The following is a 283,940-nucleotide window of genomic DNA, read 5'->3' on the forward strand; positions in this document are numbered from 1 at the left end:
TTATTGAGCTCCCATAAATCGTGTTGGTGGCAGGCAGGCCTGTAGGTGTGATGGATGCACACAGTACTCACCACCATGAAGAGTCCACTCGCGGCGTTACCAGTAGCAGCAGCAGCAGACACGCACAGTAAATCCTCGAGCTGGCACCGGGGTTTTGGCATGAAGACGACCGGGATGAGAGTCTGGCTCCCGGCGAACCACAGCTCCCAATCCGGGCTGCCCGCAGGCTCAGAATCCTGTTTAAACCCAGCATGGTTTTCAACCACCAAAAAATCCCTCCTTCCCCCCAAAAAAATCAGATTTCAGAAGAAAATGCCCAACTTTAACAGACAAGGTTTGATGTGAAGTAGGTTAAGCACCCATTCAGTGGGTAGGCCTCATTATCCAGTGTGTGGCTCCATAGCAATAGCGCGACTGTCAGGAGTGTGAGGAGCGCGTTTTCGGTGCCATGTGCGCAACAGACTCTCCACCGAGCACCACCTCTCACTGCCGACCAGGAGGTCTACCTGGCGAGACGTGCAACAAGTGTCGGCTATTTCACCCCTCCAGTCAGCTCCCCGAACACTTATCCTTGGGTTTTGCTTAGTTCAGAGGCAGAATTGTGATCTGAGTCACCGCTGGAGCCAAAGGTTGGCGGATGGGAGGCTCGCTGCAGTTCTGTCGGCTGTGTGACTCAGTGCTGGGTCGGATGCTCGCACCGGACCTCTCCTTTATCAGTGCGCTGAGAGAGTCAGAGCTGAGAGAGAGAGCGAGAGAGAGGGGGGTGAGAGAGAGAGAGAGAGAGAGAGAGAGAGATATGAGGGAGGGTTCGCTGCTGACAGCTCCTCTCGCCCATTGGGCAGATGCAGGGGTTACAGAGTTTGACTACGAAGGAGATATTAAAGAGGGATGGATGGAGAGAGGTGCGTTCCTGCGTGTGTGTGTGTGTTGGTGCTGGGGTGATGATGCTGTTGAGGTCCAGATGGTCCTAATGTGAGGAGTTCATCTGTAACCACAGGCAGAAATTATTGTAACCAATGATGGCGCCTTCATTTTACAACCCAGTAAAAACCAGAAAATTAAATCACAGGAAAAATGTGGTTTTTCACATTTAAAAGTAATGTTTTGACAAAAAAAGTGCACTTTCCATATGTAATGTAAAGTGCTGCAAAATTCAGTCATATATGTGTAGAAAAATAATGAGAGAGCTGATGGCCTACGTGCACCAATATGATTATTGTTAATTGCAGTCACAGATCTAGTACAGTGGGAATGGTATTCACACAGATATTATTTTATCTAATATGTTATTGCCATAATCATGTTGTATTAATAATTAGAATCAACACTATCATATCCACTAGATTTGCATGTGATTGTACTTCCTCTGTTCCTCAAATACACCTTTCACATTTCTGCATAACAAAGACCTTAGAGGTAATTCAACCTGCCTTTGGCTAAACCTGGCACGCTTACATTATGATGAATTTAGTTGATTTGTGCCGCCCCCGATAAAGTAAGTAAATCTGTGACATCGTTTAAGTTATTATTATCAAAAGATACTTGAATATTTGTCATGCCTGCAGATATGCACCACCCAAAGCACAGCAGAAATAAAAGACAGAGAAAAAAGCAGGGAATGTGGGAATGGGAGAACAGAGCCAAAATCGTCCAGTGGAACAGCACTATGGCTTAAATATGAACCACATGTGTAAGAGAGAGTGCTGAGACAGCGCTTGAATAAAGCACACACACACACACACACACACACACACACACAGTACGCTGTCCCCAGAGAGCGACCATCCTTACCTTCTTTTCCCACACATTTGTGTGTGTGTCTTCAGGTTGTCTTCAGGCTTGGCAGTCAGGTGTCATCCATCGTCAAATCTCAGATTTTTCTTTTTGTCCTTGAATGGCTCCTTTCAGATTGAAACCTACTTTAAGTATCCAAAGGCCTTTCTCAAACTCAAAAAACGACTGCTTGACCTGTTTACAGACACCAATTCACACAGTTTTTTTTATCAGCGTAGACTTGAACCTCTCTGGGGAGTTTGAGATATTGGATTAAGAATACCACAGTTGATTCAGCTGACCCAGTAGTACTAACAAACAAGTAAACAAATCAGGAAAATCCCTTTCGGAATTGAAACTATTAGAATTAGCTATAGCTGTCGCAAACTGCTATTTCATCAAAAGCTTGAGAAAACAGTTCTAGTGTTTATGCCAAAGCTGCTGTTAAAGCTAAGCTCCTTTAGAGACATTTGTATATCTGCTTAGGCTGCTGTCAGAATGGGACACACACACACTTTTGAATGTTTTCAGAGACAATCACATGCACAAACACACAGACTAGAGTGGATGCAGGTTTGTGAGAGGCCGTGAGGTGAGGTAAAGAAGCTAAGCTCTGGTGAGCATTTGCACACTGCAGCTTAGCTCACAATTTTCTGCTAAATCAAAAGGAATTAGGGAAGCACAAACACAGCAGAGTTATGCTCTCTCTCATGGGGCTGGAGCTGGAATGGACTTTCTCTGTCTCCCTTTCTGCCTCTCTCCCAGCCAGTGAACTTGACCCCAGCTTTCTCCTCATAAACAATAACAGAGTCAAGTGCCTTCTCGTCAGTTGGAGGAAAAGTTTGCCCTGATCTACGAGGTCCAATCTGGCAACCATCTCCTCAGAGGAAAAGTACTGACGGGGGTTACTATGTTTAAACGCTGCACTTGGGTGAAGGAGGGATAAAGGTGAGATTTACAGAGGCGGTTTTGGACTAATCCAATTGATTTCTGTGTTGATACATTATAATTACTTAGGATTATTTCTGAAAGGAAAGTTGAAGGGAGAAAAGGGAATGGGCTGAATGAACCAAGGGCAAGCCAGAGGCACGCGCTGAAGGTGGAAGAGTTGGACTAATGGCCCAGTAATGTGTCCCCTGTGGGCTGTCACCAGTCAGGGATGAGCTCAGTGTGTATTCCCATCCTCTGTCAGGGTGCAGTGGGGAGGACAACCTGTTGTCGGACCTGGCTGAGTTCCCATACTGATGGCAGTCAACACCGGGTCTGAGGGAATATGAACAAAGGTGGAAGAACAACGAAGACAAAAAGGAGATCAAATGAAGCAAAGATGTAGACTGTTACAGTATCCAGCATCATCTCTTACTAATAGATGGTGTCATATACTGTTCAGATTGTAAAGCCAGTCTTTAAATGCATTAATCAGCTACTCAAACTTGACCCCCTGGATCATGTTTCATGTCTCACCGGTACCTAAACAACATATCCTCAACAACACAGCGTGCTGCGCTGTTCTGCCTCGTTTAGGCAAGTCAAACTACTGCTAAGGTCAGGTGAAGATTAGGGTAATGGTTGAAGACTGGGTGAGAACAGTGGTCCTCAGTGTAAAAATTAAATGCATTGCACCCCTAGTCATCCACCTTAAACTTCTCCGTACAAGGTTTCGCAGCATTATGACAATGATATGCTACTTCCTTTGCTCCTCAGAGGCAACTGTTCATTACTTGCATGGCTGGAGTTCGCTGTAAGTGTTTTTCTGACAAGGGCAGTTTACATTATAAAAAATGTATTTAATTCCTGCAGGATAACTTATTGTGGATGGACTCGATGCTGTCATAATTTCTGCATGTTAAGTAGCCGTGGTGATAAAAGGACCAGGCTGGAGTGGCTGTTAGATAATAATCAGCTGAAAATCCAGTAGCGTTATCTATAAATCTAATGAAAGGTCACAATACAACACAGACCCTAAAAATACACTGTGCTCCAGGGACAGAAAAGCCACAATGTGTGTGCGCGTGTGTCCAGAGAACCAGATCTGCGATAATTTATTGTCCTGTAAATTTAGATCTGCTGACAGAGATGAACTGCCTTGAACAAACACAGCGGCGTTGGAACTCCAGAAGCTCCTGAAACGTTTGGCTAGCTCTCAGAGAAGGTGTCGGGGCCTGTTGTCGACCCCCCCACCCACTACAAAGGGTGCAGAAAAAGTCATGAACACTGAGGGAAAGTTTGTGCTTGTGCAGATGCAAAAATGCTCACACACACATGTACCCTTACCCTGAATATGTCAGAATTCTCCTCTCCCTCCTCTATATGTGTGATACCATTTTCAAAGTCCCTGCCATTATGTGATACAACAAGTGAGAGTTTATTTAGCACATCTTTGGCACCAGCATCCACCACTGGTTTAAAATTGACTTTGACTAAAATTGACCATCTATGATTTCTGTTTAATAACGTTGTGAAAGAGCCACTTAGAGCTATTCAGTCATCAGTGGTTTTAATGAGTCCAGTGAGCTACTCAAGAGCTTAAGTATTGGCAGGCTTTACCACGAGAACACCGATCACCAAGTTTTGTTTGTCTTTTTTAACAGTTAAAGTTGTATCACATACTCGACATACGGTTTTATGTGGCTTTGTCTCTTACTTGGATTAAGCCATTTTAATGCCAGGGCTTGCCTCCCCGTGCACAAGATGAGGCTATTATGCCATGTTGCCCAAGATGATTGTGATTGGTTTGAAGAAATACAAACAAGCCAGAGCGTTTTTCTCCTACACCAAAAGGATAATGGGTCCAACCAGACTTTTCTCCAGCACTGGAACAGCTTAAAACAAAGTGTAGAGATAGGTCTGGCCATGTGGGACTATATCATGGTTGTCCTTACAGGGCTAGGCTCTGCATACCTGTGACTCTGTCTTTCTTTATCCCCAGGACAGCCTGTCATTAATAGATTTTATAGCTCCTGTGAGCACACTTAGTGTCCGTAGATGTGATGGTGATAACTCTATAATAGAATGTTTACTAGGTCGCTGAGGATGCCGTCATGCTGGGCAAATTTGGAGCATGCACACACATGAACGCACACACTCAGACTGTGACTGTAGAGCAGGGGATTCAGATGACATCAAAGGGATATCCGAGGAAGCATGGCCTCTTTGACGTTTAACACATCTCAGACACTTCTTGCCTCAAAAACAGGCATGCTTCACTGGCAATACATAGACCGGGACAACAATACTTGCAGGCATACAGTCACACACACAGACAGAAATAATCAGACATACATCATCCATATTAGATGGGATAGCCTGGGATAAACTGATAATCAGACAGCTTTGGTTATCTCCTCCTTATACAGCATTTACATTTTAAAGAGTGAAATCTTTTTAAATAATCCAAATTGAAATTTACCTTTGTGGATGCTGGTAATTTTTACAGCAGTGTCTCCTTGCTCCCTCTTGGTGGAACTGAGTTTGTGCTGAGTAGTTTCCTGTTTTAGCAAGGAACTGTCTGTATGACGTACACAGCAGTTCATGGTCACATGGTGGCTAGCTGAGGTAGCATAGTGAACAGCGAATCAGTGAATTGAACTTTGAAATAGTCAATGCTTCTGTTTTGTCTGTTTTCTTGTTCCACAGGCAAGACAGTGAGTCACCCTGTAAACCAAGACTTAAATCATTGCTAGATCAGCTCTGTTTCTATAGGTGGGAGCTTGTGTTTTTTATTTCTTTATTCAGGAGTTGAGAAGTGTGTGCTTACTCAGATTAAAGCAAAATGAGTTATTTTTGTATTGGTCGCTGCCTGTAATTATTACAATCTGTCGGCAAAAAAGGAGTTTTAATGTTTCTACATATACACATATATATATTTACTCCTCTCAGTTGTCCCAGCTTAAAATAGTTGAATGGCAAAGCAAGGTGTGAAAATGTGATGTGACGTCTTAATTTTGGGGTTCTACTTTAAAGCTGCTTGTGTCAATATTTTTATGTTAAGAAAGGATCAGATTAATATGTATAATGTCAAAGGGGGAACTCAAAGTGATGGACACACAAAGAATTGTCATCCCAATTCATCTGGATTCATCTTTTACCTCATTGTTTTGTTATTGCGGCCAGCTACTTTACTGTTTTGGCTTTGTCTCACTGATATCATCAGCCTCTTTTCAACAACGGCAGGCAGCTGTTGTCAGCAAAAAAGCCATGATAAACCCACTGAACACCTGCCCAGCACCAACCACAGAAAGACAAAATTAGCAGGTAGCTGTTAAACACAGTGTAGTATTTATAGTAGCAGCTAAAGCGCAAGATATTTCCCTCAGGAGTTGGTGGAGACCAAAAACTGAGCTAAAAGGAGAGTGATGGTTGGCTTTACATTGATCAGTTTGTCAGAAACACAACTCCAAATGAATGTTAATGTTGTTCTGTGTCTGCTCGATGTATGAATAGGCAATTTTTTGTAAACATTTTTGCTATAGCAAAATGAGATAATAATGTCACTGTTATGTTTACAGCTTGTTGCACTTCACCCAAGTGAAAGAATCAGTCGATGTACAGTTGTGGTCAAAAGTTTACAAACACTTGTAAAGAACATAATGTCATGGCTCTCTTGAGTTTCCAGTTATTTCTACAACTCTGATTTTTCTCTGATAGACTGATTGGAACAGATACTTCTTTGACACAAAAAACATTCATGAAGTTAGGTTCTTTTATGACTTTATTATGGGTTAACAGAAAATGTGACCAAATCTGCTGGGTCAAAAATATACATACAGCAACATGAATTAGCAATTTTGGTGACTTTGTCAAAGTTGTGTCAATGAAATGAGCTTCATAGCATGGCCTCTTAACTTCTTGTGAGTGATTATGAGTGACTACAGCTGGTGACTTCTCTGAGGCCATTTAAATAGGGCTCATTGGATACAAACGCCCACAAACGCTACAATGGGAAAGTCAAAGGAGCTCAGCACAGATCTGAAAAAGCGAATCATTGACTTGAACAAGTCAGGAAAGTCACTTGGAGCCATTTCAAAGCAGCTGCAGGTCCCAAGAGCAACAGTGCAAACAATTGTTTGTAAGTATAAAGTGCATGGCACTGTTTTGTCACTGCCACGATCAGGAAGAAAATGCAAGCTATCACCTGCTGTTGAGAGAAAATTGGTCAGGAGGGTGAAGAGTCAACTGAGAACCACCAAAAAGCAGATCTGCCAAGAATTAGAAGCTGCTGGAACACAGGTGTCAGTGTCCACAGTCAAGCGTGTTTTGCATCGCCATGGACTGAGAGGCTGCCGTGCAAGAAGGAAGCCCTTGCTCCAAAAGCAGCACCTTAAGGCTCGACTGAAGTTTGCTGCTGATCACATGGACAAAGATAAGACCTTCTGGAGGAAAGTTCTGTGGTCAGACGAAACAAAAATCGAAAAATCGAGCTGTTTGGCCACAATGCCCAGCAATATGGAGGAGAAAAGGTGAGGCCTTTAACCCCAAGAACACCATGCCTACCGTCAAGCACGGTAGTGGTAGTATTATGCTGTGGGGCTGTTTTGCTGCTAATGGAACTGGTGCTTTACAGAGAGTAAATGGGATAATGAAGAAGGAGGATTACCTTCAAATTCTTCAAGATAACTTAAAATCATCAGCACGAAGGTTGGGTCTTGGGCGCAGTTGGGTGTTCCAACAGGACAATGACCCCAAACACACATCAAAAGTGGTAATGGAATAGCTAAATCAGGCTAGAATTAAGGTTTTAGAATGGCCTTCCCAAAGTCCTGACTTAAACCCCATTGAGAACATGTGGACAATGCTGAAGAAACAAGTCCATGTCAGAAAGCCAACAAATTTAACTAAACTGCACCAATTCTGTCAAGAGGAGTGGTCAAAGATTCAACCAGAAGCTTGCCAGAAGCTTGTGGATGGCTACCAAAAGCGCCTAATTGAAGTGAAAATGGCCAAGGGACATGTAACCAAATATTAGCATTGCTGTATGTATATTTTTGACCCAGTAGATTTGGTCACTTCTTCTGTTAACCCATAATAAAGTCATAAAAGAACCAAACTTCATGAATGTTTTTTGTGACAAAGAAGTATCTGTTCCAATCACTCTATCAGAGAAAAATCAGAGTTGTAGAAATAACTGGAAACTCAAGAGAGCCATGACATTATGTTCTTTACAAGTGTATGTAAACTTTTTTGACTTTGACTTTGACCACTCCTCTTGACAGAATTGACACAATTGTTGTTGACATAATATGGATTGGTCTGATGCAAGAAATTACTCCATTTAAATGTTTCATGTGCTAGTACATATATGAAAACATTTAAACTGTGAGTTTCAAAATATTCTCCTCATACACTTTTTAGAGTTCTACAAATTAATTAAGCATAACACAAGAACAGAATAGAAACACCTTCTAACAGTCAGTCTTCCTGTGACTTATTTGTATATATTTGATTAAAAGCCTCATATTGGACTGTATTGTGGTGGTTATACAAGCCTTGTGTGACCTGTGGTGGGGGTGGCATAGACCGTGTGGTTGAGGCTGCAGGACCCCTACTGTGAGTACTCACACCATGTGACTGACGTTCAGTTCTTTAGTGAAAGTCGTGTGGGCTACCTGGTGCTCTAGGTTGAATTCTTGAGTGTGGGCCATTGCGGCCATTTTGCAAAAGGCTTTGTAGGTCTCTAAGTTGTAGGAGAGGTCCTTCCACGCCCTGAGTGATGAGAGCAGGGTTTAACCGGCTGCAGGTGCGCTCGAGACAGGCGGGCAGGGCCTTTGAAGTGGAAGCCAACTGGGACCCCAGCCCATCTCTGACCAGCAGCCAGCACAGACACATTCGCTTTCAATTAACACTCTCCCTTCTTTCCTGAACGCTGCTCTCTGCTTTCTTCTCTCTTTTTCAATACTCATGTATGCGTATGTTACTAATGAATGACTGTCACTGATGAGCTGATAAATTCACTGCAGCCACAATGCCAGGATTTTTTGACCATATATGTGCTTGTTGTATGTCATATAAATATATATACACGAACACACACACACAGACATATATATATATATATATATATATATATATATATGTGTGTGTGTGTGTGTGTGTGTTTGTGCGTGCACGCTCTGTTCTTACTTCACCCCTCTCTCAGGCTTCACAATGTGTCTCAGGGCCAGGTTGAGTGTCCAAAAAACTGCGAGTCCTCAGAGGTCTGACACACTGATCTATTGTTTCTCATTTATCATTATGTGATGAAATCATGGATCTCCTCACTCTCATGCAGCTTTCATCTGAATAGGACACATCCTGTCTTTGGCACTGATGAACAAGCAAGCAAAGTTATACCAAATTTGTAACTGGATAGAGCAATATTGCAAATGCTGTTGCTGTGTATTGGCTACTTTTATTTGACCATACATACACACAACTATGTATGTAAGCATGCACGCACACATCTCATTAAAGAGAGCGAAAAAGAGAAATAAATGGCTGTTTCGATGGTAAGCTCCCTGGAGGCAGCTACATCTGGCTCCTGTTAGCCACAAGCGTATAAAAATCAAATGCGGTTTAGTCCCAGGCATTTTGTACTGACACACACACACACACACACACACACACACACACACACACTGGGAGGTAGATCTCCAACATGGTGGTCACCCCCACCAGTTCCAGTCTCTTCAGTACCAACCCTAGTGAACTCAGCAGACATCAAGGGGCTCAGACAGGGACTAGTACTCCTGGCACAAACAGTAACAACGACCCATATACAGCCACTATACAAAATATTAAACCCTTAAACCCTGTGATACCTGTCTGCCAGGCCTCTGCTAATATGTCTGAGTGAGAGTGGGGGGTGTCAGTAATAGAAAGAGAGAAAAGACTAACTCATAGTGTCTGTGGTAACATACTTTATTTGAACAAAACACAACAAAATAGAAAAATAACTACCACAAAATATGTTGCATGCAACATTAGTCTGTAGGACAACATTAGCATTATTTATATATATCTTTTTTATGATGTGTGTACCTGTACAGTGCGAGCATAGTAGATCTCGATGGTTTCTTTTGTCATGTTTGAGCCCATGACACACATTGAAATAATTTGATTGCATGCTACTGTACAAAATGAGGATGCTACGATGAGTTCATTGACAGGATTTAAGAGATAGTTTATGCGACATAAACAGACACTCATGGACAAGCAAATGACCAGACTACCTCGACATCCCAGATGTCCAAACAAATCAGTGTACACTCAGGGACACATGGCCACACATTGCTTCACTAAAATCATGACTCATTGATCAAACAGTCATCCTCATCGTCGCTGGTGACAGTGAGATCTCTGACACGCACTTGAAGCATGTGCTCTGGTGTTTGAGTGTGTAATCACTGTGTAATTGGTGTAGTGGTTAACAACGGCATGATTACAGTTTATGATGTTTAGGCAAGCAAGTGGAGAAATAAATGCATTTATAAGGTTGTCACATCTTCTCGCCCCAAAAGAGACTGAAGTTCAACGTCATTTCTGAAATGTTCTGATGTTCTCGTCTTGTCTAAATGTCACTGAGGTCAGAGCCAGCTCATCCTGTGTGTTCCTCCAAGCCCAGCAGGCATGTCTGAAAGACTCTGCAGCCCTGTGAGTCTGTCTCTGGCATTCAATTTCCTGCCATGTTGAATCCTGGACAAAACAGCTATCATAATTTCAGCTTGGGTGGGATGGACAGCACTTCAATAACTTTTGTATTACCGATATTACCATGTAATGTCAGAGTAATATCACCAGTATGCTCATGTAACAGTTCAAGCTTTGACGGGACAGAGCTAGCTCTCAGTCAGAAGTACACGTCACAGGCAAGTATACGTGCTTTTTTTCTCTTGAATGTTTGAACATCATCTAAAGTTTTGGTTGCACGCTCTACCCAGCGTGAAATTATGACACCAGTTTACCAGCTCCATATATAAGCCTTTGTGATGGCCAAGCTGATGTCAAAAAAGCTGCAAGAGACTGTCTGCATCAAAATGAAAACATTTTCTTGGTGAAGAACACTAGATTTCACGCCATATTTTAACAATAGCTGTGTTGTGGTGGGCTGAGGCAGTCCAGTGAAAGCTGGCATGTCCTTGGCAGCACGTTGGCACTTGTCCTGAACTGTCAGAGTGAAATGTTGCCCTTATGTCAGCTCTCAGTAAACTCTACTATCTCCGACTGTGATGGACGGGCCCTCTCGCGGTCTCTGGAGATCTGACTCACACCAAGATACACCAAGGCTTAGATCAGCCTCTGGACTGATTTCAGGGCCTGGAAGAACCTCCTGATTTGTTGCTGCCAGGTTTCAGTAGATGGTGAGGATCAGAGAGCTTTAGGACGGATTATTTTGCCTTGCTGCATTGTACTTTAGGCAGTGGTGGAAGAAGTGCTCAGATCTTTCACATAAGAAAAAGGTCACAATGCAATAACATAAAAATCCATTACAAGTAAACTCCAACCCCAACTACAGTAAAAGTTGTAAAAGAGTTATCATCAGCTAACTGTATTTAAAATGTCAAAGTAAAGTACAGTGGACCCTGTGATTGATATAATAACATTATTATTGTTTGTACTGAAGCATCATAGCATATTAAGCATAATTTTGCTGTTGGAGGTGTAGCTGTTTTAATAATTTTATGTTTCCCATCCTACTGCTTGGACCCCTCCAATGTGTCCCTGATGAATCTGAGGGGTCATAAGAAAGAGTAGAAAAGAAGAAAGTTCTGTTACACAGATTTGTGCAAATGTTTTGGAATATTCTCTACTCTCTAATCTTTGCTTTCTTTAGAAATGTTTAACCTCTTTGAGCCTCAGAACATAATTTAGCCTAAACGATCTAAGAAGTTTAAAGGTTCACTGCTTCACTGTCAGGGGTCACAAGCTCAAAAGTTTGGGATTGTTTTAATATGTAATATTGTATTACAGTATAGCTCAACCAACAGCAGACTTTTTGTGGCTGATACTAATTTTAATATTTAGATGCTCAAAAAACATCATCACAGTATATAGTCTTTTTTAAAAAAAAAACATTAACACGTAACATGAACACACAATCTTGGTATGAATCGAAATTATATTTTTTTCTCTTTCTTTTTTTATTGTGACCAACATACATACAAGCCCAGTTTGCCATTTCTGCACTGCAAGTTCTTCATGCCTGGACAATTTAGCTCTACAGTGCATTTGACTTTATATACTTATATGCTTTTTCTTTTAATATAAATTCTTAATCTGACAAGTTACTATTAATTTAAGCCCTCAAATAAATGCAGTTTTTAGAAGAGTATAATATTTCCCTAGGTGGAGTTGAAGTATAAAGTAGTATAAAGTGGAAATATAGAAATAAAGTACCTCAGAATTGTACTTGAGTAAATTTACTTACCACTTCCACCTACAAATTCTGGGGGTGTTGGGTTCTTTTGTCTGGTTCGGGTTAGAAATCACCCTCCCCAGGGAGTCAGCTGATGTACGTCTGACCAACCGTCATCCTCACACACAAATGTTGCAATGTCTGGATGTCTCACCATGTGCTTCTAATCCACCTCCAAGGTCCTCTGTGGTGGTCGTCTGTCTCTCCACTGTCCTACACTAAGCTCTCTCACTCTCTGTCTCTTGCAGCATCCTGCCCTCTTCACTTAAGCCCCCACCATCGTCTCAAACCTCAGCAGTTCATCCAGCTCTATCTCAACACCCTTACTGCACCCAACAATAATTCATCTCTTTCTTTAATACACTTCACCCAGATAATCATCCATTAGGGATCGCTAATGGATGATCCCTATCATTTTGCAACAGTTTGCATCAAAAACAGCTTTAATGACAGAATTATATTTATTCTGAAAAATACATCAGTTCTACATCTAGTCTGATTTTTATTACTTTTGTGATTTCTCTTTTTGATATGATTGGGGGAAATGCCAGTGAGGGAAGGAATTGCAGTTGTTTAAAGGAAAAATCTGCTTTTTTCTTTGTTTTCAAGAATTAGATAAAAAGATCAATTCCACTCTCATGTTTCTATGTTGAACATGAAGCTGGAGCCTGCAGCTCGCTAGCTTCTCTTAACATGACATGGCTTCATAGTTATAAAACAGATGTCAGAGTGATGTCAATCTTCTCCTCTAGTTCACATCAACAGAGGAAATAAGCGAATTTGACACAATGTCAAAGTATTTAATTAATTCTTGCTCATCATATTGGTATATCCAAAAGTGCGCTGACATGGATTTAAGAGGTAAATTTATGGTTTTCATTCTAAACATAAAATATGAGTATAAGTGATAATTTCAGAAATTACTGGTGAACTATTTCTAGCGAGTTTTCCTTTTCACATTTTGGCATCTTCTTCCAGTCCGATTTAGCATCAAGAGGAGCTTTTGCACTACAAGAGAAGCCAAATGACAGACTGCAACAGAATTTACATGGCGTTACATAAGCAACAAATTAAAGGTCTTGTAAATCCCGCAGACTGCCTTATCGGCCTGCTCTCTGTGGGATTCAAAACAGACGCTCTCTTGCTCGTTTAGTGTGTATGTGAGCATTTGCGCCCTGAAGCAGACTGTTAGCAGGGGAAACACATGTCCACATTAAGCGGTTTCACTGATCAAGCTGATATGACAGGAGATGAGAGAACAGAGCGGGAACTTGTCCCCCCCAGTGCTCCTGCGGTGAGCTGTCAGCAACAATAATCACTGAGTCTGCTCATGTTATCATTAAAACTGTACATCTATTTAATACAGCTGCTTACAAGGCAAAATAAAATACAAGGGAGAGATAATCAGAGTAGATATCACTGATTTGGATGTGGGTGATTGTGAAGTACATGATATTTATTCGGTTTCCAACATGAGGAACTTCACAAGGTTTTGTAAACGTCTCTAGAATGAAAACAATGAAGAGGAAAGAAAGGGAAGGAGGAGAGTAGAGGAGTGACTGATTGCAGGGCATCACACCAAATGGGAACCAGAGACTGTGAGATGTCAGAACTACTATAGATTTATACTTTACCTGCTCCCTTGAGATCTACCACACATACACCCGCTCCAAGCAGAACAAAAGAGGGGGGAGAGATATGAAAAAGTATGGGCACCAAGTCATAGGTCAAACGGTGCAAGAGGATTAGTAAAAGAGGCCTACAAAGATGAGTGAGAGATGGAGGACCAGAGGGCGAAAGGGCTGGTTTTGAGGAGAAAACAGCAACATCAGCTGGGTCTTATTTAGATCAACCTTTTGCACTCCATGCACACGCCTGTACATCTGCCCTCCGCATGTTGGACTGCAATGGGTGGGCTGCCCTTTTCTGCCTTAGCCCTCTTCTTATGCTGTTCTATATCCTTCTCCAGGGCATAGCAATGATCAGACTTCTGATTCAATAGGATAATATCCATCTGAATTTTATTTTGATACAATGCCATAAGTTACAAAAATTCCTAATAGAAAGTCATGCTAAAGAAATTGTTAAAGTTGCTTGGGGTAAGACAATCTATATCGCCCATTTAGAAGAAGAGCTATTGCATCCTTGATCTATTTGCTCAACAATGCAGATTCTTGGGACTGGCTCTGAACATCAGGAAGATGCAAGCTCTCCATTAGCCACCAGTACGGCACAGAACTTCCACTAGTAACACACATAGGCCTTTTTTCTTCTCATAGCAGGAAAAGCATAGGTATTACAACTAAAATTAATGATGGTAGCTCTGGCCCAGTAAGCTGTGACAATGAGCCACCACGCACAATTCCAGTACCTAGAAACTAAAGCAGCTAAATGGAATCCAGCTTTCACTGATTTGATTATTTACACCTGCGCTTTTTCCGACTGTGACAAGTCGAACTGTCCTCTGTGGAAAAAAAGCCTATTGGCAACACTAGTCTCAAAAACATGGATCCCTTCCTTGGCAACGTCCTTTCCTCCAGACATGACATCGACAGAGAAATTCATTATGTCATTATTGTATCACCATTGTATCAGCTGTGCCATTGGGGCCTTTGCAAAAATAACAGACAGGCAAAGAGAGAACCAAGCTGCTTGTTTACAAGGCAGTTGCTCCTTCAGCTCTACTGTATGAACAGACCTGGACTGCCGATAGGAGACATAAATCCTGAGCATCAGTTGGGAAGACAAACACTACAAACATCTGTATGCTAGCGAAAACAAACACTGGCTGCATTGATTGCCACCACCATCATTAAGCACCAACTCACATAGACTGGCCATGTTGTAAGAATCCTGGACTCCATAAACAGATCATCTACTCCCAACTTCAGGCAGGCCACATGTTCCACACTGACACCACTAACTGGGAGGACATAGCCCGAAACGGAACGTGGAGAAATAGAGTCCATGCAGGAGCTGCACTTCATGAAGAGGATCTTTGGCAGCAGAAGACAAGGATCAGCCTCATCTGTGCACATAAGACTCTGGACAACATTAGTAGCCAAAATCCACATTATATAATAAAAGCCAGTATCCTCCCTATTGTTCCAATGCTGGTATGCTCTTGGCTTGAGCCGTTGGCTAGTGGTCAACCTCCCACCACCCAAATCTAGCTCTTGTCTGATTGATGCGACTTGTCCCAACACAGACACCTTGTTGACAACACTGCGTGAAACCACCAAATGTAACTGACAGACACACATGACAGCTAACAGACCGCAGCAGTACTAACTGTTACTTTGACTGGAAGCTGGTCTGAATTAGAGCCCCTCACCCCCTCCGAGGACCTCAAATCCAAACCTTACTCCTGACTAAATCATAGCCCGCCAGGTGATTTCTGAATCCTGACATTTGCGTCTTTTCACTGGCCAATTTAGTCCATCTCTGTCAACCCACGATGAGTTCACTGGCTTTTTAAGAAGAGATGCAATTGGGGGCACCTCACCTGTGCAGAATTAACTCAGAGCAGCTGATACGTCACTAAGTTAAGCCTCCAGGCCTAACAGACATGGTGTCTCCTGAACACAGCTGTAAAATCTTTATGGATATGTCTAGCAAACCTTTACATCAAACCCCCTGCATTATCGGAGGTAGATACTGCTACTACTGTTTTCACAAGTATGAATAAGTATTCTCTTTACAGCTGATCTAATGTCAGCTGTAAAGAGAACACTTTCTCAAATCATCTTCTGCCATTTTCTGACAGGAGTGAGCACATAAATTTGTCATCTACAGGAAATTGTGGACATAATAGCGTGCAAGCAGTGTGACATGACATGAGCAGGTGTGTGTGAGTGTGTGTGAGTATGTCCACATATGGTGGTCACTCGCTGGTGGTGGTATATACCACCAAAGGTCTAACTAGCCTTATCTAAAAGTGCTTAGATGGTATTAAAAGGTCACATGGACTGCCAGACTGTATGTAGGTATGACTGTTCAAGGAGAAACATATCCAGATGTGTGTTAATATGAATGCGTGCGGGGACCTAATGGTCCACAGTGACTTTCTCTGATCACTGAACACACACAACACACAACACACTGCAAAAGAACACATGAAAGTGCTGTCAAAAGAAACTTCTCAGGCCCCCTCACAGGAAGACCCCATTACAGCATGTGCATCGATAAAAACGGTCCCCCAATCTGCCCTCTGGCTCCCAGATAGCCATCTCCTCCCCTCAGTGGGTTCCTACTCAGGCTGTGAAGGTCCGACTGTATAACTGGCCCCCAGAGGAACAACATAATGGAGTTAACTCTGTTTATGCTCCAGATAAAACAAATTTACCCTCGCTTTCTGCCAGATTCCCCATATTGCTGGCGAGCACACACATATTAGCATGCTGTGTTTAGTGATGGCAGAATAGTGGCACACTTAATGTGTGTGTGTTTGTGTGTCAATGGGAGGTAGCAGATTTAATAATTTCATATGTATAATGTAAGGTGTGAGACACCCTGATATGAATTTAAAACGGATTTGGTTTGTGTGACATACGAGCACACAGATAAACCCAGACCACAATTTTTATTCATAAATTCCTCTGTTGCACTGAATCTAGAGCACAAATGATGGAAAATCAATGTTTTTTCAATAATGATTTCGCACTTTGTAGAGATAAGATAAAAAAAAAAATTTTCCAACCAATTTTCAAAAGGATTATAGTCTGTGTACATAGTAAAATATATACAGTACTTTGTGGCACATACACAGTGCATGAGTAGAAATACATGCAATGTTAAGGGAAGTGCAAAATACATGGATACATAAAAATGACACGGCTGAAAGCACAGGGCACCGGTTACTGTTAAATATGAATAGCAATGAAAAAACTACAGAAATGTGCATTTATGAAATGTATGCTATATATAATAATTTTACTGTATACAAAATGGAAAATATGAAGTATGAATGGAAAAGAAAAACTGCCAAATAAAACAGTTAAAAGGTATTAAAAGTGCATCTCACTGCAAGTACCAGACATCATTAAAACAGCAGATCTAGCAGCCAACAACCGTGGATTGAGATTCAGGTACATGAACTGTGCATTATAATGATCCTTGTCAGTGTCCAGCAATGAGACAGAGGTTGTCCAGACTCATGGCCACAAGAACGAAGGATCTCCTGTGGGATTCAGTGGTGCACCTTGGTGGCATCGCTCTATTGCTGAGGGTGTACCTGTGTTCATCCAGAAAGCCATGAGGGTAGTTAGGGGTATTGTGCTTGTTAGTGACAGCTGTAGGAGGCGTTGAAACATCATTAATGTTCCATTTCTGTTCTAGGAAAAGGACGTCAGTCATATAGTTTTAATAGTGCATCTCACAGTTTTACGTGTGGCCTTAACAGTGTCACTAGAGCATGACTTAAATGTGCAAATGTGCATCTGCCACATAAGGATGCAATACTATGATGTTTTGTTACTCTGGGAGTTGAAGTGGGAGCCTGTGTTTTTCACTTGCACTTGAAGCAATCTCATCATGACATTATAATGTTGATGAATAGTCCTGACCTGGCAGGCTCTGCTCCATCACTGCTAATGGAAGAGAAAAGTCATACTTCACTGCTTGTGCAACTCTGCTGGCAATCAGTTTGAATTACAAGGCCTTGCACCAATTCAGGCTTTGGGTTTTTTTTTCTTCGTGTAATACTTGTGTGACAGTGATAGATACAGTGTGTCATGTGTGTTGGTGCCACAAGTGATACCTTCCTTCGCTCTGTCTCTCTTGACCCTGTTGTTTCAGTGGCTCTAATTAGCCTCAGGATCAGCCCACTTGACCTGGAAACCTCAATAAATGAAACTCCTGTGTGCTGGCAGCTCATTATGTAGTCAGACCACTCTAAGTATTCATGAATGCACACTGATGGATTTATATGTAAATTACAATCATTTTTTTTCAGAGCACTCATTAATTATTTTGAAATTATACCCTCAAATCTATGCTTACAGTGAAGTTCACACATGGGAAGAAGTTTGTCAATGCAGATTCAACAGTTTGTATGTAATTGTAACAAAATCCAAAAATGTTTCTGATGAAAATGGCAAATATTTATATTTGGGGATTTAGAACAAAGACATGTTTGTCCATCAGAAATACATTTAAGAACCTTATTCTTTATTTGTGGATTATTTATATACAATGATAACTATTTACATGTGCATTGAAAAATATTTATGCGGAGAGAATTATTCATGTAAAAGTCCTGAAATACATTTGTGAATTCCTCTATGTGCATTCATTGATACTGAGACTGATGTGACTCCATAGCTCATTGTTATACTACAGCATTCCCCCTCACAACACAATAGGAAATGGTGCAGTAAGTCAGATCTGTGATTACATTTTTATGTTTCTTGTCAAGACTGTTATGCTGTTGTTGGAAAGTTTGTTTTGACTTCTTCAGCTCAAATTTGACTTTTAATTTTTGAGCAAAGTCCAGTGGAGGAGTCTTAATGAGGTATGATGATCCTTTAGTTTATGTAGTTTGTCTAATCTACTAATGCTGAGTGTGGGAACCACTTAGAATAAAGCTTCTGCCTTCATGCTGAGTTTACATAGTGAAGTCTGAGCCTGTTGTCAGTGTCTCTCACTATAAACAACAAACAGCCCCAGGGGGAGTAAAACTAGATACAGTTAAAGTACTCAACACACTAACACATACATGCTCGGACAACATTATGTGCACCGGTCTGTCTCACTACGAGGGATAAACACCCTGTCGTGTGGCCCGATCTGTTTACGAGTTAGCCTCTGGCCGACCAGGGTCGCAGAGGTTGTATGTGTGTGTGTGTATGTGTGTGTGTGTGTGTGTGTGTGTGTGTGTGTGTGTGTGTGTGTGTGTGTGTGTGTATGTGTGCGCGCGTGTGTGTGTGTGTGTGTGTGTGTGTGTGTGTGTGTGTGTGTATACGTGTGTGTTACTGTCTGAGAGTGTTAGGGAATGTGTGATGGAGGGATTACAGGCGAGCTGGCCGCCACTTTCGTGACGAAAAAAGAAACACAAACAGGCAGAATGTAAGACAAGCTCAATGTTTAGAGCTTTTGATGGGGGGAGAAGTGAGTCTTCAGAGTAGGCTGCTGTCTATAAAGAAGATGGCCACCATATCATGGATTAAAAAGAAATTCTGTCAGTTTATCACCTTCTTTGTCCTTCTCTCTCACACAGCCAGTAAATTGTGTTGATAGAGTCCGTGGTGGGATTGACATTCTCGGTTAGTTCCGCTGTGTGATCCTGCTGGTGGTCAGTCCATCTTTATCCTCGTGGGAAAAGTCTCCACCCAAATCCACATCTATCTATCTATCTATCTATCTATCTATCTATCTATCTATCTATCTATCTATCTATCTATCTATCTATCTATCTATCTATCTATCTATCTATCTATCTATCTATCTATCTATCTATCTATCTATCTATCTATCTATCTATCTATCTATCTATCTATCTATCTATCTATCTATTCTCTCTTCTGTTCACCTGTCTCACTCCACCTTTTCCCAGAATGACGCATGTTGAACCCCTCAGAGAGGGCAGCAAAGGCCGTACCAACCCTCCAAGCAGCGTAAAGCTTTGGCTACTGAGGTTGCAGCTGTTCCCTGGACCCATCTACTGGCAGGTTGCAAGCCCTTCTGGCGAACATCAAGCGGTCCACGAGCCCTGGGATACATGCTTCTGAACTTACCCACTGGGATGTTTCACAAGAGGCCAGCTGGGAAGTCGGAGGGAGCCAAGAGGAAGGCGAGGGGGTTGAAGGAGATAGTCAATAGGAGACGCAGAGGAGAAAGAAACGATATTGGTAACACATGGATGGGGATTAAAGAAGTGAACGTTCTGGTTTGTGTGTGAGAAAGAGGGAAAGGCGGGGAGTTGTAGAAGGAAATATTGGGACAGCGAGGGTAATGTCCTTGAAGGGTGATTGTGAGATGCACACAGACACACTATTTGCTTCCCTTCGTTATCAGAAATGTATAATGGCAGACAAAAGTATTTGAAAACTCTAAATGTGAATGTTTTTTATTGTACTCTCAAGAAACATTATTGAAAGTCCATTTGAAATGCAGTACAATTAGAAAATGTGAGCACTTGAAAAGACTGAATTTAACATCACCTGCTGCATTTAAATCAACTCTTACATTTTTGATACCGTAGATTTTGACTATTTCTGTATTAAGCACCTGTGGATATTGATACCAGAGCGCCTGCATGTATTAAAGCACTAAGTAGGCGTGCCATTAGGATCTGAAATCTTGTCATTTACTAGCTCCCTAACACTACATTAAGAGATTCAGCACCCATTAACAGGAGGGGAAGGTCCTCAACTGAAAAAGGGTAATGTACTGGAGGAGGATCTTTTTGAGAACTGTGGGTTATATTACCAAAAGATGATCAGAAAACTAAAAAATATCTGGCCAGTCTTCTGTGTGTGAAAAAGTTGTAATACAAAATTTGAATTTCTCTAATGCAGGCCAGAAAGAAGATGTGGAGTAAATGCTATAATTGTCTACTTAAACTCTACTACTCTACTGAAACCTAAACTCTCCTGTGGGAGAAATGTGTTGATTGTAAACACATTAGTAGTCATTTGCCTGCATTAAAATGTTTATCCTCACTCTTGTTTAAATATACAAGAAATCAGGAAATTTTCATTTCATTTCACTAAAAATAATATGTATTGATATTTGATATTTATTTTATATTTGTTTGCATTAGGTTGACCGAGATCCATTTCCATCAACAAACAAAAGCAAAAAGTCAAAGTCGTATTTTTCAGTTTATTTACTTCATATCATTGACTCACGTTTCCAAATGTTAAAACATCAGGTCTTCAAAAATGTTTTCTCATCACTTTCTCCTCTGCAAGTTAATTTACTCCAAAGCACTAAAGCACAGTTGAGCACTAGTCTTATATTCTCACTTATTCACTCCAGATAAAACATATTTTCTCTTCTTTTGTCCATATTTGGCTCTAATTGAGTGCATGTGTGCACAGTCCGTTTGGGAGTGACTGTCTGCTGCCAGCGTTAAGATACAAATGCTGCAAAGCTCCAAGAGTTTCAAAAACTTCATATTGAAGATATATAACTGAAACTGGGTTACATCACTCAGTGCCAGTGAGGCTGACTGCGCTGCACACCGTACAGTCTGCACTGCACCTGTACAGGTCGTGTTAGGTGTGTGTATATTGTAGGGAAGAGAGAGACCCCTACTGAAAAGTCATGCTTGTAATGCACGTCTGTACGATCTATGGTACTGAAAAGTATAATTCAGCAGAGGTAGCAGCTTTTTTTCTGTTTATGTTTCAGCTGTAAATTACTTGAAATTGCTCTAAATTACATAACTTTAAAGCAGCCTTACCATCACACGATCACAGGTTCTGACTCCCATCGAGTGCCCATTGAATTTTAGTTTATGAGTCCCGTTTTTCACCATCTTTGTGCACCTGTTTATTCATGTGAGTGACTGCAGCTGTAGATCTGTGTCATATTGCTTCATTTTTTCCGGTTGTTCGTGGGTGCAGTTTCACTCTTCTTAACCTAGTTGTTCTTAGTGGTGTCTCTACAAAGAGCCTCTCTTTACTGTAAATGAGCTGGATGACAGTAATGGTGACTGAGGAGGCCTCAGTGTCCCCAAACCAGATTGAGATGTTTCAGTGCAGCACTTCTATTCAGTCATGTAATCTACTTTATGTTTTATTTTAGTATCACAGTATTATCTGCCCATTTTGAGCTATAATTTGACCCATATTGGGTTTTTGAACTGACTTGAATATTTGGAAATTATATTTTTTAAACAAATACATAACATTAATAATATGTATCCTGTAGATTATTTTTCATGATAAATATACATATTTTCCACTGTAAAAGTTGCTGAGTAAGTGGTGCTTCCACGAGTACATAGCCAGCACCTTCAGATATATGACTCAGGTATTTTTACAGCTTATTTTAATTAAGATTATTCTATTCTGAGGCATTATAATCACATTTTTTCTTGTTGGATTTGAGAGGCTGGACATCCTCACTAACCTGGAAAAAATTTAAAACAATATTGAGTGAATGCAGCATGTCGTCCCTTTTCAGCAACAGTTGCTTCAGCAACTTTAGTGCATGGCTAAATGCTGCCACCTGATGATATAACATAGCATATCAGGACATAAAATGGACCACCTTAAAATGTTGTAAGACAAACAGAAATGTATATTTATTGCCTCAAACTCTTATGTGAATATGTTTTTTGTGTATTGTAGAATTGTGGATTTTAGTTGGACCTTTGTCATGAATACTAAAACAAACATGGTCGTCTTTGTCCACTGATACAATCTCATTAGTTTATTACCTCGTCTCATACTCATCAAAGGTCAAACAGGCCCCATATAAGGGGACAGATTGCATCTCAGATTACCTCCTTCCTTTCTGTCTTTGTCTCTGTTTCTCTCTCTGTGTCTCACACACACACACATGCTTGTCGGTTGTGGTATTTCTCTGATAGACCTAATGGTTTCTAGTGTGTGGAAGATAGAGCCCTAACTCATACTGACAGGACATATTAACACACAGGCCTTAAACATGAGTGGTACAAGTCAAAGGTCAACACACAGATGGAGTTGAAAACACTGTGTGTTCTCTAGTAAGATGTGACAAGGCACAAAATCATTTTCTAAATCCTGTGTTCTAACGTAACAGATATATTTTGTGGTGCACTTCATTTGACAAGCCTGTGCTGCAGCTTCAGCCCATAATTCCCCCAGCATCAATGTGCTCAAAAATCATGATACACACATACACACAAACAGCTGAAGACATTTAGATTACATTCATATTGCATATAAAATTACGTTGTATATTTTTGCACGTGTGAGATATTTTTCTTATCTGAATAGATTTACTCTATATAAACAGTATGTAAATGTAATAGGATAAAATAACATTAGTCTTTATGGATCTCCAGAAGGGAAATTTGGGTATTTGAGCTGTAGTTATGGCAGAAAATTAAAAAAATACTATACAAGAGCAGTTTAACTCAAAATTACTAGGCAGCTAATAGTGCAGAACCATGTGGTGCATACAGGTGTAGTTAGTAGTAGTAAAGTAAGTAAATTATTGGATATGAATGAGTAGGCTAATACGATACCATTTACTGTAATAACAGCATTGGCCAGAAGACTATATGATACCAGATTATCCTGTGTCTTTGATATAGAAATATGACATATAATGCATTATTTGAAGAGGAAATCAACATCATAGCCTCACCAATAAGAGATAAGACCTAAGACACAGTCTGCGTTCATTTTGAGGCTCTTTTACAGTTTTATGGCAACTTTCTGTAGAACGTTGTAAGATAAGAGCAGTAACCATATCAGAGGACACGTGATATGAATGAGATGAAATATGAGGTCCCCATATAAGGGTGAAATAACAGTGGTAAGGCTAGTTTACTTAACACACTGACAAACAAATAGACCAAAATAACTATATTACGCGTGAAATAATGTCAATGTACGCTCCGGTACAGAGGGCGGCGGTAATGTGCCTTCGATCTGGCTTCGCAGCCCCCATTATAATGTCACACGAAGAAGAAGCAGAAGGCGCATCAAAAGAAGAAGAAGAAGAAGAAGAGGAGTAGTACTTGGCGTCTGTTTACACTCACACATTACGTTAGTCTGTGATTGACGGGACAGCTAATGCTTCATGTCAGACTTGTGCATGAGGTAAGATCATAGATATATACCTTTTAGTCAGGCGTAGCTCTTAGCAGCCACACAGACTGTGTGGAATAATGAGATTTAGTTTTTGGATCGCCGCCATAGCTATCTGATGCTAACTAAAGCTGCTTTGTTTACTGTTGACAGTAGTTTTATCAGGCTAACGTTGGGAACGTTAATGCATCTGCTAACATGATTTTATACACGATGTAACAACAGGAGACCACCAACCCACTGTTTACCGAGCTTAACTTTCTCAGTATAGTCTAAAAAGTCAAATAAAATGAAAACTATTATCTTGCTAATGTTAATGTAAATGGTAATGTTACATTAGCTACGTGGTTGAGACTGTTGGTGCTAACAGTCTTAGCTAGCGCTAACTCCTCATTTAAGTTTCAGTGTTGTGGTTGTGATAGCGAAGTAAACTTTAGGGTCTTCCTCTCTGACGAACGGGCTTTTCTTTGTGATTAGATATTGCTGTTGTTATTGCACATGTAAAAAACTTACATTTGTTCATAGATAGGATAGATGGGATAGTTATTGTGACACGGTTCACTTCATATTGTATAGACACTGATAAAAGGGAAAGAGGTGGAACAACTCTGTTTTCTGTTCTGTTCTGTGAAGCTCTTAGTCAGTAAATGCACAGTATTAGGATTGTTGATGTGTGGTTTATTTCCAGATATGAGAGGACATTTCATCAAACTCTTCAAGTTTCTTTTTCAAAGCTTTTCTAATTTTTCCTTCAGGTGTAAGGTTGGTTGTTGTTGTAAGCCACTGCTTCATTCACAGTCTGGGAATCATTTTTATTTATTCATGTATTTTTTTAACCTGCGATAATCTCAAATGAAATGATTTTAATTCAGCTCAACCCCAAATCCCAAACACTCCTTGGATTGGACAATATGCTTGGTTACAGCTCTAGTGTTTGTGGTTATTTTTACATTCCTCTACACACAAATTGGCATTTATCGTCTTATGTGAGTGAGCAGATGATATGATCACCTTTTATGTTTGTCTTGATATTTTTATGAATCCAGGTATGGACACAGAGATGGATCTCCCTTTAGAAGCACTGCATAGCAACAGTGATCACGATGGCGCTGACGTCACATCCTGGGTGTCTGTGTGTCCCAGAGGTCTCTGGAAAGTCCAGCAACGGCGAACAAGCAAGAGAAGTCAACAGATTGTCTCTAATTGTGGAGATGATGCATGTATGATGGTTTTCTGCGGCTTTCTTCCACAATATCAATGATACATTTTTCAGTCCACATTTTTAAAATAGAAACGTGTTTATAATCTAGCTCACATAAAGTGCCTTTTTGTCTTCTAGTATGTTCATCCAGTCACTGTCCAAGGATGGGTTCTCTGTGTCGAGTCCGAGTGCGGCTCAAAGCTAACACGGATAAAACGGAGAGTTTAGTATCTGAAAAGGGACACGAGAAGCTGTCAGTCCATCCTGACCAGTCAGTCACTGAGGTTACAGAGGCTGCGGCCACAAACTTCCCCAGGTGTCAGGAGTCTGTGCTGCAAGTCCCACTGGATGACTGGACAACGCTGAGGCTGGGGGAGGGTCAGTGCGATATCACAGAAGCATGTGTGGAGGGGATGAAGGCGGGAGAGAAGTGTGAGGTAAGAGGAATGGGGCGTAATTCAGTATTATTGTATGGACCAAATTAATCATTGTGTTTTTTTATGTTAAATATGTGAAGATGTATTCATTAAATGTTTTTTATCAGGCTATTTTGTTTTGATATTAAGGTTAGAAAATTATTTTGTCCACTGGCACTGGAGACTGAGAATAAAGCTTGTGAGAGAACAGAAAAAGGGTTTAAGAAAAAGGGCGAAAACCCAATATGAAAAACTTAATTAGCCAGTGCTAATAAAAGCTGTAATTGTTGGATATGGATTACAGGCTTATTAGCTATTATGTTTTCTTTTAGTCTTTTTTCTGAACCACATTAAAGTATACAGCCAGTGTAAATATTATGTTTTGCTTTTGCAGATAGTGATATCTCCACTGGGAAATGGACCAGATGACTCTGTTTGCCATCCTGCTGAGGAAAACCTGCCTTTGTGGGCCACAGTTGAACTCCAAACATTCACACCAGGCAAGGAATCATGGGAGATGTCTCCTGGCGACAAGTGGGAGTGGGTGAAGTCACACAAAGAGAGAGGTGGAGTGAGATTCAAGAGTGGAGATGTGTGGGGGGCAGCAGACAGCTACAGTCGGGCCCTCAAACTTCTCATCACTCTCCATGGCCAAGATGGGAGGAAACAAGGACACAAGCAAGAAGTGGAAGAGCAGAGAGACAATAACAGTGGTGATAAAACACTGCAGCTACCTTCAGCTAATGAGTTCAGAACCACCAAAGCAGAGCTCCACTCAAACCTGTCCTTGTGCCAGCTCAAACTGGACCAACCAGAGCGGGCGAAGGCCAGTGCAGCTAAAGCTACGCAGCTGGAACCAGGCGGCGCTAAGGCCTGGTACCGGCTGGGCCAAGCATGCCAGATGGTGAATGAGCTGGAGGAGGCCAAGCAGGCATTTAGGAAACTGCTGGAGCTACAGCCAGACTCACCTGCAGCTTTAAAGGCACTGAAAAACATAGCAAATAGAGAGAAAGAGACAAACGCTCAGCTGGGGCTTAGACTCAGCAAAATGTTCAGCTGAAGAAAATATTATCTATTATCAGGTGTTATCTGTAGAAAGTTATGTTTCTTCTCATGATTCATCATTAAACACAAGTGTATGTACAGCCATCTATCATGCATGTTTTTCCTCCCAGCCTATACCGCTTGAGTGTGTGAGATGTGTGAATGAAGCTTAAAAGTAATCAATAAATACGTGTTCAGGAGCAATTATTACGCTCATGCAGGAGTGAGGACTGCATCAAAACATGGTGTTCATTCACTGTCTGTAATATTTGAGTTAAGACCTTTAAAACTAAGATGCTGTACTTCCTGGACTCGACCACAAGGTGTCAGGCTTTTGTCAGTCTGCCTCAGTCAGTCAGCGGTCTGTGTACACTGGTGCACCGGTACGTTGTGCCACGTAGGCTCAAAATGCCGAAACCCGGGATCGAACCAGGGACCTTTAGATCTTCAGTCTAACGCTCTCCCAACTGAGCTATTTCGGCGATGTAACGTTGCAAGTTACCGATATATAATAAAGGTTTCCTGTATACTCGATGAAGACGATCATTGATTTGCTCATTCATTCATTCATTCATTCATTCATTCTTTCATTAATTCTTTCTCCATATCCATCCATCCATTATCTATAGTACCGGATTGTCCGTCACGGTCGTGTGAGGGCTGGAGCCGATCCCAGCTAATATTGGATGAGAAGGCGGCTTACAGTCTGGACAGGTCGTTCAAATATTCTATATTACAGTAATTTAAGTCAACATCGGTGCATAGACATCATTATTCTAACAAAGAAGGAAACTCGATTACACTGATGTCTGCTTCATAAACTTTGTAGTTTATGTCCTAAACATACTAATGTAACATTCTCACAGCTCATGGTTTCTGACACCTGAATAGTTAAATTCGTGTTTTATGTATATTTATGCTAGATTAGTTGTGCATTTGCGTTGTTATCATTTATTTATTAAGACCTGTTTTTAAAGAGCCATATTTGTTATGGAGATTACAGTGATGTTCTTGGTTGATTTCAGAGGTTATGTTACTGTGGTAGATTGATTATCCCAACTGTTGAGTTTCATTGCTGCCATAGTGAGATGGACATACAGGAGGCTGCCTCAAAGGAAGGGTAAATGCATTCAGACATGCAAAATAGTGTGCTGTAGTGGAAAATACTCAGCAACAGTGTGAAGTGCACTTTGTTGCAAAGTGTGTAAAAGCACATAACCAATGAAAATGAATCTTAAAGTAAAGTATGCCTGAAGTGGATTAAACATACTCAACTGATTGGATTATATAAAAGGAGCTACCCACTAAAGAGGATCTCAACAGTCTTGGTTTTATTAAGCAACAAAAACGAATACTTTGACCAAATACTTGAATATGGGCTCCGTGTGAAAGATGCACTTATAATATATAATAAACCAACAAACTGAAGATGATATTGGGAAAACAATTATTTATTTCCCTCCTCTCCCCGAGGCTCTACAAAGCCAGAACAAAATTCAGAGCTTTTGTTGTCACGTGCACAAGGAACAAGCAGCATTTCAAAATGAAATACTTAGTTTGCAGACAATTATTGGGTATTCAAGGCGCATAATACAGCAGGTACAACATGACATCTTAGTTGAAGCCTGTCCATCTCCAAACAATGAATAATTTTTGTGCATCAGCTTTCAGTGTAGTGTTCTTTCAGCAACATTAAGTGAAGGCTATGTCGCCCCCAGTTGTCAGTCTGTTCTTTGTGCTGTCACTTCCTCTTAGACTTGTGTGACTTTGTGCTGTCAGTGTGTGTCTGGGCTGCTGACAGCTGTCTCCACGCGTCCACAATGAGCGCCAGCGGTATGACGATCCACAGCATGTTCATGAACACAAAGTAGAACCAGAAGTAGATCGGGTGTCCCAACTCACTGTGAGCGTAACCGTCTCTGTGCTCAAGGAAGAAGTAAAGCACTGCTCCATACAGCTGACCTGGAATCAGATTGTGCAAAATACCCATCATGTAAATACGATCAACAACAACAAATTTGCTTATGAGTGACAGTTTTTGTAGTGACCACATCATCTTACCTAATGAAATGATGAGCTGCAGAACAAATCTGTAGGGCTTGTTAGTTAAGAAGGCGAACATGACCCAAAAACTGAAAGGTCCCCATAACCATGCAGTCACAGTCTCCATACAGACAGTGAAGTTATCCGCTCTACATAGGGCAAGAAATATTCATTATACAGTTAGTTACAGCTTGTTTTTATGTCAAAGCTCAACATGGTTCTGTGCAAAAATGAACTCACATTACATATCGACTGTCTCCTTTGGAGTATTCTTTCCCTGTGAGATAGAAGTTTAAAACATGTTGTTTAAAAGAGCCCTTCCTGACTGCACCATCGCACTTTTCTGAACATGTTTTCTCCTTGTTTGTACTCACACAGCTGTGACAGGAAACTCTGGTCTCCTGGAATAATATCATAATACAGCGAGAACCAGCCCTCAATGACGCTGTGGATGAAACCACAAACAGCAAACCAGCACACAGCCAGACGCCTCAATGTGCCCAGCCTGACGGTGGTCCCTGTGTGGCCGGTGATCAGCCAGGTCACGAGAAGAAACACCCCAGACACAGAAAACAGGAAGGCCAGAATCTCTGACATGGACCTGTCGTTGGCGACATAGGTGGGAATCAGCAGGTTTCGTGGCCAGTAGGGATGAAGAGTTGCTGATGTGGTATCCATCGCCTGTTACAAGAGAGGATGGTCAACACCATTCAAAAACATCCACAACAGGCTTAAAAATAATATGTATATCAGTTTGAATAAGCACTTCCTGCTCTGCACTGATAATGAGTCTAAAAAAAGTTAGTTGCTAGAGTTTTTTTTATAGCAGACAAAGTTAACAAGCTAAATGTGTATTTTGTCCTTACCGGTGATGCTATCAAACTGGGTGTCCAGCCACTAAAAGTTTAAGCTTTGTATTTAGAAAAAAAAGGAGTATTAGATAAATTCAACAATATCTTTGAGGTCCAACAGTTCAATGGTCTCTGACTACAAGCCACATCAGTGCAGAGGGACTCAAACACGGAAGTCACTAGAGTAGGGGGCGGATACTTGTGATTGCAAGGACCAATCAGAGGCCCGAATGCATAGAACTAGCGGCACATGCGATCTGCGGGCATTTTGATTGGCTCTTCATCTCGGAACACTGGACGTTACCGTGACAACCACCAATGAAAACGCGTCTCTTACCCCGAAAGACCGTCCCTGTTTTTATGACGATGATACTAGTGATATGTCTACAGACGGTGAAGGGTGAAGTTCGAGGTATCTTTCCCACATGTTCTTCTTTGACGTGGCTGTAGGAGGCAACCTTGTGAGAGCAACACTGACCTAAAACACTGCTAACCTCTAACTGTATGACCGCAGTGAAGTCCTTTTTAAGTTGGCTATTCATCAGATATTCCCTCCGGACATGGCTGCGTCCTCTTCCTCAGTTTAAAGCCTCTGTTGGCAGCAGGAGGACGGTCAGCTCAGCTCTCAGCACCGCGGGCTGAACCGCTGGAGACTGAGATGGGGACCATCAATGAATTACTGTTAACACAAAAACAATGTTATTTCAATACCTTCATAATGACTTGCCAGTATTAGTGAAAATTATGGCTAAAATATTATTGTTTTATTTATTTATTTATTATTGTTTCATGCAGTACCTTTATTTAGTTTGTCAGTATATAGTTGATTTATTTTACATGAACATGTTGATTCAAAATAATGGATTTTTCTGTGTTGACTTTGACTTAGTGACAAATCATTACCAGAAATCATTTTTTTCACTTTTTCAGTATACTTTGATCCAGTGACTCAAAATCACTGCCAAAGTGTATCACTACACAGCCTGCAAAGGACACACCAATTTATAATGGGTTTTAGTGCTTCCTTTAGTTTACACTAGTGGGTATTTTTATGCATTTTTAAAATCCTCTTTATATTGGATTTTCTTATTTTATTCAGCTCTAAAATGCAGTATAAAGTATAAAGAGGTGTGTCATTTTTACCATTTAAAGTGTAAACTATATAAGATGAGAAAACAGTGAGTAGATGAATCTGATTACATTATTAGAAAAAAAACATTAAAAACATATTTTATCCAAGAACTGTCACAGAAAATTATTATAGTCCATGTGAAATGAGAGGAAACGGGCTGATCTGAAGCATAAAAGCATACGGAAACATAAATAACCATTTAATATTAATAATACACTATAATTATGTCCAGAGATTATCCACCTTGAAAGCAATTTAAACGTGTTCACGTGAGATGTCTGAAAATCAGTATAATTTCAATGAACGACAGGTCCTAACTTTGCAATTACCAGAATAAAATATTTCGTAAACGATAAATTAGTCCGTAATCTTTGTGAAGAGAAAAAGTTGTCCTCCCAAGCCGTGTCAGGGATCTTATCCCTGCCGTGACCCGGATTCGAACCGGGGTTGCTGCGGCCACAACGCAGAGTACTAACCACTATACGATCACGGCGAGCTACTGGGAGTCATAGTGAATCACCGTACAGAAGACATTATGAAGCCATGCGGGGGGAAAGGTTATTTGTTGAGCTGTCTGTCGTCAGAGAGCAGGAGCTACTAATGTTTCAACAGATCCACAGAGTATCCCCGGGATACCTCAAATCTACAACAACAAATGGCAAACATTTACGCCTATTTTTTTTTTTTACATGAAGACAAAGCTGTCGTTTTCGTTTTCTTAAAGTTCAGTGTTGGTCGAAAGAATCGGCTAACGTCGACATAAGGCAGGCTTTCCACAATATGTACCCGCGATGTGCCTGCTACATGAAACCTAGTTAGCTTGTGGTATGCTAAGTTTCAGCATGTTTAGCGGTTTATAGCTGGGCTGCATAACTTAGTCTTATTTGTCACTGTGCCCTGCTTTGTCGTTTCACCAGCCGTACACGGAGACATTTGCCAAACACAGTCACAATGAGAACAGAAGTCATCGCGATAACCGCTTAAAAAAATAGATGAACTAAACAAGATGTAGGTCCCATATGGTCTAGCGGTTAGGATTCCTGGTTTTCACCCAGGCGGCCCGGGTTCGACTCCCGGTATGGGAACTGAGCTTTTCTTGTTTAAATTCATTTGATGAAGGGAAAAGTCACGAGCAGACAGAACCAGAAATTTCTTGGCCATATTTTTGTAGGATGGTTACAAATCAGAGTGCAACGACATTGAGCATGCAAGATAAAATGTTGTCATTTGGGTTATTTACGAACATAACAGCATATTTTGTGAGTATTGGTTGCTACGGTGATACGAGTAAATTACTTCAAATGCACTAATGTTTTGCCTTCAAAACTGAAGTCCTGACTGATTTCTGTGTTTTACTGCGACGGGTTGAGTCTAACCACACGTGATTTACGTCATACGTCACATGATGCTATACGGAAGTAGCGCAGGCTATTTTTTTTTTACGTTGAATGGCTGATTTCCAGTAGAAACGACCGCGGTAAAGACTGTAGAAGAAAGCATTTGAGTTAGTAGATACAGTCGACATGGGTTTGTCAGAATGTGAGGAGTCTTCTCTGTTACTGGACGAAAAGCTGCTCCGTTTCATGGACCAGCTGGAGTTACTGGAGGAGAAACGAGCCACTCTGAACTCTCTCATAGAGCAGGTAGCACAGAAAGTAGAGTAGAGTAATGTCTTGTAATGTCCTTTTAGCAAGCCTTCCACCCTCAGACATGTATCTCTGTTTATATATGTGTTTATGAATGAATGCAAGCTACACAAAAGATCCTTTTTTAAACTCAGTTAAAACAGCACTTCTGGTAAATAACTAAATGTTTGCCAAACCTCTCATTTGTGATGGTTTGCTGGGTTTTGTAGTATTGTGTGTTAGTAAACTGAATATCGTTTAGATTTGTTGTGTTGATCAGACTAAAAATGAAATGTGTCAGCCTGGGCTCTAGGAAATTGCGATGGGCAATGTTTTATAATCATCTAATGCTTTACAGACCAAACCATTAACCGATGAATCGAGAAAATAAGCATCAGATTGCAGGCCTCATATCCTATAACAACCAACATCAGTGCTGCTTCTCAAATTTGCCAAGTCCATGTGTGCAACTCTTACTGTTTGAAGTCCTGTGTTTAAGTTACCATCTCTCTCCACAGGGATGGTTTTCCATTTCCAAGGCTCGATATTCCATGGGAAATAAACAAGTCTCTGCACTCCAGTATGCGAGTGAGATAGAGCCACTGGTCCATGTTAATGCCAGGTGGGGAAATGAACGCTACCAGGTTAATTGTTGGCTACTGGAAATGAATTTGCTATTTTTATGACTTGCGTTTATGTGTTGCAGAACTCTGGACAGCGGTAAGGTGGATTTCTGCACACAAGGGGTTAAACAAAAGTGTAGTAATGAGACTGGAAAGGATGTGGGGTCAATAGAGGATATTGGACCTCAAGAAGAAGGTGAGTCTACTATTGTCCACGTGGTGTTAGGAAAGGAATGTTGTAAACTAAACTAATGCAGTTTTTATTCATGATGTTGTGGTATTTCATAGGTGTCAGGAGAAGAAACAAACCAAAAAAGGCTAACACAGAGAAAGAGGCAAGTAGTAAGAAAGCTCCTGAAGTTACTCAAGCAAGAAAAAGTGACCAAAATCCTCAGCAGGATCCATTGAAATGGTTCGGGATTCTGGTGCCACAATCCCTTAAACAAGCACAGTCGTCATTCAAGCAAGGTATGATGCTACAAGATCCAAAAGAGTCTGTGTTTTGTTCTGGTTTAGGTTTAAAGCAGTCAAACATTTGCTTTTCTAATATGTTATCACTTAATAATATAACCAAGACATAATTTTGATTTGATGTGTTTGCACTTGACACTACTAAGGACAGATTTTCGGTCTTTTCACAATATACCAAAACAGCCATGTGTCAACAGTTGTACATACGCAGCATAACTAAACATGCTGCTTGTACAGAAAAACACCACCAAATACAGAAACACTTTTAACCTGTCAATGATTTAAAAATGAGCTGAGTGATGCATGGTGACACTGCAGTTTGGCTGAGCATGCTTGTTGGACTTAAATGTCCTCTGGAAACATTTTATTGCAGATTTTCAGTATGTGTTATCAGGTCAGTGAAGACGGTTTCTTCATTTGCTTGTGTTTCATCTGTTTGAATGTGTTTTCTTTAGTTGAAGTGCATTCAGTTCTCAGGGCCACATTAGATTCTTTATATTCAGCATGTAGGAATCTTCTATAGAGTGTATAGACAGTGTATAGAAAGTGCATTTGCACACTCAAAACAAAGAGCCAAATGGAAATGCATATTAAAAAAATAGATAAATAAAGTTAGATAATGGGAAGAAAAAGTGAAGATCTGTTTTCTTGCTGGCAGATGAAGTTATTTAAGTCAAAATGGGGAATGTGACATATTACATTTAAAAAAAATAAATAAAATGAAAACCCTACTTACATGTGACATGACACCTCTAATCAGGCATTTAAAAAGAACATTGTATTTCTATTGGAGATGATGGTACTCTTATGTTTGTGTACAAAATGAAACTGTTGTTAGTGTACTACTGGTTGAATGCTTTTCCTCATCCCTCACCTTCTCTCCTTTTTTCTGCCATATTGCAGTAATAGAGCTGTCAGCTGAGATTGCGACCCTTCAGACTGCAGTTCTGATCGCCAGACAGGACCTGAAGCTCAGCCTGAGAGACAAACACAGCCTCCAGGAGAAATTCTCAACAGCCCAGTTGGACATGGTGGCAAAATAACTAATTCCATCAGATGATTCTGAGAAGATCCTGTGGCCACAGATGGACTGGAGTCAGTAGGTTATGTTTCCGGACCAGTTGAACTCAACAGTGATCCTCCTGGTGAAGTTTTTATGGATGTAGCAGTTCCTACTTGATTATTAATTGATAGTAGATTATGTTTGATTTTTGTTCTGTTTCTACTGTCTCACTGATAAATGTGTGAGATTAATGTGTTTGTGACTGCTGTCTTCGACGTTCAATAAAAGCTGTGTTGTAGTCTGTAAGATTATGAATATAAACAGAACCTTTGATTGAAAGGAGGCTCCGGCTGATTTCGAATCTCATATTCAGGTGGACCAGCTCTTTACGGTTGCGGGGATGATGGTGCGGTCATGGGAGTTTGGCCATCCATACATTTGCTATGTGGACTTATGACCGTGTGCCCTGGAGAATCCTATGGGGGGTACTGTGGGACTATGGGGTGTCGGGGGCTGTTGCTACGAGCTATCTAGTGCCTGCATAACCAAAGTGAGAGCTGTGTCCGTTTTCTTAGCACAAAGTCAAACACTTTCTCACACACCAGGGCTGCTCCTTGTCACTGATCCTGTTTGTGATGTTCATGGACAGGATCTCGAGGCGCGGCCGAGGTGAGGAGGGAGTCCGGTCTGGGAACTTCAGAGTTGCGTCTTTGCTTTATGCAGATGACGTAGTCCTGTTGCCTTATTCAGACCGTGACCTGCAACATGCACTGGTACAGTTTGTAGATGAGCGTGAAGCAGCCCAGCTGAGAGTCAGCACCTCCAACTCTGAGGCCGTGGTTCTCTGCTGGAAAGCGGTGGACTGCTCCCTCTGGGTTGAGAGTGAGTTGCTGCCCCAACAAAGGGGGTTTATGTCAGGCTTTTGTTCATGAATAAGGGTAAAAAGGAGCGGGAGATGGACTGATGCAGGTGCTGTACTGTTGTGGAGCTGAGCTGGAAGGCGAAGCTCTCGATTTCCCAGACGATCTACGTTCCAGCTGGGACATCCAGAGGGAACTCGGAGTAGAGCCACCGCTCCTTCACATCGAAAGGAGTCATTTGAGGTGGTTTGGGCATCTGGTCTGGATGCCTCCTGGGTGTCCCCCCTTGGAGGTCGTCAGGGCTCCTCCAACAGGGAGGAAGCCCTGAGGCAGACCCAGATGTGGCTGGAGGGATTATATATCTCATCTGGCCTGGGAACAAATCAGGATCCCCCAGGAGGAGCTCAGAAGCACAGCTCAGGAGAAGAACACCCAGATTAGCCCGATGCCCCACTCCGGATAAACAGAAGAAAATAGATAGATGGATATAAATACAACCTGTCTGAAATGTTTTGATAAATGGTCAGTACTACTTTCATACATCATTTACAACTTCTTTGTTCTTTATAAAGGAGTGGATTCAAATAGTCTTTAATGTAATTTTTCGGAATAGTTTTTTCTCTGATTTTTTTTTTTTTTTTTTGAGTAGCTGCTACTGAGAGATGAATATTTTTATTCTATAAACAGAAATCTTAATTCCAAATATTACATCAGAGGAAAGCGGCCTCCTCTTACTGTAGCGACACGAGCATAATTAAAGCATCTGACTGAGCGCCACCACCCTCAGATCCACGCAGCTCGACTGGGGACAGCCGAACATTACCGGGAACTGTCGAAACGGGAAACGAAAACTCCCGTTTATTGTGTGTACTTCCTGGTCCAATTATAATATTGTCTGCATGTCTCCATGAGCCACGGCGCTCTGCCTCCCCTTCACTTGCGTCCGAACGACGGATGGGAGCGCAGAAACAGCGGATGTAGCCTCACTATTATGTTATTGATATTTCCAGACATCCGCAGCAGCCCTTGTAGCCCGATCGTGGCCGATGTCGGCCGTGCAAGCGACGCAACTCCTGCTTGGAATTTAATTTTCTTTTGTCTGCGCAACTGGCAGCAACATTTTTGATGTGTGAGCAGGGATTGGGAGGTAAACACGCTGGCCTGCGCTCATGCTTAGAGGCGAGGTGAGATTGATACCCCAGACTCAGATTGTCCTTGATAGCAAGTTGATTTTTACTTCGGAGCGGAGGAACTGTGGGCTCCAATGGCGTCAGTTTCGAAGGTGTCTATTCTGGATTACTTTAATATTGTGTTTGAAGGTGAAAATGGCAAAATCGAGTCCAACTGCAAAGCTTGTGGCACCAGAATCCAGGCGAAGAGGAGTGTCACGTCCAACTTCGTAACGCATCTCAAGGTAATGATTTCTAAATAAGATGTGTGTCTTTGTTAACATGCAGGGATGAGGCATCTGCACTTACTCTCATCCTCATCATATTTCTGTCAGCTTCAGCGGAAACAGCTGGATCTTCAGTATCTTTTTATGCACACTACAGTGTCAGCTATATATAACCTGACTGTAGAGACTGTTGCTTCTCCACAAGGATGGATTCACTCATACTGTGTCTTCCTCCATATATGTTAAAACAAGGCTGTGTGATGTAGAGATGTATACACCTAAATAGTGTATTAACTGTTCTCCCTGACAACCAATAACATTGTTGTGCCCCACACTGTCTCTCTCCCGTTCAGCGGAAGCACCAAGCTATGTATGATGACTTTGTGAAAAGGAAAGATATGAAGAGAGAGGGTTACTCCTCTGCTTCCCTGCATAGTTTCACCACCAATGGAGGCAATAGCCGCTACACTCTCCCCATCAGTACTGGAGTGGGAGTAGGAGGAGGAGGTGGAGGAGGGAGTGTTGGAGGAATGGGATCTCTGGAGGGAGGAGTAGGAGGAGGCTCTGGTGGAGGGGTGACCAAGTTTGACAGACATGATCCACGTCAGGTGTGTGTTGTAGTCCATCATCGCTTGAGATGCAAATAACCAAGCTGCTATTTATGACTTATGAAGTATTCATTGTGGTGAATTTGTGATGATGAGGGCTTGTGTTGGTTTTTGTCACCACAGGTTCTGATCTCTGAGGCTATAGCTAAGATGATTGTGCGTGATCTGCAGCCAGTGTCCATAGTGGAAAATCAAGGCTTCAGAGAGCTGCTTCAGCTCCTGGAGCCACGTTACACTCCCGAGACGAAGCATTACATCCAGAGCCAGCTCCTCCCAGCCTACGCCTACCAGGCACAGCTGGCAACCCGTCAGGCCCTGGCCTCAGCACACGCCCTCAGTCTCAGCCTGGATCTCTGGAGGGGCTTAACTGGAGCCACTTCAGGGTAAGGAGGTAAAACCAAGCAAACACAACATGATTCCCATTTGGTTTTGTTCCCTCACTGAAGAGTCTGCCTCTCTCTCTCTCTCTCTCTCTCTCTCTCTGTATGTCTGTAGGTACCTCGGTGTCACCTGCCATTTTCTTACATCTGATTGGCAGATGCGTTCAGCTCTCCTGGCGTGTCTTCCCCTGACTGGGGGAAGCTCTGGGAATCGTGTGCTTTCAGATTTTGATGAAGTGTGTCACTCTCATGGCGTGTCAGGGAGAGCCTTTCGTGTAGTTGCGGGCCCTCTCCTGGCAAGAACAACAGTAAAGCCATGTTGTCTTCCTGGTTTCCTTGTTTCACCTACTCTCGCCAATGGGCAAAATGAAGATGATGAGGAGGTGGACAATGGTAACAACGTGGGGGAAGGGATCAGGAATGGCCACGGTGATGGTGGAGAGGAGGGAGAATGGGAAGACTCGTGGGAGCAGGGTCTGGGTGTTTGTCGGGTGGACTGTTTCTCTCGCTCTCTTGAACAGTGTGTCAGAGAAGGGTTACGCTCCTGTTCACAGCTCTCTTCCACACTGGCCAAGGCTGCCTGTTTCTACAACTACATTACCTCTGCTGTCCCGCCTGAGAAACTTAGCCAGGTGTTTGATGGCCTTGGGTTGACCGTAGGGGGACCAGGAAATACCCCTCTTGCAGCAAGAGACTGGGCTGCTCAGCTTAAGGTATGTCATATTATATATATACAGATGGCACTTTACTTTAAGCCCCACTATTTAGGAATTAGTACAAGTAGAACATAGGAAATTAATTATTTGTCTGTAATATAATACATTACAATGCAGTCGTACACTAACTTACATTCTAAAGAAGACATTCTATATGATTAAAGCTATGTTGTATTGTCTTGTCATGTGTTTTATATGCCTTTTATCAGTTGTTTGCATACTGCTGATAAATGCTAGATAGGGGGTTAAACTAAAGTGTTGCCAGTCTGCAGTATGTGGACATAATAATTAAATTCATAGCCTGATTATGTAGCTGTTTCAGCAGGATTTATAATATAAGACTGAAAAATGCAAGATCTCTGCAAGGACAAAATCAAGAGTGTGTTTCCAGTTTTCAAAATATTAACTTTTTGTGTTGTGTTTTTTGATGCAGGTGCTGCGGCGGCTGCTGGACTCAGTGGAGTTCCTGGAGGAGATGAGTGGTCCGGGGAAGTTTGCCCTGGGTAGTTCAGAGAGAGCCCTACTGAGGGAGCTCACAGACACTTTGGAGCCCTTCATTGAGGCCTGGGACATGGTGTATGGGGACAGACAGGCAGACATACAGACAGATAGACATGTGTCCATCAGCCTGGCTCTGCCGTGCGTTCTGGGCCTTCGGAAGCATCTCTCTGAGACGTCGACCCCCCACTGCCCCTCTCTCCTGGTGGGCCTCAGCCAGGCTGTAGAGAGTCAGCTGTCCCCTATCCTGGAGGACCCCCTCTACATCACTGCCACCACCCTGGACCCCCAGTTCAAGCTCACTTGGAGCAGCAGCCTTGACTGGCACAGACAAGTTCTCTTAGAAGAGTTATCCAAGCATTCCACTGCCTCCAGCCCCATAGACCCCAACACAGACCTACATCCTCTATCCCAGACCCCTCCTGCTCCAGCTCCATCACCCGTGTCTTCTCTTTCTCGGCCCTGTAAGCTGTTCTCTTTCATCAAGCAGAGACCCACAACACAGGCCAAGAGCCTCGAGCAGGAGTTGGCTGTTTACCTACGAGAGGAACCCACAGACGAGGAGGCTTTGCATTACTGGCGGCGCAAAGCAATTGACTTTCCTTTGCTTGCCCAGGTGGCCAAGAGGGCGTTTACCATACCTGCATGTGGCACTGTAGTGGAGAGCATTTTCACTACTGCTGGGAGCTGTCTGCGGCCAGAGAGAGGCCTTGTCTTGCCAAAGAACCTGGAGACACTCATCTACCTCAAAGCCAACTACAGATTATTATGGACTTAAAGCTAAGAGTCAGCATTTCTTTTACTTAAATAGTAACTGGAGGCTTTATATCTCCAGTAAAGTTGCTTCTTGGATACCAACATCTGTTTCTCTCTGAACTGAGCTAGCAGCATAACATAGTCCTCGTACTACAGACCATTTGGCATGAGATGGAATTAATCACCCAGAATTTCAGAGCGGAGGCTCAGTCTTCAGTCTTAAGAAGGGTTTTCCAGACTGCAGTACATGTAGGTGTGGATTGCTGCCTGTTTACCATGTAGCCTGCACACACGGACTATCATTTCACATGCTGTGGACCGAGGGGACTAGAAGCAGATCAATACTAAAGCATTTACTTTGACATTATTTTGCCAGATCAAGGTCTCCAGACAAACACAAGACCATGAAGCCCCCCTCTCTATCCTCCCACCCCTGAAGACAGCTTGTGTCTGTACTAGCTAACACTGACATACCAACAACAACAAAATAGTCAGTTTTTGCATACTGTAGCATATGATTTATGTCCACTGATACACAGTAACCAGGTTGTGGCTAATTCATTAGATTTTTTTGAAGGAAGATGTCCGCTGCTAAACAATTCGTTCAACATTCAACATGCTAAGCATTCTTTTTCCCCCTCTATGTATGCCACTGGGACATCATAATAAATGAGTTTGACTTCTGAATGCAGAGGTGTGTGCAGTTTCCAGATGTGTGTGCACTCATGCTTGCATGCATGTTACGCAGTGTTTTTAGTCATTGGAGAAACGCTAAAATCTTCTTCAGATATATCTTTTTTTTTTTAACCCTAATTCATTTTTATATTTTCCTCGGCCTGTCCTTTATGACTCCACATGTGCTCTTTCAGAGTGGAGGTCAATTCCATTTCATTTTCTTTATCAACACTTTTTTTTTTCAATTTCATGTCCAATTCTACTTCTGAACTTTCAGGAACTGAAATGGGTTTGACCCTGCTTCTGGCCCAGAAAACTAGCAGAGGATGTGCATGTGTGGCACAACAGAGGCTTTTGCTTTGTCGACCTCACTGAAATACTTTGAGGCCATTTTTCAAGGCATTGCTTTAAAAAAGAAAGTGTGAATGTTGGTGTGTGTGTTTGCCTTTGTTCAGGGACTCTGTTACTCTAGACTGGGCCAGTGGGGATGCAGGGTAATTGCATTTAATTCCATTACAGTTAAATTTGAGTCAGCAGGAAGGCAATAGTCACATCCTACACAGTACTTTTCTCCAAAGCCAATAAGGCTCACAAAACCTCATTACTAGAGTACTTGGAAATAAGTGGCAGAAGATTACATGTAGCTGCTGTACTTTTGTTCATTAATGGTACATGAGAAGGCACAAATTGCTCTGGTGAATTGATTGATGTTTTGTGAGTAATACGGAACAGTGAGACAACAGCATCAATCAATTTGAAGATGACTGGCTATGCAGGAATTGCAATAGGTCTGATTTAAGGACTGTCATAAGAATTTCTTTTCTTTTCATTTCTTTTTCAGCAACTACCAAAACGCTTCATCCAAGTGTCACTGTTTTTGTTGTTGAAAACCATTTCAGAGGAAGTGTCTTAGTCTGTGTGAGACAGACTTAGATAGATAGATCATAATTATAAAAAAAGATTGCTGTGATCTTAATGATTTTCGCCCCAGGTTGTCTCTGTGGATTTAGATGTGTTGCTTGATATATCCATGTGAATGTATCAGTGTGTTTTTGCTCATCCCCATGGGTGTGTTGTTGTTTGCGAGTGTGTGTGGAGCAGCCTGAGGCGTCTCTCCCTCCCTCCCCCCCGGCTGTGACAGCTCATCCATATGAGTTAGACGAGCAGGCTGGGCTGCGGTCCTATTGGTAATTGCCTCTGAAATGAATTACTTGGCAGAGAGTGAGACTGAGGGAGGGGAGGAAATTGTAATTGAACTGCCCCCTCCCTCCTGTCCTCTCCCTTATGCCTCAAGTTATTACATCTGCAGTGCAGAAAGCCATTTTCCATCTGCGCATAGACACACATAGACACAAAAATACCCACACCCTAACAAAACCAATCTTTCCCCTCCCCCATACAATGGCCTCAGCAGAGGGCCATACTGATGGGATTTCATAGATTGATTGTTCATGGGCACATGCACACTGGGCCACACTTCACTCCTGCACTCTTATTAATAGCACAGAGACAAACACTCTGTTACACATCATGTTTGTTTGTGTGTTTGTGCTGCACTGCTCCCAATCTTCCCCTTTTTGGGATGCCCTTAAGCTGGCCTTGGTGTACTGCTAAGGCCTAATGGAGTTGGCACAAACAAAAGTGGTGTTTAGTATCGAGAGAACCCTGGTAACCCATACACACAGACACACACACAGCCAAGCATCGTTATTAATAACCCGCCTGCTGCTGGCCTGTTGACAGTTAAAGCCTGGTGGATTAAAGAGCTACCTGTCACTGTGGTTGAAGTTGCACACTTGTACACAGAATATGGTAGTTTCCTTCTTAATTTGGCAACTGTATAAAGTGTGTGCAAGATAAAAGTCCAGTCTTACCCTACTTTAATCATGCAACACATGGGAACTCACTTCTGTGTTGTCCTTTGGCCTTTTAACAGCCAGCCCATGGAAAGAGTGGGGGCAGTGAAATGAGCCATACCTACAGTATCCCATGTTGTGACTCCAACCATGGCACACAATAGGATCTATTTCTGTAAATGCACTAGGGTTATCACTCCACTTGGGCTGAGTGCTATTTCACCCTCTCCCTCCCTCTCTTTATCTAACACTCACTCACTTGCACAAAATCATGGCGGACAGAAACAGCCGGGTCAGTGTCAAGAAGAAAGAGAAGAAGGTGGAAAACAAAACAAATGAAGAGAAGGACAAAGAGAAGGACAAAGAAAAGGAAAAGGGGAAGGAGAAGATTGTGAAAAAGCCTGAAAAACTTCTGAAAAAGCCAGAGAAGAACACTGAGCAGCCCGAGACAGATGAAGAGAAGAGGACTGTGGGGAGTGAAGGGGCAACAGGAGCAGAGGCGAAGAACAGTGAAGAAAATGGAGAGTTTCAGCCCATAGAACTGCCACCGTTTGAGATTGTCACAGGGTGGGTAAGATTTAATACATTCACCATAGGAGGTAGAGACAGTGTGTCATGCTTTTTCACTTGTTTTCTCTTCATCTGGTGTTTTTTGTGGTTGAAATTGTTTTTCATGTCTTTGTCTAAGTCATATTCCCAAATATATGTTGGTTATGTTAGTTGATTTCAGTGAGGAAGGATACTAATAACTTGCACCTGCTATCCGTACTAACCCAGCGGCAAGAATAGGGATGAGTCACAGAGCCGACACAGATGCCGGCCCCTGCTATATCACTACGCCAGGCATCTGCTCCCCAGTCTTTATCCTTTTGTGTATTAGCTGTTTGATATCAAAGCTATAGGAGATCTATTTGTGCAACCCATCTGGCAATTTATGTATAATGTAACGTGGGACTAATAAAGAAAGACAGGAGGGGTATGTGTTTTTTTACAGTGGCTGGATGGCCTGGCATGTCCACAGATCGTGGAATGATGTGGAAGCTAAAATTACTTACAAAAACATCAGTTTACTCCGTGGTGGCCTCATTGGTGTTCTATTCGCTGTGTCACCATAGTCTCTATGGAAGACTCACCATCATCACTGTTTTTATTGTGTCTTGGATGGTTGACAAATTCATCACAAAATGAATGACTCATGCTCTCAGTGTAACTGGAAATGGCAAACCAGGTGGAAAGGCATTCACTTCCTTGCATAACACTATCATACACCATGATTAAAGGCGACAGATTACTTTGAAAGCACTGGTGATAGATACATCATGCTGACAGCTTTCTCACTTTTTCTTGCTAATCTAACCTTTATCAGGTGACTGCTGTCAAACTAAGTGTTCTTTGAATTGCTTGCTTTGGTGTTCACTGGAAAGAAAACATACAACATGTTTTATTAAGATTTATGGAAACTCTTCCTTCGTATCTCCACCAGAGAACAGATGAGCCCATTCTACTTCAAGTTTCAGTTCAGGAATGTGGAGTACTCATCAGGGAGGAACAAGACCTTACTGTGTTTCAGAGTGGATACACCAGGAGGCAGCACAGAGCCTCTGAAAGGTTATATGGAGGATGAACATGCCACAGCTCATGCTGAAGAGGCCTTCTTTCAACAGGTAAAACAGTGCTCACACTCAACTTTTCTTACAATAATGTCACATTTCAAATATGTGAACTCCATGGGAAGTCTGATTTACATTTTGTTCGCAAAGCATTGTCACTTGTGATAATGTTATATATAACATAATAATGTTAATCTTTTTATGCCTCCACAATTCTCCATTCTTTCCTCACCAGGTGCTCCCTAATGCTTCCCAAGAGGCTGAAGTCACATGGTATGTATCATCCAGTCCCTGCGTGTCTTGTGCAGCCAAGTTGGCCAGCATACTCAAGCAGCGCAAAAAGGTCCGTATCTGCATATTCTGCTCCCGTCTATTTGAATGGGAGGAGCCGGAGATAGTAGAAGGACTCCGGGCTCTGGTGAGTGCCGGCTGCAAACTGCGGATGATGAAGCCGTCTGACTTCATACATGTTTGGGAAACGTATGTGGAGAAGGAGGACCAGAGCTTTGAACCCTGGGAGGATTGTCAGGAGAACTATGACTACTATGTGGAGAAACTGGCTGATATACTCAAATAGATGTGGGACAGTAAGTATTTTGTATGTTGTGGGCCTACATGCTTGTTCTGTGTCAATAAAAACATTCTGATATGATGGTTTGTCTGGATAATGACCGTCTTTCTCTTTTGTGCCTTTTGTCCCGTTTTGTCATAGGTGTACCTCCTCTCCCCGCTGACTGAACCGTAAAATCAGCAGACTTGTGAAATTCCCACTGGTTGTATGTGTGTTTCTTGCAGTCACATCTGATGGTGCAGATCAGTATTTTGTAGTAGTTTGAATGAACACTCATGGCAACATTTAGTTTTTTTGTTTTATTTTTTATTTTATTTTGATATTTTCTTTGGAGAAGACTAACTTTTATCTACACAGATTTTGTTCAAAGAATTCAAACTAAACTAAAGGATGATTTTTATAAATTCTCCTGCTAAGCGCATCACGTATGTACAGTGCATACAATAACAAAGTGTATGATTGATCACATAAATAATATTTCATGTTTTAACAGTGCCTTTTACAGCCAATTCATTAATACAATGTGAATTGAAATATGTATGATTCTCAACAGGATTGTGCTATTAAGTAATGCCCAGTGTAGAACAAATGCAAGTTTTGCTCTGCACTGGATTTGTCTCATGTTTTTTATACATCCAGAACGTTTATTTTAAAGCCATTAAAGCCTCATAGGGCTGCAGCTGCTATACAGACTTGTTAATAATTATCTGCTTAACTTAAGGAAATAGAGCTTCAGTCATTGTTTAAAGGACACCAGCCCACCGTTGCTTTCTGTTGAATCATGGCTCTCAGTTGTCACAGCTAGAAAGAGTGAAATGTGGAAACTCGGATTAGAAATACATTATGTGTCAGTTATAGATGAATTGGCACAGCATCTATCATCACAGAGTAAATGTTTAATTGCAAAAGTGCATTTGAAATATAACTTAATTACCTTGGTCCTCCTGCGGCGATATTGGTAACGGTGTTGTTTCACTGCAAATCATGCCAGTCTCGTCCCCTTCTGCAGGTCAGATTTAATAAAAAAGCAACCAAGAAAAGATGTCAGTGAAGGATACACCCAAGGAACTTTCAGTATCGTCTGCTGTACTCCTCTGTAGGTTCATTACCTTTAGATGAAGCATTCAGTGATGCATCGGTGATGTACTCAACCAGTGGACAGGGCGCATCTGCAGGATGGAGGAAGGAACTTAAACACAAGAGCACCAACGGCTAAAAGCAAACTATGAAAGTCAGACTCAAACCTGTCAATGTCAGTAGGTAGTTTCACAAACTGTAATTTCAAAAATAACTCATGAAATGAATCACTGGTGGGGCTGTATCTGCAGCATATGTGGAAACAGCGACCAAAACCACAAGCCATGAGAGGTGGTGTCAACGTACCAGGACAGTCCTTTAGCTGAGCCATCGTGAGAAACAGGTTCTCCTCCTCTGGCTTATCGTCATCCTCCACTATGTAATCAGAAAAGATAATAGGTCACCTCATTGCGGCATTTGTTTGTTATTTTGAGATGAAACATAGTTTTGAAGCAGTGAAAACAAGGTGTGAACACAATATCGACATATCTTCACCATTTAAGTTAATGAGGTGAACTCGGTCAGCAAACAGTTGCTTATTTACACATCAAGCAACATTGTCAAGGGTTTTGAGTTGTTTTTAGTCATCTGGTTAATATTGACTGTCTGTGTTAATCTGTCTGTGATCTGCACCAACTTTTGAGAGAAACATCTGCCTCTTTAGCTGATATACGCTCCAGTATGGTGCTGAGCAGTGTACAGTGGGTTTCACTACAGGTTCATCACTACAAGTGACCACGTTTTCGCATTGTTTTCACATTGTCATTAATACATTGTTACTATAACAATGTTGTAGCTGCCTTAATGATGAAGATTTTTAGAACAATTTCTCTCAAAATGTCCCCAAAAAGAAGCAAAACCTTTTTTGCGAAGGAGTCTGAGGACAATGCATCCAAGGAAGACTGCAATGATGCCAAAGAAGATACAGCCAGAGATGGAAAGAAGCACCCTCCTCTTCAAAACTACAGATGAAAAACACAAAGAGAATCAAAGTGAGGATGCATATTTGCAGGATAAAAACTCATAACCTCCAGGCTTAAGTTATACTCACGCAGGTTCTTGGTCTGGAAGGAATTACTGGTTTTTGAATAAGATGGTCGACCACTGCGGATGCCCTGGCAGGTGTACTCGCCCTGCTCAGCATCATTGTGGGGTGTGACTATATGTCTCTCAGAGGGCAGCAGATTGATTCCTTTCCCCTCTCTGAACCTGTTGAATTTTTGTACGTTTAAATTTTCAGAGAGGTGAGAATCCACACAGTGCGCACATGGATGCAGGAAGAAAACATTATCCCACAGTATGTATTACCAAGTGTAGTTCCACGTGTCCTGGCTTTGCTGCACTACACATCTGAGCACCAAGCTGTCAGTGGAGAAGACCTCTGACCAGCCAGTTAACAGGCCTATTTCAGCCTTCGGGCGCTCTTTAGAAACACAATCAAGTTTATTATCAAAGCTGTGATAAATGCATTCAACACATGCACATACAGAGAAACATTGGATGGAAGTCAATAAAGAAATTACCTTTGATGTCAAGCCTTACAGCCTGACTTGGGTCTGACTGGAAGACTGTATTGCTTCCTCTTTTCGCTTGGCATGTATATGATCCAGTGTTTGCCGTCTTAACAGGAGTGATGGTGTGATTCTTGCCGAATGTGTGGAGTAGACTGCCATCTTTGTACCACAGGTACTCCCATCCAGAAGAGACATTAATGTGACAGCTAAAGGAGACTGAATCTCCAGTGTGCATCACATTGTAAATGGGATTCTGCGTCAGTATGACTCTGGGTTTTGTTTCTGAGGAACAAATGGTAACAATAAACATAGCAACAATTTTACATATATCACACGCCACAGCTCAGAGAAATGAGAAGCTGGCCTTTAAGTAGATGTTTTAAATGGCTATTTTTTTCATCTTGCTTAAAGAAAGTCATTTTGGGAAATACATTCTTTTACTTTCTTGCAGACAAGTAGGTGAGAAGATTGAAACTACTCTCGCCTGTTAAATACAAAGCTACAACAGGAAATGGTTAGATTAGCATGACGATTTTAAACGAAAACCAAAGTGTGAAAACGTAATGGAAGGTTTCGTGCGGAAGTCCTGGAGACTTGTAGTCATCTGGTCACCAGAAAACCAGCGGCTACCCTTTTCCCCATGTTAGATATGAAAGCAGTCTCCTGGCTGTAGCTTCATACTGAACAGGACAGATATGACAGAGGTAATGCTCTGGCTATTCTTTTAGAATTACTGTTGTTTGTTTGTTTAATAGAGAAATCCCACCTGCCACGTCTTCCAGGGTGACAAGAGTCAAAATAAAACAATTGCTAAAAATGAATCTATAAAAACCATTCTCACAAAGGTCTGTTTAAGAAGTCAGAAAAGAAATCTCACCATAGACATCAAGTGTTTGTCCAGAGCTGAAGCTGCTGCTGACCGGTCTGCTCTTGAATTTTCCTGAGCAGCTGTATTCTCCACGGCGTGAGGCTGAAGCAGAACTGATGGTGAGAGTAGTTTTATCCAAGTCAAACGACACAACATCATCAGCCTGGACCTCGTGTCCATCTTTGTGCCACATATATGTCCAGTCAGAGCTGCCGTCCATCCCACAGCTCAACCTCACACTCTCAGTGGGGAACACATCCACCCACGGTGTCAGTAGCTTCAAAGATGGAACAGGGATTTCTAAAGAGAAACAGACACATTAGCCACTATTATTATTTGTATTTGATTTTAACATGTTATAGCATGAAATCATAAACACAGATAAAAGCAGTATTATTCCTCTAAGAAATACACATCACATCGTAAAGTAATTTTCTTAGGCTCACCAGATATGCGTAAGAACCACCCGTCACTGTACTTTGTCTTGTACATTGTCTTGTATCTTATGGCCATGCAGCTATAAGTCCCACTATCTAATAAATTGGCATTATGGATGTTAAAACTACTGCTGTTTGAGGACAGTAGTGCTCCATCTTTGTACCAGAGGTACTCCCAACCAGACGAGAGTTCAACTTTACATTCGAAGGACACTGACTCTCCAGTGTACACCTTGTCAACATCTGGCTGTTGAGTCATCGAGGGCTTAGGGCTGTTCTCTAAATACACAGAGAAGACATGTATGATATCAACAGTTGTTGGAGTTGAACGGTTCATTAAAAATCTCACCAGATAAAAGCATAGAGCAGGATCACAAGTGACCAGAGATGCCCTGCTGAGACACAACTGGAAAGCTCATTCAACGCCTGTATACTACAAATGAATGTTTAGAGGAAGTCAGCAGAAACTTACCTTCAACTTCAAGGCGTATAGCCTGGCTAGCGTCAGTGAGGAAGACTTGATTCGTGCCTCTTTTTACTTGGCATGTATACGACCCCCCATTTGTTGTAGCTTTAGAGCCGATTAGGTAGTTGCTTCCAGATTTGCCAAGTGGATTTTTATCTTTATACCACAGGTACTCCCATCCAGAGGAGACATTAATGTGACAGCTAAGGGACACTGACTCCCCAGGGAACATCACCTTGTACTCTGGATCCTGCATCAGTATGACTGTGGGTCTCTTATCTGAGGGTAAGTAAACATACCAGTAAGTAAACTGTCAGTGACTTAAATTACACTGCATCCAGTGTAGAAATAAACTAGTCCTTAAAAACATATATTCATCCCACTCTAGTCTCCTGAACTAAACCACAAAAATCTTTAATTCAACCAAACATTGGGAGAGAATTTCTTATCATTGATTTAGCAGTTTACAAATTGTATTTCTTTATTTGACATGAATTAAAAAAAGGAAACATACCATAAACCGTGAGCGTAAGTCCAGAGCTGAAGTTGCTGCTGACAGACCTGTCGTTCAGGTGTCCCTTACAGGTATATTTTCCTGCATGTGCAGCTGAAGCAGAACTGACGGTAAGAGTAGCTCCATTCGAGTCAAACGACAGAACATCATCAGCCTGGACCTTGTGTCCATCTTTGTGCCACATATATGTCCAGTCAGAGCTGCCGTCCATCCCACAGCTCAACCTCACACTCTCAGTGGGGAACACATCCGCCCACTGTGTCAGTAGCTTCAAAGATGGAACAGGAATTTCTAAAGAGAAACAGACACATTAGCCACTTTTTATTAATAGTAAACGTATTGCATTTGATTTTATCATACAGTATAAAGCATAAAATAGGTTCAAGCTAAAATTCAAAAAAGCAAAGTTATTGCACCTGCTTATGTACACAACAAAATGGATGTCAACACAAATAGGTTGCATAAAAGAGGACAAAGAATAATCGAATCGTGATTTTTTCAAAAAGTAGATTCTCATTGAATTTGTCTCATAATCCAACTGTTAAATACATATGTGTGCTTTTGCTTTGCTAATTTCTAACTCTTATGACTACAACAGCTGAATACCACCAGGTCCCTCCAAAGAAAAATTAACACAAATAGTTACAAGCAGGCCTGCAGTGGCCTTGTTGATTAAAAATATATCAAAATCCAAATTAATAGCTCTATGTCATGTGAAGACAGGCCACTCAACCTCAGGTACCAAAGATGTTGTTGATCTAAACAACAGTGCACCATGATTCACATGGTTTAGACAGGAAACGATTAAAAAGCACTGATTTAATCAAGTATGAATGTGAAGAAAGCAGGGGTCAGTTTCATAAACAATAAGTTTCACTTTGATTAAGCACTTTTTCACTTTGTTAAGCAACAAAAGCACACCACCCTACACTAAACACACTCTCTTACCCTAGGTGATATGCCACTGCAATTTACGCATACAGGACACACTTGTGTGCGATCCCTCCCTGCTTTATGCTACACCACATCCTGTTTCAACAGAAAAAGCATGAAATAGCGGAAGCAAGATGCTCTCAAAATGCTGCTGTTTCACTAAATTCAAGAGCAGCCTGGAAGTTTTGTCAGCCTTAAGTGACAACACAAAATGACACCTTTATTAACACATGATGAATGATTAGCACTTTACAAATTTACAGCAAACAATGATACATTTCTAACTGTAAACACAATGCTTAAATAAAACTGTGCTGTTTTTACCTACCAAGAATTTCTTGTGTTATTTCCTCACTGCTTTCTGTTGATGTTGTACTCCTGGTGGCCATGCACACGTATGGCCCTCTATTAGAAGGACTGAGTTGGACGCTGATGGTTTTGTCAGTGTCGCGGAGGTCATCCCCATCTCTGTACCAGTGATACTCCCAGCCAGAGGACACATCAACATTGCAAGTGAAGTTCACTGTTTCTCCAGCATACATCTGTTTGAACCCAGGATTCTTGCTCAACGTTGGTTTTGGCACATTTTCTAAAACATAAAGGCAGTTTACACCATATTACTGCAAGACTCAACCACAAAACTTGAGAAGCAGTCATATACTCTATATCACTATTTGACAAGCCAAATGAAGCCTTCTCTATATGGAGTTGAATATTAACATTAAGAAGTAGTAACATTTTGACATTTTATAAAATATATGCATATTGACCTAGAAGGTGAGAGTAATCTCATGGTGGAGACAAGAAATCACTACTCCAAGTCAAGAAATAGTCCAGGGCATAACCTCCACTTAAAACCACAATGAATTATTTCATACAGTTTGTTTTCTGTACAGGTCAAACAAGTGAGCTGGTCATTATTATTAAAAAATAACTGATGAATCATATTCAAACAAGTTATAACAAGATATAATGTGTTAACTACTGTGCAGGTTAGTAGACAGGTTTTATTACCTTTGAGGTAAATCAAGTCTAGTTTTCTAGTTTGTGCTAAGCTTAGCTAACTGGCTATTTCTTTAAGATAGCTGAATTGATATATCATATTATTATTACCATAAACTGTGATATCAACTGCGTTACTGAATCCAGAGCTGACTCTCCTGGATTCAAGGTGAGTTTTGCAGGTGTAGCCTCCTTGATAAATTTGAGAGGCAGAGGTGATGTTGAGCAATGATCCCTCTGACTCCAGGGTCAGGATATCGTCCTCCTCGAGCAGTTTTTGATTTTGGTACCAGCTGAATGTCCAGTCAGAGCCGTTGACTTCACAGCCCAACTCCACTGTCTCCTCTTCGAACACATCCAGCCAGGGGGTGAGCAGCTTCAGAGTTGGTGTAGGTGGGTCTAGAAATACATACCAGAAAGACATTTTGAAAATCTCCACAGCAATCTAAGATAAAACTAAACTAAATTAGGTTACTGCATCAGAAAAATAGAGGATGAAGGAATGAATGTTGAGTACATCATGTAAACTTCCAGTTTCACAGATGAAAGAAAACATATGCATAAAGGCTCATGTATGCAGATACGAATGAAGAGGTCACACGGTTTGAAGTGCAGTTAGCTGGTAGTAAAGTGATGACACAGCCCATAGGTAAGCTTACCAGACACCTGCAGAGTTGTTGTGTCACTCTCCTCTGTGTAGAATGGGCTTTTGCCTCTCCGGGCCTTGCAGTGGTACTGTCCACTGCTTGGATGCGTTATATCACCTATGATGTAAGTACTTTTATTAGATGCTGGAATTTCATTTCCATCGTGGTACCACAGATATTCCCATCCAGAGGACACATCGACTGTGCATGTGAAGGTGATTGACTCTCCAGGGAACATCTTGTCATAGTTTGAACTACGCTTCAACATGGGCCTGGGCTTGTTTTCTAATCAGAGAAGAGAAAGAAAAGGGTACCATTTAAGTTATTTTATACCATATGCTGTCCAGACATCCAGCAAAAATATGGATGATTGAATATGATGAAACTTACCGTAAACTGTGAGTACCACTGAATTACTTGCTGCAGTGGTAGCGCTCTTTGTTTTGTGATTGCCTTTACAGGAATAATTTCCAGAATACATTTGTGCTGCTGCAGTGATTGTGAGCACTGATCCCCCTGCAGACAATGACACATTTGGATCTGTATCCTGTACTTCGTGTCCATTTCTGTGCCAGATGAAGGTCCAGTCAGAGCTGCCGGAGACACTACAGCTGAGCTCCACTTTCTCAGAGGGGAACACATCCAACCATTCTGACTGTCGCTGCAGAGATGGTACAGGAGGCTCTGGAAGTTTATCAAAAATACTACTGGTTACATTCATACATTAAAAATAATAACAATAATCATCAATTTAAAATTACAGACTCCAGTTGAAATGATTTCACAACATATGCTTGCGATGTTTTTTTTGGATGGGAAATACTTTGAAATAAAAATAATTGTTGAATAATTGTATATTAAATAACTAAAATTATTTATTGTATATATTTCAACAACAGTTTGATTTTGCACATTTACACAGCGTCTTTGTTGGGTGTTGTCTTTTTGACAACACCCATGCTATTTTCACAGATGATGACATTTGCTTCCTGATGCATCTGTGGGTGTAGATTTTACTGTCCAAAAGCAATGCAGTAGGCTACAATGATGCACATGCTGATTATAGGTGAATTTTCTTGCAAAGGCCTTGCAAAATGCATCATCTTCGCTTTCTGAAATACTGACTTGATTGCATCTTTCCACATTAAACCTACAATAAATCTACAGGATTTAATGTGGCGGCACAACTGAGGTTAATATCTCACCATAGTCCGTGGGAGCCACTGCTGACTTTGGCAGAGGACTGGTTGGAGAAACTTCAAACATGGCCGTGACTGAGAGGAGAAGTGTTGAGAACAGAATTTGGATCAGAACAGCCAGCATTTGTGCTCTACCCACATCTCAGGTGGACACTTAAATAGCAACAACAGTAATCGCGAACTTAGAGATGACATGAATAATCGATTGATTGATCGACAAAAGAGGAGTGTTTTTAGTATAAAATAATTCAAATACATTTCCTTAAGTTGTGGGAATTGACATTTCACAGACAAAACAATAGATGAAATAAATGATGAAAATAATCTTTAGTTGCGGCCCTGAGTGGACTGCTGTGGTCCCGTATGAAACTACCCTACAGGTGAATTTAAATCCACTTAAATTAAGCATAATATGATTTGAATAGAGCTGACAGAGGAATTTAAATAGCCAACGCTGTTCTAGAGAGAGACACTGGCTGGACAAAATAACACCTGACAATAAAACGCAGTTCAAATCAACACAAGCAGAAACTATTGCCTAACACTGGAAAAGCAGAATACTGAAATATAAACTTGCACTAGCAGGTGTCTGACTATAGGAACTACCAGACTAAGGACAAAAAAGTACTTCATGTTCCTCATGTTAACTTTCCTCATGTTTTACTTCCCAAACATTATTCTAGTCTGAGTCTGACTCAGCGCAGGCTATTAAAACATTGAATGCATAAATGTGGATTAGGTCACTTAGTTTACAATTACAAAAATGATCCTGGAAACTATATATTTCATTATTTATTGTGTATTTTGGGTTAATGACAAAGTGTTACAGCCAAGTCAAACTTGGCTATGAAGCTAAATGCTTTTATTGGTTAAATAAAATGCAAAATTAACTTTAAACTGCCATTTTAAAGTCAGTGCAATGCCCATAAAATACATTGTAATGCATTGTCAGTGTGTCAAACATGTTTCTTACCATCTTCAGGATTATTAGCTGCACAAACAGCAGTGAAATCTGTCAAATGAGATTAAAATGAATGTTCAGAGGAAGTTGAATATGAATGTACATGAAAATATTGTTTGCACCTTAAATAAATCACAAAAAAATAATGTAATTGCTTAAAAACTTACATATGACACTGAAGACCTTGATAAGGCACATTTTCCATTGAGCTGCACATGTAGAGGCTGTCTTACTGAGTTGAGTCATATATCTGTTGAGTGGTGAAGTCCAGTAAAGGAAACAGGCGCAGACTAGATGAGGGCGTGTGTGACAAGTTTCTAAACGCACCTACGGACAGCAGCCTTCCTGTCGCTCTGACATCTGCTTTTTTTTTAAATGTTTTTTTTCTTGCTTTTTTTTTTTAAGCAACAGGAAACATGTTGGTCGACCGCAGATGTTTGTGCTCTCTGCATGAATTTGAATTGCTGATTTGTGCTGAAAAGTGGCACAGAGTTTAGGGAAATGAAACGACATGCAAGAATGCTCACATGTTCACAAGACTTGCAACTGTGTTGAATACAAAACAAATATTGTTTATTGTGTTATGTGTGTGTAAAAAAAGTGGTTGAATATATTTAAAAGAGGGCCGTGGAGAAACGTGAAGAATTATTCTGCTATAGATAAAGAGGACAATCCTTTTCAGTTAAATAAAAGGTGACAGAATTAAAAGTAAGTAAAATGAAACCTCCTTCTAAAACTATAAGTTTCTATGTTATCTTAGTTCAGTTTAACTTGCAGATGTGATTTTGGGAATGTGAACGGAAGTTGCAGCACAGTACAGTTTTAAATATGCCTTTGAAGCCAGCCTATTAACCACAAACGTCATAGTTACATCCTTTTGCCGTCAGCTGAAAGTTGCTCTCTAGACATGCAAATGGACTGAACGTAATTCCCTCTGAAATGCATGAATATACACGTTTGAAAATAATGCAAATGTTTATACATAATTTTCAATCTTCACCCACCATGTCTTCTTGCCATTAAGAGTGGTTAAATCAGGAGACAGAAAGAGCTGAAGACGACATACCCTCTGTGGTAAAGAGTATGACTTCCTCTATCGCCAAGATGTGTGTCAGGATGTGACGAGTCTGTTTTTCCATCAGTAGTTTTGTCTCACCATAAGATGTCAGTATAACACAAAGAATCATGCTGTCAGTCATGTCTCTGACCCTGGGAAAGCTGTATACTGTATTTCTGACTAAGCACATCAAATTTTCTGTTTTAAACAAATTGGTATTTTTGGAAAAGTTATTGTTACTTGTTGTGTTAACATACAAATCCATCTAGTGTTACTGAATGAACCAAATTCTTTTTGCGCACTAAAACTTAGCAAGTGTATATATATATATATATATATATATATATATATTATACTAAAGCTGTTTTTATTTTAAAATATATAGAAAGAAAAATTGCATCTTAAGTTGTCTAAATTCTCTTTAACTAAAAACATTGTATCCAGCCTAAAACTATGTGTAGCATTTTATTGTATGCATCATACAGTATCTCCAGATTTGTGCAGAAATCCACATAATATATAATAAAATACAATTTTTATTACACGTCCATACAGTCATTGCAATAGCATGTCCAAGGATTCACTGTTTTATTTAGTAGCACATATATATATTTTGTAGTACATACACAGCACATGGACGGACGAAAAAAAACATGGTAAACATAGTTTTACATACATGTCATTATCTAAAATAACACAACATTTGGCAAACTGGGACAGGTTGGGCGTGTCTTCCATGCATACTGGAAGGAGTGGGTGGGATGTGTGGGTGGGTGACTGGAGGTACAGGTGGAAATGGATATATGGAGATGTTGGTATGTTGTTTTTGTCCCTTTCTTCATTATGTACACACTGCTGCACAGCCAGCCATGACTTTTTCTTTCACCTCCTCAAGCTCTCTGGACGAGATAAGAGAGAGACATACAGAAAGGGTTAGAGGGATTTATTGCATGCGGGCACACACACACACACACACACACACACACACACACACACACACACACACACACACACACAAATAAACTCACCTTAAAACATAAGACCTGGGCTTCTGCTGGTCCTTAAAAGGCACTGGTGAGAAGATAATTAGAGCAGGAAGAGGGTTAAATGGGGTCATGAGGTGTTAATAATCACCTCAGCCAGGAATGTTCTGGGAGAAAGTGTGTGTGGATTTGTTGGAGAGTTTTGTGTGCGTGTGTGTGTATGTGCAGCCGTTTTTGTGTGTGTGTGTGTGTGTGTAAGCCAGAGAGAGAGAGAGAGAGAGAGAGAGAGAGAGAGAGAGAGAGAGAGAGAGAGAGAGATCCACTGTGTATTTTCCATCAAGGATTATCTTGCTCAGTTTCTGCCCTCTTGGCCCATTCTCCCTTCTTCTCACAGCACTCCAATCTGCCTGTTGACTCATGGTAATGTGAAGAGTTTGGCTGTGTGTCAGATCATCTGGAGTCATTTTTAGAAGCTGTGGAGGGCTGCACTGACATCAACCCTACCCCCCCCACCCCCCCACCCAAAGGCGCTCCCTGCCTAATCCCTTGCTTTCCCCTTGAGGGGCCCACCCATGTATGGCCTTACCTTATAGGACCGTATCCCAACCCACTGTGCAGACTCACAAGTATGATCACGTCATCTGTAGGGTGCAGTTTACACTTGGCATGAAAACGCGCCGTTGGTAATCTGATCACTAGTGGACAGCTGTAAATACAGGTGTGAATGCATCCAAACATATTGAGGATGTATTAGGATCTGATCACTCAAGCCACATTGAGGGGTCGTCAGGGAGGCATGTGACCCAATTTTGCAGTATAGTGAGAACATACGTGTCCCTGACCACAGTGAAGGTCAACTTTGTGGTGTGCATGTAGCATAACTGCATCCAGTTTATGAACTAATGTCAAACAACTAAGAAAAGGAACTGAGACTCTGTATTCAAGGTTAAGTAAATGACTTTGGAATTGTCCTCAAAGTACACCTGAGCGAGAGACGCAAGACATTTTCTGTTTTGCAGGGATCATAGGTTTCCCATGACAAAATCAAATGCGAGCTGGGAGAATTATTTGACCACTAGTGGTCACTTTGAGTTGCTTTTTCATTGCTGTTGCGAAACTATAACTGATGTCAACTGGATAAAAAGACGGTCTGAGGGTATGGTGTGAGTAGTAGAGTGTGGTTACGTGCATTTGTCTCACGGCAAAACTAAAACTAATAATTTACTAATTAAATAACAGGTATTTGTGTGTTCCATTGTGACACCTAAGGGTGACATGTTTCTTCATTCCAATCAACACACGCAATGTAGTTTATTGTGAGTCAGTTCCACATACACAGTCTTGCTGCTGTGAATATTTGTCACTCTATTAGTCCCACATAAATACACTATTTACTTATGAAAAATGTCTGCTAAAAACAACAGCTGTTGTAGGTAATTAACCTTCTTTAAAACTGATAGTATTTATTGCTGACCCTTGCTGAGAGGCACAGACAGGTTGGTTAAGTCAGAAAGCATTGAGAGACAAACACACAGCTGGTTTTGGCCTGTTCATGGGATTTGTTTCCAATAAGATGAAAATTGATTATTGCCATATTCTTTAAAAACCTGATTTTTCCTCACTTTTTGAAGCAGTGCAGTCTCTGAAATGTTCATGTAAACAGCTGCCTGATTTAAATATAATCCTGTTACACCAACAGATTCTTTTAGTTTCTTAAGTTTTTAAAGAATTTTCAACATGTATATGGAATGAAACAAAAGACCAATTATAAACTTAATGTAATATAATTGAACAAAAGTTTAAACTCACATGTAATAAAAACAGCTAAAGAGCCTGTACTGCCATCCTAGGTTCACAGGTACCACAAAAAAAGACTTAATTTTTCTCATAACTGGACAAGTTTCTTTTAGATTACGCATTTACCGAGAATAACTGCATATAAATGTGATGGGGCAAGGTAGAGGTGTAAATAATGAGCAAATTGCATGCACAGTGTAGTCGTGTATTAATCTTACTAAAAGCAGCACTTATAAATGTGCTATTTAACTTATTGCTTTCACTTAATTAATGTGCATTTTAATGTAGCCAAGAATTTATGTTAAATCTGGTCAGTAAGCAAAGAGGGCAGAGGAGAGGAGATCTATGAGGGCACCGCCATCTAAAGCAATGCATTAAAAAATGTTATTGGCTGTTTGCTCACATGTTGTGCAGCAGGCATGGAGAGCGATAGTGTTTCACAGTGCTGTAAAAAGAAGCAGCGTTATGTCCTTTACAGTAAGATAAAACCATTTTCCTTCACTCCTTAACTCTTACAACCTTCAGCCTTCTTGTGCTCCCCTTCACCAACATGTTCCGTCATCTGTCTCATCATTCTCCTCCACTCAAATGTCTTTTTTTGCTTAAATCTTTTTTTTGGATTTTGTCCTTTAAAAAAAAAAAACTCTGTCATCTTGCCACCCACTCTGACCACTTCATGCTTCTCTTGTCAGCAGTTGAAATGACACTGTGAGCAAAGCCTCCCGGCACTCCGTGAAAGGCTACACCACTCAAGTATTTAAAAGCTCAAAGGGAAGTGCCTATACCAAAACCAGAGCATGGCCACCTAACAGTAAGGGTATAAATAGAGATGCTAAAGCTGTAAAAACATCAAATTTGGTATTTCTATTTGACTGACAATCTTTGTCACATTACCACATCCAAAAGCAGGGCTTGCAACGTACAAGATGTACAGAAGAGGAGGGAGCACGGGTGGGGTGACACAGATGAGACGGAAAGAAGAGGGCAAGGACAAATTAGTTACTGGTTTTAATTTGATACTATGAGTTTAAGAACACTGCAATTCATGGCTGGTCATCAGGCATGGGAGAGTTATCAGTCTGCTAACTGTGTCACCATCTAATACACAGGGTTTATGTGTGAAAGCAGTAGTGAGAAGCGTTGGTAGTAACACCTAATTAAAAGGATATCATATTTATGAGGAATTATATGTATTCTTTAACACTCGATGAGTCTCTATTGGACAGAAATGGATGTTTCACTCTGTTTCTTACCTCTGGAGGTTTGGGTGTTGGTTTATTTGCCCTTCTCCTTATCAACCTCTGGAACAATAATCTCTGTTAGGAAAAGAACAAAAAATGTTTCTTGTTTGTTGTCTTGTAAGATTTTTTTGGCCTTTTTTAATGAATGCAATTCAAGACCAATACCGCAACAAAAAAAAAATCTGTATTCTAGTTGATATAACTGATACCTGAAGCTATTAGTCAATAAAGTATACGTTCTCAGTAAAGAATGTAAATTATTTAACTGTTAAGAAATTCATAACCTTCACTTTTCTAAAAGTAAAAGGGCATACATTTCTGGTAAATATGTCTCTATTCAATTAAAGTTCAGGCTCAAGGTCACCAAAATAAGGTTGAAGAAAGTAGAAATAACAGTGTGACAACATGTAACAAGTATTAATAGTATGTAAAATTACAGGGGGGCAGCTGATGCTGCTGTGGAGAGCAACAACATAGTAGTATGACCGCAGTTGCTGGGCCCCTCAGCTGTACCGGTGGAGTAGAGATGGTTAGATGATTTTACCTTAAGAGAAACAGCCAACCTGGCCCTTTGGACAGAGCACGGCTCTGACTGACTGTTTCCTTATGCTGAGCTAAGCTAACCACCTGATTTTAGTTACCTATTCATTGTTTGCAGATACGTACGTTTGACCTCCAGCTTGCAGGACACAGTGGCCTCTCCCTCGGCGTTCTTGGCTCTGCAGGTGTACACACCGCCATCGAAGCTGCAGGGTTTACGGATCTCGAGGGAACAAATGCCCTGGTTGGAGATTTGACGATACTTTGGGTCGTCACCAATGATCATCTGATTCTTCAACCACTCGATCTTAGGCTGAAAGGAGAAGGGGAGAAATTCATAACCTCACTTAACCATCTATAGTATAATCAATAGATGCCTTCTCTGTTTGGTTATAGTGGCCAGGGCCACAACTAAATCCAAAAATTTCCTCTCAGCTCGTGCTGAAAATATATTGTCAACTGATTGTTGAAAACATCAGCAGTGGCCGAGGGTGAGTTTTATGGTCACTTTCCAGTGTATCAGACAAAAGAAATAAAATATTACACGGCTAATTTAATCAGAACTTCGTCAATTATCATTCAAGTGTTTTAGCACTTAACAAAAGTCTGGTATTTAAAAAAAACAACTAATTTAACGACTTTGTTGTAGACAGTGTTTACTTCTTTTTATCTGCGCTGTTGATGCCACTAATATTGACTTGACTAATGTACCAATCTGTTCCACTTCACACGACCCTCTGTGATAACGTTCGACGAGAGCTACATACAGCTATTAAATCCTCCGTGGTTTTAATGAGTCCAGTGAACTCCTCCAGAGCAAAATTAGATTAAAATATGTTGTATCTTATGTCTTTTTGACAGGTGAATTGTATCACACAGGCCACACAGGCCACACAGTGTTTCACTGTTTGATGTGGTGTCGTCTTTTGTGGGGATTTAGCCATTTTAATGTCAAAGTTCGCTTCCCTATGTGCACATTTCTCAACAAAACACTATTTTGCAAGGGCACCACAATTGGATTTTGGTGCTGCCAAAGATGATTGTGATTGGTTTAAAGAAATACAAACAAGCCAGAGTGTTTGTTACGCCTGCACCAGAACGGTAATGGTTTCCGCCAGACATTTCTCTTGCACTGGCACATCGTTAAAATCAAGCGTGGATCTGGTTATGTGAGATTGATTGCTAGTTTAGCTCAGTTGAGCTCAAACAGTCTGTGCCGAGTTGACAGGCGGGTAGAACAGGAGTAACATAAGTGTTTTCTGACTTCTTCAGGTATGTGTGCTGCTTTGGGTTTCAGTGACACTCTGCCTGCATTGATTTCACCCACCAGCTTCATGCAAGGTGACTCTAGTTATTGGATTTCACCTCAGCTGATGCATTTCAGAGCGATTTGTTCAACCATTCCTCACTGATGAGTGAAACACATTTAGTTCTGCTTTGCTGCTTACGACAAGCTTTCAAAATAGACGTTTCACTATTTTGGCAACTGACGTGTGAGTTTAGAAGGTGAAGAAGGTCAAACATTTTGTGTATGTAGGTTACTCTATGATAAGGCAACTACAGTAAATTGATTTTAAGATTCACATATAAATATCAATTGAACTGAATTACACAAAATGATTATTATAAGTGAATTCACTAGGGCTCAATTAATTGGCTTTGATATTGTTTAATTTTTTTGTAGTTTGACATTTGTACGCATGAACCAGGATGTGGAGGGGCAGCCTACTGGTCGACCTGTAGGTTTTACATTTGTGGGACAGTTGGATGTATTACTCCAAAAAGCTTTTATTATAGTTTGGATCAGTGCATGGCATCAGGGGTAAGCCCACAAATGCATGATGATTTATAGTTTTTGATTGCAGCGCTTCTCTGTGGATAGCGATGCTGGTCTGTCGGCTAATCGGTCCACCATTTTGAATCTTCTTAAATTGATTGTGAGCGATTTTATTAGTCATCAAAATCAACTAGTTGAAAACTATTGAATAATAATGTAAAGACGAGCAAAACATAAAAAAAAAAAGAAAAGAAAAAAAAAAAGTGACCAAAAATATTATGGACCAAAATTGCACTGAGCTGTTGACCTGCTCAGAGCAGATGGGCTGCAGACCTCATGAGACGCACTCATTCTTGGCACAGAGAGCCCAATACACCGCTGGACACATCCTCTACCACGCCTGTCCTCCCACTGAGTCACCAGGATGTCACACCAGTGCAGTCCAGCAAACAGCCTCATTGTGTCCCAGTAAAATACCAGTTAGACCTTCATCTTATTTAATTGAAAGAGATAACTGACAGAGATACAGAGAAAGAGATACAATGTAAATCCATTCATCGTCCCTCGTGCTCTTATCATTTCATATTCCTCTCTCTCTCTGTCCTGTCCCATCATTTATCTTTGGGCATCCGTGTGTGTGGATGTCAGTCACACTGATAACGGCGCTGCAGTCTGGACAGGTGGCAAAAATAGTACCTTCTGTGATACAGCAGGATTTCCACTTAGCCATGACAGGACAACAGGCTATGCTTATCATTGTGTCTTCTAAGTGCATGCTTATCTATCCTCTCTCCCTTCGCCCTCTCAGCTCCCCATGTCGTCTCTGCCTCTGTATGTGACAGCTCTTTATCACAGACTGCAGGATAACTTATCACAATATGTGCCTTTCTGCTGAACATCCTCAGCAGTTCTTAATGGGCTCTGAACTGGGCAGAGGACAGGAAGTGTCTCAATAAGCACATGCTATAACACACTTAGAGCCCAAATGTGAAATAATTTGATTCATAAAAGTTATATAAAGAGAGAGGGGTAAAAAGCAAGATGGAGAGAGTGGGGGTTTAAATTTCATTTTGTGAGGAACTAGTCAACCGTGAATGGTGACAGTGAGGGATTAACCTGTGACAGCAGTTTCATATGTGTGGGGTCAAACATGGGTTAAGTACACATTCAGGGTATGTGAGTGTCCTGTATGAAAGAGCTATTCGATGCTTCTCCCTCCATGGTCCCCTACAGATCGGTGGATATGTTTTCACACAGCTGCTCCGACTGTCATTGCTGAACTCAAGCCTGCTGGTCCACAGGGACAGGAGCGCAAGACTCATTTAGACACAGTGGGTCCTAACTTCAGGCTCAGGGTGTGGATCAGCCACTGGATCCTTATTCTTAAACAGAGGTACCCACTCGAACGTCTTGTGTTCATGGACAATCAAGCATGCTGAAGAGCAGTCCCACATCAGTCCCCATTTGGTTTGTCTCAACCACGCCGGCATGTGCAGCCTGTCCAACCACTGCTGTCCTTGGTGAGAAGCCAAGGACAGCTAGGGCGTATAATCACCTGCATTTCCACCATGGCCTGCTACCTAAGCCGCCTGGGTCAGCCAGACAACTGTAAAGATATGTTTAACCAGAGCGACAGCCGCCAAGAACAGCGAGAGACATATTGAAACTTTGCACAGACATACCAGTGTTAAGCCCTGTCCCAGTTCTACAGTCGATCTTTATAGCTGTGACATTAATACCTCATTTGAAGCTATATTCCACACACTCAAATGATTTATCGAAGGAACATAAGAACAAAACAGTTATGAAATATAAATGCTGTATCAGGAAAATAGAATTCCTTTTCCTACAGTATGAAATCTATCCAAAATCACAACAAGGCATAACTCTCTTCCAGATGTTTCCCCAGCTCCTCCTTGCTATGTTATTTCAGCATGAAACAGTCACAGGTTTAAATACTAGCTGCTAGCTTTAGTGATGAGTGAGATACACAGATAAGATGGGATACTACATTAGTGTCTGTCTGACCTTGGGGCTTCCACGAACAGAACACAGCAGCTTGGTGGTATATCCCACGGTGGCAGCGCGGTCACTGAGGGGGGTGGTGAACTTCGGCGCCTCACTGAAGTTGTGCTCCTGGTACTCGGGAGGCTTGTAGACAATACCTGTAAACGCACGGGACAAGGTAAAGATCTCACTGGTGATGTATGTGAAATTACAATACCTTTAAAGTACATTTAAAGTGATATCAGTACCACTGATGGGGTCTCATCATCATTTGTGTAGTTAGGCTCAATAAATGTCATTATACTCTTCCAGTTTCTTCATCTAGCTTCAAGTATTATCCAAGCAAAAAGCTCAAAGTTCATCTTTCCACAGGCTGACAAGTCAGACACATCAACAGCTGGCAGGAGTAAGAGACGACCAGAACAATTCAAACCGACATGCTGTCTGACCGCAGCCCCCGATCAAGTGTTGGACAACAGGGTTTCCAAAGTTATTAAAATATCCAACAAGCACGTCTGACAGAATATACTGGCAGCTTGATGTGCAGCACATCCTAAATACAACTTACAACAAATGCAGCAATACTGTTGTGTTGCTACATGGTATAATTTTCCTATGATCAACATTTTGGAGGTCCAGAGCACAGACACCGAGCACTACTCGCTGGAGAAATATTGTAGCAGCCTTTAGATCATTACAGAGAGGAAAAAAAAATTAGCGTGCTGTCCCATATAACTAAATGATTTTCTTTGCAGGAATGCAGACACAGGTAAATATTTAACACACATAGGAACATGCCCCCCCCCCCACACACACACCAAGTGACACACAAGAGAAACATTTGCTCTGCCAGCTGTCTTAACGTTGTCAGAGCCTCTGAAATTTATTTCAGTAGTAGCTGAGCGCTGGCCAAGAGTGCTACCCACTTATGATTAAAGCAGTGCCAAGGCCATTTTCTCTCCTCAAGTCTTCTTTATTAATACACACACACACACACACACACACACTCAAGACTCCCATAGACTTACTGCAGCTCATCAAAGTGTAAGTACCTACTTGTACTGCAGCCCTGCCACTAAGCTCTTAATCATATAAACAAATTGACCACAGACGAATTAAAGAATGAATCAAGAAGGTCACCTGTCTTCTGGATGGTGGCCACCTCCTTGGTGACAGCGCTCTTCTCACTGACGCCCACTTGGTTCTGTGCGAACACTCTGAAGCCGTACGAGTTGCCCATAATGAGGTCTGAGATGGTGGCAGTCAGCCTGTGGTAGTTGTCCAGCACCGTGAACCACTCCTGCAGGTGGAGACACAACAGACAGCCAGTTTAGCACAGCACCGATAAAAAAAAAAAACTGTGCTGTGATGTGTCCTCGTTGGATTGATCATCACCAGTGAGCTATCAATCATCTCATCAATATCTTCAGGTTGGCAGTTAGATTTACAGATTTTACAGCCAGTGTGATCTACCGCTACCTAATCAATTCTCCTGATCCTCTCTGCCTCACTTCCTTCACTTTTAACTTTCTTTTTGCACAAGCATGTATAAAACACAGTCAGAGAGAGATGGAGTGTAATACAGTATGTATGTCCTCACCTGCAAATGTCCTGGGCCGTTAGAGGTTTTGTTAATTATTGTCAGTGCTCCCTGGCAGCGGTATCCTCTTACATTTCTGCCAGATCTCTTTCAGATTCATGAGTCACAACTATAAAATGACCTATTAGTAAGTGGCACTTTGATCAATTATATTCAAATATTCATTCTAAATAGTTTTAATCTGGTCTGGTCTCTATAAAGGGCGATCAGAAGTGCTGATCAGATGACGCAGAACAACTCTGGTTTGATGGATTTAATTTCCATTGCCTCGGGATCTATAATTTAAAGTTCTGTCTTAGTGTGTTGTGAGGGGAAAGTTGTTGAGCTCTCAGCTGTTCCCAATAACCCAGCACAGGCTGCTGTAGTTTACGTTGTCTCTAAGAGGGAGAGTGGAGTATGTTGCACATGCTGCCTGCGAATAAATGAACAGTTTGGTGAACATGATCAGTGTTCTGTATCAGATACTGCTTCAGGCGATCAGTGATCAGAGTCCTGATCAGAGCAACTTTACCTATTAGTGTTCTGACTGACTGTTAAGTAAACCCCAGAGGAAACAGATACAGCAATCAGACCTATTGATTAGAGACATTTTTAGCCATATTGAAAGTAGGAGAAAACAGGGAGGGAAGGAGCTGTCCTGTGCACACCTAAATAAATACATTATGTGGAAATACTATGTTCAGTTGAAGGCACATCCACATCCAAGTCTAGACTCACACACAGTTTGTATATGTAGGTAAATTACTTCCATGAAGTGACTCTAAGCGCCACTGATAAACAAATATGATATCAAAAATTGCCCTCCTTGGTTGCAGATTAAAAAAAAATTTTTTAATTTCACTTATACATTATACTTATACTGTGTAAATGTAAAGCATCTACATCTACATTTAGGGGTTGCCTCGCACCTACAGTGGCTATGCTCTTAAACTGCGAGGCTACGCCATAGATGGATGAAAGAAGATAATTCTTCCCACTTTTGTTACCAAGTGAAAACTGTAAACACAGTTACGAAGTGGAATATAACTAAAGCATGACAGGCCTAATCATGTGCGATACATCCATCTAGTGTTGCAGCGGTGCTATCAGCATCAATGGGACAAATCAGACACTGAACTATAAATCAAAACCTATGCCATAGCTATCTACAGCAGGACTCCCGTTAACTCCCATTAATCTGTCTTAAGTCTGCAACTTCAAACAGTCTGACAATGTGATTGGCCTGTTGTGTTTGTATGTGAACATCTGCCATACCCCGGTCTTCCTGTCAGCCTTCTGGATGATGTATCCAGTGATCTCTGTGTTGCCATTATCCTTGGGAAGGGTCCACTCCAGAGCAGCGTTGAAGCCCCAGGCGTCCACAAGCTTCACACTGGCAGGAGGGCCCGGCAGCTCTGAGGGAGCACATTAACTTAAGTATTTATAAAGGGATTACAATCAACCAGTGTGTTCCTCAAAGCATGAAAGGTGTCTGGACCCAAGCATGTTAGATCAAAAGTGAACCATATATTTGTATGCTAGTGCATCGTAATGTCAGGTCACACATTTTAACAGCAGCAGCTGACAGTGGGGTCAATCACTCCGGGGTCGAAGGACATCATTGTTAGAGGTGTGATGTAAGCTGGCTAGTGCTTTGAATTTCTGTCGCATGCAATCTCAGAACCAACAAGTCAGCTGCACAAACAGCTGAGAAGATTCAACAGGGAGGTCTGAAATAAATCAACATTCACATGTCGCAGGCACACGTGCATACATGCAGGTGCCACTCACCCACAATCTGAAGGGTGAGGGTGGTTTTGTCTTCAAAGCTGTCCACTTTAACAGTCATCTCGTAAACACCAGAGTCCTCCCTCTGACCAGTGCGGATAAACATGATGCTGTCCTTGTCGCTGTTCCTGATGTTGACCCTCTTTGTGTCCAAAGGCTGACCATCCTTAAGCCAGGACACCACAGGTTTGGGCTTCCCCTGAGGAGTGACATACAAGAGCAATATGAGATGGGAGGATGCAAGGCAAAGCGTAATGTCTGCAATGTTTTCTGTGCCAACTGTATGTGTTACACTTGGGCTGTACGGATGATGCGTGTATGAGCTGGCTCACAAGAAAGGGGATGACCAGGTTGATCTGCTCTCCGACCTGCTTGACATAGCGAGATCTGAGGGCGCGGGGCAGGCGAATCTTGGGGCGGTCTGAAAAATAAGACGTGAAGTCAGTCATGTTCATTTTCTATCTCACCCATCATCTGTTTTCTGTTCTGACTAAATGATCGGTTGCATATGCTGGTAAATTTGGATTACGTGACATCACTTGGAGTAAATCATCTACCTGACAACATTAGCTAACATTACCAGCTACCACTGTACATACTGTGTCAAGCACACTTCCTCTGTGTGTGTGAGTGTGTGTGTCTTCAAAGTGGGGTCATGTATGCTCAACAAGACATGCCAACAGGACCTAAATAGACCCACTGCTAGACAAAACTGACAAGAGAACATGTCTGACAGAGTTAAAATTAACCACCAAGTTGTTTTACAACAATCCAAACTTATCCCAAACAAATTTATAACAACAATTTTAATAGTTTTGATTGTAAACTTGCTGATATAAATATTCTCTTTTTAGTGCGGTCAAAAGCAACATGTCAATTCTGTAATTAATTTGAAAAGTTTGTGTGAAAAAAAAATTCAGATCCACACAGGTTTGTCTCCGTCTGTCTTTATACATTAGATGCTATATTCTATGGAGCTGCTGTGTTTTAGTGCATATTAACTATGATTGTCCTCTAAGCTGATGTCTAATTCTAATGGTCTTGATGGTTTTCAACCTCACTTTGAATGACTTTTAAATATAGTATCATCAAGATTAATTCTGTGATTTTACATTTAAAATCCATTATTACATGCTTCAGTCTTGTCACGATTATTCTCACTCAAATAAAGCCGATTGTGCAAGTAATTAAATCTTTTTTAATTGATTGACAACCCTAGTTCTTTGGTACTTTGGTATTTTAGAGAGGATGATTATGATGTGCGATTTAGAACTGCACTAGTCACGATTAGTCGACTGACAGAAAATTAATCTGCAACTACTGGGATAACTTTATCGATTATCGTTTGTCATTTTTCAAGCACACGTTTTAAAATGTGATCAACCACCAATTGCTGATAAAAAAGATAATTGTAAGATTAAGTATTGAAATTGACTTTTTTAAAATTGATTTTTCAATTTACTTAAACATAAACATGCGCATAAGGAACAGACAAATAGATACCACATGCAGAAAAACAAAACAAAGTAAACCTCTTCTTATTTATCCAATTAGATCTTTTGATAAATAAACTGATACCAGGGTTTCCAATGATACTTCAAAGAAACCATTTTTGACATTTAGTCACGAAACATAATAACATTCAGGAGTCCACCATGTGTGTGTGTGTGTGTGTGTGTGTGTGTGTGTGTGTGTGTGTGTTATTAAGATCAGAAAGAGAGTTTCTGTGAGTGAGAGTGTACAGTATCTGGGGAGAGACGGGCAAAAGAGGAAGACCCTGCATCAAGCAGCTCTTAAAATAGCTTCGGTGATGAGACACTTGGATGAACTCCAACACGTGTTCCCTCATGTCATGCACAAAGAAGCAGCAGGAAGATGTCAACACTTTCAACTGATTGGAGTGGTCAAACATCACATGTAGAAACACTGAAGTCCAACCAACTGAAAACTGTAGACACCCGAATCAGTTACTTGTGTGCTCTAGCTGTGAATAAGATAACACGGATGAAGTTTCACTGTGGTTGGGACTTTGTGAGATATTACTTAGCTGGATAGTTTTATTCAGGCCCGGGTGCTAAGTATCAGGAACAGCATCCCTCACATGTTTCTGCATAAGCAGCAAATGTCTGAAAAGCTCTCTGGACTTACAGGATACATGAAACAACCAAGCTGCTGTCCTCCATCATCTACCTCACCCTGCTGCAGCTTCTGTTTCTCCACACTCCACTCAAAATGTCCCCCTATCTCACTCCCCCATCCATCTTCTTATAGCTGTCACATTTTCTCAGCCTCATCCTCCTCGCCCTAACATTTGTCACCGTAACATTTCTGCACAGGCTGGGATCTGGGCTCCTGGAACCATCACTCCCCACGAGGATCAGGTCTGCCTCCAGAATTGGCTCAAACACTAATCCCTGCTAATCAGCACACTTCCCAGCAATGCCCAGAAGTGTTGCTGGCATTACAGCATCCAGCAGCCACCAAGTCCACAGCAAACAATCTATAATCTGTCTTTGTCTCTGGATCAAGTGTCATTGTGGGGGGCTTTCAGCATATGTAGGACAGTGTGTCTTTATCAGAGGCTTGTACATGTTGATTGGTGTCTGGTCAGGACAGCCTGTGATTGACAGCTGAATTTACTTTCAACAAGCCATCCAGAATCCGTCAATTAAGCTCATGTTTCGCTCTCCTCAGTTGACCAGTGGTTCTGGTTGCATAACGGCAGTTCTCCACTAAAGTTTACTATTTGTTAGCAGCAGTTTTAACCCCAACATGGACATATGATCTGAGGCAGTGAGCCGTCCTTCTGAAAAAGGATAACTGGGGCATGTCAGCTCATGTCTTCACTATGTTGGTGTGACTCAGTGTGAGGGCTGATGGAAATTCACATGTGAGGAACAAAACCAACTCCAGTTTATACCAAAAAGAGGAGGTTGAAAGAGCCACTTTAGGGACTTAAGTTCATGTGTTTTTTGGAATTACTTAGCGAGGTGACAGGAATTGAGTATCCATGTGTATTTTGCTGCCATTTGCTGCACTTGCTGATATTTAGTGAGAGAAAATGACCGCAATGACAAGCACAAGATTACTATTCCACTATTACAATTAACCCTGAGGGGGACATGGATGTGTGTACCAAACCTCATGGCAATTAATTTTATATTTGCAGAGATATTTCAGTCTGAACTAGAGTGGTGGACCAGCAGAACAACACTGCCATCCCATCGCTAACATGGAAAATAAAAATGTAAAAGCTAAGAACTTGTCATATCAAGTACCGTTTATTCATTGCGATGTGATTAAGTGACACCTGTGCCAGCAAACAGGACAGCTTGAGAGCCACTGCCACAAATTTACAGTGAGGTGACACTCAAAGGGTTGAAGTTTGTTAAAAATATGGCTGCCAGATGGCTCTTTAGCCGAACCTTTTTCGTGTTTCTTTTGAGTCATCTTGAAGACTGATGCAGCAGCAGCAGCAGCCATTTCAGAGCCAGACAGTGAACCACTGCAGTGCCAGTGTTTGGGACTAAATGGTGCGAGACAGATTATTTATACCGTTAGAGGAGGGACTTTTCATTCTGGGATGGGTCCAGTGTTTTTCGTGTTGTATGTCCCCATGTCCTAAATATGTTGTTTCAGTTCTTTGCCATCGGTTTAACTGCAATCAATTATGCTGCAGAGGTTTGCCAGCAAGAAACAAAGGTCCATCAACTGTTGCTTTTCATTTAACAAAAGAAAAAAAACAAGTAGAAGCTTTGTGAGAGGCCTTCTGATTGTCTTTTTTGTCAAACCCGCAGTGAAGGTTGAAGATGTGTGTACAAGTGAAAGCTTGATTTGCAGCTCATGAAAGGTCTTGTCAGCACTTGTGGGATTTATGAGCGTACATCTGTGCAGTCCATTTGAAGCCCTGCTAGTTAATGCTACATGGTTGCAACATGAGCACTTTAAGGGCATGAGTTACAACTAACAGTAAGCTCTGGATGAAGAGTTTGGTGACAGAATTTTTAAAAACTTGTCTTTACACTAGTGAAAAACTCAACTGTATCTTTTGTTGGGAAATTTTGTTTGACATTTGAAGTTTGGAATTTTGTGGAGAAATCTAACACCATTTTTGGACATTTTGCAGACTTTCTCATTTTAAAGAGATTCCTGTAGCTCCTTGGCTGTTTTTCAAAGTAGTAATAATGTTGTACTGTAGAACTACAATGATTTCTACAAGGACACGCTTACAGTTTACACACTTGCAGTTTGGGCTGTTTGGAATTTCACTTTAACTAGACACCTCTAAGTGGTCTATTTGAGAAATGACACTGGCAGCTACTCACCAACAATCTCACGGATCGGCACAGGCTCAGCAAGGGTACCAGGTTCACTGCGCCCACCGGGGTTTACAGCAACCACACGCACATGCAGCAGGTCTCCAGATGTCAGATTCTTGATGCATAAACGATTAACTGGGGTCAGTTCCTCCTGAGCTACAACCCAGTCTGTTGCTGCAGGGAAACCCGGGGTTTGTGTTAGTAATAGTGCAATTCTCACGCTGAAGTATACACGTCATGATAGCATGATGATCCTGTAACTTTTTATATACATGTTCCATCTGAACTTTTCATTTCCATTTCAAAAGTGTAAAACATCCTTTGATGAGACATGTTAAGTGGTTTATCGCTTGTTGACACACGTTTACAAACAACCTGCCCATAAGGAGTGCACTTTGGCCCTCATGGTGAAATCTCAGAAGGCATGCTGTCATCTGAGCAAACAAGCGCTTCTAAAAGTGGTGTCAGGAGATACAGTGACAGCCTGTGAACGCTGCCTGCCGTATACGGCCTGGACACTCCAGAGACAGGTGCAGCCTAACATACAAATGCACACACACACACAATACACCGACTAACTTCCGTCCTTGCAGTACTCGACGGTGTATCCGTCCAGGCCGGAGTCCCCAATGGTCTCTGGAGTCTTCCAGTTAATGGTGAGGCTGGAGTCGTTCACATCTTCCACAGATACTTCCAGAGGAGCGCTGGTGGGGACTGAGGGAGGTTAAAACAGTTCTGATTAGTTAAGGGGTGACAACAGTAAAGATGAGCTGAAATTACTCACAAAGTGGAACGATCAGCCATGTCCTACAATGTGATAACATATAGGGCTGCAACTGTTATTTTTTTTCAGTATCAAATAAATCTGCAGATCATCATCTCAATAAAATGATGAATTATTTAGAGAATACCGTTTTTAAATTTCCATCACAGAGCTCCAGGTGACATCACTTAATCAGCTAACTTATATGCAATTCTACACACGGATTTCCATAATGACTCATCACCTGAGGTCGACCTGCAACAATTACTCGATTAATCATTTAGCTGACTGCTAAAAAAATTCATCTGCAACACTTTAGATACTCAAATACTTTCCAGCCTCTAAAACGTGATGATTTGATGTGTCTCATTGTCAAACGTGATAGTAAGCTGAATATCTTTGGGTTTAGAAGAGAAATGTATCCCTTTCATAACATCGGTCATTGACCTTGACTGAGTGTTCAAACCAGGACCAAACTAACAGCAGAGCGAATGTTCTTGTTACCTGCGGGAGGTGGGGGTGTGGGGGCCTTTGGCGGCTCCTCAACTACGGCAGCTTCCGCTGGAGCAGCTAGCATCAAACAAGCAGGAGGTTAAAGTCATTTTCAGAAACAAGTTTGTTTGTATGGCACATTTCAACAGCAAAGCAATTCAAAGTGCTTCATGAGGACCAGATAAATATCCAGAGCATCTTTTCTATGTTGTGACATTTCAACCTTCATTCACTGGAAAAGATATCAAGAGGTTCAAAGTTTTGTTAGGAATCCCTAAGTCCTCAGAGCTGAGGGAAGAGCATGATGGGAAGCACTTGTCAGATGAAATTTTCCACAAAGCAGTCATTCGTCGTTTGCTGTGTATTCTGACGTTGAGCAGCAGTCGTGTGTCTGTGTAGTGCTTTATGTTTACCATCTGTGGGAGGATCAGCAGCAGGAGCAGCGGCGCCGTCTTCCGCAGCTGGAGCATCAGCTAGCATTAAAATGCCATTAGAAAAGCCAATTAGTGACTTACATTATGACATTACTCATGCGGGAATCAATCAGTTTCAAGCTTATTTGATTGAGATACACTCCACTGAAGCAAGCAGCAGGACGGTAATGATTTCATGACCCAAAAACGGACTTCTGAAGACAATTTGGAGACATTTTTGCACATAGCAGAAGATCATTACATGTTCACAAAGAGAGACCTCATGGGTTGGTTAAAAAGACACACAGTTCAAAGACGAAAAACGTACACATGATGAAGTTTACAGACAGAAATACCAGTAAACAGATGAGATCATGAGCAAGAAACACGCACGCCTTTTGTGGTGCACAGTGAGACACAAACACACACACGATGTATCATGTGGCTCGCCTGTGGTGTGTGTTTACCCTCAGCAGGAGTTGTTGAATCGGCTCCTTCAACTGCGTCTGTGGCATCAGCAGAAGTTAGAGGTTACATGCTGGGGTTAGCAGGCAAAACGATACCAGTCACTCCACCTCATCCACCATTGGCGTACTTAACCAGCCAAGGTCTGGTGAACAAGATCTTTGAGTGACAGAAAGGAGAAACGCTTTCTACTGCATGTAGACATGTAGTTGGTTCCTCTCTGGGTTCACCATTACTGGATAGGTGATGTAAATATCACTGCTGGCTCCAGTAATTTAACCATCGTGGAAGTCCCACACATTTTGTGCTGCTTCCTGTTCTGCTATTTCTCACAGGAACAGTTTCCTCATGATGCAGGGACTCCAACAATGGCTAGTTTAATATAAATGTAATGAAATGAACGGCCATAAAATGGTCATCAGTAATCACTATGTGATTGATGATTTGACACCTGCAAGTACAATGCAATGTTCAAGAGCACCACAAACTGCAGCCATGAGAGTAAAGTAGGATTCATTTCAGTTTTGTTGTGTTTAACAACACAGTGTACTTCTCTGCTCTGAACGCAGCAAGTCGGTTACTTCAAACCTGACAGCTATGAGGTTGTGCGTGTGTCTGCATTATGCAAGCAAACTGAGCAGATCGTGCAAGACTTTCCACACTGGAATAGATTTGAGAGTTAGAAGTTATTGACACTGCACTGATCGTTTGGTTTTGCAGAGGAAAACTTTTGGGTTTGGGAACAACATTTTTTAAAGTTGCATTAATATATATATATATATATACACACTTTTTTAAAATCACAAATCTATTTTACTTGCAATAAATATATAAATATATGTTTTGATTGCAGTATCAGTAGTTTTCAAATCTGTTTTTTAATTGGGTGGAAAGTTTTCCTCTCATAGTTTTTCTGTTTGATTGCTCTAGCCTAACCTGGAGAAGATTAGTACAGTTATCTTAGCATTTCGTCCCATTTGGAAGATGTTTCTGCAGCTATTAAGGTGCCCCTCAGTCCAAAGGTACCTGGAGCGCTTCCTTCAGCAGCGGGGGTGTCTTCTGCTGGGGCTGCTTCTCCCTCGGCTGCAGGAGCTGCATCAGCCGGTGCCTCAGCAGGAGCTGGAGCCTCCGCAGGTGGAGCGGGAGCGGGTTCGGGCTCGGGCTCCGGGGCGGGCTCAGGTGCCTTCGCGGCAGCCGTCTTTGCTGGGGACTTCTTGATGGGCGCAGGTTTGCCTGGCATGGTGCTTACAGACAGGGGGCCAGTCCTGTGGATGAGGGGGTCTGGAGGGTCTTAGGTAATTTATATATAGCGTGAGGGTTGGTGGGTTTGGAGGGAACTCCACCCATTCCCATTCTGATAACCCCCCCTGCCCCCTCCTCACCACTTCAGGGACATCCTCATCTCAGTTAGGAGTTGTAACTAAACAGGCAGGATAAATCAGGTAGGATGAGGGCAAATTGTTATAATAAACGCAGATTTTCCACGAGCACAAGGAAGTAAACCTACAATTTGAACAATGCCAACATTTAACACATTTCTCCGAGACAAAAAGCGCCACATAAGATAAAACGGTCAACCAGCTCAATAAATTACATTTAATCAGGATTGTTAGCACCCTCTAGTGGATGCTCTCGTGTAAGCACACCCGAGACAGGAAGTGATGTGAAGAATGGCATGACTTTATTTGTGTCCATTGCTCAATGTTAGACATATGGGTTTTTGATGTGGTTATAGAGACATGCCATACAACCAGTATTAGCCACGCTTGTAAGCCAAGTGCTCCTTCCTGCAGGAGGAAGACAATAAAACCACCGAGGGCTTCTGTTTTCTGCATACAGGGGCCATGCCTTCTCTTAGATCTCTACACGTCGTAGTGATTGTTGTCGCAGATGCACTGACTATTTACAGTGTTTACAATAGTGATGCCATGTACAAAAGAGAAAGAAAGCTTTACAAATATTTGCATAAGAAAAAGAAATGTCTGCTCTTAAAAACAACATGAAAAGGGGAAGATATCCAGTTATTAAAAAGCCCTCCCGTGATAAGGTTAAGTGTGGTAGGTCCAATGAAACAAAACTTTGGGAAACACACCAGGGATACATGCATCTCCAGGCTCATATCTGTTCTTACACTGCTTCCAACTCTCAGGAAACTCCTTAAAGATCTCGAGTCCTTTACACTTACATGGTGTAAAAATTGCACGCAAGCAGCCCAGTCGTGATACACATTCCTACCTATCGACACACACATCATCTTAACAGCTTATCACCATGACTACCATTGATAACCCACTCTCCACCCGAATCTGGGCATCAAGGTGACGACATTAAAGTGACATCAGAGTAGGTGAGAGGAAGTGATGATGTTTCCTCTAAACCGAGGCCTCCGTGTGGTAGATTAAAACAGCTCAAAAGCAGCTTTAGGCCAAATTGTGTTTCAGGCACAGATAGACTTAGGCATCGTGTCTCTACTTTACACCAGCACCCTGTTTGGAAAGTAGAGGAACATCTGAACAGAATATGGCAGTTTGAGGTACTTCAGGGTCAAGGGGGCACAGGGCTGAGAGGTTTAATATCTCTACTACTTACAGTTTTCCTTTTCTTAAATGTCTTTTTTCTGCTTTCTTCCCTCATCACAAGAACAGTAAGGATGTGAGCAATAAATACTCTGTAATCTAATACTCTAACATATATTATGTGCAAACAAATGAGGGAAAGGAATCAGAGGAAGCCACTTAAAAATATGTTTTACCCTTTTTAACTCCCAGCCCATACGCTTATAGTAACTCTTAAAACAATGCGTGAGAATGAAGCTGATTTCTGCAGTTTGAAAAATGGTATGTCATCAGAGATTTAAACAGCAAATGCAACGAGGAAGGAAATGGTTTTTGTACAGATTCTTATCACTTGATGGCAGTTTTTTTTTACTGATGTTCTCCACTTTCCTCTCTGGGACGATGAATGAGAAATGATCAGAAGAGTGACGACAGGAGTGTAAACACCTGTACGCTGTCTGCCACTGTCCATGATGGTATGTTAGGTGGTAGTTTCTGTATACAGACAATCGTTGACAATGACTCAGTATAAAATCCTACAAAATCAAGATTTTCAAAGCTGTATCCTCATCTATCACAAGGTCATTTTGTGTTTTAAAACCGATATCTAAATACAGAGTATACGCAAGCATAGCCATAAATGGTAGGCCTGTTTTGGCAGACTAGATAGACAAGCATTTGTTTTTGTTTTTTCTGTGTTTACAATAGCATTATGTGGAGTTGGGTCAATGTCAGTTTCTGTGGTTATGATATCAGTTTATTACTGGAGGAAACTGGTGCCTACTGAGTCCACTGATGATGATGATGATTTCTTTAGAGACCGACCATAAAGCCAATTCTTTATGCCTTTCATTATTCACCCATGCATGTTACTCTTGCAGCTTCACAGTTCTGATATCCGACCCATGAATGAAACACTGGCTGAACTGAAAAGAAAAAACAATCAAGGCCATTTTCATAGTTGTGTTGCAGAGTGTGTGTTATACTGAATACAGAGCACCTTTGATAAGTCAGAATGCTCACCAAGAGACCAGTGAGGCAGGAAAAAGTAGATCCTGCCATCTAGAGGAAACACTAATGAACTGCATGATTTAGCCAAACTGCTAAGTCCCCCTGTTTGACACATGGGCACTGACCCAGTCTCCAAAAATCCAATTACCACAAGTAGAAAATAAAGTGCATTTTTAGCTGTTGTCGAATGATGATCGTACTTCTGAGGAAATCGGAGTTATGTGTGAGGTCAATTTCATTGAGAAATGAAGCATGCACCTTCAAAGAAAAACCAGTACAGTAAGCACCAATAGTTGTGGTGAAAGTTGTGGGAGTCAAAAATAAAAATAAATGACAGAATGAAAAGAAGAGAAAACAAAAGAATGGGTCTTGATCAATAGGATTATAGGTAATATTTTGCATCATACTAACCCGGTTACCATGCACTTGCAGATTCAACAACTCATCTGGAACAAATTGAGAGCAGAGAACAGACAAGTCGGTGTCTTTCCCTGACATGATCATCACAGCTTCCTATGAAAGCATTTTAATTGTCTTTCCAAAGATAGCAGGGCAGCGCAGAGCCCTTCGTCCATTTTCTCTCTCCGTAGAGCCTTTATATTAACCTTTGCAGCTGCTCACTGAGCACACAGTAAAGTTAATTATTGAGTCTTTAAAGTCTCATTGGGACTGCACCCTCTGTTTCAGCCACAATAAAGAGTCTATAGCTCCACAGCTTGACTGACAGTCGCATGTTATCCTCAAAGAGTAGCCTGCAGAGTGGGATCCAGACAGCCTTCCCGCTCCGGCGACTCAATGTAATTGGCGGACTCTTGGAGCTTCAGCAGCATGGCCATCTGGGTAGGAGGACACAGAGAGGCAGAGTGAGTTCAACTGCAGCTTAACAGTAATGTTCCCATATTTTGTGCCTGTGAACAATAACGGCTTAAAATACATATTGCACAAACCCCAAAATGCTCACTTTCAACAATACTGAATTTCTTTAATCTGTACAAAACCTTAGTGCAGTCATTCAGTAAATAAAAATGCAATTTGACTGTTTAGCGCCTGTAAAAGGGCTGCAAATCCTTAGTCTTTGCTGTTTGTTTCTCAACAGAAACCTTCTCCCTCACCAGTGGGTCTGACTCCAATGTGCTGGGTGGAGGCGTTTCTTTGGGGGCCTTCTTCTCCTCACTGGCTGGACCTATGCTGGGGGGAGGTAGGTGAAAGAGCCTGGACTGGTCCTGCTGTGCATTGGGCCATGGCAGAGTCCCTCTCACCCACTCCACTGGATCCTCCCACACCGCCTTCTGCCCATGCACCTGAGAGAACAGGTAGGCATTTATTCAAAATCAACATGTGAAGTGGTAAAGGAATAAACTTCTTACTGTTACCACTAATGTTACACTTCGGATAATGTCTGTGTCTGTTCACCTTGATGCCGTCTTTGGCTCCCTCCTGCAGGTAAGGTATGATGGAGTGGTTCCACAGGTCAATGAACCACTGCCTGAACTCTGCCACTGAGACTGGGCACGACAGGAAGAAGCAAGGACCTGAGGGAGGCAAGAATTCATGTTAACCGATTTCCTGCTCCAGATCCAGTTCTCCCCCGTTTCCCGTTTTCTGCCTTAACCGAGTGAGTGTCCTCTCACCTATGAGGAAGTCTGAAGTGCTGTGTTTCTCCAGGAAAGTGTGAAGTTGGTACCAGAGCTGAGGGATCCAGTCCAGTACCTGAAGGAGAACCTGGTGATGTGCTACGTCCTGCTCCTTCTCCTGGTAGGCTTCCACAGCTTTACGGTGAAGGTACCTCAGCAGGAACCCATTAGCTGGTTCCACATTGTTGGAGAACATCACCATCCTGTGGTGATATGCGAGAAATGTTACTTTTATTCTATAAGGTTGCATCATTTTGTACCTAGTAGTGTATCAAAGTGAGAGGAGGCATTGTTAATGTTTTGTGGCTTTGTGCTCACCTGAAGCTAAGGTGCAGTCCATGGTTAGATGACATCTTCACAGGCTGATTGGTTGTTCCAATGATGTAAGGACTGAAACATTGACAGACAAACGTATGTGATTTCTCTGTCTTTTTATGTTCATTGCCAAATCTTATTTTAACTCTTTGGTGAAATAATGTATCTGTTTGATGTGACTCACCATTTGTGATATTTGCAGGTGAGTGCTCCGTTCACAAGCTCAGTGGTGCCTGCTGAGTCACTAATGTCATCTATAATAACAACCAGTGGCAGTTCTCCACCACTCTCTCTGTCAATCTGATTTGCTAGATCAGAGAGATACAACTGCAGCTCCTTTGAAAGCAAAAGAAGGTGAATTTAAGTTTAGAATAAATTCATATTTGTGTAGAAAATAAAGACTTCAAGATAACGGGCTGAGTCATGTGTTACCTTCTGCGACTGCCGATGCATGTTGAAGGTGATGACAGCGCTGCGACCCAGGAGACAGGGCTCATGGTCGGCCTCAGATGAGTCAGTTCGGCTGCGCTGCAGGAGGTAGTGGGCCAGACGCTGGGCCAGGTAAGTCTTTCCAGTCCCGCTGGGTCCAGACAGAACCAGACGTCTGTGTTTAACAAGCAGGCTGATGTAGTGCAGCATCATTGGCTTAGGAATCAGGGTCTCAAACACCAGTGAGTCAACACATTTTTCTCTAAGACCTAGAAAGAGACAGACACAGGGGAGAAAGAGAGAGGAGAGGCAATTAGATTTATATAGTAGTTATTATTAGAGTTTTATAGTGCACTACAATTAACTGAGGCCTTTTTCCAAATGGAAAAGGTGTCAATAATTGTTAATTCTACACAATTTTAAAAGCGAAAACCACCATTATCGCTTCCATTATGAGAACATAATGAACACTGACTAACCTTTCAAGGTGACAAATATTTGCGCTGAACCACTGCCGAGACAACGATAAGGTGAGGCTTGAGGTTTGTCCCCTCCTATCAACCTCCGCCCTCCCTGGCTCAGCTGGTACATGAGCAGCGAATCACAGGACAGACCCAGGCTGGCTGTCGGGTCCACCTGAGTTAAGTTCTCCTGGTGAAAACGAAAAAGAAAAATAAGTAATTGATCAATCAAATCACAGCTATACTTCTTGTTAGAACCACTATCGTGTAGAAAGAGGACAAGCATGGGCTTACCTTGAAGGCCTTAGCTATGAGAGAGTCGAGACAGGCCCAATCAGTCCTCGCACTGACCGGCACTGAACCCAGGTAGTAGTTCGACTGCTGCTTACTGTCCTATAGAGACAACGAGAGGGAAAGAGTGCACAGTCCCTCAGCTGTTTCATTTCAAGCTGCTGACATTATTGGATATTGCGGCAATTAAAGGTGCTCTGTGTTTACCTCCGCTTGATCTCCAATGCGGACTAATACTCGTGCACACACCTCATCCGGCTGGGAAGACACACTAACCATGTCAAATTGAGACACGTCTGAAAGAGTGGAGAAAAAATGGGTGGAAGGATCATAGAAATATAGCTTTTATGTGCCTGAGCTGAAAATAGGTGATATTCTAGGTTCGTCTCTTACCTGGATCTTTACAATCATTCAGACTGAGGCTGAAGGACTTGGTGAGGGACATACTCATCGGCTGCCTCAGTGAGGGCCCCAGGAGGGAGGCCAGGCCTGAAGGCTGGGAAGTGGAAGAGGTCGGAACGGAGCCGGGGAGATGGACCTGACTTCCGGTTTTTAAATGGTCATTCTCCGCTTTCAGGTTCTCCACCGTTGACTAGAATAGAGGCAGGCAAAAACTTTAAATTCAAGTTATATTAACACACAATTGCAATGCGATTTTATACAACTATATATACTTTACTCAACATAAACATACAGGCAAAACAAACCTGCATGTTGTTCATGGCATCTCTGAGCTGCTCCAGCTGATGTGCGGAGTTTAAGGCCTCCAGTCGGATATCTGTCAGCTCTCTCTCTTTCACCCAGAGTTCTGAGCGTAGCTCTGATACCGCCGTTTCCTCGTTGTCTCCCTCTTCTGTGGTCTCCATGATCCTGGAGGGGGTAAGACGCACTCATCAGTGCCAGGCACTTAGGAAGGCTAAACTGGCTTTGTCACTATTGAGCTAAGAGCTGGAGTGAGGCGTTTGCGTGCTTACACAGAGGAGGTGGCAGAGGCCGACGTTGTGAGGATTGAGGGGTGGTTTTCTCCTGCTTCTGCTCCCTCATGAAGCATTTTGGGGGAGTTGGGAGCTGAGGAGTCGGGGGTGGCAATTTCTTCAATGTCTGAGTAGGTTTTGGCACCTTTCTTAATGCTGAATGCCTTGTTGAAGGAGCTCCTCAGCTACACAGAGGAGCAGGGAGAAGGAGGGAGAGACAGGCAGACTATTGAACCAATATTCAATGGATTACTGCATTTATTACTGAGAAAGGTAAAAAAGAACAGGGTGTTAGGATAATTAATTAGACACATGCTAAATTATCAAAGGAGTGGTCTTGGGATCTTGGTCTTTCTTGCCATGAGTGAGATGAGGAGACTGATTCCACTCTCATATCTGTCCGTTAAATATGAAGCTGGAGCAGACAGGTAATTAGCTTAGCTTAGCATATTGACTGGAAACAGGACATGTTTTTACATCTTCAATTTTGTACATATTAAATAAATGAGATAAAACAAATTTTGGTACCTTAGTACAGAGCCCAGCTAGAGGTTTCTCCCTGTGTCTAGTCTTTATGCTAAGCTAATCTAACAAGCTGATGGTAGCTTCATATTTAACTGACAGATAAATCGCCATCGTTACTTTCTGCAAATAGGTCAAAACTATAGTGCATGTTTTTGCAGATTTAGTATCCAGGTGCTGGGTCAGTGAGGGTTACTGGTTAAAGCTGCACAACATTTTACTGAAAGACAAAATACACAATAAAACATGGTGTAAAGGAGGAGAAACGTAACTGAAAACAGCATTTAATAAACTTTGATGATTAAACTGAGAACTCCACTTTAATGGAACATCATGTCTGCTGATTGCCACTCTAACTGAATCTGTAATTCAGTCCATCCATTCAAGTTTATATTCACAGAACAGGCAGCCAAATCAGTAGTGTAGGACGTCAATGAGCAGAGATGGAGGGTACTGGAGGATCTGAGGTGCAGTTTTAAATGGTCCATCATGCTGTTTGAGCAAATATTATAATGGATTTATAGGGACACAATGACTACACTCACCTCAAAGACCTAAAAAGAGAAAAATAACACAACACAGAGGAGGGAGAGACTGGTCATACTTGCTGTTATGCGGTTCATGCTGCGAAGTTATCATCACTACAGAGAATGAACTGAGCAAAGACAAACACAAGGCATAATATAAGGGGAAAACATAGTCTCACACGTAGGGTGCGCTCTTACCCAGCTCTTTTTCTTCTTCTTTTTGGCATCTTGGTCCTTCAAGCTGCCAACACTCGACATACTGGTGAGGCTGTTGATACTTGAGATGCTCTCACATGAGTTCTGACGTCGAATTCGCAGGTCTGGTAGACAAGAAAACTCAACATCAAAGGAGGCAAATGTGTAGAGACAGAGGCTGATATGCAGAGTGACAGAAGAAAACAGAAAGATTAACTGGCTAATTTCCAAACCTTTCATATTATCTTGGTTGTTTAAGGCTCCATGTATGACAGCCTGGGCTTCTTCATTCCTGGACCTCAGAGCCTCGATGGTCTCCCTGAGCTCAACCAGCTCTGAGTCCTACACAAACATTTGATAAATGTCAGCGAGCGCTTTGTGACAGCTTTACTGTGATTTTTTCCTATGCATAAAAATTATACAGTTAATGAAGTCCTCTTGGATGGGAAAGCTAAAAAGAAAGTGGAAAGAAAATGCACATGATGCTTTGATTATTCCTCTGAATTACCCCTTCACTCATGTTCATGCTTATATCAGGTCAGTGCTACTATGCCTCTATATTCTTCCTCTATAAATATATTTTAATTGTAGTGATTTAACTCTTTTTTACACTTACATTTACCAAATCTTTTTTTGTACAAACTAGCGCTGCAATTTGTAAATCATTTCTATTGGCCACGGCAATGTAGCATTTCACTACACATTGTACTAGTATAATGAATGTGACAAATATGCACTTTTCAAATCAATGGCTTACTTGCTGGATTTTGTAAAATGCTATTTCGGTGTTGTTCTGTGCATTAAAATGACAAATTGATTGACTGAAAATCACATTTGAAAATAATGAATGGTTTGGCTAGAGGATTCTTGAAACAGCAAATAAAAAATGGGCTATTTTGTTATATTTACCCTAATTTTTATGATAATATCTGAAATAAACACCGATATATATCCATATCTTTGCGGGAGGAGTAATGTTGTCTGACATTTTCGTAAAGCACCTCAGCTCAAACCCTCCGTATGAGCTGATACACCTGGTGGGCTCCATCCTCCTCATGATGTTAGCAGGTCAAAAGGACAAAGAGTCCAGAAGAACAGAGCCTCTCTGTGCTGCTTATTGTGCGCTAAAGTCGATTCCACTCCACTCTAAATAGAGCCGCCCGGCCCATCTCCTCAAGGTTAAAGAGCCTGCGCTCGAGGCTGAGCTGCACAGGTCAGTGCGCTGGCACAAACAACAAAGACTCATTCTGGAGCGGTCTAGACGGGCCTTTCAGCAGGAGCAGCAGGGCATGAAGCACTGAGAGAGACTCCTCACATTTATACACACACACACTGAACACTGCCTCAGGCGGTGATCAATTCATTCACACCGAAACAGATACAAAGGCTGAAGAATGCAGGAATGTGATGTTCGGTGTGTGTGCACATGCAAGCTGCATGATTCAGCCTAAAGTGAAGTTTTTTTTTCATTGATCCTGTCCTTCTCACACTAAGTTGCCCTGCGGGACTGCAGCCTGGGCCTCTAACCTACATTAAGCTCCACACCGTAGGCTGTGATCAAAGTCTCCTCACTCCACGTTAGCACAGCGCTGCCTGCTCTTAGCTGCCTGCTCACAAGACGGGCACAATGGTGGAATGCAGCTGGAATTCAGGTTTGTGTGTGTTTGTGTTTGAAAGTGCGAAAGTGACGTTACCTTCTGTTCGTGGCTCACTGACAGACTCTGCAGCCGAGATGTCATCAGTGACAAACTTTGCTCAAAGGCGGCCACCAGATTTGCCTGTTTGGAAAAGGGCAACAATTATTTTTCTCACAATTTCAAATAATATAAGTTGTCTGTAACAAGAAGTCAGCAAGATATAAATACACTGATATGTATTTATATGACTGGTCTTTGACAGGGCATCATTTAAACACGGATAAAGTATAGGGAGACTAGTGAAACTACAAAGTGGCACCTATAAAGGGACAGATTCAATAGATTTCCTCTGCGCCTTTATCCTTCACATATGAGGTGCTAAAAAGCTGAATAACACAAAGGCTGAACAGGATGTCTCCTGTGGGAAATTCACCTCCTCCCTAATCTCCCTCTCACACACACTCACTTTAGCCCAAAGCAGGAAGGGAATATTGCTTTCCCTTGTCCTTTATAGAATGCATTAATGCAGTAAAATAATGGATACAGCCCAGTCATTAATCTACCTCATAATAATGGTGTGATCCCTGCATCTGTTTTGCCAATTTACTTTGCATAATAAGATCAAACAGTATGAAAAGACACACACACACACACACACACACACACACAGAAATACTTGATTTATGTCTGCTGCAAGAAGCCATGCATATAATGCCTGCACTGTGTTGCTGCACTTGGACCACTTGGACGCTGACAGGGTGGTCGCACAGAAACAACCTTGTAAAGTGGAATGAAAGGGCAAGGCACCTGTGTGTGCATGTGTGTGCATGTGCATATGTGTATGTGTACCAAAGCTAAGTGCCTTGGAGAGAGGTTCAGGAAGAGGTTAGCATTATTCAAGCCCCACTATGGATAAGAAATGTGCTGAGACTGCAAAGAAATGATCTATGACTGACATGCCGCAGTTTGGATTTTAAATCACCTTCCGTGTGTCTCTTTCCTATTTTGTAAAAAAGGTACATTTCATGCGAGAGGAGGGGATACAGAGATTTGTATTGAATGACGATACTCAATATTTTTGTTATTGTCAATCAATCCATTCAAAATACCAACACAACAATGCATTAGTACAGCCATCATTTAGACTTTGCTGCCCTATGTGTGGCACTCAGCCCACAGCCCCATTGGTTTCTGCTGATCATGAATATTTAGTGTAATTTTTTAAAGAAAGATTTCCTAAGTGTAGCTTTTAAAAAACAAATATCAAAGTAAAAGAAAGTAAATATCAAATGTCAAAACTATTTTCATCTGCAGATTTGCTGTAATAGTGATTATTTTTCCCAGCAGTATGTATGTATCTATGTATGCACTTATTCAAAATAAACTACAGTATACAGTGAACTACGTACACTGGGCTTTGGACACACAGACAATACATGTTAAGAGGATCAATTGATCGTTATTTTTTGATCTGTTAATGGGATCGTTCTGATCTGTTTATGTTGTTATTTTAATGCGAACAACATGATTGAAAACTGTGATATTGCTTTCTTTCTTTGCCTGTTTCTTGTTCAACACCTGTGGTGTCTTTATCAGTATCGGTTACCTCTGCCTCAGGGTAGACGCTGTTGAGGTGGACAGTTTATCAAGATGAGTGACAAGTATTAGGGTGTATAATTGGAGGGAGGGGCTACTGCAAATTCTTGAGTTGCCTTGAGGTGAAATTTTGCAACTTTATGGCATGAAACTGTTGTTAAAAGAGAGTCTGGCTGCACAGAGCAAAGTTTTTTTCCTCCTGATGATTTCTTTATCTTTTTCTTATCTAAGAATTGATTGATTTTTCTGCCATTTTTACTTTTATCATATGGTTGATGGTTGGTTTTCTTTATTGGTTATTTAAAAAAAATGAAATGTAACATTTTAGTATTTTCTCTTAGTTTTATTGACATGAAAATTCTTTTTCAGGAATCCCTCAGAGTAAAAATGCACTTGTGGATAAAATGTTATTAATTTAAGAATATTTCCTAGGGACATCAAGTTAAGTTTGTGCATTTTTCTCAGGTTACTACAAAAGGAAAATTGGTTCCTCAGGTCCTTTATGCAAGTGGGGACTGCAATGTTAAGCAACAGATAAATGGTACATACGTTTGCTGTCAGTTGTGTTGTCAGGTTAGACACCTTCTCCTGTGACGATTCCAGCTCCCTCCTCAGCTTACGGATTTGCTGTGAGGAAAAACAGGTTTGATATATTATTAAAAAAACTAAGTTATTAAAGATGAATATGGCAACAATGCACAAGTGACTTGAGTGGATGATGTTAGTGAAATGAATGATAGATTTGTTGTCCCCCATACAGCAGGCTGGACAGTCATGGATGAAAGGACAGAAATGAGACAGGGAAGAAGAAAGAGCAGGAAAGAACACACTTACCTCTCCCTGAATCCTTTCCTCAGCCTTTGGAAGCAGGGGGAATAAGAGTCAAGATGTTAGATAGGATGTGAGGAGAGGAGAGAAGAGGAGAGGAGAGGAGAGGAGAGGAGAGGAGAGGAGAGGAAAGGAGAGGAGAGGAGAGGAGAGGAGAGGAGAGGAGAGGAGAGGAGAGGAGAGGAGAGGAGACTAATAACGTACAGAGCATACCAAAGAAGAAAGCCTTGTCTCTTGTGTGCACTGTTTAAAGTGTGAAACCAGAGGAAAGCATCACTGTACGGACAAACATCCACACGGACTCACACATAAATACACACACCACAACACATACTGAGCTGCAGCAACCTGAGTCTGTATGCCACCCACACTTACCGAGGAGTAGTTGGACGAGGCGTTGGATGCCAGGGAAAGAACAGACCCATGAACTGAAAAGACAGAATTAAAAGCAACTAAATAAACCAATGAGAAGCTCAAATAGAAACAAAGGTTTATAACAGCAATGATATCAAAATAACTTGCTGGGCTCACCTTCGTCGGGCTCCTTGTCCCTGAAGGATCCGGAGCGAACCATTCCCATGCTGCGGGGGCGTTCAGCCAGAGACAGCGTGCTGCCCAGCGGGGATGCTCCATACAGCTCCAGAGAAGCATCGTGTGTTGGGATGCTGTTTGATCGAGTCATCCTCGGAGGTCCACCGACAGGGCTGGGTACTAGTAATAAACCAGAGGGGTCAAAGGAAAGAAAATCACCGATGTTATACAAAACATTAAACAAATCCGTAAGTAGTGTCGCACTGTTCTGGTCAGTATAGTGACACGTGTTCATACTCACCCATACTGGTCTTAGAGGTGCGGGGCAGAGAGGTGGGTGAGGACAACAGTGGAAGAGTGAGTGAGTCGGTCATACTGAGAATTGTGTGAGAGTGTCTCCTCTCTCCCTTCTCCTTCACCTCCTCTTCAACCTGGCAAGCACTGCTGAAACTACACAACGGACACAAAGCAGGTCATGTTATGGTAAAAGTTAGTGTCACAGCAAATAAAGAAACTGCAAGTCATTGTAGATCTGTTGTCACATATTAGAATTCATGTACAGTGTTGTGTAAAAGTCTGAGGACATCATGTTTAATCTACCTGACAAAGAACACACAAATAAAATAGGCAAGGTCAAAAGAGTAATGAAAAATCCTTCCAGCACATACTATTATTCAGGCATCACAGGACAAGTTTAAGTTGATGTCAAATATATTACTAAATGCTTAAAAAATACCTCATATTATAAACCTTTTATCAAAACTTTTTATGCTGCATTTTGGTGGTTAAAATAAGTGTTACCCAGTACTGAGTGGAAAGTGGAAAGACAAACAAAATGTTGCAGATAGGACACAATAGGATACAATTTTGAGTGGATTAGAGAAGGATTTTGGAATACAAGTGACAGGAATGATGAGGATTAACACAATCTGTCAGTCACTGAGGATCTTATCAGTGGGATCTATGAATGCATGTAATTGCAGGACTGTGGCCAACTTGCGTCAGATTATGAGTGCCTGACAGTCTGGTGTATAAAAGCGTGTATGTACGTGTGTAGCGTGCGTGTCCTCTTACCTTAAACCTTTCTTTGGCAGTGTGTTTCTGTCTCTCTGAGAACTGTGGAGATTAAACAATGTCATTATTTAACCGCTGGTGCAGGGACTTATTAAACTCTCAAGAACAGGCAGCAGGCACAAAGAAGCACAGTAAGAATGGCAGACAGCTGGTGTCAGCCAGTAATTATGACTTCAGTCATTGGGGCTGGTACAACACTGATAAAAGACCTGTAGTAATAATAGCCTAGAGACCCTGCAGTCTGTGTGTGCGAGCATGTGGGTGGGTGTGCATGCACGTGGTTGTCGTTACTTGTTCTTTGAGGTCATAATGTAAATATGACTTAGCCTGATCATCAAACTATATTCTATAAGTTGGGCAACATTTAGCATCTCATATAGAATTTACACTGCGCAAAACATTAAACATACAATATCTTTCAGTTTGCGGGTCAGTTTGTGACAGACATCAGGCATCATCACGCTCTTCACTGAGATTTTTGTTTTGTCTGTTTTGTTTTGGTTCTCTGAATAAATCACAAATTAAATTTTAGGTACATCCATCACAATCAAATCCAGAAAGGCTTAGTTTAGACTAATATTCTTAAGTATAAGGCATTTTGCCATGAAATGCCAACAGAATCACCTTTCTAACTGCCTACTCAATAAAGGGAGGGAAATATATGATTGTACAACAATGTGAATAAGATAAGATAAGATAAAGACCTCAAAGAACAATTCCCCTGAACAATGAATAATGTTGGTGTTGTTCCTCAGCTGACCAGTAGGTGGAGCTACATAGAAGTATTACGAAACATGAGTGGCAAAAAGTCTGCTTTGCATGTGTATTGGTGTGATGTGATTGGGTTTAAAATATATGCACATTTAAAGATGATCTTTCAGCAGAGTTTTATCTCACCCATCTATGAGAGACGATGAGACTTTACTTCCAGAGCTCCAGCTGGCAGGAGGGCCTCGCTCTTCCTGTCGTTCTTTTTTTCGGGACTCTATGGTGGTGTAGCCTCTCACCATATTCTCCCGTTCCCTCTCCTGTGGTTCTGGGGCCAGACTCATATGGAGCGGCAGTGACTCCATACTGCGATGCAGCCCAGACAGACGAGGGTAGAGCAGGGGTGAGGTGCTCCCCCCGCTCCCTTCAACCCCGAGGGAAGAGACCTGCCTGGGCCCCAACCCCGGCCCCGAGCTCGAGAAGCAGGCAGACGAGTTCACATTGAGTAAAGGGGCAGGGCTGGGGGTCAGGCAGGGACCAGTGGAGCAGGATACTGAGCTGGCCAAGTCCTGCAGCTTCGAGTACGGAGGAATCTTAGGTGGCAGGGAGTCCTGAACTCCCACCTCTAGGCTGTTGGAGTTCAGCTTGTCAAGCTGGACCATGGATGGAGGCTTTACAAGGCTGCGCACCCCAGATAACCTAAAGACAAAGACAGACAGTGCTGTAGCAAACGCATATTTATACTTTGTTTTATATGTGAAAGTGTGTGTGTGTGGAAACAATATTGGGAAATTTCATTATGTATGTTTTGTGGTAGTGTATGAACCCTGGTACCTCTGCGTGTTGGGTGAGGGCAGATCCATTCCCTTGCCACTACTGGGAGGTCTCAGCCCCTGAACCTTCCCTCCGTTCTCTGAGGGGGTCTGAGCAGGGCTGCCCTTCAGAGATCCACCTCCACACTCAGTGTCAGATACTACTGCTTTAGCTTTGGCTCTCTCTTTCTCTTTCTCTCTGTCTGTCAGATTGACAGGACTGGGACTCGGGATCCCACGACCCCCTGCCTTACTCAACCCTGTTCCAGAACCAAGACCTGAGCCAGGCTCTTTGAGCCTCGAGCCCTGGGGCGCTGTGGTGGAGGGCTTGATCAGCCCCGAGCCTGTGTCCATGGTGCTGCTCACTGGACGAGCTGAGCTCGGCCGGGTTAGAGTCAAGGTGCTTGTCTTTGCTGGGCGAGGTAGAGAGCGGTACTGGAGAGACGTCCTGGCATTTGGAGATAGAAAACCACTCTGGTCACTGTTTGAAACATCTAGACTTGTCTTACGTCCTCCACCACCACCACCAGCCCCTGGTTTGACAGGAATACCAGACGTTTTGGGAGTTTTCCCCACAGTTGCAGAGCCGCAGGGTATTGCACTGCCACCATTGTGTGTGCCATTACTGGTCGCTGTGGTGGGCTTCTTGAAGCCAAAGTTTCCACCAGTTGAGGGCCTTACCAGGCCGGACGGAGGTTTACGTTGCTCACCAGCACTGCTGCCATTTCTGTGGTCTTTACCAGCATCAGAAGAAGATCGCTGAAGGCCAGAGGTCTTCACTGCTAACCGAGATTTATCCATTGGCTTTCCATCTGACTTTACAGTACCTAGTGAAGTAGAGGAGGAAAAAAAGAAAAAAAAATCATTGATGAGGAGCTTGAACAGTTTAGAGTCTTAACATTGTCTAGTGGTGAAAGAGACTAACCATGCCATATAAGGACATGATATCTTATCTCAACACCTCCAAGGTCTGACTGTCTCCTGATAAAAACAAATCCCTGCCTGAGCAGACCGCCAGACTCTCAGCCAGCGTCACCCTTACACACACTGTTATCATGCAATTACTCTTCTTTTCCATTCTGATGAACTAAAACAGTTTTCTCTGGTTTTCCAGTAAGTGCATGTCTGCGTGTCACAGCTGTAGAGTGCTGAGATTAACATGTGCAGCGTGGCTGTGGAAAACTGCTGTTCACATTCACGAAGCGTGTCTGCGGGCACAAAACTGCATGAAACACCCAGTATAACTGAATTTCTCCACTCTTGAAGCCCCTTTGGGGAAAGAGGGTGGAGTAAGAGACATCTTGGTGGAACAAAGTTTGAAGGAAAATAATGTGATTCTATCCCCGTCTGTACATTTCCCAGTTGGCAAATTAATTGGACTTGTTTGGAAGTTATTATGAGAAAAAAAGTCTATTAGACACATGTGTACTATATGCACCACCCATGTGCAAGCCCACACTGCCCACGCTCTTAATTTGTATCTAATGGGAGTTGTTATGGGAGGTTTATATACAAGGCATTAACAGAGTCAAAGAACGGCTGTTGAATGAGACCCACCGGCATGTTGCCTTGGGACATCTGGAGTCACTTTAGGGTATTTATAAACCCGCAAAAGACACATACGCACACATAGGGCCAGACATTTATGCCACACACACACACTCACACTTCTCAGTGATTGGATCCTATTGGAATGTGACACTGACGACGCATTAAGCTTGGAGTTCTTTTGTAAATGTGAAAATTGGGTTTACATGTCAAGTCATAAACTCAATTCATCGTATAACCGCAATGTTGCATGTTCCAAGAACTTTTAAGGCCGGAGAAACACACACTGCTGGGCAGTGAGAAGCAGACACTCAAACATATGTGCATAAACTGACAGAATCCAGGCATAAGTATTAATTTAGACCTAAATGAGGCCCGATTTATTGACATTGCATGTGGAAACAGTGGAGCTCACAGCTTGACACAGCGGCATGTGTAGAAGAGAATGTGAATCTCTACATCTCTCGATCCAAGAGGCCTGCAAGAGAAGGAGGTCCGAACACACAGGAAGACTTATATTTGTATATAGTTGTAAAGATACAGTATAACGGTGTTTATTTGTATGTGAGGTCTGTAAACATTTATTACAGACAGGTGGCTGAATGTATTCGCAGGTGTGTGTCTGTGTGTGTGCATGTGACAGAGAAATATGACCAGTCAACAGATGTTTGCTCAGTGCTGACAGAATGATGAACACCTGCACTGTGTCCCACTTCCCCGCTCCATACTAATTCTAGCAGGTTTGCAGTGTGTTCACACCAAGAAAGTGATGAAATTCAACATCCAAAAACGTTATCCTTACTACCTTAGTTAGCACAAGGAAAATAGAGGTGATGCGCACAGCTGGAAAAGATTAAAACAAATGGTGGATGTTGGTGCCAAGGCTCCACCAACATCTCAGAAAACAAACCAAATAAAGTATTAATTCTTTGGGAAAACATTTAGTAGTCAAGCCAAGTCAATTTTATTTAGCTCCAATTCACAAATTTGTCTCGGAGGGCCTTAAAGTCTGAACCACATGCAACATCCTTTGGCCTCAGATCCTCAATTTAGATAAGAAATACCTTACTATACCTAATACCTATTACCCATAAATAAGCCCAATAAGTGATTAAAGCAAAGTGTACAATAAAAACTGTGTAGCGATAGCTGCATATTGAATCACTGTCAGTGCAAAATATTGAATACTCATATCGGAATGGCTTTAAGTCATTTTGTTATGGAAAATTACAAAATATTTGTTGGCTCCAGTTTTTCATATATAATGTTTTGCTGCTCTTCTCTATTGTAAACTATGTATGTTTGGTTTTTGAACTGACAAAACAACCAATATGATTTTACCTTGTACTGTGATACTTGCGACAAGTGTTCAGCAATTTTCTTACATTTTATATTATCAACAATCAATCAATAAGTCATATATCATATAATTGATTAAATAATGCTAAAAATAAATGTCCACTGTTGCTCTAGATAAGTTGCCTATCTTAAACACTAATTACAAAAAAGTACACCTCATGGTTAGTATATTGCACAAGCTACAGTAAACACACTAGAGACTAAGTATACAGAATTGAAATGCTCGTCTATACCTGGACATGCTGCTCCTTCAAAGTACTCACACTCTCCGCATCTCCTTTAATGCTGCAAACATGCATGCATGCGCACACACACACACACACACACACGCACACACACACACACACACACACACACACACACTCCCACCTCAGCAATGAACTGATCTAAGGTACAAACAATAAAGACTCATATTATCTAAGACTGTCTGCCACTCACTTGGTTAAATTCATGAGCTCCTCCACACTGATGAGCTACAACAACCTCTTCCAGTCTGATTTCACTTGACTTAATCTCCTGAATAATTAGAGTTACAAACTCAGTGGCAGGTTTAGTAGGCTTGATGGCAGATTCATACCGTTCACATCAATAACAATAACAGCCTGGCACACAGATCACAGGCTGGTTCCGCACACTTGTTTGGCATATCTGTCATTTCAACAGCTGGCAAAGCAAACACAGGACAGACCCACAGAAAGAGGACTGTTTACACAGACACTGCGTATCTAGACTGGCACATAACACATCAACTAATGTCCTGTTGTTTTGGTATATGTGTGTAAAAGTGTGTGTGCATGTGCTTACGTAAACAGCACACAGATGGTGTGCTTAAAAGGCAGCTGCACAATCCCCACTATTGTGCTCTGTGTGTGTGTGTGTGTGTGTATTAAGTGTGATGGGTAACACTCTTTAAGGTTGGCACAATCTCAGACGTGTAAGCACTGACACACACAAACACACTATAGCAAACACACACTGTCTGGTCCAGTTGTTTTGGGTACAAGGCCTTTATTTAAGTGCTATAAATTGTCTCTGTCCGGCACAAAAATAAAGCTTGGATAGGAAAGGCTGGACCAATAGGAAGAAAAAAAACACTGTTGGTCAGTGTGTGTGTGTGTGTGTGTGTGTGTGTGTGTGTGTGTGGTTGGCTGGCTGGCAGGAAGAGAGTGGGTGGTGATGGGCGTTTGATACATGGCACCACTCTCTAAAGACCCGGAGGGTGGGCTGCAGCTGTGGATGCATGTGTGGGACAAAGACAGAGTGTGTGTCTGTGACTGTGTGGGTGTGAGACTGCCAGAGAGAAGGGAATATTAAAAGACAGCCACAGAAATGTGTCAGTCTGCTCAGGTTATGAAACCATTTCAAGGGTAGCTATATATATTACACCTCACTGTGTGTGTGTGTGTGTGTGTGTGTGTGTGTGTGTGTGTGTGTGTGTGTGTGTGTATGTGCTTGTGTATGTATCTGTCCACTCACCTGCCACTTTCAGCCCACTCTGAGAGGTGTGTGTGATTGGAGATGTGACTCCCACAGGTGGATTTCTTCCTTTCTTCAACATATTTCCATGACCCAGGGTCTGAGGTTTCTTCAGTTCGCCCTTTCCCCCTTCCAGCCCCTCCCCCTGCGTCCGTGTCTTTTTCCATTTATTGGCTGATTCAGACTTGAGACTTCCCGTGTCGTAGACGCCGCCGCCTTGGCTCTTACGGCTTGGTTTGGTATCTTCAGTGTCCCAGGACAGGCCGCTTTCCACCAGAGATCTTTTCTCTGCATCCGTACGCATCTAGAAAGAAAAAGACAGACAGATGCTTAGAGACACCATGTCAAGATCTTACAGGACTAGGAGCCAATAGTTGTTTGTGTGTTTCTGGCAGGTTGGTTGCTTTACAGGCGTGACTTTCCCTGCCTATCTAAATGTAACCGCCTACCTTAGCCCACTTAAGTTCAGCTTACGACCTAAAAGCAAAGTTTAAAAGAACAAACTCAAGCATCAGGCAACTGGGCTGCTAAAAAATGAGAGAGAAAACAAGCTTTTCTGATCTCACATAAAACTGCATTTGGCTCCTGTGGTGACAAAAGTAAATGGGAGGACTCACACACATTAGACACACACATTAGAATTGGAGCTCTCTTGTAAGATTTGGCATTTTGATGGTTTACATTGATCTTTAAATTCCTGACCTGCTGAGGTTTTGGTAGATGCAGCGACTACCTTTGCCATTTCCATCTGCTGATGAAGACTAGGTGATATGCTAAAGAGCTCTGGAAAAAGTCGACCCAAAGTTGGGATTGTTTAGTCAAAATACATTTTTTAAATTTTAGCCATTCAGACAGTATAATACAGATAAGCAATGTCCTTCTGTGTGCCGCTGCTACGTTTATAATAAAACACTATTATTACTACAAATGACTATCCCATTTGAACCTAACCTTAACCTTCAACAGCTGTACTCCATGTTTGTAATCCTCCAGACTTCAACCCAATATTACAACTGTTTATTACTTAAAAATATTGTTTCACTTTGGTGGATGATTCTGATTAATTTCCTGTCATCCACCAACGCAATCCACATCACAGTTAGCTTGGGACACTGGGATGAATGAGCCAATGGAAGAACTCATTGGACAGTCCCTTGAAATCAGCACTTCAGCGTACATCACTGGTCACAGTTTGAAAAAAGGTATTTGATGATGTGTGTGGACTCAGACGAAGCCTCAGACTCTTCCTCATCTCGATGTCTTCTGAGCACAAAAACATGTCTAACCGAGTCAACCTTAAACACATTCACTGATGTCTCCCCAGTCGAAAAAAATCCTACTGTATGCTCTATTTGAACACTTCAAAGCAGACAGCAGGGAAAGAAACTATACATGTACACACACACACAGCACACTGGTACAAAAATTAAGAGAAAAAAAAACAGATCGGGCACAAAGACTCACACAGTGACCACACAATGCAGCCTAAACATAATCTAATGAGTCAAATGTTAAACTAAAGGAGATGTGAGTCAAGGTCGTCTGTCTGTGTATGTGAATACATGCAATACACAGTCGCTGGGTAAGTAAGTATGTTTGTTTATGGGAGTCTACATGAGGACGGACATGACTAGTTTTCACAGAGGCAGATTATTCTCCCCCCTGAAGCAGACCAACAGTTACACAATCCATCAGGAGGTGTGTTAATGTGAAGCTAGGTGTGTGTGTGTGTGTGTGTGTGTGTGTGTGTGTGTGTGTGTGTGTGTGTGTGTGTGTGTGTGTGTGTGTGTGTGTGTGTGTGTGTGTGTGTGCATGTGTGTGTGTGTGTGTGTGTGTTGGTTCAGGACATTGCACCCAGCGGTTCTCATGAGGACTCATATGCTGAATTCCTTTTTTATTAAAACCAATAGACCCCATGGGCAGGTTCACATCGCATGAGGAGGAGGCATGCGTGCATGTGTGAGTGCCTCTGTGTGTGTGTGTGTGCTGTCTGTGACTAGACCTTGTTGATAAAGCATTGTCATTTCCTCACACACATTCCCTGATTATTGAAACAGGGGACGACACTGTGCTCTGTCCAGATAGCCAGGGCAGAACATGGATTACAACACATAGGCAGACAGACAGTATGACAGACAGACAGACAGACAGACACACACACTCACACATACAAAAAGCTAATGGGAAAACAAGGTGTATCAACTTGTATACTTGAACACACCTCCATGTGGAAAAGAGGAAATCTATGTTTTTGTACCACCTACATACACCACTTCCTGGCTTCGATTATCTCTCCCTCAAGCATGTCTTCTTTGTGCCTTTTCTTCATTAGCCTTCTCTCATCCACCCTCATATCCTTGTTGAGCATATTACACAACATGTGGGAGAGATGAGAAATGGACTTTTAGTCAGAGTTGCCTTTGAGGAAATTAAAATCTAAGCAGCAAAAAAGGGAAAAGGTGGAGTGTTACAGAGGAGAATGCAGAGAAAGACAAAGAAATGGCTTCAGGACACAGAGAAACTGATAAGGAAAAACATCAGCTGAGAATGGTGAGAGAACAGGAAGCCATGTGCATTAGACAATGTGGGGAGCATGATGATGTGATGGTTGGTTGCCATGGTAATGATGCCATGGGGGGTAATGGTTGCTATGACTCCTGCGACTAGGCGTGGAGGGAGGTGCCCTGGTTCTCTCGACTCGCTGGCCAGGAGGAAGGACTGCAGATGGCCTGTGTGTGTGTGTGTGTGTGTGTGTGTGTGTGTGTGTGTGTGTGTGTGCAGATGGCCGTGTTCTAGACCTGTCCTTCACTATACGGGAAGACAAAGACAAAGACCCGCACTCTCAGCATCCCTGTGCTTTGGTTGCTATGGTTACGCTGATTCCCTCTCTTCCTCTCTCTGTCTCTCGTTGTCTTGCTTTCTCTAAAATCCCACTACATCAGTCACATAAACTACATTGCGGAGGTGTGACCTACATCAGACACTCTGGGAAAACACACACACATACACACACACTGTCTGGAAGCCACACAGCTACAGATGGATCTGAAAGAACCTCAAGCAGAGCTGCAGACAGGATTTTAAACGCACTGAGGTCATGAGTCCCAAATCCTGCACTTTGGTATATTGCGACACTAAACTGTACTCACTACATTATAAAGTCAGTCAGGCTAATTATACTACTGACCTAGGCAGGTCAAAAAAACGCTGCATATATAATAGTCCCAACCTCTAAAACAGCTATGACATGGCATGCGAATTAAATTTCTGGAATAATACATTTTTTTGTCTCGAAAGACCAAAAGGGAAACTTGTGGAACGATGCAGCTGTCCAGCGTGCAGTGTGATGTCGCATCAAGCACTGGTCGCTGCAGATGTGATAAATATTATGGGTGTGCTTAGAATACTTGATCAGGCTTTGTCTCTGATGCCAATGTCGCACTGCCTGTTGTGTGTGTCTTCTGTACCCAGCATGTATGACATAACATTCAGCACCTCATCAATACCTTACTGGATTACCACCCTAATCAATAGTATTGTAACAAAAACGCACTGCTAATCCAACTGTGTCAGACAGGTGTGTGTGTTGTGTGTATGCTCGTGTGTTTGTTACTTACCACTATGGCTGAGTTTCTGCGTGAGCCGATGGGAGTGGTAGGAAGGGAGTTGAGAGTGGGACTCGTGTTGAACTCTTCAGAGCTGAGGTTGTCTGAGCCGTCACTCAAACCGCTGCTGATGGAACTGCTCTCATCCCAACTAAAAGAAACAGACAAGACAAAGAAGATGTGTGAGATAAAATTTGTATAGTAAAGCACTGATTTCCAACCAGGGATACACATACCCCAGGGGGGATCTTCTGCAGCTATCATATAGTAGAGTAATTTAAAAAGATATAAAATAATTACTTAGAAAATATGTATATACGTATCTACTCTAATATGCTGCGATTGGGTGTGTGAAAATTTGTTAACCAGCAAGCAGAGAAGTCAAAACAGGTTCAAATAGTTGGCTAAAAAGATAACTAAATTAATGGATAACCATTTGAAATAGTTACTCACTAACTAATGGATGGTACTTGATCAAACCAAGCTAATCATTGACGGTTCAATTACATGAAAACATTTTGTAACAATATCCACTTATACAGTTTTAAGTAACATTCAGTTTGAAATCATTTCAAATGATTTGCTAATTGATGATTGCTTGGAGCACTTGACAGGGCTGAGGGGTACATCTTAAAAATAGGAATTAAAGCACCACATCTTGTAGTTATGTGAATGATGTAAGGTCCCTACATAACAAATTTGTTATCAGATGTGATCAAAAGTGTGTTTCATATGCCAGCTTATCTATGTTGAACTTGCGGAGTTAGTGTACGGCAGTAATAAGATTAAATGCAGACAGATGGTAGATGTGTGCTCCTATTTTCGGTGGCAAGTTTGAGCAGATTCTCCTTCAACTGATGAACCAGAGTTTAAGTCCTGATGCAATTAAGCCTCTCTCTTCCTGAAAATGTCCTCGATCAAAACACTGAATCCTTTCCAACTTGAAGGGCGGACAGAGGCTAATTCTGTCTCCTTGCACAGATCAATCAAGTATCACATGCTCTCTTACCCAAGAACACCTGACAAAAGCTGTGACATCTGCGACAGTTACTGTAAGTGGACACATCCTCCAGTAAGATAATACACTGCATGAACTATCAAAGATCCACCAGCTCGGTTACATCAGCAGTTTATTCGCTGGGCTCCATGTCTTCCAGTTTGCCTTTTGATTAAATATTCATAGACGCCGACCTCATTTAGAACGCTGCCTGCTCCACATACCTAACTTTCACAGTGCAAACACTTGGCAAACAGAAATTCACAGCACTCCCAACATCATCTCAACCCACACGCACAAAAATAGCACTGAAGAACATATACACTGATGCATGCGCCCACGAGTGCATGCAGGCGGGGAGTCTGTGCCAGGACTATGAAGTCTGTCCGCTTGGCATCCATCTGCTGAGAGATTTTTCTTTTCCCCCCAAGAGAAATTGTTCTGAAAATCCTAAAATAAACCAGTTGTGGGTGTTTTGACAGTGGTTATCTAAAACAATAACAAATAGACATCCTACTTAAAGTTCTATATTATATTCTCTGAACATATATGTCTTGAATATCAGAAGTCTGTGATGTTCAGTGCATTTCAGGAACTATTTCATGACTATTTCACTTGTAAATGTTGAACATTTACAAGTGCATAGAATAACAGATGAATCTGGAGAGCTCAATTTACATACATTTTTGTACTTGTGTCTTTTAGAGTGGATTTTAGTCTTTCACTCTTTAAATGTTTCACTTTATTAGCCCTTCCTACAATTTGGCCGAAAAGTCAACTGGGGAATTTCAAGGCTATTGATACACTTTGCTTTTAGGCTCTTTTTTGCATCTGTACCATTAAATTTCTCCATTGCATGTTGTTGAATGACAAAGCAAGCAATTCAGTTTCAATTTTCCCTTCAACAAATCATGTTGGATGTGGTTGACGTCTGACCATTTCCTATCTGATAATAAACGACATGGAATACTATATCTACAGTAATATGACCAATCAAGGCGTATAAACCTCAAAAAATAATTGGAACAAATCTGTCATCTGGCTCAACACATTGACTTGTAGGAATGAGGAAGGGGGAGAGTGGCGGAGAAAAGGGCACATCTGAGAGGTGTGTTTGGGTATGTGGTTGTGTACCCACATCTGCTTGTATACATTATGTAGGTCATGTTGAGGAAGTTAGTGGTTGGGGTTTTTCCTCTTATTAGGGTCAATGGGTCAGACTGATATCACACTGTACTGTAAAACAAGTTGAGAGGGTGGGGCTTGCCTAATGAGGTCATGTATACTGTGTCACAGTGGAGGATGAGAGAAAGCGGTGTGGGCCTTCCAGTTGGGTGCCTGTATGGGTCACATCGTACCCTGGGGGACTTGACGACAGGGTTTGGGGGGAGAGGGGCAAAGGGAAAGCCCTCCCTGTCTGGCCTGTGGATATATAGACACAAAAAAAGAGCAGCCGAGATTTCACGTCTGAGTGTTATGCTGCCTTGTCTTGCCAGAGTGGGATTATGGGCACATTTAAGATTGGACCGGACATATCCAGAGAGCCAACCTACACTTTTTGTCTCCATGCGAAATGCTGTAAAGAAATTAAACTTTTCATAAAACAAAAACTAGGTAGTAGGATTTGACAATACCACTTGATTTCAAAAAGGACATTCAAAATGATTTCTAGTGACCCATTTCTCTAATTAACTTCTTCCATTTTACATTAATGTTTATAAGTAAAAAAAAAAAAAAAAAAACGACACCTTGAGCTCATAAAACAGTTTCATAACAAAATATGCAGTTTTAAGACTCAATTGGAGATTTAACAACTCACTCAAAGGGATGTTTTTCTATAAAAGGTGATTTACTCACTGCTACAAAAATACACAAAGGAACTAATAAACTGTGAGCTCATCCAGAATGGATCTGTTTCAACCCAATACTTCATTTATACCTCATTGAACAAAGTCATTGCTGGAAGATAAACCACCTTTTGGGAGACACAACTGCGTTTTAACATCATCAGCACCTCTCTGGTGCAACACCACTCACTATTATTATTCACATCAGAGATATCTGGGTGTCCTCCAGTCATTTTGGGAATGATAATGCTCTCTCTGATGAATAATTCAGATCTGATAGGAAACAGGACAAACACAGTCTCTGCTGGTTTTGGTGTCACTCACAGACAGATGTGAAAACAGGATCCCGTAGAGGAGAGAGGCGAGGTCAGCGGTCAAACAACACAGACAGCACCAGCAAAATACATGAAAAAATATAAAACAAAGGATTTTATCTGATTTATCAGTGAGATAATTTCTCACAAAGGGTCGGAAAAAAACATATTGAGCATAATACCATGATCTGGGTGAATACTCGATTCTGATTGGCTGCAGGGTGAAAATGAAATAAGCTTTATACAATAAAAGTCCTAAATCCACCAGGCAGAAGAGTGACTCTCCATTAAAGGCTGCTTAAATGAGACTAGAAGACGCCATAGTTGCTCAGAAAGCTACAATAATGTGGGCACCAAGAGTAACATGAGGCATCGTAGAAAGGTTTTGCTGTTCGTTTTTGTGTATGTGTGTGAGTGTCAGTGTGACTGTCCTGGCAATAAGTCAAACTGCCTTCAGCTTTGATCTGAAGAAATGATGTTGTTCAGTCAGACTTCAATGACCCATGCTTCTCTGATCTGCAAGTATGAAATCTTTTCTCTAGTTCCAAAAGATCTGAGAAATTATCTGCTGAAGGTCTCAAGCCAAGTCAGCCCAAAGGTTTTTGACTAAAAAAGAACTGTCTTATATCCAAACGAAAACTTGATACCCTCAATCAGTGTCTGCCAATGTGCGGCTACACCAGATTCATCGTCATGTTATGCAGTTTCCTTCTGTAGTCATCTATCAACTCAAGTGGACGAGATAAAAGGAAGTCTGAGCTTGAGAAGAGGGTGATGAAACACAAGGATACTCAAGAAAAAGGTAGAGTGGCGTGTGGCAAGAGCAGAAAGAAATGAAACGACAAGCATGAAAAAGAAAGAGCTACATCGGACAGAGGAGTGCTGTTGATGACACACAGAAAACCTCCTCAACATCTGATGCACTCTCTCAAGAGGATATTCTCTTAACTCTCTAAACTTCCACCTTGCCTCCTCTAACTCAAACCACTCCATCTTTCCTTCCTTTAAGAGCAGCTTCTGAAATCTCCTGTTATAATATCTCCTCGCTCCACCTCATCCTTCTCATTCTTTAGCAGCAGCTGCAGAGACAGGGGGATAATATTAGCACCCAATTCATCTACATCACCCCTGTCACGCATTATAGTGTCTCATGGGAAGCGCCATTTTAGTGTGGCCACTTTCCTGTCACATTTGTATTCATCTTAATTAGCCAAATCTACAGTATATGTTCCTTTAAAAAGCAGAACAACACCAGCCAGTGACAGTATTTTAACACATCCTGGAGAATCTGAACTGCTTGTCAACATGCAACATGTAATGAATGACGTTACAGTTCAATGAAATTACATTGTTATTGTGAAAACCTTGGCCATAATCCACATATATATGTCCTTTTGATGGCATTTTAATTTCATTGGCCTTATGAAAGGCCTTGTGACTTTAGACTTGATCTCAAGCTAAAGAACACAGCTGGAGGGAGAGGATCAGGACAGTGAAAAATGGTACCCCTATGTCTGTAATTTCATGAGCAAAATGAATATCGATATAGATTTGATTTAGGCTGCAATAAATGTCAATTAATCTGAGATGCACTCGATTAAACTCATTCTTCACCTCTACCTGACCGAGGACTTTTTTTCTGTGCACCATGTGCAAAATGCGGCATCCAACTGAGCTGAGAATATGCCACATGGACACACTGTATTCTGTCATCCCCAGCCAGCTGAACACAAGTGGTTTCCTACTCTGTCTTCAGCCATGAAATTATAACTGCACCTCGGAAAAAAAAAAGCCACGAGTCCAGAGCAAACTTAGAATTCATCATCTCTCAGAAATTGAAATAGTTTCATGCAAGCTGCAGAATGTTTCAAATGGTTTGAATATCTCAGTTTCATTTTTCAGACTAATGAAGGTCATGGTGGTCAATATAAACAACATCCTCCTTTCACAGAGACATGATTTCTTTGTTCCTCGTAGTCTGCAGAGAAGATCAGCACACCCACGCAAACACTGAGCCTCGCAAACTATCAAGAGAATTGTTGAATAGCTGCTGCTGAGCTTAATAGTCTGCTTTTATTAACAGGCTTCTGTTCTCGTCCACTATTCAGACTATGGAGCTAATTGCTCTGATCTCAACGTGAATGGTCTTTTTTTGCTGCTCATTATGAGAGCTCTGCAGTCCCTCCTCCCTCTGTCTCCTCTCCTCTCTGAGGTAGTGGGATTAGAGAAAGAAAGTGAGAGAAATACACAGTATCCATGAGGAAGAAAAACCCACTGCAAACACAAAGCAGCTTTGCCTGTGGTTTGTTGGAGCAGCGCTTGCAGGGAGTTGGAGTCTTGCCAGGCTCGGGGAGCAGACTTAACAGTATTGGTTGATAATCTGTTCAATCTAAACAAACATTTGTTAAAACTGCATGGAGGCCTTTTGGAGGAATGAGATGCTGGACCTTACTGCACGCACAGAAGATGGGGAGTGATTGTGGAAGGAGACTTACTGTCCTACACAGAAAGGATCAATGAAAACCAGTTAAGTAATTATCAATAGTCAATGCACATTATGGAGAGAGTTAGTTGGCTTATGCAAAGCCTGCCACTACACAACAGATCAATGGCAAGGAGGAGCAAAATGCCATTATCAATCTTGTTATCCAAGTATGTGTCACTTTGCAACAAAATCATCGGACCAGCAAGGTGAGCTGATTATGATTGTTTCGTAATGTCACCTTAAATGTTCTTTGAAGAGTTTTAGACCTCTAGAAGTGCAACAAAGCTGTCTCTCCATAAACAGATACCGGTTTTATCTTGTACATGTGCACAACGACACACAAGTCACAGTCCTACGGATGGTCTCACTATTCCACTGACCAACAGGTGGCGGTGACGGGCCAACGCGCCAGCAATTTCAGTGAAAAAGAGGATCGTAGTATTCAGCTAGTAAACATTCCTAATACATTTTACGAGGACAGAATGCACTTGACGTATTCCTCCAGGATACATGCGTTTTGGTGAGTAACACTGACAGCAAACCTAATTTTTGCGCCTTTGCAGGAAAACTCCTCAGGGCATCTTTAAGCTAGCGACAGTGTCACTGCAATGGAGACTATCAAGAGCTGGCAGGAAATTACTATTAAAGTTAGTTTTGAATGGTAATATGAATAAAGGGATTCAACTCTTTGTACTCTCATGGGGTTAAACACGTTTTATTCGGGGTGATATTTGGATAGTCTCTCCCACTTGTGTAAAAGCATGGAAAGTGTTTCTGCAGCCCTGCAGTGGACAGGAACTTTCCATTCCTATTAAAATGCACAGTGTCACATGGCAGAACCCAAAATGGCTAAATCAGACTGGTTCCTGGTTGTAGTGATGCCTTTTCAGGCAAATGGAAAGTAGGGCACTGCCAGACTGGCACTGGGCAGTCGGCTCACAAACCGGAGGGGGCACGCATTTAAGGTCTGCTGCAGTCATTAGATTCTATAAAGATTAAATAAGTGCGACTGTGACTGGTGCTAGAGATGACAAAAGGGTGAGACACATTGTGTGTGCTTGTGTATCTGTCTGTAAAATTAACTGTTTGCAGACAGATTAGCTTGAAGGGGAAGGAAACAGCAGGTGACTTGGCCTCTGAATCACATGTCCGCACTGAGAGGATGCATCTGTCGATATACAAAAACTGAAATAGATTCAACCACCTTACAGCAGGTGTAGGGATGCATAAACAATGTTATTCGTTATGTTTAGAAAGTCTGACTAAAGTAAGCACTAACCATAAAAAGAAAAATAGAAATTGAACAGCAACATTATGACTCGCTGTCTGCTTCAACATCCTCTACAGGATTTCAGTCGGGACACATAAAAGAGGATGTAAACCCAACGGAACATTTTTTGTCTCACAAATACCCACAATGACACTGATTTAAATACACTGTCTCACAAAACAACATGACACATTCGCAGGGAGGATGAGTCGCCACACCCATCGTCCAACACTGTAATGGCTGCACTAGCTCCTAGGTAGCTTTTTGCCTTGTGTTAAAAAATGCTGTAGATTTGATGTGAGCCCCAGAAATATTGTAATAAAAGCCTTGCCGACTATGGGCACATGCTCACATCAACCTGAGAAGATTGATAGTGAGGGTACATGTAGCTTGTCTGTACAGATGGCTAACAATATGGGACCCTGGACAACTTCATCAGCTTATCACCAGGAAGCACACACACACACACACACACACACACACACACACACACACACACACACACACACACACACACACACAGATCTGTGACTCACCTTGGTAGCTTATGAACATATAGCTTGTCCGAGCAAAGTCATTATTTTTCAGTCAAATGGAGAGCAAAAATAGGATAAGCTGGGATGTTATTGAAATAGTCTTCCTGGCTTGATGAGCATTTAAACATTTTGAGGGTCTCATTGATTTTTTAAGATGCTCTACTCTTCTGAAGAGGATTATCCATCACTGCAGCACCATATAGGGTCATGAAAGAATTCCCTCTGCAGTCCAAGCCCTCATTATACCTTGAAAGCATCAAACTTTGACACACAGGGTACAGTAAAGACAAAACCTTGTGTGAACACTCAGCCACTGCAGACATACTGTAGCTGTGGTGATCATGGTATACATTACCTTTCTGTGATTGTACTCAGGATGCAGGCAAATTGAGTACAAATGTCATTGCAGCTGCTTATTTCCATAAAGTTTCAGCCATCTGCTACAGTCTGGAGTCACGGTATATTATTATCAGAGAAATACTGCTACACCCACTGTGCGGACACTTATTCTACTACTTTTTAATGATGCCATGTTGTTGTCAGGGCACTTGAGGCACCTGTAGAGTAATTAGCAACAAATCTGCCATTAAAAATAGCTTTTAATTGGCTACCCAATTCAGGATCTCTGCTGAGTTGTATTGTTAAACACTTGCAGTAAATCATTGATGAGACCCAATTAAAAACTAGATTGTGCAAGCAGCCTGCCTTTTGGGTACACACTAAACAGAAAAATTAATTTCCTTTTCGGCATTATTTATTATTTCCCCTCCATCCCATTTCCATGACGAAGACTAGAACAATGTGTGATAGTTGCTTGGACAGTGTTTTGTACACACACACACACACACACACACACACACATCACTCACAGCAGTATTTGGGCATTACAGGGGATTACAGAACAGGCTGGAGTTAATGAGCTCATAATTACTGCTAATTCCATCTGCCACCAGGATCAGAGCAGGCCAGGGGCGACAGCTAAGGGTGCAGTGTGTATATGTGTGTGTGTGCGAGTCCATTGAGGGAAATACGAGGTCACATCTCCAAATGGCCATCACCGAGGAGAAACCCTGTTGTGCCTTTGACAGGCAAAGCACTGACAGCAATGGCCTGGGGGTTTAGGACACAAACACACACAAACACATACACATCAGATGCACTAAACTTTCATTGTTCCCTGGAGTGAAGCTTGAATTAGCTGTCAAAAGTGTGTGATGTTAGTAGCTGGTGGGAACGGCAGCTTTGCTCAAGTCACTGCTCCGCTGAGGGTTACACTAGCCAGCTAGGCTACGCATTACTGGCCTTAAGGTGTGCGTCTGTGTGTAGAACAAAGCTGAGGTACATCATTCATCCAAGTTTTACTCGCACAGTCGGGGACACATTCTACGAATGCTCCGGGCTTTCTGGATGGAAAGATAAAGTGCTGAAAGGGCTCTCAAACCCATCAGGAGTCCTGGTCAGTAAAATGTTTTTTTTTTGTTTTTTTTACGAGTGTGGGGGAAGTGGAGATAAATGGACAGAGAGAAAACAGTATGGCTTAATAAAAGGAGAAATTACTTCAGCAAAATTCTCCTCAGACAGCAAATTTATCTCTGAATCTCCTCCTGACCCCGTCCCCCAGGGTGAACGTACGAGGTTTGCTCAGAGTTCAACACATTGCAGATGAGAGTCAACTTGGCTCTGAAATACTTCATCCCCGTGAAATTAAACAGGACAGTCGAAACGGTGGAAGGCTCCAAGCTTCATATAAGGACCTCTGAGTGGTGAAATACTCTTGGAACCAAAAATTGTGTGACTGTTGAGAAGGCTGACTCAGACTGGGTCATCTTGTTCTTCTCATACTGTAAGCCCCAAAAAGGAAAACAGTAGGAGCTGGGAGAGGTGAGCAGATGATCCCCTGAGAAGCACAGACACACATACTCTTTGTATCTGTCTTCACCTTACTCAGCTCAAACAGGGTTAAAGTTTAAAGGTTACCAGCCCCCAGTCTAAACAAAGCTGATTCAGGGCTTTGAATGCAGTCACAACACAAACAATGACTTCTGAACTTATCTAGCATAAATGAGAGCGTGAATTACTAAATGGGAGAGAAGAATGAGAGAAAGTGATTTTATGCTCTTAAGTCAAACCGTGTTAGATTTCAGAGGACATTAAAATGTCTCAGTGCGTTTGGTGGTGACCGGCAGAACTCTTATATGACCCACTAACCCTTGACCCCCAAAGTATCCTGAGTTTCTTCCAAAGTCCCTTTCTTCTCTACAAGAGAGCAGGAAGCAGAAGAGGGACAGCACTCCTGGGACAAGGTGGAACAGCCGTTTAAATCACCTCCATAAGTAGTTCAGTCTGGGGTGCAGTGTGAAGTGCTTCCCAGCCCCAACTTAAGGGCTAAGAACTGGGGAGGAGCTCACAAGGGGAACCCCAGCACTCAGAGGCCCAGGACAGGGGTTGGATCCTGTGGTAGAATTACTTCTGGCCTCCCTCCAGACACGTCAACGACAACAAAACAGAGTGAAATACTATACAGCTAACCTGTTGGGTTTGGGGAAGAAAAAATGCAAAGGCCCGTGTTTAATAGCTGACATTAGCTCAGAACTCTATTAATGATAGGATGGTATTCATTTACAGTAATGAGGATACTGTCAGTGTTTACTGTCAAAAACATCACAATGGGGAACTAACTCCCACACACACACACACACACACACACACACACACACACACACACACACACACACTCATGCACATATAGCAGATGGAGGAACTATGATGTCAGCATGATGCGAGCCAGTGTTCATGGGAAAAAGGGCAGTGGTTCAAGATGGCAACCAAATGCCTCAGTCAAAACAACTGGCACAAACCCGTAAACAACAGTTCAGAGGGCATCCTCTCCCTACGCAAAGAAACTGTCATGTTACAACAGTTATGCCTCCAGTGTTATTGTCAGTTCTGTATTTTCTGATGACAACAGCTAATCAACTAATGCTGCCACTTCATTAAGTGTTAATCTCACAGATTAGTAGAGACAACAGCAGTCAGTTTCCGCATTGCTGTGAGATGTTAGTTGTGCTGACTGGAGTGGATCAGTGGATTGTGGGCTGATGGTGCTTCAGAGGACAAGCAGCATGTCTCAAGTCATTTTTTATGGTGAGAAAAGTTTATAGGTTTAGACAGAATGAGATAGACAAGAAAAAGAGAGAAAGATAGAAGAGTCACAAGGTGAGAACATGTTGATTAAATGTGACTGCACAGCTTTTTAAAAAAAATTAAATCTACCTTCACAAAGAGACTACAGATCTGAGTAGAACAGCACTAAGCACCTGCCAAAGGTTGTCCAAACACCACCTGAACAAAAAAGAATGAAAGGCCCATTGACTGGAGCAGAGATACTCTTTCACTTTCTCTGGCTGAGATAAAGCAGACACCTATTAAAACACACACATTAGTCCCATGCTGTGGAAGGGACAGACAGGTCGCTGGATGTGTGTGTTTTTGCACACGTGAACACATGTGGTGGTGGCCAACAGGCCTAGGGGCGCACCCTGCCCCGATCACCTGCTGTCACTCATAACATGCGCAGTCCGATCATGCCACTTAAAGTTGTTACAGTGAGTTTGGGAGACATTCCTTGCCCTCGGGCTGCTCAAAACACACACTTCACATTCCAGCGAGTGTATTCTGGGGTTCCGCTCCCTAATCCTCCGACATATGCAGACGAACATATGCATACCATCGCACGAGTGCACAGGCACATACAAAAATAAAATGATGGATCCAAAGGTTCCAATTAAACTGAAATCCAAGGCCTCAAGTTCGGTGCCCTCGCACGTACTGAAGGAATCATCTCACTTTCACCTTTTTAGTCTATCTACGTGTCCTGGAAAACTACTTCTACTACTATCAGGTGAAAATGACACCCTGAAGTCGTCCATGGCCATTGGCGTTAGACATAAAGCTTTCTCTCTGGTCCCCAGCGAGCCTGTAAAGTTGCACTGTTGTCTGGCTGTAGGTCCTTCTTTGGCTTTGATCTAACAGAGAAACTCTCTAAACCACAGGGGTCACCACCTCATGAAAATATGAGCTCTGTTTGTGAACACAGGCTCCTGTGTGTACAATAAAAAAAATGTGCATGTGTCTTACAAGCACAGGTTACAAGCATCTGTTGTTTCGCTCTCAGGTCTCCCTAATGACCTTGTACGCCAGGCAAGTAAACTTGTTCCCTTAATTGCGAAACATCAAGAGTCAGTGGCTGTGTGTTTTTCTCCATTTTGACCTTCCATCCAGACTGCCCCAGAGTTTTCAACCACCGAAAAATTAAGCTACTTGTGAATAAATCTGAAAATTTCAGACACATAAAGTCTCTTGTGGTCTTGTTGGTCAGCGGCTGGATAAAGAAGCCTGCACATGCCCAGAAGAGGAGATTTAACTGTTTTGATTATTGTGTCGTTTCTATGTGAACAGGAATCGTCTTCATCCATAAAGACGCCAGTGTGAACAGAAAGCTTTCAAATGTATCTGCACTTGTATGGACATGTTTGTGTACTGAAGATTATCAAGTTATGTTCATGAATCATGATTCATTTGGGTGTGTTAACAGGCTGTTGGCCGTTGACCCTTCTAATACAACCAGTATCTGAGTCAGCAGAGTGTGTTTCCAAAACAACTTAATCTATTTTTGACCCTGAGCCTTTAACTCTGGTGCAATGTACAACATTTGTGTGAAAACAGTGTTATTTATGAACTGGAATCCTTAATGTGCATTTGTTAAAATGTTTTGCCCTCTTGTTGTTGACGTGTATTGAAATCGTCCAACAGAAATAGCACATTATTTACTAAAATGTCAAAGTTAGAAGGCATTGGCAATGATAGCCGACAGGTGCCATCTGACAAACCTGATCAACCTTTCCCAATGGCGTGGTGAGTCATTTCACTATAATGTGCCACGCAGATGGATACAATCATGATATAGTAATTAAAAATATTATGGATTTCAGCTTTAATTATCATGCTGGGTCTCAAAGGAAGCAGCTGATGGCAGGAAGCTGTTGAAGCGTTACACCAATCAGAGCGGCTGTTATACCACTGACCAACACTTCCCATGCACAGCCACTTGACATCAGCTATGACATGAGCCTGGTCTGCGTCTTGGTGTCCGACGCTACATTTTCATTTAATTAAAAGAAACTGAGAGGGTTTGGGTGTGATACACATTAGTGGCTGATGTCACCATCTTGCTAATCAGCTTTTTGGAAGGGGTTGTGTAGTTAACCAGGGGTGGATCTAGATAGGGGAAGGTCATGCTGAGCACACTATTTGTGTATTGTTCAGACACAGAGGGACAGACACTAAAGTTGATGTTGGATTGCTTTCAATATGACTAACACAGTTGATCAAATCTTTGTGTTAGCTGGAGGTGGTTAGCTAATGATGCATGTTTTATGTTTCAATACGCATGCAGACACACAAGCTGACACCCATACAAAGGCCTACGTGTGCAGAGACTCACACTCTTACTAACACCACCTCTGGCTTCGATCATATAGTTTATCAGTCTTTTGACAGCCAGTCTGTTTAAGCACACGTGTCCAACTCAAACACGCACATATAAAAACACCCTAGTTGGTCCTCTGGGACTCAAAAGTGAAAATGCGCATTTCTGGCTGTCTGTCAGTGAGTTAGATGACAAAGTGTCTGTTGGGTGCGCGTGTCTAATGCCTTGATATTAGGCCACTCAGCTCTAATGGGTTTACATAAAGGGTCGATGGATGCTATAGGGGTCAGTTGACCAAAAAGAGCAAAGATGACCTCCAACACCGCCCCCCAAACCTCTCTCCCACACACACACACACACACAAACAAGCTGAATCAGTAGCCGCATCTCTGCATCTGTAAAGGAAGTCAACTCCTCCTTATTCCTTCAAAAAAAATCTCAATGTTTTCTTTATCTACTTGATCTAATTCTTTCTTTATCTTTATCACAAACACAAGTCTATTTACGCATCAACACTTCCTCATTTACCATCCACAACCCACTCACATCAAGTGCTCCATATGAGCCCACACATTCACCCCAACAATTAGATAATTCTCACATGGCGTGGGTATAAAGATGATATGGAGGAGGCATGCAGCCGTTCGCCCAATCACAGCAGATATACCGAGCGAAGGCGTCGTTCAAAATGTAGGTCAGCCGTTCAGTACAATGCAGTCCGGTCCCGCAGCGGATCAATGCGAACACACCCACCCACTCACACATACCTGTCTCTGCTGACTGACCGCCAAACAGCAGAAAACCAGTTGTCATCGCTCGCAGCTTAAAACAATGGACATGTCAGCCGACCGCAAAACACAGAAACACTTAAGCGCACATCCGCATGCAGCACTGACATCTATTACCTCTTTACTGTTCTCCCCGGATGATTTGCAGGAATGTGTTTGCTTTGATATAGATTCATGTCATGCTAAAGCAGAAACACAGTCCTGCCTTTTAGATGCTGCTTCTAACGCCGACAATAAAAGACAGTGCTGATTCAACATATGGCTTTCCGCATTGAAGTCTGCGCCTATACACTGTGTAGACTACTGCTCCCATCTATACGCTCACCTACAGCCCCCCCCCCCCCCCCCCCCCCGCCCCCCTTTTTTCCTCGCTTCTAGACCGAGACACAATATCCTATAACAGCCTAATCTGAGCGCATGCCGGCCACAATAATGAAACGTGCCACCATGCAGCTGTTGGAGTTTTATCAATGAGACATGCTGCTGCTTTTTACGCACTGGCTGCGCCGGAGCTTCTACAACCCCACTATCCGAGACCACCGCATTTCTGCCGCGTTCAGCCTACACCGTTTAAAGCAATGCCACCAGTGTGTCAATTGGCTTCTCATCCGGCTTTCCCAGTCACATGCAGGCTCTGCTCTCATCCGTTACCTTGACAGAAAGTGCATTGTCCTCCCCGCGCGCTGCGGTGCCGGGAGCTGCAGCATTTTGCCGTTCAGCACGCGCCCGCTCATTCTTCAGCCGTCCAGCTCTCACGCCGCTTTGTTCCCCTTTGGCATATCCCGATGCTACGGCTCAGAAGAAAGACAGGAAAGAGAGAATCCACCCGGTGCTTTCCGCTGATAACCGGGGAACCGCCTGTAAGAGTCAGCAGCGTTAACTGACTGACCCACTCCCGCAGTGCCTCCACTCTGACACACACTCACTCTCTCTCTTTCTCTCTCTCACACACACGCTCACGGAGAGGAGGGAGGGAGGCGATGAGCAAGGGAGGGAAGCATGGATAGAAAGGCAACACCCCAAATTCCTCCTCCTCCGGCCCCCGTTTCGCTGATCGCGACCAGCTGTGCCTTTTCCAAAAGCGCATAGAGGCTTTAACGCGCATTCAGCCGCAGGATGAAAACGCAGTCATCACATTCTCTGAGGAGACATGTCAGACATTTTCACACTCATGTGTAATCAGCACACAAGACAGCCCACTGACTCCGCTCACTCAACTCTCTGATACCAAGTCAATCCTGGTGAAGCTTCGCATTCAATGAAATTTTGTTATTCACTCTTTACCTCAGTAGTTGTAGCAGTATTAGTAGTAGCAGTAGTACTTAAGTATCCATAACGCAATGTAAAAATGTTCCACTGCAACTGAGTTTCACAAGGCAAAAATACACCAACAAAATCTACTTAAGCACATAATCATCCCGCAATTGTGAATAATAAATTCATAAACGTTTGATGCTTGTTATCACTAAAGCAAAGATGCGTAATTTTGCACCACATTCCATTCAGACGGTGTTCATAATTGGCATGTAAGTTCAATGATTTATTCATGCTTCATATCAGTAATAAGCCATTTGTAAGAGCAATGTTTGAGTTTCCAGGTTGTGAAAAATGCCTTTGGCTGGGATGCTTTGCCTTTTTGCTCTTAAATCTGTAGCTTCTGGAAAAGAACTGCAGAGTATGAAGACCAATATCTATTTATTACAAGAGCAGACATGATGGCTTATTGTGTAATGAGTAAATAGTGGATCAGGGGTTTTCATTTTAATGCTGTAAGTAGTGGAGGTGGAGGTAATTGTATCAATTTCATAAGGCTGAATAGTTTAATCTGTACTAGTGCATCATATCTTATAGTATGGTCATAGTATGGTGTTGCATGTAAAAATCTGCAGCTAGAGCATGGTGGGGTGTAACATGCAGAAGAGCATTAAGTGGCATATAATGAGGAAAGTACCTTAAAACCTCAGAACAGTACCTGAGTAAATGTACTTGAATACTTTCAACCTCCGTCCAATGCTAAAACAGTTATTATCACACTTTGATTTATTACACATTAATATCTTTCAACAGTGGCCCACTGTCTAGAAGAAACACTGACTGGTGGCCAAACCAACAGTGGCATAAATAAGTCTCAATCAGGATGTAATGAAGCAGGGAGGGTAAATGACTCCAGTGTTTCTATTATAACAGAGTGTGTATTGGCTATTGGAGACTTGCAGGGGAATAGAGAGGGTATCATGTATCCACTCCCCCCCTCTGCTCTGCCCCCTCATGACACCCAGTGGTGTTTAAACACTTTAAGCACTGAGTGCACCCAAGTGAATAGATCTGCCTGTCTGCTGGGACTGTTCAATAAATGAATGAAGGGTGAGAAAGAGAGAGACAGATAGACGGGAGAAAGAAAATGGTGTCAGTGGTAGAGAAAGAAAGACAAGAGATAGAAACAGAGAGGCTGGAAAACACACCCACCGAGAGAGAAAAAAGAGCTCATTAACACACTCTTTTTAAGTGCAGAGGGAACAAAGACAGGCTTCTTCAGGCTACTGCTCACTCGTACCATGCAGGGTGAGGTGGGCACAGTGTGTGTGTGTGTCGGGGGGTCTGATTGGCACATTGGCATGCTGAACTGCAGGTGTGTGGAGCCAGTGCCATCGCTGTTGCCTAGCGTTACTAATAAAAAGAAAACAGTTTCTATGTGCACACACAAACACTCCCACATTCACTCCCACACACACACACACACACGCACGCACACACACAAACATACACACACACACACACACACACACACACGCGCGCAATCCTCTTAAGTCAGTGTGAGCCTTTGCTTTTATTTATGTCAACTCTCATCCGAGTTTCTGGAAAGGGTAGTTGGACAGCGCTCCACATCAGTCTGGCCAGCTTTTACTTTGACCGCTGACTCATGTCCAGACATGCCCTCTTTCTCCCTCTCTATTTATTTGCTTCTCCTCATCAAAGATGGTCTCTTTTTTCACTGCTACCCTCCTTTTCACCCAGTATCTAAGACCACACTGCTTGTTTTCAATGTCCCTGTGTGTGTGTGTGTGTTGGTGCAGTAGGCCAGTAATATAACGTAGTGATGTAACCGTGTAATGACAGTATGCAGACAGGGTCATCCATATGACCCTGGGAACCTGTCACTCCACTGCTGATGAAAGAGACAAGCGACCTGGGAAAGCTCATCCCCCTTATCAGACCAGGAACACACACAGAGATACAGATGCACATGCAACACTTGCTAAGCTACAAACTGTATATAAACAAACATAAAACACCCCACTGAAACCCATTTATCCGTCTGAAGTACTCCTCCTCATGATCGCACACTGACATTCATGTTACTTTATCAATTTTCCCTATTTAAATGTCAGCCCCTTCAGTCAGAAACCATCACACGATAACACTTGCTTTTCTCACTTGCTTCCTGTCCACGCTCAATCACACACAAGCTCACACACACAGACTTTAACTGGCTTACAAAAATTGCTGAACAAAACTAAATGTGGAAGAAGAGTTATAAACCTGTATCTCAGTGTGCATTCAGATATGTGAATATGTAACAAGTACCCTATGTAACAATCAGTTATGCACATACACATACACACACACATTCTTTAGGCAGATTTTCTGGCAAGTAGCCTCCTCCCCCAGAGGAAGAGTCAAACCTTAGTTTGTATACCAGTCTGCATGCTCAGTCTAGTAGCTCAGCGACAGCAGCCCAAAGTTTTAAAAATACAAATGCTGAAAGCATGACCTCACAGTGACAAACTCAGGGTTAAACATCAAAGCATACATCCCAGTCTGAAAAGGTGCTCTTGTACTTAATTGAGGGACCCTCTCTGTCTGGACCACCAAAAACATCTAATTAGACTCTTGCTTGGAGAGGGCGGTATTCTATATGGGGCTGGTCTGCTGGAGACAATATGGAGTGGAGGTGCTCAGAAACCTAACTTCAAAGTTGCAGAACAAGAAGAACAACGAAACAGCCGACATAAGAGTACAAATTTGGCTCAACAGGTTTCTGAAGCCAGTTCAGCTTATGACTCCTGGGAAAATGATGAGGATATGTTCACTGTTGGGAGCACTGGTGCATACAGGAGTGGATGAGATTATAAAATGGTGTAATGAGGGGAACAGGAAGGGAGAATGATGGTGGGGGGGGGGCAGAAAGAAAAGTGTGTGACTAATGTCGAAACAACTCCAGAGAATAACACGGTGGGAGTCAATTGGAGGGAAACAAGGTTGATTCTTATGCGCATTACAAACCCCCGTCACACTCCATTGTTAACCTTCCAAGACTCAGCACTAGTGTGGATCTTGAATGTGTGTGTGTAAGTGTGTGTATTTGTGAGCTTGTGTGTAGCGTAGACTTGAAGCGGCTTCCATCCAAAGCTCCAGAAAAGCTTGTCCTTAACCATGCAGTTTCATTTACCCCCTATCGAGGAACTAAGCATGTACTTTAAAGGCTGTATAGATGTAGAGGGAGGATCCCTGTGAGAGCAAGGTTAGTGGGAGTGTGTGTGTCTGTGTGTATGTATGTGTGGGCGGACCTGTTCTTTAGTGTGGGAACCAACCTTCAGGAATGAACCTGATAATTTCCTCTCACTCCTTCCTGAATAACAAGAAACGTGCTCTTAACACTATAAAGAGTATTTTTAGACAAAAATGATAAAAGTGAACATAACTGCACCACAAATGCACCTTTTAAAGGGCTTGTTAGCCCAAATCACAGACACCAAAAAGAGAGAGATCTGTCACTGTAAATGTGAAAAAAAAAATTCTCTTCCTGGTGTAGCTAGAGGTAGTGAGAGAATCCCCAAAGGCTTCATCTTTGGGAGGACCGTCGATGTCCGTTTAAAATCTCCTCTAAATCCATCCAATAGTTAATGCGATGTCTGTCTGGTCCAAAGAAGTGGGTGGACTGGCCAGCCAACCGGCCGTTATAGCCATCCCTAGATCCCTAGTGGCTAAAACTCTTAACTCAAGGTCCACTCAGTATAGCTTTATGACGTTTGCTTTGCTGGGGCATCTTTCTTGGATTTGAATAAAAACCTACAAAAAAGTAAGCTTTAAGATGGTAAAACTAGTAGATTTGAATTAGCAGATTCAGATGACTTTTAATTTATTACTACATACATTGTTGACATACTTTTGTTGTATATTTACATTTCGTTGTGGTAGTCCTCGCAGTCCAGTGATAAATTCAATCTGAAGCCTTCCTCCAAAGTCTTAAAAACAACAGTCTGTCGACTGAATGATGTCAGTCTATATGGTTCATATCTATGCTTGTTGGTTTAGCATCATGTTCACCATCAGTCAGGTCATTTCCTCCCTTTTATCTCTGCTACAGGTCAGGTGCGATTATATCATAAGGAAAGAAAATAAAGTGAATTCTGTAAACATCTCCAGGAAGAGCGGGATCGCTGTCTTTCCTTGAAGGAAATGAGGTTGAGTTGGTCATCTGGCAAAAGTCGTGACATTTTAACCTTTGTAAGTTGAGTCCACTCACACACACACTCACACGCTCCGTTTATTTCCTTTGCACGCTCATATTGTTGACATGGTAACACATCCCTCTGAACTACGTGGGGGTCCTGCACATGCACACACATCCACACATCATGGCCACCATAACTCTCCTACCCACGCCACGCCCCCTTGTCCTTGCAGGCCGCTGACCAAGTCCCCGGCTTCTCTCATTCTTTTCCAACCCTGCCATAAGAGGAAGCCAGGGATTAGCGGGGATTATGCCCCAGCGTCTCCATAGAGATTTACCAGGCCTCCGTAGGGGGGGCGCCTGGGCAACAGTAGCCGTGGTGGTGGTTTTGGCGTTTGGCTTGATGAAATTGAATGACAGGGCCTTGAAGAGAGAGAGTATAGTCATATTGGGAATAGGAGCTAGATAGGTAGAAGTCCAGAGAAAAGACCACAAGGAAGCCGGGAAAAAACTCACTTTCTTGACTTTCCCAAACTTTTCTTTCTTTCCAAAGCAAAATGTGGGAAAATCTGTCCACGGGATGTAAGTTTAGTTCCCAAGATCTGATCCAGAACACATGTTTGTTGCTCAACATCAGTATGTTTCCCAATAATGAAATGGCCCTAGGTCAAACTAAACATATCCGTGGAGAGCGACCACATAGAAGTCAAGAATTCCTGTAACAACTGACTGCAGTCAGCCTGGACATCAACACTAGTGTGTGTGTGTGTGTGTGTGAGAGGACAGATGGAGGGAGACATGGACAAAAAAAAGAAAGTGATGAGGGAAAAGAGGAACAACAAATATTTTCTTTAGCAAGAGTGAAAGTCACCGCAAATGAACTGACAACTACAAGAAAGTCTCATTCACTTTTAGTGCTTCATTTGTTTGAACTAACAGTAAACTATGTAGTGTAAAAAGAGTGAATAAAGGCGGTTAATAATGAAACCATGTGGCTTAAACAGCCTCAACAACAAAAGGAGAATAAAAAGGTGCATAAGGACATTGTTCTCACTTAAATAGGAGGTGTCAGGAGGTTTCTAGGGCTGCAAATCCCCCTGCAGCCCCATATGTTACTCTCTGTTAAATCTTTTAATGTGGTTGTGTATCTGTGTGTGTGTGCCTCTCTATGTGTATATGAGTGGGTGGGTGTGTATTTGTGCCACTTTTGCAGACAAACAGATTAATGTCATTATTGTTTGTCAGCGGTGTCCTGCTGTTACAGCGGGAGCCGGTTACATCATCCCTGAGAAAAATAGCCAGGCAGATAAACAATATATTTAAATACAAATTCAGCTACTACATATGAGCCAAATGTAATTATGCTATGGTGCAAGTGTGGCTTTCATGCTTTGTTAACTAAAAATGAAAACGAAAAGCCTCTGAAACCACATGTAGATGACAATACAGAATGACAAACTAATCTCTTTCATATGTGCTCATGTGATCATGGCACATGGGTCTGTCTAATAAAGAAATACTGTGTGTGTGTGTGTGTGTGTGTGTGTGTGTGTGTGTGTGTGCGTGTGTGTGCTCTCCATGGGTGTTCTACTGTTTTGCCCACACGTGCTCGAACAAAGACAGAGCGCACTCCTCCATTCAGTCAAGTTCCCTTCATAGTGACAGCAAAAGTAATTGATTACACGCCGCACTGAGCAGATAGAGCCGAAAGAGCATCGCACAGTGCCAGAGAGGCCCAGAGAAGAGCAGGTAGTGGGTGACAAAAGAAACACACGCCCCATCACCCTCCTGTCCTGAACCCAACCTCAGACTGCCTCTCATCAACTTTTCATGCGAATTGTCTCTGACACACAATGTCGTACAGACTGAGAAAAAGAGCAATCATGATTCAGGCATTTAAATCTACATGTTTGTGATACCATTCAATGGAGAAACTGTGCTTTTGCAAAATATAGAATTTGCACACTCTTATTAAAGGGCCATACCAGTATTTTTTGCTGCTTTTCATCTCTTATTTTGTGTTTAGAACACTGCTGACCACCACTGTCCAGTGTGTGCTGTAGACTTTTAGATTTGATTCAAACCTTATGTGTGTGGTAGTTCTCAAAAATATTATTATATTCAAATATATAGAATTGCATAGTGCCCAAGGAAGTCTACCAAAGTCCATATATATATAGATATTTTGATTATTCTGACTAAAAATGCTTTTTGAGATGCCAAAATGGCGATTGCATGTAAAGAAACTGAAATGATAACTAAAGTGATGCTTAAAAGCCACTTCAGTGTTTCTGGTGAACTTCCCATGCAGGTTGTATATTATGACAGCTGGAGGACAGAAGGTTTGCATTTAGTGGCACCGAACAGATATCATCTGATGGAGGCCACTAATATATATTTACTGACATAATCCTTATCAGGTGTCTCCAACCCCGTTCCTGGAGAACAACCCCAATCAATCACACTTGATGCTTAAAATCAGATGTACCAAAGTGTCAGTTTCTTTTTACCAGTGCTCAATATATGCATATAATATAATAACCTATATTTGATATTAAACAATCTGATTCTGCCAAGGCCATTAACCAAAAATCCAAATTTAGAACTCATCTTAACTTTCAATTAATGTTCATTGTCCAGTTAGTTCAGGACTTGCACCTGTTACCATTAACCTTCTGGTGGGTGGGCCTCAGTCTCAATGAATCTCCTACCCAGTCTGTGTTTGTCCTGCCAATGAGAATAAACTGTAAACTTTCTAATAGCAGCTGCATTGGTCGTTTGTTTATGTTCCCATAAGTCTCCAGGTGTGTGAGATTCTCTCTCTCTCTCTCTGGCGTCTCCTCCTCGAGGTCTTGTGGCTCAGGTCCTATTTGGCAAAACCTAAAGTTGCTCAGTGTTTTCCTGGTTCCATTTTCTTCAGATCAACATTACTACTGTGATTTTGTTGGTCTGCTATGTACACTTGACATCTACTAGATGTCTGTCCTGGGAGAGAGACCCCTCCTTTGTTGCTCTTCTCTAGATTTCTTCCATTCTTTTTATTAAAAGGGGGTTCTTGGGGAGTTTTTCCTTCCTCCGAATCAGGGGATGCTGTAAAGATTGCAAAACCCTTTGAGGCAAATTGTGATTTGAGATCGTATTGAGTATGTAGGCTTTATAAACAAAATCTCATTTGAATTTCTATGTCTTTTTGTACATTTCATGTAACTATTACTTTCCAAATTGTACAAAGTCAACAGGCCAACTCTTAAAACTTGCTTAAAATGTGTAATCCTTGACAGTAAACCTAAAATCTGCATTCATTTGCTTTTCAGATCTTTATTACTCTACATTGTAAAACAGTCCAGATTAATTTGAAAAATCTGCATTGTTCCCGCACCACAATTCCATAACTTTGACAAAAACGATTGCAGACTTGACGTTGACTTGTCGTTTCAAAGATATGCCAAATGATTTTCATAGCAGATGTAAACGGTATGGAACCAAAGACTCCGTGGAAAAAAATAGGGCCTGTTCTGAGTTCAACATCCCTATGAGCCTAATAGTGACTTAGAGGAGAGCTAAATTACTCACAGGTATTCATAGATATACAGTTATCAGATATTTTGACCAAATATTGCCGTATTTTTATAATCTAAAATGTCTCTATCTCACCTCACTCCAAAGTCATATTCTTTAGTTATTAGACAAATTTAACCTTTTAACCTCCTCAACTCATTCGAGGTGTCAACATTATTTTATGCCACAGGGCAAATATAAATGCCCACAAAAGCATTAAACCACCTTTGCAGATTATATGTACTATATGTATGCCTGCATGTCACAGTCATAAGGGTAGACATAGGAGATTTCTCTTCTGTTGCCCCAACATATTTCATATCAGCCCATTTTGAGCTCATGGTGTGTCTGGGTCTAGGGAAGTCGGGAGAGTGCTGTACTGTTTTTTTGGGAGGGGGTCTGTAACTGGACTGCAGCATGAGTCATAGTGTAAAGATCTGGCTCTTACCAAGAGGGAAGCCCTGGGTGTGTCCACTGTGGATCACATCAAGATGTGTGTATATTTGTGTGTGTGAGGGAAAGAGAGAGTAAAAGAGGGAGGTGGGGGAGTAAGTGAGTGAAAGGGTGAGCGAGCAGACTCATCACCTATAATGTAAATTAAACCCAGATGTGGGAAGAGGAATTCATTAATCAGATGTGTCAGGCTGCATTAGACTGTGTGTGTGTGAGGTTCTAGTTTGCGACCAGTAGATGGGGTCAGAGCACAACAGGATTGAGCTTGACCTGAGTGTCTCACACACACACACACACACACACACACACAAGATTACTTCTCTAATACAGTGTTCCTCTTTCTGTTTCAGTTCCCTGTACCCTGCTGGATTGACACTAAAAGCAACCAGCTCACTTCTGCTTCTCTAGAAAGCACACACCACAAAATCAAAACATTTAATCCAGCAGACTGAAAAGCTTCAAGGAGCTTAGTGTGTGTGTGTGTGTGTCAGTATGTGTGTTTGCCCTGCTACAAACAAATGTTTTCATAATTCAGACATTCAGTGTAGTGAACCAGCTTGTCTCGCAGCGTAACCATGGAGACTGTGCGTCTACTAATGGGAGGTCGCTGAAGACGGGAGCTCTTCCATCCAGAAACAAAAGCGTCTGTGCCCAGCGGGGCAGAAAACAAGCCACGCGCTCATCCAGTCATCTACGTGGTATATCTGAATGTTGAGCCGATTATCACCACTCAAAGGACAACAATGGCAATCAATACAGACCATCTAGCCCAGATGAGGCTTGGACATTACTGCAGGTTTGCCATAAAATCACACATACACATATAGAGATATTACTGTCCCTTTCTGAGCACAAAATCTTTGCCCACGGGTATTTCAAAAATGTTTCAAATGTCCTCCCTATGCATTTTCACACACTCAACAGGGCTGCAAAGACTGATAAGCGTTGATCTCAAGAGAAAAACAAGCTAATAACAAAGCATAGTGTTTCCCCTGTTGTGCTTTGTGGTGTTCGCTCTTGTCTAGACAGTGGACTGCTCACTTGTCTCTATTATGAAAATAGGCCTGTATTGTATGTGTCAATCACAAGCAACCAACCTTTAGGGAATGGGGGAAATGAGGAGGCTGTGATAGTGGGTGAGATGCTAAAGTTGCAATTCCTACAAGTTACAAATAGAGGTTGTTGAGGGACATAAATTACATGAATTGTTAACTCTTATTAAAGCTTCACTCATCATTTTTTTGCCAAACCTAGCTGGCATACACAGAGCCCTGACATGTTATCACCAAACAAAGTTGTTAGAGATATCGTTCTAAAGTAAATGTCCGATGAAACTGGAGTTCTGCAAACGCACGTGGGTGTCAGTGGGACATGTTTGCATTTGTGTTTCTTTTATACCAGTACAGATAGGGGGTATAACAAACCTCAATGACAGTTTATACAAACAACTATATATCCATGAAACATGAAAGAAAATTGGATTTATCCATGTAAATCCAAGAGACATTGTTGAATCCTTAATTTTGAAGTCTTGAATCATTCCGTCTCTCTCTTAATTAAAGAGTTTGGTGTAGACCTGCTCTTTAGGTAAAGCGTCTTGCCAACACTTGTTATGAATTGGTGCTATATAAATACTGATTGATTGATTGACTGACTGAGACAATGACAGGCAATAAACTAAAGTGCTTTAAAGAGGAATTCATTTTATTACGCTTTGCCAGAAGATTGCTTGTGGCAGTACTATGGTAAAATGCATGTTCCAAACTCTAAAAGAGTAAATAAAGAAAACTTCTAAACAGGATTAGGAAACCAGCCAGCTTACTTAATGTGTATCACCTCTCCGCTGAAGTACAGCTTTACACACCTAGAAATGAAACACCGTCATCATCCCACTTGAGTCCAGTGTGAGTCCTTTGTTTGACCTCCATCAACTCCTGAGAAATAAATGTGGATCTTTACCCTACTAGATGTGTGATTTACTTAACCTGCCTTTCGCTAACTTGATGCTGGGCAGGTGACATTATCAGAGCTTATTTAATGGCAACCACTGCCTGCTTCTGCTGAAGTCAGTGCTGATGAGAGAGGCGAGAGAAACAATGAACAAAAAGAGACTTAAAAATTTTGTACAGCTGCAAATTTGATAATTGTTGGTTCATTACTACCGGCAACCTCTTTCACGTTAAACATTACAGCCAATAAATTCATACTTAATATAAAAGAGAATTGATAAATGCATCTAAAAACTGTCACGGTTTCCAAAGTGTAAATCCACAGTTTACGTTAGACCAGACCATATTACTGTTTACGTTCACACACACTCAGGGGAGTGACCGCGTCATCGTCCCCCTTCCTGCTGTTTCCCGGTGAGAATGACGTGTGTGAGTGAGAGTGTGGGGGGGAGATACTGTGAGGGGTCTGGTTCCAGATGTAAGTGGTACTCATCAGACACGCAGAGCCTGGGCTAGAAAAGCACAGGAAACGGTTAACTGACATAAGGAGTCCCGACTCAGTGTGTGTGTGTGTGAGGTACTATATAGGGTCTGTGTGTCAGGTAGGTCACGGTACAGTCACGGCACTCACCTTCCTATGTGAATGTGATTCATGCTTTGACAGTATAACTCAAGTGAGTCACAGCGAGGCCCACGATGAGTCAAATCCTGCTCGTGGTATGTTTGTGACAAAACTCTAATAATTTCAGACACTGTTTCCTCCCAGTTAAAGAGAACAAAGAGCTGAGGACTACATAACCCAAACAAAGAACATGTGTGTTTGTGATGCATAATGTATGTGGGGAAATCCTATGTCTTATATATGCTGGCACGAGATATGGTAATGTAGTGTGACCTCTGTATGACAGGGGTGCTGCCTCTATGTATAATGGATGGGTATGTGTAATAATTTATGGGACGAGGGAGAGTAATCTAGCATGGGGCTCCTTCAAATGCGGAGAGCAGCCAGGAAAGAAGGAACAGCAGCACTAGCCTGCCCCCTAGTGGTGAAGACACACCAGTTAGAGGCTGCAACAAGCACCACACCACATTTTACAGACTAGAAATAATTATGAAAATAATTCACTGAATGACAAGATGAAAAGTTAAATGAAGAGATTAGTTGATTGAGAGAAAGTCGATCATCAAAGTTTTGATCATCTTTGATCTTGATTTTGATCTGACATTAAAATACATAGTTTGAGATTTATCACGCTAAAACACAAGTTTAACAACTTAAAGACATCAGTTTTGGCTCTGGGAATTTGCGAGGGGAATATTTCACTTTCCACAAAAATTTAATTTATTGGATAAATATCTAACATATTACAATCTTCATAAGGGAAGGATTTGTTGAAAAGATATTGTTTTGGATTAGTCATTACACATTAGATTGTACACATGTATCAAATATTTGACCTCTGGCCTTAACCCTCACCTAGTGCATCTTTAAAACATGACAAGACATCATGATACACCATTTAATTTAATATCTGAATTATTTTAGACAAGAGATTTTTAAAAAAGACTGCGTTTTCCTTTCGTCCATCTACAGGCTGGTGCTGTTTGCCTGTCTGTCTGCCATCTCTCTTTCTCAATGTTTTTCCTTTAGCCTGCCAACAATTGTTGCCTTTTGTTTTACCTCCTCACACAAAGCACAACATAAACCTGTAGAACCACTAATTGGAGGCCACGACCAGATACACAATAATGCTACACGGACCTGAACTGTGTTGCAATTGATCTCCTGCTGACTGGGGGTGCATATTTGTGGTTACTATGGAGATGTCAAGCTGTGGCCAGCAGAGGAATTTTTGTTTGGTTGAACGAGCTCCCTTAGCTTTCCACATACACACACACACAAACTGCCAGAACCTTAGTTTACAATGAGATAATGTGTTTTTCTTCGCTGTGCTTAGAGTTGTTCAGCGAAACATGATGCTGTGTGTGCAACTGAGTTAAAACTGTTGTGTCATGCCATTTAATATTGGTACAAGGACTGACAGTTCTCCAAAACTAACCAAGGAAGCCCAAGGAACACAACTTAGGTAATTCCTCAATAGACCCTCCAAACTCAATTTTCTATTTGTGAAACTTAATTAACATACTTCTTCTCGATTGGTCATCAAGTCACAGGGTAATGTGTTGTCTCACTGAGACAGACTCGGAGACTCAGGGAGCTAAATAACTATTTGAACACTAACAGCAGGTTTGCTCTTATGACCTGTCCCTCTGATTCAATTGTTAAAGAAAAACCGAAAGAAACAATACAAGAGCTTTTTGGGTCATCATGTTATTGTCATCAATTACACTCGCACAGACACCCAAACACATTCACTTGCGCATTAACATGATTGGAATTATTCTTCTCTAGACAATTTTATAGCAGATAACAAATTCCGTAAAATACCGCTTTCCTGTTAACTGCTCAGTCTCTGCTGCCACGGCCTCGTGGAAACAGTCAGAAAGCTGTGCATATATGATGTGAGAAACAATACCGTTTAAGATGCTTCATTTACAGGAGGGAACAAAGTTTCAAAGACATACACCCCTTGGGTAACAACCACTGCAACACAACACAGCAAGCAAGTCCTGTTTTCTGATGTGATCTTAACTTCCTTCTATCTAAGGAATCCATGGCTGCTTTAAAACAAAACTCATTCAGACCTTGACAGCTCTGAGTGATCCCACATTGGCGAGGCAGAACGAGTTACCAGTTTTCCAATGACATCTGCACTCCAGCTCTGCCAGTGAGCTCTGGTGAGCCAACGATGTGAGGGGTCCTACACATGGAAGCCTGCTGGCAAAGCCGACAGGCTCGCAGCTGAATTTGACAGGATGATCTCTGCAAGGGGGCTCGATGATTGTGACATCATTCCCGGACAGCTAGGGAGCTGTTTTCTGAGTATAGCCAAGGCAGCTGTGCCAAGGGGGGCTACAGCTGCCAGTGTTAAGGCAGAGACTATGAGGAGGGCTTGTGATGCGCTACAAAGGGCCTGACCAAGGTTTGGCTGTGCTGGTAGACCGCTAACTACAGACTGACTGCAGCTGTGGGGTAGTGGTCACAAACAGCTGTCAGGTGGCAGCATTCACTCCACAAGCAAAGTTAAGATCATTAATGAGCACATGTGTCCCAGCTCTTGCAGACTGAAGCGTCACAAGGTCACAGAACATTTTTTAATACTGCTGGGGTTAATGACGCAGGGGTAGAAACACATCAATTTCAAATGTAAAAAAAAAACCCAAACACACACACAACTTACCCATTCCCAAGATCATCAATATCATCATCATCATCATCTTCATCATCCTCGTTTGGGATCTTCCCACTGAGGTCGCTGTTGCTGAGGTAATCTCCCTTTAGGAGAGACGGATCCGAGTCGTCTAGTGCTTCGATGAGCTGGATACGAGAGGTCTGGCTGATCCGCAGGGGAACGTCTGACTGGGTGTTACCTGTGGACGGAGCGTCACCAGCCTGCAGACGGGGGCTGGCTTGACCCTGGCGCCATGACAATGGAGAGGAGCGATTTGAAAGGCTGGAAATTGAGAATGCAGCAGCTTCGTCACTGTCGTAGCACATGGTCCCTTCCACACAGCTATGGAATGAAAAAAAGACATGTTTTAGGGCTCTTAGGTAATGAAAATAAGACTCACGCCCACAGCTCACGCAGTTCCCTTAAAGGGTCGAAAAGGTCAGGCACATTTTGAGCAGACAGGGAATGAATGTCTATCTTTCATTTCCTCTTTTTTCTCAGAGGAGCTTAGGGTCTCCTTCCTCCATCCAACCATCTTTCCTCCTCTCCACACCCAGCATCCTCTTGTCTCAGAGTGACCTTACTGCATAGAGCCCCATATTGATGTTACAAGAGTTTAAGGATTAGTTGGTTTCCAGGTGTTTGCACTGTGTCTTTATATTTTTGAATACATGCATAAGTAAAATGAGTGTATATGTGTGTTTCCATGCTATTTTCCTGTCAGCAAACATGCCTTTATGTTCCCCTGCTTGAAACTGCATAGTACTGTTACTTTGTGCCGATGCACATTTGTGTACGTCTACAAATATAAGCATCACTAACATCACAATATCGTGCATTCCCTGTGCTAAAGCTGCACGGCACATCACTGCTTAGTGTCTTGGGTGAGAATGATGAGTATTAGCATATTAAAAGTTACTGGCTCTCAAACTGACAGTATGTGCTTTTGCCTGCTACATTAAAATTAATCTTGTCTGCAGGATACAGAATCATCTCCACAAAAACCATCAATGGAGACATTTTCAAACGAAATGCTTAACCACTAACATAAAACAGGCAGGAAAGAAGTGGAGAGAGGATGAGGAAGAGGATGCTACATGTCTTGTTAGAATGGATTTTCGCAGGCTTTCTGCTTGTTATGCATACAGTATATATCAGGGAAAAATATGTGCAGACAAAACAATTTGGTTGCTCACCAATCCATTTGTTTAATTCATGCAAATCTCTCAGTCTAAACACCCATTCTTCACAGGAAATATGACATCTTGTTTGTACAGGCAACTTCCTCAGACGGGCTGTAAGCCTCAAAGCAGAATATGTCTTCAGGGACAGAGGGGAGTGATTCAAGGTTATTACAGTACGATAAAAGTATGAATGGCAAAGGAAATGTAGTCCAGCAGGGAACCATCTGCTGATTTGCTCTTCGTGTAGGGAGCTCCCACTGAGGGACAGAGAGAGGATACATGGCAGGAGATTCGCCGGCAGGCAGACAAAGGGGAAGCTCTCAAGGACAAAACCTGAAGATGTGCTGAAGGCAATCAGAATCAGTCAATGAAAGGCAGGAAGCAGAGGACGGGACCTGGCACACAAATGCGCACTTACACTTAATCTGAGCATTATTGCATGTCTTCTTGTGTGTGTGAATATGAGTCGTGAGTCTGCATTGGCAGGGTTGGCTTTGAAGTCAGCTTTGAGCTAATCCTGCTTCAGTTCCGTATTAACTAACGCAGAGGGAGAGCAGGCCAAGCAGAAAATGACTGACTAATGGCTACCGGTCTATCAGGAATACTGATATTGATCTGATAGCCCACAGGCAGTTAAACACCACACCCCAACACACTGTTAGCAATGTCAATAGGGATCTGCCCATCTCAACTGCTGTTTTTCTTTACCTACTAATCCTGGCTGGTTTGTTTATTTGTCTTTTATTGCTTCAATCATACAGTGCTGTCTGTATTTGTATGTGGGTGTCTGTTGGTGTGATGAATATCTGTGGCTTACCTGTGGCTGATCTGCACCCCTCTCAGGCTGGTCATGGTTTCCTCCAGGTTCTGTCGAAGGTCTAGAACATTTTGAACGGTCCTCTTCCTCTGAGACTCCGGGTCTGCACATGCATGCACACAAATACACACACAAAGCAATATTTTTAGAGATGAAATGTTGTGAAATTACATAATTAGTGGATGACAAAAACACTGCATGCCTGTTCAAACATTTACAAACATATAAATACCTACAGATGTGCATAAAGTTCATAACAATCGATTTTCTCTAAGTTTCATTTATAGGCTATGCTCAAAAATAATTTACTTATATGACTACCATACATAATGGTAATCATATTATGTTCAGTTCCTGCATGCAGTGACCAAAATCTAGGATTACAGCTAATCATCTAAACAAAGCCTGAAACATAAAACTACAACAGGTGAATAGGCTAAAATAATGAAACTAGAGAATCTCACAAGGAAAAGATATGACAGCTGTATAGTGTATGCGCAGTTGTTTTTCCAGATGGCAATGAAGCAAACTAAAGGCAGTCAGGCAGACAAAACAACAGAGGATACTGAGACCATACAGGTCTCACACTCCATTCTCTGTCTGCCTGGATCCCTCTTTCCCTCCTCTCCAACCACCCTCGGTCACAATGTCCGGTGCCCGCTCATTGCACTATGCCCCCTTTGCCCCCTGCTCTCTCCAAAGAAGAATAAACCAAAAGCCTTTCTCATTTAAACCCACCAGGGGACACACTGGCATTTGTCTCACTCCTTCCTAATATGCTGTAATCTGCTCAGATTGGACTAGCCAGACTGTTGTTTCAAACATGTATGTGTGTGTGTGTGTGTGTGTGTGTGCACATTTTCAGACAACTCTTGCAGGGGGCTGGAAGAGTGAATGGAGTGAATGAAACAGCACCACAGTTTTCACCACTTTTTCAGGACACCTAAACTCCAACTCTCTGATGTGTTTTAATGTGCAACGGGGGATGGTGATAAAAGAGTTATAGAGGTAAGATATGGGACAGCCTGTTCACCCCTGAGGTTGAATTCAATAGACCATTAGAACTTGCCAGCTGACTCCCAAATGAGCACAACAAAAGATTTACTATAACCAATAAGATGAAAAGAAAAAAAAAATAGCTGAACAACTCCTTAATGGATTGTCATGAAAGTTTGTACAGACAGTCATGGTCCGATGAATCCTAATGACTTTGGTGATTTCCCCCACCACCACACAGCCACCCCTCCTATGAATCAGTCCAGCTGGCTAGTGAGGAGGTGAAGGGGGAGAGGCAATTCTAATGAATGAGGGCAAATCATGAGCTGCCAGAGGTGTCACTCAACAACAGCTGCAGACTATACTCTGTGCTCACATACACACATATGTATATGCATACTGAGTCTACTCACATGCACATCATGTGCACATACGCAGTAGCACACTGAGAAACACTTTCTCCAGACCTGATTTATAAAGCTGGATTGATTTGAAAAATATATGCGAAAATAGAATCACTTTTTTCTGCTGTAGGTGCTCGCATGAAAGGTAGTGATGCACAGTAAGAAAATTCGAGCGACAGTGTCAACAGCCAATTGTCAGCTTTGAAATGTTATTTTTTTTGTAATCTGTTCAAACAAAAGGTTTAGACGGAACAAAGAACCCCTAAAACATGCAAACAGACAAAGTCTGACACACACTCAGGCACACGCGCACACACACGCAAGCTTTAATTGGGCGATTTTAATTACCCTAAACGTGAGCTTTGTTTAACATCAGAGTCAAATTGATTAGATACAGTCTGCATGACTGTGCCTGTGTGTGTGTGTGTGTGTGTGTGTGTGTGTGTGTGTGTCTGTAAAAGACTCCCCATCCTGTCTCTGCCCTGGCGGTCCCAGCTGGCATGGGGGGTGGGTGTGGTGGTGGTCTGGGGAATTAAGGATGCAAATATCCCTGTCAGCCCTGGCAGCTCCCCAGGGGTTCAGATGAATTACACTGATCTGGTTTAAACTGAGTGTGTGTGTGTGTGTGTGTGTACAAGTGCTTGTGTCCATGTGTATGTATGTGTTGGGAGAGTGCACCCCACCTGTCTCTCCTCGACACACTTGTGAACACACACTACAGCCCTGAAAAGGCTGTGAGAGCAGTTGAGGAGCCATTCATAATGGCCCACTCAGACTCTTGAAATGAGAGTCAGCAAGTTAGAGTGAGACTGTTATTGTAAGTGCATGCGTGTGCTGGACATCCTCTGCATCCTAATGCAGACTGCTCTCAAACAAAACAAGGTCGCAAAAGAAGAAGAAAGAGGTGTAAAGGATGTAAGAAAGAAGCATTTTATTTTGGCATTTTCTGCCCACTGCACCACAACAAGACAACCTAAATGTACGATGGCAATAAAGAGAAGCACTGGCCTTTTCTCTCCTTCTGTGTTGTGCGTGTGGTCGGGTCATGAGGCCCATTAAACACAACTGCTGGCCTTTGAAGTCACAGTGACAGCGCAGCTCTCAGCCCCGAACTGATTGGCTACTGGAGACGATGTGAATCTTAAGTGTGTCACAAATTCATTGCATGTATTTTAAAAAAAAAGATAGGCTTAGTAATCTCTTAAAATATTTGGGCAGTTTAGTTTTTAGCAAATATTACTACTAAGACTCAACAAGAGCAAATGAGTTTGTTAGGGACTAAATTCAGCCGATACTTGTTGGTGGGAGAATTTCTGTTTTCGCCTCTTAACAGGATATTTCTGAAAATAACAAAAATGCAAAATATTTCCAGCCTTCACCCTTAAAACTAGAGGAAGTAGGAAGAGTATGCTTCATGATGTGGATGTCTGATGGCTACTTGGTCAGCGGACAGAGTAAGTGCAAAAAAATAAGAGTGAAACTGCTGTCCACTTGTTTTTCTCTCTTGCGTCACTTGACTCTCCTCTCCATTAGAAAAAAAAAAATCCCCAAAGACAAACTAATGGCTCTGTCCTTGCAGAAGTAGTCTGCCATTGTGTGTATGTGTTTGTGTGCTACATCAGTCTTTGTCAGTGTATTTCTGTGGCTGTAAATGTCTGTTCGTGCATCTGCCTGCACAAGTCTGTGATTCTTTCCAGCAAGAGCTTCAGTTTTGCAGAATATGAATGAAGGTTTGAGTAATGGCTCCTATTTCTATTCTTTCTCTCCTTCCCTCCGGAGTTCATTTGTCTCTGTCCTGTGCACGTGTGCGCACATACGTTCGTGTCACTGTAACAGGCCTCAGGCTACAGTACCTTTATCACACAATAGATGTGTGTGGTTCGGCATCACTGCTACTACGTCATAAAATGTCTGCACCTCCAGCAATGTGTGTAAGTCTTAAAGATAGTCATACAATTTCAAAGTGGGTGTTTATCTGCAACGGAGACAATCATTACAGCATTCCTGACAAGTGACATGCAAGAATCACACAAACAGGATGCTAGTAAAACCTTTGTGGGGTTTGTTATTGTTTAAGTTTTTACGTCATGCTCTTTTTGAGAATGTTTCTTTAGAGCATGGTGAAAAAAATGGAAAGGTGAGACAAAAGTAGCATTTGATAACCCAGATATATACACCTTCCACAAAGTGTATATGTGAACCTGCTAAGCTACTAATATGGTTAATTATTAAGTATTTTATTTGATATTCAGTACAATATTCCCCGTCTCCTCTCTCTTTTTCTGCCCTCCGTCTCCACTCAGCCTAGCATCGCAGCCCTCTGCTGACCTCAGACAGTTTGCAAAACAGGAAGCATTACAACATAAAACCATTCCTGCACATCTGGACAGGGCTGACAAACACATGGTAATGCACCCAAATGTGCATCCACACACTTGCGCACACGTACGCACCAACACACATGCACAAAAGTTCATCTGCTTCACCGGGATGTCGCAACAGGATATTAGAGCCCTTGAAGATCATCTGATATAGGACACGAATGGCTAATGAGCATATCAGAGCACAATACTGCATCTGTCTATACTAAAGTTGAACAGTTGCTGGTTCAAATGCAACAAATGCTGCAGCAATCCTTCCATGACAGAACGATTAGTGTGTCAGTGCACACATGTGAGATACTAAGAGACAGCCAGTGGTGGTTTGGGGAAGCTGAATGTGTTGAAATCCATTTAAAATTGGGAACCGTTATGTAAGAGTAGATTCCATAACAGAGACAGAAAGGATGAGCAACACGTTGACTGCCTTAGAAACAGAGTTGCAGACATGTACACAGGCAGATGAAAATATTACAAATAGAGCCTGGATCCTCTATGCAGCATTTAGTACAGAGTTAAAACCTTCAAACTTCTCTCTCTTATCCTCTCTGCCCAGATGTCCTCACCCCCAAAACCTGGCTCTGAATATCGACCCAAACACAAATGTACACTCATAAACACACTTGCCGTATCTCCTTAAGCACAGCCCTATCTGCTTAGAAGTCAGAGCGCTTCATCCGCTTAAAGGGAAGCTTCAAATGACTTGAGAAGTTTACTCTCCTGATTGAGACCTCACCAAGGTAACACCAAAAGAACACCTTACCTTTAGCCCTCTTGATTGAGCTTCAAAACACAAAGAGGAATGAGTGTGTGTATGTGTGTATGTGTGTATTCCGAGATTAAATGTGAGTGAGAGTAAGGACAGAGAGAGGCACAATCTCACACACACCCACACATAGCAAATATTAACACACGCATGAGGCTGTCAGAAAATGATCAGCTGGAGGAAAAATGCAATCAATCAGTTTGATGGATGTGTGTGTTTTTGTGTCAAATCTGTCAAAAAGCTGTCAAATATCTTGAGCTTTCAGCAGCATCTCTAGTGCTTCCTGTGTGTGCTTGAAAACGCTCAAATCTAGATCAGAACCAATCTAAATGCTGACCATGCCGCACACACATTCATGCAAGCGCACTGCCACACATATACACGCACACACAAATACACACTAAATAAACCCAGCAACGAGCCAAGGCAGACCATAATGTGTGGCAATGTTTGGGTGTATTTTTGTTCAAGAGAGTTGTTTCCTGTGGAACTGTATTTTACGACGTGCTTAAACCCAGCTGCAGCTCCGCTCACATGTCAGACAGTCTGCACTCCGCATGCAGTGCCTGCACCCTTAATAAGGTGACGGTTTAAACGGTAGAACTGATGACAGCAAGTAAGCAAGTATCTCCACTGAAATTTCACAAAATTCTTTGTTTTCTTTAATAAATCAATCAGTGCTTCAGTCAATAAAAAGGTAAAAAAGCCAAAGCTGACAACTGAGATAATTTATTCTGTCTGATCAACAATGACATTCAGTTAACTACCATAGAGGACTGTGGAAACCAGAAAAAAATGGAACTACTGGAACCAAAGAATTTTAGCATTCTGTCTTTAAGTTGAATACATCAGAAATCCTCTATTAGAGTCGGTGAAATTTTATATTGTGATGCATCAAGATATTGTACCTTACATATCAAAGTATATTACATTGATACAAAAATACTTAAAGTCCAACATTGCCATAAGGCAAAGGAGGCCCCATAAAACTACAGCTATTCAAATGATAGTTACTTTGGTATGCATGGAATTGTCCAACACTAACTGTATGTTTACATTTTCCATTAAAAATGGCTGATATGTTATGTGCAATCTTGTTTTGGAGCCACTGCATTACAACTGGATTGTGTCCAGCAAAATTCTGTTTCCAGCTCAAGCTTGACATCTGATAGGAGGATCAGAGAAGAGGTTATGAAGAGCTTCTTCCAGGTAACATCTGCTTGCTAATTGTTGGTTCAGCTTCAGCCTACATCACTAACACTGCGTAAACACCGTCACTGCTATGAGGTCAACACAATACTGTCATAAGACGCATGTGTGCATGTGTGTGTGTGACAGGTATTATTTCTTTAGAGCAGCTACAACATGAAGATAGCTACATCAGTAACAATGGGTACTTCTATTTGAGACCTTTCAAACACAAAGAGAACAGAAATAGATTAATACTGAGCATTCCTCAACACAAGGCAGCCTACATAACTCTCCCTCTATTTATCACACACAAGAAAGCATACCATATTTATTAGTATCAGTTTAAAGACTTCACTCTGTTTTATGATTGAACTCTGAATACACCAGATTTCTGTTATTGCGCTGTGAGATAAGAAAGAAAATATATGAACCAAAGACAGAATTTTACAGACAGATGCAGTAACGTTGTGCATGTGCAGGAATTTTTTTACGGGCCTGGCTAGAATGTTTATGGTCTCTATCATATCATTTCTTTATACATCTTGTCTATTTCATCCTGGCATTTAAGCTAATTACTCGCATGGACGTTTTACTCAGTGGCAATTTAAGAGTAATTTTACCCGTGAAACTCATTGTAGGTAAGTTGAGTAGAAGCTTGAGTGCTCCAGTGACATCAATAAGCACTTAAAACTGTCAAACATCAATACAAAAATGAAAAACGCAGCCCTGCCACTGACACACGAAAACAAAGTATATTAGAAATGTTGTTGCTGTAACAATATATTAACTTGCTTGTTTTTTTTAATGTTTTTTTAATGTGTTTGTGTGTTTCTGCATGTGTTGCGTAAGAGCTGATGAGACAAAAACACAGAGTACTAATATGATTTAAGAGAAGGATGGCAGGAAGCAGACAGCACTAATGCAATGGCTCCTGCATTAAGTCCTTAGAGACTGACTACAAAGCATTGTAAACACACACACACACACACACACACACGCACGTGCACACAATGATGGAGAAAGTGCATAATCATACGTGCATCCATATGTATGAACACTCCTCCTATCTATGAGTATTCCTGGTGACAAAACCCCTGTCACGCTAAAAAGATGTCCTCTGTCCTCCTCCTGAAACACTTGTACCAGAAATATCCTCTCTGCTGTCTGACTGGTGACAGAACACTGCTACCCGTCAACTCACATCAGAGTTGAAAGATAGGAAGAGGAACAGAGGGAGAGGAAGGGAGGGGAGAGGGAGAGAGAGAGAATCGGAGGGAAGCTTTATTCCTCACTTTCCTTGGGCGTTTTTGTTTATTTGGCTTGTCACCATCTCCTCGATGGGAGGATGGCTGCCCTGAATCCTTCAGTCAGCGAAGCCCGGCCTGTAACCAGCCACTCTGACCGCACCCGCATCACATTAGAGACTCAGCACTGCCATCACAATAGAGGGACTGAGTATGAAAAATACCCTGTCACAGCCAAAAAGATGAATACAGAGGAATATAGACAGGAGAGGATATCAGTGACTTCAGTGAATGTGGCATACACTGAATGTGCGTGTGTTGGCTCCTGCGAGCTTTGGACTTTTAAAGCCGCAGTGCTATGTTGTTATTTCCTGCAGTGTTGTTTAGTTCTCTTGAACAGTAATGTGTTTGTGTCTTCCTCTTTAGGCTTTGTCGATTTCTCTGTAAGGTTTATTGTTCCACTGACAGCTGACGAGGATGCATGAGTAACCATCAAGCACACAAACATGCCCACACACACCGTTCAATGCCACACTAAAATAACAAGCACGTTGGTAGTCAAGGCTACTTTTATGAACATTCGCGCGTCACTCCGTTGCATTAAATTCTTTTCCGCTGAGCCTTCAAGGTCACGGGACACAGTCCACCAATTTCAGCTCAGCCAACACCAAAACCACACTACATCTCCAATCTTCTAATCTAAATCTATTTTCTCTATCTGATCCTTCATACAGTAAAATTCCCTCAAATACCCAAATCTCTATCCAAACAGATGTCCTTTGGGCTTTAATCTGTAACTCATTTTAGTCTTGATGGCCTCTTCCAGGGTGATAGATCTGTGATTAGTGGAATGGAGGCTGAATCTTCTCATTATCTTTATGCAAGGCCTAATCTGGTTGCTTGCTGGTGTCTTTAGAATGGATCCTCTCTAAAGCGAGCCTGCCCCATGCTGGGAAAGACCACTGCTTTGGGGAGCTTACCCTCTCACATACAGACCTCATTATGGGTGCTGGATGGGACCGGGAGGTGTCATTAGAGGCACACATCTGAGGTTCAGTGCTATAGATTACCCTGGCAGCCTCTGCAGTATATACTTTACAAGGTGCCATTTAGGTCGACTAATTTTACTGGCTGGAGTTCATCATTCTCTACTTCTATGTCTAACCTTGATGCTAATGCTGTTAATAAGATATCTTATAAAATATGCTGCATTTGGGAGAATTACAGCTGCCGGTCCAAAGCTGCTGCCTGTGGACACACAAGTCAAGTAATTCTCTAAATCCAATTAACAAAAGCTCTTCATCACTCTGTGGTAAAACTTGTAAGCGCAATTAGAGAAAAACAGATAATACTGACACTAATCCTTAATAACCTTGCAACATAAACATATAGGCCGAACCTTGAAATAGGTTGAAATAGGTGAAATAGGATTGTTTTTATTTTTTATTTTCATTTTCTTCATTGAGTGTGTGTGTGTGTAGGAGAGTGGTTATCCCTTTTAAGTGCATAGCTGTTAATCTTGGGTTATACATCCCGATTAGACCTCAGTGGCATTCTCCATTATCTACTACTGTCGGCTAATCTTGAAAGGACAGAGTCACAGTGCATGCTGCTAGCTGCCACGCAACATGACGTGTTCAAGACACAGGCACACATTTCACTCCCTGTAGCTAACAGCTAATATGTAGCTTCCATAACAAGAGGTTATGACAGTGTTAGGGTCAATTTATCATGATATAATGCCATACAGTACAGTGAAACGTCACGTTCATGTCTGTAGGAAGCAGATGAAGAGAAGGTGGGACTGTGTATGGGAAGGGGAGGAGCGGATCACTGGGAATGATCCATTGAACGTCCATAATCCATCTTCCTATGACAGAACACACGGAGCAGAAACCAATTAGCTGCACGTCCCATCGGAAATGGAGAAGCAGATACGATAAAAGATGAGCCCACAGCCGCAAGCTACAGGGCAAGTTACAATTAACCTCTCCCTAACACACACACACACACACACACACACAAGTGTACACACATGCCCATCCTACACACCTGCTGTGGTTTCCATGATAAACCTCTGGCAGACTGTGGTAGACTGTAATGACCCAAAGTGAGCCACTTGGGATGCCAGGTAGAAATTTAGGTCGCCGGCTATCGCCATTATTTTACTGGAGTGTCTCTTTATTTCTCTTTGTCTGTCTCTCTCTATCTCATTTATCTCCCCACGCTCTTTTACTTCTCTCCAATAAATCTCAATTCTTACCCTGTTCGATCCTCTATTTTCTTTCTGTCTGTTTTTTCCATCCTCATCTCCCTCCTCCCTACCTGGCTGCATAGCGTAGGTGTGGCCAGCAACATTATAACAAGGACTGAAACATGGAATAAGGTCACACACACACACACACACCATGTACAGTACACACAAGGTCAAACAAGTGTGATTTGGGGCTGTGCTGCAGCAGGAAAACTGGTGAGGAGAGAAAGAGGAAATGAGGAGAGAGGAGGAAGACAGGGAGAGGCTTGATGAAGGACAGAAAATGATTTCCACATATCAGGCCAGATATAACGACCCACTACACTATTCTCTCCTCATCTCCTCTCACTCTCTGATTCTATCTGTTCCTGCCGAGAGGGAGGGATAGAAACAGAATGAGCAATAGATAAAGAAAAACACAGACACACAGAGTGTGTGTGTATGAATGAATAATGGATGATAGGTGCAGATTTAGACCCTGGTTTGACCTATTAGTCAGAAACTCAATCATCATTCTCAAATAGCTAAAACTCTGAGTATATGTGAGTATGTGTGAGCATGTCTGTGTGTCTGTGTAAATGGTAGCACGCTAACTACCTGCCCATGCCACCACCCCCTCAGATCCCCACTCTCCTCCCACACGTTGCCCCCAGTAACAGGGGGAGGGAGGTGGGGGTGGATAGTGACCATCTGTCAGTGGCCCGGAGATCAATGGAACTGGAGGGGAGATAGGAGGGAGGGGGGTGAGGTGGGTGAGGGAGTGGTGCAAGGCTAAATATGTGGCCCACTGTGACCGGAGCCTGACTCAATATGCAGCCGTTTTATTTACCGACTGAAAACACACACCCCACCAGTCCCACTCACACGGCCTTTATTAACGAATGGCTGATTTTGGTGTGAGCCAGGAGATGCTGAGACTGCGGCACTGACATGAAACATGCAGTCTAGACCGTAACTACCGCACGCACATGTGTGGACTGCTGCTTTCAATTTCAAAATATGTTCCGTGCCAACAGGGTTGTAGTGTTACAAAAAACTGTGAGATAGAGATGTAGTGAGAAGAAGGAGGAGTGCATTTGATAAATTAATATATATATAGCTCACTGAGGCAGTGGGTCAGATGAGACTAGGACAAAACACTCCAGTGCTAGCTAATGAATCAACAACAAAACAATGTCAGCCCTCTGGAACTGCTTACTTCGGCTGCTTCACAGGAGCACGCAGTGCTACTACACATCCATACACACATCCACACAGATACATACACATAAATCAATTTCAAATCAAAACACTCATAAATGAAGCATATTTGGCTGCTACAGTGATGTAAACACAGTGAATTTTGCTACCCACAAAGCGTGGGCTCTCACCACACTGACATTATGCTCTGCTGCAATAGAGACTGAACTCATTTAAAATTCAATGTTGATGCTGGAGCTATAGCCAGGGCTGGAGGAGCGGTTAGGGTGTGGAGAAAAGGGATAAGAGCGGATGTTTATGCAATTCAGTGTTAACTTGTTGACATAAGTGTAGCATGACTGAAGTGATTTAGGTGTCATGCTTGAACCTCTGTGTTTTCATGCAAAATAGGGATTAAACAACAGACTCACCAAGCATTTGGCTGAAGAGCAGCTGCTCCAGGTCTCCCAAAACCGTCACCACTAACTCTGGGTCCACCTTCAGAAAGCCCTTATCATCTTCTCCCTCTATCCCTTTCCTCTCTTTCTTCTCCTCTGTTGACAGAGATGTAGATCTCCCCTTCTCCACTTGCTTCTTGCCATTAGTCCCTGTATTCCCAGCTCCATTGGAGTTAGCCTTAGTTGGGTGGTCTGCCGGGTCTGTGTCTGTACTCTGGCCTGCCTCAGGGGTCTTGCTGATGGGCTTGACCTCAGCATAAGGTCCCCGTGGTTTACCAGGGGCAGGGATTCGACTCGGCTTGCTCACGTTAGAAGTCACAGACGGAGAGCAGAGAGATTTGGGCTTCCCTTGGAAAAGAGACTGTTCTGACTTTGAAAGAGTCCTGGAAAGTGGTGGTCTCCCACCCCCAGCCTGACCTGTCTTAGTCTGGCCTGGCTTGCTGGTGCCAGTGGCAGGCCGGCTCGTATCATCGTTCCAGCGGGGAGATTGGTAAAGGTGCAGCTTCTTCTCAGCATCAGTGAGCACACACAAGTTGCTAAGTGACCGCTGCTTGCGGAGCTTGGACGGATTGAGGACTGGGATAGGGATAGATCCAGAGGTGGGCCGGTAGACCTTGAGCTCTGACCCGGAGGGACGCGGAGGTCCCTGGGGCAGAGCGGAGGGCTTGGCCGAGGGCTTCCTAGAGGCCATGGCCTGGGCTGAAGTTTCCTGACAGGAGACAGCAGCAGACCTCAGCTCCAGCTCTCTGGGCTTAGCCGTCATGCTAATGTTAGCCACATTAGCCTCCAACATCCCTCCTGCAGAGAGCCAAGCAACAGCATCAGTGACACACTCTGAGATATATGCAAGGAAAAAGAAAGAAATTGAGGGGGAAAGGGGAGAAAGGAGGGTGTTAAAAATACTAGGGCTGTCTGGTTTGCTCTCCCCCTCTGCCTCTCTGTCTCCAGTGGGTCCAAACTGAGCCAGACTGCCTGCCGTGTGAGACTGTGGGTTCACCCCTCTGTTGAAAATGACGAGTGGGTTAGTAGAGTGGCAGTAGCCGTCACCCTTACTCACTGCTGGTAATCCATGGATGTGCAGCTCTGTGTCCAGTGGCTAAATCCACTTCCTCACAACGTGTCTGCAGCTCCCTGAACCACAATAGCACTGCAAGTATAAAATACAGCAATGACCAGCCTCTTTCTCTGTCTCCCCCTCTGCTGCTGCCTCGCTCTGTATTCCCTCCTGCTTGCCAGGCAAGCAACAGCCGACTGACAGGAGAAGCAGTCGCAGCAGCAGCAGCAGCAACATCCCCCCTCCTCTTTCTCTCCTCCCTCTACCTCTCCCTCGCTCGCTGGTTTGCTCACTCTACCCCCGCTGGCTCATTCACCCTCCCTCTCCCTTCTTCCTCCTCCAGCCTTCTCTCTTTTCTTGTTGTCTCTCCCTCTCCTCCCACTGGCTGATTCACCGGCTGATTTTCTCTCGCGCGCGCGCCTGCTCTCTCTCTCCCTCAAGCACACACCACAGATGCTGCGTTATGCTGCATAACAGTGAAGTCAAAAAGAAACAAAAAATAAAGAAATCAAGGAAAATTAAAAACAAATAGAAAGAAATAAAGAAAAAAGAAAGACAAAAGAAGGAAAGAACAATTACATTGTACTCAGCTGCATGTAACTCAAATGATTCCAGATGCCAAATGTTGCAGCCAGAATAAAAAAAAACCTGCACACACACACACACACACACACACACACACAGACATCCAATCACTCATAATCACATTAGCTGCTCTAATCATCCATTCATATTCAGATTTCCTTATGTGCCCTAATCATGAGAAGCCCACTCATGATTAAGCTGATTCAAATTATCTGAACAACAGCCGTGACTGCAGGATCGGCTTAGGAGAGGAGAACAGGACACACATTTAACAGTCCCTGATACACAACAAGATAGGTCAGTCACTAATTATGCGTCAATTAGTAGCCAACAGACCTCCAATGATCATCACTCCCCCTCACCTGCATCATATAACCCAACCACTCTTCCCCATTGCTCTTTTGTCATTTCCTCGCTTTCTTTCCTTCCTTCCTCCAGACCCATCCCCCCCTTGCAGTTAATATAGATGCACAGGCCATTAAGTTTGTAGGGTATAGATTCATCACAGGCGATACGATACAAGCACATGTTTAAAACGTGTGAATTTGTGGGTGTGCGAATCAATGAATATTGGTGTCTGTATTTTTGTCCATCCTCCCCTGCATTTGTATCAGTGTGTGTGCGTGGTCCTGCCTGCACCAGTGTGTCACATTGATGAGACGGCCTCAGTGAAGCCAAAGCTCCCATCCAGCGTCTTGGTTAGCTGTGGCGCGTTCATCTACATCATCTCACCCACCGCTCTGGACACCCCATCTCAATCAACACAAGACACAGGAGTAACTCAGACCCTTCTTTTTCTCTTCATTATTCCCTCGTTTCTCTCTGTTATCATCTGCCTGTTTGACCTGGATCCTTTGCAACAAATACCTACAGAATCTATTCCTGTAATTCCTCACAACACACAGAGCTGGGTGGACATCTGAGAAGAGAGGGACATTAACATTTCTCTTCTGTCTTTATTTCCATTAGAGGTAATCATGATGACAGGGCATAAAATGACCTTTAAGTCCATCGTTAACAATCAATACAACTGTGTGCAATAGTTGTTTTGTGTATTAAGGCATCCTGGATGCATACAGGTCTAGTAGCTTAACTTGTGGACCATTAGTGCACTTCACTTTCTCTCGTATGCAAGCAGCAGTGCCTGCAGCTGCGATGTTATCAGGTCTGAAACTGTTAGGAGTAGTATTCAAATAAGCAGCCATTGGGGTAATGCCCATTTTCCGTTCCACACATTTGCATAAAGTAGTTGACACTAAACCAGAGCAACACAAGCCGTGTCTTGTTTGCTCACATTCCACACTCAATATTAGAGAAGTACTTTGAAAACTACTTTGAAATTTTTCAGCAGGACCCAAACTTGTACCCATGTAACTTAAAAATGACAACGGCACACATTACGTACACAGCACACTTGCCAGTAACAATCATCTGAGTGTGTGTAATACAGGAGCTCAGGAGCAGACAAAAATACAGACATACATTAGCTGTTTTATTGCGAAAAGGCCAAAGCCATTAATTAGAACCAGCTAGTTTTAATAAAGGGCCAATGTTGAGGTGGTTATGCCACACTGAGGCCAGAGCTGTGTGGTGACAGTTATGGGGGCTCTGGGGGCTGGTAGTTAGCCAGTAGGGGGTTAAGGGATGTAATTTAAGGCTAATAGGTGCTGTACGTCAGCTCTTATACCTCCCTTATGAGGGATTAAGGTTAGTTAGACCAGAGTTGCCGCGTACAAGGCACGTCTGTGTGGCGCGCAGATGCACGTGGGGCAAAGACACGCGTCAGTGCTCTTGAAAGCACGTATACACACAGGTAAAGTGTGTGTTGGCAGCACACAGCCACTTGTTTGTTCAAGTAGTCGTCTCTCTGGCTCCACAGTCTAATCACTTTAATATATGGCTGATATAAACATATATTCTCTCACTCTACTTCTGCTTAGTCTCTCTTTTTACAGAAAAACACGCGCACACACACGCACACACACATGCTGTCTGTGCAGGGTGTCTAACTGACCTGAGCAATCTGGCCTGACATCAAAGAAGCTGGCAGTTTCAGAGTGTGATGAGTGCCAGTGCTCACTATTAGCCTACACATTCATTGCATAGCAGACTTACACATTCAGCATGTCACAGAAGTGTGTGTGCGTGTGTGTAAGAACGCGTTTGTGGGCTGACCATAGTGGCTGGAGCCATGGGAAATTTGCTATGATGACGGGAAAACTGTTCCACACTTATAAAGACACTTTTAAGCAAAGGTAAGTACGGGCAGACAGAGATACAGAGATGAAGAAAACAGAGAGAAATAGAAGGACGAATGAATGGACAGACAGACGGACAGACAGCATGTCTCTGTACTTTGCATGAGCATATTTGCCCTGGCATCTCTAAACAGTTAGGAACAGATTCACCGCTATATCTCTGCAGAGCAGCCATGTGAATTATCCATTAGTACACACACAAAGACACTGTGTGGTGCATTATATGCATATTTACAAGGTTACACAAGGTCTCCAGCTTTGAAAGGAAAAGTACAGTGAGAAAAGAGGAAAGCACTGCTGCTTTGGAAGTAACTAATTGTATCTGAGTGCCTTAAACGGTTCCCATTCCAATAAGCAGATGGCATTGCGTTCTCACTTTCACCCACTCCCTGTCGTCACCCACTCCCTCTTGGCTCCTCTTGTTTTGCCTTTTTGTGTCTAAGTACAAAAAAAAAAAGTTGTTCTAAAGATGAGACAAGCGTGAACAGGGTGGAGAAGTGAGAAGAAATGACGGGGGTGAGTGTGACTGAGAATAGAAGATGAAGAAAAAGGGAGCGAGTCAGAAGAGAGTAGAGCAGATACCGTGGAAGAAGCCTACCGGATGATACTGGTGTGGAAAAAGTTGAAAGAATGTAAAAATGTGAAATTATGACACAGAAAAGAAACTATTGAGGAAAGTGAGTGGAGGAGGTGGAGGAAGAAGAAGAGGACGTTGTGAGGAAGGATCACTGTATGTGTGCCAGAGGAGCAGAGGAAGCCTGTAAGACAGAGAGGGGATATCCTGCCTCACCGCCTCACAACTCCTGCTGCGTTTGCTTATGTCCGCTAACACACTAATGCATAGGGTCCTCAGGACACAGGGATGAATACCAGCCCATGACACATACACACACAAGGGACAGCTCACAGTCACACACACGCTGGTACTTCACCAACACAATAGCGTGGCTGTCAATGTCCTGTTTACCCACAAAATACTGAGATGGCAATCTCATACAGAAAGTGCGTGGCTTCCTAGTATGAGTCAAAAATGTATGTGTGAATGAGAGGGGGAGTTTTTCCACAGTGACACCTCTTTGGTCTCTCACTCAGTGCTGATGATGCACATGAGCCACTGGCTTAAGCATTTGGGCATTTCAGCCACTTAAAGACCATCCACGGCAATAGTATGAGTGTATCACTCCCGATTCCGGAGGCGCAAATGTTAATCCAACAAAAACACCATTCTCTCAAAGGCCGAATGTCACACACTCATCATGAATCACACACAGCTGAGAGCTGAAAAAAATACCAACTGCCATCTGGGTAATACTGATGTATGTGAATGAATTTGTGCATGTTTTTTTAAAATGGTTCGCTCCATGTAGACGCTCCCTCACAGACACCACAGTGTTGACATTCTCAGCACACTTCCCAGGGGTATCCCATAATGCTGTGTTGCAGAGGTTGGTTGCCTAGCTACAGCGTGGTGCGCATACAGCAGCGATGGTTGTTATCAGCATGTGCGAGTGTGTTTGCCTTGTGTGTATGAGCCTCTGTTTGTAGAAAAAAAACAGCTGATGCTAAAAGTAAGACATTCAGTAGTATGTGAATACAAACTTAAAATACGAAGATATATAGTGAGGACACGATGAATCCATAAATCAGTGAACATTGGGGAAAAAATCATCCCAGAACTATGTGCTCATATTGGAGTGTATGCATGATTCTCCATGGGTTATTAATGTGACAGATAGATGTCTTGGTGACTCCATTCCTGTGCGTGTGTGTGTGTGGTCCCACAGAGACACAGGGAGGTTACACACGAGTGACTCCATAACTCGACTCCCTGGGTTGGGAGTCACCCCAGAGGTCAAAAAGGATCTTGAGTGTGTGCACTCATTCACCCATTCCTCAATTCCCCCTTCTCCCTCCTTTCTCTCCTCCTTCATCTCTCGGTCCATCTAATGCAGACATTACTGTGTGCCTCCTACATTGTAAGAAAATGTCCCCGGGCGTGGAGGGGAGGAGCAGGAGGAGGAGGAGGAGGAGGAGGTGACAGGAGGACTTGGCTGCTCTGTCTTAGTGCACTGCCACACAACGGATGGATGTCTCAGTGTAAGAAAGAAAAGGGGGAGAAGGAGGAGCTTTTAGGCGCGCCTGTGTGAATTTGCACATAGGCGCACATTCACACATGTATATGAATGTGTGCTTTTCCCTTCATGTTTGTAATCATGACACTCTTTTTCGCACACTCATGTGAAATGTCTTCCCCATCAAACTCCCCACCTGAACCAAATATAAAAAACTGGGCCATTACTTCAGCTGTGCCAGTGCTGGACTACAGAGCGCTTGACAGATCAAATGTAAGGTCAGATATAGAGCAGGGCATGACATTAAACCCTAAATAGTGATTACTGCCGCACTCCTGGTGATGAGCGAGAACATAATCTTTTCCACGCTTATGTCTGATCATCTTCCCAAAGCTACTAAACCACTCATCACTGTCCAACGGCAACTCAGCATATGTCTCTCTGATTAGATTGGCCAAAGAGGATTATGCACTGTATAAGAGTACATGCAGCCAGGGTTATCAAAATGCTATTCACTAGACTCTCCAGGGGCATTAACGGGATGGCAAGCATGAAATTTATAAACTGCAAGCTGATTTCATGCTTTCATTATTGAAGATTTGCTGACTGTCACTATTCTAAAAACACTCATCTTTTAAGTACACTCACTCTTAATCACATACAGTACATAATAGTGTTGAGTGTGAAAGAGGCAATAATAACAGCTTTACAATCTCCATTGGCTATAAAACGGTTAAACCCTCTGTGTGCCAGTTCGACTTTTGCTTGCCATTGCAAATATTACAATAAAAATTATAAAACAGAATACATTATGATATACTTATAACTGATTTGAGCCAATTAGATCTAATAGGAGCATTAAGACAAACAATGATTACTAACATTTTGTCCAACCCATTCATATCAATGAGGACAAGTTAAATAACAGAATAATTTCTCTGTATAATGCAACACAGTTCAACAGCACCACTACATCCTCCAAAATGATCATACAGTCACATTTAAACCTCTTTAAAACGGTTTCAACAAAAAAGGAACATTACAATCTTAATCTAAGGGGAGGTATTACGGAACTGTAGACTTCCTTAGTTTTAGCTAGGTGTACCTAATAAACTGACAACTGAGTGTATGTCATAGTAGGAATGAATTAAGGGGACTAGGGCCAGTTGGCTCATGGCCACTGAATCTAATTTATGGCTTGCCTTGAGAAATACATCATGAAATCTCTACTCCAGATTGTGTGACAGTTTCAAAAGAACATTTATTTCTAAATAACATGTCTGTCCCACAGCAGGAAAGTGTAATTCTTTTTGTTTTCTGTGTGTAAAAGTCCGTGTCAGATGATGTTGCTGAATTTGTGAGGGTGAGTGTGGGAGTCTTTGCAGTGTTTCATATCCTTGAGTTCTCAGACCAGATGTAAATCATCGCTTTTTCTATGTTTTTAGGAGTTTGTACGGTGTGTGTGTGAGAGAGAGAGAGACCGCTGATAGACTTTGAGTGTGTCCGTGGGGAATATCAGGCCATACCCTCACTGGGAGATGAAAAATGATACGGAGTCCACATCACATTTATCTTTCAAACACCATCTGTGTACTGTCACACATGCCTACATCAGCACACATACACACACATGCTCAGACATGAACGCATGCTCAAATACACCTCTCTGGAGAGCACCAAGGTCAGGAGGTCTGTGGTCTAATTGAAAGACCACATGGTGCTACAGTCACATTAAATGTTCAGGTCTTCATTAGGGTCTCGAACAGAAGATGTAGGAGCTGATTAAGTTACTGCTGAATACTTACTGCAGAGTAAGTGGATGTAAGCATATGGAAAACATTCAATTTGTGCAAAACTACTCTTTTGCTATAGTCACCAAGACAACAATAACCAGATGACATCATGAGTTGGCCTTGTGTCATGTGTTCAACCAGAGCCCTCAGCTTTGGAATATTTAACCAAAATTCGTTCATCTTTTTTTATCACTCTGCACACATGTACTACTCTTTCCTCTTTACACAAAATGAAATCCAACAACCCACTGACCTTATCAGGTCTCCTCTTTACATCTCTCACTCTTTTCCTTTTCTTTCCCTCCAAACTTTGCCTTCCTCCCAGTTTCCCTTCCTTCCTGCGCTCCCTAAATTACAGTTATTACGTTGTCAGCCCACCCTTCATGTAAATGCAGCTTTAGAGGAGTCTAAGACACTTTAGTTCTGTTTCTAACGCCTTCTAGGGACCAATTACAAGGCCACATCCATAGTCCCAAGACAGCCAGAGGCCTTTAAAGACTGAGGCTGGTCCACTGTGAGCTCCCATCCCCCCTTTCCAGAACCAGCTGGTTGAAACCTCCAAAAAGCTTTTAAAAGGTTTTATGTGCCAGCAGCTCTCTGCTATAGTTTTAGACACACCAGATCAATAAAACATAAAACTTAATAGTCAAGGCAATGTTTTATGACGTTACATAATATGATAGAGGTCTGATTATCTGTTTATTCATTCTAAGGGACAAAAAAGTAACATTTGGTTGCAAATCCTTTGACCTTGTTTGTATGTTTATCCTGCTACATTGTCCCTAAAATTGGGGACCATGTATAAAAACAGTCATGATTCATGCCCCCAATATGGATGGAAACACAGTCTAACACCCTTTAAACTGGAAATCAGCACTGTGAACCCATTGTCACTGTTTCATTTCAAATCCAATGCAGGGTTACTGGCAAACAACGAGAACACAACTGTCCTACCACACTGCACATATTCTGTCAATTGTGTGTAAGCTAGGAGACATTTTAGCAATTAAAGTTTAATAAACACTAAATCAGGTTTACACATTTCAAAACTAGTCACTTAATCCTCTTCTTTGCGTCAGACACCACATCAAAAAGAATGATTCTCTAAGCCATGGAATCAGTCACTGAATCAGTCATACAGTATCTCTGACACATCAACATCCCGCGACTGAGGCTGACCACGACAATGCATGACGATGGCTGTGGGTACAGAGCAAACCATTACTTAAGAGGATGGGGAGGTGGGTCGTGCTGCGACTGTGGCTTTTCAGGTCAATGAAACTGGAAAGGAGGAAGTGCAAGAGAAAGGGATGGTGAGAAAGCGTGAGGGGAGGAAGGGTTCAGACTCCTCGACAACTCTTGGATGAAGCTGAAATCGATGTTCATATAAAAATCCCTGGCAGTGAGTCAAGAAGAGCCTCATTTCATCCCATTACTGACCCACATCACCCCTGTCATCTTCCTTCATCTCAACATCCTGAGCCCATCTCTCTTTTCCATCTCTTCATCTAGGAGCCTCTGTAGTAAGCAGAGCCCTGGGCTGAAAACATGCACACACTTGATGACAACACCTAACTACAGACATGGCTCTTGAGGCCTGATGAGCTGCAGTGTGAGAGGCATACATTTAGACAGAGAATGGTTGTCCTTTAGTCTTCACTGAGTCTATTCAGGTTTCACAATGAGACCCAAAGGTCAGCCCCTGGCACATAATGTCTGACGCTATTTATGACTGCCACAGTAAATGTGTCTAGATGCCAGAAAGTAGGCACCCATACCTGCCAGAGGGGCTCTTGGCCTCTTGGTGCCCTGATGCCAACTGAGCAGAATGAAAATGACGTTGACATAACGTCAAAGTTTTGTTCAGCAAAGGAGATGGAGAGAAAGGAAAAGCAATGCATGTAAGTGAGTATAATCTGTTTGATGGCAGGCATGTGTGTGTGAGTGTATCTGACCGGGTGTTAGGTCATCACAGGAGACTTCTATAGATCCAGACGAGCAGTCACTCAGTTCGTCCACTGAAAGATCGCTTTCCTGAACTTGAATCCTGTAAACATATCATGAACACAGCCATCACACATCTGTTACTGGACATGCAAATCACTTCAACATCGCTGATTACAATTCAAAACCCAAGTGTATGACTATAGAATAAAATGTATGACTGACATGTCACTGATTTCCATAAATGCAAATCAAAGAAAAACACGGATCGAAGCATTGCGAATATTTACTTCATTATAAAAGTACAAAAAGACGCCTAAGAATTTCAGTTGGTCTTTAAGTTCTTTTTCTTATAAAGTATTGTACATCCACCTTATTGATTCATTATTTATTATATTATTGAATTAATTTTTTTACCACACACCACTCAACAACACGCAGACACAGTAGCACTGCATTTTTTTACTTACAAAATTAGATTCACTCTTTTCCTGTTTTTGACCCACATCAGACTATGTGTGTGTGTGAGAGAGAACAATACATTGAGTCAGCCCAGAGGCTGTGATGAGGACATTTTAACGATCAGCTCTGCTCCAGAAAACACCAAGTGTGTGTATATGAATGTGTGTATTCTTGCACTCACATGTATTACTGGATAAGATACAGAGGAATTAGACTGAAATGGCTACACCAGCCCTTAAGGGCTGGTCGTTAGTATACAGAGTGGCAATGAATGTGTAGGCAAAGTGTGTGTGTGTGTGTGTGTGTGTGTGTGTAGAGGGGGATCATAAAGTGCTATGAGGTGAGAGTGATCACATGATAATGACAAAACAATGGTTTTACAAAGGTTGCCAATAATTGGAGGCTCATGGTAGATGAATGAAGTCTTGATAAAGTGTTGTATCAGTGTGTGTGTGTGTGTGTGTGTGTGTGTGTGTGTGTGTGAGAGAGAGAGAGCGCTGACCACTTACCTGTAGCTGAAGGGAGCCACAGTAGCCATGTTGACTCTGGGTGCATGTGTGTCTGTGGACACAGTCTCCTGGTCTAGGCTTTGATCCTGCATATTTAACACCACTTTGGACATTACTGGCATTGTTAATGTGATTGGTGGCAGTGGCAGGAGACCAGGAGAGAAGACCGGACTGCTGTCTTCAGGAGTCCCCATCTCCTCGTCTGATTGGCTGGCAGAGTCAGTGCAACCTCTGATGGTGTGCCCGAAGCTTGTCTGAGTGAGACAGGGGCGAAGGTTGCCATTGCTCAAGATGGTGGACTGGGCTGGGTGGTTTTCAGGAGGCTCTTCCTCTCTTTGTGGCACGACCTCACTCGCTGCCTGGGATACAGTGTTGGAGTTGTCTCCTCTTCTGAAGTGAACAGGTGGACGCAGGTTGCTGGTTTCCCATGTTTGGTTCTTATTGGCGAAGCTGTTCCTGTTGCGATTGCCATCATGTGAAAAGTGTGAGGGGATGTGAAGCGCGGCAGGTTTTCCCAGATCTAGTGTGTCTTTGGGGTGTGGAGCCCTGCGCTGGGTTAACGGGCTGCTGTAGGCAGAGCGTGACACCTGGGGGGCAGGTAGAGCTCCCATCTGCTTGAGGAGCTGACTTTTCAGGGCGCCGTCTCTCGCTGGGTCCCTGGAGGAGGGCCCGGGGATGCTGGAGCTCCGTGGGCAAAGTGAAGGAGAGTGCATGGGTGTGTGTGTGGGAGTGTGCGTGGGTGTGTGTTTAGGGGTCCTTGCTGAGGGCCTGGACAAGTCAGCGGCGCGGCGGCAGGTGCCTGTTTTGGGGGAGGAGGGCAACAGGCTGTGTGGGAGGGGGATTCCTGATGGGGGAGGAGCCCGGGGGGCAGACTTCACGTTGACTCCCCCACTCATACTGACCTAAACGGAGAAACACAGACATGTAGAATGAGTCAAAAAGTTGAACACTAATGTTAGTGCCCCATTTTCAAACCAAATTCACAGCAAAAGCCCTCCAAAAAAAGTTTGTTTATCTATTTAGAGTTTAATTACACTGTGTTAAATTCTAATATGAAGTTTAATCTAATCGGTAAACCATCTCTGTTTCAAGAACAGCAAATGCTGGTCAAAACATCCATGGTATGTGAGCATGTGAATCAAGCACATATGACAAACTGAGTCATGGTAAACCACGAGTTGAGCTTATTTTCAGCCCGGCATGGAGTGTCTGCGCAATCAAATTTGCCTGCTGGGAAAAAACACAAAAACAGCTTCACACACACGCACAGACACATGCTCACAGCAACGCAGACCAGCTGCTTTTGGAGCATTATGTTCTCAAATAACTGATTTTCTCCACATAATGAATTCAAATACACACTCGCACAGAATCCCAGACACACATCATTGCCCAAACACACTGCTCTCTCACACAGAACAGCCTCAGAGGAGGTATGCGATCATCCTCACCTGATTTGCTTTGATTCCAAATATTCACTTTCTCTCACCGTCTCAGCCCTTCCACGAACTCTAAAGGCCAGCTTGATATCATTTGTACCCTTCTGTTCTACGTAAACTGTAGACAGTGTTAGTCAAATGAAACCTTCCCTATAATGCCATATAATTTAACTACCTCATGCTGCTCCGCTGAAGGGAAGGAGGACGGGAGGCTGTGAGGTTTTTCAAAAAAAAGGGCAGGGAGGGAGGGGAAAAGAGAGGAAACAGCAAGTGTAGAGAGAGAAGGATCACGGCATCTGGGAGAAACTATGGCTATTCCTCAAAAATGTCAGAATCTCATATGACAATTACCCAGGAGGGGTAACCTCCTGGGTAATTGGAGTTTACCCCTCCAATTAGTGGAGGTAATGACGAGAATTCACTTGATGTAAAAATTTCTTTTTTCCTCACTTGAACTTCATTGTTCCTGATTTTCACGCTTAAGAATTGACATTTTATGTGCTTAGTTGTAACTAAAGTGTATTATTAAGGGGTCCTTTTTCAATTTTGTCTTAAGTATGACATAAAGTATAGTATAAAGTATAACAAAAATTACAACTGTATGTATATGCGACAAAGAAAATAGAAATATTGCTCAGTCTGTGAGAATACATGAATATATATCTATTTCCAAAAGATTTTACTCACCAGTCTGTCAATTAAAAGAAAAAAAATGAGAGGGGAGGAAAAAAAAGCAAGATAAACTTATATGACTGTGTCACTTAACACAGTGAACAAATCATGTTGCTGTTGCTGTCCAGCTGTACAGGACAGGCCACCAGATGCTCTGCTCACTCACTCACCACGAATATAAACATATACATATTGTACATTTTCTATTTTACTTACTACTTCCTGTAAAGCACTTTTGCTTTGTACCAGTGCAATACAAATAGAGTTTGTCATGATAACTATACAGATACTCACAAATACACGGATTAACGCTTAACCCTGCTTGGCCTTTCTTAAATAGCAGAACTTTTGCTGCCAGAAGACTTCTTGGAAAGCTGTGTTTAGTAAGGCAGAGATCTATCAAATTAAGCCGTCAAAGTCACGAGGATAAAATGTTGGATTATTTGACAGAACATTTAATCACAGTATTGCACGCATGCTCACGCGTGTTCACACACACAAGTAGGCATTTTTCCAGTATTGTGAGCAAACAGTCATTTGCAGAATCTCTGCAGGGTAATGAGGTTGACTGCTTCAGCTAAAAAATTCAGCACAAATGCAAAATAACCTTCTAGTTTCTAATGAAGAAAAGGTTAGCTTCTCTGTCGGACACCTTCCTTTCACCCACTTATAATATGAGACACATTGACACAGAAAATGGAAATGTGTGTATTTTGCCAAGGGCTGGAGGCCTATCATAGCCGACTTGATGCTAATGAAGACGTGCACAGCAGCATACAGTAACCCTGATGCAGCAGTAGGTAAACAGAAACAGATGTGCTCATCCATCCTGCTTTCCCCTCATTTTTCTCCCTAAATTCCTCATCTGCCCTATCCCCCATCTCTGTTTCTCTCCATCTCTCTTCCTCTTGGGAGGCCAAGTCAGTAATAAGCATCAGAATTTCTGTTTGGGTGTTTAATACAATTCCTGCAAGGATTTCCAGGAGCACAGGTGCAGTCTGGCTCTGTGTCTATCTGTATGGAGATTGGCTATTCCCTTGGGTCTATACACCAGGGTCATACCAGTACTACTGCAGCCCACGTAAAAACATACCAAGGCTCAGCTAGTGGTGGAGATGTCTGTACGTGTGTATATATGCAATGATTGAAAGAAATCAGAGGGGGAAAAAAGCAATGAAACATTTCAAACAACAGCTATAAGTGGGTGACAAACTGGCAAATCAATTTAAGGTCTATTTCCCTCACACGTAAAGCCACATTTGACATATCTCTATGTCATGTGTTCAGACTCTATAGGCTTCAAAGAGAAAGATCAGTCTGTTTCATTATGTTACATAAGTGCATTTACAGTAGGTAGCTTGTTGATCCTTGTTGGTCGGTCTAACTTGTGACTTGTCTAGCTACAGAAATTAGTTTAAATATAGAAAACGAACTTAAACAAACCTTCTGAAGATCTACTGAAAGAACAAATATGGTCTTAAGGCAAGCATGCAATAGGTTAGTGGTTAGAGCTTCGATTGATTGATCAATCAATCATATTTTCTATCTATTAAAGGACTAAACCAGTTGTTTATAAAACTTCATGGAATAATAAAAAAATCCAATCGCAGTAAAACACATTAAATTTACAGTGATCTAAAACAGAAAAGCAGCCTTTGTGAAGCTGAAACCAGTTTATCTGGCATTTCTGCTTGATATGAGTTAATCAATTAATCAAAATTCTGGTCAGTTAATCAAAAGACTCAATCGATGAATCAACTTGCAGTTGCTATTTGCTTAATTCTGTAGATGTGAGCATCTTAACCGCATATATAACATACATTTGTGTCTGTGACATTCATAGATAGACAATGCTTCTAATATATGATTTAAGTAGAAAGAAAGAAGAACTGCAGTTTTGGGGAACATCAAGGTTTTTGCATTTTGACAAGCATAATAACAAAAACACTTCGATATTTTGAATGTGAATATAGAACATAAGGAACATTTGACTAGAGCTTTCAGTTATTCTGCAAGGATGGTACTGACATCTGCTGGATATTGTGAGCAGCAGCAGCAGCAGCAGCAGCAGCAGGGACTCCTGATCCTTCAATAATCTTCTATGAACCACATAGTCAGGACATTATAAAAAACTCTAAACACCTCAGTCATAAAAAACAGCAGGTCAGGGATGTACCCTCTGTAAGGACAGAAAAGGAAAGGATAGCGTGGCAGCGGGCTTATGATGTTAGCGTCTAACTTCGGTATCATATTATCTACCTTCTCTGTCCCGTGACGCACTGAACTGAGCTACTGTACCTCTGATCAAAGAAAAATACACATACCCTCTCTAACACACACGTCTAACACACACCGTCAGCCTTGTGATGAAATCCCTCTGACTCATCACAAAATCAATAACTGAGGTGGTAACACAGGCCTCTTTGTCTGAGAACTGAAGGACATTTTCAGTATGTGTGTGTGTCTGTGTCACCCAGTCTGGAAAGTCTACAATAAATGAATGTAATGACCTCTTTAATGACAACAACCCAAAACAACAGCGATAATGTGCTGTTATAAATCATCTTACAGTATGCTAGTGGCACACACTGGCGAAAAAACACTCAAATGTGCTGTTAGGATTCCTGGGATGGCAGAGTCTTCTTAGAAGTCACAACAGAATAAAAATAACTACGTCTGAGCTCATAAACTGCTTGTTATGAAATGTCATGGACCGGATCTGCTGTTTTACATGAGTGTCTTACCTGTTAATGGGGTACTAGGTCCTTCAGTGTGCCGTCAAGCCAAGCAGCCAAAGCCGACAGGAGGGAGGTCACACTTCTCCGACGGCCCAGAAACAATGGGCTGTTTTTTCCTGGATCACTGTTGCATCCTCACCGCTGCCCACCCATTGGTCTGCTGCGCTTCACCATTCATCGACACAGGAAGCTGTGACAAACAGGAACGAGATATTCAGCCAATCAGGGGGCCCCGTACGGAGGTGACTCATTTTCAAAGTCACTTTCTTTGATGAAATCAGTGTTCTCATCTTCTGGAAAAACGTTATTTCACACACACACACACAAAAATGTCTGTCTGAACAATGACCTGAAGACTGTTTATATCATGAGTCAGTCACCCAAATGGAAATTTACTTGGCCTTCAGTGACCTGCAGTGACACATTTTCTGTCACTCAAAAATGCCACAACATAGCTTTTAAAGTCATCTAAAAACTGTGTATCTCCAGATTGTCAACAGCATGGGAGCACAGTAAAATTGTTCTGGTGTTAACTCTCATCAACGTGTTATTGATGTTATAAAGGGGTTACTGCAGGCATTTAGATCTTTAACCACATAACTGAAGAGAAAACGAAAATGACCAAAACTGGTGTTAGGACGTTTTAAAAGCAGCATAGAACCACCACATGGAGAAGTCATCATTTATGTGGTCTCGCAAGACTTCTACAGTGAGTTTGAATCACAACCTGGGAAAAACATGTATGTCTACCACATGCATCCCCTTCCCATGTGCTCATTATAGAAGCAACACAAGCATTCACACAAACTAAACAGGATGCAGCATAATCAGACTACCAACCACATAAACATCACCATGTGTGCACAAACAGTTTTCCTCCATTCTCATTCACTTATACAACTCTTCTCTAAACCATCCAACACTCTCGACTGAGCTTTCTCAGATGGACACACATTATAGTATGTATGCTGTGCATGCTGCACTGAGTCATACAGCCCCCATCATGCTGACTCAGACTGATCGCATCATGTCACCCCTCGATACGGAAGCTCCCCACCTCTATCATCCCCTCTCCCCCTCTTTTCATCCCACTTAAGCTCTGCCTTTCTTTCTGTTAACCTCTCTCTTCCACTCTACCGCCATGTCTCTGTTACGCTGCTGATGCTGATATTACTGTGAGCGTGGTCATCCTTTAAAATATAGCACAGTTTTAAATATATGAGTGCTTGTATTTTTCTGGGATTCATAGTTACAGTTACACAAATGAGAGAACAGACCAACAAAAACAAGAGTTACATCAACAAATGCACATACAATAAAATATTAACCAATTAAAAATGACCACAAGGCTACACTCACCCTCTGCGAGCATCAGGATACAAAGCAGCAAGTGAGTTTGTCCCCAATCTGTATGCTCCCTGTGTGTGTCTGGCTCAGTCCCTGCCTTTGCTTCTGTCTACTTTTGCCTGGCAGGCCTCTGAGGGTTGAGCATGTGTATTTGTGTGTGTGAGTGTGTGTGTCTGTCATTCCACTCCTCTATCACGTCATGCCGCTCTGCTGCTGCCGCAGTACGCCTGCAGCCGTATCCCCGCCCCTCTCTTTATTTTTTTCCTCCCCTCATCACAATCCCTATCTCTCTCTCTCTCTCTCTCTCTCTGTGTAATGGACCTGTTGGCTGTGCTCCCCCCCTCTCTGAGGTGAAATATAAGCCCAGCAAAAGCAGGGACAGGCTACTCCATTAGCCGGATGAGTGTGGTTTGTGTGTGTGTGTGTGTGTGTGTGTGTGCGCGCGCATGTGTGTGGTGTGTGTGTGTGTATCACACATGGACACATGGCTATTTGTATAGTGTGAGTAATAGATGGTAATTAAGCAGATGTAGCCACAAATGTGAAAAGCCCAAACACTTCATCTGGCCTTCAAAGTCTAATTGGTGGTCAACGATAGCAGAATGAAAAAAGACACATAAAAACATGATTTGCTAAAAATAGATCCACTGACGACAAATGAAACGTGCATGGACACACACAATTACACACATACATCTGATATTTATATCCGTATCTGTGCTTGGTGCGCATGCCTGCATGAACAAGCATCCTGAAGGAGGAACAGCCCATCCATCACTCCTCTAATTTGTCCCACACCTCTAATAAAAGTGGAAGAGACACAAAAGAGGGGAGAGGCTGGAAACAGGAGGGGGTGATGGAGAAGCCAACATGTACAGAGTTAACCCTCTATTGACATCTTTTCCCAGCTGATACACAGAGAGTAATAATATACTACATTCCAGATCTGACCTTGAACTCAGCTTTTCCACTGCATCTATCCATCCTCATAAACCACAGACTGTAAAGATCTCATCACATGCAGCCAGTCCACTCGAAACATCTGATCCAGTTTACAAACAGAAGAAAATGTTGTTTATATGACAGCAGGGAGACACACTGCTGGGACCTTCAGTGTTGCTGTGGATAATGCCAGGGAGTCTCAGAGGAGGAGGTGTGAAACAATTTTATCATACGTAGTGACCACTTGAGAAGCTCCAAAGCTGTTGTTGTTGTTGCTATTTTGACTACTAGACAAGAACTAGTTTACTCTGTGATTTGTTTCTGATTTTCAATCCCTGTTCTCTTCCCAGCCACGTTTTGTCTTGTTCTCTGTGTCTCAGGCTCTTTTTCTCTCTCTGCAGTTCTCTGTTTCGTCTCATATTTCTGCTGTGCTGGCTTACAGTTTGACACACTGACATAAGGGACAGTGGTGAATATTCAATGCAGTCTGTGATACCCATAAGATATGTTTGTAATGCTCCCTTTTTAAAGTGTGTTTTCAGGAGCTTCAAAGGTTATTTGTGAGAATGTCAACTTGTTTTTCTGTTATGGTGTGTGTGCTCAATCAATCATTGGACTGAACGGTCCATAAGGGTCTTTACGGTCTTTATCTTATAGTAATGTACAGCCGGGGAGCTCTCTAGCTGATCACATATTGATCAGGCACTTGACTTAGTCTGCAAGTCTCTGCTGAGGAGATGCGTAAATAATGGAAAATTGGTCCTTTCAAACTGCGGCATGCAAATAAATACATCGAGTGACCAACCAACAGAGATAAATAGATAAATGCCATTAGGACACAGCACATGGCCTAACAGGCACAACACCTCCCCCCACACATACAGAGAGCATGTATGCTGTACACACTAACCCCCCCTCCCTCTTCTTTCCTGTCACATACACATACAGTACAGTAGCCCTCCATGCTGCAGACCACAATCACTTAATAGCTCACCTTCAAATACTCACATTGATGCTGTCAAGGCTGCTCTTCTGTTTTTTCAGCTCCAGACACGGAGCTAAAACCACTACAAAGTCAGCCACAAGCACAAATCACACTCACATGATCTGTTGCTTTGTCTCATGAAACGGGAAGTGACTTGTAACAGAGGGATTATGGGTAGGAGTGTGCAAGCATCTGTGGAGAGTGTGTGTGTGTGTGTGTGTGTGTGTGTGTGTGTGTGTCATGGGCTGAGGAGGGGGTTAATGTCATAGCTAATCTTCTGACGTCCCCCAAGGCATGCTCTCCCCCCTACGAAATAGACCCTGACAGACGCTGTTGTGACAATGGGACACTTGTGTCACTGTCACCCCGAGGGGCATAGGGTGGGGGTGGAGGGGCTACTCTAACATGTTAACTGTCTGGAAGGCAGGGCCTCAGATGTGTAGTTGAGTTGAACATAAAGTGAGAAAAAAACTAAAAATATTGAGGAAGTATTGATCAAGAACAAAGAACAGAAAAACATAACATGTTAACATAGCTTAGAGGAAGGGACCAGTTCCCAATTAAAGTTTGTATCTATTTACCACACTGCTCAATCCAGTGCACCAGCATCCTGAGTTTGTCTTTACTGTATGTATGACTGTACCTCATGTAACCACACTGTCAACACTAGATGGCATCGGAGTCCCTCATCTTACAGTTCCCTGTCCCCCAGTTCCCTGTTTCCCTGCTCCCTGTTTGAGAAGACAGAGTGGAAGATAAAACAGATTTCACAAGAGAAAGGACGTATATCACAAGGTCAGAAAGCTCGTTAAAAGGTACGGAGAGGAACCAGACCTGCTAATGTAGATCCTAATATCAATACTTTGAGAGGGTTTAGTGACAGAGCTAAATATTATTTATACAATATATATTATATATCAACTGCAAAAATGTAGACTGTTTTAAAACGGATTCATCTTTCATCTGACTTCTCAACAATCAGTATTAATATACTTACACAATAACATAATAGAATACCGTAAAAAATAGTGTTTTTTTTTAGAACAGAATAAAAAGAAGATAACCGTTGTGTTTAATAGTAACTCCGTTTGCCTTAATGCTGTGCCTTTTTTTTTTTTATAATCCTGTTAAGAATTTATTTTAGTTTAATCTTGTTTTCCCCATTCCTGTACACTATTGTTGTATTTTCATGATCCTCATACAATCCATGATCTCCAGAGGATGGATCCTACCGACACTGGTGATCATCTGACTTTTACTCAAGATGAACTGTAATGACCTTAAGGATCCCCCAGCTTTTGTCTAGCGCCATCATCAGGTCACTAGCACCATCACCATACTTTGTGTTATGACAAAATACCTTATAAACTTAAGACACACCACCTGCATTGACTAAGCACTTCTCCCAGGGCTGCTAGCATGGCTGTAGACTCTCCGTCTTGTTTATTTACTTGTGTATATCATTCCTAATTAATGTGTAATTAATCTGTATTATGGATTGTGAACACTAAAAATAGCACATTTACAGTGGCATATACAGTAAATGTATAAAAGTAAAGACTCCATCCATCATAGATTCATCACCAGATAAATCACTGCAAGCCATCTGGTCCTTATTTTTTAATCTGCACAGTCTTTAATTGGGTGTTCAGAGTAAGAAACATAATTATCATCAAGAGGTAACCAGTTGTACATAGTGTCCTCCATTCATAAATAATTGTTGTGGCTAGGGCAGGGTGATAAACAATATTGGAGGCATATCTTAATTCATATTGTAATATTGATTTCAATGATTTGATCCACCCCTGGTTGTGATCTGTTGATGGCATGCAAGCAGGATCTGTCAACTGTCACCTTTAAAATATGTCCTTTAAGAAACATAGCTGCCTTAGGCTTAGCTAGACTCGCTCTGCTACACCTGTACTGACAAGTTAAACCACCTTAAGACCACTAGGAGTTGGAATTCCCACCCAGAGCCAAAAACGGCACTGACAACAAACACAAGACACAGAGAGCAGACCATCACAGATCTTCACAGGTAAGCACAGCTGCAACCTCCTCCTGACCATTACTGTCTTTTTCAGTGTTATATCTGGAGCCTGTGTGAATCTTTCTTACTGGCTGGCTTCTCTCTAACACAAGACCAAGAACTTTATTATAGTCCTCTTTAATCAGTCCCTGCTGATTCCTTCGTATGCATTACTGAACAGACAAAAAATAACCTCTCCCGGTTGACAGTATCTCACATTGCACCTGACTTAATTCCTGCAATAAACTGGAAATCAGTCTGCACAGATTTTATTGTAATTATTTGAGCTAATTTGTTAGTTAAGAAATCATATCACACTCTGTCCTAATCCTTGCAAATTTCATCTCAATGGACATTAACACATTGCTTACATCACATAACTTAACACTAGATTCTACTGAGAAAAACCTTTATAAATCGAAAGAATCAATTCATTAAATCATTCATTAAAAGTTAAGAACTGTAAGGGAAAAGCAAAAAAGCTTGATCATAACATTTCGAGCTTATGGTTAAATCTAAATAGGTTAAACATTGAGGAACAGTATACGTGAGTCTCCTTTCCTTCCTGCCTGAGGGTCACTGGCAAGAAAAGCTGTAAAGCAGCATGCCTTTAAAATACTAGCCCTGTAATTTGACATGTTTCAGTAAAGACTGGATTAAACTGAGGTCTGTTGTTTACAAACATGGGATCTACAGCTTTTGCCGTTTACTTTAAATACTATAAATCCTTTTCGCTCAGATTGTTGGATCGGACTGCTCATTATGATCGAGTCAGTTCCTTCAGAAATGGAAGAAACAGAAGAAATCTCAACAGGTAGCACAGGTGGTACATGTTTCTTTAAAGTAAAATAAAGCCATTAGAGAGCCCCATAAAGCTTCATGGTGGAAAACCTTTCAGACATCTGATGTTTCACTTTCTTCTCAGAATGGAGAACAGTGTCAGAGCCAAAACAAGCTGCTTGGCTTTTTTCACAAGACCTTCTCCACAGTAACAGACACTCAAAGGGTCTATTTCTGAGTGTGGACATCAGACAAGACAAGGAGGAGCAAGACCGGGCGTTAGTCACTTTCTACGAGAGAGACAATGTGCAGTGGACGTCACCACTTCGATGCAAACTTCAAGGTACTGACGGATAATTTTGAATAATTAAACCACTATAGCGCTCAGTTAAGACATTTGCTAAAAATGTATGTTCCTTTACAGGTGATGTTGCAACAGGAAGTGGAGTCGAGCGTCACATGATGTCAACTGTGATTTTCAAGCTTATAAATGGATTCTATATAAACTTAGGTTAGACACAACATCGTACACACAACAACGTTGATCCAGACTACTTTCAGAAGTGACAAGTCTACAGGCTACTGAATATAAGTAATACTATCTTAAGACTATTAAATGGTAGATACTGATCCTTTCAAATTCATCAATCAACAGAATAATCAGCAACTATTGTGATAACTGATTAATTGTTAAAGTCCCTTAACAAGCAGGAATACCAACGAGCTGATGATGAGATATGATATGAGAATTTGCTGTTTTCTATATCTAATGTTGAGTAAAGTAAAGTTATTCATTACTTTACAAGAAACATAACAGGTTAAGTCCTGCTCATTCATTCATCTCCTGGAAAACCAAAAAATATTCCAAAAAATGATTCAAATCTTGACAATAATTTAAGAAAACATAATAGCAGATAATTTATGACTAATTTAATGATCATGGTAACAATCAGTAATGCAGTTTCAAGATATCAGGTAAGGTCAGCTATGGGTTTAGAATCTACACTTCCCTTTTAAATAGCTTATACTCTGCTCAAAGGTATTTTATCTTCACTCCCTGATTTAATTTCTTATTAGACATTTGCCTAGTGCTGTAAATCTTCTCTTGATCCTCAATCTATCACTGTTGCAGGAACTGCAGCCATCACCAGAATCTTCGAGGGTGAGCCCGATCACCTCATCCCCTCAATTTCAGATGAGCTTCTTAACAATAACATGTTCACCGTCGCAGGCCGGATGATTGGCCATTCTTTCTTGTATTGTGGCCCAAGTTTCCCGGGACTTAGCCCAGCCATTATTCACATTCTGTTTGGAGGTTCGCTGGAGACTACTCCTGTGACGATACAAGACTGCCCCGACCTCGACATCCGTGACTCTGTGAAAATGGTGGGTATGAAATATATTGAACGCCTATATTTGTTACTACAATATAAATCGCAACCATTGTAATTTGTATTTTTTTCTACCAAGGTTGCATGAATAAAACATTTTTGTCATTGTTTTTTTTTTTCCAGCTTGATGGAGACGCCGAATTAAAAGAATTTGACTCCATCCATCAGCTCTGCCTGTTGTGGGACCTGCCTGCACCAAATGCCACAAACAGGAAATGGCTGTCTGCAAAGCTTCTGTTGTATGCTGTAATGTCAAAGTTTCTCCATTTACTCTATGTCAGCTTCTCAATTCATGTTAAATTCTCCACGCTAGTGCTGAGAATACTGAATCCCGTCATTAGATAGCACACAGTATAATGACATTCAACAGCGTTCCCACATCCTTATTTTTTATACTTGTATTTATAAAGATATGACTATTTTCTTTCTGTCAGCCATCAATTTCAGTCAACATGACCATGATGTCACCCAGATACATAATTGACATCTACTAGTCAGCAAGAAAAATGGAACATCAAAGTATGTTTCCTTGTCAACTCGAAAATCTGAGAAAAGTCCTTTTGATCAGCAAAACCGCTACAAGAAAAGGGCACTCAGTCAGAAGGCCCTCTGTACTGGCAACACAATCCAACAATAAATCTATTTCATTCCATTTCCAATCATCTGAAGCCAGAAACCGGAGTGGCTGCTTGTTTTTATACTCACCAAGTGACATTGCTCGGTTGTGTGTGATTTTCAAAAAGCTATTTTTTGGCATCGTAAAATAAGTTACATAAGAAGACATTTAATACAGTCAAAACATCTTGCTATGCTAATAAACTTTCACTATTAATAATGTCAATAATATCCATTTTAAAGCAGAGAGTACAGAGAGAGGACTACTGATGAATAATGTTGTGCACATTATGCCATGTCTTCTGCATTGCAGGTTATCGAGAAAACAAGGCGTCAAATCAATCAGTTCCGAAAAGGCTTAAAAGAGACGGGGCTATGGCCGCTTCTCATTCACAGAAGAGACGTAATCCCAATCCTGTTTCCCAGGGAATCAGAAGCACAAGTCACACCTCAGGTACAGCAGCACAGGCACATCTAACATCAGTCCAAAGCTGAAAATAACTGGCCCTTATTCTAATTATTGTTCTCATGAAACAGAAAACATTGTGAGAAAGGATATAGTTTTTACTTTGTTGGTAGTACAGTATGATTTGCCTATTCAATTGAAGTTTATAGATATAAGTACAAAATAGTCCATAACCAATACTTGTCATCTAGTTATTGTCATTCCCTTGGGACTGTATACTGCATCAAATACAAAGTAGATCATGGATTATTTTGAATACAGCTGGAGTTACGTGTGATTTCAGATGATCTTGAACAGCATCATATGGCCATCATCTGTAACTTTCTTTGAGAGCTACAAAGTCAAAGACGAAGACGAGTCCAGTGTCATGGATGTCTGTCGAGTGTCTGGCTATTTGAAAACATTTGTTAAAAATGGTATGTGTGAGTATTACTGTGGTATATTGTAAGCTACCGTAGCATCCAGCCTTTTTTTAGTGTGTTGTCTGATCAGCAGTTTTTTTTTTAACACAGCATCTCCAGCTGAGCTTAAGAGCCTCATAAAGTTCTGGACAGGATGGGAGGTGCCAGCCACAGCGATGAAGGTCGAAATAGTAGAAGCCGCACTACCGACAGCTTCAACATGTTTTGAGAAGCTGAGGCTGCCAAGGCATTACACATCATACACAACTTTTCATCAAGATTTGTGTGCATGCATATCAACTAGTTACAGCGGTTTTGGCTGCCCCTGAAGTGGAACAATGGTCACTTTAAATGTTTGTGGACTGAATGAGTGTCAATGTGTGTGTAACTGTTATAGTACACTCCCCTCCAAAAGTATTGGAACAGTGAGGCCAGTTCCTGACATCAAAAGATGAATATGAGACAAGAGATCAACATTTCAGCTTTTATTTCCAGGTATTTACATCTGGATCTGATACACAACTTAGAAGATAGCATTATTTGTAACGGAACACCAAATTAAAAAAGTATTGGAACAGATAGACTTCAAATAGATTAACGTGAAAAGACTTAATATTTAGTTGCAAATCCTTTTCTTGCAATAACTGCATCAAGCCTGTGACCCATTGACATCACCAAACTTTTGCATTCTGCTTTTGTGATGCTTTTCCAGGCTTTCACCGCAGCCTCTTTCAGTTGTGGTTTGTTTTGGGAGGTTTCTCCCTTCAGTCTGCTCTTTAGCAGGTAAAATGCATGCTCTACAGGGTTGAAGTCTGGAGATTGACTTGGCCAGTCTAAAACCTCCCACTTCTTGCCCCTGATGAACTCCTTTGTTGTTTTGGCAGTGTGTTTTGAATCATTATCTTGCTGCACCATGAAGGATCTCCCAATCAGTTTGGTTGCATCTTTCTAAATTGGCAGACAAAATGTTTCTGTAGACTTCTGAGTTCATTTTGCTGCTGCCATCATGTGTTACATCATCAATGAAGATGAATGAGCCCATCCCAGAAGAAGCCATGCAAGCCCAAGCCATGACATTACCTCCACTGTGTTTCACAGATGAGCTTGTATGTTTGGGATCATGAGCAGATCCTCTCTTTCTCCAAACTTTAGCCTTTCCATCACTTTGGTAAAGGTTCATCTTTGTCTCATCAGTCCATAAAACTTTGTCCCAGAATTTTTAGGCTTGTCTCTGGACTTTTTGGCAAATTCCAGCCTGGCCTTCCTATTCTTCTTGCTAATGAGTGGTTTGCATCTTCTGGTGTGGCCTCTGTGCTTTTGTTCATGAAGTCTTCTGCGAACAGTAGACAGTGACACCTTCTCTCCTGCTCTCTGGAGGTTGATGCTGATGTCCCCAACAGTTGTTTTAGGATCTTTCTTTACAGCTCTCACAATGTTTTCCTTGGTCTACCTGTTCGACATCTGTTACTTAGTACACCAGTGGTTTCTTTCTTCTTCAGGACATTCCAAATGGTTGTACTGGCTATGGCCAATGTTTGTGCAATGACTGTGATTTTCCATCTTCTCTCAGCTTCACAATTGCTTGTTTTTCACCCACGGACAGCTCTCTGGTTTTCTTGTTGGTTACGCCTCTAACTATAAATGCAGTCTGCACAGGCAAAACCCAAATCTGAAACTGAACGTAGACATTCAGCGCTATTTATTGTTTGAATAATCAATGTAACAGGACACACCAGGGCAACAAAACACACCTGTCAGTCACATGTTCCAATACTTTTGCTCACATGAAAAATGGGTGGGTTCAAACAAAAGGTGCTAACTTCTAAGTTGTGTATCAGATCCAGATGTAAATACCTGGAAATAAAAGCTGAAATGTTGATCTCTTGTCTCATATTCATCTTTTGATGTCAACCCCAAATGTTTTCAGTCTACAGCAAAAATAAAGGAATTGGCCTCACTGTTCCAATACTTTTGGAGGGGAGTGTATGTACAATAAACCCATCTTTGATTACTTGTCTTTTCCTGAATATTGTTGTGTCCAACATGCTTTGCATTTCTTGTTCAATGTGGATATGTCATTATCCACATTGAACGGTGATTGATGGATGATGGACAGGACAGTTGAAAAAGAATGGTAACGAATCAAAACCAAAGCAAAAATCAAACCAGAGATGTTGTCCTTTTTATTCCATGCATTCTTCTTCCAGGAGATTCAGATGTGTTATGCTAGTAGCAGCTAATGCAGTCTTCATCTGCTAGCCTGACGCAGTGATGAAGTAAGATGAAGTATTAGGACTGTTAATTCACATACAAGTTAGCATATAGGGTCACTGTTTGCATGCAAGCCTTGTAGCTTATTCTGGTGTTCAGTACCCACAATGACCACATGATGGTAGCAGAGGTCAGTCATCAGCACACCACACCTCAGCCCATTGCTTTCTCATCCATTAAGCATATCTGAGTGACCTTTACCAGCTCGTCCCTAAAGGTTATTTAAGATTGTGGTGATAAAGAACAAACACTGGAATTACTTTGAGATTGTGCCCTATTCACTGTGTAGAGTGAAAACAGCTGATTTACCATTTGAGTCTTCAAACTATCTGCTAAAGGTTAACCCCTAGACAAATTTAAAAAAAAAGTGATTTACTGGCCCATAGGATAAGATTGAATAGAAGAAAAAAAATTACCATAGTGAAATTCTTAAAGTCTGGTAACATCAAGAAAAACCACAGGAATTATTCAAGATCGTTATTGATTGATTGTTATTGATGTCTGGATTGTTTCTATTCTCAGGTTTGGACATGATACAGTGCAAGTGTGTTATGCCTCATAAGGAAACTTCAGGACTGGCACAATGCTTTCAAACAAACACAAATTAACACTATAAAACTCCTTGTTCATTGTCCTGTGAATGTCTCTTATAGTCAAAAGACAAAAGCCTTTTTCATTATTTCTTGTAAAGTACAGTCTGCAACCAAATAGCTATAGTTCAAACAGTAAGAGGAGGAAATTTATGGAATACCACTTACACCACTCTCACTTGCACATTTTAACTGCATATGGTTTATCTTTCTTTTTCAATGTATAGCATATTTCTATTGTGCAAGGCAATACACTGCTTTTCAATTCAAGTTCCCTCCCCATTCACACCTCCTCCTCCCTCTCAGTCAGTCAGCCAGTAACTCCCGTTCCTCAACACGTAATGTGTTTTTACCCTGAAGCAGCAACAACAGAAGCTCCTCCCCTTCAGCACATCTGGAACAGTGGAGAGCCGACGCACATACCAACAATTCCGTCTGATTTGTATCACCGGACTAACCAGAATAAAGTCTCACACTTGGGTTGGTAAGAGAGGCTACCTTTCTCTTGAAGACAATAATTGCAGCCACCTAACTCCACCTAACTTTGGACCACTGGTTTCCTGAACACAGCCCAGTGCTGCATTAACACTACTCTGATCAGGGAGTCACTTTAACTTGTACATCGTCACTGACTGAGAGAACCTACTAACTGCAGGTAAGTAATATTAACATACTGTATGCTGCTTAAGCTTCCTCATTTCAGGTTGCTTCTTACTGTGTGTAATTTCCTACTCTTTCTGCTGATGCATGACGGGAAAAATGCTCTCAATATAAGCTCATTTTCCTCTAAGCTCCGGTGCAAGTTAGGCCAGAGGAGTCTTCTTTGTTTGAACACTAATCATGGATTAGAGGTTGCAAACAGGAATCATAGTGTGAAGGTGAACAGGAGCACAATGTGGAACACTAATGTACAAGAAAACCTAATACAGTATGTTAGGATCTTCATGCTCTCTGGCATGAGCAAGAAAGTGTAGAAGTTAATTTAAAATAATAGAAGAAGTTAATTTAGAATTAATCTAATCTAATTAAAAATAATATGAATAAAACTAAATATAAATAACATTTATCTCAGGGTAAACCACGCAGATGTCACATGCGGTCACATTCACTTTATGACCGGACTTCCTGATTTATACTAAAGGTTACGCTGCTTACATCTAATTCACACTGAACATTCCTGTACAACTGAATGTGTCCTCACATGTCTAAACTTGCAGAACAACCAAATTATCAACTTGTACAAGACTTACTGAAAAGACCAGTGATTATAAACCTTGTCTTTCTCAAAAAAGTGGCCTTATTGTATATGAGAGTTATGGCTCTACTAGTCTGTCAAGTTATTACTTATCACATTGTCTCCTCTCTGTGGTCAGACTGACAGCTTCCAGTCCCGTTACTTCTGTCAATCCTGTGACATGACTTGACACAAGTCAGCGCAGCCTTTATCTGTTCAGTCTTAATAAATATGGACGAACTTCACTGTAATATTTCATCCTATTCCTCACATGTTCTCTCTCACCTTCTCCTTTACGTACATTGTCCTGGAGAGAAGTTGGAGTCATCTTCACATAATGACATCAGCTTCTGCCTTCTTTTTCTGCACCTCATCGATTGTCTTGCTGCCAACACTGCTGTAAAATGACATGAAAGAGTTAGCAAGTTATTTGTGACTTCTGACTTACCACTTCAAGTGATATGTTTGTGTGGGACAAAAATATTCCTCATATTTCTGCTTTTACTGGGACTCTTGTCTTGTTTCCAGGACTGAAGAATAATTATTTAAAATAACTGGCATCTGTGTGGCGTTTTAATATGACATTATGACATTTAATAGGACATTAATAATCTTGCTCCTCTGTGTTTCACATCCTGTTCTTCATCTGCTTCAGCACTGTTTCCCTGAGACTCACTCATCTTAAAACTTCTGTAGTTGTGCTTGTTGTAGATAAATCACAAACTGATTTATCTGCATTATTTCAATTTTGATTTTTATCACTTGTGACCATGAAAGCATATCCCAGGCACGCAGTTTGCATCTGTTGGAGCACTTCTAGTCAGAGAGTCTTTGATAGACACTAGTCTGTGCAAAATACATGAGTCCTGACATGTTGAGCTCTTATTGTATTGTATTGATCTATATGCAGCACTAACATATGCAGTATATAAGCTGAATTTACATCACCAGAGATGATATTGGCCATACATTGCATTTATACCTCCCCCCCCCAAAAAAATACAGGAGTTTTCCTTTGCAGTCAATTATTTCCATGCCACTTTTAGGATTTCACTGTCAGGCCTTTGAATTAACCTCAGAAATAAACTGAAACAGCTGGTGCTTACAATTATGGAAAGTCACAGTACAGCAGCAACCAGACACAAACCGCTCCACCCATAACTTCACTCCAAGATATGATTTAATGACATACAATGAGCTCATATATACATTTAGCACAATTCTGGGCTCAGTGGTATATACGTAATGTTTGATTTTGGGGTGTTGTATTGACTTTGAAGGAAAGACAAAGACCATTGTCGTGGCCAGGCTTTACTGGGTCATGTGCTGCATACTCTGACTTGCTTTAAAAATAGAAAGTGTGTCTAATGGTGACACTTTCATACTCTGCTCTGATAGCTCAGCTCTATCCTCTGACCCCTTGAAAAAGGAGCCAGGCAGAGTTGCAGCAGCTTCTTCAACACATTCCCCGCCTCATAGAACAAACCTACAACTTGGATTAATGGGTTCAGGTCTGCAGGGGTGATGCAGAATGAGACAGACAGGCAGGGAGTAGATGGTGTGAGTCAGGGGCAGGGAGGTGGGAGGGTTTACAGGTTCAGGAATGTGGATGTGGATACGAGAGAATGGACTGGGAGGATCATGCTGGGAAACACACTGGTTAGAAACAGGCACAATGCCAGGGTCCTTCACGTCACACCAACTTTAAGACTCCTCAGAAAGTCACGCTTTCACATTACTTCCACACTGGAATTCTTTTTGTATTTTCCCACTGCTGGCTTGCTGGTCCTTTACAGAAGCCACAAAGAACTGGCAAGAGTGAAATTACAGTCTCTGGGCCTGGGTCAATTAAGGCAAAATTACAGATCACCAAAAATGGATGTTTAAAAAAACCTCTTAAAACCAAAAATCCTGTAAATGTGATTGCTTACTGGCTGTGTAAATGAATTTATTAGTTCCTTGGTCCACTGTTTTTCTATTTAAGGCCTAGTTCCACACGTACACGCCTTTAATTCTACTGGCCACATTTTCTCTGTCTATTTTCAAGTTTTTACTGTTTTCTACCATCTGATTCACTGTTAGCTATTCCTCACTGAAACATACATAATCGTTGTCTCTTGGTCTTTGTTAACGTGCTGCATCTGTATGGACAGCTTCTGGACAATTAAGACATGCAAACAAATCAAAAAGTTTGAAGTGTTATATACAGTATGCAGTACACATCCAAGTTATCACAGTGTGTGTTTGTGCGCGTGTACTTCTGTGTTTTTGCTGCATGCATTACTAAAAGCATGCCTTTAGGAGGAGGAAACAAGTGTGGGTGCTGTCAGAAGACAGTTTACTTTGCAGAAGAGGTCCTCTGTGATGGGCGGAGCTTCCACAAGTCCTGTTTCCGATGCAGTGAGTAAACTCTTTGCTGCTTGTCATTGTCAATGTGGAAAAGCTGAACTTCTGACCATTGTCACTTTTCTTTACAGTCACAAGTGTGCTCAAAGATACTGTTGCTGTGTATCTTTTACACTTGAATGACGGATAACATCCCGTATGAAATTTGACCATTAGTGTAAATTAGTTAATCTTAGAAGAGACCCTGAAACTTGACATTTAAAAGTCGATAAGTTCGACAGCCAGCACCATTACTATGGAGCTCCTAATCTTGTATAGGGTCACATCATATCTTGTATGTTTGGGTAGTTATTCATGGGAATATAAAAAGTACACCAGCATAACAAGATAATCCATCAACACATCATTCAACACCAAAAAATCATAAAAATGCATCATAACTGAGAAAATAAATACCATTAAAATCGATGTACTGACATTAATCAAAAAAGCCTTTCTTTGCCTCAACTAGAAAAATATGCAGGAGTTGTGAGTGGAGTTATTTGTGTTCCTGCGCTGTAATCAAACATTCCTGTGATGGAATTTAGATGAGAACAATTTTTTTCTTCACAGAGCTGCTCCATAAAAGGAAACAGTTAAGAGCTTATCCAAATACATGAAAGTGGTCAAAAACATGCACAAAAATGCCAAACAATAATATACAATGTGTATGTGTGTGTGTGTGTGTCTGTTTGTGCAGTGGTATGTGCGAAGAACTTGGACAGCACAACGGTTGCTGTTCATACAGATGAAATTTACTGCAAGGCGTGCTACGGAAAGAAGTACGGGCCAAAAGGCTACGGTTATGGCCAAGGAGCAGGGACTCTCAGCATGGACAAGGGAGAGGGTCTGGGTATTACACATGAAGAGTAAGTGACACACAAACACACTTTTAGATCTGAAGATTTGAAGGCACTCGAACCACATTTTTTCTTTCTCCTTCAGATCCGCTCCTCATCGTCCTACCAACAACCCAAACCCATCCAAACTGGCTCAGAAGTTTGGGGGGTCAGAAAAGTGCCCTCGCTGTGGCAAGGCCGTCTACGCTGCTGAGAAAGTGATTGGAGCTGGGAGTGTAAGAAAAACACACAAACATACACACACGTGTGCATGCTTGCAACAAACGCCCCTTTCAAAACAGATCATCTATTAATTTACAGTCATGGCATAAGACCGGATGTTTCACCTGTGCCACGTGTGGGAAGAGCCTTGAGTCAACCACGCTAGCTGACAAGGACGGAGAAATCTACTGCAAAGGTAAAACTTCACAGTCTTCAATTGATTGATTCAATTGATCCATTCAGGCTGCATCTGTGTGAAGGAGATATAAGTGATGCATCATACAGTACTAACACAACATACACAATGGGACTACTAAAACAGGGCACATACTCAAAATACACATTTCCGATATCTTATATGACTGAACATTAGCCGACATGTTTGGGCCTGTGAGTAGGTGACTGATTTGTAATGAACACAAGAATACAGCAGAGGGCCCCATAACACAGAGAGATATAAGCACACACCCACAAGTACAAACAACACTTTATGGGTTTCAAATGTTAAACTTCATTTAAAGTTTTTGTATATCCTGAATTGAGAACATACAGACTGTTATGGCTCAACACTCACATTACTGATGTGCACCCCTCTGCCTCATATAATTTGTTCCAGGGTATTTTTTCCAATGTTGGCACCACTAATAAGCAACTAACATTACTGACCATGAAGGTGATAGCCCTAGTTTCTCCTGTTTTGCCATTATACTCCAGTATAGACCTTTTTTTCAGAGCACGAAAAGCTGTACTCTGCTTAGATGAAACCCAGTTTAAGGTTTAGTGCTGTAAATTCTGGCTCACTGGATATGCTTCCTGGGGTAACTTTACTTGAAATGAAGAAGAAACACAATCATTCTTAATGTTATTAAGATAGTAGCACCTGTGCTTTACCTGCTATGAGTGCCTGCTTTAAAAAAAAAAGTATATTTCAAGAATCCTCAAAATCCCTTCTGTCCATGTGGATAAATAAATATGCCACTTGCTGCATTAACAACCATTTTTAATCTGTTTTCCAAGTTGCATGTCAGAGAAGTGAATGTTTAGCTAGCTAGCTAGCTAGCCAGCTAACATTAGCCACATTTGAGACCTCAGCACTCCCAAATTTCTTCTTTTTTTTTTTTTTTTTAAACCTACCACCAGGTTATGCCTTCACACACATGTTCGTGGTCCTACAAGTGTTTTCTGTCTAACTGCAGAGGTACGTTTTTTGCAAGGGGCAAAACCAAGGCTCAAAGTTAGCTAATATTTAGCTAGGTGTAGCTGCACAGGGCTCTGCACCTCGGGTGTCTGTAATCACTCAGGAGGCCTGCAGAGAGGAGCCACATGATGTGTGACAATAAACAACACCTTTGGCTTTATCCCTGGTCATTTTAGCACTTTGAGCACAAAGTAGACAACTTTTAGCTCTTTAAAATCCTTTTTAAAATCAGGCTTTTTGCTTTGTCCCAAATGGGGCTAATGCTTTTAGCTAGCTAAGACATCCTTGGCACCAGCAGTTTTGTTTGTTTGTTTGTTTGTTGTTTGACATTACCCCTTTTTCCAACAGCCTGCTACGGTAAGAGCTTCGGTCCCAAGGGCTTTGGATATGGACTGGGAGCCGGGGCGCTGGCACACACTCAGTAGGGACCGCTGAGGCCTTCTGTGGCTGGTTTCCAGGATGTTGCACTGCTGTCTTCCTCCTGCAGGGGGCAGACTATTATTATTGCTGCTGCTGCTGCTGCTGCTGCTGCTGCAGGACACATGCACTTGACTTACACATGCTTGATTAAAAAGCTGCTTTATACATTTCACAGGAGAGAGGATAACACCAGCTTAGTCTCATACAGGACAGAGATGATTATTAGTACTTTTACAAGTATAGCTCGATGCAAAACCTACACTTAGTCCTGAAACGTGTGTTAAATGCTGCATTGTTAATGTCTTAATGTCTAGCCTGCTTGAACAGAATTTTCTCATCCTCGTTGTTTTTATTGATTAAAATCTCAGTATCACATTAACAACAAGAGAAAGTGCTGCTTGCCTATATGCTATGCACTCCAAACAGCATGATAATAAATAAAATGGGTGAAAAAAAAGTGATTTGAGTGTCAGTTTTTCTTGATTGGTGCAAATATTACATAAGCACATGAAACCGTGTGTGTGGGTGTGGGTAAGGAATAGGGAAGTAAAGTTTGGAAGGTGATATGTGTTTAAATTTCAAGAAATGACACGTGCTCATTGTAACCATTCCTCTCATAACATTGCAGTGACACATCACGCTGCTGAGACGATAAGCCCAGTATCTTGTAAAGGTGGGGGAATTACGGCTCCTCTCCACCCACAAAGGTCACCTGCCATTACAGTCGTGTTATTGTCAAGGATGTAAAGAATGCCATAATTAAGCTTTCCCCTATTGGAGGTTAATTAGAGCATGATGAAGTGAAATCTGAACAGGAATCAGCAGGTCTTTAAAGTTTGCTAAGAAAATGTAACCAGTTTCTCCACTTAATTTGACCTTTTTTAAATCATTCCATTCAACCCTTCATAGGTCTCCAACATGCCCGCTGCTGGTTTATTTCAGGATGTGTAAATGTTGTTCACATACAGTGCAATGTATGAAACATAAAAGAATATATCAGACCTGGAACTGCTCCAGCACATCATTTCAAATACACTAATCAAATGAAAAAGTTTCCAATAATAATGATTAGTAATTGACTGATGTCCAACTGCTCAGCCAAAACATTTCTTTCTTGCACTTTGTTTCTCTCTCACGCACTGACACAGCATTACAATTACAACATTTGACTTCTTGGTCCACCCACTCACATTCCAGCTCTCAAAGGCAAGACAGCAGCATGTCATAAACCATAAATGTCACAAACCTAATATACCTATTGTTAAGTTCATAGGGGCAGGTGTGTAGCAGGTGGCCAAACCCCACCGGGATATACCTGTATTTCTGTTACCACACACACACACACACACACACACACACACACACACACACAAGGAGGGAATCTCACCCAGCCCTGATCTCCTCCTGCCGTCACCAGGGGGAGGCGGGGTGCTGGCCGAAGGAGGAGAAGGTCCTCAGAGGCGCCGGGCATGTTCAAACATATCCTTCCATCCTCCACGGCGTGCTGTCATTGCGCACGGATTAGATCAACACACAGACTATGTGAGAGTTGTTTTGTTTTGTTTTGTTTTGTTTTTAACTGATGTTTCCCCGAGGAAAACGTGTCACTGGTACTGTAACATATGAGATGTGTATTTATCGGATTAATTTCAGGATTCGACTCGGCTAGAAGGTTTGGCTCCGTCTGCAAACTTCGGCTCAGCGCGGCCATGTCTCTGCCGGCCAAAGTGATGAGAGACGGGCTGCTGGAGAAGCGCAGCAGCGGACTCCTCCAGCTGTGGAAGAAGAAGCGCTGCGTCCTCACCGAGGAAGGGCTGCGCCTGCACAACTGCAAAGGTGGCGGTGATGCTCCGAGCCCGGCGTGGAGCTCTAAAGCCAAGGAGCTCCGCTTTGAGCGCATGGCCACGGTGGACTGCGTGGAGTACAAGCGAGGGCTGGTGTACTTCACCGTGGTCATGTCTACGGGGAAGGAGATAGACTTTCGGTGTCCGCAGGACGGCACGGCGTGGAACGCGGAGATTGCTTTGGCACTGGTGCGCTTTAAGAACCTGCAGGCCGTGCAAACAGGACGGAACAGGCACCTGTCCTCAGCGCTCCTGGGCAGCACTGGGGAGGATGAGGAGCTACTGTAGGTAAGCCTTCCTCGGGTGGAGGTGAAAGAGACTGGGGCTGTCATCCGAATGCAGCCAATGGGTTTTATTAAATTATTCAGGATTGAATGTGGATTTATTTGAGATTTGGAGGACAGTGTGGTTCCACACCCTTCCTGAGCTGGTATGTCTCAGGTTCACTCCCAGTATCAACTTGTGCCAAAGAGTTTGGCAGTGAAATCTAAGTCAAAGCATCACTGGAAGCCTCAAAGGGTGAAATTGTAAATGTCAGAAATTGCTGCTGCTTTTTTCTCACAGCTAGAAGTTCCTAACAATTTGATGACTTCACCAATAATCTGCTAATAGTTGGAATAAGCCGGTGCAGTGATTGGATGGAATGAAAACATCCAGACTCTTGGGGATTAGATGGCACATGGCTGAGAAGCACTCAAGCCTCAAACTAAGCTCATGCTAAGGGTTATTTAAAAGTGCCACCTTAGTGTTTAAATGCTCCACTGTGGAGTCAAAGTCATGTCAGTTTTTCCTCACTATGGTCATCCGCCGCCTTTAATGCGCCACGGTCTTCACAGGACACAAACACACTCTCACTCCAGGACATAATTACGATGCAATGTGAGCTTCCAAAATAACATCTGCCTGCCTCTCCCTCACCAGGCAGCCAAGTATTTTTAAACACACACTCACACACAAGCGTACAGACTTCTCTTACGTATTTAACAGACAATATAATCGGACATTTGGGGTGAGATAAGCATCCCATGCATCTTTTCACATTTTCCACAAGTAGGACACAACCAGTGCCAACACGTGACAACAGTGTTATTTACTGAAACTGGTCACTGAAATCTCAAATGTTCATGAACTCAGTGTGTAAGTCTGAACTATGAGCTCACAGTCCAGGAATCCACAGTGACGCTTCCTTAAGAGAGCTGCAGTAGTCAAGTGCCCAAATTAACTTAGTAGCCGTGGTGACAGTGTAATATAGCTCACTATCAAATGCACTTTGTAGGACAGTATCAGCTGCCTTAGTGCCAAATGTGTAAAGTAACAATTGAATATTAAAAGTCTGCTTCTTTCTCCAGTGTATCTATGCGTCTTGGGAGTGAAGCGATCAGAGTGGAGAAGGGTGGAGGACACCGCATCCAACGGCTTGATTCTGTGGTGCACAGCATGATGTAATGGCCATCAGCGAATGTGGACTCAAGGAATGACAAGTGTCACAGGATGCTCTTCTTGTTTCCCTACACGAGCTTATTCACGCTGTCATACAAAGCCTACGAATCTCATGTACTGTAAGAATGGATAAAAGTGTTTTTTCTGTCAAGACCACATTGCTTGAGGTCACTGTGGTGACCGCTGCATAAGGAAAAGATGGCGTTATTTGGACAGAAACCGAAGAGCTGGGACACCGCTTTCCCCCTCGTGCCTTGATGTTTCACAGATATCTTGTATTTTGGATATTATCTTGTGGCATTTTGTAACATTTCTGAAACAGAAGTCACTTTTTTTCTTCAGTCTTACTTTTGCTTTTGATGAAGACACATTGCTGTTTCACTGGCTTTGAAAACTTTTGTTATAGACTGAAAAGACCTGCATGTTTTCTAAAGCTGAACATGAGGAATACGTATTTGACCCATATTCATTGCACATTGTACTCTATATATTTGCTGAAACCATGTACAGTATTACACTCTTATGAATAAAAGAATAATTATTATATAATAATTATTTTTGTCAGTAATCCTTAAGTGCTAACATATTTCACTTGAGTTCATATTTTTGAATAAAGTTTCAGAACATATAATATCAACTGCAATTTATTTTAAGGCTCATGACATTAATTGCTAAGCTCATCTGTTTCCATTTGTGTTGTAACCTTGCTGTTGTAGCCTCTGGAAAATACACTCACCCCAGACTCACACACATCAGCGTTGCTCTCTTGCTCTTGCATGTATGGTTAAGTCAGGACACCTTTTGTTCTGAGCGGTCGGAGGACTAATGAGAAGCGCAGTGAGCCTAAGGCATGAGCACACAAACATCCACCCACACATATTCACCTACAGAAGCTTACGTGCACACTCAGCATGAAATTCAGCAAGGGCTCAGCATTAGCAGACTCTCGTTAGTAAGGCGTAGCATATATTGTTCATTCAGGCATCTTTTGTATGTGTGTGTCAAGGATATAGCAGTCTGTGTGTGAGCTGTGTGCGGCTGTGGGCCTCAGTGCAGGTCAGGAATAAAGGGTTGATTGTGTAGCGACTTCTCTCGTTACTGTGGAAAACCCCAAAGCTAGCCACACCGCATGAGTCAGCAAGGGACCAGGAGCGCTGCAAGGAGTGGAAACAGCCACTGATGGATCGTTGGTTTAAACAGAATGTGTGTGTGTGTGTGTGTGTGTGTGGGCAGGTGAAAATACACCAAATAATGCATGTGAAGGAGATCTGTGGAGAAGCTGGAGTTTGTTCAGTGGTGTTTATGTGCAATGCGTCCTTAAAGCCCAGTCCCTCCAGAGTGTGTGTGCTCACACCACTCAGAGGAATGTCCTGTCTAAACATCATAACCTCTGTCCAGGGTATCTGGTTTTCTCAGCAGATAAACACACACATACAGTGACCTGCAATTTCATAAACCATATTGGAGAACTCAGGCTGATCCAGAGTTGAGTGAATGTTAGTCAGAGCTGTACTGACAATGTTTGCCTTTTGTTGACACTGATGGAAAGGCCATTAGGGCAGATATTTGATTAGTTTATCTGTATTTGTAGATAGAGAAAGCGTGTGTGCGTACGTCTTTGACAAGGACTCAAGATTACTTCTCAAAATGTTTAACTAAAACACATTTTTCCACAGGCTTTACCTAATGAAGCAGCTGTCTGTCTGCTGTGTTACTGTTAAACCACTAGAGGTCTGTCTCTACCCTGTTGGGTGGAGAGAACGTGTCTATGCACTGGTGTGTGTCTGTGAGAGTTTTACTTTTGGTTTATATCCTCCTTCAGTCCACCATCACATGCTTTACCCCTTCCCAACAACATACTGTATAAAACTGAAATACCATACCACTGTGTGAAAGGGGTCGTGTCTTCTTTTTTTCTCTCTTCTGCAAGTTTTTTTGGAATTAGTTGGGTCCTGATCGGTGAGACTAATTTTCTTAAGGCATGGTAAAATCATTGTATTTTAGCTTTAATCAAAAGAGGCTAAAGGGACTGAACTGTCTTGGCAACACCTGCATTAAGTGTACGATACTGTGGTAGCATCATACAAATAGCATCATAGTTATCTGGCCAAAACCTCAGTGGTACAATACCACTGTGAGTGGTGGTGAACAAATTACCATGTCACTGTACCACAGTGGTAAAATATTTACAGTGACCTATCAACATTAGAGAAAAACTAGCACTACACTACCATAAAACATGAGCTGAACAGCTTTTTAGCATTTACCTTGAAATATTTATTACCTGCCTATGTCTTACAGGTAAGCTACGATTACTATACTATTTACTATTAGTATGTTCTATATTATTGTACTTTTTTTATAAGGCACCAAATCATAAAAACATCAAATTAAGATGATAATGCTGGAGAGAGAAAAAAACTCTCTCAGTGACGATTCCTCAGTTTCTCGGACTGTCATTGTGACTGTACAGTTGTATACACACACAGTTATGGATGTACATGTAATCAGGCTACGTAATAAAGTTATCTTAATGTAGTTTAAGTCTAGTTTAACTTTTAGTTTAGTGATTTTATCAGCATTTTTGAGGTTATAAATTAAAATATGAAAATATTTAATGCAATGTTTAGAATATTTAGTTTGCAAATTTGGTTTCTCATGTCATTAAATTGATCATTGTTACTCCTCTGTTTACCAGTATGATGGGAACACACCTGTTACAGTATCAGAAAACTTAATGATTGTAATTTAGTCATGTGTACCTGCCTCACAATTTGGAGTATTAGTAAGTGTTACTTGTACGTTCTGAGTTTTGGTGGTGGGGTTAACCTTTCATTTTTATTTGTATTACAGACGGTACCCTGAAGTTTAATTTTGTCTGTGAAGGGGGTCCGTCTTGGAGCCCTTTAAGGCAAACATTTCCCAAAGGACTCCCTTCAAACATCTCTAGCATCTTGATCTCTCCTTGGAGGTTTAGGTGTGGATAAACAATACTAAGTCTACAGTCATGCCAGCAGCTCTGTGAGGCTGTGCATGGGTAAAGCAATGGTTTGAGTTGAATGCTAAGGACGGCATGCTAACATGCTCACATGACAATGTAAATATGGTGTGTTTAGCTTTAAGCTGAAGCTAATGGGAATGCCGTTAGTTTTGGCTGTACTTAAAACTGTGTGTGGTGAGTCTTAAGTTTCGCAGGTATTTTGTCACTAAATTGCGCTAGAGGAAAAGTCAGGTAAAAGTCATCTGTATCCATAATTTGGGCAACATGAATGTCTGTACAAATTTAAGTAAGAGCCACGGCATTTATTAGATGTCAAAGTATTTTCACTAAACAACAAAAATCACCAAAGACGCTGGAATTCATCCTCTGGGGATCACGAATGTCTAACCAAAATTTTATTGCATTCCAAATAATAGTCGCTAAGATATTTCGGTCAGAGTGGTGAATCGGCATGCTGAAGTTGCCATCCCTTGAGCCACGCCGCTAGTGTAGCTAAAAATACTGTATAACAACATAGAGGAATCCTGTCATTACATACCACAGGTGTTTTCAGCTCCAGCACTACTAAAAGAAATACTTTGAAGCATTAGCTTTTTATCTCCCATTTTTATTTCCATTCAATTCCCTTTGGCCAGTATAAAAATAAAAAACTCCTGCCTACAGCTCATCCTCTGAGTTACTTTCATCCTCCTGTGACATGCAAAGCCAAAGCTGCTGACTCTAACTGCTGGCGACTGTTTTATAATGAATCTGCCAGAGACAAATGGACAGAGCAAGATTAGGCAGCAAGAGAGATGGGGTTGACTAATAATAGCCTCCACTAACAAAAGAGAAAGAGAGTCAGACAATGTGGGGTGCAGTTAAATAGAGGGACCTCATGTGTGATTTGTCCATCCTGCCTCTGCTGTGGTCACATCGCTCTCTCTCTCTCTCTCTCTCCTGCTTCTGACACTGGTAAGGTCCCTGCATGGCATGGTTTGGGTCTGTAAAGCTCTTCAGGTGTGGTGTTTTTTCCTGTGCATATGGTACACAAACTGAATGGATCACAGTTTGAATAGATGTAAGACTTTATGGTACAACTATTAATTTGTTGAAATTTTGCCTTGAAGTTTGGATTTTGCAATTCTGGGTCTACTGCTTTATATAGTATAAATGTAGTTGCCCTCCGGCAGATTTGGCAGAACTGATTCCATGTTTTTAGGGGGGGGGGGCAGTGTGCAGTATATAAGGTCAGTCCAGTAAATATGGATATTAGTAGAGATGGAGAGCTATAAAGTATTTTAGTGTCATGTTGTTGATAGTCTGGTTTCATCTGTGGGGCGATAGCTGCACCTGAACCATAGCCAAAACACTGCAGGATGATCAGTTGAAATAACCCCAACTAGTTGGTTTAAATCTGTAGCCAAAGCAGCTCTGTCCAAGGCTGACATGAACTTTCCAAAGCACCATAGGCTGTTATTTGAATTGCCAAATTGGCTGGACCACAGAGGCTCATAAGCATCAATGAGTTACTGGCGGTAAATCCCTTATCAAGGATGGGCACCCTAGAGCACCCTCCACAGCTGTCTATCAGATGTCCCCTGATCTATTTGGGGAGACAGGCCACTCTAAATTCCTCTGCTGAGATAATCCTGAAGAGAAAGATGGGGATGAGAGATGGTAGAGATGAATGAGGTATGGCATCAGTCTGGAATTTTCCTAATCCTCTGGAGCAGTTTGTAACCCCATCATGCTGGGAGGTCTTAGGTGGCCTCATTCTCAGCTGGAATTACATAGTAAAATGGGAGAGGGACATAAAGAGAGAAGAAGTGAGATGAGGTGAGGCAGATAAGAGGTGAGTGCTGTAAATCACTTGTTGATTTGAAAGGGCAGAAGGCCATGAGACAGAGGAAGGGTAAGATAATGTGATGACAAAAGTGAAAACAATATTAACGGGGTGAGCTGACAAGGCAAGTTGAGTGACTAAACACACAGCCTTACAGCCTTACACTTGGTAGACAGTATTTGTCCAGTAAAACTGTTCACAGTAACATAATCATGTAAAAGTGTCTGCAGTGAAAAACTTGGACCCTTATTCCTGAAAAGAGCCCTTAAGCTGGCCTTAAAGCTGGATTTAAGGCTGCCTAGGTGGGTAGTTCCCAAGCATTTTGTCAGACACACCTCCACAGCCCTGTCACATGAGGTTGTACCACTTCATCATCATCTCCATTTATGTCAACCATTTCTCCTCATGCCTATTATTGTGAATGTGATGTATATTATTTATTTTAACCGTAACTATTAACTTTTAGCCATCTATGCATTACTTTCAACTAACTATTTCAAGTGTTTATCATGCTCTGGCTGTTTAAACTTTGCTTGCTTGCTAACTCGTTTTCATGTGATGAGGTATTTAGGTGTTGTAGCTGACTCAATATGTGGATATATTTCTTTTAATTTAAAATGCAATGCAAGTAAATAAGTTAAACTACTCCACAGTCTTCTTGGCTACCCAGGTGAACTGACCCTTTAACTTCTAAGTCATAGATTCTCTCTCTAACATCACATCTTGCCAAAAGAAACGAACAACAATTCTTCTTAGAAAGTCCTGGGATTTGTTTTGTGAGCCATGAAAAGTAGATATGATTGGACTGCTGACAGCTTTCATTAATTCTGAGAGTGGTGAGTTTCTAATCGCTTCTGTCTCTCCTCCAGTGAGATCTCACCAGCAGGATGCCAGAACACATGTGAGTGATCAGGCTTTGTGTTCTTTTTATAGACTGTTTACTCATTCACAGACATAGACACAAACACAAAACAAATATTTCTGAGCTTTGTTTAGAAATTATTTTCTTTGCCTTTCTTTAAATCTTTTCCATTTCGCTTTTACAGACAAGAGGTAAGCCCATTTTTTAATCACTGACTATCTATGACGAAGTATTTCTTAATGCTAAAAATGTTCCACAGAAACCAGTCAGATTATGGTATTTTGAGCTGCAAGTGAAGTCAATAACATTTTCATTGTGTTGGCAATACCCTGAATAATGCTCTCCATCCAGAGGAAACCGAAGATCTCAGCGTCAAGGAAGCTGATGCTCAAGGTAAGAGAGATCATTGTTTTTCTTCCAAACTAAAATGTGATCATATGTTCAACCACAGGAGAGCAGCAGAGGTTGGGTTCTGAGAAGCTGAGCTGTGCTGTATCCTACTGATATTCAGATAAATCCACACATCCAGAGTCTGTACTGTGAAACCCGAATGCTTCACCATGCATGCACAAAAACATGATGCACTGTTGAGTTTTACCCGAGCAATGTGTTAACGTCCTGAGTTACATAATACGTTGATTCATATTTACCTAGAGCCTAATGGTGGCAAAGGCCAAGGAGGAGTTGGAACAGGAGATCTTGGTGAAAGAGGAAGAGAAACACAAGTATCTGTCAGAGAGAGCTCCTCCATTGAACACCAGCGGTCTGAGCCTTGCACAGCTACAGGTAAAATGTCTGCAAACTTCCCCTAATTCTCTTTCTCATTTTTAACCCCCCCGTTGGCTTCTCAGTCATCTAAAACCATCAACCCACTAATCTAAAAGCTGCGAAAAAAGGTGCATCTCCCATTCTTCAACAGGAAATTGTTGTCGATCCAGGCTGAAAACATCTCTTTTTCAACCTTTTTGTGAACTGTACCATATAACCTCTTCATCAAAAACCACTAAAACTCTAAATATGTATCTCTAATTTAGACAGTTCTCTAAAATTCAGGAATTCAGAACCCTGCAGCCTCATCATATAGGTTTCCTCCAGGGATGATGCACTGGTATTGAAACTTGCATGAATTGGAAGTTGCTTTGGAAATCAACTAAAGGAGGACGATCTGTTTAACCTTTGTGTGTGTGTTTTACGTGTTTGTACAGGATCTCTGCAAGGAGCTTCATGTGAAGATAGATGTGGTGGATGAGGAGCGATATGACATTGAAGCCAAAGTCATGCTCAACACACGTGAGGTATGCAATATTTCCTCAGTCCAGCTCCGTGTGCTATGGGCAGAACTGGAAATGTACATGTATCTGTATTAATATCACATCATGTAAGCATCTGTAGCAGAACTCTTAACATGAGAAAATCCTGCAGTAATAATGCTAACTGCTCTTCAATGCTCTGTCGCTGGTCCAGATTAAAGACCTGAACATCAAGGTGTTGGACCTCAGGGGGAAATTCAAGAGGCCTAATCTTCGACGTGTTCGGGTGTCTGCTGACGCCATCCTTCGCTCGTTGCTGGGCTCCAAGCACAAAGTCTCCATGGACCTGCGGGCCAACCTCAAGTCTGTCAAGAAAGAGGACACTGAGAAGGTGTGTGCAGAAAGGGAAAAAAAAGACACACTCATACATATTCACACAAAACACAGTTAAACAAACCCAAGCAAGATGTGTACCTTCCTCTGGGTAAGCGTGTAAGGTAGGTAGCTACTGTGAAGTTTCAGATACAAAGGTGACGTCAGCCCTTAAAGTGCCATGGAACACCTGAAAAGTGTGTTTGTGTGTGTGTAAAGGGTGTGTTTGAGATACTGAGCAGTAGGCCAGCACAGGGCGGCCACCGTTTGTGTGTGAGAGGAGGTACGGTACATAAGACAATGATCCCATTGTACACAGAGGAGTAGCTTTTGTGACTGGTTCTGCTCACTGGTCAGTGTGTGTGTCTATACATGTGTGGATTAGCAGGTGCCGGTGTGTATCTGTGTGTGCTTGCATGGATGTGTGTCTCTGTGTGTATTAGATGGTGTGAACCAGTTATACTTGTACAGTTATACAGTATTCTCACAGGGGATTCCCAGCTGACATCATGGGTCTCAAAAGGCTTAGATACAACAATAACGCTATAATGATTTTCTGAACCTGTCCTGCTTCACAGTAATTTAAAAAAAAAAAAAAAAGCACAACACAGACAGATTTTCTTCCTCCATACCATCTCTTACACCATCTAACACTACTGCATTTGTCTACAGAAGAGGCCAGTAGAGGACAGTGACTGGAGGAAGAACGTGGAGGCCATGTCAGGGATGGAGGGAAGGAAGAAGATGTTCGATGCTGCTAAGGGTCCTGCTCAGTGAACCCAGGCGGTGGTGGGCTGGGACCACGAGAGTGACGTCACTCCTACTGTTGCAGCTACTGCATGTCAATCTAATGCTGCCTCTGTTTTTTATGCTCCTGCCATGGAGGTGAGAAGATTATCAGAACACCCCCAAAAGGTTTAAGAACTGATATGTTTGCTGTTTGTTGATATGGTTTTAATGGTTGTTATCTATATGCCATGTGGTATTATTTGTATTGTTCTCCTAACTGCTTTTGAACCTGGAAACTATTGATTTATTGATTGTATGTGTACAGCAAAGTCAAAATGCACAGCTTGTCCATCTAGAGGACAAATGTGGATACTATTGTCACTGGGTCACATGATATAATAGCCAATAATAATGTCTGACCTGGCCAAATTAAACTGTGCCTTTGACATTGTTGCTTGGTGATCAACTGTAAGCATGGTCTGTGCTTTCATGAACTGTAAGAAAATGACTTGCACTTCATTAGCTGGATTTACATGAAAACAGACTCGATAATAAAACACACAAACTATATCTAATTCCTTTGTGCTTTTTGAGCAAATGCATGCTCACTGAACAATGGCTTTATTAATCCTTTAACCTCCTCACCAAGAAAAAAGCAATGAAAAAATGTATTCTTAACATTTTTATTTCCTTGGGGCACTAATAACAATATGAACAGACCCCACATTTTTTGAAATATTGGCCTCTACCAAACGGTTGAGATGTTGTAAATAAAACATGTTTTCAATAAGATATAGTGAGTCAAAATGTGCTCAACCATACGGTTGAGCAGAAGGTTAAACGGTTAAAAATAAAAGGAAATCTAGAAAGTAATGTAATGATAGAGAAACAGCAAAGTATTGATGCACCACTTCATAAGGTTAAGCTGATTCATGTGGATTCCTTTGGTAAGAGGACCGCGGAGTAAATCAAACATGATTCATCCTTTCCAGATTGGGATCAAATGTGACTTTGTTCAGTCATAGCTGTAAAAACATCTTAAATGATTTATGGTTGCACATGGTTGTTGTGTTTTTAGCCACGCTAGCGGCCAAGCTCTAGGGATGGCAATGTCGGCCTGTTGGTCAGCCACGGAAACATTTCAACAACTGCTGAATGGATTACCGTACAGACACTCATATCCCACTCTGGATTAATTGTTAATACTTTGGTGATCTCCTGGCTTCTCATCTAACACCATTATCAGGTCTCAATCCATCCAATACTTTGGTTCATGACCAAATATTTACTTAACCAATATCAACTCCATTGGCTTCAGCTATACTTAGTGTTTTGTGTTAATTAGCGTTGTGTTAGTACAGCCCAATGAGCTGCTAGCATGGCTGTAGACTCTTAGTATTGTTTTGTATTGGAGGAATGCAAAAGAAACATTAACTCAGACTCATGCAGGCACCTGCGCAAGAGAGCACATTTCTGCTGATATGCTTATGTCTGCCAGCTGTCCACATCCTGCCCACAGCTGTAAAACAGTCTTCTTTAGCTGCTGTCTGTTTTGCATGCTCATAAAGCCCATTCCATAATGGTAATTTAATCATTATCGCCTTATCCAGTTGGATGCAAAGAGCGTGCAATAGTCATGCGTCACCAAATACAGTTTTCCCTTATGGCAGAATGACATACGAACACTGCCAACACACACACACACACAATTTAGCATTTAGAATGACTTCTCTGGCCAGGGCGGGCCATGCAAATTAGACACATAAGACAGCATCTTAATGGTACAAGCTATTCTCTCTGCATTCTCCATAATCGGAGTGTTGAAGGCTCATGGTAGCCCAAAGACATGCACACACCTAAAAGACCTAGAGGTGCTACTTTTTATCTGTAATCATAGTAGTGGCTCATCCTGTTTATTGTGGTCCTCAGGTCTGCACAGATATGTAGCAGGTACAGGTGAGGTATAAAGCCAGGTGAGGTGGAGGGTGTGTGTGTGTGTGTTGGTCTGAGCATGGCACTGGGTCAGAGTCCGACACACCGGGCTGCATGGAGAGGTGTGGCGTCACCCTGCAGAGCAAACAGTCTGAATCACACTGTAAAGACGCTCACCAGCCTGTACAAGACACCAAAACCCAGTTGGCATAAATATATAATTACATATGGTCTTACATTTGCTATTGGATCATCCAATTCAGCTGACAAAGAAACATATTTATTTTTATCTTGTTTTGTTTTTTTTGCGTTTGTGCTTGATGTGTCTTTCTATTTTAAATCTGTTTTGTTGCGCTTGTGCCTGTTCATTTCCAGTCAGTTTGATGTTTTGTGGTCAAGGGTTTTTCTATATTACATTATATATTTTTCTGCTCCATCTTTCACTAACTAATGAGTAATTGCGGTGTCGATTTGCACTACCACAATTTCTTATTACATGCATTTTCCTTGCTTAGTGTTCAGTTACTGTTATTGTATTATTGCTTGTATATATTGTACTAGTGCGTCAGCTTTAATAAACAAGGTCAACTTATTTCACGCGTTCCAGCTGCATGTTGTGGCCACAAAAGGTTGACTGTGCCATATTTCCACCATACATGGACAAGCTCTCCCCCCTCTCTCTCTCTCTCTCTCTCCCCCTCCTCCCTCAGGTGGGGAGCTTACCTCCGCAGTCACGTGACGCCCCAGTGAGTCGCACCGGGGTAAAGGTGGACTGCTTTGTGCCGCACTGACTGTAATTTGACTGCCGCCCTCACAGAGCCAGTCGGTCGACTCCTTCCTGTCTGTGAGCGAAGCGCACCTGGAAACTTTTAACATCTTTTCGTCCAACATGTCCATCAGTCGGAAGAACTGGTCGGCTTTGTCCAGGTGAGATTATATCTGGAGCTCTTTAGAGTGAATGTGACACCTGCGGCTGAGAGCACCATCTGCTGCTGCTGCTCCCTGACAGTAGATGTAATGCGGATTCACTTTATTCACTCAACTGGCATAAAAAGCAGCTCTCCTGCTTCACTATAGGACAAAAATGAGTTCATAATGCTCATTCCAGGACTAGCATCTCTGTATTCAGCAGCCCGGTGAGCCATAAGGAGCCCTATGAAAAAAATTTGCTATTTTCTGTCTCTTTTGGTGTCACTGTTAGTAGTAGGGGCACTTCTACCTTTGCTTTTATGCTTGAATAATGCGCTATAAAATCACAGTTGGCAGTTTTTCAGGTTAAAGTCTAGAGATAACTGGAACATTCGGACGACTCACTCTTGAATAAAAGTGTTCATCCAGCACCACGAGATGCTGCACTGGAACTGGCTGGTTTTCTACACACAAAAAGTACAATACTAGACTGGTTGCTCAAATTTGCTCAGACAAGTACCAAACTGTGTCTCCACTAATAAAACAGTTGATGAACAAGTAAAGCAGGTTCTGTGTAACCGTTACAACTGCAATCACTCCTTTCCCACAAACAAAACATGCAGTTAACTGGATTAATTTCTGTAGATTTCAATGAAAACGTAACTGTGGCTTTGTGTTTTTGGACCCCGGTATGTCTTCATCCTTAATTTTGAATTCCTGAATCATTGGGTCTCTCTCTTAATTAAAGAGTTTGGTCTTGACCTGCTCTTTATGGAAACCGTCTTGAGATAACGCTGTTATAAACTGGCGCTCTACAAATAAAGATTGATTGATTGATAACATTATAACTTCGTCCCCAGCCTAGCACGCCAATGGACGAGGGAGGACGAGGAGGAGGTTGAGAGGGAGAGGAGGAGGAGGGTGAAGAGCTCAAGCACCACCGCCGACCCCGATGATGACTTCAGCCAAACAGCCAGAGACACACCCACCCATGACAGCCCCTTTGGGACAGACTCCACAAGTGAGATGTCCCAGGGCCTCAGCAGGTTATTCCCACAATTTAGTAAAGCAAAATTTATTGATTTGTACCTGTCAAGCTTGCTTTATCCTGCACAGTCTGAACACGATTCTGTAGCTGTGCTCTGCTCTCCTGCTTTCTTTTCCCCTTTGTTTCTTGTATGTAGGAGGACCACAGGGTTGCTAGTATGTACAGTTGGAATCCATCTCCTTTAATGTTGTGTCTTTTTAGTGGATGGATTTCAGAAGCAGAGACATTTGCCTCATAGGAGTGTGTCATCTGTGTACTTCTCAAACACATAAAAAACCCAATACCATGCATGGAAAGTATGAAAAGCTGTCAAAAACACCAGCAGCTGAGTAGTACCTGGAGCAGTCAGCCTTCAAAGCGAGAGAAGAACTGTAGAGCCTTTCAACAGAGAAACCTGATCAGACGCAGGACTGACAGGTCCTTTCGCTCCCTCATTAGAGAGTATCCAAATATGTACTGGTTGTTCATGTGTGTGTGTGTGTATGTTATTTATTTTCAGTGCAGAGCAGATGCAGCTGGACTTTGTGGAGATGCTGCGTGTGCGTGATGAAAAGCGGAGGATGAGGCACGTGGAGACTCTGAGACGACAGAAGGAGGTGGGGGAGGAAGAAGCAGAGGCCTGCAGAGGAGGAGGTGGCGAAGGGGCCAGGGTGGAGCTTCTGGGGGACTTGGATGAGGGGCAGGGTGGTGCGTTACCCTCTGTGAAAACCACGTCCAAACCACAACCACCTCTAAAAACAGCCTCTTACAGCTCTACCAACAGCAGCAGCAGCAGCAGCGCTAACATCACAAACAGACAAGTAAGACTGAAGTCACTTGTTACCTTTCAGGAGAGTGAAAGATATGTAGTCAAAAATGACTTTTAAACCTAATGAAGTTAAAATATGATTACACGAGACTGCACATACAGTAGGCACAGCATGCTAATGAGCTATTTCATGGGACATCTGAGAACTTTGCCCCGCTGGTGGTGTGAAAGGAAAAGTCAGGGAATCACCAAAGTCATGAGGTTTCATCCTCTGGGGAACATGAGTGACTGTACAAAACTTAATAGCAATCAATCCAATAGTTTAAGCCTGAAGCAAAGTGATGGACTGACCGACCAACAGCCACTAGCAAAGCTTAATATGACCTAAGTATGGACAGTCTTCACTGACAGACGAATCCTTTGACAAGACAGGGAGACAACCACCACACGAACCTTCATTCACATCCAAACTATTATAGCTTCACTCAGTCATGGCACGGTGCCACCAGTAGTGCCACCCTGCAGTGCGGTTAATCACAGATATCTGTTACCCCACACAGAGGGAGAGTCATGTTAATCATTCTCTAGATTCTACAGCAAGTTTTTCTTCCTCCTTGGGGAAAGATATTAATGTTACATGTTCTGTAAAGATGGGAACACTACTGATAGCATTTAGGTTAACAAAGCCAGACATAAGGAAGGAGACTATGATGCTCACACATATACACATTGATGTATTTTCTAGTCATAAAAAATATATGGTATATTTTCTTTGGGTATATAATCATAAGAATATATACATCACTAATAGAATATGAGGAAAAAACTGTATGGACCATGTCCTGCCTTACTTTTAGATTCTTCCTATGAATCAAGTGACCATGCAAATCGTCTATAAAACTTTGATAAGGTGTACCTATTTCATAATTTGAACTTTATCTTTTATTACACTCGCGGGCTGCTTTAATTTAGTGTCTCTGCAAATGAGGCCATAACTGTACAGTATTGTGTAATGCAAGGTGTGTCTCAGGTGGCTCTATACAACAACTTGTGTGCCGTGTGCTCATGCTGATCATCTGTCCTGTCTGTTTCTTTGTTAGCACGAAAACGGACAGTCGTCGAGCAAAGACTCTGATCCCAAGCCATCGTCCAACCCTGGTCGCAAGTTTGTCAGGTTAATGAGCACAAGTTTTATTTATTGGCCTTATTAGTCACCGGGAAAGATCAAATAGAGCTCTTTTTTTTAGATAAGATAGAGGTAATTGATTGCATGCTGGAAAATGAAAGTGCTACATAAAAGAACAGCGCACTAGAACAATGAAATAACAACCAAAAGCAAAATATTCACCAAGTGAAATTGATTGTAATGGCTGGTTTACTGTTTAAGTAATGAACCAAGTGAAGACAACCACAAAGAAATCTTCAGAAGGCTCATTTATTTAGATACAGCATGTAAAGAATTTGGAAATTTGACCTATACCTAAATATTACTACAGTATATACAATGCTAATGCAGTCTCACATTAACCGACCTCCATCTACTCTAAGATTGCAGCGGGAAAAAGTGGTTCTCAGTTTGGATGCATACATGGTTGTCAGTTTGATGGCGTTGCCAGCCCGTCATTCTACAAGATCAAAATGTTATTATCTGTTCAAGAGGGTTTTGACATAGTAGACATAGTTTCAGTTTTCATTTCAGTAACTTTATTATCCCTAGAGGGACAGACACAGATCATAGAAAACAATATTTCAAAAGGAGACTGGTAAACAGGGTGCAGCAAAGACCTTAATACTCTGCAGCTTTTCTGTGAGTTGCTCCTGGGTCACTAGTTGCTTTCTCATGCACACCTTCAACTGACCTTTCAGTTCACTTGCATTTCTGTTATTGCAGTTCTGTCTCCATCTCACTCGACAAAAGCCCCTTTCCCAGTGGGAGTACATCTCCCATGAGCCCTTGCTCTCCGACGACCCCCTTGTCACCGCGAGAACACTGGCCGTCGCCTTGCCAGAGTCCCTCTCCGAGGGGAGCTCAGAGCCCCGTTCAGAATGGACACACGCAGGAGGTATTTTAACACACACAGACGCACAAACGGTGTCAAAAGAGACAGTTTTCAACATAACTATCTGAGCTTCATGCTTTGCTTGCCTCAAGTATGGAGGCAAAGTGCTTGCCATCAGCGCTTCTGCAACTCGCAATTCAATAAAGCAACAGCACCCTCTTGTGTTAAAACCTGCAGCTTGCCCAAAGTACACAGTTGTGAAGGACGGAAGAGATGTTCACTGGAACTCTGACAGGGAATAGTTTTATTAAGTTATTTTACTTACTTTCTCAGACCAGTGCACACGGCTCTTCCTCCAACGACAACTTTGAACAGACGGCCAAACCTGCCTTCGTCAGGCAGAGCTCCAGGACTATATCTTTCAGGGTAAACACACCCAAACCACACATGCATGAACACATTCTCCCTGGTAAATGCCAACATTAACTCTTGCCTATTTGACTGTTAAAACACGATTTAATCTCACATCAGCTGAGTATCAGACCAGGGTAATTTACTTGTGCCACCCAGGCTTCGGGCTTATGCTAATGGCTGAGGCAACACTTACCAGCTTGTACTGCTGACTGGTTGCTTTGTTAACATCCGAACACATGAAGAGAAACAGGATGACCGTGCTGGTCATTAGCTGCTGATATATGGACGGCTGTAAGGTCTGCACATTCTCACCTGCTTGGTATTCCACAGATGATGAGGAAGAAAGAGGAGGACAGTGCGCCGCTGCAGAGGAGGTAAGAAAACATCCATGTCTCTATTTTGAGTCTTTTTACCTTCTAGCTCAGTTTGATTGCTGATTGCTTTTTTCTGTTGCAGTGCGAGCGTGAGGATGGCATCCAAGAAGTTTGAATCCAACACAGTAAGATTTTACTTTCACCTGACATAAAATAATAATAATGATAAAACTCCTCAGTTATTCAAAACAATCAACTAATTTGAATATTGGTAATTACTTATAGATGATTTAATTATCAGTACATCTGTGCCTTGGTGGGGACGATATTGTTTCAATACAGAGCGGAAAAGTTTATGACTGACACAGGGCATCAAAATATTACTGAAACTAATCTGTAAATGGTCTGTATTAAAGTTGTACATAGATGATTTACTGTTTTTGTAATGTAAATAATCTTTTGGTTTGGATCAGGACCAAAATGAAGACGAAGACAAACCATCATCTTTCCAGAGAAAGTGAGTGCGTGTGGCCAAATGAGTTTTGTACGTTTGAATTATTGTTATTTTGGTCAAAGTAAGCGTGCACATGTGCACATATGCGTTCTGTTTTGTCCAGCTCTAGGCAGAGGATTTCATCCAGGTCTATCCAGGAGAAGATGGAGAGACTGGCTCAGGCTGCACAGGTTAGACTAAAAATCACAAATGCAGCAACACAGAGGAACTGTACAAGTAACAACAAGTTTGTTACTCAAGTCTTCATTAGTAATCAACACTGCAGATGTTTTTTTTCCCTCACTGTGCTTCCTATACGTGTAGAAGTCAGAATTGGTGCGCTCTCCGGATGTGACCCAGAGGACCCTGTTCTTGCTGGACGAGGTCTCCAGGAAGAGAGGCCTCTTTGAGAAGGAGCAGGAGAAAGCGAGCCCCGGCAGCCCGGGACTCTCCAGACAGGTACAGTCATCACTCACAGTCCACTTTCTGCTCTGTATCGGACGCACATGAGCCGTCAACGCATTCAGTGGTATCACTATCATGACTAATTACTTCACATCTCTGGTGTTATCAGGAGATTAGGAGCTTCACATCAGGCATGTCAGACCGGATCAACCGCTGGCTTAACAAGACCAACCAAGCGGGGTCTTCACAAAATCCTACTGTAAGGATATTTCGCATTGTTACATGTCTGCTAAAACTGCATCTTCTAAGAGGTTATTCCAGTGTGGCATCTGGCAGCTAGAGGGCAGCAGTGCTCTTTCAGCTATTCTGTATGTGCCACAGTGTCCTCAGCAGGACATATGGTGTTTAACAGTAAGGTACACTGTCATCTCACATGTTATATCCGAGCAAGAATGTTTCTCTTTTCTGTCTGTTCTTCTGAGGGTTCATTGTCTTGTAGAAATTAATGTGATCGTTTTGTTCATTCTGTATGTGCAGGACTTGAGACATGTGGATATAACCAGTAAGAGGAGCCTGTTTGAGAGCAGAGGAGAGGACTGTGGCCAAACAAGCCCTGGAAAAATCTCCAAGTGAAGGATGCCCATTCATAATGCCCAACAGGTTAGATTACTGTCCAGCACTGCATGTAGTAACATACAGCAATACTTATTTGTAACTTTGTATTTGCATATGAATCAAAATAATAATGAATATGTGCTCTTATTTGGCTGATTTAAAAGGTGGCGAGAGGAGACAAGGAGAGCTGGAAGATTAATGGATGCCATGACTGATTCTTTCTTCAAGCTTTTTATGTTTTTTTTTTTTTCTGCAATGCCAAAGCACACAGGAGGAACAGATGTGTGAAATACAGAAAAATAGTTGTACCATTAGAGGACTGAAAAGGACACTTATTTTACAGTTAGGAGGCTTCCATCATACACTTTTGCATTACTTCCTGAAGTACAAATATGTCTTATTTCAAACACTGATACAGGGTTTGATGTGCGAGGAAGAGAGTAAAAAACAAAGTAGACATAAGAGGAAGAGAATAGTGATATTTTTTGCTCTAAACCACAGCTATTTACCTTAACTTTGTGTAATTTTTTGAAAGCACTTTAAACAGGTGAAGGTTTTAAGGCTAATGATGCTTATTTTTACTGAATGACAGTAGTGGGAATTTGGTTTGAGTTGTAATCGTATGGTTTTTTTTTTTCTAATTGCAAAAATATGTGTTTTGTTGTGGTTCATCATTGTGGGCAATATGCTGCCTGTTTAAGGAATAAAATGTTTTATTACTACAAATGTGTGTCATAAATGTATTTTAATAGCTCACTTACGCAACACAAAAAGAGCTTCTAGTCTTAAATGCATTTACATTCTCCAGCATCACTTATCTCAGCAGAGGGAGGATGTAGATAGGAGTTGCATGTCTGTGTTCAGTCAGCGGCAGGTTGCCATAAAAGGCAGAGAAAATGTGTTTATATGTGTGTGTGTGTGTGTGTGTGTGCGCCTCAGCTTGTGCTTGTGCTTGTGTGTGTGTGTGTGTGTGTTTATATGTGTGTGTGTATGCCTCAGCTTGTGCGTGTGTGTGCCATTGTGAGCACCTGTGGCTTTATCTGGATGTTTTTGGCGCTGCAGCTCACACTTGTGCATGCAGCGGCCTTTTTTGGGAACGGTGATAATGGAGAGGACATGCTATCTAAAAAGTTATTAATAACACAACAAGGGGTCCTAAAGCCTCTTCTCCACAAACACAGTCTGTCCCTTTACCCTCTGAGACCTCACGTTCTTGTTGGTGAAAGCAGGGACGTCTTCTCTGCCGCACATTGGGTCTGACCATCAGCTCTCCTTCTTCATCACACCATCTGATCCTCAGGTAAGTTTAGCTGATAATAACATTACATGTATGTGCAAACAGAATACGGTAATAATAATAAGAAGAATATGGGAAAAAAAGCAGTGAATGTGAAGGGACACATGACTTCTAGGTGAATTTACAGACTTGTGCTGCTGGACAACTGAAAACTTCCTGCCATGTCTGACAACGAGGAAGTGGCGGAGGAGTATGAGGAGTAGGTTGAGGCTTGTTTTCACTTTCATGTCAAATATACATGTTTCTAATTTTTCTTCTTAAACATGCTAAACATTTGTCAAGTAAAAACTCACCCTGTTATACAACTGCGAATAGACAGGCATGTATTTTCTTTACATCTATTGTGATGGAAGACGTATGTAACTGTAATGTGATGACAGGCTGCTATGTGTTCATGTCCAAATAACAAACATACGTACATGTTTGATTTTCACAGGGAGGTGGAGGGTAAGTATGACTCACCACACACACTGTACAGTATCATCACCGCACTGATGTGATCTAGGTACTAATAGACACTGTTCTACAGCTCAGATTGACTTGCCAATAGAGACATCTCTAGCTCTTTTGGATTAAAACTTTTGGTTTCATAAACAAAACTTTTTAATTTGCATTAATAAATTTTTAATCACAGATTTAATTGACTTGCAATAAACACTTTTTGGATTTTTGGAATGTAGTGTTTGGAAAATAGTTTTGCTCTCAAATCTACTCTGATTGCATTATAAGGCCACAGAGGTAACCTCATACATACAGAGTTACATGGGTTTCAAAGGAATTTCAAGAGATTTTTTTAAAAGTTGTGTCATCTGTGCATGAAAATGTCAAATTGATTTATGGATCGAATGTGAATGCTCAAGTAAGCATACAGCTTTCATAACTGTAGGCCTTGTTGTATATACAATATCCAAGAGCAGTGTAGAGTACCATATAATTAATAGGGTGTCTGCCTTTTTTTCCTAATGTCTGAAGCTTATCGTACTGCAGCAGTGTGTTTGTACCAAATGACTTCCTTGTTGAGTCACAGATTGCAGTAGGTAGATTTTTTTGGGGAAAATCCACAGGATGTAAAAAGTTATTTGTTCAAGGTCTCAACGGCGATTTCCTCTTTCTGTTCTACTTTTGCTTGTAATTAGTGGAAGCATTTGAGTAAAAGCAGTTGTTTGTGTATGAAATGTGGTACTATAAACCACAGTTTGTATTTCTCATTATGCGATTGCGTCTATATAATCCTTCTCTTGTGTATTTTCCTGGCTGGGTGATTCAGAAGAGGAGGCAGCTGAAGGTATGTGAAGTTAAATGAATGACTTTTTGTCATTCATTTGTTTCAGTGGGACACTTAAAATGCTGCTTAACAGAGCATCAGGTGGTGTGTTCAACGTTGTTTGACACACTCAGGGTGCCTGTGGTTGAAATAAGATAACTGTGGCTGACATACATGAATGATTACATTAGAATCACACATGCTTTATTTCATCTTTCTGTCTTTCTTTCTCTCTGTTTTAATGTTGGCTGCTTTGCTAGTTGGACGGCTTTTACTAACAGGCTCTGTGCTTTTGCTCAGCAGGGGAGCAGGGGGTAGAGGAGGAGGAGGAGGAGGAGGTGGAGGAGAAGGAGGAGGAGGAGGAAGAGGAAGAGGAAGGTACTGCTTGTGCTTTGAGCTGAAAAGTACCAGGAGTGTTTTCCTGTAACCTTTCACCTTTAAATCAGAAGCATGTAGAGTGATGAAGCTCACTACACACATACATGGTAACTGGACAGAAACATTATAGTGTGAAATTATAGTGAGAAAATTTTATCTCAAGATCCAAACTAGTATTATTGAGAAATAACACTAATGGCTGAAAATTCTATTTAACATTTGACAAGCAATGCTAGCAAAGAGACCAGTATATAGTGGATGAAAAATGACTTATTCATCAACGATGAAAATATAAATAAATGCTGAAATAACTAAACAAAGAAAAGGTATAAAATTATACTATATTTTTTACTCTTATTTATCCACTTATTTCTACTATTTGTACTTTTATTAATGGATTTCTCATTTTTATTCTAATTTCTTTCTGTGTTCATACATTTTTTCATATATTTCCTGATTTATTTCTGTGTGTGTAAATGAGGTAGGTTGAAATAAATTCACTCTTAAGAAGAATTGGTCAGCTGGGCAAACGCTAATGCTGCCAAATGGATCACAATGGAAATTTAATTGTAAATTTAGAGACAGAAAAACACAACATCTACACATTTATTTATGTAAGTTGATTAATTATCAACATGTACTTATTAAATCATTTATCTATACATGTATTCTTTTATTTATTCACTGTATATTTAGGTATTTATTGTAGCATTTATTTGTTCATTTCTGACAATTAATAAAGTCATTTTTCATCCTCCCTGATCCAACTTTTCTGGATTAGCAGTGTAAACTATCACAAAGTCTGTCTCTTTTTGCTGTCAGTAATGGAGACATCCCAGAAAGTATCTCCTGATGAGATCGCATTCATGGGACTTTGACATTTGGCTCTCGCTCCTCACGAGTTCCCAAATATTGACTGAACTGCTCATGAACCTGCGGGCGTAATGTTGTGTTTAAATGCATGACTTATGACATGATTTGTGATTAGATCTCAAGTCAGAGTCGGGAAAATGAGGCGTCATAACATCTGCACACAAACACACACACACACGAACACACACTCCACTTCACCAGCTCTTGAGTGCTGCCTGCTTTAAATATCAGAGGTGGGTAGCTCATTGTCAACTGATCACTCATTATCTCTCTGCAAGGCTTTCATTTATTCTCCTGTTTAGCAGCTTATTGCGCTCATCATGCGCTTATGAAATGTGGCAGCTCACTGACAAGTGAGAGTGATGGTTCAAATAAGGCAATGAGTTAATATCACACCCTGTGAGTGTCAGGTTTTCTCACTAATATGTCACTATTTGCTGCACAACGTCCTTCTCTGCCAGAAACTGTGCTGGAGGATGACACGCCTGCAGCAGAGGAGGAGGCCAACGAAGAACAAGGTGAGGAGTTTAAAAGAGGTTTAAAACAATGTTGCCAAGTTGATTTCAAGTGCAGACATCTAGTCAGTGTAACTGTGTCAGTGGTTACTCAGAAAAACTGCATTCAAGAGTGTTGATGATGAATGAATGATTGATTCATTCTGTCCGTAACCATCAGTCAGAGACAGACGGGAAAAGGATCGACTATCTCAGTCACATGTCATTTTGGTATGTGAGAGTCTGCAGCGACTTGATAAGCTCAAACCTCCATGTTTTCTTTTTGTCTCTTTCTTACTGGGTGACAGTAATCCCCAGGCCTCCCAGCCCTAAGGCTCTTGCTCAATCAAACTCAATCAACTATATTTAGGCGTTTCTTTTTGTTGCTAGTCATATGAGGGTGTTAGATCTAGTCTTTCCCTCCCATCTGAGCTTTAAATTCAGTAAACGCCCTATGAGGCTCCTGTAGACTGTCTCCTGATGTGTCACACATGTGTGCTGCCAGTTCAGTTTACCATTTGAGTAGTTTTTATTATCCTTGCTAGCAGCTTAGCTCAAGGGCGTTGTCAGCTCCACCAGCACGTCAAAGTTCACGTTCAGTTATACAATGAAATGTGTCAACACCTACATCAACAGAACTGGCACAATATTCTAAACAGACATTCATGGTTCCCAGATGATGTGTCCTAATAACTTTTTAATCTGGCATCACCAGCAGGTTAAAATTAGTAATTTCACAATTTGGGGTATGACCAAGTACTAATGCTAAACTAATGATGTTCCCATCAGCCACAACTATACTTTGTGTTTGTTGATAATTAATGGTATACATTATTCCATTAGCATGAGCCTCAGAACACACAGCCGCTAGCATGGCTGTAGACCAGTTTGAATCCTTCCTCTGTACTGTAGTTTTTATATTTTAGGGCCTTTGTTGGGTCATGCAGGGGTCACAGATGCCATACCTTCTTTGGCGGGAGACTGCTTATTATCAAGACTTGTCTTTCTTGCAACCTCTCACACCTCACTATTTATCTATCAAAGCTATTCATGATATGTGGCACAAGCACACCAGCAAAGATAAGCAAACAGTATGTGATTTTCTCTGCGATCTATTTTTGTCTCTCTCTTCGTGTTCTCTGATATATCATTTTGTTTGTCAGCACTCCTAAAACACTGTTTACCGTCCCCTGATGCACACTCATTTGACACACACACACAGTGACAAACACACACAAACCTCAAGTTATGTTTTTGTGTCCTTGTTGAAGATGGCGAAGGGGAAGCGGAAGAGGGAGAAGGTAACACTGTTTATCTAAATTCCATCAGAAGTTACTTTGGCGCACCTCCATGTTGTGAATCAGTTTTTTCCTGGATGTGCTCAACCTTAACCACAATCATACCAGAATTAGGCTCAAATGACTTGCTTAAGTAAATTTCCAGCTGTCATGAACACAGACATAAGCTCCATTGTCATAACGTGTTGGCGTTTCGTGGTAGGATTATGAAATGTATTGGTGTACGCGGTCTGGATCAGCTCATTGATGTGTTCTCTTTGAATATTCATTTTCTTTCTCCACAGAGGAGGAAGCCAAACCAAAATTCAAGTGAGTGGCACTCACTGCTGTAGACACATACGCTCACAGTTTTATTCCTCTACAGTACTGAAGCTGAAATCAAATACTTTCTGTAGAGCCGATTCTTCTTCCTATATGCAAATCTTTGGATTAAAGACACAATCAGCAGCCTCTCAGTTTAGTTACCATAAAGACAGGAGGCAGGGGAAAACAGCTTGTCTGGATCTGTATTACGGAAACAAAAGTATGTTACAAGCTCTTAGGTATATCTTTTTGTTTAATCTGTGCAAATTTACTAGTCCCAGCCAAGAAATTGCCTGGTACATAAATTGCTGGTTTGGCACTCTCATCAAACAATAGAGACATAGCATGTTTTGTTACTTTTGGACAGAGCCAGGCTAGCTGTTTCCTCCTGCCTGAGGCCATCTAGAGTCATAAGTCAGTCAAATCTGAATATACAGACATGATACACATATTTTTACATTCTGTGTGACTTACAGCTCTTGAGGATGTCAGCATGTCCAGTTTCCATCTGTCCACTGCTTGAAAATCATAGAAAAAGACGCTCATCTTGAAAACAGAACCTGCCTGAGAATCCTCACTTTTTTGAGTTTTCTACAGCGTCAAGGTTAATATGTCATAGTTTTCTTCTACATCCATGAGTACATTGCAAAGAGGAAAAGCTAGTAGTTAATTCGGCATACTTTTAATAGTGCCAATTTGCCAACATATAAACGAAAATAGGCTATAAAAACGGGACTCACGCAGTAGCTAGCCCACAGCATAATTCATAGCATATTTCCTGTTTAGATCCCCAAAGCATCATGGGAAACATTATGGTTCGATGATTATAAAACTTGAATATCCATCAAATAAAAGTAAGACAGAGGAACTTTGGAATCTTTTTTCGTGTTGTACTATATTTTAAATGCACTGAAGAACACAGAATATGAATTGCTTATGACTTGAAATCTATCATGCAGGACTTGGACTTGGGAGTTTGGTGTCAAAATGTAACAGGATTTGTAAAAACAATAGGCTATAAATATGAATAGGCTGCTTTAAGTGTCCACATTGCACAGCCATGCATGAAACACACTGAAGGGTTATTTGTTTGGCATTTTCAATCTGCCGATTGCATTTTATCCTCATTTGACTTCCACGGTGAAAGTGACTGATGATTGCTTTGTTTGTATTTTTCTTCACATTTCTTCATCACCTTACCCTTTAACTCTATATGTCATTTACTCACTGTTCTCTCACTTTGTTCCTTTTTAAATTTTTTTTAATTTTTTTTTTTATCTCCAGGCCTTTTATGATGCCCAATCTCATCCCCCCTAAGATCCCAGATGGAGAGAAGGTGGATTTTGATGTGAGTGACAGACTGGGAATCAGAACAGAGTGATGCCAGTTTACTTACAGTTCATACTGTGCATAAGTATCTTCCTAATGGTGAATTGTGTGATTTTAAACATCACCAGATGTGTTGAAATTGCTATGTCATTCCTCTTCGCCATGCGGAGTCTCTATTCATTTTTACTACTTTTTAGTGAACTAACACTGGGACTGCTATGGCTTTTCCCTGTAGTATAGTCATTTTACTTTAGTCCAGGTGTCACTTTAATTTGAGACCAATAATAAACGTGTATATTGTGTGTTTCTGCAATGTTGACTCATACCGTTAAGTACAAGAAGCACTGAAGCACTGTTTCTGTAGGATATACATCGTAAAAGGATGGAAAAGGACCTGATGGAGCTTCAGACTTTGATCGAGGTTCACTTTGAGAGCAGAAAGAAGGAAGAAGATGAGCTCATTCATCTCAAGGAGAGGATTGTGAGATCCCTAGACTATAGCCAATCAAATTTGTATTCACGTATTCACCCACACTTAATGTTCAAGATCGTCTTTAAAATCTTAAGATGCATTGATGTGTTGTGCAGGAGAAGCGCCGTTCTGAGCGAGCAGAACAGCAAAGAATCCGCAGTGAAAGAGAGAAAGAACGACAGAAGCGTCTTGAGGTATAGTCGTATTCAAGCTGCTGTAATGTCAAAATACTCCCTGCATCTGCTGAATGAACCACCTCTCCCCTTCTTCTCTGGATCCATATATCACTTTAGGAGGAGAGAACTCGTAAGGAGGAAGAGGAGGCCAAGAGGAGAGCAGAAGATGACGCTAAGAAGAAGAAAACCCTCACCAGCCTCCACTTTGGGGGCTACATGCAGAAGTTGGTGAGCAGGTGGAGGGTTCATAGTCGGGGTATTCCAAAAAGTTGAAGAAGGTAAAATGTGAAGGGTATAAACCAGAGCAATGTTTTATTTCACTTTCCCTCAGACAGAAAAACGGAGTGGTAAGAGACAGACTGAGAGAGAGAAGAAGAAGAAGATCCTGAGTGAAAGACGCAAGTCTCTGGACATTGAGAACTTGAGCCAGGACAGAGTCAAGTAGGTGTAGAAATATCACGTGGTTTTCATCACAAGATGATAAAGTATTTTTTGTTTTACAATACACACGAGGAAGTGAAAATAATCAATCAAGATAACAAAGACTACAATCACCATATTGTCCTACTTTTTGTGTCTGTGTCTCACAGGGAGAAAACTAAAGAGCTGTGGGAGTGGCTGTACCAGCTGGAGGCAGAGAAGTTTGAACTGCAGTACCAATTCACCAGACAGAAATATGAGGTTTGTGTTTGTGTGCTACAGTGTTCATCGCATCAAGGCGCCGGAGCCAATACAACTCATCAGAGTAACATCCATGTGTTTGTTTCAGATTAATGTGCTGAGGAACCGTGTCAGCGACCATCAGAAAACGTGAGAAATGAACACTGAATCAATTTTTTTCTCCTTCAGATGCCACACATACTTAGATAAAAAAGAAAAGGCAGAAACAGATAAAAAATATGTGTCGCAAAAGATGACTGCACATTCAGATATCTCGAGTGTTACTCCCTGGTATGAATCAAGCCCCAGAAACACTGCTCCTACGCTTCCCATGGTGTAACTTAATTGCATCTTTCGTTGCCAAATTTTACATTACTGCTTCTCAGTGTTCCTTCACAGGCCTGTTTCTCAATACACTTACATTTTAAGAAAACCTGCATGCTCAGTTCACAAGAATCAATCAAGGTGGAATAGAATAGAATTGAGTTTATTGCCATTTGTACAAGCTTAAAACCAGGTTAAAAACAGGTACATTGGAATTCTTGTGCATGTCCCTGAGTCAGTAATAATAAATAAACAAACAAACAAGCAAACAAACAGTGCATTTAAAACAAGGTGCAAGGTGCGTAAGATGGAGAAACTTCACATTATGCTACATAGGGGGCCCTCATACTGCAGTATGACTGGGAAAAAAGCAATAATCTATCCGACTGACACTGATGGTGTTAAAAGAAGATCATCAGATGCTTGTGTGCTTGCTCATTTGTTCTCACAGTGGATATCTAGCGGCACTTCTCACCACTCACTGAAAAAAAAGTGCCAAAAAAAAGTGCCCCCCCCCCCCCGGAGAGGATAAATGTGCAGTCTCAGAGCTTTTTGCAGACAGTTTGTAGAGTTGTTGTTTAATCTTTGGCCTCATGAGATACTTCTTTGTTTTCAACAGATCCAAGAGGACCAAGAGAGGCTTGAGGAAATAGACGCTGACATACTAAATAAGCAGTGCAACCATCAACCTGCTCCTGCTGCTCCCATCTCAGGCCAAGCCCTGACTTCCCTGCCACACCGCAGTCCTACCCATTTCCTGAATACAGTCACCAATAATATCAATTATATCCATCTCCATCTCACTCTGTTGTTTTCCTCTTAATCCCATCCTTTAAATTAGATCCTCAGTATTTAAGGGTGTAAGTAAAACAAACTTAGTTGAATCAAGAGCTTCTTTCATTTTAGATCTTTTAACGTGGGTGCATCTATGTGTTCAAAGACAAAACTCCACAGAGAGTAAAATGACTTTGCAGTGAGTTAAAGATGTGAATGCAGAATGCCTGAGGCAAAGACTGAAAGAGACATTTTCCTACTCAGAGACAGGCTTTGACATGACTGGAACTAACATGATACTCCTTGGGCTAACGCCCAGACCTCCACCCAATAAACACATACAGCTGAAAGAGAATGAATCATTCTTCATTTTTACCTGTTGTCCAGGTGGGAAAATCCTTTTTATGAAGACAGATGTTCCTTTGATCGGACACGCAGATGAAAAACTAAATACAAGTTATGTAACTGGTGCGGATCTGATGAGGCACCAAATATCCTGGAAAGGTTACAACTTATAATTAAACTATAATTCCATTAAACGACAGCATTGGCGGGTATTTGTTTCACCTTGTGAGTCTGTGTGTGTGTGTTTTATATCAACCTTCATTATGACAACTAACTACAGCAAATGTTATTTGCTGTAGTTAGTATTTGTGACATACCAACACAGATGGCTCTTTCACTCAAACATCCTTTAACAGTGACCATTACATCCTTAATAAAAAAAGAACATTAAAAATCGGAAAATTACTTTTTAGATGTTTGCAGAAGATAGAACACTGAAAAGTAGAGCACTGAAGATTTCTTTCTGCTTGGAATGTGGTTTATAATTGGTCGAAATACCACAGAGGGAGTGCTAAGTGAGAGAACAAACTGCTGTACTTTTTTCATTGCTTTTCATTACATGTCAAGACAGCAGCAGGGGCCAAAGTTAAACAGAACAGAGACAAGAACAGACAGTGGTATGGTGGAGTTGTGTTAATGATCAACAGACAGGGTCGAATGAAAGATCACACAGAAAGAATGTCAGTTTATCACTGGGTCGACTGAAGCATGAAAAAATAAACCAAGGAAATGGTGATACATTATGAGTCATTCTGCCATTGCAGCACAGCCTGCTGGTCCTGTGAACTTTAGTGAAAAGAATTTGGGGTAAAAAGGGTTTAAAGATATCCAATGCTAAGTCATGCAGAGCACAGTAAATCATTTCCAGTATATAGTGAACGTAAGAGACCACCAAACCTGCTTCAGTCAGACCCTCACACCCAAATTAGAAAATGGAGCTGAAAGTCTTCTCATTTTGTTTTAGTAGTAGTTCTCTGACTAAGTAGTCTTAGTCAGAGAATGACATGCACACACACACACACACACACACACACACACACACAAACACACACACACAACACAAAAACCCTGCTGGAATATAAACTTGGAGCTTAATTAGTTCAAGATTTGAACAAGAAATGATGCACAGAGAATCCTAAATCTTCAATCATGGCTTGTTGTGCAAACATCAAAATGCACGTAGTATGCACCTTTTGTTAGCACATCAAATTACTTTAAAGTTGGTTGTTGAAGAAAAGAACAGCACTTACAACGTTGTCTTCATATCTGTTATTTATTCTATATACAGACACACATAAAAATACCTTCTAACCAACACGGACACAAATCTTCCCAGAGGCAAACCTCAAGCATGACTGCACGTCTCAAGCATGTCTACTGCAATGTATTGTTCGTGGCTGTGGGGAATCCCAACAGATGCCAACCATCCTATCTGTCCGTGAGAATACTTTAGTGATTTGTAATGCTGCGCCATTGAAAGGCATTTCAGTTTTACAGCCAGCTTTCAGTAAACATGGCTGTAGTTTGGTTATGAGAGCAGACAATCTGAAATGAGCCCTTAAACTTTATTGGTTAAGTAGCAAAAATACATGAGTAAAATGAGACATTAAAAATTATCATACAGATCATACTTTGATAGATGTAGGTTCAAGGGCATGGCAGCTAACACTGACTGCAACTAGCTCTGTCAATTATTGACATATTTCAAGGTGGACCACAGTTTTTTCGCAGGATGACTGATTTTTTATATTGCTCTGTTCAAAGTAATAAAAATGAACCGACAGCAGCTGTTGTGTACGATATTCTAATCCTCTGTATCCAATTTCTCAGTTTATGCAAGAAAACAAACAATAATGAAAAAACAAACAAAAAAACCTAAATATAACACAAAACTGGTAAATTTCATAGGGCATGTTTACGGCAAAGCAACAGGAAAAATTGGAAGCTCTTGGTGCTGCATTTTAAAACAATAGTTTGACATTTTGGGAGATATGCTTGGTCACTTTCTCTCACTTCGCTTTTAATTTAGCACAAAGACTGACGGACAAACAGCTAGCCTGGCTCTGTCCAAAGGTAAGATATTCCCACTACTTAACATGTTTCATCTTATTTTTATAATGAAAGTGTAAAAATGACTAATTGTAGTTTTACAGATCCCATAAGCAAGATATCACCTTGTAATGAATTGTAATGTAATGAGCACAATTAGTCACTTTAACATTGTCATTATAAAAGATAAGATGTAAGACGTTAAGTAGTGGAAATGTGTTGCTTTTGGACAGAGCCAGGCTAGTGGTTTCTGCCTGTTTACAGTCTTCTTATTAAGCTAAACTAACTAGCCGCTGGCAAGTTATTCTCAGCAAGAAAGCAAACAAGCGTTTTTCCCAAAATGTTGAACTACTCCTTTAATTATTTAGGCACTCTTGTTGATTTTTTTTTCTTATAAAACAAAATCACACAATGAAACACATAAACAGATATCGGAGCAAAGAAACAAAAAATAATTTCAATAAATTGCATCAAACATTAGAAATGTTGCATTTCATTGCTTTCATGTGAAAATCTTGAAAATCCAAGTGTTTTTTTCTTAAACTGAGTTTGCTCAGTCATTTATAAAAAATCCTATATATGCTATAAGAACATTCAACATAATCTATTAACTTCAAGAAAGCAAACAAAACAAGGAAAAAAGCATATGCATGCGTGTGTGTATATATATATATATATATATATATATATATATATATATATATATATTGCTGTTAATATCATGCTTTATACTTGAAGATCATAGTTTTTCTTGTTACTTTCGTTTTTGGCTGCTCAGTCTTCAGGGCCACAATAGATATTTTATCTTTGAGCCACTGTAGACAGACATATTTAACAACATATCAAAATTAAATACATAAAACACTGCGGAATTATCCATGAAATTAAAAGCTCTCTTTTCTCTAAAATATGTACAACATATGACAAACTCTTAATTGACAGGTTTTGTCAACAAGGTCATCGTGTGAAGAATGTCATTTTTACACTCCTCTTTTCAAGGGTGTGGCCACAGCAGTGTCTGAACATGCTGGTTTCCATCTGCAAGCACACATACGAGCATGTGTCAGAAAAGGCAGAGAAAAAGTTTTAATCCTTACGATAGTAATTCTGCTCATTATGGCCCCAGTGAGCCTTCAAATCTGAATACATGCAGATACAAGCCTTCAGAAGCAAATCATACCTCTAAGGCTCCGTGGTGCCATTCTACTTGTCCAACACACTCACTCGATAACTTGCATCGACTTGTGCGCTGCTGTGGTGTTTTCATTGATAAAAAGGGATTTGCTAATCCCCAGCTGTGGATCAAAAAGACACAGACACACACACAGTTAAGCCTTTGCTTTAATTATGAGAGGAAATGTACTATGTCAGCAGCTTTATAAGAGCTTCAAGCAAAGCATGGCAGTGTTTTCCTTCTCTTGCCAGCTAAATGAGAAATGGACTGTACTTGTATGGAGCCTGACCACTAAAAGTTCTTTAACACTACATTCACATTAACACACACTGTTCACAGATTGATGCAAGATACCCACCTGCACATCACGGGGGAAACTAATCATTCACACACAGTCACACGCCGAAGCACAACCGCAATTTGGGGTTCAGTATCTTGAACCGTATGGGGAGCATTGCTACTGTTCATATCACAAGCACACAGTCATCAATCCTATCCACTTCTGACTCTTACTTGCCTCCATTTTACATGTATAACTTCTCCCATAATATACAGTGAGCTCTGAAAACCAGTCTTCCAGGATTCCACTGTGACTGTTTCTGTTTTTACTGAACTCTTGGGTGGGGCAGGAGGGAAGGGAAAGTGAGTGTGTGAGCCGGGGGAGTAATAATAAACCCATTTAAGCAGGGCCCTCCCACTGTGTGTGCTAAGCTTTGACCTGATACACAGAACCAGTAGGTTTGTCTTGTGTTTGCCTTTGAGAAGTTAATGCACAGTCAGTCGCACATTATGCATTTCACTTCATTCTAATTTACCTTTTTTACAACACTTTGCAAATTCTTCTCATTCCACAGACTGTAGAGCAGCAGGGAAGCTGCTTTGCTGCCTTTGGGGAAAGATCTAGGACAGAAGGGCAGAGATCATTGAGGACGAGCGTGGGTGAGCAGGAAAAAAAGTTAAACAAAAAACAAACCACACACAAAAGAGAAAAGAGTTGAAGACAAGAGTTGACAGAGAGGTAGTTTTGTATTAAACTAACCTTTTGACAATAAGCTACAATAGCAACTGGTGGTGATGGTAGATTCAAATGTTCCTACATTTAAATCAACCATAAAGATGAACCGTAAGCTAAAAAAATATTTGATGTCACACATATTTTTTGTGCGTGATTGTATGTTGGAGGGATGCGTCACCCAAATGATAAAATAAAGACACATTTTCTCATTGCCCCCAGATAGTGGATAGAACTGTAAAATGTAAAATGTTACAATACGGTGGAGGTGGATGTAATTTTGTTTCTTGTGCTGACAGCATTGAAAAAAATGACGTTGCCAGATAAAACTTCCCTATCACTTTGGATAATCCACAGAACGTGCTGTCCTCCGGAGTATTAGGAAAATTGTATCTGGAATGAGTTATTGCTGTGGTTTTTTTTTTTGTGCTGTGTGCTCCACAAACAAAATTCCATTTCTTGCCATTGTATTAGGGTGGAGGCAGATATCTCAGACAGATCTTAAAACGTAAAATGATCTACATGGCTAGATACCACTAGACACAAGTGAAAACTTTTTTTTTGGAATTTGAGTGAAAACTAATATCAACTATACAACTTAACTTCTGAGGACACACATAAACACACACACACGAGCGCAAGCCCACACACACACAAGCGCACACGCGCACGCACACGCACACACACGTGCATAAATGCACATTAGTTACAATTAGTACTATGCTGAGCCGTCAGTGTCCTCAGATCCTGTAAACAGGGACAGACAGACACAGAGGGCAGGGGAAGGGGAAGCCTCAAATCCTACTCACTGATAGAGAATAAGATGAAGTGCAACCTCTCAAGCCCTTGCTTACTGCGTGAGTCCAATCCCAAAAATAAAGACACCAGTAGAACCACAAAAGTCTGCAAAACCCATTGATATAGATTTTATGTGTGTTGTGTTGAGAATCTTAAAACAACAGCAAGTTCGAGATGTAAGGAAAGAAGGAAAAAGGAGAATTTTTATATAGTCAGTTTAAATGGCAGTCTATGGACAGCTTGGTACTTGGTACAACCTGGTACTCCCTTCACTTGCAATCTCACTGTGCCAAAAGTGTGAGTGTGTTGGATTCCCTAAGTACTGTATATGTGAGGAACAAAGACAAGTGTTCCTACATTTTGATGAAAAAAACAATGTATGTAGAGTGAATATTGTGTGGGACAGATTCCCTATGGTCCATCTGACTCACCACATACACACTGATGGTAAAAATCTTGTGAATTCTTTGCGATTTGCGCAAAACAGTTGGTCTGATCTCTGACAAATGTTGCCGCACACCATTCCCGACCAAGCTGCACAATTTTATGTTTTTTTTTGCATATGTGCTGGTAGCAATATGGAAGGAGTAGTGCAGCAAAAAAAACAGGCGGAAGAAAAAGAAAAAGAAGCATGAGAAAGTTAGTGTGCCTGTGCTTTGCACAGCTGGCGCACAAACAAACGCATTTAAGACCTGAATCGTCCACACAGAGATGAATAATTAAAAACTCACCCATTCTCGCTGAGGTCAGCAACAGATGACACCAGGTCATTATTAAGGACCTTCTTGCTGACTTCAGTGTCCGCCGACAGCAGACTCCGTACTGTGTTGCAAGCTGTTGCTATACTTTCGTCTGAGTTTCCCATCTCTCGGGGGCCAGAGGAGAGGAGGCTGGTGAGCTCAGGCAGAACCTGCTTTGCTACAGAGAAGACATACAAGGAAACATACTGTTTATCAGTTTTATGTGGACTAACTCTGCATCTATGTACCTGCAACGCTGCTGCCTGCAAAACAAACATCCAATATTGACATTTCATGCTTTCCTTACCCATAAGGGTCTGCAAACTGCTGGTCCGAGCCATGTTACCCAGCAAGGACATGGCAGTCTTCTGCAGGTTCCGGTTAGGAGACTTTAAAAGAGTCGGCATGTGCAGCAGAACCCCAAGCTTTTGAACCAGAATCTGACTCATGACACTGGAAGCCTGAGAGAGAAGCAATCACAATAAAGAAGGAGTAAAATACTGTAGCAGCGCATTGTGATACCAAATCCTCATTTGACATTTGCAAGCCTTTCACTTTCCCTTGTTTTAACTTCCATCTTTGTCTTATAACCTCTGAATCCCTTGAGACAAAACTCCACCCTGTCTCACAAAACCAGCCAGTTCTTCTTGTGAACTGTGCTGTTGAGTCTCGCTAGCTGTTTTCCTTTCTTAATTCAATCTAAGATAATCCATTAATACCACACACAGATGGTGTGCCTAATAATGATCTTCTTTGTACTCACCAGTCCCTTGCTAGCAGTGAGGTTCTGCAGAGCACCACAACAGGCTTCCAGGGTGGCATCTTTCTGAGACGAGCCCAGTAGAGACAGGTAGGTCTGCATAGCTTTGGGATGGCACAGCCAATTCACACCTGATGGGTTACTGTCGTCTGGCAGTCCCCGAACCGCGTCAAATGCAAGCTGAGGAGAAAGGGCAAGTTAGAGATGAGAAGGGGAGGGGGCTTGGATTAAGGGCCCGTCATGATTTAGTCAGCAAACGGGTGGAGGTGTGTGGGTTAATGCCTACCTCCTTTTGAGCCTTGCTGCTCTTGGGGCTGAAGCATCCGATCGCAGAGCTTTTCTTACCCCCAGGTTGGCCATTGGTCTTAGGGAGAAACCTCCTGAAGCACTCGGGGGACTCTGCCTCCAGTTGGTAGGTTAAGTTATGGAGGATGCATGCACAGTTCTCCACTGACTGGAAGAGATGATATGTCAGCTACACTGTTAATCTTCAAATCAACATTTTCACAAATAGTACAATACAGGACCTAATGTGTGGTTTTTGTCCATTCTGACTACTGGTCATAATTCCCAAGCAGAATTCCCTTGTGTTTGTCGGTGTGTTTGCAGAGAAATTGTAAAATAGCAAAGCAAATATGAATTGGTAATATCATTCTTCTCTTCTTTTTGATAAAGTAGGATGCCATTTGTGGGTAACTGTCTTGTATCTGGATCTCTGGGTTAAAAAAAATTCAAACTTCGAATTCCAAATCTCTACAATGGAAGCAGTGAGAAAAATATAAGAATAAGACCCAGGTTGACAAACACTGGAATTTCTCTTTAAATTAATTAATTCAGCCCAACAAAGGCAACTTATTTAATTTTCTTTCTTTCTTTTTAATTTTTAATTTGTGGTTCCTGATAATATCAAGCAAATGTCAATTGAGGTCTTAAGACAGTGTCAGGTAGCATGTTCATTTAACAGAGGATGGATGAATTCTACTAGAAACACAATCAAAACACTGCCAAGCCGACCAAAAAAATTAGATAAAGTAAATTCTGTAACAGTAAAATGATACCAAATACTCAAAAAGTCCATGAAACACAGTGAAATGATGAAAACAGTGAGATAAATCTAAGTACAAACAGTACATATTACTAAAACCATGATAGCATCAACATGCATAAAGCGCAGCAACTTTGACCGAGACCACAATGATTCCAGACACATTTTACTAAAAGACGATAACTGTAACCTCTATTCTCCTTCTGTCTCTCACACAGACACCATACTCCACTGCTTCATTATAAGAAGCCCATGTAAAGTCAGTACGAGCACAAACATGGAATTAAGCACAAATCCACACCCAGTACTTCCACAAATGAGCAGGTACACATACAAGCAAATACTAAATATATACACATGCAAACTCTGCCTGCAGTATTTACATGCTCGCATATGTATTAGGACATACTGGTGTTCATACTTCGATTCAAGGGGGAGTGTAAGTATTTAGTTTCCACTTTCAATGTTAAGCTCCATGTCTCTCTACTAGCATTGTAGTGACAGAAGTCAATTCTGTAATTAATGCTATTGGCTCTCTGTAGCCCTTCTTTTGTCCAAGCAACTGTCCAAATCCCAAAGATTGTTTTATATCATAAACTATAACTGAGAGAATCTTCATAGTTGTGAAGATGGAACAAATACATCAGAAAACGATGAACTGATTACCTGCTACATACAGTTTATCTTGGTAGGGTTTTTTTTTTTTCATCTTGCAGGCTTTTAATCCATTTGCAGCCATATTTACAAAATCAATATGAATTAGCTGTCAAATATTCTAAAATATTTAAAATACTGGCCGATCAGAGAGGAACAACATGGGCAAAGGTGCTGTGATAATTATTATTCTATTCGTCTTAATGTTGCATTCATGTTGACAGAGATGAGAAGCGTTACCTTGTCATCAGGGTTTTCCTCTGCCACACAGGACTGGACGTAACTCATGATGGAGTCGATGAGGCCACGACACTCTCTCATTGCCTGCCTCTCCTTCTTTTGGGCGCAGCTTAGATTCCTACACACATTTCAATCATTCATTTAAATCCACATGGAGACGCTAACATGTCTAGAATATAATAACACACACAGAGGCACTCACATCTGCGCCTCAACCTGTAACTTGCACTATCACACCCTGTTAGCAAACTTGATGGTGGTGATTAGGCACGGGCTGCACAGAAGTTTTCCAAAGCTTGGTTTTGCAATGCCAGTCATTGGTTTTGCATGCAATGAGAATTTCTATTGAATAATCTCCTGAGTATGTAGCACGCAAACTGTTAGTTGGATAAAAAAAAATAATAAAAAGTCAGGCCACATTGCTGGACATTCTACTAACAGGCACCAATAGGTTTAATTCAACAGAATAATGTTTTGACTGCAACTAACAATTGTTTTCTTTATCAATTAATTTGTAAATAAATTTTTCATTGTTTCACCTATAAAATCTCAGGAAATATTAAAAAATGTCCTTCACATTTTCCCCAAATCCTAAATGATGAGTCTTGTTGTGTCCAACCAACAGTCTTAAACCTAAAGATACTCAGTTCACATTTATATAAAACAGAGAAAATACCTCACACTGGAGAAGTTGGAACCTGACAGTGTTCAGCATTTTAGCTTGTAAAATAACTTGCATCATTTAATAATTTCTTGGCTAATGACTGACGAATCAACTAATGATTGACATCACAAAGCCTTGACTAAGACGTTACAATGCCGCTCTATTTAATGAAACTTAACTGTGCAGGTTCTCCATCTCCAAAGCATGAAAACAAACCATGTAAAGGTACAGAAGCTCTGATGTTAATAAACTGTTCTCACCGCAGGCACCCTGTGGCACTGTAGAAGACATCAGGGTGTATGTTGTTGTTGGCGCTATTGTCTGACCAGCAGGTGAAAGGCACCACCACATTCTCAGTCAAGGCGGGAAGAGCTGTAGCTATAAGTTCTTCCTTCAACTCATCGGTGGAGGACAGGTTCCATAGCAGGCCTACATATCGCAAGAAAAGTATTCACATTAGTGCAAGTCATTTCATCCATGCATCATGTTGTTGCCCTCGGAGGTTGAATACGTTCTCTTGAGTTTTTTGTAAATAAGGATGCATACTTGTTTTCCATATGAACACTGGGAATAAATCTTCAACACAAAGTAAACCAACCTGTATTATTCAGGAATTTAAAAACAATGTTGTGAAGCACGTGTTCTTGCTCAGGCTATGTGATATTTTCCCCTAAGGTTAAGAACAGAGCATATGCTTTTTTAGTAAAAGCCCACTGGCACTCTTCCAACCTATCCTTTGAGGTCCTGTGACAAAAATGTCCTACCAGTGATTTGTTTCTGGGTTTCAGTTGAATCTGTCTCTTTCAGTTGCTGCAGGGCCTTAGCTATGCCGCCACAGTGCTGAACCTCCAGCTTGTTGTCCTGGTCCTTGAACACCAGGTTCCTCAGAGCCGCAGCAGCAGCCTGGCTCACCCCAGCGTTGGGGCTCCGCAGCAGGAGCACCAGACCAGGGATACCTCCAAGTTGGAAGACCTGTGACAAAGAAAGGTGGAGGTAGGTGTTGAAAATATGACACTTAAAAGGCATCACAATGGATTTACTAGACTACAAACTGCCAACAGCACAATCAGTCATGTGTGATGAATGCTGTCTCCTCCCTTTCCCATATTAAGGCAGGTTACACAAAGGTCTTCACAGAGTTCTCCACGACTAGAGGACAATCCTCACACAAATGTGACGTGAAAATACATGACACTGCAGAACGTGTGTGAATGTTCGGAGGGTGTGGAGGTGTCGAGTGTGAAGAGGTGCCAGTTCACCCCCTGGGCACTACAGTGATGCTGTTAAGCGAGGCGCCGAACCCCTAATTATATAGGATGCCATCCTATGAGGCAGCCCCCTCACTCTGACCTCTCTCCATACATTAATGCATGTGAATCTGTCCTGTTTGTGCATGTGTGCGTTTCAGGCCATTGAGCGTATAATGGTAGTACTGATTTATGCTAGAAGGATTAATAAAGTACGCTTTCTTCTTCTTCCACATGTTAAGAAGCAACAGCAAATTAGTGTGCAAGTGCTCGGACCTCCTGTTTGGCACGCTCCTCTTTGAAGGTGGTGTGCTGGATGACGGTGGCTCCACACTGCTGGTAATTCTCTTCAGGGTGAGACAGGAACTCTACAGCCTCCTTTAGGCTCAGGTCTGACATGGGCAACATACTGAATGGAAGAGAGGGCTGGAAATTAGATACTAGACACTTAGATACTAGTCTGATGCCACAAGTTCAGTAAACTAAATCTATTTCAATGTAGGAAATAGTTTTCAGTGCATCTAAAAGACAATGATCTTTTGCTCTTTTCTGCCATTATACCTGGGCAGTTGTCAACAAAATAAACTATTTGGAGAAATTGACCTTTGCCTTAAGACTGCAATATGATCAGTATGTAATATACCAGAGTAAAAATATACATTTACGATGTAACCCATTACATATGCCACCCATATCCTGTCCAAGTCTAATGTTGCCCGTGTCAACCCCTTCTTATTGTCTGAAAATGTCCATGAAAATGTCCCCCAGGTGAACTCACGTTGACTGCTGCTCTATCTTGGATGTTTTGATGGTGCCCATCTTGCCCTCGGTTGGAGCCTGGGTGGAAGAGGGCTGGATGATGCGCGTCTGGCTGTTGGTCATATGGGTGCTGTTGGTCATAGATAAGGTGCTCTGTCTGTTTGTTCGAGACTGAAAGGTGTGCTGGCTCTGGGTAGCCTGCCCTTGGGCTCTCTTAAAATAACAAAAACAACAACACAATGCTTATACAGAACGGTACAGTGGAGTGCAGTTATTTGAAGAATTGTTTCCCTAAATAACACTGTTTAGGTACTTTAATGATACTGCAATTTAACATGAAAACAAGAGTTCACCAGGGCTGCATTAGCAGGAGCAGGAGCGAATGGACCAGCCAAGGCAGGGTCACTGCGACTGGATTTCAGCCCATTGGGACTCTGGGGCCAGTTGGAAGAATTGATCTGCTGTTCCCAGGTGCCTGACGTGCTGACATTTCTTCCTCCCATGGTTTTACTTGATAGTGTGCGACTCCTCTGAGTAGTTATCTAAAAAGAAAGAACGAATGGCTCAGGAGGTTTACTTACATAAAGCACTGAATGTTGAAATTGTGTGCCTACGCACAGCATTTTGTTCAGATTAGACTGAAAAATACACGCATGATGGAAAAGTTCACACCGGCCATTAGTGGAAAACTGTTGTTTAACTGGCAGCAACAAAATTACAAAACCTTACAGGAACAGCATTATCTAGCTAAATCACTGCATCACCTCAGGGCTTCTCTGTAGCTGGTCTTGTGAAAAGTAGGTAACTAACTTTCCACAAGAACAGTTTTCAAAGAAATCCCCTGTAAACCAAGACAGAGGAATGTGACCCGACACAAAGCCTGCATGCCTCCTCTTTTCCTCCTTTTCCTCAGTTTATGTTGAATGCAACAGAATGCACCAAACTATCACACAAACCAAAGTAACATAATATCTGTCATTGGAGACTAACCCAAGCAGTTGAGTTGAGCTGTGAGTTTTTCACAGAGGATCTTTGTGTGTGCAAGTCAGACACAGCAGCCGTTAATCCTGTCTCCACAATCCTGTTGTCACAAAACAGCCTAATCTCACGTAATTATGCACTGTTTATGTATCAATTAATTCAGGCTTTGCTTTATTGACTTTCCTGTCTGTGTGCTTGTCTTTGTGTGAGAGCGTGTGTGTACAAAGCACACTATTCAAGCTCAACAAAGTTACCAAGAAACAAACTTGTCATGGCCTGAGCAAAATGAGAGAGCGTGTCTTGCTAATGCTTTAGTCACTGTCGCAATAAAAGCTTAGTCTCCTATTGGCTGATTTGAAAAATCAAATGTGGCAGAGAAGAACATTCCCTTCTTGTAACACAAAAATCATTAAAGGTCAAAAAAGAAAGAGATATTGGTTAGAAGGGAATCAGATGATACACTGACATAAACACACACTATAGGTTCTGCGTAACGACTTTTTTTGCTGTTTCAAACCGGACTGGTTGCTCAGTTACCAGCCACACGTCAGCCGTGTAAAGCAGGATAGAGGAGAGTTCTGCCAACAGCACCTATGATAGGAGCTGACAGTGTGTTTACTCTCAAGGGCCTGAGTGTTCCCTTCATTTGGGTACAGCCTGACTGAGCCTTGCTTACACCAGGACAGGAGAGACACATGCAAATTCATCCTCAATAGGAAGGAGACACACTGACCGCATATTGCACCCATAATTATGCTTAAAAAAAGCATCATCCAGGCACCAGCTGTGGAACTTTTTTATCTAGATAAAGAAATGAGAATTAATGTACGATCAGGTATTAAGGAACGTCAGCAATCCAAAATGGCAACACTGCAAAATATGACTGGATAGCTTGAAGTCTGGTTTGTGTTTTTTTCCAAGTGGTGTGGCTCTGCTGCTTTGTCAGATAAACTATCAGCCATATTCTGCCTGGAGAACTGAAGCAAGCAGAGACAATGACAGCTGACAGATATTTGCCAAACATGACTGTAGCCATGTAAACATGACATTACTGTAATATGCCTGGCTGTATTACACCATTGTGCATATTAATGAGCAGAACTGTTTTGTGGTGTTTGCAGGTTTTTTGCATTCCCATCTGGTTGTTTTATCTAGTTCTCTCAATTGGATTGCCACTAAGTTTACATTCACATCCAAAGAGTCTGATTGTTCAGAGCATCAACACAACAAAACCAAAAGCCAGGAAATATGAGACATTTTCAAACTGTGGATGCAAATCATATTTCTTTGACTTTAACATTGTAACTCTCTGTCAGTACTTAATGTGTTAATAGTTTAGGGTTGCTGTTGTTGCTAAATATGTTAAAATGCATTTCTTTTTGTGTTCTGATTCAATGCAGTAGTGCAAATACATGCTTTAATATATGACATATGTATTATTAGAAGTAAAACACGATTTGTGGTTACAAATTCTGCCTAGCATCTTTCATCTGGCAACTTCAATATTAATTTTGCTTGTGGAATCAAGATAAGGTTACAGTTAACTCAACCACAGACTCTGCGTGTCAGAAACAATAACAGTGTGACACCGATGTGTTTCATGACGTGATGATTCTGAACATTCAGCGCCAAGAGCACATCAACACACTCCCTAAACATGCCACAACGCTTTGTCAGTAGGTCAGGTCAGGTCGCCCCGGAGGAAATACGTATTCACACACACACAAACGCGCACAAGCACACACTAAAAACCACACTGATGAAGTCAACATTACTCCTGTGTTGAATTTGGATTAGTTCAGTATTGCAAATGAGTTGAACTCACTCAGACTCTTAGTGAGCGAAATCAAGAAATACATTCAAAAACCGTATCTGTTCATTTCCAAAATCAGGGAATCAAACACGTCCGGTTTCTATATTCTAAAGAATGTTCTTTTCACTACTGATTGTACTAAATAGAAACTTAAAATAGAATTTAATTGAAAGGTGTGGATGGACAAATATAAGCAGAACACCAAACCAGTCGATGTGGCCACAGAAATGAAAAGCTGATTGCCTAACCAGCAAATCCACGTAGCTACACCACGTGTGCCAGAAAAGGTATGACCCAATTTTTCATAATGTTCTCAGTCATCTGTGACTAAGAGCTCCCTCCCATTTGGCGTTAACCCAGACAACACAGACGGACCATAACTCTGACCTCACCAAAAAACCAAAACTGTACACAGTTTAGCTTCGAAATATCAACGGTGAGCTGGGGGAGAATATTGGCCAATCACTTTTTCGAAAGCAGGCCAAAAGTTAGAGTAGAAGATTGACACCACTACCGCAGGCAGGTATCTTAGCTTAGCTTAAAGGCTTGAAACAGGGAGAAAGAGCTGGCCTAGCTTTGTCTGAAGGTAAGAAAATCTGCCTACCAGCACCTCTGGGTTATTTCTTGGCTTCCTGAGGTTGCTGTGCCTAGCCATGAAATATTCCACATAACTCCTCATCATACAAAAACCAAAGTGTAAAACTGGCAAGTTGTGGCCAGTTTTACACTTTGGTTTTTGTATGACCAAACCAAGTTCATTAGTGAGCTTCAGTGGTGCTGGTAAGTGGGTTTTCCCTATACAAAGCAACAACTAACTATTCCATGAAATTGTTTTTTTCTTCTATGCAATTAACATTACATATTATTTTTTATTGTTATCAAGGTTAAATTATCTTCATGTGGTAATGCAGTTCTCAGTTTCATTTAAGAAGACTAATCTGCATGACCACGCAACTGTATCTTATTTTATGGACAAAACCGATTGCAAGTGTAACATATCCATGAGCCTATTCACTGCGATAGATTGCCGCAAGCACGTTTTATTTCATAATGTAAAATAACTGATTAAATTCAAACATTAAAAACCTGAAACAGATCAGCAGTACAGAGGTCTGTAAAAGGGAAAAGGTTTGTGCTCTGGTTATCTGCACAACAACACATGGGGCTTTAACAAGAGACAAACAGTTACCGCTTTGTTGTAGCCCGTTGACATGGTGGAGTTGGTGCGGCTGAAGGTGCCATTTGCTTTGGATGGAGAAAACTTGAACGCTCCAAACTCATATGTTGTCACAGCCTGGGCAGACAGGCCTGTTAGAGGAAACACAAGAGAGGTGGAATAAACAGACAGAAGAAGAATACAAGGTAGGCAGCCAAACGGAACAAAACAAGGGATGATGTTGGCTGGGCTAGCATGACAAATAACAAAGACATCTGAAACTCATCATAACAGATTGGCATTGTCATGGCGATGATGGCGTGGAAGATAAGATCTCCAACGTCAATTCAAACGAACCAGAAGGCAACATGATGGTCTTTGCGTGGGCTGCAGGTTTCCTTCTCACTCATGATCGGCCAGTTTAACAATGCATTTACTCACAAGTCATCAAGTACTCAAGTAAAGTATTTGTTTATGTTGGACAAAGATGTCCTCCCAAATGTTTATAAAAGCAGTTAATCAACTGATATTCAACTTTCATTGAAAAGGGGATTTGAAAAGACTTTACAAATGAATACAGTAATGCTCCGTTTAAATGAATTAAACTTAAAAAGGATACACAAAACAACTTATTAAGCAATTTTAGATTGATTTCAAATATTCAATACCCAAATCAAAAGATGTGGAAATAAAGTACAGTACTTTTTTTTTTAAAGAGGGAAATAAAAAGCTGTATCCACATAAGGTATTTAAAAGGGAAATTAAAAGTGGATTTTTTAAATTTCTCATTCTGTTCTATTGGGTTCTCCATTTTAGATTAATTTACACTTTTCATTTGGTGGCCTTGTTTTGGCCAGAGATTTGTAGCCGTTATCTGCTGAGGATTTTTATTCATTTCATGTATAATCTGAAATGGTTAATAATTAGAGCTCTGTTCACTTGTAAAGTATTTTATCAACCATTCTTCATCATCAGGTTATGAATGGCTGATGATTGCTTTGCTCTATAAGACAGACATGACATAATGTTTACTTTGGACATTAGCTCCAGCCTTCACTTGTACAGTCAGCATGTTTTAGCACCTTTGCCGGTCTGTTTTGTTGGATGAATCACAGGAACGTGAGGCTCACTGCCACACTGTGCCAAAAAGTAAAGCTGCGTCTTAACTATTACAGGATTATGGTTGTCAAAACAATGGCTGCTAACGAACATGTAATATGGTCTGTCTATGTAGAGAAGGAAGAATTCTACCAATGTGACCAAAGGACAGTCTCACCTTGGAAAAGGGTCTTAAACGGTCAGTTCACCAAGTAAACAAAAACAAAACAAAAAATTATTTTCTCTGTTTGCTGTCTCCATACACTATCTAGCTAAGCAGTTTACTCTTTTTTCACACAATTTTTTATGTGCTGAGGTGTCATGATATCTTCCTCTAAAACTACAAAAATAAACTCAACAGTGATACATCTTTCCACAAACAATGAACCAGTCACTCCGATAAAATTCACAGATCTTGCTGCAGGCGGTTTTAATAGTTGATTTCTACGGTAGATTCAGACGGACAAGCTCTTCTGTTCTTGTAGGCCTACTTGCTGGTTGAGCGTAACATTTTATCCTCTACTTTTGACGTTTCGTGCACCACGAACAAAAATTCTCCTCCTTTATTTTGGGGCAGCTGCAGAAGTGTCAGGGGCTGAAATCTCAGAACCTCAGCACATAAATCCAAATCCATCTGCATGGCTTGACAGCACTTAAAATGATTGAGAACATGTGGCCTTTTGGTAGTTTAGTTGAGCTGAAAAAGTAAGTACAACAGCTTCTTGTGAACAAACAGGAAACTTTAATAACTCTGTTTGTTACTCCTCGACACTGATAAACGTATTTCATTTACATTTTGGCAGCAATATTAAAGTCAAGCTGTCAGATAGCCTCAGGGATGCATGCAACTGTCTTGCAACCTTGTGGTAGCATTTCCTACCAGACAGACTTACCTGACAGATCTCCAGGTCAGATTTTAGAAGCTAAGTATTTAAAGGACAGAGTTCATTTTGAAGCTCTTCATCGTGTTGACCAGACATGATAAAGAATTTATACTTTGTTTCTTTTAATTAATGTTTCCTGGTTTGGTTGTATGTCTCTCATATGGGCTGTAAAGGCCAATTTTAACCAGGCCAGAGGTGTCCTTGTCATTCCCGCCACAAATTTCACAATCACCTGTAGCTTTAAAGTGTCAGTGAAACAGCACACAGACAAATAATCTGCTTTAGAGATTACTACCAAGTTCTGCTGATACATTCCTCAGTTTCCTTCCAACAGCCAAGGACATTTCACAAGATAAACACATTTTGTTACTCAGTTTTGGTGGATCTCAACGCCAGTGCCAAACACCAAAGCTGTTTTGACAGACTAAGATGTAATTTTCGAAATTCCTGGCTGGAGAAGAAATAGCTGTGGTGCACTCAGGATGTACCAATCGCCTTCTTGTTCAACAGCAGCCAAGAGTCACATTTCACTTCGGTGACATGGCCCATTTAATGCTGGAGGAGGGGGGGGTTTATATCTTAGAAATGTTTGCTCCCACTTGTATCCATTAGAGACATCATCTGGTTTCACCACGTTGGTAAACACATCGCAGGAAAACAGTACGTTCACCCTGGATATGACCGACTTCTGGGAAAGTTTTCTGACGCGCGCACGCACGCACACACACACACACACACACACACAAGCTCTAAAGTTACCAAACAAGCGTGACAGCAATATGTTAGGATGCCTGAAACTGCGCGTAAAGCGTCACCACATGGGCTGTTTGGTTCATGCGCTATTTTTGTTTAAATCGAAAGGTTAAGCAAAGCCATTTCCCATACTTGTTGGTGAGGGGGAAGATGAGCCGTTCCTCCCTTGTCTGGACTTGCTCCGTTTGATGGTGTACACTTGGTCCAGCACGCGCTGCTGGCCCGAGCGCAGCTTGTTGTCGGAGGGCACCGCGAGCGACGTGTCCTCCGCGCTCCCGGTGGTCATCGCTGATCGCAGCGGGTCCGGAGCCATCATCTTCCAAGCTCGGCGCCCTTCCCCTGAACGAATCGGCTGGACGAAGTTCCCCAAGAGAAAGAGGTGCCGCTCGACTCGGCGCAACGAACGCAGCGGACGTGCACAGCTCACTAGAGTACCAGAGTGCGCGGATCAGGTTGTTCCCACAGCGGGGCCGGTGAGCTCCACCCTCAGGACCGCGCCCCTTGAGGTGGGACCAGAGAGGGTTCACATGCAGGTGCGGAATTAAGGGAGGGGCCCAGTTAGACAGGCATGCAGCTTACTGCTTAGTGTGCAAGATCTGTGCAGCAAGAGAGAACACCACTACTACTAAGACTTTTCTCACAGATGGAAATATCCCAAGTAAAGACTAAACTGTTTTCCCTGCAGCAAATGTCTTCTTCCCCCTGTTCCATCCTATCTGCCATGACAGGTGACACCATAAAGGCAACACGATAAAGATAACGTGCGATATAATGAAACAGCACAAGCTGAAAGACTATTACACACTTTTTTGAAAAATCATAATAAATGATGGAATGTATCTTAATGCATTTAGGCCACTCAAGTCGCTTACTGTGCATAAGGAGGCCAATAAATGTGAAGTACTGAAGTACTCTAAGTGTCCATTTTATTCTTCTTTACACTTCATTTCAAAGAGAAATATTGTACTTGATGACAGATTGATATCCCATACAGGCTTTGTAGAAAAATTATGGGTCATAAGGGACAAATGACCAATTACCAAGTTGTAGTAAATAAAAGTGGTTGGAATATTCTCCTTTTACAGAAGCTAATCTGCATGACACATGCTTATACTTTTAATAGGCCCACTGAAGTAATAGTAAAAGTTCTTGTTGATAATAATCAGACTTTACTCATGTAAACTTTTCATTGTAAGACTTTTTGGTAGCTTGTTGCTTCAACTCAGTGGTAGCTAAAGAGTAATGTTCAGGTGTTTTGACATTTGAAATTCAGTATATAGATTACAAAGTATATGATGATGATGATGATGATGATGATGTTTGAATGTGAAATGCATTTCTTCCCATCATGGACACGACCTCACATTCATGCAGCTTTTCTTGTTTATTCAGGAAAAGATGCCACTAATAACAATGCCCGACCCATCCAGTCGTCCCAGTAAGCCATGACAGTGTGGCAATAGAGTTACCATTCATTTTTAGTATTTACACATGTGGTTTCCTACTGTTGTCAAACATGTCAAAGTTTCTGCCTATTGCAAGAAACACTGCACATTACCTCTGTCCAAATAAAAAGGGATGGCAACAGTATTAATTCTTTGATGTTTTGGTTAAACTGTCTAAAATGTGTGTTTTTTTTACCCCCCAAGATTTAAACAGTATTCACTGCACATTGAAATTAATTTGTCACCTTAAAATGAAGGGAAACTTAAGTTATTTAGATAGATGACGTTATAACTAATTGCCATACTTTACCATACTATGCAGTGCATTGTGGATTCAACATCGGACAACCCAGTACTCTCAAAGTGCCGTGATGTTCATGGGACTATTTTCCATTTTATGATGGTTCATCATTATTTACTGTTTCATGAAGACATTTTTTTTTAACTTTGACCGACGATAAAAACACATTTTTATGGTTTTGTTTATTAATCATCAGAACTTTATTTTCATTTCTTTGAAGGCATCTTCTTTTTTGTTGGAAAAAAACAGAATAATTTAATTCTCAAAACTTTGACTTTACAAAATAAAAGATAAACCAAAACCACAGAAAAGCTGCTGAACCAGATCATCTCGATTTTATCTTCAAATCACTTGTAGTCTAAATTCTCAACATCCTCTGGGTTTAGGCTGGACTAGTTTTTACAATCCAATTAGCATCCAGGAAAACGGTCGGACGGGTCAGGGCATGAGCAAGCGAAAGTCGACTTGAGGAGCGAACAAAGACATGGGGAAGAGTCAGCAATCAGAGAAGCACAGGGATGGACGAGCTGAAGGAGAACAGAGACGGGGAGAAAAGGAGATGATATGTATGCTCTCTGCATAACCGGATTGTTTTGGCTAAGCCTCTGCTGGGTACATTTTCCCACCACACCCTGCAACTCAACACTGCCATGGTAATAAACAAATGTCATGAGTGTGATGTGTGTATGTGTCTTATTACCATGTAAGATACTCTGGGTGCCAATAAACTTGGCCCTCAATGGCATATCCCTACCTGAATTTTCATCAGAGAGTGAGCGAGCCATGATTCAAACATTTGTCTCATCTTTTGATGGTGTAAATTCTTCTAAGCAGGTGAGATTATTAGGCTCAAGATACGGTGCTATTGTTTGATTAGACTTGATGACTAAAGAGAACGAGCAAAGAGGAACCACATGTTGCCTTTAAGCCAGATTTATCAGATTTCAGGTAACTATCACTTTAAAACTAAACCTGTATCAATGTTCACCCATGACTCAGTAGGTTTGTAATTCAAGGTGAGATTACAGCCATGAACAACCTGTTAACTAAGGTATTCTTTTCCTGCTGCAATGCTGGCGGGCTTATACGGTAAGGACCACACCCAGTGTGAAGGATTTGTGTGTGTGTGTCACTGCTTGGCACTGATAAAACGAGCTTTCACAGACAGATAACACTCTGACTAATGTCTGCCAACAAAAGAGCTGAAAGACTGAGTGTGAAGTGAAGTCTGGAAGTAATGAGTTGTGCAGACTGTCCATAACCCTGACAAAGTTTACAGAGCCATATGTCACTCTACAGTTTTGACTTCAGTTGTAAAGATGCATGAACACCAACATGATTGATGAGTGGCTGGTGTGGACACGTGTCGGTTCATGTTGAGAAAGAGTTCTCTGTGCTCAAGATACCTCAAAAGCCTAGAAAAAGTTTACTTACAGCCTGTCTGTCCTTGGGAGCTGGATCTCTCCTTCACTGTGGTGCTCCCGGAGGTTTCTCTTTTCCCACTGGGTTTTTTGAGTTTTTCCTTCCCGAAGAAGGAGGGTCATAAAGGGCAGGTGATGCCTCGGACTGATCCACCGGACTGATCCATTGGCCTCATCGACTGCTGGACTCTTTATTAGATTGTTTGTTTGCTTACACTTGTTTATTTCAGTGAACTTTGTAAAGCACTATGAGACACTCTGTTGTGATATTGGGCTATACAAATAGAATTGAATTGAATTGAACTTAGAACGAGCACTGTCACCACCACTATTGTGCTTGGACATCATCCATAAAGAGTACTGTGCTGTGGGACATCCCATCTCAGTCTTATCACTTTTACATTGCTCTGTATGCACTGGAAGGCTGCCAACATATATACAATGTGCAATATATTTTGAAAGATCCTGAAATAGTTTTACAGTGGATTCACAGACATGCATGTCCACACCGCACAGCCTACTGTCACGGGTATTTCTGGAGGCTAAAGACGGAGATATGTGACTGAACATAAAGGAGATAACAGAAGCTTTGTTGTTGATAAAAGTCAGCCTTCGCCCCAAAGAAGCAGCTTCATATGTGTATAGTATGTTGTAGTAGAGAAGGCACAAAATCTGTGTGCTGAGCTCATATCTATCATTTGTACTTAATTTAGCTTTTCATGTGTGTCTTTTTCAAAACATCAAGCGCACACTCGGAATATTCGCATATAAATCTGTGTACCTTTGTTTGACCCACGTATATCTGATGCGTCATCAACACAGAGGACTCATAACAGCATTGTTTGATTTTATGAGTACAAACCAATGTTTGTTCTACAAGTGAGGTTTAATGACTGTGAGGCTGAGACAGGGTATGTGTGTGAGTGACAGGAGGCACACTGATAAGATGAGGGCACTACATATGGAGAGCAGATAAAGCCTCCACATAACAGTGCTGGGGGCACATTACACCATACTGACCTCTCCTCTCCATTTTAACAACCTCTGTATTATTGAGGTGACAGCACCATCTAGCAGGCCAAATCAGAATTGCAACCCTTGTGGCAGGAAACGTTGTGTGTCTAACAGAACAGTTATTCATCTGAGAAAACAGAAGTGATTAAAACTGCCCAAGAGGCTAAACACTGGAGAAGCTGACTGCTAGAGTCCCACTTCTCAAGACAGAGAGCGGGCAAAAGAGTCACATCCACAAACTGGTCATTTGGATTTATCATAGTACAAAAATCACAGGTGAGGACTTACAGGAATTTAGCCATTTATTTTCACATTTACACTTGTGCTTTTTCTGCTGTAACATTCTAAAATGTCTCCTTTGAAAGGGCCCGTTAGTACTAAGGCTGGATAATATAGGATAGTGGTTCCCAAACCATGAAAACAACACTTTTGTTTGTCCAATAACTTATTGAGGAATTTAAACAATTCCTTTCCATACAATATTCTATTCTACTTCTTGTACCAACACTGAACAACACAAAACTTTGCCTAAATAAAAGCTGTGACTTAGATCAGAAAGTCTTGTTTTTCTGATACTTTAATCAGTTAATAAAAATACGACCAAACATTTAATGCCAGCTTTTGCCTTAACAGTTTGATACTCAAAAGCATTGAGGTTCGATACTGGGAATATCACTGGATTTTGAGCTTCCTTTTATGCAGCTACGTGCTACAATGAAGAGACAACATGATTCTGCAAACACCTTGTGATTTTATTGGTACAGCATGAAGGCACAGATTTAATTCACTGAGAGTACTTGACCAAAAGGAGTGATGAGGCACAGCCAACCAGAGTACAGAGAGAGGAAAAATAAAAGAATAATAAAAAGCTTGGCTGACCACACAGTCAATATTATTTAAAACCGATACAAGTTGGCTCTCACTTTCATGATCAAAACAAACCTTCACCTTCCACGTGGTTTAAGATAATCCTGCCAGGAGAGGGCGATGAAGTCAAATAACACTTACTATATAAAAAAAAAGAAAAAGAAAAAATATGTAGGTAGCCACATGTACCGGAAACCAAAAACATTACATAGAACAAAAGAGAATTAAAAAGCAAGTGTAAGCTGGATGACTCGCTAGTGTTATCAGGGAAAAATCTACCCCAGTGCACAGTGGGTGACTGTAGTGTGGTCTGTACCATACATCATTTTGCATACACTGAAAAAGATACAACCGAAACACCCATCATATATGATGTTTAGAGTAACACTTCTAGCTGTGCTGGTAAAATACAAAAAAAAAAAAAAAAAAAGACAGTTCATCTTTACAAAAACGAGTCTATTTACCTTGTTTTGGCTTATAAACAGTACCATTACAAGTGTAGTGTACACATCCTATACATCAGTGCTCCTCGGGTTAAGGCTTTATGAACCAAAGCACATTCTCATCCCAACTCACGTGGAGGTAGAAATACTGCAGCAAGCCCACACAGTCTAAGTAAAAACAGTATTGTGTCGATGAACAATGAAGAGAATTCTTTCATTCAAAATGTTGCTGACAGCAAAGTGTGAAGTGAATCTAAAACTGGTTGTGATTTTCTATTTTGTTTCCAAAGACACGTGAGCCAAACTTAAACCCCACCTTGAGATTTGATCAAAAGATCTTTCCCTCCGCACCCGGTACCACTGAAAACCTTTAAACAGCAACTGCACCTAAAATGATGGCTCTCTTTACACTTTGACACTGTGTTTCAAATATAAATACAACGTTCATGTCTTTACGTGTAGTGCATTACATTCTGGAAAGAGGCATGCTTGTATTGTCATACTCATGTGATCCTTAGAGTTTTGATAACACCATCCAGAGATCATGATTCCACACTAAGCAGTGATAGAGAATACACCATTATAGTCTCAGTCAATTCCTACCTTACAGAGATACTACAAACCATAGAAATTGTCGTCGTAGCAGAGTTACATTAACACTGATTAAATGATTTGTTTGCCAACCTATATTCAAACTTGTCTCACATCAGTCACACCTATGACGTAAATGTATATGCTTACAAAAAAATTTCCTGGAAATGATAATATTCATTTGCAGTCCATCACAGCTACATCTCCACTGTATATGATGTACATGATAGAAGAACGTCACATAATAAGCTTGATTAAATGTAGTTTAGCTCTTTTGCTGGTTCAACTGTGAACATTTGACATTGAGACATCAGTTTAATAAGACGACACATTTCTGTGACTGAATGACTACACTGGATAACATCACAACACTGACTGATAATTAATGGCAAGAATGATGCCGTCTTTCAGTTGAAATCTCTGAAAAATAAATTTCACTTTAGTGTTTAAGATATGGGATGTTGACAGGAAATGCGTGCATAGTTTGCAGTATGGAAGTGCATACACATTAAACAAACAGGTGTGACTACAGTGTGACTGTTGGTCTGTTAAAACAAGTGTGTGTTTCGAGTAGAGGAGTGGGGAGTCTGTGTGGTGGAGCTGAAAATAGTGTTGGCGCGGTGTGTATCAAAAAGTCTGTGGAGAGTCTCTGCATGCACACAACGTGCTGCTAGTCGTTTACTAGTCGATATACATGGTACTGTGCTCCATGCTCACTGGTGGACACTTCAAACACAAAGGCGATGCACAGCAGAGTCTCCTGAGTTTCTCTGTTGGACACCACCTTGCAGGAGACAGGAAAAGAGGAAAGCATTGCTGAGGTCGGCATTTAATGATTAAAAAAAACATATGAGCAAACAGCCCGGAGGTACAGATGTAGGAACAGACACACAAGCACATACCTGTAGGATGGTGAAGTTCTCCAGTACACTGTTCATCATGTATTTCTCTGGCAGGTGTTTGAGTTTGTGGATGAAGTTGATCATGTATTCACACATGGGTGAACGATGGATGCGGAACACATACTTCCCTCCTTCCATATGTGCATATTCAGTCTGAATGGGAGAAGTCCACACATACACATCGCAGTTAAACCACATGGTAATATGGTGTGATGTGAAACCCCTGTGTGCATTAAAAAAAAAAAAGGGTTCATGTTCTCACCTCAACCTTCTCTACCACCTGTTTGCCAAAGGAGCAGACCTTTGTCGAGACACTGATGGTGATGTTTTCTGTTCCACTGTACTGGCTGCTCACTCCGTAGAACACACCAGAACCCTCCTCAATGTCACTGCTCAGGTCCGCCTGGTTAAAAACAAAAGATACAAACAGCAGTAGTCAAAAGCCAGAAATTCAAAGCAAGACATACTCTTCACAGCTATTTCTTATGCAGTGATGTTGCTAGGCGCACGTCCTGCATCTCTGACGTGTTAAAATCAAGAAAGGATCAGCTCACCATTTTTTCCTGATAATTCTACATTTTGAACAACAAATTAGTGTTGAAATTGGCAGACGGGGAGCTAGTTAGCCGTTAGCAGCCGGTGGGCAGCAGAGTCCTGCAGTGTGTTTGGCTGACAGAGCTAACGGCTAACGGCTAACGGAGCTAAACACACAGCAGGACTGAGAGTCGCTGTTCAGAGGAACAGTGAGCTTAATAGCTTAATGTGACAACACAACACGTTTACAGAAAATCAATGTACTGAAGGGCTTCAGCTGAGTTTGGAAGTACTTTGAGTTTGGTATTACAGAGAGATAAAAGTAACCAGATTCATGTAATACAATTCTGTACTGAAGTAAACTGCTGAGGTGGGCACTCCGTTACTTTGCAAACAAAAACCTATTTACCTATCATATTTTTCTTTACCTATCATATAATTCTGTTTTTTTCAGATAACTTTTCAGTTTTGTTTTAAACCAATTGCTTTGAATGGAGCAAAATAAATATTATTTATTTTCTCAACATTTTAATGGTGTTTGTATTATGCCACTAATGAACATGAATAGCTATCAACATCACTGCTCATGTCAAGTCCCATTGCAGACTCTAAAGAATGTAAGATGTGTATCTTGCTTTCCTGTGTAATCAAAATAAGCAGAGTTAAAGGTTCCCTGTGGAGTTTTTGACATCTTGTAGCGCTATGGAGCCGTTTTCTTTGTGCAAATGCACAAGCCTGGACACACACGTATTCTTGTGCACATGCAAGTGATGCGTTGCCCAGTCCTGTCGATGGTTTCACACTATTCACTGATCAACAGGTAGGGGGTGACAAGCTGAGATAAGCAGAAATGTGCAGAAGACTGTGCTAGTGAAAAGGTAAAAATGGCAGGATTTTAAATTCTTAAAAAGTCTTTAATTCACCTTTAACACCAACTTAACACAACTATCTAAAGCAATGATTCCAATAAAGTCTAATGTAAAATATAAAATGCTCTTAGTATCAAAGTTGCACGTTTTAAGTGGACATTTTATCATAATTCATCAAATTCATTGACGTCCTTTTCTGCAGCATGCCTCTCAAAGTTCTGCTCATGAAGTTTGAAAAATCGAATCAGTGAGAACACTGGATTCGTGTACTGACCCAGAACTTGACGAGGAAGAAAGCGTTGTGTGGGCCTTTTTCATACAGCTCCTTCAGGCCGCCTTTCTTCTCAGAGAACTTGTCGTAAATCTGCCTCACATCTATGGACTCCAACACGGGGTCATTGTAGCCCGGGTTTGATGGGCCAATGTGTACAAAGAGGTGTTTGTACTGCAGGAAGGAAGGAGAAGTGATAAGAAAGAGAGGAAACATCACTTTACATTGTTACGTTGTATAAACAACTGGATCTTACCGTCTCCCTGTCTCTCTGGGTCTCCATAAATGCAGTGTACTCGAGTAGCCGTAGTTTTGCTGAGGCGATGGTTCTGTCTTGCCATACAGGAGCTGCTATAGCTGCAGGGCGAGGAGGAGGCAGAGGCTCATAACCTGCCGCACATTTAAAACCAGGAAAACACAGTTAACATAACTAAAATCATTGCTAATTAGTCGAATCAGTGAGTTTGTGTTCACACTCACTGATAGGTGCGGGGACAGGGGCTGGTAGTGTTGTGTATGGCGGCTGTGCAAAGGGTTTGATGCTGTAAAAAGGAAGAGGAGGAACCAAAACAAAAATGAGCAAGTACAACAGCTTCAGCATAAGAGTCTTTTCAATTCTAAACTAACAAAACCAAATAATCTGCCAGTGACACTTACTCCTGAGAATGTCCAGCTTGTCCTGGCATTGGGCCGGGCCAAAACTAAACAAAGAAAAAGAAGGGCAACAGGGCAGATGGTATTACTAAGACTTTAACTCAGAGGGTAGAAAAGAACAGATGTGTGTGTGTGTCTGTGCATGTGCGTCTCACTCTGACTGGTGGAGGGAACGGAGTCTGGGGTTTCATTACACTAGCAGACACGATCTGAGCTGATGAGAGGTTGGCTACTGTCTGCAGTGCCTTGTCTTTGGATACCTGGTCCTGAACAAGAAAGACATGCACAATGATAATGCTCCATCTTGAAACGTCCAGTAACATTAAGGTTAATGTTCCAGAGTTAGCCAACCTTTAAGGCCAGTTTAGACAGCAAGCCAGCCAACATATTACACAGTACTTCAGCATGATGCAGTAACTATTAGGGAAGACAGGACAGTGTGCAAAGCAGATATGGGAGGATGCCAAAGCAGGAGGCGCACCAAGCTAGCAGGCTAGCAGAGCTAACTGGAGCCATCACCAGTATTTAACTAAAGCCACTAAAAACAAAAAGAGTAATGAGCAGGAGCCTTGAGTCTGGCAGTAGAACTGCATTGTGGACTAGCAGTAATGTGATGCCAACCACAAAGCACAAAGCCTGAAGCAGAAAACTGTAGTTACGTAACCAAAACTTACCAAGTTCATGGCCTATGGCAAAGAAGACACATCATTAATTAGCTTCAGTACATTCAGCATAAAAGGCAGGTCACAGATTCACTGGTAACAATGAGGGAAAACACCTTGTTCACAACATATAGCTCTTTGAAGTGACTACACCCTGAATCTACTTTGTCAAACAGAGTCACACTGAACTAAAAACATTGTCAGGACAAGCAACATCCCATTAAACAAGGCTGTTGTTTACACCAGGAAATATACTGGCCTGGAAGTCTGAGCGGTTTACACAGCAAGTTAAATGCCTTTGGTGCAATCTGATGTCACAGAGAACCTTTATTACAGAGTATAGCAAAACCACAAGAAAACTGCTTGAACAGAAAAGATATAAAGGACTGAGGGAAATGTCTTAGAGCGACAACGTGGACATCAGAAGTCATTTGAAAGAGAAAACTGAAATTTGCCATATGTGCACATGGATGAAGGGCACATTAAAACCTGCCTGCATGTCTGTGTGTGTGTAAGCATTCATGTAAATTACTACAGCCATGCACATGCTTAAATCAACCAAGACAGCTACTGAGTCTCATGCAATTATCCGTCCAAAGCCATAAGTGCTCCTGAAGTGAGGAAACAGATCAACATCACTGCCATGCATTATAACAAAAACCTCTTTTCCTGACATTAAGACACACAAAAGCATTCAAAAGATCTATCAGAACGCATACGAGTGAGACCTTTAAAGAATACAAGGAAACAAATAAAATGTTTGGAAATATAACGAGTTTGCAAAGCCAGTCTGACATGTTCTCACAGCCATTAACCAGCACTATCTCAGTGCCATAATGACTGAACTACAGTCATGTACTTAACTATGTGTAAGCTGGACTCCATCGAGGTACTGCCTTAGATGCCTCTATACTAAAATCCTACAACACTAAATTGATATGACACGCTTTATCAGTTAAATTTGTCGATTACTAATGAAAACAAAATGAATGAGTTCTGACTTGTTCCATTTGTCTTTGTAGGTAGGTAGCATGTCAACTATGACCAGAGATGCAAAATTCAAGGAATATCCAGGGTGGAAACTTTTCATGGGAATTAACAGAAATTTATGCAAATTTTCAAGAAGTAATGGAAATAAAATGGATACAGGTAGGAACAAACATTTTATAATGTAAGCAGCAAATATTGAAAATCTCTCTGACATGAGTGAAAAATTAGAGTCAAACCTTATTTAAATAAATCGACTTGCTTTCTTCATAGAGAACAAAAAATGTTCTCTATGACCCCCCTCCAAAAACAAAATGCTAGTAAAAAGTACAAATGCAATGCCACGTAGCAGTTTGATTAACCATCTGAAGATGAAGCCCTTTGTTCATGAATAAAAACGTTCCTTGAAGACAAAAATTCATTAATGTCGAATCCTATTACAGAAGAAATCTGTCTGTGTGTTTTTTTTCCTTTTCTCTACAACTGTTCATTCAATCTATTTCACACTTGGCAGACGTATGGCTGGGGGCCTCTCGTTAAAAGAAAACATCTAGACGCACCTGACCAATCCAAGATGGTGGCCTCTCTACCGCAGGTGTGTGTGTGTATGAGGCCTCTGCAACAAGACCACTTCTTTACCTCACGTGTGTTTGCATATCTCAAGAACCGATCATCTGATCAAGGTCATAATTTGCAGGTGCAATGCTGAGGACCCACAGGAGTGCGGCGTGGAGTGTGGTGTCGTTTTGACGAGCAGTTCTCAACAACGTTGCAAGCAGCACTTCTGGGAGCTAAGCAATCAGCCCGCGTTCCAAAATGGTCAATGCACCGGATAACTCTGCAAGCAGCGATACTGGAGCCAAGCAATTGTCCCGTTCTGAAGGGGAACGTGTCCCGAAAGGCCACTGCACTAGTACATACAATGTTGAATGTGCTATGTGGAGAGTTAGATAGCAAGTTAACTAACAGGGGAGGGTACCTTGCAAAATGGAGGTGACAATGTGGGCTACATGCAATTTTGGGGTCTAAGGTGAACAACTCATTTATAAAAGAAATGGTTAACAATAAAGAATCAATGAGAATAGATCAGTTAAGTCCTCATTTAGCATGTTCAATCCAACTACACCAGGTAGCAATAACTAGCAGAGGTGTACGTTATAAAATGTGTACTCTGTATTAGGCTACTATCTGCTGGTTGACTGAAATCTCATAAAAAATGTTAAATATATTCTTTCCAGTGATATAATCAAAACGTATGAAGCATGTGGTCCTTTGGCTCAGACAGTGCAATAGTGCAGGCTGCACAAGTGCTGGACTGAGAGGGATGCAGACTGTTCTAATTTTATTTTATTTAATGACATGCTGGCAAATCATCTGTACATGTGATGGTCAATAGTAGTCGCACTACAAATAGAAACCAAAATGCTTCCGACACATCCAGTCTTGTCTCTGGCCTACAGATTCTGCATTCATGTGCAGATGGTACTGGTAATTGTATGACAATGATTTAGCCTTGCATTCGCTTTTTTGAATTTATCTGCATTCATATGCACATATTTTTACGTGTTTATAGAGATTAGTCGATTATGCTGAAGAGAGGAAAGAGAAAGTCTTGACCCAGATATCCACAATACAGATATCTGCTGGCTGCACTGGAAGCGCATATCTAACTTTTAACCATAGCATTCCATAAGACCTAATGTTGTTTTGTGCGCATTTCCACCCAAATAAGTGTATATAAATGTAACGCAACGACATTGGTGGAGATTAAAAGGATTAAGTTGGATTTGGGCAACATGCAGAGCAAAGCAGCTAGCATGGTAAAGTCAGTGAGCATGTGTACCTTGAGCTTAGACTGAATCTCACGCGACTTTCTCTTGGCCAAGACTTGCAGGTGACTAGAGACCTGATTAAAAACAGGATGAAGGAAAGAGAATGGGAGAAAAAAGGGAAAGGAAAGGAAAAAGAGGAGGGGAGGTGACTACAGTGGAAAGGGAGATCTGAATCAGTGGGCACCCACCTTGATGCTTGTCTGGTATTCTCGTACCCTCTTACGTGCCAGAACCTGAATGTGACTAGACACCTAAAGGGTTACCCCCATGAAAGAACACACATTCACAGGATGATTTCACAACTTTCAGTAATCACAAGCCAGTAATAACAAGATGAATGGATAAATCACAACAGAATTAAATAAACATATCAGGAGGTATGTAAGCTGCACTCGTCAAAAGCTATTACATCAACACATATAAATAGATAATCATAATAGTCATCATTGCATACCTGTTTGCGTGTGCGCGTCTTTCCTGTTCGCAGCTTGATATACCGAGCTATCAGCTCATTTCGACCTAAAATTTAGAAAATAACAGATTACAATCAGAGATGAGCACTGCCTGCGAGGCAATTTGTGGCTGTGTGGAGTACTATAACCTCTGCGTTCATCACCTGAGGCACACCTGAGCATAGGTCAATCTCAAAGCAGTGTGCAGTTTTGCTACAGTTTCCAGGGTGAATGACTTGTTTCCTCAAAACGATTACCCATACACAATCATTAAGAAAAAAAAAATAAATGTAAGCATCACAAACACCCAAAATAAGTCTTTTTTAACGAGACCAACTCTGTTACCTCTAACCCTTGGTATTCACATTATTATACACCTAGCTAGTGGCGGCTGATCCCCTTTTGCTGGTAAAAACATCTCCATGTCTTGCGGCATGTGGGCCCCTACATTTTTTTATGTTGATCCAAGAATGGACTCAGATCAAAACTGAATTGTGCAATTTTCTGTTGAAATTACCTGAAATGTGATTATCTGTAATGATTTTGTCAACAGAAAATGACATACAAGCAGAAAACCCATAACTCTGGAACAAATTTGATGACACTTGATGTTGACTTGTGAAACTGTCCATGGGCATGCATCCAGAGCCGATCAAATGAATGTCAAAGGGCCCTGCCTTAGTTTTTGTCTGAAGTACACTAACAAAACAGACAGGCATGTTTTGAAATAACACAAGTGTAACCACTGGTGCAACCAGTGATCTCATTCATTCACTGGAACAAATGTAAGCCTAAAAGGGAATAATGGCCACAGTGAGCGCTCTAATACATTAACATTAAGCCAAATTTAATCAGCGCTTGATCTGAAGTCTAATGCACGTCTCTATTTTGGTTTGTCCTCACAATGTTAATCTTCTGAAGTACAATCATAACACATCTAGCAAGACCACGAGTCCTTCGACCTGAGGTTCACAGTGACACTGAAGATTTCAACTGGTCAAATGTATGTTTAGGTTGTACTGAATTCAGTGATCAAGCTTTGGTATGAAGCAAAGGAGGACGAGGAATGATGTGGATACTTTTTCCATCCCTATAATGGATCTGAAATCATGCCAGTATAATATGAAAGTTTAATGTGACGGCACTCAAGTGTAAGATGTGAGAAGATGGTGAGCCTCCTCTAAGTCTACTCCATTCCCTCAAACACAATTACAAGGATTGTCAAGCTTTCAATTTCTGTGGCTGTGTGATATTCTCATTAAGGACAGCCTGTGTTAATCTAGAGTCAAATTTGGCCTTGCTCGATGGCAGAGCTCCAAAGCAGACAGAAAAGTGGTGGGAACCGAGGGGAAAGAGAGGAGAGTCATCATATAGTTAACGCACTTCCAAAATGTGGTCACTACAGACTGCCTGGTCAGCTTTTTCGTTCTCTGCCTCCCCCGGCTCTAAGCCACACCTGATGATCTGCTCGTCTCTAATCATAACTGGTGTGCAACTCTATTCACTCTGCTGCAGATGTCAGAATTAGAGAGAGGTTTAGGATAAAAAAAAGTGACTAAATGAAGCCTTACAGACTTTATTTCACTGCTGTAAACATTTAATAACATATATGCATCACACCTCCTTCTTTCTGGGAAATGGTGTGATGGTGTAGAGACTTAGGTCACATCAGACTGACTCACATCAGCTCTGTAGAGTTCCCAGAATAGAGAATTCCCCAAAATCAACAGAAGGGGCTGACTCAGACAGCAGTCTGCTCCAATTCCCAAAACAGGACACATGGACTTTCCTGCAGCCTACCACTACTCCACATGAGGCCAAAGCGCTTTTTTATTAGATCTCGACGCTAGAACAGCATGCACATTGGAGTATGAGTTAGGAAACACTGCATTACATTGCAAAAGTGACTATGCTTGTTGATAAATCATGTCATTTGGTGTTATAATTAATCTGTTTCTGCATTCATCTGCCACAGAAATCAAGCAATGGGGTCACACAATTAAAAATAACTGCATACAAGCATATTTCACTTAGGACCTGTTGAGTCTGACTGTCTCACAGCACGGTGTGAAGGCGCACTGCCAAATATGCATCCGAGTGAGCCTCCCTTTGATCTGACAGGAGTTAGTGGGTACTCATCGCAAAGAAATTCAACCACATCCCCAAAAAGATTTGATTTTGTGAGTCAGAAGCTGTGTTCACCAAGCCCTGTACTTATCAAACTGCTAGAAGTATGAGTTGGACTGGATTTAACTTTTACTTATATCGCTTAACTTAAGAATTGAGGCTAATTATCAGATTTCTTTGGACTTACTTTAAGATTTAAGAGAGCTCCAGGGAAGAAATGTAGAATTGATCCTAGATATGCAGCTCCTGTTTTGGAGAAACTACAAGGTCATCGGTCATGGTAGATAATATGTTAGCTGGAGCAATATGACCCTCTGAATGGGTTTTTGTTTGTTCTTTTACATTACTAGCCGTGTCCAAAAATTTAATCCGTATTTGTATATTCATACATATTACAAATACATTGGATTGAAGTTTATTTCACCTGTTAACTTCCACTGAAGATTAAGAATTTTACATAGATATGTTTTGGCAGAAAAAAATCTCAGAATTTCTTTTTAAAGAATTAACATTATGGCAGATGTTGGGTAAATACTCGCCGATTGAGTCTTCCTGCTCTGAGTATATATGTGAGAACTACTCTTCAATGTTACTCTTGCACTCTGTTACCCCAAGTATTATGGCGCGTTTCCACTAGTACCTATCAACTCTACTCGGCTCGACACGGCTTGGTTGCGTTTCCATTACAGTAGCGTACCACTTCAAAGTGGGCGGGGTCGTCATTTGTATACGGCACAAACAAACACAACTAAGGACGTGGAGCGTTTGGTTTGTGTGGATCCGTTTACCTTGTTCACAGAAATAATAAAAACGCTCGGTCTCTGTTTGCGGGGTTTTAAAAACGGCGGGTTTGACTCTTGTGAACGAGTCGCTCTCATGACTCATCAAGTGACGCTACTCCCTGGCCAATCGGTGGCCTGCAGTCTGGTGACGTCGCATTGTCAGCTCGACTCAGCTCGCTTAGAACCCCGGCCGAGGAGGGACTAAAATAGTACCTGGTACCAGGTACTAGGGCCGGTGGAAACGCAACCAAACCGAGTCGAGTCGAGTCGAGTAGGTACTAGTGGAAACGCGCCATTATTCTCCAAAACATTTAGTCCCGATTTGGTTCTAATTTTTTTTAAAAAGTGGAAGAGCGTCAATAACATCTAAGCACAATACATTGTATTTAAAAAGGTGGATGACCTGACAGCTGCCCAAAAGTGAAGCCAAAACATCTCAAAACAGACATTGCAGTATCAGTATCAGTATCTGGGATATTTTTGCTTAATTTTTGTACGGTATGAAGAAGTGGAGATGGGTCTTCCATCTTAATGCACAGCCTATGGTGTCCTGCGAATCCAAAAAGAGTATACCAGAACTAATTAGCTGTAGTGTTTAGACTATCCTGTAATTTTAAAGGTTATCGTTGAAGGTGTTTTCAGGTGGACAAAAACCCATGAATCCCTTATAATATGGACTAATGCAATAAAAACAAAAGTACTGAGTCAAAAATGAACCAAGTGGTAAAATAACAATTCTGACAGTCTCAACAAACTAGTACCTATTACCAACATGATACAAAATATCATCAATAAAACAAGTAGCCTCTGTTTTATCTGTGTCACCCGATGAGTGAAAGAGCCAAGTGACCTGTCTGCTGATCATCCTTATTTGGGAATACATGCTTGACACCATAATCCACAGTGACATCATGGTAGTTACATGTGACTGAGAGCAAAGACAGCACAGAGACTGGAGCTCAGTTACGACTGGCCTAGTTTAGCAGGAGGAGGTAAACACGCATGCATTAAAACTGATATTTTGACACAAGACGAAGTGGTTTGGGATTTTATATCATATAAATATCTTACATATTACTAAATTCTTATCAGTCTAAATGTCATCTTCTCTTGGTTTGAACAGCTGCACTGTGTGATCCAATTTTCTGAGCTTGACTGTTCCAGCTAAGTGAAATGCGCACTAAATGCTTCCAACAGCTTGACCATGAAATCCATATTTATCCACATAAGCCACTTCCAGACATGAATGGTAATCCATAAATGCTCAACCAATTTCACCAATTGGCTTCATGCTTGAAAAGGATTTAAATCCATTAATCTGTAAAATATACGTTGGCCATCTGCCAATTAAGGACCTAGTAACGTTTCTGTTACACTTTCTACACTCCTCTAGTGTGAGTAAAAGCAATCACACTGCCAGTGGACATGTTCAAGATTATAAAGTACAAGATTATAGTATTCAGTGATTCAAAAATGTATATGGAAGTTTTTACTGCACTTGATACTTGTCTTGACATCTTGGTGGATTCTCAATATTGTCAGTTTACAATCAAGATGTAAGGAAACAAGTAGTTCATATTTATTCATTTATCTAAAATTTTCAACTTGCAATATAAACTGTTTGTATAATAGAAAACAATATATGGTGAGAAATATAATAGAAGTAATTTCAGGAAATTAAAAAAAATAATAAAAAAAAATCATGCAACTTTTTTTTAGTTTTGCCACAGTTTTGCTTTAAGGGGCAGTGATTCAAAAGTCTGGGGGTGGTGTTTGACAGGCTAGTTGAAAATGGGAGACCAGGAGGTTGATGCATTGTGTCCTGTGAGTCAGAGTAGCTTCTGAATGTGTGCTCCAATGGGACTATCCTTGTTTATTGAGAAGGAAGTAGGGGTGGTTAACGCCGTGTGCCCACACTTTCACGAAAGGACAGACAGCTGCAATGTTGAAACAAACTTTCCCTTTCTGTTGTATGGGATCACATAGCCCGTTTTGCCCCACAACACAGTCTCACACATACACAAATGCATGACACCGGCTGCCTCAGGTGGGAATGCACACCCTCCAAAAAAAGACAAACAAAAAAAACCCCAGAAAAATACTGACAGTTTTGGGTGGCCTTCACTAAAGGTACAAAGAAATGCATCAAAGCTCATCTCTCAGAGGCGGCATCAGATCATAGATCCTAATAAAATAAACATCATAACACTGGTTAGGCCGTCCCAAAGAGCAATATGAACTCGTCTCTAAGCAACTATTGTCCACAAGAATGAGCAATTGAACTTCCTCATATGCAAATCCTAACCTGACACCTGAAATGCCAACCTGCTCTATCCTTTGACCCAGCCAGAGCCTGCTGCCCTTTGACCTCAAAGCTAAATAGCACTCTCCCAAAATGCCTGCAAGTGGACCACCTGGGTACAAACTAAAAGGTCATTACAAGACTGATCTATAACCTGCTGGGCCCAAAGTGCATGCAGCAAGTAACATTTCCTACACAAATGATCTATAAGTGACAAATTAACACAGACACAAAATATCAATTTAAATCTCCCATTGCTTTGCAGTTCTACTTTCCAATTTAAAATTTTCTGCACTTGCGTGTAAACATTGTTTTGTTTACAACAGAAAGTTACCTTGCAAATTTCTTTCCCTAATGCAACAGTGGGTCATTCCTACAAGCTGAAGGCTTCCACTTCCAAAAATGTGTTTTATGTGGATTAATGTAGACTAAAATTCTTGTACTATACAAGTAGTTCAGAGCTGTGTTCCCTTGTGCCCATAATGCATATAGTGCCCTTTGCTACTATTTCTAGAAATGAAGACCCGAGTTGTAACAAAGAGAAAGCTTTAAATATAGTACATTTGTGAGGGAATGATCTAATAAGTTTTTATTCTCTCTTTACATGCTGTCATGTCATATGTAAAGTATCTCAGCAGAACACTTATTGTTTGGCCTAAAATACAGATACAGGAGAGAGAGACTGGAAGAGGGAAGAGATGGATAGGATGGCAATCATTTGACATTTTTATGCTTGGACAGAAATTTCCTGTTCCTTACCATACATCTTCCCCTCGTCTGAAAGTATGATCTTCCTCCTGCCGCAGGGAGGGTAGATGGCCAGAGCTTCCTGAAAGCTCTGCTCAATGTCTGGACTCCATACTCCCTCAGGGTCGCCGTCCAATCCACGGTCCGCTCCGTCTGCCAGTCCTTCTCCATCTGCACCCTCCTCCTGCGCCCCGTCAGGGCTGCCACGGCAACTCCACTCCGACGCAATGATGACGGCTCCGGCCACAACACACCTACAACACACCGGACAAGAATTCACCGTTTCCTGTGTTAGTTACTGTTGCAACACCTGTCACACTTTCCAGTCTTGCATGGTGAGCAGTTTACAATAATAACTGTGGCAGATTAAATACTAGCAGCCATCTAATTTAGCCAGTAGAATTTATCAGCTATACCTAGCTGCCTGATTAATTAACTTTACCTCCATCAGTTTGTTAAAAACTGTCTGATTGACTTTTTAATGATTCCATCGGACTTGTTTGAAAACAAGAACCTTAAATGTGCACATGACGGCTAGATACATGATGTAACACTAAAATGAAGACGGTAAAGCTGTCAGTTAGTAGATATCATTCTGTTATTGTGTCCTTACATAACCCCATCAGGCCACATGTTTGTACTTTCAAACAGTATGTTTTCACTTTGATGCGTTAGAAGACAAAAAGCTTATGTTTCAGGACAAGTGCTATCTGGTGTATTTGGCAAATGTAACACTATCTTGGTTAACATTTCTGAAGAGAAAACTTACACCAATAAAGATCTGAACAGAGCTGCTAACATAAGCATAAAGTCTAGAAGCTCTCTAGACACGGGACAGTATCAATCAAGCATCAACAGTGTATATGCTGGCCATATTTAAGAATTCCTTTGATTGTATTTTTATTACTTTAAGTAGTAAATAATTGATAATCATGATGGTAAATTTCATCATGATGCAGCAACAAAAATAGAAACAGGGTTTCAAGATGGGTTCCACATTAAAAAAGCATTATGTGAAAATAGCTACCACAATGTGAGCGCACAGAGCAGTATTTGTTTTGAAAGCTGATGAATTTAGGCAATCAGACGTCGCAATCAGCGAGGTTTGAAGAAATTAGTACAGCCGTCTCTTGAGTGTTTTGAAAACACAGAAGCTTTAAATCATCCATTAAAGCAGCATATACAAACCCCAAAAGTGTATAGTCTGCGTACAGGTAATAACAAACACATTACATTTTTGTGGTTACAGACATTTTCTTCAATCTTCAACAGCTGTAACTCACCAACACACACCAATGCCCTCAACAATAAGAGTATTAAAGTATGTTTTTTAACTAACAAATAAAAGAAACAAAAGATATGAACACCCTACATCTGATTCTAGGGGAAAAACTATATATTCTTTTCATTATCCACATAAAAATCCTCTTATCTTAAATTGGAGGGGTGATTCAAGCATTTTGTAAGTAACATGCAGAAAAATCCAGTAAAACTATTTTATTTTCTCATATACACAGTGAATTAAACGTGCCACCTTTCAGTTGATGTCAAGATGTCACTTAAATTACGACTTACAGTATAATTGTCAATTTTGTTTAATTATTTTCAGGCATTTGAACAAAACAATTTAGTGAGAAAATAATCTGCAGATTAACTGATTTCATAGATTGATAAAATAAACATTATCGGCAGTCCTAGTGTGTGACCATGGAAATTGCATACAATTATGCACAACTATAATTTATTCTTTTAATTTCACAAGCAATATGTTTATCGCAGTTTTAGAAGCTGTTGCATTTTCTCCCTGCTGACCACTAAAATATCTTTTGCTACAAACTTTTCATAAACAATATTGAATCCTAATGAGGCTCTTATTTTGTAGTTGCTCATAAAAATAAAATCGAATCCAAGTTTTATGAATGAGGCCCAATGAGGCACAGGTCGAGAAAATCAAAAGAGTCTCCCCCCACATGCTAATCAACATCAAACACATTGTGAAGGATGGGCAGGGCCAGGATTGACTCTGCGGCTGCCGGGAATGGTGACAGATTTCCTGGACTCCAAATGTCTCCACACTTCACCAAGATCAGATTCATCTGAAGCTGTTTACTGCTTCCATGGGTACGGGGTTATTAATAGCTCCTGGCACTCAGGGTTAAAGACCCGACAAGAAAAGTGGCTAAACATTAAGAGCTTGTAAATTTATAAAGACACTCACCAAGGTCAATGAAGACAACACCAGTTGGTCTAGTGATTAAAGTTACACCAGTGGATGGAGGCTGGTAGATGCCAAATTGACCACAGTTAATGATGGCGAGACCAGTTGGTAATTTTCCGCAGCTAATCGTTCAAAAGAAACTAGTTTAAAGGCAGAACTTGAGCCATATGAACTTCCCCGAGGCCTGCAGCTTTCCCTGCATAGGCCACATGAGGAAATTACACATTCTTCTGTTATTGTTGAGGATGCTCCAAGTCTCCTCAAACACAGGCACACATATGCAACATGAATGCTGCCTGGTGTGTAATGTTTTCCAGAGCGTGGCTAACATGGTCCCTGCCACAGAGGAACCACAGAGGATCAGCGTGGTTGCAGAGCTTCCCCTGCTGTGGTGGGCTTATTGGACCCACTCGGCACAGGGCCTTCCCAGTTTCAATCACTGCTGACGGGACTGTGCCGTTGCCATAGAGATCAGACAGGCCCTGGTGAGATAGTTAGGAAAGAGCAAAGCCTAAAAGAACGTTGTGATATTCAAGGGGAGGAGATACGACAGTCTTGAAAGTTTTTACTGTGCGAGAAGTCAGCAGCTGGGAAGATGTTTGTTTGTCCTGGCTGGACGTGATTAACCTTAATGTGCTGTTTGAGGACCTGGACACCCTCTGAGCCTTTTAACAGCCCAAAAAACACACGAATCAATGTTTCATCGTCTTGATACGTAATTATATTGGAACTGCTTATAAGGAATTTTTTAATAGTTTGAGTTAGACATCTGTGGTGCATAACTGACCCCAAACAAGTAACATTTAGGTAAATATAGTAACTATAAGACAATAGTTTTTGGTTTGCAAACCCTTAAACTGAGCAATGAAGAGCCATTATTACAGGTAATGGCCTATGTGTGGACCTGAACTTTGAGTAATCCAACCAAAGTGGGATATTTACTCAGATCATTTCATTTGGCTTCTCAGCAAAAAAGAAAAAAAAAAAAAAAAAAAAGTATGAATTTGTTCCTGCGACATGAAATACGTTCTTCTTTGGTGTGATAATAGTGTTTTATGCTAATTTCCATAGTCTCGCACCCTGATCACACCGTTAGCTCCATGTGTGTTAAAGAGAATCGTTACCACTTTAACTTCACATTTGGGTTTTGATGAGGTCGGAAAAAAAACAAAACTTAAATTAATTAAAACTGGCTGATTGTAAAGGTTTTTTTTACACATATAGTAGTTGGGTTTGTAGGACCCAAAAAACTGAGGAAGTAATGCCAGTGTCACCAAAAACATACGAAACTCTGGTTAAATCACTAAAGTTAACTCAGTGCAAAATATATACATTATTGACTATGAAAAGTGTAAGATTGGATGTGCAGCGACCACTTAATTAGGTACACCTGTAAAATCTACACAGAATAATAATATTCTGTTTCGACTGACACTCAGATGGGTATTTAATGACTGATGTTGTAGTTTGCAGTGTTGTTGAAATGGGCCACATTTTACTGAGGTGTATCTAATGTTCAAAAACATGACGGGGATAATATTAAAAACACATTGCAACATAATGCAGTCCAGTACAGCAGCACCAACACTAGCTACAACCAATATAATAAGTTGAATAAACACCTTTGGGAAAGTCTGAACACAACCTGAACATCACCATCTTCATTAACGTGGAATCTGGGGCACATCTTATTTAATAACAAGACTTTGTTTAAGGTTATTGCTGACCATCTTGGCATCACAGCCCCGGCTTTGTCATTTACCAGAGTAGCGGTGATGCAGCCCTGCCAGCTTTCAGTATAGCTCCCAGTGGCCAAAAGGTCAGGTGTTTAGTGCAGCGAGGAGCCAGCAGAGCATTGAGCTAAATAAAGCTATGAGCTCAGCAAACACTGACAGGACACATGCACATTATGGACTGCCTTCTGCCCCAATGGGAGCAGCAGTGACATTATGAATAACCAAGCTAGATTTCATCACAGTACTTTCAGATTTACAGGGCCAACTCAGCTGGCTACTACTACTATTACTACTATGACTACTGACCTCCACAGACCTAAAAACAGCAACCCAACCAGGCTTTAATCACTTCCTATGAACCATAAAGGTCACATCTTACAAAATATACTGATGATGCCGTCAGGATAGTCGTGCTGGAGACTGTATCGCCTCTGACTTCTGTTAAACCCGTAAGACCAGTCTCACATGTTGGTGACACTTTCACAATAACAAGAAACGAGCTCCATCTGCTAAGTTAGCATGTAGAGGGGAAGACTGAAATCACGTTCAACGACTGGGAGCCGTTTAGCCAACTGTGATTTAGCAAAACCTGCTTTTGGGCCAAAGTTGGGGGAGAAACTTCAATGTAACTGGGCCTAGAAGTTGTAAAAACATTGTACAAACACTTTTAAGTGAAAGGAAAGATGTTATAAGCGATATTTCAGTGGCTGTGTGACAGAGAAGCCGCTGAAAACACACTGGGGCTGACATGCTAGTTGGTTAGCTTGCGGGCTAATAATACCTCTTCAAACTCCACACTAAAGTCCGAGAGACGCCTAAAAAGTCACGGCGAATGCAACACGGTGGCCCGAGTAAACAAAGGAAGAAGTCCTCCGCTAAAAACACGAGGCTGTGAATCAGCAAAGATGCGGCGGGAAAATGCGAAATATGTCAAATATCCCAAAACTTCAAGCGCACACGAAGCGAAGCAGCTGCCGCAGCGTGAAAGTTGCAGCTCACAACAAAGAAGTATGGGAGAGCGCTCTCACCTCACAATGGCTCTCCTGCCCCCGCTGCCTCTGGCTCTCTCTGCCCCCGGACACTTCGGCTCCTACGGCTGGGTGCTCTCCGCCGGTCCGGGGCACTTCCTGGGCGAAAAATCACCGTGTTTAACAGAATAAAAAAAGGCGGAATGCCAAGTATGAGTTTTGGTATGAAATCAACGCGCGGGGGGAAAACGCACAGAGGCGTGGCGACGAAAGACGCGCACACGCAAAAGTTTTGTGGGACTCAGCGCAAACTCCTCCCACGACACCCGACCCCTCTGTGGGAGAGAAGAGGAACCGGCAGAGGTGAGGAAAATAGATAATATTGTTCATTCCTACCAAGTATAGACTATATCTTTATAGTTTAGGATGATTTCCCCTCATATTCAGCTTTTATTCTATGCGCAGTGATGAACTATTCACATCCTTTGTCTAAATAAGTTTAAGTGTCGCATTCAAAATGTGACTTTAGATGTGCTAAGAGATGAGAGAGAGACTTTATTCATCCCACACCAGGGAAACGTACCTGTTACAGCAACAGAGGAGACAGAAAAGGTGTAGATATAAAGTGTCAGAGAAAGAATTAGTTCAAAAAACAACGTATATTACAAAATATAAAAATAAATGCAAATATAAAATTATGAGAGCAAAAAATTAAATAAGTGTATTTAAAATATACACGTGTGTGTGTTGCACAGGATACTTCGAGTGTCGCACAGTTGTAAGAAAACAGAAATAAGTGGTGATAAAGTGTAAGTAGTGAATATTATCAGCAAAAAGTACCTAAAAGTAAAAGTGCTCATTAAGCAGATGAATGATGATAAACTTGATGTTATTTGTCTACTTAATGTCAGTGGTGGAAAGTAGCTAAGTGCATTTACTCAAGTACTGTGCTTAAGGCTGCATTACTAATCAAGCCAAGTGGTTAAATGCTTTGGGGCCAGAAAATATATTTGGAAATGTCCACCAGTCAAACACAGTATTGACTGATGTGATAAGTGTCTTAGGATGAGTCTTGCTTTAGTGTCTAATCTTGAGAATCTGTCTTGAAGAGGTGTTAAAATGTGGCTTAAAGCACAGTAGGCCATGGTGGATTTATGAAGACCGTCACACTTTATTTCTCATAAGACCATTATCAGTCCATGAACCCTACACAGATCAGTTGTCTTACATTTTATGAATTGTATTAAATTAAAATACCAATAAATATGTAAAAGCTGTCCCTACAGTGGGAACCATCAGGACCCAACATGGGAGACATGTTAGGGTGATCTTGTGGTGATTACTGGCACAACTCACTCTGAAGGACCACACCACAGCTGTACACATACATACTTCCTGTAGGTGATGTTGTACACTAGTGTTAGTGTGTGGAACTATATACTACAATATACATGGAGTGTGTTTTACACCACAGCAGGAGGCACTCTGTGGGAAATTACAATCAAATAGTTCTTCACCATCATTATTTTCAGAACTCAAGTATTTTCTGTAGCGATGATATATTCACTGTCTTCACATAAGAAGGGTTGAATCGCTCGGTTGGTTTATTTTCTTACTTTCTGGGTTGAAGTCCTCTCTCATGGTGTCACATATTACACACCAAACAATTCATAGAAATGTGCTGGGACACGGGGGGAGAGGCGGCTATCGAAGCTGCTCAGGGATCCAAACAGGCTTCGGTTTGCCCTGGTTAATGATTTACATCAGCTACACTGTTACTCTAACATACTGGCAAGGTGAGAGTGATTAGAGGAAAAGGCCTTGCTTATGCAGCCGACATGGCTAACAGTGATTCAAATAGAGATGTAATGGCCTCTGAAGGAAATGTCACAAGACTGACAAAGAGACTTAAACCCTTTTATTCTCAGCATGCCCCTCAGCTGCTCATAATGAGCTCCTGTTTAATGGTACCGATTAATGGCCGACATCTGATCTGGAATCCTGCAGGGCTCCCACTTACTCCTATTATCAGCAGCTGGACTCTGAGGTTTGATGCAGAACTGTCAACATCATCACCCCCCATATTTTTAAGAAATGCTCACCCTCTTGGTTTTTTTAATGCTCTGAATTGACTGGTTTACAAGTAATTGGGTGTAAGAATAACAGCTCAATACTGGCAATGACAAAAGTCACAAGACTGGTTTGTAAAGGAGGAGAAACAGCACCAGGAAGGACAGGAGAACAATGTCACCCTCTTGGTATCTTAATAGGCTGGTGTTGTCCCCGCTTATGGCCACTGGAAGGCAGTATCACCACAGACACGGGCATTTAGAGGACCTGCTGGCCCTGGTTGACATGGCACTGATCAATGAGAAATATGGATGACATTTACAGTGATTTGTTTTGGTTTTTACTGGTCGTATGGACTTATGGAAGGTGCTCACAACAAAAAGAGCCATTTCACCTTTTAGTTGGATTAAGATGAATGACTTTGCCAAAACTTGAATGTTGAAAAAAAAAAAACTTTATACATATATTTGGATCAAACAAAATGGATCAAGATATTTAGGCTGTTGATATTGACTAACTCATATGTACAATATACAGTAGATACCATACTGCCTCCCTGGTTTCTTTCTGACATGTACAGACATGTCTCAGCCTGTCTATACAAAGATCTTTGCCTTCCCCAGTGAGGTCTGAGGCTTCAATCTGCCTCCCTTCCTCCCTCCCTCCCTTCATCTGCCCTTCAATACTTTCCACCTGCGTCTCACTCACTCAGAGCTGGCTGGAGGGCACACTCTTAAGGGTTATTAATTTCAGTTTCCACAGTGGTTAAGCTGCTCTTCATATTGGAAAAAAAAGTTGAATGGTCATTCCAGTGCTTCCTCCATTCTTCAGTCTTCTTTTTCCCTTCCACTTCTGGGTTGTCGTCATCACCTTTGCCTGACTTTATGTTGTTGTTTTTTTTTACATTCTTCTATTGGTGAATGTGCGAAATTGGTGTGTTAACCTGCTGTGTTGCTTCTCAGGCTTTGTAGGCCTTAACTAAATCCTCCTGCCCTCCTCTGCTGTCAGCTGACTACAGTCCATCTGGGGGTATTTCAAGGCTGCGGAGCTGCACCTCCACCCTTTTTTTTAGCCGTTGGTGCTGCCTGCTAACACCCAAAGTATCTTTACCCAGACTTTGTAGCAATGTTGGAAAAGTAGCAATGTTAGGCCATTAAGTATTTTCAGTCACTCTTTCAAGTTTTAACCACATTTTCATCCTTGCCAGGAAACTTAAACCAACTTTGAGTCATAACATTGGTACTTGACACTTTGATCATTTAGTCACATCATGATTGTCTAAATCATCCATCCATATACCGCTTACCCTTCAGGGGCTGGAGCGGGGGAGGGGGGTTGAAGGCAATCCCAGCTGACTTTGGGTGAGAGGCGGAGTACACCCTGGACTGGTTGCTAGCCAAACACAGGGACAACACAAAGAGACAGACAATCATTCACACTCACACCTACGGGCAATTTAGAGTCACCAATTAACTAAACCTGCATGTCTGTGGGCTGTGGGAGGAAGCCGGAGAACCTGGAGAAAAGCCACGCAAACACAGGGAGAACATGCAAACTCCTCACAAAAAGACCCCAGGTTCAAACCAGTGCTAACAGAAAACCAACTGATCTAAACCAAAAACCTCCCGATAACTTGCTATGCATGTTTTTCTTCACTTGGCCTGCCTCATCTGTGTTGTATGGACAAGTGCTTTCTTCTCTTGTCTTGTCCATTTAATGTGTCATGTCATCTGTTAGTCTCATATAGGTCCATATTTATCAAAATTAAAAGTTGCAGTATGCATCTTGTTCTGGTGAATTAGGAGGAAAAAACAGCATGTGCATGTATACAAGTGAAATTATTCTTCAAGCTTTGTCTTTACAGCTCGGAAGATGCATTTACACAAAATTGCCACTAGATGGGGCGACCCATCTTTCTACAGTGAAAACTGCCCCGCATGGTTGAACTAATGACAGTGACAATGAAATAATGCATTTTAAGTGGGCCTATTTGTGAGCAGATGTCCTGTTACATTGTCAGATTGTTTACTTGAAGCCTTTAATCACATAATAAATGATGTCTACCGGCCAAGCTTTAAATACTACCCCAGGCCCAGAGACTCAGCCACTCCAGTGCCCCATTTGATGCCACACTGTTGCCACTGGCTACCGTTTTCTGTCTGTGAGCCAATCAGAGCAAAGCAAAAGCTGCATCCATCCACCTGTTGAACAGCTGCTGCACAGGCTCTAACTTGTCCTGATTATCTTTAACTTAGATAGTCATAAGCTTGTGTAGATTCAATTGTGACTTACGCCAACGAGCAAATATGTAACATAGATGTTAGATATTATTAGAGAGCGCAGTCAATGTGTGCAGACGTCTTTTTTCCTCTTCCAGGAACAAGAAAAGTGTTTCATCCAGGTCAGCAGTGTGCTTTTAACGCTATTTTAGGAATTGCTCAAAGTTTATTGTGGTTGGTCTTTTATTACTTTAAAATGCAGCATTTTTAGAGGTTTAAACTTTTTTCCCTCTCAAGTCGTAAACAGCATGTGAAATCATGTCAAATCGGGCAAACTGGTAAATTTAAGCAAGCAAGTCACGTTAGCTAATAGGAAGGCCTCCATATCGTTTAATTAGACAATTAGACATCAGTAGGATTGCGTCATGAGCCACAGCAGAAAACAAAGAATACGGGGAATTCAAACTAAATGATTTAAACTACTGTGCTGGCATTACTTGATCCACTAAAGAAATAAGTGAGCAACTTTTAAATTAAAATGTCCTCTGTAATGCACATACAGTACACTTCTATGGTAATATTTTAATCATTGGATATTAGAAATCAGACTACGGTTATTGAGCAATGCCCTTATTATTATTATTATTGTAGCTCATAAGCTAAAATGTGGGCACAGTAGCCGGTTGCTTATAATAATTACGGCGGGATATTGTTAAGAAAAGTGAAAAGGAAAAAAATAACCAAATTATTTATTCACTTACAAATTAATGCTTTAATTTTACAAATTAAGAGAGCATAGTGAGTAAATAAAAACTACAGCTTAGAGACAATAATCATCAAATGATTAGGCAAACATTACAGTATTAAAAGCCTTGTGAACTCATTTTAGGTGCGCAAATACATAACAATATTCTCAGTCTGTGTCTGTCTGTGTGTGTGTGTGTGTGTGTGTGTGTGTGTGAACCTGTGCACTGACACAGAAGGCCTGCATGGACTTAAAACGCAAATATTTGACGTTTCAAATGTTCTCGTTTGTGTAAATCCGTCTGCACATACAAGCAACTGAGCTGCTTATGTCACTGATAGCAGGAGCAACAACAAAGTGCGAGTGTCCCTGTGTGAACTGGGTGTGAACACCAAAACACACTGTTATCAGATTCAGCTGTCACGCTCAGCTACAGGCAGACTAACATCACCACTGTGGCACAGCTCTTTGAAACTGCATGACGTCTGGAGCTATGAAAGCTTGTGTTTTGCATGAGATCTACTTTATAATGCTTCAGTTTTGCTCATTATAAACGCTGAAATGATGTCACATGCCTCCCCTTCCCATGTGTCAGTGTGAAATAAAAGTGGTCGCAGTACATCTGCCACTACAGCTGTACAGTACAATCTAGCGGTGACTATATTTGTCCTCCCCTCCTTCTCTCTCCAGCAAGGGGACAGGACAGTCAAGAGCTGGACGGCTGCCAAAAGAGGCCGGCCCACCATGCAGCTGAAACTTTTACAAGCCAAGCAGGAAGAGACACAGGGAGCGATCGAAGAAGAAAACAAGGCAAAAGAAAAAGTGAGAGAGATATCTGAGTTCCTTACTCTCCCTCTACCCGTTTCTCTCGTCTCTGTGTCAGCCTGTCTCTCTTTCTTTTCTTATTCCTTGTTGAAGCCATACTGTATTTGCCCGCCTTCGTTGGCAGGGGGTAAGTGTTGGGCTGGAGGGGGGGGGGACTTTGGGTTCAGAGAGTTCAGTTGAGGAGAGAAATAAATGCATAAACAACAAAGGAGACGTGACGTCAGGTTGAGGGGCTGTCCAACCTCCTGGCTGAATCTGAGCCTCCATGGAAGAACCGGATTGTTCGCACCACGTGTGTGTGTGTGTGTGTGTGTGTGTGTGTGTGTGTGTGTGTGCGCGCGCGCCTGCCTGTGTACAGTATGAATGTGTGTGCGTGTCCATTGTCCTATCTTCCTATCCTCTTGTGGAGTTTAAGCAGAGAAGCTGGACTATTGTGGCCTGTTCTGTCTCCGTGTTGAGTGTGTGTGTTTGTGAGTGTGTGTGCGAGTGTGTGTTTGCTAAGTTTGAGGACTCAATAACTCAGGTATCACAGCAGCTGGGACGAGGAATTAACTGTTTCACTTACCAAAGACAAACCAGTTTTTTTTGTCTCCAACTGGGTGATGGAAGAACTAAGAAGAAAAAAGCATTAGTTTGCAATGTAATGGTAAAAAGTATTCCTGCTTTTTAGAGTCACGCTCAACTCAGAAGTGAGCTTTGATTGGTTGGCTCGGCTCGGGATACCCGCTCGGAGGCCAGTGATTGGTCTGCAAGCAGGCTATAGAGATGGTCGGCCATTTATGAACAGATGGATTTATGTTTTCTCTTCTAATGACTGAGGTCATCTAGAGGCGACAGCTCGCTGATCCAAGACCTGCACTGGTGTTCAACTGTCTTGCTGTTGTGAGAAAGCAAAGGGAGACCTGGGAAAGATGCCAACGGCCGGGCAAAAAAAAAAAAAAAAAAAAAAGTGACATTCTCTGAAATATCCACCCTCCTCGTTCATTGATTAATTTAGCTTAACGCCGTCGAACTACTCCCACTTTGGAGGGCAGATATTATTCCCCACGGAGGGAGAGGACAAATTGATGGAAGGCTAAAGGGAGACGCGGAGAAAAGCAGGCAGAATAAAGATGTCGAAAAAGACAGTAACTCTCACGGGATTCCTCTTTGAGGCAAGAGAACTTGACAGCGACAAATGCAGAGTTCGAATTTCAAGCTGGTTTTGAGCTTTTTCGATCTATTGATTGTAAAAATACGTTGAGATGGAACAATGTGGCAGAAGTGTTGGGATCCCCTTGTCTCCCTCGCCATCTGTCTGCTGCTGCAGGATAGTTCATAAGTACAGCTCAAGGTGAGAGGTGTGCTTTGGATGTTCGATGATTAACGTACAAAACCTCAGAGTGCTCACAGATACTGTCCCGACTGTTTTGTGTCAGCGCGTCTGCTCGCCGCAGTTTACACTTCTTGTCTTTTCCTTTTCTTGTCTTTCTGTGTCTCACTCTCTTTCCTAACTCTGTCTCTCTGACTCCTCCTCTTTCTGTTCCCCCTCTCTCGCTACAGCATGTCCCTCCCTTCCTCTTTCTGTGTCTCTACGCCCTCCTCCTCCCCTCCTTTTTCTCCCCTTCGCTCTTGGCAGCAGTGCCAAAGTGGGCAGGCGGACCGAGGCAAACACAGCACAGGGCAGAGCAGAGGGCGATCCAAAGGCTGGCGAATTGATTATGTGTGTGTCTGTGTTTTGAAGTGTCCTCTGTCTGTGTGTTTGTCTCCGTTTTGGTCATACGCAACTGCAAGTCATGTGAGTCTATTGTGAGTCTGTTGTGGAGGGTTTCTCTTTTTGTTGTGCCCAGTGCGTTTGATATCGTGACTCGTGCGTGTTATGTGTGTGTGTTATAGGTCTGTGTGTGAGCAGACGTCCCTCTGTCACCCTGTGTACGGACAGACGCACTCACGCCAGTAGGAGGGGATTGTGGGAAGGGGGTGTAGCTCTCAGAGGGTGTGCTCTACTCCTCTCTTTTCCCTTCTTCCCGCCATCACGGCCCTCTTCTCCTCCAGTCCTCTGGCCCAGCCCGCCGCTCACGTACAGGCTCCAGGTATTTTTCTTTTTTATTCTGCGACACCTCTTCCCGTCTTTTTCACTGCCCTATGATCTTTCTCCATCAGTTCCTCTCGCCCTCTTCTCTGTCCTTCATCACGGTCTTCCTCCTGTAAATGTGTCTATCGTCGTCGGTTGCCACGCTGCACTCCGCTCGCCGCCATTTTGGCTCAATGGACATAACAGGAGAAACTTTTCTAGAGCTCAGAGGGACCCCTCGACTCCCTGCTGGCCATCTTCTTTCTCCTGCTTCCTGTATCTCTTTTTTCTTGGTCCCTGTCTCCCTCATCCTCTCCTCTCTCTGCTCCAGGACAGCAGGCTCTGACAGGGTGGTGAACTGTCTTTCTGTGGCTTTCTGTGCTGAACAGGTGTCTCTTTGTGGACTGGCAGGATGAAGGACAGGCCTGCTCGGTTACTTTCTGACCTCAGTGGGTTGACCGAGCCAGAGAGCTGTTGTTGTGCTCAGGTCAGTACAAGTTTAGCCGCTGACCCGTGTTGAAGAGCTGCACCCACAGGACCAGTGAGGCACTTGGCAGGTCTCTTATCATCCAGAGCCGTTATGATAGCTAATACGAGGGCAATATTTACTTTGTTTCTCTCTCCTTTCTTGCACTGTTTGCGCTTTCTGACACAGTAAAAGCGCAGATATGTGGCAGGAAGCACGATCTAGAGGTGTGACAGTCTGTTAAAAGCTGTACTGTGATGTTTGTCTTGACACTCTGCTTCATAGGCAGAAGCAGAGAAACTGTGTACGACAAGTAGCACTGCAGAGGAAACTGTGGCAGAAATGGTCTGAAAAACAGACAGCGCCGTAAAGAAAAGAGCAGGTTGTTAGGCAAGAATTGCAGTTCAGTGGTGTTCTTCAGTAGTTCTCTCTCATTTTAGTAATAAAGCAGTAAAGCTGCTGATTGGCTTCACCAGTGAAATGTAAATTTAAACATTAGCGGTTGTCTGACTGCTCTGTATCTCACTCAGCTGCAAGAAAACAAGCCTATAGTCCACATTACACAAAATATTTTGATTATATCAATGCTGCGCTATCCGAATCAGATAGAATAAGATATGTAAATTAATCAACAACTGATCTGATCTTTCAGCCTACTTTTAGAAGGCACATTTAACACCGATTGAATTATATGATATATCTGCATATTGTTTGTACAACTAGGAATCACACTGGACTGCTTATTGTCAGTACTGTATCTTGATCTAAATACGGGTTGGTGTTAAGATGGCGCCTTCGTGCCACGTGTTTATGAAACAGTGAATATGGGCAGACCCTTTCAACATGCCCCTCTCAATTTGTGGGTATACTACTCCTAATTCCTCTGCATCAGTCTCCGTCATTTCCAATCGCTCATCTGTGGCATTAAGTGGCGAATTGATTCATAAAAAAGAACCAAGAGAACCTCTCTTTATTTATATCAACATGTGACAGTGATGAGAGGAAAATGTTAAGAAAGAAGAAGCAGGAGAAAAAGCGATACAACAAGGGTTACAGAGACAGAAAAAGAGGTAGGAGTGGGAGAGCTCTTTCCCCGCCCCTCTCTTATCCTCAGATGAACTTATCGTGTTGCCTCATCATGTTTCTGAGTTTTTCTCCTAGAGGCAGTCAGGCTAACTTCCTGCATTCAACCTCAACATAGCTGATTGGTTGATATCTTGGCTGACCGGCTGTGGTTTGCAGCGAGGCAACAGGAAGTTTCTCTTCTCATGCAGGAAGCTGCAGCTGTTTCATCCTGACATGCACCACTGTGCACTTTTGTACGCATACTCTTTGTGTACAATACATACGCAAAAAAATATGCATGCGCACCCTCTTTGAAGGGGCAACCTTTCAAATCGTCTTTGTGTACATGTATGCATGTGTATGTCCTGCTCTGTGTGGCATTAGTGAATGCGGTAATATGTGGGCGTGTAGAAACATGCCAGGCCAGGCATCTGAGCTATCAGAAACATTTGAAACCATGGTAACCACACATCTCATCAGCACATTAGCAAAAGCATAGACAAGTGGAAAAGAGGGGAGGGGATGGAGAGAGTAAATGAAGAGGTGGACAGAAAGCTTTGATGTATATTTTCTTCATTCTCAGGGTTTAGAGACACGTGGCCATCTGGGTAGTTGGAGGCTATACTGCAGCTAATACGTCAGTGATTCAGAAATTGTACTAATTTTTGCTTTTATCAGCTAATGAAGCTCATTCTGTTCAAGAAACCACTTTGAAAACACATATTTTAAAACTATATTTGGAGATTTGCAAAAGAGGAATTAGTGTGTGCCCAGACGCCTTTTTTAATACTGATTATTCAACTTAGCTCCACTTATGTGTGTGTATCTATGGTTGGAATGATTGTCGGACACTTTGATAGTCAGTACAATGGCTCTCTTATACTCCTACGCCTTATCTGGGTCATACTATCTTTTCATCAAACACGTTGCCTGACATGTTTACCTAGCTCTTATGCCTGTGAGTCTGACATTTGTGCGTGCAGCCCTCTATCTCGCAAAGCAGAGGAGTTGATGGCAAATGACTGGAAGAAGTTTCATTTCATGAGCATTTAGAGAATCAGGAGCAGATAGAATGAGCCTCTTTTATGTACGCAGGTCAAGCAACTGCGCTGTGTTGTGTAAGTGCTCGCATATGGCGGTGTATTTCTGTATACATGGATACATGTGAGCAGGAGCCTTGTGTGTTTGCGCTTGGTTAATGAGGATATACAGAACATCAGAGCGGGCACCATGCCATGTGGGCATGGAAGAGACTCAGTGCTGCCATCCTTCGTCCTTTAATGTAGGAATCAGGCATTCCTCAGGGAGTAGGGAAGATGAAATGCAGGTATAAAATCGCCACAGCACTCAATTGAAGATCAGCCCTCTATCTTGTATCTGCCAGATGCCTGAGCACAATTTTTCTTGAGGTTAAGACTGGACGCGAGTAAAACAAGACATCCGTTTACATCTTTTTAACTGTGGGAATTCTTCATCCTGCCATTTATTGTGTGGCATACTTCCTCTGCCAACTCCAGCTCCCCCACCACTGCTCCTCCTCTTTGCCCACCATCACCACCTCCTTCCTCCCTCATTGAAATTCTGCCTGGCACACAGACACTGCCCATTCTTGGCACAAAGCTCAGAGAGAGAGAGAGAGAGAGAGAGAAAGAGAGAGAAAGAGAAACACACAAGAACCTGTACCAATCGTCTGGTGCCCCGTCCGTTGTGTCTGCCAAGCATTCATCCCGTCTCGCGGACCAAGGGACCAGGAAATCCAATAGGTATTTCCCTGCCTCTGCTTCCTGCAAAAATCAGCTCCAATTCTGAGGAGTTTTGTTGGCAACTGAGTGTGCTGTGTGTTCGGGGATTTGCTGATTAATTCGTGCGTTTACGTCGTTTGTATTGGTTGAGGAATAAATCCGACAAATCCTGCATCCTTTCACAGTGTAGGGGAGCAAGCTAAGGCCTATTGTTTCAACGATATTTTTCGCATGGGTTTCGTTCTGTTAAAGATGGCGCAGTAGCGGTGGTTTTTTGTGTGTTTTGATGGCACAGCAGGTTGATGTTAGAAGTTTGTAAAACCTGTATGATAAACAAGATTTTGATTTTGTTCTTTTAACCTCATCCACACAAGAGCAGAATAAGTAGATCATTTATGAATATGAATTTATTTAAAGAAGAAATGAGGTGTTGCATGTCTGAAACTGAATTTGGTTTGGGATTTATAGATGCTGTTGCTGTAGCTCTGTTTGAAACTTATTAAAAAGAATAAAATTCTCAGCGCTATAACTGGCATGGGATTGTGACAAACCCAAAAGAAACATGTGTAACTGTCACCCAGAGAGAGATTATCATACTAAAGCAGGAAATTGTCTCCAAAAAAAACATATCTTGGTTGGTCACAGCAGAGCAGCGTTTCTTGGCTCACACAGGATACTGCTAAAATTAGTTTATTACCATTTAGAAACAGATTTTGCTATGATGGACAGACTGACTATCTAATAGGTAGATGAGATTAATTCAATAGGCCACATTTCTTCCTTTTTTTTCGTCTTTTCTTCAAGATCCTCTCAGCTGCCCATATGGCTGGAGGCACATTTATTATGTAGCTGTTGACAGAGAAAATAATTTGACCCAGCCGAGCCATGTGTGTCCCTTTTTATGTGCCACTGACAAAGTCCATGATCACAGACAACAGAGCTCACATGACTGACCGAGTTTGGCCTCAGTGTTTCTAAAACAGTCGGGAGTTGTGGAGGGAATGGGACGCCAATTTTTACAATTAACCCAGAAGCCCAGAATTCCCCACAAGTGGTTTTTTTTTTATTCAAGGACACGTTCGGATGTCCTGTTAAGTCGTCATTAAATTGACCCATTTCCCCCAGTACACTGTGTCATATCACTATTAGTCTGTTTCCCTTGTCCTCCAAATACAGCTCCTGCCAGGGGACGTTTCTCGGTGACCAAACAGAGCTCGTAGATCTGTCACTGGCACAGTGGCAGAGTTGGGCATCATGCCAACACACCCCCACCCCCTTCTGTCTGTCTGGTCTTCTGTAATCAGACTAGCAGGGTCTACTGCATGCTAACTATGGGCTGGTCTGGACCAAGTCTCAGGGGTTGAGGCTGCATGGTAATTTATGCAAGGAGCGTACCTCCTAACCCTTTCTCTGTCTATCTGAGGCCCAGGTCTGGCATTTAGTCTGGCACTCATTAACCCTTCAGTCACTGCCATGTTAACCTGCTGGCCTGTTCCAGCTTTTATCCCATTGGAGTTTAGCATTTAGCTGCCTGAGGAGGAACAAGGTCTTTCTTAGTGAAATTAATAAAAGTTTTGGAAACTAAAAATACAATCTGCTTGTTTAGTGAGTTTTTTTTTATTGAACCAGTTGTTAATGGTATGAGTAAATTCACAGGAACATGGACTTGCTGTGTGTTATGATGCTTTTTCTCTGTGAATTTTGCAGCTGTCTGATAAGTGCTGTTAGAGTTTCTGTCATACTTCGTACCCGTGATAGTGAGTGCGGGGTGTTGTCTGGGTCCGTTGGCTTCACCTCAGTGCTGGCACGAGATTGATTCTCCATCACTCTCGATAGAAAAAACGCTCTTTTTTAATCGTGAGACAGCAGGATCAGAAAAAAACCCGAAAGGTGGGCCTAACAGTGTTTTTAACCAGACCTAAAATGGCCGATGTATGAGACGCCATTTTGTGTTTCCTTGTTGTGTTTTGGGGGCAGAATTCCAGCCTTGTATTCAATCAGAGGCAGCTGGTGGAAGCCATATTTGCAGGCATCTGTGTGTGTACCTCCGTCTGAGAAGCAGCAGCCAGCCTACACAGGGATAGCCCACTGGAATGAGCTCAGTTTTTGGCAAAAACGGAAACGAATTCCTGGCACAGTCGAGCAGCTCTTTTTTTTTTTTCCTCTTTCGATCACATGCCAGAGTCTGAGGAAGCCAGTGAGTTGTTTGTTGGGCTTTCACACATTAGTGCTCTCACTTTCCGATGTCTGCTTACCGCTAAATTATTTGTCTTTGATTTATTTTAATAGGATGGATTTCATAAAGACATTCAGCTCCGCTGCAAAAAAGGCTTGGTTGATCGGTGAGGATGTGCCAATATGCAAAATGTCAGAGGGTCCTCTTTTGTTAAGAAGTGAAAAACGTCTCTCCAAATCTTGGCAGTTGAAGAGCTGTTGTCATGAAGCACTAGCCATTTACTGCCACGAGTTGTGATTTTGAGCCTTTTCCAGGAACAAAAAACAAAGAATCAGACACAGAGATAGAACTGAAAATATGATTACACTCCTTTGTGCAGGGACTGAATCTGAACACACCAGTCAAAAATGTAGCGTGACTTTACACTTCAGAATTGACAGTCCTACCCAGCTCTATCTTGCATGTATTTTACAGAGGAGAATAGTTAATTGCGATAACCCTCTGTCTCTTTTTCTTTGTACTTTTGCAGGGAGTTTTGCAGAGAGTTACCTTTGTGGATCTTTGATGGTGAAGCAACGAGGATGCTGTCCTTGGGGCTGAGGTAGTAGATTGAATAGTTGTGGGGTTGTGTAACCTCTTTTTGAGATAACTATACAATCTACTGTCTTTCCCAAGGAGACAGCGGAGTCAGCCACTCGCCGAGTGTCATCTCCAGATGGGCAATCATGCTGTCCAATCAAAACATACGCTTGCAGCAATCAACATAATTCACTGTGACAAGCATTGTTCTTTTTTTTTGTTTTTATTGCTAGAGCAGGTAAATTAGAGCAGGTAACTGGACGTGAACTAGTGGTGTGTTTGATTTGGGCTCTGTCAGGTTGAGGTAGTAGGTTGTATAGTTTGGTGGGTGGGATTGCACCCTGCTCAGGTGATAACTATACAGTCTATTGCCTTCCCTGAGGAGCTCACTGAACACTCATGAATGTTCAACACACTCTGATGGCTTAGTGTCACATTTATTCTTTCAGATTTCATTAAAAAAAAGTAGCAAGTTGATATGTGGTGCAATTGATTGATGCTGTGAAATGATTTACTCAAAAATATGTACATCTCAATAAAGTCATATTTGCCTCAAAGTTGTCCAAAAACCAGTGAATGAGATTGTGAAATTGTTTATCTGCTGCAGTTCTGGTGGTGTCTGGTTTGTGTACAACAGCTGCTACTGAGTGTGTTAGTCTAGAGCACCCTCTAGTGGTGACTCATGAGATAGCTTTGACTTTAAATAAAGTTTGCAGACAAGGGGATAAAGGCAATGTCAGACTTTCATTCAAAAGAAACACCACCAGTAAAAAGGTTTCACAGATTCAAACTGGCTCACTGGCTGTCTTTACTCCTTCAGTTGCTTTTATTTAATACAGGTGTAATGTTTGTTGGACACAGTGATCATCAGATTCTCTTATGTGAGTGGATGAAAACTTTCTGACCAAGTGCCATGAACTCAAACGTCAAACATACTGGACTTGACCCTTTGTTAGGGCGGGGTTTTCCCTCCTGATCCACACGTCTCTGTACGATTGGCTCTGCTGCCTGTTCTCGACCTGTGAACTTGCTTGTCCCCATGGCAACAGTTTATGTTCAAGAGGAAATGCCTCCATATTTGACTGTAGGCCTGTTGGATCTTTGGGATGCGATAAGCGTAGACCACGGGGTTGACTGCTGAGTTGGCATGAGACAGGAGGATACCTGGAAAAATGGACATGTTACTGCAAGATTTTACTTGAACTGCTGGTGAGAATTGTGTAAAAATGTGATTATGAAAGGAGAAAAAAAAAGCATTTAAAGCCTCTGGGGGAACACTGTAAACAAATCTCTCAGCACGGAAATAAAAGATGACCAACTACAGACTTTGGAAGGACTAGAACAGCTATTGCCACCTGCCTGTATATAGTGTCCCGTGTGTGACCGCTTGAGGACCATGAAACAGCAGCAGACAGTTCATGAGGTGAAGAGGAATCCAGCAGCTGGCAAACAAAATGAGAACCAGCGCCAGGGAGCAGGCCAGCCTCTTCTCCCTGAGCAAAGAGGCCTGGGCTTGAGGACAGCTCTCCTTCAGACGGCCCTGCAGGCTCCAGAAGATTCGAGTGTAGAGGAAGGTCATGACCAGCAGGGGTGCCATGACGCATCCCAGGAAGTTGAAGTAGACCATGAAGGGGAGGGAGATGACTGAGAGGAAGGTGCAGGGTGGAGAGATGATGGAAGAGGAGGATGTATTGGTGGAATCAGATGCTAGAGAGGAGTAGTTGTTCCAGCCAAACAGAGGGGTGAACCCCAGTAGGCAGGAAAGTGTCCAGCACACAGACACGGCTATCCAGGTACGCCTCTGTGTGGCCAAGGCTTTGTATCTGAAGATGAGGGTTAAAACAGAAAGGAGGACTGAAAGAAAGTGGATTTTTCCCCCCTACAAATCAACAAGAGAGCATGTTAGCCAGATAGCTTTTGTAAATCAGTGTTTCAGGGTTCATATCTCACCTGAGTGGTGTGTGTAACCGGAGGTATCGGTCCACGGCGATAGCCAGCAGTGACAGCACAGAGGCCTGAGTGAGCACAAGCACAACACAGCTGAGAAGTAGGCACAGGTCAGGGGTCAGACTCACCCAGCCATCCAATATTACAGCCAGGGGCACAGCAGCCACGCCCACTAGGAAGTCAGCCACTGCCAGGGACACGAGGAAGCAGAAGGTTGGCTCCCGAAGGGAATCCCGGATACCAATACACACCGCACACACTACCAACACATTGCCAAGGCAACAGGCCGTAGCAATCAGCACTTCTAGTACAGTGTAGGCCACCCAGCTCCACTCAGCCATCACTGAAGATGTTGATCAGGGAAGTCAGAGAAGCTATGAAGTTTAACAGAGCAGGGTTCCTTGCAGGCTGTCGTCAGGTGGGAAGAGTGCCACAGAAAAGTTAAATCCAACATAATCCTGTGTTTGCTGTTCAGATAGTGTGGCCCCTCTTTCAGCTCTTGGCTTCAAATCACCAGAGAAGCATTGAACAGATGCTTTTTATATGCAAACATGCATGCGCTTCTGTGTGCACACACAACAACAACAACAGTCGTGCTCTCTATGGAGACGCCATCTGTATTTCATCAGTGAGTGAAAAGCCTTTTCCTCACTCTGATAAATGAGCCTCAGCAGCCTTAGAGGAGAGGACTTCTGAATGAGCAGCTTCACATTGTCACACGAAAGGTGTGTTTGAGCCAGCAGTACTGTAGCAATACTAGTGTAGTCATATTGAATTACAATTTCATTAATATTACAATACGTAAGATATCAAAATATCCTCTTTTAGAGTGGCATATTTTTACATGTATTATACGAATATTGCATTCATTTGTAAGCATAATTCTAATCTTATAACATTTTGTACAAACTAGATCTATCATAAAGCAGCACATTTTATAGGTTCATGTTTTACATGTAAAATCTAAATCTTGTTGTTGAATTGTTGAATAGACGTGGATAGATAGAATAGATAGAAAGTTAAAAAAGTAGCATAAAATGGAATTACTAAGTAAAATACCTCAAAAGTATCAAAGTATCTCAAAATCCTGCCTAAGTACAGTACTACAGTAATGCGCCTAGGTACTTTCCACCATTCGTTATTTTGAATATGCCATAGCAGACAGGTTTTAACAGTTGTTAGAACTATAAAGGTGTTTAGAGGTAAATACTGCCCTGCACAGTCAGGACTGACAGTTCATGAGTGTTGAATATCTTTGTATTTTGCTGTGTCAAAAGGAGTGTGGCCCAATCATTTGACTATGAAAATTTAATTGCTTTACTTTGGTAACTTCAAACTAAAAAGTAATAGCCTACTCCACATCAGTGTGTGTGCATGTGTGTCCTGCTATTGTGTGTATCGTGTGTCAGGGGACTTTGTAGTGGTTACTGATTAACAGGTCTGTTGGCGGTTTTTCAATGCATTATTAGTTTGCATACAATTTTTGGCAATAGGGTTGTGTTTATATCTGTGTGTGTGTGTTTGCTTCGACTCACAAGAACATCTGTGTTTGCTTGGCTGACATGCTCCACACTATAATCTATGCTCACAAAGACAATGCATCAGGTATTTTGAAAATATTTTCACATTTATTTCATCTTTAAAAAAGATATCTTCATACAAACAGATACTTTTTTTCACAACCTACATTTGGTAAGATGTCTATGAAATTATATCTGCTGAATATCTGCAAAACAGAAAACCTCAACTTTTACTTTAAGAATGATTTAAGTTCTACTTACAAAGTAGATATCATGTGATAACCTTTTAGATTTACATATTTTTTAATGCCAGCTGACTCTTTTTGCTCTTGTTTGCCCCATATACCACCTGCTGTATAGCTTTGTATCTACAGAAAGCTCTGACCTACAGTGTTTTGTCCTCTGGCTTTTCAAATACTCAGTATTCATTTGTCATAGCCATAGAAATAGAGTCAGCAGAAAGCACATTAATGAGACAATCACAACAATTTCCTCCAAATATCCATTGTGCTTATTCTATTTCTATGCTTATAAACACTCTCAATCATGCTTCCTAAACTACATTAGAGTCTCCTTGCAGGCCTTTCAGCGTTTTCTCATCAAACCGGTAGGTGAGCTTCCTCTTCACCTTCTGAATCTCGCCTGTGCGGGAGTAGTTCCTCAGTGCCCGTGCCATCTTTTGGTAGGTCATGGTCTTGCGATTACCTTTTCGCCGACCCCACAGCTGCGCCAGACGCTCCTTGTTTTGGGAGGAGAACTGGAAGGTGCCAGCGGAGGACTGGACCCACCAGATGCAGCTCCGCATCGATGGTGTCTGGAGCATCTCAAATAGGAACTGGAACAACCGCTCCTTCCTCTTTCCTGCTGAAAACGAGGGGGATGTAAATAAAATATGAGGTGACAATGACTCATGTGTTTATGTGTGAGAGATCTTTCCACTAGCCTCATAAAAGTTGGTGTGTAGTTGAATTTTACATATTGAAGCCCTGTATTGTTGAGAGTTTTGATGCTCAGGTGCACATGTGGAGATGTATGTGTGTATACCTGAAAGTGGGACAAGAGGCAGGGAGTCTCTGTCCTTCCTGCCGCCCCTGTCAGATGATGGTGACGGGGAATCTTGATATTCCTGGTACTGGGAGCCACTGGACTGGGAGTCTGAGTCAATGTATGCAGGTGCCTTGTAGGAATACGCAATGTGGTCCTGAAGCAAACACATATAAAAACACATTAATCATTCATTAATGCAACCATTCTCATAAATCATGAATTGAGCAAATCAAGTGTAACTTCAACCTCACTATGATATGTTATTGTATTCAGCTATGAATAGGGTAATTAAGCTTTACTTTACTAAGAGATTGAGGTCCTTGAACTCACCCATTGGTTGTCATGGGGACTAGACCAGGCGGGAGGCTGGGCTTGATCCTCATATTCCTCATTTGGAGTGTGAGAGTCACAGTGCCACTCATATGGATACTGACCTGACCAGCTATTCTCTGTGGAGAAAGAGGCAAAAGATACAGTCAGATAAAATACATAGAAATATACAAGCACCTACGACATTCCGTTATCACCACTGCCTCCCCCACACTAACCTATGATCCTGGTGCTATGGTGGGAGTGTGTGTGTGTTTGTTGCCCCACGCTGGTCGGAGGTGACGAAGGCATGTGTGTGGGCTGGACCTCCAATGAGTGTTCCTGCAGGTACTCCTCGATGACCTCCAGGTCCACCTCAGGGCAGGAAGAGGGAACCCCTCCGCTCCAGACCCCCCGATCTCCACTCAGCCTGATCTCGGTCACATAAGCCATCTGAGAGACACAGAGCAGGACAAAAATCATACACACTCTGGTTTTTACCTGAGTGAGTTTCCTGTGTGATGCTGATGGGGAGAAAACACTTTGCACAAAGGGTGGCATTTATCTTGTGTCAGTCATAGCCTGCGGTGTTGTTATTATCAGACCGCACACCTGCTGTTTTTCTTCATCAAAACCCATCGTTGTTTTGGAGTGGTGCACCATTGAGCTGTGGTGCATCATACAGTGAATGATTTCATCATTTTTAAATTAGCCGTGAATTGTCTGTGAATCTACAAAGTATTAAACAGCAGTGGTCATTCTTGTAATTATTATATATTATATAGGTATAGCATAAATCTGGGAAAAATCTGGGAATCTGAGAAAATCGAAATTGACACACACTAATGATATATGATATTCATCCTGATCTGAGCTGTGTCTTTGTGTCTTGAAAATGAGCCAGGTAACAAAACCGTGACCGTGTGTGTTTTACTTTGACTGGCAAATTTATGCAAGTGTATGCAGCACATGTAATGTTCAGGTAACAGTGATGTGTGGTTTAGCTCCTATTCATAGAAATAACCCTTTACCCTCAGCCAAGACGTCAATTACAGTTAATGTGATAATATTTTGGAGCACATTATTACTGGAACATCTTGTCGTATGAATATAAACACTTTTCTTGTGCCATTCATGGGCTGACATAAAATAAACAAACATACGAAGATAATATCAGACTTACCGTCTCCATTTCTGTCAACATACTTAAACGACAATCTGGAAAGAAAAACAACACCCTCATGAGACACCCAAACCAAAGCTCCCTGTGTGAACAGAGAAGTGAAAGAAGCTGTCACGCATACCCCTGTAACTTATCAGAGACTGATAGACAGTCATATGACAGCAGAAGACAAATAGACGAAGTCAGAAGCCCAACAAATAAGATATCTGTACCTTTCTCAGCCAGTGGTGAACTCCTGTGTAGTATCCTCAATATCCTCAGGCAGCAGAGGGTGGAGACATGAGAATGTGAATGCTCACCTGTGTGATGCTTCACCTGGACGTCACTCCCTCTTATATACTTTGCTCACTTTTGGCCAAGCCCCTTTGGCTAAGAGTACTAGAGTGGGAGTGGGTTTTTTTCATGGCAGATTATTTGTCGATTTCATACAGCAGCCCGAGTTTGAGTGCGTGTTTTTAGCTTGTGAAGTTTTATATCATGGAATCAAAACCTGGAGTGTAGCTATCTGTGGTTTCTTATCATTTTATTTGCCGCAGCAGAGGTATACCATGAAAGATAACGATGTGGCTTTATGGTGTTGGCTTCACAGTGATGGTGGAATCAAACACAATGACACACTTTTGGAGAAAAACTAAACAACGCAGTAATAACCGAATCTGAATCTGTGGAAGGTAGAGCAGAGAGGGAAGGTAATGAGATCACGGGAGACACGTGTATTATTCCTAGATATTTTGAAGAAATTTGGATGTAATATCTGGAGTGTATATTGAAAAGCTCATGTATTTGCATGCATCCCAAAATCAACCATTGTAATGTACAATTTATTTACTCATATCCGCTTTTTGTTTTGGCCTCTGTGCTCATCAAATGTAGTGCAGCTCACAAACCTCCACACATGGCAGCTGTTTATGAGAGTAACCAGGCGGTATTCTCAAGCTTATTTCAAGTTTATGATGAAACATTGGTGGGTAACAAAAATAACAAAACAAAAATATGGCTTGTGAAAAAACGTGTTTAACACAAGACCGAATGAGGACCATGATTGTGAGAGGGACTTTGGCCCTAAGGCATTCACAATTTACTTTAACAATTTATCACCTTTGAGCACTATATAAACATGTGATAAATTGCTTATAACACCTTATAATAAGGCAGTTAAAACAAATGTGATTTCTCCCATTCAGTCATTTGTCATAGAGTTACAATTGTTTTATGGACATTCATTATCTGTACTGAATATACCAGCATCCAGTTATGGTTGCTTCACAAGAGGAGTTATATTTGTTGACAACTAAATTGAAATTCAATTCAGATTGATAGCTGCTTACAGCTAATTTATTGTGTTTAAACCATTTCTGAAACATTTATATGCTAGTGGTGACATTTTTCTTTTTTGTTCTGGCTATATTGTCAGTGTTATAGCAAGCTTATTCATCATCATCATCATCATCATCATCAGCCATATGCCCACCAGACTCTTGGATAAACATTCTTAGTCTAATGCGTTGGACAATGGCTTAACTAACTGATTAGTACTGAATAAAAGCCGTATATGGTAACTCTCCCTCCCCTCCTTAAAAACCTTCCTGGGCTCAATTTTTCTTAGCTTCCTGAGGATGCTACATAAAAATGACATTGTTCCTCATAAACCATTGTTGGGAAGAAAACAGCCACACGTATTGCATCAAACCTCACGGGAGGAGCACATGATGTCATTCACAGTTCACTTTCGAAATCCGCCACACTGCGTTGCGAGTGAGCAGATTCCTTTTTGGTGTTGTTGTGTGTGTTGTCATTTCAGACGTAGATTCCAATACAACTGTGGCAGTGTAACGCAGACGGGTTGTGTGTGGCTGAGGGATTCCCCCAACCCTTCGAGGTCTGAGAAACATGAACATTAATAGAGAAGTAGCAGAGATAATGGACTGTAAGACAACAAACTAGTCCACCTGACCAACCAAACAATTACATAATGGGATTTGGAGTTTGATGAGCCATCAAACCAATTCTGAAACTTCTACAATTCAATTCAGTGCCTCGCTCACTCAAAGTAAAGATATTGATTTAATCAAGAAATTATGGCTGAATTAATGACGGAGTCAAAGCCGTGGCGAGAGGCTTTGCAGAATTTTCTCTCCATTCAACCACAACTCCCATTTCAACTGTTTTCTCCAGATTAGAGCATATATAATTCCTGCACATTCTCTTCAAACGGTCCAAAGACATGTAAATCAGGTCAGCCGCAAACTCCAACTGTTCTAATTTGTTAAACCTCTGATGGACTTGTCTATGTTACATCTGTTGGGAAATAAAACTACAACAAATGTTGTTTTAGAAAAAGGCCTTTGGCGCTGGTATTTATGGCCAGATAAGCAGCATCACAATAAATCCAAATGTAGCCTGTGACCTCCTTTGACTGATGATATATGATGTGTATGTAATGTGAGAGGCAGCCCAGTGTTTTATTCCTGTGCTATCACCTCAACACGACAAAAACTCAAACTTTACAACTTGTCATGGTTTAGTGTAGAAATTCATCACATTGAAATATTAACACAGGCCCCTAAACTGTAAACCTATCAGAGTACATGAGAGGTCATGAGAGGTCAATGCATCAAATTGTATCAGCACTCAGACTTTCATTTCCAGACTATAGGAAGACATTTGGTTATTAAATGAACTCTCTGGACTGTATCTATAAAAATGCGTGCACTTGTGTTCATGTACTTGTGCACGTGTCCAATCACACATATGTACGTGTAAAACTCAGAAAATTGATTGAAACAGTTCTGCAGCTGAGCAAATAGTGCCAGTGATTTTCCTGGGTGTGACAAGCTGACCATCTGGAATATTGCAGTCTTTATGAACCTCTCTCTCCCTCACTCTCTTTCTCTGTCTCTCTCTCTCCCTCTCTCTTTTTCTCTCTCTCTGTCTCTCTAACACACACACACACACGGAGCCAGACACACTCATGTACTAATATGCTCGTACATAAACTTTCACGCATTGTGAAATGTTGCTGTTCTCCTTGTACACACATAGTACTGTTTAGTTTATCTTTTGCATGATCTCTCATGTGCAGCCACAAACAATTAGGACTAACTGTGCTAATATTGTGATTCTGGTTTGATTGATAAATCTGATGGTGAACTGACTCTTTCACAAAAGTTGTTTGTTCATGTGATTTTACAGTGTGCTGTGGTTTTTAAAGTGTTATTAGAAGCAGTAGGGAAACCTGTTCAGCAAGTTGGAGAAATAGCTTCCTTGAAACATCGGGGGAATTTTCTGTGCCTGATGAACATTATGTCATATTTTTTAACCCATAGGATGCTAACTGTACATGTAAAACAGATGAAAGCACATCCATAAGTTACAGATCAAATATCATATATGTAGGTCATAACATATATTTATGACGCTGCTTACAATTCTCCTGTTTTCAAGTTATAAATATATTTCACATCATGGTAAATAAAACCTCCACCACAACATCCATCACAATTCTCTTTTATGAGCCTTAACACCACAGCCAGATTTTTTTTTCTTATGAAATTGACATCAAGCCAAATGCATGTTGTTGTAGGTGTAACTCCCTTAACATGCACGTATGTCCACGTGTTCTTCCTATTAGCTACATACTTATGCTATCGTCAGTAATTTGCCTGCGAAGCATGACGATATATTTTTGCAGCTATTACATCAAGAATATAATTTATTTTACCACAAACACATACAAACACCAATAGAAATGTCAATGTCAGTACCTATACCTGCAAAACAAAGCAATAGTACAATAGCAGTACAACAGCGGTAGGCAAAGTAGGCGTAATTATTAAAGTAGTCGCAGTTGTATCAGAATTGTTCATCCCATTATTGTCTAGTAGGATATTAATTAATTATTAATTAAACATGCAAATCTGTCTTTCATGTTCAGACTGGTCAGTAAAGCCTCTAAACACATGTAAACTTGTCTCAGCACCACTCTAGGTTAAAGGCTTAAATATTAAACTTTTTAGTGGGTCAGTACTGATCAAAAGTTTGCTTTCAAGTCTTGGGTCTACTTGTTAGGTAGCCATGTACTCAAATAATGCCCACCATACACTGGAAGACTTTGAAAAGACTTTAAAAAGACTAACACCCTCTCAACTCTAAAGACAATGTGTCATATGTCACAGAGTTTTGTGTTACAGACTATAAGATTTTGTCAGGGGGGGGGGGGGGATCTTGGATCAGTCATGGTCACTCATTGCAAGTCTACAACTAGGTTACTTTTGAGATCTCACCTGGTCATTTTCAATATGTAGTGTTTTAATAATATTGTAATTATAATTATAAATATAGTTATAATGATATATAATAATATGTATGTTTGTTTAATCTGTACAAAAAACAAAGTATAAGAATGAAACACTGTGGTTTTACAGGAGGTTACATGTGCGATAACTTCCTGTTGTCTCTGCTGGTTGCCTGGCAACCTCACTGTAAAGACTCCCGTTTTGCGCTAAGCTACGCTAACTGCCTGCTCACGGTAGTTTCACATTAATCCTACATAGATGAGATTGCTGCTAATCCTCTCATCTAACTTTCGGCAAGAAAGAAAATGGGGGAATTTCCCAAATTGTCAAACTATTTAGTTATGGTCAAAGCAAAAATCTTGAAGGGAATCCCATCTCTATCCATAACAATGCATAGAGGTGATAAAACCAATGGTCACAGGCCAACTTTACCACCAAGGCAAAGATAAGAAACTGCCTGAGCCCCCAAATATCCACCCCCAGAGTTAGTTGTGGCAGGGGTGGTAGCAGTGATCATAACAGTAGAAGTTAAAGGAGCAGCATTAGAAGTTATTAGTTGTCAAAACATACAAAACTTCTCAAAAGCTTTACAAAAAAAAGACTTGATAAACGTGTTCGGAAAAACCCTCAGCGTTCAGTGAAATGGGTGACGGTTAGGATTCCTATAACTCAGCTTGCACCTGGAGGAGTCAGACAAGGTGATAAGGCCAGAGAGACATTGGACCCTTATAGTCAGACAAACGCAGAGTGAGGCAGGTGAAACCTGAGAACTATGCCTTTACTGGGAAATGTATCTATTACACTTATCTGATTTTTGTTTTGGAACTGCCTGAACAATGTTGTCAGTCCTTTTTTTTATGAATGAGTGGGAAAGGCTGAGCTAAAAATAAGAGTTTGCCTCCAAAAATAAACTCAAGGGATTTATAGTGGGTGATTTTGAATCTGAGGGTGATTTCAAGGAATGTGCAAAGATATGAGCCAAACAAATGTAAAAGATATATATATATATTCTTTTGCACGTGTCCCACTATTAGTATCACTGAAGTGACATAATAGTTACAGTGTGCTGTATATTACATTATTTCACTATCTCGACAGAAATCCTTTTACAATTTCTGTCATTGTGTTGCAATTACTTGAACTTCAATCACATTTGCATATATTTTAAGATGCTGAGCATTTGTGTGTGTGATTGTATGTGTGTGTGTGTATGTGTGTGTGATTGTATGTGTGTGTGTGTATGTGTGTGAGAAAGAGTGAGAGAGATTTGATCGTCTTTCTGCCTGTAATGTTGACCATTAGTGTGCGAGGCGATGAAGCACTTATCAGCACGGTCATCAGTTGCTGATGAGTAACGGGCCGTGTGTGTTTGTGTGTGTGTGAGTGTGACCAGGTGTAATGAGTTTACAGTTATAGCCAAACCCCCTAGATTAGTGACACACGCAAATCACCTGTAGGGTGGGAATTCCCCCAACGGCCTAGACCTAAAAAGGGTGTGTGTGTGTGTGTGTGTGTTGGAGTGTGCGCATGCATGTGTGTATATCTGTCGAGAGAAAGCCATTAAGCCCACCTGAAAGAACACCAACATGTTCAATATATGGAGGGATAACTGAACTGAGCAATGTGTTAAATATTCAGCAGCCAACATTGCACACATTTGATTTAATTACATACCACACCATTATTAGATGTACGAGTGTGAAGTAATGTCAGGTAATGTATGTATTTGTATTTGACTGATGGCAGTCCTGATGATCTGATGATTTATGAGGAGCAACAGTTCTTTTTTTTTTTTTTTAAACTCTGTTTGATGTGCACACCCATGGGCAGAATCCCAGTGGAGGCCAGGTGAGTCAGGTGAGCAGTCTGGCAGGTGAGGAGACAGTTGGACATGCCATGGTGTTGGCACATGCACGATGTATCAGAGACACTGGCAAGTATGCAAAACCTGAGGTTGACCCCCCGGCATCGCCTCCTCCACCATCTCTCTGTCGCTCTCACACGTGTCTGTCGCTTTCTTTTTCTGTATTTACCCTCTGTCTCTCTCTTCTGTGAACGTATGTATTCATTTAATGTGTTTGGGTCCGACTTGTTTCTCTTTATCTATTCTATTATTAGGGCCCGAGCACCAAGTGGTGAAATTCGTGGGTGCAAAACATGCAAGGGAGGAAACATGCCAGTACCCAAGAAGCAAGAGGTGTACGGACCCCATAGGCCCCGAGCACGAAGGGGTTGAAAAAATACATGAAATGCAGCAACCAGGGGGCCGAAAACATAGTTGAAATGCAAGGAATTCTTCTTCTTCTTCTTCTGGTTATTGTTCTTCTCCACAATGAATTGCATTTTTGGGGGCCTGAACATGCACGAAAACTCATGAAAGTTTGCAGAAAAATCAGTCATGGTGAAAAATTACGTATTTCATAGGTTTCGTAAATGGGTGTGGCAAAATGGCTTTATAGCGCCACCTAAACTCAGTCCCAGAACTGCGTTTTATGTACATGTACGAAATTCGGAGGGTTCACGTATCTCTTCAAGACGAACAAAAAAAGTCTCTTAGAGCGATGACCTCAACCCAACAGGAAGTCGGCCATATTGGATTTTTCACGCTTTTTTGGCGATTTACAGGGGACGTAAATGAATGAACTAGTCCGAGGGGGTTCAAGCGATCGACTTCAAACTTGGTCAGCTGGTAGAGAAGGCATCGACGATGAAAAGTTATTAAAGGTCTCTACAAAACTTTAACGGTTTGGGCGTGGCGAGCTGTCAAACTTCAGTGTCTCGCCATCAAACAGGAAATTGTCAATGCTTGACATGATCCAATCAGCACCAAACTTGACATGTTTGATGAGAGTCCTGCCCTGAAGACGTCTACATGTCAATATTCATTCACAGTCATAGTGCCACCTGGTGGCAACAGGAAATGCTATGTTTTACATTATGATGGCTCAAGACCAGCCAGTGGATCAGATCCACTTCAAATTTGGTCAAGAAAGCCTCAAGATGTTGATGTTGGTCTGTAGTGAAAACCGTGACTCTCTGTCAAAAGCTGTTGCCGTGACGACAAGGCGATTACCGATAATAAACTTTCCTTCGCCATGAGCATTTAAAGTGCTTTAACTCCACTGTACAAGATCCTATCTTCACCAAATTTATACAGTTTGATGACTGTCCGGCTCTGAAGATATGTATATGCCAATTTTCAACCATAGTCATAGCGCCACCTAGTGGCGAGAGGAAGTGCATGTTGTATTCTCGGACGTCTCTCTCTCTCAGCAGGTTAATCACAGCCATCTCAAATTTGATCAGTGGAGAGAAGAGGGTCTGCTGAACACGTACATGTAGAACTACACTCATTGCGCCACCTGGTGGAAACAGGAGGTCAGACCTCCGTGCCAATAATCGTTTGATTTGCATGAAATTTTCACAGTGTAGTCAACACTTCATATACTGGAATACAGGATGTGATTAGTGACTGTTCTCTAGCGCCACATAGGGGACACAGGAAGTGACATGTAACTCATGCACTGTCCAAAATACATGAAAATTCTGAACCGCGTGGAAGGGTCGCAGTCCAGCAACAGGACGGAGCCGCCGCACGCCCCGACGTGCACAGAGGTGCGAGGGCCCTCCAACGCTGCTTGCAGCTTTAACATTAGTTTTACATTTGTTATGCATTTGCAAGTTGTAATTTATAACCTTTTATAATATTGCAATTAAAGTAAGTTAGCTATGTCATTTACGTATAGTTACCAGTAGTGCAGCGGTGAAGTGGCCCCAGTTCAGGATTATTATGCTCATCACTCATATGGGAATGCTGGTGATAAGGAGCGGGATTGGGAACTGGTGGGACTTTGCATTCCCACGGAATATTGTTTGTATCGTCCAGTAGGCAGTCCTACAATCTGTGGTCTCAATAAACACTCATAAACCACACAGACATGGACATGCACACAAACCCACCAGCCTTATCAGAATAACATATAAACTCGAGTGCAAAGACAGTACATAACTCATCTGTTTTCACAATGAGATAAGCCTAGACAAAGAGAGTCAGAGCGAGAGAGAGTGAAATTCTATCTGAGGTCTGTGGATAAAATGAAACATCTCCATGAAATTTTCCATCTCGCTTCCAATGAACACAATATAGGGCCTGAGGGTCTTTGATGAGCTATTTAGAAACCAGTCCCTGTTGCACAGAGGAAAGCCCACACACGCCACACTCGATGAATCCATGCATATTTGCAGCTTGACCAGATCATGGTGTATTCTCCTGCTGGAGGCCTGCACCTCCACTCCACAGCTGTTGTCATGAAGGGAGGGTAGATGAAAACAATAGCTCTGTTTTCTATCAACCTCCCACATGTGAACTTGTCGCCTCATTTGCAACAAACTCACACGCAACATCTGTCTGTTGTCCTGCTTTACATGATAGCAATGATGTTATCTATATGAATCTTTCAGAACGTGATGGTGCTCCCTCTTCTTACAATGTTAATATTTCAGAACAAAATGTTTTTCTGTCCTCTGCCCTTTGCAGTAGTGAATCATATTGGTAACGTGAAACATTAAAACCATGGTTTGCTACTGTGGGAGGTGGGACAGTGTTTCTGGACCACACCCAAGTATACCAGTGGCATCAACGCACCACCAAGGTACAATAAAACTCTTTCCCCCTGCTGTGGGAAAGAACATCTTGGAGGAAATGGAAAGTCACTGTTTAAGTCACAAGAAGATCTTGTCCTGCTAAAGTCCAAAGTCATTTCCCAACAGAGAAATGCTGTATTTTGTAATTTTTTTTCATCTGTAATTAATGGACTGCCTTGGCACAAAAACTGGTAAAGAACAAAAAACAGTTGTGTGGTTACACAATATGATCATGGACCATGTGTCAGCATGGGATCATCTTCTCTGAGGCTGACAGGAATTTCACTAGTTTTGCAAGTATTTGCCATAAACCAAAGTAGTGGACAAATTATGACCTGATGATGGTGCAAGATTAGAAGTCAGGGGATCACTGAAATGATTACACAAATGAGCTAAATTTAATGACAATCCATCCAATAGTTGGAGACATTTCACTCAAAAACACAAATTTTGCACTACAGAAAAGGGGATCATCAACGGCTGTGTAACAACTGGTGAAGACAAAGACAAAGGGCCCAATAGTGCGACTCGAACACCTGGCGCTTGGAATCAAAATCAGTCATTACTTGGAAAAAAGGTTCGGTACACAGGTGATCATTCTGGAGAATGGCAAACAAATCCGTCAAGAAGAAGGCAAAAAGGCTTAGTCAGTAACACAATAAACACAAGTAGAGACATGCAGGAACATTTGACACAGAGGCTCAAAGATGAAGTGGCACAGAGAGGAGGAACAAACAGACTACATACAATGAGAAGGGGAGGATAATGACAGATAGGTGAAACTAATCAGACAATCACACAGGCTGGAAACACACAAGGGCAGGAAGTAAAGCATCTGAAACGAGAGGAGAAGTAAGTATGATAAGGCAAAACAGGAAATGATGATAGAATGAAAAAACAATGACAAACATAACCTGGGAAGTAGGGTGAGATGTCACAGGCAGTAGGATTCATCCTCTGGTCTTTTATGGTAATCGATCTCCTGGACTGATCGGCCAACATGGCCATTGAACCAAACTATCGTCCCACGATCAATAACTCAAACAGCGAAAAGAACTCCACAAAGTTACAATCATTCCTTTAACAGTAAATAAGGTGTAATACTGACCACTGGGCCTACATATTGAACACTGCCTGTAAATATCTGCTTTGTCTCAAAATATACTCTGAGATTCTTCCACTTTGGGCTTAGAGAGGATATCAAGTCTTTCAAAGTCAAGTGATTGTAATTAAAGTCAAGTTGAACTGCAGTTAGTTTCTCAAGGGGGGCATATTATGCAGAATGCACTTTTTAAAATGTTTATTCAACATCAGTATGTATCCCCAGTGTGTCTAGAGAACCTCAAATTATGAGAAAAGACCATCCTCACTCGTCTTCCTCCTGCTCCACTATGGCCCTGTGTGAATCCACCTCGCTGTCCACCATTGCTATGTGGCTAATGGTAGCTATGATAATAAGGTGTCGAAAGTACGAGCATAAAAATAGTAAAGCATGCAAATTGAAGTTGTTTTAGGTTTTACTTTATTTTGGTTTAAGTTTTGAGGCAAATGTCCTCACAGTGACAGCAAAACACAACTAATGTGTGTATCATTATTTTACTTGGAACTGCTTATAAGGGCAGCAAACTATACAATCCTATGGGTGGATCAATAATGGCTGTTTGTGAGTAGACTTCAGACCTGGAAGCTGTACGTTTTGCCATATTTTATGCTTTTTTTCTGTTTATTTGCAGGCTAGTCAGTTGAACTTGGCGTTAGCATGCTGCTCAGCTAATGTGGCTCCCCTTGGGAGTGAGACTGTGCTTTGGAGATGGCCCAGCTGATACAGAGGCCGATGGGTGGTCCCTGCTCAAGCCTGTTGGAGCTGACCAATCAGAGCAGGCTGGAAGGGGGCCTTAAAGAGACAGGAACTGAAATAGAACATTCACAAGGAGGATGACAAAAGCAGTGTGCAGTATGCACATTATATGAAAAATAACTAGATGAACATTACAACACGTGGATATATTCTTGTAGGAAATTCCCCAGATATTAGAAAAAAAAATTGTCTCTTTTAAGCTCTCAAATTAACATATCAAGTCTGACATGAGTCCACATCGCTGCTCTATGATGGTCTCAATGGAAGAACCCCCCCCAATTAAATCTTGAGAAATATTCACCACAAAGGGGGGAAGAAATTCCAAATGGGACATATTACAATAACGCAACACATAGTTTTATTTGACTAATGTTGAATTCGTGGAAACTACATCCAGTTGGGTTTTTCTACTGTGTTTTCTGCACCTTTAGGAGTGTCCAGTGGAGCAAAGACAACTGTCAGCATGTGTCTACTGCAATTTATGGTTAACCTGAATACTCTAGACAAAGCTTGCGATATAATGGCAAGGGAAAGGCTTCCTCTTTCCACAGAAGACCACGAACGTCATTGTGTGAGTGACAATTGGATATTTGTCACTTCTGCTTTGTTGAAATCCTCAGAATAAAGCAGACTAAATGACAGGGCAGTTTGTGCTGTGAGGTGCATGGGACTGGGAGTTCCTGTGATTTGTGTCATTGTGCTGAAAGTGCAGTAATAGAACCACAGTGTCAAAGCTAGAAGAATAACTACAGTGTTTATGAAAAGGATTAACACCCCAGGTGGATCCAAGTAATTAGGAATTCACAACACATGCATTGCAAGGCGTGCTTGAACACCTGCTGCAATCTACTGGACTGGATTTGGAAGGGGCTCTCCAACTGCTCAATAGACTATATCAACTTCTGTCTGAGATACTTCCAAAGGAAAGAACCTGATCACACTGCACCCTGGGGTGGGGGACCCCAGCAGTGACTAAAGGAAAAAGAGACAGAATGCACATTCTTTGAGAAGAAGTTGTGTATATAAACTCAAAATCTCTGCTCCTCTAACTCATCATAGAGGTAAACGTCAGCAAGTTTAGTTTTGCCAACTGTAATAAACTGTATAACATGACAGAATCTGGATTTCTGAGGCAGACACTGGTATAAATTCAACAATGTATACACTAATGTTTTTTTTTTCACTTCACTTCACACGCATAACATAAACAACGTTTTTAATGAGGATCCCTCAGATTTGTCCCTTAAGGAATTGTGACCAATATGTGTATTGAGTTCTGTTAAACAAATTATGTAATAGTGACATACTTTCAAAACAACCTCAACATTTATTTGCCATTTCTGTTGTACAACACTTGTTCCCTCATCATCCAGCTTATGCATCAGTTAGAACAGGACAGTTTATTTTAGCCTATTTTAGTCACCACATTGCACAAATGCTCGAAAAACTGTACTTTACATATTGTTGAATATTACACTGTTGCCCATGAAGTTGGAATAAAATGTTTTTTACCTCTTCTCATGAAAATGATAGCGACAATGTGATTTATTCTTGATAAATAAAGTGTATATCTTCTCAACTTTATTGATCAAACTCTTCCAAACATATCACAGTGAAACTTAAACCACAATTAACCTTTGCAAACTGTGTATTCAGGCTTTAACAAAATTGGGGGTATTGAACAATTATTCCAACTTTATGGGCAACAGTGTATTTGTTTCCAATAAAAACTGCTGCTAAAATCCAGCTAACTACAGACATATGAAACATTTCAGATGGCAAGCACTGTGTGTTCATCTCACGGGGCTTCAAGACGCTGCTGTATCTATCTGGATCCAATTTAATTGTGCATTTATTTGCACACATTCACAAAGAACACTAATCTGATCTTGTGCCATGTATGCAGACTGTGAGATTGGAGGGTTGTCGCCACCAGCTGGTTGTTCAGTTCCTGATCTGCAGCATTGATGCTGTTCTATCTTTTGGCTGAAGATGGTGCCATTTCATCACCTAATTCAACATTCAACCCTGGAGCCCATAAAGACCAGTTCATGCAATATGATGGCATGATTTAATAAAATTATTGTAATCATGCTTTCAGCGATGATATGTTTCATACATCTCAGATGCCTAATTTTTGTTTTTATAGCTGTAATATTTCAACTGCTGCTATGTACTTTTCAGATGACTGCAATTCTCTAAGGCTTGTGCGAAACCAAACAATAATAAGGCTCCTCTCTTCATCTCTCACTATATTGTATTGAGTCTCCTGCTAGTCCTATCTAGGTTCTGCATGGCTGGGACTCTATGGAGACAGTCCAATACTTTCAGTCACTGTTAACATTCCACATCAGTCTCCCTCCACACTGACACGGCTGATACCATCATGCAGAACTGGGTACGACAGCACAAACATTCATCACTCACACTCATGCATGCACAAACCCGCGCACGCACACACACACACACACACACACACACACACACACACAGAGGCATAATTAGGCAGTCTTTCCCACAATGATCACCACTTTATTTCAAGGTCAATCAATTTGTTTTATAGATAGTATTTACAGGTGTAACAGTCATACAAAAACAACAGACTAACTCAAAATCACACACCTTCTGATTGCAGCGCCACTGGCGTCACTCAGAATAGCGTCAAACAGAGTGTAGCGTCTCTCTCTTTGACTGTGTGCAGGTGCAGACCTGTCTGCTGTAGTCAGCCTATTTCACCATATTAACCCTCGTATATCACACTGTCGCTGCAGAGAAAACAAGTAGAATGGAGATCAAAACACAAGAAAAGCTTTGTCTTGGTATGACAGAGCCATCTTAATGTTAGGGAAAGTGTTTGGGGGTAGTTCATTTAAAGTAATCTTTGCAATGAAGATCATTTTTGGGAATATTTTATTCATCTAACAAGTACATGTTTGCATACATACAGAGTAAGCTAAACTCTGGATGGGACCTATTATTTAGAGTAATACACGTGTGTCATTTGGCTGATACTATTTCTGTGTGCAGTATTATCTAAATATTTTAATGAAATAAGATGAAAAGTATTTCACAATATTAAAAAATTCTGAAGGAACACTGTTTAGCTTGACGTTACAGCTTTACTATGTTTGGCTTCCACGTTTAAAACATTTCCAAAAATAGTTTTCAGCAGCTTTTTCATCCCACATTTCTTACATATTTAATCATCGCTGTTAGGATCTTTTCTTGTGTATAGAACACAGTGTGCAGTGTGGGAGAAGCTCCCTCTCATGTTTATTGTTAGTTATTGCATCAAGAATAAAAAAACCTAAAGCAACACTAACATTTCATAAAACTTTGTTTAGTTATATTGGTTATCATCCCAAGTTGCATATAACTTTTTGATAAACTTTTTGTCTTAGTATAAAATTGTATTCAAACTGTATTTACTTCTGTCTGGAGAACACTGTAAAATCCTTACGTATTGAGATTTTGTCGTTTCCCCTTTGTCGCACTACAATTGGCAGTCAGCTTTCTCTGAGAAGGCCACAGCTCAGTGACGTAAAAGATACAGTTCAATTAGTAGCCTTTAAGCCAAAGTAAAATGTTTTCTAAAAGCTGCTTCATTCTGTGACAATTGACTGTTTTTATTAGCCATGCTAGCGATATGGGTTTTTTTTATGGCAATGTTTGGACCAACTGGTCGTCTCATCAGCAATTGGATGGATCGCCATGAAATTTAATACAAACATTCATGTTCCTCGGAGAATGGATCCTGCTAACTTTGATGAATGAATTTTCTCAACCACCACCATGAGGTTCAGATTTGTGGTTTTGAGTGAAATGTTTTGACAACTATTTGATGGATTGCCATTAAATTTGGTACAGACAAGTCCCCTTTGTGACTTTGACTTATGACCAAATACCTGCAAAACCATTCAGTCTCTTTGTGTTTAGTGCTAATTAGCAACTGTTAGAATGCTAACATGCTAAACTAAGATGGTGAACATAGGAGAACATAATACCTACCAAACATTAGCATATTAGCATTACCATTGTTGGCATGTTAGAATGCTGATGTTAGCATTTAGCCTAAAGCCTTGCAGAGCTGCTAGCATGTCTGCACAATCTTAGGTATGTTGCTGTGTGTGAAAATATCCCTTTAATTTGCTTGATGTACTTCTTGCTGATGTACTGTGTATATAATTTTCATTTAATATGTATCCTGTCCTGTTTGTTAAGTGCTGTTGACTGCAAATGAAAGTTAGCTTCAAGCTAACTGATATAATTCATCAAATGGTAACATTTATGTTTAATATTGTAACAGGTCATAGAGGATATAGTGCTGCTGATCTGTGTAGGAACATTTTAAAAAGTGCAAAGAAGCCCAACTGACTGTATAACTAAATTACTGACAAATTTTTTAAATTTGAAATAAAACATCAAAGTGTTGTATCAAGAGCAGTTCTGGAGGTGTGAAATGACACAATCCTCCGACCCTCCTGAGGCTCCTGAGCTCGTACCAGCCAGTGATGGAGTGCTCCATGACTAACCACGTCCCCAGGCCTGCTATTGTCCCATAACACAGGAAAATACCTCCACTTCTGTTTTGCCCACTCACCAGCACCCCCTCCTCTCCACCGCCCTGCCCCACCCTTGCATCCTCATCCCCTTACCTCATCCCCCTTCTACTCCGCTCCTCTTTCTTTCATTCATTTCTTTCCTTTGTACTGTGAGATGCAGGGAGGAAGAGAGGGACGGGGGGAGGGATGGAGGGAAGGAGAGGGACCTTTTGTTGGCTTTCAGGTGGTTTCACATGAAAAGCCAGAGTACACACCTAGGTTGCCGCCACTGGCGACCCACGGCGTCTCATTTGCTTCCGCTGAGTATACCTGAGTTAACCTTCAATTGACAGGCACGTTTGTGAGCACAAACATCTATAGACATCCGCATACAAGTATATGCACAGACACACACTTGTGTCAACTTTTTGTCCAGAGCATAGATTGTACAGGCACTGGTAAGTGTTGCAGGGGTAGGGTGAGGAGGTTTTGTGAGGGGGGGTGGGGGGGGTGGGGCTGGGGATGTGGGTGAGGAGGTGAAGTAGGATGGAGTGTGTGTGTTGGGGGGGTTGACTGCACAGCTACTTTGTCTGTTCTCTCCCTGAATGGACTCTTCTTGCTGCAAGAAGCTCAGGTAGCCTTGTGTTTGTGTGTGTGTGTTATTCCCAGGTAGACCACGGTGAGTGCTCTCAAGTTAGTGTCAGGTGTCAGGTAGCTACTTGTCTTTGTGTCTTCAAGGCTGCCGTTGCTTGGATAGTGTTTACAGCCCAGAGAGCACAGCGGAGAGAAGGAGGATGGGGGAGGAGAGGGGAGGCAGCGTTGGCTTTGATCTGATGCACACTGTTTGATAGCGTGTGTGAGTGAGTGAGCGATTGTGAGAAAGAAGGAGAGAGAGAGAGAGAGAGAGAGGGAGAATACGACGGTACGCATACTTTTTCAGTGGCATGTATAAATGTCTGCACAGATGCTAACAACTGTGTGTGTGTGTGTGTGTTTGAGCCATTCATTCAACCTATGGCTGCACAAATTGTTTCTGGAATCCTGAGAAAAATGTGATTTGAACATTATTGACACACAGAGCTCATTAATCTAAGTGACATTAAAGTAGAAAACACCAAATGTGTCATACAGACAGATGCTAGGGTTTGCTCTGCCTATCGAACTCAGAGACTTTCTTCAATTTCAGTGGAGTATGCACATTGATCAACATCACTGTAAATGTGCCAGTGTTTTCCCTTAACCAGAAGTTAAGTTAGCCATTAACAAAAACAACAACAATAACACACACAAGAGAAAAGAGAATAGAACAAAATAAGACAGAAAGCAGCAGAGGAACATGGTCGGGTCATGCAGAGTTGGAGAGATACAAAGCAGATGATTGATACAAAATAATGTCAGCGCAGACAGTTGAAACATGACAACATAAAATTCCATCACAGAAGGCAGACACGGCAGGCTGTTTGTATTTTTTGACGGTCGGCCTGTCAAAGATTTCGACATAAACACATAACGAATGTATTGCTACTATTGAGTCATAAATCAATATGCATTATTTGCTCATCCACAGGAGAACGGCGAGGCAGACAAGTCCCTGCTGTGAAACACTGGAATCCATCGAACTGCAACGCAATCAACCATCAATCAATAAATACATTCATTTATATGCCACGCTGTGTGTGTACTTAATCCAAATATTAATATCTGTAAGTCCATGCTTAATAAACCATTTTCATACAGCGCTGCCATTTAATATTAACCCATGATGCGCCATTACATTTTGATGACATCAAATGAAAAAAGATCTACAAGGGCAGAAATATTTGAAAGCATTGCAAAATGCAGAGAGCCTCATTGTATTATGCATCATATGTCATCATTACTTATTGCATCATATGTTGAATTGTTTCCTGATGTCTGAATTTGTGTTTTCCTTTACCTAAAACAGAGGTATAACATAAAGACATTGCCACGCTAAACCAATACAGAAAGACCATAAATTTGGGAATAAAATTCACCAGAATGCTCAAAATTTCCCCCATAGTGTTGAAATGAACCCTTCGCCCTTGACAGCGCATTTAATGTGCGTACACAGACTGTGCGTTAGAATATACATGACTTTTTTCCTACAGAAATTACTTTAAAAAGACTTTTTCCTTTCTCCTTTCTGTTTGAAAATTCAATTTGAAGTGCTACAGTGTTAGATAGATGTGGGAAATTGCACTGTCCCAATAGGAGAAAACTGGATTACACTGACTCACATTCAAACTTGCATAAATCCATCAGATGCCATCAGAACTGTCATAACAGGTGCACCTGTACAAATATGTTGCATACTTTTCTAACAGTCAGGAGCATCTGCATATTTGTGATTAAAGGGACAAAGCGAAAAAAAAATGACAGAAAGAAGATAGTAAGACCAGTAAGAGATAGAGACAGACAGACAGAGAAAGACACAGAGACAGGCAGAAGACCAGACATGCAGGTTTTTACAGTATGTGTGTTTTAGGGCTCCCCCGGGGCCAGACAATTAAAGAGCATTTAAAAAGATGACAGAGCTCTGTGCACAAGAAGGGGAGAGGTGGAGTTTGCAGGTGTATGAACAGCATGTGCATATTTTTGTGTATGTGCACGGGTGCCCATGGGAATGTGTGATTGTGCTGTATAAGGGTGTACTGTAAGATCACGCAAGGTGTTCCCTCTGAACAGTCTGTACATCTGAGGAACTGTGCAAAGAAAAAAATTAAACAGAAAAGCAGAGAATCATTTGAAAACAATTCACAAAACTGACAATAGACAGAGAGCAACATCTGACATTCCACTACAAAGAGGAAGAAAAGAGAGAGCAGGGAGAGAGAGAGGGAGAGAGAGAGAGAGAGGGAGAGAGAGAGAGAGAGAGACTATGTGAAGAACAGCTCTGAAAGAGTTTTTGTGGGGCCATAACAAAGGCCCCTCAGAAAACACAGTGGCATAGGAATGTTAATTAATTAATGAGAAACTATTCAGCCTACGGAGAATGGTGTAGAAAGAAAGACAGAGAGGGAGAGAGACAGACAGACCGGCCAGAGGGGCAGACAAACTCAAACTGGGTGCAAAGACCTTTCTAGCTGTACAGTTTTTACATTTAAAAGAGTATTGCTATGGACCTATTCTAGCTCCAGTTTCTATGCAGCCATATTTTTTTTTCAAGGCCTGTTAAGGGAATTTGCATGTCATAAATTTCCACGTTGTATCTCTGTTCTTGGCTTGCATGTGTGTGCTTGTGTGCATGTTGTCGATTGATGGCCTCGGTTCCTCAACCCTCAGCTTTCCAGGAACTAAGAGGCGGCCTTGTTCTCCACATCGACTAGCATGCATTTTTGACTTAATCCAGCGGGGTTTGAAAAGATTTTATGACCCCAAGTGGTTGTCAGATTTTATCAACTCATGGAAGACTGTGTAATCCCTCCACGAAAACATCAAAATCACCAAATTTGGAGTTATAGAGTGTGACTTAATGTTGACCCCATCCAGGATTTCTGCTAGGTTTCTCAAATGTATCACAATCATCAATTGGTGCCATGCTTTAAAATTCATTATCTGCCCTCCCTACTAAAGCTTCTACTACTTAATATTTGCCTCTGGGAGATGCGCTTAAACTTTAACAAAAGGATAAAATAAATACAGCGCTGCTTTGAATTGCAAGCCAGTTTTTCTTACTTTGATCTATATAGCCCTCTTTTGTCCTCAGTGTATTAGGAAAAGCAGTTTTAATTTCACTATTAAGTCTATGCACGCAAGAATTATGTGTTGCAATAAAAGAGGACGGGGTCGGGTGAGATTATATTCAAGATTCTGTGGAAATGAGAGCAGAGATAGACTGTGAAATACAGAGCGGCTTTAGCTCGAGGCAGCTGACACTTCTTAACAAATCCACACTCCTCTCTCTATAGACCGGAGTGTGTGCATGTGAAATAGATATGTGAGTGCTTTTTCGCTGGTCGTTCATAATCTGTTATTTTCTATGGCGTGTGCAAGTGTGTTTCTGCGTGTGAGCGATTGTGACATTCCAGCAGCAGAAACCTGAGAAGGTGTGACTTACAAGACACTGGATTCTGCTCTTTCTGGGGACTGAGGGGTGCTGAAGTGTCAGAATTCTAATTTCCTCCAAACAGTCACTCTCAGTCACACACTCTGACCCTGTGCATCTCTCTCACACAGCCAAACACACTCTGCTGCCTTCATTCTTATCCTCCAGAGCTTGCTTTTTCCCTTCTCTCTTTTTCAGCTATAAACACTGTCTCTCATTTTCCCTCAGTTCCATTCATAAGGCCCACAAGGAGAAATCTTGTCTCACACCACTGTAGTGTACTGCCACCCCCCCCTCCCCTCCTCCTCTTTTCCCTTCCTCAAACTAAAC

The 283,940-nt window shown here is 41.6% G+C and overlaps 19 protein-coding genes, 1 long non-coding RNA gene and 3 other non-coding genes across 25 annotated transcripts in view; 11 read left to right on the top strand and 12 right to left on the bottom strand.

The window, feature by feature from the left end:
* Nucleotides 1-253, bottom strand: part of LOC139209460 (protein Wnt-2b-A-like) — a 12,758-nt gene extending 12,505 nt beyond the window's left edge. Inside the window, exon 1 of the mRNA XM_070839181.1 lies at nt 72-253. Within this exon, the coding sequence (XP_070695282.1) occupies nt 72-253 (182 nt within the window). The remainder of the gene's footprint in view (nt 1-71) is intronic.
* Nucleotides 254-23,837: 23,584 nt separating this feature from the next.
* Nucleotides 23,838-26,711, top strand: LOC139210075 (FK506-binding protein-like). The gene is made up of 4 exons (XM_070840039.1): nt 23,838-23,925; nt 24,960-25,133; nt 25,253-25,551; nt 25,925-26,711. Exons 2-4 carry the CDS (start codon nt 24,962-24,964, stop codon nt 26,588-26,590), a joined length of 1,137 nt encoding a protein of 378 aa, XP_070696140.1. The 5' UTR covers nt 23,838-23,925; nt 24,960-24,961; the 3' UTR covers nt 26,591-26,711.
* Nucleotides 26,712-26,983: 272 nt separating this feature from the next.
* trnaf-gaa (transfer RNA phenylalanine (anticodon GAA)) lies at nt 26,984-27,056 on the bottom strand. The gene has a single exon. It is a non-coding gene; the product is annotated as a tRNA-Phe (tRNA).
* Nucleotides 27,057-28,004: 948 nt separating this feature from the next.
* LOC139210220 (3-beta-hydroxysteroid-Delta(8),Delta(7)-isomerase-like) lies at nt 28,005-29,295 on the bottom strand. Its single transcript, XM_070840226.1, has 4 exons — nt 28,992-29,295; nt 28,858-28,894; nt 28,636-28,766; nt 28,005-28,536 (listed from the first exon to the last, which is right to left on the bottom strand). Exons 1-4 carry the CDS (start codon nt 29,293-29,295, stop codon nt 28,316-28,318), a joined length of 693 nt encoding a protein of 230 aa, XP_070696327.1. The 3' UTR covers nt 28,005-28,315.
* Nucleotides 29,296-31,021: 1,726 nt separating this feature from the next.
* trnah-gug (transfer RNA histidin (anticodon GUG)) lies at nt 31,022-31,093 on the bottom strand. Its single transcript has one exon. It is a non-coding gene; the product is annotated as a tRNA-His (tRNA).
* A 520-nt stretch (nt 31,094-31,613) lies between these two features.
* Nucleotides 31,614-31,685, top strand: trnae-uuc (transfer RNA glutamic acid (anticodon UUC)). Its single transcript has one exon. It is a non-coding gene; the product is annotated as a tRNA-Glu (tRNA).
* Nucleotides 31,686-32,056: 371 nt separating this feature from the next.
* On the top strand, nt 32,057-34,590 carry LOC139210128 (coiled-coil domain-containing protein 115-like). Its single transcript, XM_070840106.1, has 5 exons — nt 32,057-32,243; nt 32,744-32,847; nt 32,932-33,044; nt 33,137-33,316; nt 34,223-34,590. Exons 1-5 carry the CDS (start codon nt 32,124-32,126, stop codon nt 34,360-34,362), a joined length of 657 nt encoding a protein of 218 aa, XP_070696207.1. The 5' UTR covers nt 32,057-32,123; the 3' UTR covers nt 34,363-34,590.
* Nucleotides 34,591-37,724: 3,134 nt separating this feature from the next.
* LOC139209282 (zinc finger BED domain-containing protein 4-like) lies at nt 37,725-40,189 on the top strand. The gene is made up of 2 exons (XM_070838930.1): nt 37,725-38,279; nt 38,716-40,189. Exons 1-2 carry the CDS (start codon nt 37,725-37,727, stop codon nt 39,556-39,558), a joined length of 1,398 nt encoding a protein of 465 aa, XP_070695031.1. The 3' UTR covers nt 39,559-40,189.
* A 2,102-nt stretch (nt 40,190-42,291) lies between these two features.
* LOC139209646 (probable C->U-editing enzyme APOBEC-2) lies at nt 42,292-44,559 on the top strand. Its single transcript, XM_070839442.1, has 4 exons — nt 42,292-42,634; nt 43,551-43,731; nt 43,913-44,264; nt 44,390-44,559. The coding sequence occupies exons 1-3, from the start codon at nt 42,339-42,341 to the stop codon at nt 44,252-44,254; spliced, it is 819 nt and encodes a 272-aa protein (XP_070695543.1). The 5' UTR covers nt 42,292-42,338; the 3' UTR covers nt 44,255-44,264; nt 44,390-44,559.
* An 83-nt stretch (nt 44,560-44,642) lies between these two features.
* Nucleotides 44,643-54,153, bottom strand: LOC139209645 (basement membrane-specific heparan sulfate proteoglycan core protein). Its single transcript, XM_070839441.1, has 19 exons — nt 54,034-54,153; nt 53,879-53,917; nt 52,912-52,980; nt 52,097-52,390; nt 51,719-51,991; nt 51,171-51,458; nt 50,386-50,646; nt 49,125-49,415; nt 48,617-48,889; nt 48,154-48,423; nt 47,717-48,007; nt 46,849-47,121; nt 46,634-46,748; nt 46,377-46,534; nt 46,186-46,287; nt 45,632-45,700; nt 45,358-45,417; nt 45,183-45,251; nt 44,643-45,049 (listed from the first exon to the last, which is right to left on the bottom strand). Exons 1-19 carry the CDS (start codon nt 54,110-54,112, stop codon nt 44,985-44,987), a joined length of 3,339 nt encoding a protein of 1,112 aa, XP_070695542.1. The 5' UTR covers nt 54,113-54,153; the 3' UTR covers nt 44,643-44,984.
* Nucleotides 54,154-55,441: 1,288 nt separating this feature from the next.
* On the bottom strand, nt 55,442-74,341 carry mybpha (myosin binding protein Ha). The gene is made up of 13 exons (XM_070838805.1): nt 74,114-74,341; nt 72,222-72,287; nt 71,534-71,668; nt 70,961-71,128; nt 66,968-67,056; nt 66,639-66,834; nt 66,123-66,262; nt 64,409-64,568; nt 63,290-63,426; nt 59,611-59,797; nt 58,957-59,019; nt 55,952-55,994; nt 55,442-55,822 (listed from the first exon to the last, which is right to left on the bottom strand). Exons 1-11 carry the CDS (start codon nt 74,325-74,327, stop codon nt 58,979-58,981), a joined length of 1,533 nt encoding a protein of 510 aa, XP_070694906.1. The 5' UTR covers nt 74,328-74,341; the 3' UTR covers nt 55,442-55,822; nt 55,952-55,994; nt 58,957-58,978.
* Nucleotides 74,342-74,746: 405 nt separating this feature from the next.
* nav1a (neuron navigator 1a) lies at nt 74,747-139,660 on the bottom strand. Its single transcript, XM_070838804.1, has 29 exons — nt 139,537-139,660; nt 138,453-139,277; nt 127,610-127,712; nt 125,618-125,950; nt 97,188-97,326; nt 93,571-93,874; nt 89,210-90,014; nt 88,565-89,074; nt 87,668-87,709; nt 86,895-87,043; nt 86,594-86,773; nt 86,438-86,490; nt 85,784-85,861; nt 83,696-83,779; nt 82,235-82,343; nt 82,005-82,126; nt 80,758-80,942; nt 80,491-80,653; nt 80,177-80,375; nt 79,991-80,079; nt 79,787-79,885; nt 79,511-79,682; nt 79,035-79,300; nt 78,787-78,938; nt 78,606-78,677; nt 78,285-78,490; nt 78,067-78,185; nt 77,766-77,954; nt 74,747-77,489 (listed from the first exon to the last, which is right to left on the bottom strand). The coding sequence occupies exons 2-29, from the start codon at nt 139,270-139,272 to the stop codon at nt 77,394-77,396; spliced, it is 5,838 nt and encodes a 1,945-aa protein (XP_070694905.1). The 5' UTR covers nt 139,273-139,277; nt 139,537-139,660; the 3' UTR covers nt 74,747-77,393.
* A 7,710-nt stretch (nt 139,661-147,370) lies between these two features.
* Nucleotides 147,371-150,052, bottom strand: LOC139209283 (uncharacterized). Its single transcript, XM_070838931.1, has 3 exons — nt 149,157-150,052; nt 148,197-148,288; nt 147,371-147,441 (listed from the first exon to the last, which is right to left on the bottom strand). Exons 1-3 carry the CDS (start codon nt 150,050-150,052, stop codon nt 147,371-147,373), a joined length of 1,059 nt encoding a protein of 352 aa, XP_070695032.1.
* A 16,131-nt stretch (nt 150,053-166,183) lies between these two features.
* LOC139209603 (cysteine and glycine-rich protein 1-like) lies at nt 166,184-172,563 on the top strand. Its single transcript, XM_070839376.1, has 6 exons — nt 166,184-166,481; nt 169,347-169,456; nt 170,142-170,310; nt 170,387-170,516; nt 170,602-170,698; nt 172,049-172,563. The coding sequence occupies exons 2-6, from the start codon at nt 169,348-169,350 to the stop codon at nt 172,123-172,125; spliced, it is 582 nt and encodes a 193-aa protein (XP_070695477.1). The 5' UTR covers nt 166,184-166,481; nt 169,347; the 3' UTR covers nt 172,126-172,563.
* Nucleotides 172,564-173,603: 1,040 nt separating this feature from the next.
* Nucleotides 173,604-175,916, top strand: phlda3 (pleckstrin homology-like domain, family A, member 3). Its single transcript, XM_070839114.1, has 3 exons — nt 173,604-173,662; nt 173,774-174,252; nt 175,314-175,916. The coding sequence occupies exon 2, from the start codon at nt 173,830-173,832 to the stop codon at nt 174,250-174,252; it is 423 nt and encodes a 140-aa protein (XP_070695215.1). The 5' UTR covers nt 173,604-173,662; nt 173,774-173,829; the 3' UTR covers nt 175,314-175,916.
* A 5,512-nt stretch (nt 175,917-181,428) lies between these two features.
* Nucleotides 181,429-183,942, top strand: LOC139209410 (troponin I, slow skeletal muscle-like). Its single transcript, XM_070839112.1, has 5 exons — nt 181,429-181,485; nt 181,747-181,878; nt 182,298-182,387; nt 182,557-182,733; nt 183,387-183,942. The coding sequence occupies exons 1-5, from the start codon at nt 181,429-181,431 to the stop codon at nt 183,489-183,491; spliced, it is 561 nt and encodes a 186-aa protein (XP_070695213.1). The 3' UTR covers nt 183,492-183,942.
* Nucleotides 183,943-186,135: 2,193 nt separating this feature from the next.
* On the top strand, nt 186,136-193,034 carry lad1 (ladinin). Its single transcript, XM_070840357.1, has 14 exons — nt 186,136-186,302; nt 187,145-187,330; nt 187,832-188,132; nt 189,181-189,254; nt 189,972-190,143; nt 190,414-190,506; nt 190,825-190,868; nt 190,951-190,993; nt 191,282-191,325; nt 191,426-191,492; nt 191,626-191,760; nt 191,876-191,965; nt 192,244-192,366; nt 192,486-193,034. Exons 1-13 carry the CDS (start codon nt 186,265-186,267, stop codon nt 192,337-192,339), a joined length of 1,383 nt encoding a protein of 460 aa, XP_070696458.1. The 5' UTR covers nt 186,136-186,264; the 3' UTR covers nt 192,340-192,366; nt 192,486-193,034.
* Nucleotides 193,035-193,779: 745 nt separating this feature from the next.
* Nucleotides 193,780-201,975, top strand: tnnt2a (troponin T type 2a (cardiac)). Its single transcript, XM_070839256.1, is given in 14 exon segments — nt 193,780-193,831; nt 194,886-194,903; nt 195,183-195,260; nt 196,595-196,651; nt 197,899-197,928; nt 198,210-198,234; nt 199,513-199,576; nt 199,922-200,038; nt 200,146-200,223; nt 200,323-200,433; nt 200,537-200,646; nt 200,796-200,886; nt 200,975-201,015; nt 201,809-201,975. Coding segments are annotated over 14 exon segments (906 nt in total). The 3' UTR covers nt 201,843-201,975.
* A 1,587-nt stretch (nt 201,976-203,562) lies between these two features.
* Nucleotides 203,563-220,561, bottom strand: LOC139210064 (plakophilin-1). The gene is made up of 15 exons (XM_070840025.1): nt 220,268-220,561; nt 217,434-217,552; nt 213,804-213,992; nt 213,470-213,663; nt 212,968-213,100; nt 212,209-212,416; nt 211,705-211,873; nt 210,781-210,898; nt 209,128-209,295; nt 208,845-209,021; nt 208,389-208,542; nt 208,073-208,259; nt 206,347-206,431; nt 205,538-205,652; nt 203,563-205,395 (listed from the first exon to the last, which is right to left on the bottom strand). The coding sequence occupies exons 1-14, from the start codon at nt 220,449-220,451 to the stop codon at nt 205,578-205,580; spliced, it is 2,160 nt and encodes a 719-aa protein (XP_070696126.1). The 5' UTR covers nt 220,452-220,561; the 3' UTR covers nt 203,563-205,395; nt 205,538-205,577.
* Nucleotides 220,562-225,053: 4,492 nt separating this feature from the next.
* On the bottom strand, nt 225,054-250,216 carry tead3a (TEA domain family member 3 a). Its single transcript, XM_070838932.1, has 19 exons — nt 250,143-250,216; nt 247,637-247,722; nt 246,486-246,556; nt 244,515-244,595; nt 244,321-244,419; nt 241,886-242,038; nt 241,715-241,752; nt 239,351-239,592; nt 233,383-233,447; nt 233,117-233,179; nt 230,122-230,133; nt 229,603-229,713; nt 229,451-229,494; nt 229,274-229,335; nt 229,050-229,183; nt 228,797-228,967; nt 227,382-227,522; nt 227,120-227,272; nt 225,054-227,001 (listed from the first exon to the last, which is right to left on the bottom strand). The coding sequence occupies exons 1-19, from the start codon at nt 250,214-250,216 to the stop codon at nt 226,888-226,890; spliced, it is 1,914 nt and encodes a 637-aa protein (XP_070695033.1). The 3' UTR covers nt 225,054-226,887.
* Nucleotides 250,217-251,760: 1,544 nt separating this feature from the next.
* Nucleotides 251,761-258,740, top strand: LOC139210305 (uncharacterized). Of its 2 annotated transcripts, XR_011585241.1 has the most exons (4): nt 251,761-251,896; nt 251,995-252,191; nt 252,562-252,659; nt 258,151-258,740. It is a non-coding gene; the product is annotated as an uncharacterized lncRNA (long non-coding RNA). The 2 variants fall into 2 exon arrangements; XR_011585242.1 differs by lacking the exon at nt 252,562-252,659.
* On the bottom strand, nt 258,661-260,637 carry LOC139210303 (adenosine receptor A1). Its single transcript, XM_070840325.1, has 3 exons — nt 260,151-260,637; nt 259,560-260,023; nt 258,661-259,364 (listed from the first exon to the last, which is right to left on the bottom strand). Exons 1-3 carry the CDS (start codon nt 260,486-260,488, stop codon nt 259,153-259,155), a joined length of 1,014 nt encoding a protein of 337 aa, XP_070696426.1. The 5' UTR covers nt 260,489-260,637; the 3' UTR covers nt 258,661-259,152.
* A 1,165-nt stretch (nt 260,638-261,802) lies between these two features.
* LOC139209954 (transcription factor Spi-B) lies at nt 261,803-264,498 on the bottom strand. 2 transcript variants are annotated; one of them, XM_070839885.1, is made up of 6 exons: nt 264,419-264,498; nt 264,207-264,288; nt 263,263-263,476; nt 263,045-263,163; nt 262,712-262,868; nt 261,803-262,528 (listed from the first exon to the last, which is right to left on the bottom strand). In XM_070839885.1, exons 2-6 carry the CDS (start codon nt 264,264-264,266, stop codon nt 262,221-262,223), a joined length of 858 nt encoding a protein of 285 aa, XP_070695986.1. In that variant the 5' UTR covers nt 264,267-264,288; nt 264,419-264,498; the 3' UTR covers nt 261,803-262,220. The 2 variants fall into 2 exon arrangements, with proteins under 2 accessions (XP_070695986.1, XP_070695984.1); XM_070839883.1 differs by having other exon boundaries at nt 261,803-262,531.
* Between the last annotated feature and the right edge of the window lie 19,442 nt (nt 264,499-283,940).

Source organism: Pempheris klunzingeri, chromosome 11 (genome assembly GCF_042242105.1).
Source record: "Pempheris klunzingeri isolate RE-2024b chromosome 11, fPemKlu1.hap1, whole genome shotgun sequence".
Classification (NCBI taxonomy): Eukaryota; Metazoa; Chordata; class Actinopteri; order Acropomatiformes; family Pempheridae; genus Pempheris; species Pempheris klunzingeri.

What these genes read in the sequence shown, in the direction of transcription:
- LOC139209954 (XM_070839883.1), bottom strand. Translation starts at nt 264,266, where the DNA reads ATGAGGGTGTTGTTTTTCTTTCCAGATTGTCGTTTAAGTATGTTGACA. An exon ending in TGTTGACAGAAATGGAGACG is followed by an intron (nt 263,477 to 264,206) that starts GTAAGTCTGATA and finishes TGTGTCTCTCAG; the next exon opens with ATGGCTTATGTGACCGAGAT. An exon ending in GCCTCTTGTCCCACTTTCAG is followed by an intron (nt 262,532 to 262,711) that starts GTATACACACAT and finishes CCTCGTTTTCAG; the next exon opens with CAGGAAAGAGGAAGGAGCGG.
- tead3a (XM_070838932.1), bottom strand. Translation starts at nt 250,216, where the DNA reads ATGGCTTCAACAAGGAATAAGAAAAGAAAGAGAGACAGGCTGACACAG. An exon ending in TCCTCTGTGGCAGGGACCAT is followed by an intron (nt 241,753 to 241,885) that starts GTTAGCCACGCT and finishes TGGCCTATGCAG; the next exon opens with GGAAAGCTGCAGGCCTCGGG. An exon ending in GGGAAGTTCATATGGCTCAA is followed by an intron (nt 239,593 to 241,714) that starts GTTCTGCCTTTA and finishes GGTGTGTTGTAG; the next exon opens with GTGTGTTGTGGCCGGAGCCG.
- LOC139209603 (XM_070839376.1), top strand. Translation starts at nt 169,348, where the DNA reads ATGCCTTTAGGAGGAGGAAACAAGTGTGGGTGCTGTCAGAAGACAGTT. An exon ending in CAAGTCCTGTTTCCGATGCA is followed by an intron (nt 169,457 to 170,141) that starts GTGAGTAAACTC and finishes CTGTTTGTGCAG; the next exon opens with TGGTATGTGCGAAGAACTTG. An exon ending in AAGTGATTGGAGCTGGGAGT is followed by an intron (nt 170,517 to 170,601) that starts GTAAGAAAAACA and finishes ATTAATTTACAG; the next exon opens with TCATGGCATAAGACCGGATG.
- lad1 (XM_070840357.1), top strand. Translation starts at nt 186,265, where the DNA reads ATGTCCATCAGTCGGAAGAACTGGTCGGCTTTGTCCAG. An exon ending in AACTGGTCGGCTTTGTCCAG is followed by an intron (nt 186,303 to 187,144) that starts GTGAGATTATAT and finishes CTTCGTCCCCAG; the next exon opens with CCTAGCACGCCAATGGACGA. An exon ending in CCAGGACTATATCTTTCAGG is followed by an intron (nt 190,507 to 190,824) that starts GTAAACACACCC and finishes GGTATTCCACAG; the next exon opens with ATGATGAGGAAGAAAGAGGA.
- LOC139209645 (XM_070839441.1), bottom strand. Translation starts at nt 54,112, where the DNA reads ATGACTCAACTCAGTAAGACAGCCTCTACATGTGCAGCTCAATGGAAA. An exon ending in ACTTACGCTCACGGTTTATG is followed by an intron (nt 48,890 to 49,124) that starts GTATGTTTCCTT and finishes ACTTACCCTCAG; the next exon opens with ATAAGAGACCCACAGTCATA. An exon ending in TATACGCCTTGAAGTTGAAG is followed by an intron (nt 48,424 to 48,616) that starts GTAAGTTTCTGC and finishes CTGTGTATTTAG; the next exon opens with AGAACAGCCCTAAGCCCTCG.
- LOC139210075 (XM_070840039.1), top strand. Translation starts at nt 24,962, where the DNA reads ATGGACACAGAGATGGATCTCCCTTTAGAAGCACTGCATAGCAACAGT. An exon ending in TAATTGTGGAGATGATGCAT is followed by an intron (nt 25,134 to 25,252) that starts GTATGATGGTTT and finishes TTTGTCTTCTAG; the next exon opens with TATGTTCATCCAGTCACTGT. An exon ending in AGGCGGGAGAGAAGTGTGAG is followed by an intron (nt 25,552 to 25,924) that starts GTAAGAGGAATG and finishes TTGCTTTTGCAG; the next exon opens with ATAGTGATATCTCCACTGGG.
- LOC139210128 (XM_070840106.1), top strand. Translation starts at nt 32,124, where the DNA reads ATGGGTTTGTCAGAATGTGAGGAGTCTTCTCTGTTACTGGACGAAAAG. An exon ending in CTGGTCCATGTTAATGCCAG is followed by an intron (nt 32,848 to 32,931) that starts GTGGGGAAATGA and finishes TATGTGTTGCAG; the next exon opens with AACTCTGGACAGCGGTAAGG. An exon ending in TATTGGACCTCAAGAAGAAG is followed by an intron (nt 33,045 to 33,136) that starts GTGAGTCTACTA and finishes GGTATTTCATAG; the next exon opens with GTGTCAGGAGAAGAAACAAA.
- nav1a (XM_070838804.1), bottom strand. Translation starts at nt 139,272, where the DNA reads ATGTTGGAGGCTAATGTGGCTAACATTAGCATGACGGCTAAGCCCAGA. An exon ending in CCCTCACCCAACACGCAGAG is followed by an intron (nt 89,075 to 89,209) that starts GTACCAGGGTTC and finishes CTTTGTCTTTAG; the next exon opens with GTTATCTGGGGTGCGCAGCC. An exon ending in CAACACAACTGACAGCAAAC is followed by an intron (nt 83,780 to 85,783) that starts GTATGTACCATT and finishes TTTTCCAAACAG; the next exon opens with GCAAATCTGGTGGCCGCCTT.
- LOC139210220 (XM_070840226.1), bottom strand. Translation starts at nt 29,295, where the DNA reads ATGGATACCACATCAGCAACTCTTCATCCCTACTGGCCACGAAACCTG. An exon ending in GAGTTTCCTGTCACAGCTGT is followed by an intron (nt 28,895 to 28,991) that starts GTGAGTACAAAC and finishes TCTATCTCACAG; the next exon opens with GGAAAGAATACTCCAAAGGA. An exon ending in GCAGCTCATCATTTCATTAG is followed by an intron (nt 28,537 to 28,635) that starts GTAAGATGATGT and finishes ATCTGATTCCAG; the next exon opens with GTCAGCTGTATGGAGCAGTG.
- LOC139209282 (XM_070838930.1), top strand. Translation starts at nt 37,725, where the DNA reads ATGCGTTCAGCTCTCCTGGCGTGTCTTCCCCTGACTGGGGGAAGCTCT. An exon ending in ACTGGGCTGCTCAGCTTAAG is followed by an intron (nt 38,280 to 38,715) that starts GTATGTCATATT and finishes TTTTTGATGCAG; the next exon opens with GTGCTGCGGCGGCTGCTGGA.
- mybpha (XM_070838805.1), bottom strand. Translation starts at nt 74,327, where the DNA reads ATGCCAGGCAAACCTGCGCCCATCAAGAAGTCCCCAGCAAAGACGGCT. An exon ending in ACCTGGTCATCCCCTTTCTT is followed by an intron (nt 66,835 to 66,967) that starts GTGAGCCAGCTC and finishes GTCACTCCTCAG; the next exon opens with GGGAAGCCCAAACCTGTGGT. An exon ending in CTGTTCGTGGAAGCCCCAAG is followed by an intron (nt 59,798 to 63,289) that starts GTCAGACAGACA and finishes TTCTCCTTTCAG; the next exon opens with CCTAAGATCGAGTGGTTGAA.
- LOC139209410 (XM_070839112.1), top strand. Translation starts at nt 181,429, where the DNA reads ATGCTCTCCATCCAGAGGAAACCGAAGATCTCAGCGTCAAGGAAGCTG. An exon ending in TCATGCTCAACACACGTGAG is followed by an intron (nt 182,388 to 182,556) that starts GTATGCAATATT and finishes TCGCTGGTCCAG; the next exon opens with ATTAAAGACCTGAACATCAA. An exon ending in AGAAAGAGGACACTGAGAAG is followed by an intron (nt 182,734 to 183,386) that starts GTGTGTGCAGAA and finishes ATTTGTCTACAG; the next exon opens with AAGAGGCCAGTAGAGGACAG.
- LOC139210303 (XM_070840325.1), bottom strand. Translation starts at nt 260,488, where the DNA reads ATGGCTGAGTGGAGCTGGGTGGCCTACACTGTACTAGAAGTGCTGATT. An exon ending in CGGTTACACACACCACTCAG is followed by an intron (nt 260,024 to 260,150) that starts GTGAGATATGAA and finishes CCTCATCTTCAG; the next exon opens with ATACAAAGCCTTGGCCACAC. An exon ending in ACACGGGACACTATATACAG is followed by an intron (nt 259,365 to 259,559) that starts GCAGGTGGCAAT and finishes CCATTTTTCCAG; the next exon opens with GTATCCTCCTGTCTCATGCC.
- phlda3 (XM_070839114.1), top strand. Translation starts at nt 173,830, where the DNA reads ATGTCTCTGCCGGCCAAAGTGATGAGAGACGGGCTGCTGGAGAAGCGC.
- LOC139209646 (XM_070839442.1), top strand. Translation starts at nt 42,339, where the DNA reads ATGGCGGACAGAAACAGCCGGGTCAGTGTCAAGAAGAAAGAGAAGAAG. An exon ending in CCGTTTGAGATTGTCACAGG is followed by an intron (nt 42,635 to 43,550) that starts GTGGGTAAGATT and finishes TATCTCCACCAG; the next exon opens with AGAACAGATGAGCCCATTCT. An exon ending in AAGAGGCCTTCTTTCAACAG is followed by an intron (nt 43,732 to 43,912) that starts GTAAAACAGTGC and finishes TTTCCTCACCAG; the next exon opens with GTGCTCCCTAATGCTTCCCA.
- LOC139210064 (XM_070840025.1), bottom strand. Translation starts at nt 220,451, where the DNA reads ATGATGGCTCCGGACCCGCTGCGATCAGCGATGACCACCGGGAGCGCG. An exon ending in AGGAGCGTGCCAAACAGGAG is followed by an intron (nt 212,417 to 212,967) that starts GTCCGAGCACTT and finishes TCTTTGTCACAG; the next exon opens with GTCTTCCAACTTGGAGGTAT. An exon ending in TCACTGCTAGCAAGGGACTG is followed by an intron (nt 208,543 to 208,844) that starts GTGAGTACAAAG and finishes CTTCTCTCTCAG; the next exon opens with GCTTCCAGTGTCATGAGTCA.
- LOC139209283 (XM_070838931.1), bottom strand. Translation starts at nt 150,052, where the DNA reads ATGAGTGGGGGAGTCAACGTGAAGTCTGCCCCCCGGGCTCCTCCCCCA. An exon ending in GTGGCTCCCTTCAGCTACAG is followed by an intron (nt 148,289 to 149,156) that starts GTAAGTGGTCAG and finishes ATATGTTTACAG; the next exon opens with GATTCAAGTTCAGGAAAGCG. An exon ending in CTGTGATGACCTAACACCCG is followed by an intron (nt 147,442 to 148,196) that starts GTCAGATACACT and finishes CTGTACCCACAG; the next exon opens with CCATCGTCATGCATTGTCGT.